General features: G+C 29.8%; 12 protein-coding genes and 1 long non-coding RNA gene across 15 annotated transcripts; 6 read left to right on the forward strand and 7 right to left on the reverse strand.

Moving 5' to 3' along the window:
• Window positions 1–2,864: 2,864 nt before the first annotated feature.
• Window positions 2,865–143,062, reverse strand: LOC132948036 (locomotion-related protein Hikaru genki). The gene is made up of 10 exons (XM_061018295.1): window positions 142,650–143,062; window positions 115,394–115,636; window positions 108,078–108,178; window positions 94,117–94,282; window positions 90,426–90,599; window positions 71,627–71,761; window positions 45,992–46,141; window positions 20,298–20,507; window positions 9,137–9,316; window positions 2,865–6,312 (listed from the first exon to the last, which is right to left on the reverse strand). The coding sequence occupies exons 1-10, from the start codon at window positions 142,750–142,752 to the stop codon at window positions 6,104–6,106; spliced, it is 1,671 nt and encodes a 556-aa protein (XP_060874278.1). The 5' UTR covers window positions 142,753–143,062; the 3' UTR covers window positions 2,865–6,103.
• On the forward strand, window positions 48,357–119,523 carry LOC132948037 (uncharacterized). 2 transcript variants are annotated; one of them, XR_009664990.1, is made up of 7 exons: window positions 48,357–48,415; window positions 48,489–48,597; window positions 50,017–50,163; window positions 52,578–52,705; window positions 53,620–53,742; window positions 89,468–89,638; window positions 118,747–119,523. It is a non-coding gene; the product is annotated as an uncharacterized LOC132948037 (long non-coding RNA). The 2 variants fall into 2 exon arrangements; XR_009664989.1 differs by lacking the exon at window positions 118,747–119,523 and adding an exon at window positions 94,401–94,803.
• Window positions 143,063–148,258: 5,196 nt separating the features above from the next.
• LOC132948903 (serine-rich adhesin for platelets-like) lies at window positions 148,259–157,632 on the reverse strand. The gene is made up of 2 exons (XM_061019590.1): window positions 157,437–157,632; window positions 148,259–156,832 (listed from the first exon to the last, which is right to left on the reverse strand). Exons 1-2 carry the CDS (start codon window positions 157,503–157,505, stop codon window positions 151,388–151,390), a joined length of 5,514 nt encoding a protein of 1,837 aa, XP_060875573.1. The 5' UTR covers window positions 157,506–157,632; the 3' UTR covers window positions 148,259–151,387.
• A 5,065-nt stretch (window positions 157,633–162,697) lies between these two features.
• Window positions 162,698–166,882, reverse strand: LOC132948427 (uncharacterized). The gene has a single exon (XM_061018875.1). It carries the CDS (start codon window positions 166,880–166,882, stop codon window positions 162,698–162,700), a length of 4,185 nt encoding a protein of 1,394 aa, XP_060874858.1.
• Window positions 166,883–166,921: 39 nt separating this feature from the next.
• On the reverse strand, window positions 166,922–167,875 carry LOC132948428 (uncharacterized). Its single transcript, XM_061018876.1, has one exon. The coding sequence runs from the start codon at window positions 167,873–167,875 to the stop codon at window positions 166,922–166,924; it is 954 nt and encodes a 317-aa protein (XP_060874859.1).
• Window positions 167,876–169,687: 1,812 nt separating this feature from the next.
• LOC132948429 (uncharacterized) lies at window positions 169,688–171,820 on the forward strand. Its single transcript, XM_061018877.1, has one exon. The coding sequence runs from the start codon at window positions 169,688–169,690 to the stop codon at window positions 171,818–171,820; it is 2,133 nt and encodes a 710-aa protein (XP_060874860.1).
• Window positions 171,821–171,974: 154 nt separating this feature from the next.
• LOC132948430 (uncharacterized) lies at window positions 171,975–173,704 on the forward strand. The gene is made up of 2 exons (XM_061018878.1): window positions 171,975–173,239; window positions 173,341–173,704. Exons 1-2 carry the CDS (start codon window positions 171,975–171,977, stop codon window positions 173,702–173,704), a joined length of 1,629 nt encoding a protein of 542 aa, XP_060874861.1.
• A 78-nt stretch (window positions 173,705–173,782) lies between these two features.
• On the forward strand, window positions 173,783–174,718 carry LOC132948431 (uncharacterized). Its single transcript, XM_061018879.1, has one exon. The coding sequence runs from the start codon at window positions 173,783–173,785 to the stop codon at window positions 174,716–174,718; it is 936 nt and encodes a 311-aa protein (XP_060874862.1).
• A 3,163-nt stretch (window positions 174,719–177,881) lies between these two features.
• Window positions 177,882–180,798, forward strand: LOC132949274 (uncharacterized). Its single transcript, XM_061020071.1, is given in 2 exon segments — window positions 177,882–179,894; window positions 179,896–180,798. Coding segments are annotated over 2 exon segments (1,503 nt in total). The 5' UTR covers window positions 177,882–178,860; the 3' UTR covers window positions 180,365–180,798.
• An 8,980-nt stretch (window positions 180,799–189,778) lies between these two features.
• Window positions 189,779–192,403, forward strand: LOC132949207 (uncharacterized). Its single transcript, XM_061019971.1, has one exon. The coding sequence runs from the start codon at window positions 189,794–189,796 to the stop codon at window positions 190,457–190,459; it is 666 nt and encodes a 221-aa protein (XP_060875954.1). The 5' UTR covers window positions 189,779–189,793; the 3' UTR covers window positions 190,460–192,403.
• Window positions 192,404–200,289: 7,886 nt separating this feature from the next.
• Window positions 200,290–222,992, reverse strand: LOC132948432 (uncharacterized). The gene is made up of 4 exons (XM_061018880.1): window positions 222,859–222,992; window positions 222,138–222,749; window positions 218,493–220,347; window positions 200,290–213,704 (listed from the first exon to the last, which is right to left on the reverse strand). Exons 1-4 carry the CDS (start codon window positions 222,898–222,900, stop codon window positions 200,290–200,292), a joined length of 15,924 nt encoding a protein of 5,307 aa, XP_060874863.1. The 5' UTR covers window positions 222,901–222,992.
• Window positions 222,993–231,484: 8,492 nt separating this feature from the next.
• Window positions 231,485–236,397, reverse strand: LOC132948499 (uncharacterized). Its single transcript, XM_061018991.1, has 3 exons — window positions 236,240–236,397; window positions 234,166–234,852; window positions 231,485–234,067 (listed from the first exon to the last, which is right to left on the reverse strand). The coding sequence occupies exons 1-3, from the start codon at window positions 236,279–236,281 to the stop codon at window positions 231,740–231,742; spliced, it is 3,057 nt and encodes a 1,018-aa protein (XP_060874974.1). The 5' UTR covers window positions 236,282–236,397; the 3' UTR covers window positions 231,485–231,739.
• A 12,933-nt stretch (window positions 236,398–249,330) lies between these two features.
• LOC132948693 (sulfhydryl oxidase 2-like) lies at window positions 249,331–255,681 on the reverse strand. Of its 2 annotated transcripts, none has more exons than XM_061019298.1 (3): window positions 255,183–255,681; window positions 254,631–254,904; window positions 249,331–251,583 (listed from the first exon to the last, which is right to left on the reverse strand). In XM_061019298.1, the coding sequence occupies exons 2-3, from the start codon at window positions 254,878–254,880 to the stop codon at window positions 250,001–250,003; spliced, it is 1,833 nt and encodes a 610-aa protein (XP_060875281.1). In that variant the 5' UTR covers window positions 254,881–254,904; window positions 255,183–255,681; the 3' UTR covers window positions 249,331–250,000. The 2 variants fall into 2 exon arrangements, with proteins under 2 accessions (XP_060875281.1, XP_060875280.1); XM_061019297.1 differs by having other exon boundaries at window positions 255,052–255,681.
• Window positions 255,682–266,882: the final 11,201 nt, after the last annotated feature.

Below are 266,882 nucleotides of genomic sequence, written 5' to 3' on the forward strand. Positions count from 1 at the left end.
TGATGCTACATTACAATATTGTTATTTGTGCCTTGTATGTTGTCGTAGGTACCTATATTATCTCCTACCCTCGTGGACGTGAAATAATTACCTTCATCGTGTGTGATAACAATATATTTACGGTAAATATTACTCGTATATAGGTAATTAGGTAAGTAAATTTTGTGAACGAGCGTCGTACCTATATACATCTCACGCGTGGACGAAGCAGTAATAATTACCGTCTGTGTCCTACCAATATATTATTGCTAATATTCTTTGGAACGTATATTCTAGAGGCCGTGAGTTAAACTCGCGAGAAAGGAAAACATTATTCCCGACAGAATAATAGTTTTTTGGTGGTGAAAGCGTAAAAATACATTATATTTTTGTAATCAAACCGGCAGAGTGGTGAAACGAAAGCAGCTTCATACAATACACTGTCTCACGTTGCTTTTGTACATGATAAAATGTCGTCGAAATATATATTGTAGTATATTATATTCTTTACTCGGAGTCGTAGTATACTTACTAGTATATATATAATATATTATCCGTGTACGTACATTATTATCATCACATGGGTCTTTGCGTCCAGGTCACGGCAATGATGGTAATGGTATTATTATAGTCGTTGTATATAATAGTGGACATTTAGAAAACAGTCGTATAAAATAATACGTAGGTACCTACAACTGTTGTAGTGGTCTAGGAAAATACGCGTTTATCGCCTAAAAACGCGAACACGGTCCCATGCCGAAGTAACGTATGGCCCCCCCCCCCCTCCCCGCGAATACCACCTGTTCGGCTTCTGGTTGGTTACTGCATCGCCGTCGCCGCGTGCTTATTATGTAATTCGGTTGGCTTTTAAAAGTCAGATTAGGTGCAATCACGTAATGGCATATTGCGTATACGACGGAGGAACAGAAACGATTTCGGTTGACCGTGTTTAAGCTTTTGCTTGTGTGTGTGCGCGTGCGTTTAATGGGCAATTCTTAATGTGGTCGACACCACACGCGACGGATTTCTATCCCCAAAAATATTTATTATTCGTACACCTTACCTGTAGATGGGCCACATATTTATCGACCAATGCCATTCTCTAATAATTTCCATTTAATGGTATGATTTATGGGACGAGTCCGTGTATATTTATATAATATAACAGGGTCGTACTTGGGGGGCCTAGTGCTTTTTACTTAGATATAAGCATTCACGTTCGAAAAAAAAAAATAGGAAAATTTGATTCAAAAATTATTTTTTCATTTATAATGTTACTTTATAGAAAATGTATTAAGGAAGGCATATTTTAGAAATAAAGTAGACATGTACCTACTTACTTGTAATTAGTAAATAACTGTCGTGTTTAAGCATACTATGAAAGTGTTGTGTTTATAAACATTTAACAATATTATTATACATTTACACTTAATTAAATATAACTTATCAAATTGAAATATAAATATATATTTTTTTATGAACATTCTAATTTATATAGCTATAAGTATAAGAGATTGAAAAAAAAACAAATGAAAAAATATCTTACGATTTAATATTATGGTAAGTCGAGCATGAGAAAAACTTTATAATATATATATATATATATTCTTATTTTACTAAATTGACGGACATGTATCTAATATAAGATATGATTTAAAATTTAAATATAAGATGTACAATATTGTACAAGCAATATAATAATTTTACATTATTAGAATATTACATTATAATTTATAATAATGCATATTATACCTAAATACCAAAAACATATCGAATTTTGTCAAGGATTTCAAATTTAACGATCATAATATTATATTATATTATATCAATTAAGTTATTAAAATTAACTATGAATATTGAACTTTAAAATTTCAACAATATAATTTGCTTTGTATAAAAATTAATTCAAAATATTTAAGTAGGTATATCAATAATCAATGTAATTTTGATGCAAATACTACCAGAAATATGATTGATTACAGCATAATGTATCATGCTATATTATACTTTAAACCTACTGAATGCAGGATACTACATTAAATTATGAAAATAGATAGTCATTATTAATTTTTGTTTCTACACATTTCTTTTATTGCCTATAGCCATCAAAAATAATATCATACCTACTAAGGGTTTAGTTAACACGCTTATAATAATAATGTAACTATAATATTATAATAACTATACAATATTATTTTAAAATGCAATTAATTAAAATATAAGATTAAGTAAATCACATACTTTACTCGTACTTTTTTTTATTAATTAACATACAAATTATTTAGTTGTATTGAATTGTGTCTACAATGGATGAAGAAAGTGTATTGTAAATTATAATTAAACAAAGTATAATTCGTGACGAAACTTAAAAACTTAACGCAATGAATGAACAAAATTCTCTGAGAATTCCAAGATACGACGTATTGTAGTCGTTAAAGCATACGATGAACTTAAATTGTTATGAAAACCCATTACGAAGTAAGTGAAAACTATTTTTAATGACCCTAAGTTCAAAATATAAATCCACATGGAATTTTTCATTTATAATATTTCACTTCTGTTAGTTAAATATTAATTAAATTTACCGTAGATCAATAAATCTATCTGACGATATACATACTATATAGTATATAGTATATATATTATAATGTTAAATTTAATATTTATATTATTTATGGAACGTTTAAATGTTTGAAACCGTTATTAATATAGTAAGTTTGAGTATGATATGGATTGTTTTTCAATTTATTCAAGTTGTAATATAAATTATATTTCTATAAGAATAATATTATGAACAATACCATGATAGCTAACAATATATTATGAACAAAAAACAAAAGGAATTGTATACAAATGAGAATAATACAAATAGGTGTAAATATTATTATTATTATTATTTGAAAATGTCAAATAGGTACATACAATATACATTATAAATCAATAATCATAATACATATATTATAATAATATATAATATAATAATATATCTAAAATAGTAAATATTAAATAATATACAAAAATATGGTGGTTATTTATTTTCGCATTGTTATTCACACTGTTTTAGTTAAATTAGTTTTAAATATTTCAAATATACAAAAAGAGTAATTTTATATATAATAGTAGATACCTATTCCATTAACATAAATCTCTATCAAGTCTAAATAGATTAAATACATTTTATTATTTTAATATAAAAACTTTGCGTATTTATACTATTAGTTTTCTCATAATTTCGACAATATTTTAAATGTTGCATTTTACTTGTCATATTCAAGTATATGTAAATACTAAATACTAATGTCATTATACTAAAACCATTGAAATTCTGCAATATGTTCACAATTTTATGCGTGGGTCTGGTAAGTTTGAGAAGCAATGATGTGCTAATTTTTAAGAGTAAAATACTAAATACTTAAAAGTCCCACAGTAAATTGATGTTGAATCTTTATAAAGGTTTGCACGACGGAGCCGCACCTTGAAAGGTTAAAATGACAGTAACCCGTAGTAACAAATTTCAGAAACAGCAAATTCAATTTCCTGGCAATATTTTTCTTTACACCTGCTACTGAACTTGGATTTTAAACATTGATAGGATGCCAAATTTTTGAAATGAAGGAATACAATGTATGAGAAAAAGGCCGTCAGCTATATAATTGGCTTGCTTCCGGATGAAAAATGTTTAATATGGCACTAACACAAAATACGCTAAAGAATGCAGGTTAAAGTGCTGTAAAATAAAGAAATAAGCACGAAAATCTATAAAAATGGAAATATCAAAATTATATTAATATTAAGCATTAAAATTATCAACCATGCATTTTAAAGGACTATCGAAAATCAATTAATTTTAATGGAGGATATAAAAAGATTTATGCGTTTTTATTTATACATGAATAAAATACATGAAATATTTAAAACAGATCAAACAACAACTCAACTTGGACCATGCGTATAGATAATTAATTTAAACATTAAGATTCTATATTATATTTTCAAACACGAAGTGATACAATTATGATATTATTAATAACTATAATTATACAATTATATTATATTATTACAATCAAATATTACATAAAAAAATCATCTTTAATATTATATGATCATAATATGATAATGATATATTCTTCACCATTCATACCATGTATATTGTAGTTTTTTTTTTTTATAATTAAAATCAAATAATATATCTTCATTTTAATTTTTACAATGTACCTACTTAATACCAATTGAACTAATAGGTTTATGGCATTAAACTATTTAAGTATTGATTACATCGTGGTAATAGTAATGTGGTAATAAGCATAAGCTGCCGTAACATGAATTATTTCGCAAGCTATAAAGTCTCTCAAACGAATGGAAATAAAATCGATGATTAAAAATGTTTTTAGTTTATGGTTATTGGAGATGTATAAGTACATTTCTCAACGCGAAAACCATCGCAATGAAAAGCAACATCGACTGGCAGATATTTTTCGTCGAAAAACGGCAAGGGATTTTATCCCGTTTTTCCGAACGAAAGGATAAAAGCGTTTTATATTTTCCATTTTCATTTGACGTCAATTACATAAGTTCAAATACAATATAATAAAAAAAAAGAGGAAAAGAGCAGAAAATAAAGCTAGGCAAAGTAGGTAGTCAGAAAGTACGCACAATCGGAATTATCGCCTTTGGCCGTAAATATATCTATATATAGTTACTCGGGAATCCGGCGCAATTGTCGGGATCAAACATGAGCCACTGCAGTATAGGGGAATCTGACAGATATATTATTATATATATACAACAATATAATAGACCGTTGACATGAGCTTTCCGTGACAACGCACCGTAGAAGTGTCCAATAATATATTTACGCTGTGATTGTAGACGGTTTTGAAATCAATTTATAACAATATTAACGAGTCGACGCACTTGACTTGACAATGGTGCACGTCATGGTATCATTATACTTGCAATGGTTTCAAGTGCATAAAATAATAGTACGTAGACATCGATGTAGGTACCTATGTACAATGCAAAAGGTAGTTGATAACAATGTATTATAAGCTATAATCATAATTAATGTATACCTAATGGTTAATAGACAAGTTGACGGGTGGATTGGTGTGGGTGACGGTATTATAATGAGGCGTCTACATAATTGTTTTGGTCGTAGAAGATTGAACTAGGGTAGTCGTATGTTGAGTATGACGTCACGTGGTTACGTCGCGATTGACGGTAAAATAACTATATACCAATATTGTTAGTAGGCACGTATACATAGCACATATAATTGTTATATTTTGCATAATCGGCGGCGGACTGCAGAAGTAGGATGAGTTAACAATAACGTGATCAGATACCAACGTGAGGTGCAAATAGAGTTTAAAATTTGGAGGAGGGGGTTTGAGATGAGATCAAATCGATATGATGATATTGTACAAGTAACAAAGACCTAAAATAAATTTTAACCGCTCCGCTTTGACCGCAATATCACTATACTTTTAAGTGGCATACTTTTTGACAAAAAATTAAATAATACTTTTTTTATATTTACGACGACGACTAAAATGTAACAAAATAATGTGACCGATTTGTTTAGACACGTATCGCGTACACATAATGATCCATAAATGTATATCGTCAGCTAATGACGTATGACATGAATAATCAAGATGCTGACCACCGGTGTCTATAATATATGTCGTGGTAAACGTAATATTTCGATGCAGGTAGCCAATACTCACCGAATAAATATATGATATTAAAAAAAATACTATGTAAACACATAATTATATAATTACATTTCTTATACCTATATGACGTATCACTCCGTAATATTCGTATTTCTCTCTAATACATTCTCGAGGGGGGGGGGGGCATTAAAATTGAGCCGCACTCATGTTCCCCCACCCGTTTGCGCCTACGCCTATATGAGAATACAATTTATCATATTAAAATTACAACTGTGACGGGTACGTACAAATATTGTTATATTAGACGCATGTTACACGACATTATGACTATAAATAATATTATAAAACATCCGTCGGTGGCGGTCGTGGAAGAGCGCACTGTCCGCGAAACCGCGAAGTGTTCGTCCACCCGGACCCGACGTCTCGATCGGATCTCCGTCATCCGATCACACGTTTGTGTACCGTATGCATTCGGGCAGCGTGTGCGACCACGTGCCGTCGCCGAGGCATACAGGTGGGCTGGCCTCCAGTGGCAGTGGCAGAACGTACCCTGCCAGGCATGTGATCTTCAACTTGTCGCCCGGCACGTACCAGAACTTCAGCGGTATGATACGTCCGTTGGGCGGCTCGCCCGGGTATTCGCATCTGGCTTTGCCTGCAATATTGTCAATATTCAAAACACGCGAGCGCACGAAATTCGTTTTGTTACGATCAACGGCGCGCCTCAAGATATTATTATATATTATAATATTATTTTTTTCATTTATTGCGGATCGTTATTACGGGGCACAACAATTTTTAAATTGTACTATGGGCAGCCGGATTGTCTTAGAAAAGTAGATACCTACCTACTATGCACTATACCTGGGTCCCGGTTTGGTTTTGGTAACATACTATAGTTGCGGATCACGATATTGCCATGCTTAAAACATGCATATCACAGATAGTGGCAACTATAATAATATTACAGGTACCTACCAATACGCAAATACGCAACGACAATCGATCAAACTGGTTAATAAATGTATGGTAATATTGTGTAACAATATGGTTCTACGTCATAATAACTATTAAAAACATATTATTAAAGTACAATAAATAATATTGCATAATATTTTTAACTATTTAAATGAGTTATTGAAATTCTATGAAAATAATTACCATTTAAAAATGTACCTGTACAATATTGATTATTTATTACAATAGATCGTGTAACTAGTCATTTTATAATTTTATGAAAAATCATAAAAAAAAACATAAAAAATTCATAATAATAAGGTAAATTAAATAAAGTGAACATTTTCAGTTCGTGACACACGTTAAACTTACCATGAAATAAATGACAATTAATATACAATCACTTAAGATAAAGTTCCATTATTTTATATCTAATCACAACTTTTATAATAGAGGTTCAAGTTTTGAATTAATATTCACGTGAAATATTTTTTCAGTGATAATTTTATCGGGATATTTTGACGTGTCACCTATGTACTAGATTAAAATTTTCCAGGTAAAGAGGAAAAACATTATATGAACTAATATATTATATTTATTATTATATAACATAGATGTGTTTTGTGATTGTCAAAAACTAGTTCAATGTACCATGTTACACCTTATTATTAATAAGAAATATAAATATAAATTATAATAAAATATTCTTAAAATTAATATAGAATGTGTCAGCCTATATTCATCTAATCCCTCCTGCTCATAGTCGTATTTATCGCAAGCAATGTCACAGTAACCAAAACAATGGCAATAGGTAGACTCGAAATCTACTTTATGGCAAGCCGTAAGTGACTCCTCTGTTTTTTTCAAATGAGAATCATTCTTTTTATGGTAAATTATTAAAAGAACATGGCACACACACATATGTAGTCTCCGTCTTAAAACCATACAACAAAGGAAATTTGCATTCAGCAGAATTAATTTTATGTTGTTATAGCTTTAATACGATATTTTAATTTCTGTATTCAAAGCTATAACAATACAAATTTGGTTCGGCTGAATGCAAATTTGCTATGTTGTATCTTTGCAATAGACGGATACAACACATATAGCCATATATAGGTAAGGCATTAACAATGTACAAATGTACAGTAAATAAATGGTTCTCAATTGAAAATAATAATAATTTGTATTGTTACACTAACCTTAAATGGAATTAATAATCTAAGTATTTGCAGAAAATGTATAGTTTTTAAGTACGTATGCTCACAGTTTAGTGAACTTCCCAAAAAATTAGGATTTTAATAAAATATGCATTTTTAGAGAATAAAAAAAGGGAGTGTGATCTAAGGACATGCTTATTGTTCGGTGGACGAACCTGTAACTTATCATATTTCACTTGGAATTAGCAGTATGTATATAAGATATTTATAATTCTATATAGAAATAAATGAGCTATGGTTGTATGCTTTAGTATATGTGCGCAGCAACTAATTTCATTGTATACTTCAATACGGTCTATTACGAAACCCGCATCATTTGAGTACCGATTACATAGGTACTCGAAACGTATCAAAATCTTAACTTGATGTATTATAATTTCTGGTTTATACGTTCATTAAATAATATTATTATTAGGGATGGGCCGATACCACTTTTTACCGATATCTGATATTCCGATATATAACCGATACCCGATAATATATGAAAATATAAAAACAACATAAGCCGATACCACCATAAAACCGATACCATCAATCGATATAATATATTAAAACCGATAGCACAAATATTACCTAGAAAAGTGAAAACATTGATTATTATTTAATAGTTATCACATGTCTGTTGTTTATTTTTCAGTCTTTAATACTTTAATATTAATATTTTATTATTAATATGCTGATCTATAGGTCTTTTTTTTTTGGTATCGGTTGAATTATCTGTTTTTAAAAAAAACTGATACCACACTGATATCGGCTGATATCTAATATCGGTTCTAGTATCGGCCCATCCCTAATTATTATATTGTAAGGTCTGTGCATGTGGTGTGTAGGTAACTATGTAGTTTTACTATTGAAACCTAAATAAATAATTAATCCATGGCTTATAGTAATATTATATAGGTAGCAGCATAACAGCTAAATCACAATTTCACTTATATATAATAGCTATTTTTATTTTTTTTAAATTATATCCTAAAAATAATATTATTATACTATAATAATATTATGTATTGAAAGACGTGGCTCATTTCAAAATAAGTGGTAACTACCTACTTAAAACGGTTTATGCGAATAAACGTTTGTATACAATAATAGGTACCTACAAGTTTTAACCTATCATGGTAAATATTTACACCCTGTCGCATTATTTTTTATGCATGAAATATTATTTCATGTGGTGGAATAAATAGGTATTAAGCAATGGATTTGAACTTCAAAACACGTCACGTATAGATTCTATAGCATTAAATAAAATGTAAACAGTAAACTTTTATCTGAATCTAAAAGCGTATGCATGCTCACAGTATGGCGTGGAGTGTGACCAAGTGCCATTTTCTGTGCACACCATGCTGGGTTTTCCGATAAGCTGATGTTTTTCACCGCAAGAAAACTGTACCACGGAACCGACGACATGACGTCCCGGTGCTGAATCTTCGATCAGGAGACCGTTGAGTGGCACAACCGGGGGTGGACACAGAATTTCTGAAACACAAAACACAATACGCTATTCAACATACTATTATATAATAATATTGTTATGAATAAAGATTTTTTTTTAACGGTTACATTTAAAACTAAACCAACTTGATTTAACATTTTATTATTGCGGTAATGCAATTTCCGTGGATTACCTGATATTATCGCTCGCTATCATGAATCGTAAAAAAAATATGGTTTGACGAATGTAACCATAAGCAATGTCCCGAGGATAATGGATACCTTAAAACGGGTTGCCAGCAGAAACATTGCAGCGGTCGTATTACTGCGTCACCTAATTCGTCGACCGCAGAGTTATATCAGCATCGCGCATCGGTGCCATTCTGCGGCGACGATAGACCAAAATATTATACTGCACCAGACAATGCGTCAAATATCGACCCCGACGATAAAGCAATTTTGGAATGCCTCACTGTTGGATGTTTACACGGAGTACGACGAAATCGATGAAGTGGAACAAGTTGTAGCGGATAATTTGAATTTGACGAATGATTCAATTTTTTTTAATTTAAAAGAAGAGAAAGATGGTCCTTCAATAAGTATCATGGTGTAAATGACGATAACTTAATTTTTCCATTTAAAAATAATCGATTCGTTTTATCAATAAAATTATTTAAATAGTAATATTATGAAAATAAAGTTATTCTACTTTAAAGTCACACATGGTATTTAACTTTTAAGTCATTATAATATTATGTACGATTGTTAATTCAGTGTTAAAAAAATTGTTCTTCTACAGTTCTACACAGTGAAGCACCACAATTGCCTACACATTACGCCGTGTTACAGAATATATTAAATGTTAATAATAAGAGTTGGACATAAAACTGGGTACACAGTAAACCGTCTTATTTACATACCTTCTAAGTATAATAGTGGTATTTTATTTATTGTTGTATAATTTAAGCGAATAATAAATAATAGTTAATTTAATACACAATCAAATTTTTAGTTTCTAGAGAATTATTAATTTCTAAACTACAATTTACAATAAAACAACTATTGGTTTTGTTACGTATTTTACCACGTACTAACTGCGATCCAATTTGGTAGTAATTCTTTCTTACATAAATGGCACCTACCATACATATTACATAAGCTACTTTTTTGTACTGCCTGATATAAAGATTTTTCTTTAAAAAATTGTTTCATGGAACTCTATGAACACTAAATCTACTCTGAACAACAGCTCTATAAAAAATCATCATTGTATAACAATGCAGAAATTCTCTGATAATATTTTAAAGTTTAGTTTGCAAGTTTTTTATTTCGATTATTAATTATTTGGTTTTATTTATATTATGTTTTCTGTCCATGAAAACATATTAAAGTAAAAAATGTTTACTAAATGTTGTACTATAATTCAATTTAATAAGGAAAAATCATCTAAAAAAGAGTAAGTTTTCATTCCACTGTCTTTTCATGATAATATCTGATGCATCAATACATTTTATTATTAACACGTTTGCGGTCACTTCACTTTTTAATATTATTCACGTACCTTCCTTAGAGAATATTATATGGTTTATATTGTTTTATTTTTGATTCCAAAAATTCAAATTAAATAAAACCACTGATAAAATATTTTTTTTATGTATGCTTGTATATAATTGTGTGATTATTGTAGTCATGTTAATAAACAACATTTTTTTTAGTGTTTTAATTGTATTAGCCGTTAAATAATTGACTAACCTTTGAGTGGTTGTGACATAGTGTATTGAAGACAGTTAATGTATTAATATATTATTGATCCTACAACAGTATAAAGAACGAAATACTAATATTTGCATGTATTTTTGAATATATTAAACTAACGGTGAAGACATATGACTGACATTTTATGAGATCTGGAACGTTGTAAATATTTGAAATCCTTGATAATAAAAAAAGAAGAAAATTTCTTTAAATAAAGAAATACATATTCAATTTAATATAACTTTAATCCTCTAGTAAAGAAAAATAATTATTAAATAAAAAAAAAAAATTAATTTTATTTTAAGGATAATTTGAAATATTTATTACTTTGCTATATCTAAAGATTATTCAATAACCCTATATAGTATATATCATTGCGTGATAATGTATTAATAATTTAATATAAGCACGAAACGTTTATATTACTTACCTATAGATAATTGAATCTACATAATTATTAAATTTAGAATATCATTACATTATGTACCTAAATAAAATATCATTAAATTAATGTCAAAATAATCCAATTAACTTTTCCATATATTTACCTAATTTTGTACATTGTTTATATTTTAGTTAATATCGATTACATAAAAAGCTGTTAAATGGTCATTTTTTTTTTTTTTGATATTTATATTACAACAAGAAAAAAGTTGTATCTCATTCAATTATTCCAAATTGATTAATTCGAAATTATATACAAATTTGATTGTTGTCCTAACTTAACAACCACTCGGCACTCTATAATCAGCCATTAATCCAACTTATTCTACTTAATTATGTAGTATTTGGTATAATATATTATACCAATATATTTGCACATTTAAATACTTAGGTGGTGAAAAAATCATTTTTTAATTAATTAAAATTTTAATGCGAATGATACTCAAATATTCTCAATCATTTTAAAACATCGATCATATGATATTTTTAAATACACAAGCCATTATATTATTATCAAATAATATTTTCATTATTTATATTATGAAATAGAATATACGCTATATCAATAAACAATAATTAATAACCAATATTGATTTCCCTATATCATAAACATGATGTGCGTAAGTTATATTAAAAATTAAAAATTTTTTTATACTGATTTTTTATATTCCATATGAATAACACTTTTTTAACAATGAATTAAAATATTCCTATGAACACGCGTGTTATAATATTTTGTTAAGTGACTTATACTTGTATCCAATTTGATGCTTGTTATGTTTTGTTACATGGTGAACCCATCCCATAATTTCATTAACTACAGTTCTGTGTCCACATTACTGGATTGTTTGAAATAAAGTTTATTTAAATAATTAGATTATTATCGTTATATTGTATTTTTTTCAAGTTTTTAATGTTATATGACATTTAATTTAGATAAAAAGGGTTCAAGATTATTGTATTAAAAAGGACTATTATGTTAAGGTTTATTCCGAAGTTTTTAAGTGTAAACAAATTATCAGGTTGTAAATTAACTACGATACATTTGTTTATCTTACTTTTTTACAAAAAAATTAAATATTTTCACAAAAATGGATGCTGATTTATCATAGGCATTATATTTTATACTTAATATTATTTCTGAACTATTTGCTTCCATTTAATTTGATTTTATATAAACAAAATTGATTCTAACTAAGATTTAAAAATATATTATTTATTTAATGAATCTTATGGGAAAAGTGAATGCAATTATTACGAAATATATATAATAATAGTTAATACGGATTCGGTTGAATATAATATATTGTATTACCATATCATGAAACCGCGATGAATCGAAATTCACAGACTACTTTTGGATTTTACATATACATGTGTACTGTATATAGTGTGGTACTAAAATCGAATAAATATGTTTCGTTACGAATTTACGATGTGTATATTTTTGTTGCTCGATTACCTTAATTCGTTTTCGAGATATTTTGGTTTTATGTCACACCCACGACGGTGTTTCTGAAGCACTTACGGATCTTTATGTCTAAAATACGATCGATAAAACCAATTGAATGTGGTGAGCAACGCGGGAATGGCAGCACACCATTAGTGGAATGAGAATAAAATCCTATCCGTTTTGGAACGATATGACAATAATATCCACAGTCAATAGTACCCTCGGGGGATATGCGTTCGGTTCTACTTCCAGCATCTAGCATGTACGTGAGGTTTATTCAGATGAAAGGAATACGGTAATTTGAAAATACGCAAATAATAAAATGTAAATTTTTATAAATAAGAAAAAAATTATACTATTTGAAAATTATTCATATCACATTATACTATATTTGTATAATTAATCCATTGTTGGATAGCTTGATAAATATTTACTTTTGTTCACAAATATTATATTATACGTTTAGGTACAATGTTTATTCTGGGCTTATTATTTGTTATTGTTGTTGTTTTATTTTGATATTACTACAAAATGTATTTATTTATTCAAGAAAAAATAAGTTTATTATTTATTCTATTTATAAAAAATTAGAGGATTACAAGTATGTGGTTACTCAAATACTTTACTTATCTGTATACTATGTATATATTTTATTTTGTCTTTAGTGGATATAACAATATTGATTAAACTTAGTATCAATATGCTGATGTAAACATAATATTTAATATCTATTATTACTAATTTTAAATTGAAAGAGATTCAATTAGGTACTGAGACCGCACGCCTCGCCAATCGGACATACATATACTACTGTTAAATTTGTATAAATAATTTTAAAAAACCTTGTAAATAACTCATGTAAATTATTATTGGAAATAACTGTATTATGTTGGCCACAGTAGTCACCAATATATTTATACAATGAATAAAAAAAAAATGTAATCGGATAAAAATATACACAACAAATTTTATAGAGTATTAATATTAATTGAGAATAATTTAATTTTTTTATTGCGTCGTAAATATTTTTTCATTTAACTGAGATTATATAGTTTATTGTATATAATATGCTGTCGGCAAAACAAATTTAATTAATATATTCACGATATAATTTTTTATATGATTTACTTTACAATATTATGTAATATTTTAAAGCTGTATTTTGAGTTGGTAATATTTTACAACCATTATCTTGTATACCTATTCGATTAATATATTCCTGTTTGTTTTTATATTTACATAGTACATGTTTCTGAATTTCCGAAATAATATAAGAATATAATTTAATACGTTTTAGAATAATATAACAATTATTTTCATAAAATATAAACTTAAAGTGTAAATATGGATCTACTGATGGTGTTTACATAATATTGTAGTTTAATATAAAAAGAATAAAAGAATAAATAAATGTTATGAGAAAACATTGTTTGTTAATTGTTTTAACCGAATATTCATTGTGTTTCGAATTTAAATAGCTTATAAACTATAGGAAATTCGTAATAATTTACTGTAAATGCATAACAATTTACAGATAAATGTAAAATAATGTACAATAATCAATATCGATTATTGTAATTATTTATGATTGATATGACGTAATAGTTGTATATTGTATGAATAAGACATGATTGTGTGTAACATGTACGACGTAATATCGCAGAAATTACTGAATGTAAATGCATGATGCTGTGGTTTTCACGACAAAATAGAGATATTAATTTATTGATCTAAATTTTAACCATACCAGTTTTCAAACTTACTAATATGTTGATAGTTGATAGTGGTGCCATAGGAATTAATGAATAATTGTCTATAGCTTAAATACTTTTTTAATTCCATAACATTGCACATACACTATAGAAACTGTTTATTTATTAAAAAAAATATATATATATATTTCTCGATTTGAAATATTTAACATTTTTGTTTTGTTCTAATACAGTGGTTCCTAACTGGTGGTCTGTGGACTCATTTCAAGTTGTCCGCGAATGAAAAAATTTAAATTTAACATTTGAATTCGTATCACCTTTTCTTATTAAATTAAATGTTTAAATAAATAAGTTTAAATATTTTTCCACAACATAAACTGTATTTCTGATTTTATTTTGTACCTATAAACTATAAAAGAATAAGAAAATAAGAGATATAAAGAGGAGGAGAGGATAGAAATCAGGTCGTGGTCCGTGACGGTGAAAAATTCATAAAAGTGGTCCACGTACGACGGACGACGCTCAGGCTGGTTAGTGGTGGGAATGCGCGAGATCGGACGAGTTTTGGTCGCCGTCGAGGTGCGTTCTCTAGCCGGACAGGGTATAATGTTGAGTTGGGAACCACTGTTCTAATATAATAATATTTAACAGTTTATTATTATAGGAATAAACTGAACCTATTTACGTTTAGATTGTGGGTGAAACAGAGGCTCAATTGGTTTTACGATGAATGTATTTTTTTAATCAAATACATTGATATAAAAATATTTCATACATACCTAGTGTGCTGTTATTATACGAATTTTCAGGGAATTTGAGATATTGAGATAAATAATTGCAAAACTTTGAGTATGGGCCTATTTTTTACCAAAAGTATAAATTAATATATCAATCGAAAACCAACGGCTAACGTGGTGTTATATTTTAATAAAAAGAAACTATATTAATAATTTATTAATAAATTAAATATGCGTATATATATATCTTTTAAACAATTTTATATTATTTTAATTTAAATATAAATACAAATAATGGTAGGTAACAATGATATTTTATAATATTATTTAATACTAATAGGTAATAAGCTTAACTTATTTTACAGAGAAACTAAACTCGTACAGGTATCATATCTCACGACTCACGTGCAACTACACTTTTAAAATTATGTTTAAGTGTCACGCAATTAAGTTTCAGAATTCTTCTCAATATTGTTTTAAACCAAGTGGTAATTTGTTTTAATTTTATGGAAATTGCAATTAACTTTGAATGTATAGTTGACAATAATTATAGTACTCATTTCTAGTAATCATTTTGTTTTGTGTACCTAACATTTCCATCAATAACACCAATAAATAGATTTTATTTGATTCCACGGACTAAATTATATTTCAGTTATATTTTTTTATTTCTAAAAAAGTTATATGAAAAAGAAAAAAGAAAATCTACATAAAAATGTACCTAACAAATAAACTTTCAGACTAACCGTTGTTTGTCACCGATCAGATCGTGTGGTAGTTATAGTCGGATACAGTCAGGATAGAAGGCTTACGAACAGGAGCTTGAACAGGAGCTGGAGAAGCAGCAGAAAGAGCACATTGTGAAGTGTAGCAATTAATTACGCCTGTACTCTGTAGTGTAAACGGAAATTTGAGATTGACGAATTCCATTAATATTTTTGGGGTAGACGACTACGGATGATACAAGGACACACACATTGTGAGATAAAGACAGAGAGCAAGATAGGGAGAGTGACATAGGGAGAAAGATAGGTGGAGAGAGAGAGAGAGATCGAATGAGTACGGTCTGCTGTAGTGTGTCGTGGTGCCGGTGGTGCTACCGTGTGATTTATATTCCGCGTGCCCTTAAAATTTGATTAATGAAATATATTACTCCATCCCTGTTTTGCTCTTGGTCTTATACATCCCTTGCCCACACCACCACTTCCTCCAAACAGACCTCCACCTTGGCTAACTTGATCACTATTCTCGCGTCCCACATATATTTGTACAACAATGGATTTCAGCATGTTGTGGGATTACAATGAGGAAAACGCAGAACCATATGGTGTGTTAAATAGTAAATGCACTTTTGCCGAAGTATCTCATTGCATTTGAGGTTTTCATATTTGTTTGCCTTTCAAACTGAATCTTTTTCCGTTTATACTTTTTTAGTGTTTACTAAATTGGTGAATATAGATTTTTGAAGTCGGTATATTTTTTTAATATACCTACGAACATAGGTACTATGAAATTCTTTATGATTTGGGCATTTCGGATTATTAGACATTAGCAATATGAACACCCTCACGTAGAGCACATTTTGCTGGAAGCCTCGAAGATTATTGACACATAATATATTAAACAAGTAGTTGTAACCAGAATGAATGCATTTTTTAGGGTGGTGGAAGGGGTGTGGTTACTGAAGGATTTGATGAAACTAAATCATTGAAAATAAGAATATTGAATTGTTTATTTATTGGCATGACTTTGATAATTAATGTCTGTAATGTTCTATAGTTGACCGTAATTTAATGCACTTTTACTGGTGAAATGTTCACTTTTTATAATATTAGTTATACCTATTATTATAAGAACTGAAGTCATTGATCACGGAAATGATGATTGAGTTTGTGATGATGAAATGATAGTGTGAATCGGATACATTGTGTAGATGAGATTTTGGTATTATTAACGGGGATATGGTTTTAGGATGTTTATCTCCCATTGTGTACGACGGTTTATCACAAGATAACAGTTATAAACGGGCCGAATATTAGAATATATATACCTCGGCTGTACCTACATCACCGGGTACATAAATTATTATAAGTAAGTTACCAAATTTGAGCTGGTGACGCTAATTTTTCCTGACGAGATGCGTAATATAGCTGGAACTGAATTGATTAATTTGGTTTTTTTGTGAAAGGATATGGACAAAATTAAAGAAAAAAATCGAGAAAAGGAAGAAAATATAACAATAAAGCACAATGTTTCATTGTCAATTGTCACGAGTGAACTGAATTTAGCTTAAAATATTTTTTGTTAGTTGACTACAAAACACTCAAGTAAAAGTATCATTACTTCTATAACTGTAATTATAATACACATCAATCAATATAAGTTTTCAGTTGTATAAAAATGTGTTGGTATCAGTATGAAATAAAAATTAGTAATTACGTAGTTATTGAATTCTACAGTATATATATAAATATATCATTGATTGACAGCCATCCTTCTCTTTAGTTATAAGATTGATGAGATACTTAGGTTTAAAAGCTATGGTGCTTTTTTGACGTGTATTACTTCCAGAAAGTTTGTAGATGGTTACATAGAATAATGAATACGGCGTTTACCTTAACGCTAATGTATTGTGTTTATAATATACAAATTAATATAATTCTCACACCAAAAAACTTGAAACATTCAGTAGAGTATACTATAATTATATGAGCAGAGCCTTGAGAAAACTTAATAAGGAGGTATATAGTATATTAGTTAATTTAATCATATGCAATAACTTAGAAACCAATTCAAAATTGTTGAGCCAAAAATATTAAAAATTATATTTAAGTAAAATTCATAATATTGTTATACAATTAATTATAAATTAAAATATACTTTAATTAGCAGTTCGTTGACAGAAAAACAGGAAAATAAAGTAAAGTAACAACGAGATAGAATCATCAACATATTTTAGCAATTTTTAAACTTATTTTTTAGTATTTTTTTCAAGGTTATTAAAATTACTTAAAAAATTAGCAGAATGTTCCTCTTTTTCGTACCTACTATTTACAGACATTGATTTAAAAAGTAATTTAAAAATTTAAAAAAATTTTGTATTTTAAGAATTTAATTATAAAATGTTGACAAAATTCTTGTAATGTACAAAAATGTGTAAATTATTTTGATGTTATTAAATAATCCAAGTTTTAATTTGTTTAGCTAAGACTATAAAATATAGTATAATGTTCCGTATAAGATTTTATTTCTGGCATTTAAAAAAAATGTAATCGTGTTATTTTTACGAGCGTTCACGACATTTGATTATTATACAAACCGTACAACTAATAGAAAAATAAATATTTTAATATTATACCTACTATGAATAAATTATAGAATATTCTTAGGAATAAATTCTGACACACTTGACTCCACAGACTCCGCAATGACTTATCATTGATTTCAAATTTAACAAATTCAATACAGTGAGTGTTCAATGTTAACTCGAAACCTATATACATCAGAACAACTGCCCTGGTTTTTTTTTTTATATCATTTGGTTGAAACCTAACCATAGTAATTCATTAGTCATTACAATATGTTTTATTGCTAGTTAGCAAACAGATTATCAAATACAACTGTGAAGCTATATTCTAGGATGATCAATATATTATAATGTCAAACGAATATCTGTCACTGCAATTATTGCGATTTACTAAGAATCAAAGCTGAAGTTTTATATTGAAAGAAGATTAGCTAGCACTCGAGGATATTATAATATATTAATCAGGTGGTGAATGTGAATTGATCTTTATGTTATACCTTTGCTCAACATGCAAATGAATCATTAGATTTAAGCCTCGACGCCTCGTGCAGTCACAGTGGTATACAATTTCCAATTAGTTACATTATTTTATTCTAGAACATGTCAAACTCAAACATCATTATAATGATTGATGTTCTCAAAATTTGCGTCAATATTGTGAAAATGGAAATTAGTTTAATCATATTCAGGATCTTACAGTTATAGGTACTGTCGTATATTGCAGACAGTCGTCAAAATAATATTATTTTATATATATGTAATATAGGTGGGAATATTTCAAATTGTAAATTATTGACATAGGTCAGGCCAGTGAAGCAATAATGTGCTGAGGCGACAATAATATTTTCTATATAACACCGCCGTACGCGCAGGCACGGCCCCCCGTTGTCGCTGAGTGATTCGGCGAGGACGTAGCTACGACGTGCGTGTGAAACGCCGATCGTAGTACGGGCTAGGCGATCTGAATTTGCTAAGTGTTTTATTTATGTTTGTTTTAAATACAATAAAAGTGTTTCCGACCTGAAAACCCGAGTTAAACATTATTTTAGTCATTCTTACGTTCTTACCTTTTATAGGAACAGCGCCGGGATATACGTACTATGTGTCAATGAAGTTTTATTAAACTGAATAGTGCCAAGGTATATGTAATCTTTGAGTCATTTCAACTAGATAGGAACGAACTAAGAATTGACAAGCGCCTACCATCGTACCTCAACGAGTTAACAGTGCCATTCTAATTAACTTTAGAGAGTGTCATTAACTAGAGAATACGAGGGTAAGGCGATAGTTGGTTTACCGCGTATTGTCTAATACGGGTGATACCACAGTACCTACCAATATTATTCTGAAGTTATCTAAATTATATTAATAAAAATCTAGTTGTTCTAAGTTCTAAAGGAAACTATAGTACAGGACACACAATACTTAATTATTTTTATTTAATTACCTGTGCCTGAACATATTTTATGTTTCAAAGATAATGTACCTACCAATAATATTTAACAAAGCCGGTCTAGTTAAATAATTTTTTTAAGTAAATTTTCTTTTTTTAACTTGTAAAAATTAAAAGTTAAATAGAAAAAAAAACAATTTAAAGGTTAGAGCAAACAACCATTACCGGTGCACGTAGGTATTCGATGCGACCACGTGGAATCCGCCAAGCACTCAATCGAATTGACACCAGACATTTGAAAGCCCCAAGCACATTTGAATGCTGCTCGTTTGCCGTACGTGTCGTTGTACTCAACCATGATCAACCTGGAATCGTCTACGCTGATTGGCGGACACTTAACCATGATGCAATCTGGTGGCGAATTCGACCAGTCTCCTGTAAATAAATACAATTATTATAATTTATAATATCTTTATCTTTTTTTTATTTTTTTTTTATTTGAGAATATACAATGTATACACAAAGGCATAATAAGAATATGTGCTACAACAATTGAAAAAAAAACACGAATAGGTAGGATGTGGGAAACCATACAGTGAACTTCTTTTTGCTTTTTATAATATCTAGGTATTTAATTAGGTAATTCGTTACACGTTCTTTTTTTCTTTTTTAATTTTTTTATGTTTGATCTGCAGGTTGAAAACCAAAAATTAAATTTAAATGTGCAATATGGGAATATGGGTAGTAAATTTTTTTTCCAGTCTTCAAATGATTTCTGTTTGAACTTAATTTATTTTCAACAAAAAAAAATTCTAGAATTTACGATTGTCAAGGAATATACGTTAATTATTGTTGCTCTATCTCGTTTTATTATTCAGCATCTTTTTTTGTCCCTTTATTTTTTTTACACAGCATTACCAAAAATATATATCCCATCAGATTTTTATGAGCTGTACACGAATTGCAAATAAAAGGGTGATAAATGTACATTTGAATCCGTCCCACGGTTACAGCTGAAGGGGAACTATATGCCGCAAAGGGGCCGCAGGGTAAAAACCACGATTTGATCGACGCGTCTGCAATGCGTTTTATTTTGCCCTGTCAAATTCCAAAGTTTCTACCACCAGCGTGACCCTGCGGGGTTTCTTTTATTCCTCCTTTCATTTCGGGGCAAGATGTTGTGAGTATCCATCGAAGGGGGGGGGGGGGGGTGATAAAGAAGAGAAAACCGATAGACGCGCGCTTTTCAGTGGTAACTGCACTCGATCAATCATTCACACGGCCCCAGCTCCGCGGCATAAACTCCCTGTAAAGTTAAGTGGATTTGTGTTCGGTATGCCTGTATTATACCATTAAGTACCATTCAATCACCGAGCACACGTGTCGATGCTATTATTATTAAACCAAACGTTTACCCGAACACCTCCACCACACGTTATGATGGTCTGCTGTCTATCATGGCCCAGCGGTGTTATTGCCATAAATGGCACCCACTCACTCAGTCATATTTTTAACTTCTCTATCCGTAACTTCCATATTTATCCACGGACACGTTTTTATTATTGTGCAATAATACAATAGTTGCATTGTGAAAAATACTGATACAGCTTTATTAAAACAATTCACCACCTATCTCAACATAATATTATAATATATGTTTTATATTAACAACAAATTATCAGTTTCGTGTTTGTAATACAGTCATAAAAATTCAGTTCATTATATTTCACACTGAGATTTATAACTTGATTCATACTTTAGATTTCCAATTTCCAATTTTGTAATGTATGTTGAAACATTTTAAATTGAATAAAATGATTCTAAAAAAAATGTAAAAAATTATACAATCTATACTTTCAAAGATATTTCAAATTTCTATACAAATATATTAATCTGATATTAATCGAAAAATGACTATATTTAGTTAAACTTATTTAGTTAACATTTTATAATCACTAACATTATATATTATTATGTAAATTTGATAAATAATATATAGATTTAATATTATGTTATTCACACAAATGGAATGTATACTATAATTTAAGTTTTTGAAAAGAAATATATGATGGATAAATAATAAATATGAATAAAGTTTTCATACTTATTTTTAAATTGTAATTTTTTTCAAATAAATTACATATCGTATAGGAATAAATTAACACAAATAATTTCTTTATATTTTAAATTTTGAGTGATGTTATTGGTTTTATAATGATGTAAAAATAGCAGTAAAAATGATTTAATTTTCAAATTTTACGTGGGTTTATTGTGAAGAAATTTGATCGAGTCTTTTTTGAAATTCAATTTTTATACTAAACTTTATTGATTGTATAAATGAGAAACATTCCACTATATCGCTTAAATTGTAATTTTTATTTACAAAGATAATATTTTCAAAATAATTAGACTAATTTTAAATTGTTGATAGAATTTTCGAAAAATTTAGTTTTTTCTAGAAATGCTATTTTATGCTTGGTGGAAAAGCTTGGAAATATAATTCAAAGTTCCTTATACTATAGTAGTTTATACAATTCTTATATTAATTTAATATATCAAATATACAAAGGCAAAGTTTTTTTGTAAGCGTCTAAAGTTCAAAATTTGACTAAATTCGTAGAATCACAAATATTTAAAAATTATTTTGTAAAAAATTACATTTTAAAATTAAATAGGTACCTACGTACACAATTTTCCTAAAAAGGTATTAAAGTGTTCTAAAAATATCGAAAATAGCTTAGTTTTTTACTAACATTTTAATATTTTAATTTTTTACAAAATTCCATATTCAAGCAGGAAATTACAATTTTAGTAATTTTACTGTCCCAAATTTAAAAAAAAAATATTTATCACGGAGACTTTAAACTTTTTGCTATCTTGTATTTTCTATACCTTACATTAAATCATGAAACTTGTTCACACCATTCTACGTGGTACGCCGGTATTTACTTATAAGTTAATAACACCTATAGTATTATAATATGACATAATATTAAAACAGTTGTAAGATAAATGCAATTTTTTTGGGTCAAAAACTAATAATCAATAGTAAAATATAAGTATTACAATACCTATATTATGATAGTATTATATAAATTAAATAAAAAATGTTCTTAGACATTGAGGCTGACAGCATGTCTCAACTCAAAATTGTTTGGCATATAACAGTGGCATACTTGACCTCAACGGTATATGACTATACAACAAATCTACATTACATGTTTTTTTTTAAAAGTTGAGTATATTTTGTATTAAAAATAAAAGTTTTTTAAAATAATATTAATTTGATTGTATGTATATTGTATATATAATAATTGAGAGATAAATAAAAAAATGACCACAATATATAATTATACTAGCTGATCCCGCGCAGTTCGTCGCCCGTTAAATGTACCAAACTCTATATGACTCAAACTTTGTTATTTAATATTCGGTGTATGATGTTCAAAATTTATCTTAACTTTTCTGTTGCCCGGAATAAAAATTCTCATTCGCAGCAGTATATTATCAGGTAGGTTAGGACCCCATGCAGTTTGTACGTAAGTGTATGATTTAACTCTAAAGTATCAAAGTTATACCAACTTTGTCGTTTTTACTTAATTCCACATACGGTGGATTAATATAATCAATTAATACAAAATCCTAACCTAACCTAACCGTACTAAAATCTGATGAATAAAAACAAACCAAAGTTAACCCTTTTTTTAAATTAGCCTATCTTCTTCCCAGAAGTCTAATCTACACACAAACATTCATTTTTTTTCATTCATTCATCAACAAACATGCCCGATTAACTAATAGCAATCAATATATACCTAATACACTATTATTATTTTAATCTGCAACAATAAACTAAATTTTTATTTTATTATTTAGCTTATTTTTTTTCAGGACAGATGGCGCCACAATTGTATTTTTGACATCTAGATTTCATACTTTTCCGGTGGATTTTCCTTAAATTTTTTTTCATAGAAACCTTCTTCGTGATATACTTTTAAGTTTTTTAAAAAAATCAAGAATATCTGATAAGCTGTTCCAGAGTTTACCCTGTACAAAGATTTTCATTTCACATTTACATAATTAAATACATACCTATTATAAAATCATAGAATTTTATTCGAAGTTTATATGGTTTATAATTTATGTAAATATACTCACCTTACATTATTTTTAAAATACTTTCCTTCCGAACAATTAAATTAAATTTAAGTTGGTTTAACAATCTATTGATTTAAAATAATAATCGGTTTTCATAATTCACATATTAAAAATTTGAATAACTAACGAATTCGAGGAATTAATTATAACTCGTCATTTCTGCATGTTAATTTTAAAAGTATCCACATATTTAACATTTTAATATGCGAGAATTTTAATTGATGAGAAAACAATAAAGAGTAAAAGATTATACAACTGTATTCAAGTTTTCAGTTAATTGGTTGATTTCGTAAATTTTACATGTATCTACACTTTATATATTTTGTTAGAAATGTATTTCCATTAAATCCATTTTACATACATAAATTCATGGTTTTTATGATAACGCAATCATATTATTTATATTATTATAGGTACCCTTGTTTAAGAAATGAGAAGTAACTGCCATTAACACTGTTTTATGTAAATTAAAAATTATTCTGCAAAGTTTTAGCATACAAGATAATAATATTATGGTTGGTTAATTTTTTTTGTATTATACAGATAAACTTAATATTATTAATACCAAAATGTAAAACAACACAAATAAAAATAGGTACTATATTTGTTTATATTTTTTCTTATATTATCCTATATATTATTGGAAAAGATTTTTTTCTTAATTAAGAAATATATTAAGTAGGTATATTGGTAGGGGAAGACAGCTCGCAAAGGTGAAGTACCTCCTCGTAGCGCCGTGATAGACCATAAAAAAAGGTAGGTATATAGGTTATATCTTTCCTGTAATAACAATAATACACTTAATTGTTTTCAATTACAATATGATGTTTAATAATTTTAAACAACAACATATTATAATAATATGCAGTATACATTAAGATTCATAAAATGTTCAAGAAAAATAGTGTAGGTTGCAGTTTTAATGTAAATCATCCGTGAAAGTATTGCAAAGGTAATAATTATTGGGAAAGTAAATTTTTTAACATTTCCTAACCAGTCTCATGATACAGTCATATGATAGTATCATTAAATAGTATTTCCTTGTCATATAAAAACAACTGATTCACAAAATCTGTTATGACTTGAGTTTACACTTTACAGCATAAAACAATATTAACACCTGCTTTAAAAGCAAATTCCGTTTAAAAAAAGTTTGTGAGTTGAAATGTTGTATTGTACAGACTTTGGCTTTAATGCTAAATAAAACCCTCGAATTAAAAATACATTGTATTATTATTTAATTAATAATTAATAGTTTTTTTTACAATTCAACGGCAGGTAATTAATTAAATGCATATATTATACATAAATAACTTGAATAATATATTTATTATATGCTGTATAAACGTATAATACTACTTAACAGTTTCTACCAGTTTTATAATAGCTATATAAATGATTTCATGTGTGGTACATTGAAATTTCATAAGCTCGTGAAAGTTTAGTTTAGTTCTTAAACTAATAATCAATGCATGCATTCAAATTTTAGAGACAATAAGTTTGTAGTAACGTTTCTATTATAATAATGAAGTAGGTACCTATTTATATCGTTAATTAATAATCATTCACATTTAGGATTAATTAGGAAATAGTATGGAACTAATATGGAATATTTTCTATTGTTTATAGTTATAAGGTTGTACCTATACAGTTATTATATTATCTAGTTATTGATGATTTTAATTATCATTAAACATCTTAAACACAATATTTATTTTAAATAATACTCCCTTAAATATTATATATTTAGTGGACATTTAGTGTTAAAAAATCATTAAGTTAGTTTTTTTTTAAATTTTGAGTAAACAACTAAACATAAATTTATAAATATCATATTAAACCTAGTATGCATGGTATACATTTGGTTAGGGTTACATAATAAGGACGCCACAAATCCATAATAAATTGTTTGTTTAAAACTATTTCGAGCGGATAAAACCCACCTGGGCTATAATCATTAATCCTAGTTAAAAAACAATAGTTTCATCATTAAAATAAGAAACATTTGTCTATGCAATATCATGTTTTTTTCGATATCACTTGAAAATGTATTATATTATTATTTATTATATTAGCGTAGAAATGCAGTATACTATACATACTACATAGGTATTACCTAAATATACATTCGGTTTAGGAGTTTATGTATTATGGCATGTGTTTTAACCAGGGCTATTGGATTTATTGAGTTTTTACCTACATCAAATAATTTAATTCTGAATTAAAAACAAGTTTGAATCAAATTCATGATACCGCCATTATAAATATGAATTTGTGTTTTACATATTGTAGACATTAGTGTGCAAATAAATGCATACAATTTTTTTTTTTATTACATATTTGGGGAAAAAATTTATGGATTTGACATTTGATGCCTATATTTTATAATAATTTGATATATTATTATTATACATTTTTTTTCTATCTTTTTATGTTTTAGGTACACATAGTAGATAATATTAATTATTATTAATATATAATAACTTTTTGAAAAATATTTTGCGCATATTGTTTGTTGATACGTTTCAAACCATAATCATTATTATGAATCTTATTTAAATTCTTTGTTCTGTGAAATTTTTGCTGAATATTACCCTATTATGCGAATGTTTATTTTTTTTAGTGTATTAAATTGACGCGCCTGGGTATAACATTACTCAAATGAGAAGCCACTGATGCAGATTACTTTTGTGCAGTGTTAATGTACGCACTTATTATAGAATGTATACATATTATATTATTAGCAGCTAAATTAGCTCTATTTAATACCGTAGCGTCTTAACGTATTTTCTGCATGTTCGAATGTAATACTGTTTAATAATATACCATTTCGTCGCCAATGTACTGCAGGTAGTACATTGTAGTAAACTTTATAATCGTACAAGTTCCGTAATTTTCGAGTAAGTTAGATTCAGCCACGTCGAAAATCCATAAAATCGGGTGTATAGTTATTACCGCCGAGACGATGACTTCGTTATATTAGAGGTACACAGCCAACGTGATTTCGGCTAAATGACATACACTTGCTATATTATGTATAATAATAAAATATATTCAAATATAAAATCGCCTATTTATGAGACGAGTCAACCAACGTTTTTGGTCAGCTAACTTTTCGTTAAAAAATCATACCTAGATATTTATTTAAAATGATCCAATTATTCGTATTATTTGTTGTTACAAGGTCACAAGGAACAAGGGTGTTTGTATGTAAAAGGTGTTGAGTTGTGTACTTGTGTTATTATATTGGGTCAGATTTATTAGCAAAAAGTGCAAGTTGCAAACTCAAATATTTAGTTTACAAATAATTTTCATTTTTTTTTCATGAATAAACGATTATATATGGATTTAATTTATCGGTCGTCCGCGGAAGCGTTGTAAATCGAGAGGTAAATAAATGTTGGTTGGTCGGCTCGGGGATAAGTTGTATGGTTAACTGCGTGTCAATGTATAGGTACCACCAATCCTATGCGGTTTTCAGATGACTCGTATATGCCAACCATTATTACACATTTACCGAAGATATATATAATACACTATTCAGTGGCAGATCTGAAACTTGACTATCGGGGGATTATAATTTTCCAATATAGCTGTAACACGGAAGGATCATTAACGACACTTATTTGAACTTGGATTTTTTTTTTTTTATAGTAATATACAATTTTCATTATACTATAAATAATGCTTATTCGACAGTTTTTTATTACTCTGCAGCCACAATAGTATACACATAACTTCAAATATAAATTTAAAAAAAAAAAACAAAAACCCAACTTCAGGGAATGTGGGATTATTCACTTATCCCCCCTCAAATACTTACGACACTAATGTTGTACATAGTAGGTCTATCGTCACACACACACACACACACACACACACACACATGGCCAGAACTAACAAAAACGCGCAAAACACTCAAACGTGTGTGTGTGCACCATACGTGTGCATGTGACACACTACACGAATTCGTCGTAAGGTATGCAAAACACGGAAAACCCATAACGGTGGCTGCGGCCAGGAAAAGGAGCAGCCAGCGGCAGCAGCAGTAGACACTATAGAGCGTTGTGCACGATTTATACATACAAACACGTCGACGTTGCGTATGCAAAAATATGTATACATAATATAATAATGTGCGTGTGTTGGTCGCCTTAATAATAATAATAATAATATTTTATCACGCACCTCCTCGCCCGTATTATTTACATTATTATAAGCAAAATCATTACCATACGAGAATGGTCGGCCGCCGTCGTCGTCGCACGTCGAGCAGCGGAACACTTTGGGTAGGTATAGTCGTCCGGTCCGTGTGGTGCATAATTATGTAATGTGCATGTACGGTATAAGATGCAGTAAGTTATCTACTTGTATTTAACCATCGTATCACGAAAATTATATATGGCATTGCACGGACCAGTGGATTAAGCAAGGATTGGTAAAGTGAAAAGGTTAAATTATATATTTTTATTTCCGTTATTATATATCACTTATAATATAAGTGTATAGTTAGGTGGGTACCATTTTCATGTATACAAATTTAATACAAATTGTGATTCATAATATTATATATTGATATAATATAAATTTAAATATGACAACAGAAAAAAAAGTTAATTAAAATCACTTTAGTTTTACCTTTTACCGATATTCTTGAATCAATCTTCGAGGAAAAATGATACTGAATGACTGAACAATTTAATCCGTGGTAAATATACTTGTTAACTAACATAATCTACCTGAGCCATTGGATCTTTTATTTCTTATAGCACAACAACAAGTTTTTAATATTTATGACTGAAACTGTGGGAAATAAACTGAATACAATAATAAACAAAAAAAGAAAATTTGAATTTAATCAATTTAATTAAATAACTTAGATAGTTTTTTTTTTGCAAAGATTTTAATTTAATATATTTTTAATTGTTATAGGTACTTACATTTTTACTTACTTTTTAATTACAAATTTGTTTCGTATGTAGGTTTAATTTTAAATCAGGTCCCTCAGGTACTCAATACAAATATTCATGATGTGTATAAATCAAACAATTAGTATGCATCCAAAAACTTATTTAATTAATGGGCATTTTATTTAATGTGTATTTAAATATATTTACCAACTCATAGACATACTGTAGCAGTACCTACAAAACATGATGTATTAAATACACGAGCAAAAGGACAAGAAAATTCAAAAAATTTGGAAAAAGAAATATTTATGATGGACATATTATACTCAAGTATAACTAAAATCTCATTGGCTGCAGATACCAATTATTTATTTTTAAAAGCGATGTGTTGATATTTGTAACTCCCTCACAATAATTTCCTAGTGGCCTAGTAAAAATAGCAAACTATGAAGATTTAACAACTACATCATGTAATTTAACAACAACTATTACGATTTACCAAATTTAATAACTAAAAAATGAATGATTAGGATACTTGTTAACAGTGTTCGGATTAGATAAGTACTTTTTTATCTAGATAAAGATAAAGATAAATACTTTTTTATCTAGATAAAAAAAAAGATACAATTATTTTTTAAATGGTTTTAAATTTAGGTATATTTTAGTTGGGCACTAGGAACATAATAATAATAATGATATAAATAAAAATAATTACATTATTAATTATAAACCATAAACTTTGTTTGAGAATCTATATAAATATTTAAAAATGCGTTTGTACAATTTCGCGATTTTTATCAATAAAAAATGTATCTAGATGAATTTATTTAGATTAGTAAAAAAATTATCTAAGATGAACGTTTAGATACCTTGTAACTATTTATCTAGATAAGATAAAAGATGACCAAATAATTATCTAGATATTCATCTAGTTAAATTTATCTAGATAAGTCCGAATACTGCTTGTCAACCAACCTCTCCGCGAGGTCACTTGCCGGGTAACGCTAATACATAGGAGTATAGGACGAAGTTCAAGAATCAACAAAATGTATGCTGTAAATCAATTCATACGTGTCCAAATGAACTCGTGAATCAATTAATACATAAAGTAATTCACCCACAGACAGAAAATATATCTACCTAGCAATTTATATTGGTCAATAAGAGGGTGGGGGGGCTATTTATAGCCCAATAGTCATCCCTGCGTACCTCATTATATAGGTACCTACCTGCATTATACTATATAGCATACATTTACTACAGTATTACAGTACAGACATAGATATAGGCATACAACTATATTATAATATGTGTTATGTGTATATTATTATAGCGCCCGATCACTATCAAAGGCTACCTCACAGATCTAAGAGATTGTCTACACCTACTGCCTACACCTATTCGTAAATAGTCGCTACAGGCATGTTTTCTCCCACAGTACTGTTTTCGTTCTGAAATAACGATATTGGGTAGGGTATAACTCGTGTAAGTATCAGCGCACCGAAGTGTAGCCGTCGTCAATCGCGATTTCTCTACGTAACGGTGGTAAAACGTACATTATTATAGAACGTTCCGTTCGTACGGTTTAAGGCCACATATTCGCGTTAAGGTCTGAGCCAACTGAGAATTTACTATTTAGTTGTACAATACAATGTGACTTTTTTCCCATAACGTTTTCATCCATTATGTCTGAGTAATGGTAGGTAGAAGTAATAGTAGTAACTAGTAATTATTATTTCGAAAGTCACACGTGGCCATATAACGATGGTTTGTACATTTATACTAGGCATATTTAATGATATTTCAATTCAGTCGGTTTCGACATATTTAAATAGTTTTTGCAAAACGTTCATCGGAAAACCACGATAAGTAGACGTGTAATATTCATTATTTAATAACCAAAAATAATATATTTTGGAAAATAACCATTATTCATTTTTAACTGTTTAGGTATGAACACGAACATTTCACCAATATATATAAAAAGGTATATTTTATTTTCATTGTATTATGCAGATGATGACGTAATAATATACGTTCAAAAATAAATACCTCTTTTTGATAATTTTTTTATTTTATGTGCTTTTGAAAAGTTGTGGTTATTTTTTTTTTTTATATCTTGTTTAATTTTTTTTTCTTGAACTTCAGAATTTATTACGATACATTGTATTATCATTTATATGTCATTAAAACTATAAACTTAAAAACGTTTTTTTATACCTATTCATCTAAAATAATTATTCTAACTATGACGAAATTTAACAATAAATTATACATTAGTGAATTCTTACGATAATATAACTTATATAGTTTTGAGGATTAAGACTTGATATTTTAATACAAGTGACTGGTATATTTTTAAAATGTTTCTATTGATTAAACATCATCCTCGAAACATAGAATTATGCGATTTCTGCTTTTCAAGAGTTTCTATTAGAACTAGCAACTTGACACAGGCTTACACCAAGGCATAAGTTCCGATATAATCCTGTTTTATTTTTTAATTTTATATTATTCTGATCAAAAATGTAGAGTCAATTTTTACTTTGAAATACCCCTTTTGAGACAGTAAAAGTACTTCAAAAGCTACTGTCTAGACAGAAATATATATGCTTGGTATTTATCAAAATTGCAATTCCTGAGTTTATTTTAAAGAAACGAAACTTTAGGTTTATCTTATGCAAAGTCTGATCAATTTAAAATAATGTGCTGTTATTATACTCACAATTTGATACTACACAACACACACGTTTAATATTTTAAAAGTTAATTGATTTATAATTATTGCAGAGAATGATTTATAAGTGAAGAAATAATCACAAACCAGATTATTCAGATTGTTGTTATGGCATTCTAATATTATAATTTTGAAATATTTATAATATTTTATATTATATTACTTATATGTTAATACTATACATATTTTGCATTAATCCATGACTTATTTGGTATAATAAAATATGAAGAAGCAATAATAATTACATGGTGATAGTATATCCATAACATAATTACTTTGATCTTCATGTTTACACTGACATCAATGTGACCTAATATTTTGTTAATCCAATAAGAAATTTGAATATATTGACTACACAACTTTTTTACATTTTGTTCATTCCAAGCTAAGTGATTAGTTTATTTTAGTATAATATCTTTAAAATAAAAAAGCTTCAACCACATAATGGATATTGTATACATTTTTTTTTTTTTTATTAAGGATAAAGTTATGTTAATTTATCGTGTCTTTTTAATCTTCGGAAAAAAATCTTTTATGGGGTCTGAGAAGATTTATCTTATATAACACGTATCGTATAGCACACATAGAGGGGAGAAAGAGAAATACAGAAAACTTTAATTGCGAGGGTCGCATAAGAGTTTAATTAAAATTCCACCGAGTACTGTTTGAGATGTACCTACTATTTGCCTTTGGATACGAGCACGCTTTTTTTTCCTTTGTTGATATTATAAAGTTGTTTTTTTTTTGCTATCCAAAAGTAGCAACAAAATTTTATTAAAAAATAAGTCATATTATTGTTTAATAACGAATTTTATGGGCATTGTACGAATAATTAATAAGAAATACTATTATAAGCTGATGCATTTCAAATGAGTGATTAAAATATATAGGTAAATAGCCAAATAGGTTTCACACAAGTATTGTCAGATAAATGCATAGTAAATATTTTTGTTGCACCATCATGGTACCTATTTTAAATGTATTATTTCACATTTTTTATATTTATAAGAGTATACATATACATTGATATAATTGACGTTATAAAATAAAATTGTAAATTTTTTTGAATTCCATTCCCATTCATTAATGTGGATAAACTAACTCATTAAATCATATTTACAATTAGGTATAACAATCGACACTATTTTAACTTTGCTCAGAACAATAATACCTATATGTAATTTAAAGTATTATAAACATAATATTTCTAACTCAGTACTGAAAGTGAAGTAATTATAGATTAATTGTATTCAGTTTATCATGAAAATGATGTATACTCTTACAATTTATAATAATTATTAAAAATAATTAAATGTTCAAATTCTACCACTTCCATATAAAAATGAAGCCCCTATTATGATTTTTTTTCATATGAAATGTAGTTAATTCCTACTGACTAAAATAACAAACAAGAATAATTTATTTCCATTGCCATTAAATACAACAGTTACCAACATATTATTTTGATTTGCCAACCGTTGTTAAAAATATATAAATTTATTATATAGTTCCTCCCAGTTGTGAATTTTCAAAATGTATGTGGCAAATACACAAATATATAGCTTCAGTTTTAAATGTAACCAACCTCAAAAGTTCCCTATCAAATTCACTGATTAACATATAATTGGTATACGTATAGGGATTTATATATTTCACGGACAACATATATTTAATAAATTTAATTAAGTATTTATTTAGATTTAGCCTGTTTTGTAGGATTTGAGTTTTATGGATGGTCAAGTGTATTAATTAATCCTTTCAAATATAATATAATAATATAATATATATTATATCACTATCAAGTGTCTTTCCTGTGAATTACTCAAGTGATCCTAATCAACAAACCCATCCTCGTTTTACCCTTGCAGTTTATTCAAAGTTTTGGTGGGCGTTATCTTGTGTTTGACATGGGACAGAAATACAGAATAATAGTTAACAAGTTTTACTCGACCGTTGTGTTTGTGGCTAAATGTTAATCAGGAGTAGGTATAAAGTACATGATAGGTACATGTCTTATATGTTATTTTTAAGAATTTTACCAGGGATGGTTTTTACATTTAAATTAAATTAATTTTTCACTAAAAGTACTATTTAATATTAATATAACTTATATGCCATTTATTCCAATAAAAGTTTTTCAAACATTAATATAAGCACACAAGTATAGAATTTTTAGTTGGGGGACGGAGTGGCCAAGCGGATTCGATTCAGTTCGGTTCCGATCTCTGTTTGAATTATAGTTTGTATAACTTTGTTGTACTTCTAGTTAATATAATAGGTAACTAAAAAAATTTGAATACGTTCAAATTGTTCAAATCGTTTAATATTCATATGACTAATAAGAATTTCGGTAGAGGAACATGGGCAATGTTGGGACATTGTAATAGATATTTATTTAATGTATAAAATTGATAATATTATTAAATTTGTAGCTTGCTTGGTCGGCTGAGATAGTGTGAACAAAATTTGAAAGGAAAAAATTGATTTTTAAGTGAATTACAGGTCTTCAGACATTAGCGTCCCCACTATAAAAACTGTATTGATTATATATATTTTTAGATTTTTTTGGTTTTTTAGTGAACTATTTATAAGAAACTTTATTTTAAATTATTAACCCTTAGCCATACAAATTTAACATTTTATAAAATTAAACTTCAAATTTTGTCAAAAAATTTATAAAAATGTATAAAAAAAGTCGTTAATATTTTTAAATAGCTATAACAACTACGAAAATAAAATGTTTGTTTAGGTTTTTTTTTACTTATGAAGAACCTTGTTTTTTGCTTTTGACAACCAAGTATCAACTAGATCTAATTTTGAATTTACTACCAGAAACCATCCATAAAATTGAAAATATAATTATTTATACTATTTATACTTATAAAGCTGATGACAGACACAAAAAAACACACATCATTGGAAAATCAATACATTCATCACTCCAAACAGAATCTAAAAACAATATGAATATTGAAGGCACTACAAGACTGACATTGAAATGTAATAAAAATTAAAATTATATTATAACTAGACGGTAGATATGATTGAATCATAATTTTTTTATTACATTACTGTAAATAGTGTAGTATTGTGGTTAAACCATTTTAAAATATTATTTTATCTTTTAAAAGTATTCGGAAAATATCTGTATGATTTTTAATTAAACCTAAGTGAATTTTAATAATTTATTATGGTTTACATTTTTAAACGAAAAGTTTGCACTCACGATTGTACTATAATATGTACATTGTACAGTGTGGAAAACTGAAAACAGTGTACACCGATTGTGAATTAACTAATATGTTTCAAAACAATAATGGTAACTTAATAGTTGTTTACAAGTTTATCACTATAATTTCTAATTACATTCAAAACTTACTAATAACGTCCCTACTGTTCAGAATAAGTATAATAACATATTGTACAATAATTGTACAAGACGTGCGTCTAATTCTACAGATTTGAATGGATAATATATTATAACTTTGGTAGTTTGGTCAAACATTCTGACAATCTTAACGAAACTTGACACTTGGTCACCAAAATTTAAATGTATACAAAAATGAAAAAATAACAATTCTGGTTTATGTGTGTTGATTATTATTTTTTGTATAGGTATAATGGTATACCTATAGTAGAAGAGTATAGAAATATAGTAACTGATAAATTATTGCATATTATTAATACAATACAATTATTATAATAAATTATTTTTCTTATAAATGGGCTGTAAATTACGAGGGTGAAGATGGCTAACCCAACCAAGACTAATTTATTTACAATTGAGAGTTCAGAACTTGCAAATAAATTCCCAGTATGATATAAAAATAATATATTATATTGTAAATATTTTGTTGGTAAATTTTTGATCATTGTTGGAGCACTTTAAATTTAGTTTAATTTTATTTTCATCGGTAGAGCTATTTAACACTGCCACCTTTACTTCAACAGTACAATTATTTGCAAAACATTGTAGAAGGTTTGGAGAGAATCAGAAAACATGAGGAAGCTGCGTGGAATTGGCCCCAAAGGTTAGTTATTTATTTTTTTTTTAGTCTGGGTTATAATATAAATATGTTTATTTCACTTTAAAGTTTATAACTTTTGCATAAAGCGTCTCCTCAGTAATATCAGACTGACAACATAATTTCCAAATAAATTGGTCTTGGGAGGAGAAAATTATAGATTTACAGATGTACAACTTTATGTAGGCACATTTATAGATAAATGCTTTAATAACTTGTACATTTAGAGTCATTCTCATTTTCATTAAACCTATCTATTTTTTTTGCTATCCATTTAATTTTCTAGGTGGGTAGTTTATTCAACAATGTTATGCTACTCAATATAATATATTAAATACTTTTTAACGTGAACTTTAATATGATTAAAATAATAATAATAATTACAATTCATTATTTTGTTTATGTCAATATTTTCTTTTAATTTCTCTAGTAAAAATATCATTAATTTAATGGAAGTAATAATTTAAATAGGTAACACATCATAACGTGTAAAACTGTGTAAGAATAATATTCCAATTACCAGATCTTTAACTTACTATTGTACAAATTAATATTATATTTTACTGTTTCAAAATTAATCTCTATTGACTGATTTATCCATAATATATTTGTGCAGTTTGTATCTAAAAATAAATAGCTTTATGCTTTGGATGTAAATTACTAATTCGTTAATAAAAATTAAAAAGGGGGGAACCGATTAGGTAACCGATCCCCTGTATAATTGGTGTTCATTGTACCTCGTCATAAGGTGCAAGATACTATAATGTATGACGTGTTAAATTTGAATTCAATAAATATATTAGAAAAATATATTTTAACGTATAGAATAGTGATATTAAGCTAAATAAATTTAATTCCAAATATCTTCCATCCTCATAAATCATTGGCACTTTAAATTTATGAATTCAAAAATAGATCAACCAAGTAGTATTTATAATAACTACCTACCTAGAATATTTTGGAGGTTGGAATAGTGTAATGAAACTTCAATGTTGCTCAACTATAAAACAATAACTATTGTTGTTAAACTGCATAGTATATTTTAAAACTCTTGTTCAAAGTAAAAATAATACTAGGTAGTAAAAGGCTTTTATGGGAAGATCTGCCTCGTACATTATTGTGTCAATGGTATTTTCTTTTATGTAGATAATAATAAACGTTTGAATGCATAATTGAACTTATGAATTATTAACAACAAAATATGTTAATATCAATATAAACAATAGTTGATACAAATGGGTTTTATGAACAAAGTTTAAAACATTACAAATTTCAAACGAGTTGTTTAATAGTTATAACTTTATTAGGTATTTAAAGTGAAAATGCGCAGAGACTCCGTAACGTAGTGGAGTGTCACTGGGTTACCCCGCAAAATGTTGGTCTACTAAATGGTTGGTCCGCTCATTAAACTTTAAATAATTATAACCAATTAACTAACCTAACCCATGCTACTTTTTAGGATGACCCTGATCTTGATAGTAGGTACTTACATGCGTTATTAGATTTGTATTTTCAGTTAAAAAAATATTTAAAAATTGGATATAAATCAATAAATTTAGTTTAGGCATTTTCAATAAAACCATTTATAGACAATATTTTTAACTCCAAATAGATTTATTTATTTTATTCATGAAATATGATTTTGATACGAGTATTGAGTATTTATTTAACAAAGCAAAAGGATTTTCTTCAATGATTTATTAAATAATCATCTACTGATGAATAATTTCAATTTATCATATTTCAAATAAAATGTAGATTAAAAACGAAAATTACAAATTCTTGATAAGAATGAATATAAAATTACAAATATCTGTTTCAGCTTATTTATAGTACTATCTAAAAATAATAAGTTTCAAAAGACCATTATAAATGTAGAAAATATATAAGTGGTAAATAATGAAAAAGTTACAATTTTTTAATTGTTAATAAACGAAACTACAAAAAGTTGACTCTTAGCATTATTTAACTATTTTTAATTATTAACTTTTACAAATCATTCAAATACAATAATTTTTAATCCAAAATTTATTTTTAAAAATGTTAAACTTGATTTTTATAAATTAAAATATTGTTATTAATTGTTGTAAAACATTTTAAACCGGATTTAATCATTATTACTTTTAGATTCTGAGCGAAGCGATGAATGTATTGATTCTACAATGATGTGTGTTTTTTTTTTTATTTTTTTATTTTTTAATTTTTTAATTTTTTTTTTTATTTTTGTGTCTGTCATCACCTTTTAGGACAGTAAAAGTGCTTGGATTTTCTTCAATAGTAACTTTTCTGACAGGAAAGTGAATCTAGTTGGTACTTTGGGGGGTCAAAAGTAAAAATTTCCCAGTAGTTTTCACAAGCGACGTGAAAAACAAAAGAAAAATTAAGGAAAAACGGGAATTTTTACGCAAAATGTGTTTTCGAGAAAATCGATTTTGGTTTTTGGTGTAACTCTAAAACAAATGACCGTAAGGACATGAAATTTTGACTGAATGTTTATATTAGCATTTTCTAAACACCATAAAATTTACAAAATATTTTGACTGTTTTTGAGCTGTTTACGGCCATTGTCAGTTTTCAATTTTTTTAGTTTTTTTTTCTATAAATATCAATAAAATTTTATCTGTTGAGTAAAAAAGCTTGAAAATTTAATAGAAGGCTCCTAGGTTATTGTTTCAAAGGCAGATGAAAAAAATTAAAAATCCTTAGTCACAGTTTTTAATTATAAGCATTTAAAGTTCAAATTTTGACAAAATACGGAAAAATCACGAAAATTAGCAAATTATTTTGATGAGAATTCATAAAAATTTTTCTTTTTAAATCTAAGATTTGAAAATGTAATATAAGATTACTCATAAGTTTGTCTACCTTTATCAAAATAAAAATGTCTAGAAGAAACTTAAATTAAATTTTTATGAGCGTCTGAAATTTATATTTTTACAACATTTGATATTTACTCGATTTCTCATGTAACAATTTTCTTATTTTATTGTAATTAAAAAACGAATGACTGTAGATACTTGAAAATTTCACTGAATGTTTATATTAGCATTTTCTATACACCATAAAATGTTGAAAATATTTTGACTCTTTTTGAGCTGTTTACGGACATTGTCAGTTTTCAATTTTTTTAGTTTTTTTTTCTATAAATATCAATAAATTTGCATTTGTTGGGTAAAAAAGCGTGAAAATTTAATATAAGGCTCCTGATATATCGTTCTAATAGCAGTTGAAAAACATTAAAAATACATAGGCACAATTTTTTTTTATAAGCATTTAAAGTTCAAATTTTGACAACATTTATCAAATTTATAATTTATTAATTATTTTGTGGTTAAAAATGTATAAAATGTTTAACTTTTATGGCTAAAGATTGAACATTTAAAACAAGGCTCCGAGTAAATAGGTTATATATAAATTACTTTATTCACAATAATATCATCAAATATACTTGGTAAAATCATAGGCTGACTGACCGTTTTCGCTCAGAATCGTTTTTCTTATACAATGATATTATATCATTGAATTCAAATTTAACACCATCCATTACAGTGACCCACTTGTAACCTACTGTACAGCAGAGCGACATCCACTTATCCACCTTTTTTTAATGTAATTTTAAAATTTTGAAGATTAAAACTTAAGCGGTAGTAGACATCAGCGCCAAAATGAGATAAGGAAAAAAAAAGTCGCTGAAAGCGCTAAAATCCTAGGTATACCTACCCGTGTGACACGATTAATAGATTTATTATTGATAAGTTTTTATAAGATCGAAAAAAATGAACTCATTTATTAAAATTATATTTATTTGTATGTAGGTATATTATAATTTAACAATTTTTTATAAAATCGAAGTTTTAAATAATTATACATGTATAAAATATTAAATTGGGAGTAAATAATATGTAATTTTTGCACCTTTGGCGCTTATTTCATACAGCCAACTTAAAAATGTTAGTGTTTTATATTCATATCGTAAGTCATTAGTTAGACTATTGAACTGAATTCCTTACATTATTTCATATCTACTTATCGATTTTTATATTATTGTAAGAAGAAAAAAGGTTGTAAATTTGAACATGATGTGTTTAATGTTAACCTATGTACAAGTTTTAAACACATTATGTTCAAATTGATAACATTTTTTCCCAATACCATATTAAAAAAATCAATAAGTAGGTAGGAATGTAAATAATTCAATTAAATAGTGAAATTAATTAATTAATTTTGAAAGATTTTCGCATCAAGAATGATATTATCAAGAATCTGGCTTTTCGAGAGAATATTAGGTTTATATATTATGTTGCGTTTACCTATGTCATATCTAATATTATAATATATTAATAATATTATAAGTACCCTCAACATCGGGAATACCTATTATAGTATATAGTAAGTGATTAAAGTATCGTATAAACGTGCGGTACTTTTGTATAAGTGTATAACTCTACTGGGTTTAATATTATTACCTGTATAATGTATTATAATATATAATATATGTATAATATATAATATATGTATTATATTACGTTGTACAGCCGCGGCCATGTCGTCATTATGTAAATCGGCAATAATTCCCTACCAATTAATATCTGACTACGATACAAAAAAACATAAAAAAATGCCACTTTGGTAGACGTCATCCGGCACACCGTTGCGTTGCAATGGGAACTCGGCGATCACAATTCAACTCACAAACGGCTGGTCACAACAAAGTTTGCAAGTTTCAGTTGTATAAATATGTTATTATGTACTCGTATATACAAAGGCAACCACTCCGCCGTTTGGTGTTTAAACGTAACGCGGTGTTCTTCGGTCTGAACCGGCAATCGATTCCGTTTCGAACCAATAAATATTAACGGCTATCTTAAAGCGTTATTATATATACACACCCTAAAGTTAACCTATTTCACCCGGTCCTTTACATATCTCAATACCGCATCAACCCTAGCTGTGTGTTCAAGCCGCAGTTGTATGGCAGCATCAGCAGCAGCCGTTCCGGTTATTCAATCTCGTTTACCCACCCTTGCACCAACATCCCGCCATGATAATATTATAACGGTCGAATTCAATTGTAATAATAATAATAATAGTAATTGTTATTATGCGAACGTCTCGCGTAATTGCGAATGTTATTTATATAGACCCAACCAACAGTGGCGTTTAAATAACACTGTACCCTTGAAATCAACCATTTAAATGTGGTAGATGGTCACCGCCACCGGTAATATTTAACGTATGCGCTTGTGTCTGTGTATGTCAATAAATGTATGTTATAGTAAAATCAATTAAAAAATAAGACTAACGAAAAAATCATTATATAATTGAACTCATTAAATAAATAAGTACTTTAATGATTATTAATTTCAATCAACCCACATAGTTCTAGATAGATATATTATCTACTGAAAAATAGAAAGTTGGTATAGTTACTCCTAAGTTGTCGCTCACTGGCTCGAGTTTCTTTTCTTTCACTAGGAATTTTCCCACTCTTATCTCTAAATATATACACCATTAAAAAGTTTTACCTCAATATTTCTTCGTAAACCACATATTATTGAATAACAAACGACCGTATTATTATTATACTTTTACGGTAGTTTTTATTTGTTTGGCTCGGTTATTACTGATGTCAATTTATTTTAAATGTGTGACATACGTTTTCTTAAAGAATATTAGAATTCGGCTGTGTTGCCTAGTGTACAAAATCAAAGAAACCAACTATAAGAGTTGTACGAGTGGTCACGATTTCGATTAAATCATTTATCAATAGTGAATAAAATATAAAACTAATGTACCTAGGTATAATTTTATTTTCTGAGCTTATTAAAAGTATTTTGTAAATATTAATAATAGATTTAACTAAACAAATGATGCCTACATTTTTTAAAAATCTTTTTGGACTGATGGCTATATCTCATCAATATACCATAATTATAACCTATGTGAATATTTTCAATGTACACGTTGATATCTATGACCGCATTTAATATTCTTGTAATCTTGTATAGGAATTACATACTATTTTATAATGTGTACAAACCGTTCAAGAAATGATTTTATAAATTATTCACCTGAGATACTCATGGAAATGTATGGTATTAAAGTTATTAATTTCACAATTTGCTTGCGGTTTGCCAAAGCAAAAAAAACAAATATATTTACCTGTTTAGTAAATAATCTCAAATATAAAACTTAAAAGTGCATTTCATGTCGAGGTTACCAACTTGATAACGATAACACTGAGATAAAAAAAAATGAAACAAAATAACTTGACATGATAGTTTGAGTGTTAGGTAACAATATAATGTATATTATAATAAAAGTACAAAAACTACGCACAGGTGCTGTAGCTTGAAAAGTAAGCAAAATAATATGTCACAGTCTGACAGTCACATTAATTATACGAACTTAACATGATACAGATAACGGTGGTTCGGTGGTATCACATTAACATTATGTGTGGTTACCATATTACAGATGATGCCGACGATCATAAAATGACATGATAATAATAACAAGTACCTACTGATAATAATGATAATAACAGGTGAACATTTATGATGAAATCCTCGTACATATACATATACATATACAATATTGTAAAAATAAAAGACATATTATTTTGTACTGCAAAAAACCGACACTATAGTCAGGTAGCCAGGTAGGTATCTACAATAATAATCCGAATATATTTTTTATAGGGATCATTTTGAGAAATCTGAGGTTAGGCCCATCACTATTGTTGACAACGAGTGCGGAGCTGTGTTGAAATTAACGAAACACATTTTGCTATCAGAACACGCGACCGATCCACTCAGTGGCAAGTGTTAGCGTGTCACAAATTATTATAACAATTTAATATAATATTATTACGTATTTTACGCGTAGATATATTATCGTAAACGGCAGTCCTGAAGTAAGCGTTGCGCAGCCTGGCCACGTACGTACGTGTGTGTGTGTGTGTGCGTGTATGTGTGTTGTGTGTGTGGGTGTGTGTGCGCGTGTGTGTGCTTGTGTGCCCGCGCGCTTGGAGCGTCGAAACTTATTGTTTCTGAAAGTTTCGAGTGAGCTCACGGCTACCGTTGTGGGCATATTATTATACTCACAGCCCGAGTTCATTTTAAACATTTCCCGACCGATTTCCTAAATAATTAACGAGCCGCGTGAACGAGTAAACGATAAACGGGTGTCGTCTTTGATATGCGCTATTTTTGTTCTGCGACATCAAGACAGTGAGGCAACTTAAGGGAAACTTTTTGAGTATTTTTATTATTATTATTGTTTACGATCATCATCAATGTATACATATTACACGATCTGTCATGATGATACATTGATACGATTCAACGTTATAATTCACGAACGGCACTATATACTGTCCTGTATTGATAAGTTGACTCCATTTCAAAATCTTTACCTCCCAGTCACAAAAAACCTATTCTTTTTTGATACCCCTATGCACCACCAATTATTCTCGTAATAGACCTATGTTGTGCATGGTGATGCGTATACTGCTAATGAGGACCCGTCGTTTTCTTTCTGTTAATATTATGTAAACAATGTCTAGAGCTTATATTTTTCTTGTGTAGGTGTATCCATATTTTGTTCTGTACTTCGGGCTACGGCTAACCGTTTGGTAATAAAATAAAATAAAAATATTTACGTAAAAAATTGTATGTTAAACTTAAAAGCGAGTGCATATAAATTGTTATAAAGGTCAAAAGTGTATTTTTTTTCTACTATCATACCCTTAGAATGACAACAACCAGAGCGAAATAATTGTTTTAATCAAACCATTAATGCTGTGCTATAATACCGAGAAATGGAAGTTTCCACAGCCTATCAGATTCGACGGAATACGTTGTCCAACGTTTCTGTGCAGTAATTGATACTGCATGAAAGATAAAATCTAATTTAATTTGAAACGATTTTTTGTTCTTATTTTTTTTCCAACACTTTTGGACCCACGTTAATCCACGGATGTCCCCTAGTTTAATTACTGACCATTATGCTCGGAAGAAAGGATAGTTTTTTTTACCATAGAGATTCTAGAACTGCTAATCACTTTCAATTAATAATCGTGAAAATACAATTTCACTATAATTTTTAGGGTGTATAATGGTCGTTTAGATATGGTTATTTTATTGTAGTTGGGAAAAAAAATTAAGGAATGTAGGTACTCGTATATCTTGACAGCAACGTAATATAATCTTTGGTATTTTTTTGACGTGTGTAAGCAATAAACCATAAAATGTCAACAAACGATAAAACGTAGCTAAATAAAATTCGTGATATTTATGTTGCTTCAAGTATAATAATATCATCTATATTAAAATTGGAAACCATAATAAATATTTAAATAAACCAAAATTAATACAATTAATAATAACTTATCTAGTTTACTAATAATTCATCTTATACAAATACATATTATTATTTTCATTTTACACCTACCCTAAAATCTGAATGAGGGAATAAGGTTTCGATACCATAGCTAGTGAACTTTCAAAACTTCAGCAACAACAAAACTAATTAATCCAGTAGCAATGTAGCATACTAAGAGTTCACGATACTCAAAGGTTATGAAAGACCCTTTTCATTTTAAGCTATACATATTAAATATATGATATAAGATTATAATAGCCTTAAGGGGATTTGATGCTGAACGTATTTATAAAGAAAACATACCACCCATATTTTATCCATCATAAATTAATACAGATAAAACGAGTTATGTGATAAGACATCTGAAAACATATTTGAGTTTTCCGTGAAGCTTACTTGAGTTTGATAATACGACTTTTACGAATTACGATAAGATCTTCCCCTCTAATTTGATTTTAAAATGTAATAACTGAAGAATCTTCAATAATATTGTTATAATTTGGAATTGAAACAAAAATTAAAAAACTGGGATGATCAATATCAAGTAAACTTCATGAAAAATTAAAATATGTTTTCAGATTTCTTATCACATCATAACTAACTATTTGGTACGCTGGACAAAAATAAGTAAGTACATACTTTTTAGTGGAAATTAATAAGTAAATAATAAATATTAGTCGCCGATCACAGATTAGTGAAATGTGTGTTTGTGCTTTGAACTGCAGGAGCATCCAGGGCCGGCTCAAGCGAAAATAGTGAACTAGGCAAAATCAAATTTTGCCGCCCCTAACAATATAATATTATCAGTATTTTGAAAATGCTGCCCCCCTACTAAAGTACTGCTTAAGTGCCACCCTAAGCATGAGCCTATGTCGCTTACCCCTTGAGCCGGGTCGGGGAGTCACCATATATTTTTACTACAATCACGCACACTCTTATTATACTAATGATAGGTAACTTACTACGCATTTACTGCACTCACATGACACTCTCTTAGAAACTCAAACAATTTAATTTATGTAACTCATTATGTCACTTTTGGTATAAAATCCCTTAAATATTATAGGCATTTAGTGCAATTATATTCTTTAAGACGGCGCTATACCCACTGCCATATCTCAATCTTACAAACGTGTAACATACTAACATCTTCGGTCAGCAGAACCAATTTTGTATTGTGGACACAATCAATTCACTAGAGTAAATTTACCTATAAATAACATGAAATTGGTTCTGCTGAACGAAAATTTGCTACTTTATAGGTACTTTGTAGTTTGTAACACCGATAGGTACAACGCGTGGGTTTGTTTAAAATTAATATTTTAAAATTGATTTAACATTGGCACGTTGTAATGAAGTATTAATAGTATTTTAATTTTACTTATTAAACATATTTGGTACCTTTTTAAACTTGTTATTTTAAGACAAGCATACAATCTGCATAATATTATTTCTATATAAAATTTGATTTTGCCTAGTTCACTATATTTCATAAAATAACACTGGATTTGTACATATAAAATCCATTTAATTTGTTCAATTTAGTGTTTAAATAAACATTTAAATATTATTTTAAATAACTTGTATTATATTTTAACGAGAAAAAGACAATTAGCAACACGATTTACTTCTCAGCTACTAGTAGCAAGATTCTACAGCAGTACCCACTACTCAGTAGTTGGTGTCATAATAATATTGACTTACCTGAAGGAAGACAGGTGATATTTGCTGAACCTTTTAGGAAAAATCCAGGTGGACAGTTGAAGTATGTTGTCTGACCAAGCCTATGCCCACTCGCTCTATAGTTGAGATGAGGATTGAGATCCATGCTGGGCACTGGCTTACAATGAATATCTATTCAAAATAATAATAATAATATATGAGTAAAAAATGTAAATTTAATAACAATGATTTTAATATCATGACTACAAAATGTCAATTTCTGAAATTTTAGTTTTGTTTTTAGAAATATAACAATTATATAGGTACTTTATTCTTCATAATATGTGTAAAAATAATATTGTAAACAATTTTGCCTAATAAGTGATGGGCCATTAGGTATATTTTGATTTGTAAATCAACCTCAAATTAAAAACATACTACTTATAGCTAGTTCATACACTTTTATATTAATATAACTAGGAATAGACAGGTAAATGATTGATACTGATACTAGTTTGGTTCTACAAATAATGTCTTCCATTTTCGGAAACGTAAAGAAATCGATTTTAATTTGTATACGCGGATAATTAATAATACACATAAATTTGTTATGACAAACTTGTACTTATGATATTATAATACTATTGATCCCACATAACACATAATTTATCAATTCATTGTGTATAAAATTTATAACAGTTACCGACAAATAATTACATTTTATTCAATAATCTCCGGTTTCATTAGTTCCTAATGAACTTATAAAACTGAAGAACCAAAAACTGGACCGTTACCGAATAGTTATATTATGCACAATTTTTGTGTACCCAAAAAGAAAACAACGTTATAAGTTATAACATAGTCTGATTGAGAGTTTTTTATGTCATAACAAATAATACTTTGTATTATGAAATAACTTTAAAAAAAAGAAAAGTTCTTCCATAAGCATTATATTCAATTTTAGCTGGAAAAATCAAATTCTTCATTTACATTTAAATATACCTAATTTTACATGTAGTTACTCCTGGTCACTATACTAAATCTATTATTTTTCTATTTTTAATTTTTGTACTTATTTAACTCACTCTTTCTAATTCTATAACTCTTTCATTTCGTACACAATCTATATTTTATATATTCAATCATTTTCCTATTACCTATGTATGATTGCTTATCATTTTATTAGATTAAAGTTTTTGGTTCAAATTAACAGTATTTATTGACAGTAAAACCTGCCATTCTGCTACAGTGAAGTGGGTGACTGTTATGGATAGTGCTACATTTGAATTCAATGATATAATATCATTGTATACGAAAAACGATTCCAAGTTGAGACGATTTAACAGCCTAGGATATTGTATACTATACTTATATTGATATTATTAAATATTATTAATACTGTATAGCCGGTTAAGTTGAGTTATTATTATTTGTTTATTATCATATTTGTATATAATAATACAATTTAGACGTTTCAATTACCCACGAATAATATTTTTAAAATAGGTATATAAATTACAAGTTACAACGAATTATGAACGATATTTCAAAAATTAATTGCCGAAAATCTTAGTTTTTAACTGAAAACGACAGAGAAGTCTGAATTTGGCGGTCAGTCTTATTTTTAAGTTATATTATAGCTAATTGAACTTTTTGGTATTAACATATAATATATCCGGTGTAGTCACTCGCACACTGCGTTTGCTCGAACAATTAAAATCAAAAACATCCCTCGACTTGTTATGTAAATCCACCATGGGTGGGTGTCAGAATTATTTTTGCATCATTAATTTTAAAACATTGATTTACCTAGATTAAAAAAAAAAATTAAGTTGTTATACTTAAGCTCGGTAAACTTTAAGCGTTGTACGGGTGCGTAAAACACCGAAAATCGTGAACTTCGTAAGGCTGTACCATAAATACCAATGGCTTCCCGGTAGTAGAGTTTTGGACAAGTATCTACATAGGTAACTTATAATAATTCATATTGTAAATTAATTAGGTACCAAAAAAATATAACTTCTCAAACACTGTGTCTATTGACACTGCCGGGAGAATGTATTAGAATGTCTATAAACTTACGGACCAGTTTGTATAGTTAAATTTGGCATGCGAACTATAATTGAAATAGAAAACCAGAATAGGTGCATTGCAGATGACAAAGATTTCTGTAAAAGAACATACGATTTATCAATATACCGTATAGGTACTGATAATACTGATAGTACTAGATAATACTATAAAATATAAGTTCTATGGATTTATCATAATAAACAGTATATTTTATAATATCTATGGCAATCGTCAATTGTCGAAATTCCTCGGCGACGGTTAACAATTCTAATAATTTCAGCAAATACTATTGTATTATAAATATAATATATTGTATATTTTGATTTCAGTGAACAAAAAAATAATAAGCCACTAATATAAACGGACAGTTCGTTAAACCGTACATATTATAATGTAAGTTTTAATACAAACTCGCAAATTTCATTATGATCAGGTTATTTTCATAAAGTATTTCGATACTTTCAAGTTTCAGTTCATCGGAGTGAGATGATTAGATGGAGATGGATGAAGATAGCTGTTTCTTCGGCGATGGCGGCACTCTAGCTACGTTTCACCGGAAGAGTAGATGTTTACGAGTAAGTTTGTTTTCATATTATTACCTACTATTTTACATTTACTTTTTAGACTTAAATTAGGCGTAAAATAGCAATTATTCTTGTTTTTTTAAATAATTTTTTCGAAAAATATATGTAACATGTATAGCTCATACAATTATGAATTTATAGTTAATAGAAATGCGGATGTTTATACTTCATAGATATTTTTTTATTGAAATCGTGTAAATAATTTGATTAAACAATCAGGTACCTACTCATCACTAGTATCAATTTTATTATACTACGTGTAAAATCACCAACACAAGGTGCAGACTGAATTTAAAAATTAAAAACATAAAACACTGTTGTAGTAGAAGCAGGAAACTGTAGTTTTTATAATCCATATAATGTAACTATTAAATTGAATCATTGAATTATTATTCAGAGATAACTTTGGGATAAATGCCAAACGTATAAATGTAAATTAAATTAAAAATAATTAAAAAACATTTTGTGAAAGGAACAAGATTACTGCTAATATTTAAGTCTTAATTATTATTAACAAATAAATACGAATAATAGATATTTTAATAGCTTTTCACTATTAACATTCAGTGTAAATATAGTTTCTGATCGACTTACCTATGTGTAATAAAATAATTATTCATATCAAATAATCCTAACAATTTAATGCAAGGATTCTCATAAATTGATCTTACAGCAGCCTTAAAACACCAAAAATACATTTGTACATCATTTACAAAATTTTAGTTCCCTATTATGGTACCAGGTAGGTACTAATACAAACAATAAATTGCTATTCGAAAAAACAATTTCGTATACCTATTATTATTTACTAAATACCTACAACTAAACTAAACTAAAAATAAACATATGATTACATATACTGAGTGCCTATAAAATAATATTATATATGATAATTGAATCTTTATTACAAATACTTATCGTTTACACAGACCACCAAGAAAAAATAATTAAAAATATTAAAAAATACAGAACACATCATTGTAAAATTAATACAGTCATCGATCCGCTCAGAATCTAGAATTATGGACTTGGAGTTTTAGAAATCTAGTTGGTATTATAGTATTTGATGAATTTACTGTACCTCCAAAATCCAGTAATCACATTTTTATATTAATTCATAACATACAATATGCTCTTAAAAAAATATTCTTGTGCTTCTGATATCTATTCACCACCTTAATCAATAATTAAATTGATAAACGAAAATAATAATTTAAATAATACCCATATCATATTATTATAATCAAAATTATAAACTACTTTGGTTTATTGTCATATCAAATTTCAATGAACAAATTGTTCCTTAACACGGAACTCTTTGATACAAAAAGTTGCATTCCGTGGATTCATCATATTGATGTACCTAGTATAATATCTATCATTTATTTATTTATCTATGGCAAATCTCAGAGTCGTCGCAGAAGACACATTCAACTAAAAATTCTAAAATTTCAATAAGCAAAGAAGATATTCCAAGTTCTGTATTCTGGAGCGTTTCCTCATCGGCGTCGCAGTTCACACACGTCACGGATACCGCCGAAAGAGTCGATAATTCAGGTAAGTTTGTTTTTATATTCTTTTGGGGCTTAAATTTACTTTTAAGACTTAAAATAAATATTTAATGTCACGAAAAATGTGTTATCCAAGTGTTGTAGGCGCATATTTTAGTTCCGAACTAGAAATGTATAAAATACGTGAGATATAAACGTCGTCGTCGTTTTTCCAGTCCCTGTTCGTAGAATAATTATAATTAATAGGTGCATACCTTTATAGGGTACTCAATATATATAAATATATATATATGTTTTGGTTTAATTTATAGAAATATATGTTATAACTTATAACTGATAATAGTCATAAGATACAATTTTAATTAATAACTGGTATTTTTTTTTCCAAATACAACGTTATAAGTTATAGGTAGCTATTTATTTAGTGTCACATACTTAACTTCTATTGTTCACCTAATATCTATATTCTATATCATAGGGATTAGGGCCGTATAACCATGCACACATAAAAGTAGTATTCACGGAATGGTCAACTGCCTAACCTGACGTGTGCGCACTTATGAATAACATACCTACTCATATACTCGTATAGGTATATAAATATACCTATATAAATAGTGTAATACTACATACACGAATGTGTTACCTATTATGTCCCTAAAAGTTCAACAGTTATTATTATATTTATTTATTTTTTACATATAGGTAGGTACATTACAAGACTAATTAAAATCACATTTATTTTTATTTTTTCGAACACAATGTTTCAAAAATTATTAATTAATATATAATTTATTGGTATAGTATTCAATTAATTAATGAAATAAAACAAACATACCTACTATAATTATTAGTAATAATAATATATCTATGTATAAATTATTAAAATACAAAACGAACAAACGAAAAACGATTCTGAGCGAAGACATCGTTAACTAATAAATAATATTGAGATTAAAGTAATTTATTTTACTATTAGACATTAGCACCTACAATAGTAGGTTAAAGTCATTTTTGCCCAAATAATAACATTTGAAAGTGTCATCGTGTCTATAAATTATAATAATATACTCTAAAAGTTTCATAAATCCGCGAATACTTACTATTTTTAAATTACAACAAAATAACTAAAATCGTTATTTTTGGTTTTAATATGTAATTTCGCCCAAATTTTAACTTATAATATCTGTAAAAAGTAACTGTGTTTATAATAGATTATTTAGATTTTTCGGTTACAATATGAACCAGGGGTGGACTGGGCCGGTGGGATACTGGGAACTTACCCGGTGGGCCGCTACTCAAAAATGATTTGTTATTACTATATTATATTTATAATTATTATTAATATAGAAGATCGGTATAAATCGGTAGAAAATCGGTATAAATATTTTTTATTTTCATACCATGACGCGTGTGTGAAAAATTGTTTATATTAAGTGTTTAAGATGTTAGATTTCGGTTCGGCTGATTGTGCACCTCTCTCACTCTTCAGCATCAATGCATCAGAAATTATTATTTATAATTAGGCCACGGATTTAAATATAAACTGCATTTTCTGAATTTTCTAAACATTGCTTTCCAAGCAAAGAATTCGTTTCATATATTATCAACGAATTGAAAAAATTAAATAAGAACATTTATATGGGTTGAAGTCAATATTATAAAAACTTATTAAAAAAAAATTAAATACAATCAAATAAAGGTAATTTTTTTAAATTATATTTCTATTTTTTTACGTACCCATTATGCTCGATACTATAACTTCGGTCTTCAGTTATACAAAACAACACTTGCCAATATGGAATTACTGTCGAAGTTTTTATTTTAAAATATTAAATAGCATCTGATTGACTGATGTGCTATAATGAAACTCAAAATATAACGAATACACTACCTATACACCTATCTAAATTATATTTTATATTCGTTTAAATTGGACTTTTAATTTTTCTGGACATTTTATTAAGCTACGAATTTATTTAGTTATTTTGTTATTTAGGTAATACATATTAATTAATAGGTATTTCTTAATTTTTTTTTATTATTTTATTCGAAACATTATTTTTAAATATTGGGATCAATAAAACTATTTTTATTCAATTACTATTTTATATCAATTAGAATTTGTTAATAAACCAAGTAATAAATGAATGGTTACCCAGTAAAAAAAACCGTTATCTATATTATAAATTTGAATTCAATTTACCGCATTTGCGTCTAGTAGAAACAAATAAATGTTTTTTTGAAGATAATGTAAAAATATCCATCATCCATCGGTTAGGACCATATATATATTTTCTATGATTAGGACGGTGAGGTTATAATTATAAATAATCTATGGCAAATGACAATCGTCTGAGACGAACAGCGATTCCAATACGTACTCACATATTTCGTTCCATTCTGGTTATTAAACTAGGTGCCTATTTTTATAAATGTCATTAATCTCAATACTTCCAGACTGAACTTTTGGATCGGAGATATGAAGACGCGCGCTGCATTTTCCTTGGCGGAGATGCACAGCTCTGACACTAGACAATATTATACACTCGAAGGGAACGCGTTTCGCCGGAAGAATAAATAATTACGTAAGTCTTGTCCTTCTATTCTGTTGAGGCGGTAGACCTAATGTAAATATTTATTGTCAGACAAACTTATATAACCGCTAGACGTAGAGTAATTTTTAATCCAGTTTATATACGTGTGCAAAAATTATGAAAAATACCTTAAATTATAATACTTTGCCTACAACTGTTAATTTATTGTTATAGTAGAATAATTTTTAAAATTTGAAATCAATGATTAGGCAATACTTTTATGAGTAGGAAGGTAGGTTTTTATACCTACCTAATAAAATAAGAAAATACATAATGATTAATGTTATTTAATATGATTTGTAAGTACATAGCAGATCATACCTAGAGAACACCTCAAACGTACGTTTTTTTTTTTGGGGGGGGGGGGGGGTTACGGGATATACCTAAGGGAAATTTTCTTCAAATTTTCACATTTTACTATTTGATATTGTGATATTATTTGTGCCTAGGTTAAGTTTCTGTTTTAGAATCGATCGATAGGTTATTGTTATTGTTTATGTATAAGTTTGTTTTTATATTATTTTGGTCTTACATTTACTTTTTAGACTTGAATTAAATATTTATTTTCACGGAAAATCTGTTAACTAAGTAACGTAGAAGCATATACGTTTACTACTGCCTACCAAAGGCGTAATGTATAATAATAATAAATTATACGCCAGTCCGAACAATCCAAACGCTGTCTTACTCGTAGTCGATAACTGACTTGTGAATAAATGTAATTTTTGTTAGGTATAAAAATAAAACTAATAAATCCTTAAATACAATATTTAAAAATACAAACTTTGTGTAATAAAAATTAATATTAGGTATTTATTGGTAGGTTTATATAATATCTGTAGACTGTAACTAGGTCATTAGAATATTGTAGAACATTTTACTGCATAAGATGCGTGTTATTTCAGAAATGGTATTCGTCAGTGAACATTTTCAAACTGGGAATAATATATCATAAGCAGATTGAAATGTGTGAACGTTTCAGTGTTTCGAAGACTAAGTTTCGTAGCAGATTTCGATTCCGTCACGGGGTATGTATTTTCTTATTTCTCAGTAGGTTTTTTTTTATTATAGTTAATTGATCAGGGGATGCATTGCCCGAAAATTTTCAATATTTGTATTGTAACTATACTGGTATAACACTATTCGGGCTATCAATAAAGTCGTGTTCAAAATTAGAAAATTGGTGAGGTATGATATTTTTTTAAGTAATTCTTTCGAGTAGGGAATTCGCTCAATGATATTTAAATATTTTCACTGATAATCAAGTACGATGACTTGTAGGTAACTAGAGACTGAGTGAATAGGAATTAGGAAGTGTGTGATATGGTGAAAATAAGGAAATGGGTCAACAGGATTTCAGAATGTTTGGTGTATGAAAGGGAAAGATGAAAAAGAAATGTAAGGTTAGGGTAGGTAAGTGGAGTGAGAGTAGCAGATATGAGAATAAGAAGTAAGGTGTTAAGGTACAAAAGAGGATAGAATAAGAAATTAATTAATTAAGGGTAGTGTAGGGTAGCGTACATATTGTAGTGAAAACAAGAGAGAATAGGTTTAGGTGGTTCGGTCACTGTATGATAAGAGATAGTGAGAGTGGCTATAGAAGTTAATTTAGGGGAGAAATGATGGACGAGAAGACTGAAGAAGAGATGGATAGACCGAATACCGATCATATGGAGGTGTGGAATGAGAGTGGCTGAACCTGTATATAGCTGTGACAGACGGGGGAAGAAAAAGTGTAAAGGTAGAATAGTTATGTTAACAATGCCGAATACGTAGGAAAAGATCTTGAATTGCAAAGACTCTATTGACTCTTTGGCTTCAACTAACCATAGGTTTACCTAACTAACCTTCTTATGACTCATTAGGACACTTTGAATAAAAAGATCCTGAGTTGCAGGTTGCCGAACTTAAGTGTTTGATTATCAAGTTGATCCTTTGATTGTTGACACCATGGATAGTCCACGCCTATGTTAAATACATTTCAGGCCGCGTTTCCGGAGGGGAAGGCAATTGAGGCTCCTTTATATTGATAGTCGATACTAGATATAGGTATACTTTATTTGGCCTCAATTGTTCCCCTCGAAGACCGCTGATAAGACCATTATGTCCTATCCATATCTTTATTATCTATGATGGAGCCATACCCAGCTCACTCGTGTAAACTTGTTGCCGGTTGGGATGTCAGCGCACTATTTGTTTTCCATCTTTGACCCACGCGTAGCATACCAAATGTACGATTAAGAAAACACTAAAATGATTGGGTCAGAGAGAGAAATAAATGGTGCGCTAAAAATCTGACATCCTCTTAGTGTTATCAAGTTGAAGAAGCAGTTGATTGTTGACAATTTGACATTTAACATTAACTGCGGTAGGTATTATGATTGGAAGTAAAAGTAATTAGCAGGGCTGTGAATTTAATGCAAAGAAAAAGTGTTAAATAATTGCCTGCATGTATGCACTAAAAACAGACAAATATATGCACTGAAATATTCAAAAGTATGCACTTAAAATTCAAAAAAATACTGAATGAAAACGTTTTTATTAACATTTTTTTAAATTAATAAATTATAATTCAAATTGGTTTACAAAAAAAATTCTTTATTTACACACTTGGTAGATAGGTATGTAGGTAGGTAACGGATGAATCGAAAATATAAAAACATTTTAAGAAAATAATCATAAATACGAAGAAATCATGAAAAGATGCAATTATATTAACTTACCCAAAAAAAACGCATATTGGTAACGGTGTTGTAATAATAGGGATCTCCCAAAAAAAATACGTACTAATAGTTCAAACAAATCATAAAGGCCAACAGTAATAAATATTAATTTATGAAAAAGTATATTAAAAAGCATTATTATTATAAATGAAACAAAACTATGAACTATGGACCGTGACATAATATAGGTATTTCTATATTTTTAGCTCCATAATTTCTGTTAAAATATTAGGAAAATGTATTAAGTACCGTAAAAGTGCTAAATTTGAGCTATTACTTAAAATATTATATTCATAACAAATTATAATAGAAGGTTAGGTACTGTTATTCCACATACTTATTATAGTTTAATTTAACTACAACATTCTAGTAGAGTCTGATAAAATTTGGTTCCACGACTTTGATCATACAAACTTTAAATACTAAACTATGGGTCTGAAATTTAGTTTATATAGATCTAAATAATCCAAAACATATATTGCTTCAAAATATAAAAATAAAGTGTCTTGTATTGTAGTAGGTAGGTAACTTTCAAAAAAAAAACTAAAAAAAATCATACTTGAAATCTATGTATAATATACGTATATTGTAATAAATGTTCAAATGTTTACTATAGTACATTATAAAAAATTAACTTAAGTTCAATATAACACATTATAACAGGTGTTCAAATAAACATTTCATACCAAAAATGTTGTTAATTCACACAGTCTCTCTTCAATTTTACATTTTTCTCCAAATCATCTACAAAATGTAAATGTTTAGTAAATTGGAAGACTTGATTAAGTATTTAATCATTTATCTAAAAGAGATGTGCCGGGTCGCCACATTACTATATCGAGGGGCTGTTTGCGCCGATCCGATCCTACGAAGATGGCGGTTGTCGGCAACGACTCGCGATTGTGCTGGGGAAAGGAGCGGGAAGGGTTACCCAAAAAATATATAATTGCAAATAATAAATGCCTGTATGTAATTTGCGGTGCGCGGGACAGCAAAAAATTAACAATATAATATTATATTAAGACAATCAGCGGTAATAGTACCGAAACAAAAGGGCGCCCCAAAAAATAACATAATAATACAATTAAGTGTGACAATACAAAATATATGTTGGACCTGGTCCGCTGTCGTTGGCGATGGCCGGTGTGTTCCTAAACGCCTACGGCGGCACGGCAAACAGCGATACACACTGGTTGGCGGCGGCACGGCAATGGTCAATGGTACAACAAACGGCAAATTCGGCGACAGCCACACCACGAGGTTATTGGCGTCACGCAACCGTTAGCCGCGGCACACAATCGGCGGCACGGCTGGTCAGCGGCGGCACGCGGTGGCCAGCGATAAAGAACAAAACGGTGTTCGGCCGGGCCGACAAAAATACGACAACGCATTGTCCGCACACAGTACACGGTTACTGCCGGTACCAAGCACGCGGCGGCGGCGGCGGACGCAACTATGCGTCGGGCTCGACCGCTGGACAGAGACAAAAAGAAACATGGCTGGCGGCACAGCCTACGGCGGCGAACGGCCGGCGCTGGACGGCCGAGGAGGGGGTAAGCCACCTCGTGAGCTTCGGCATCCGAAGCGCAGCTTTGAGGGCGTATGCCGAAACTATGGTTGCGCGAAAACGCGTCCGTGTTTGAACATACTCCACCCGTGAGGCTCAGCCTCACATGCAGTGACGTAGAACCGGACGCACGACGTAGCAGGGGATGAAGGTCCGAAGTAGACGGATGTATGAAATCGATATCTGGTCACATATGTGCTTTACCTGTGGTGTACATTATTTTTTTTAACGATAGAAAACAAAATATTCGAAAAAATCAATACGTAATGGTACGAATAATGATTGATGAGTGATGACCAAATAGTAATACATAATATAAATCAGTGTAAGAACACATGTTAACAATAAACACATGTGAAACATGATAATACAAAGCAGCAATGCTGCAGGTTGCTAATCAGTATATATACGCCAAAATTTTAACACCTAATAATAATACATGAACAAGTGCATAGCAATACACTAATAGATTATAATTGAAAAAACAAACCAATGAACATAATATGGTTCATGTAATAAATAATTGTATGAATACAAAACAAATACATAGTAATAACTAATAATACCAGGTACAGAACAATAATACAAAAAAATTATAAAATTATATAGTGAGGGCTCCCCCGGTCCCAACAACCAGCGAGTCGTGATGTATACAAAGTTTAAAAACGTGCAACACGCCAAAATAATTAACAGGTGGGTTGGGTCTATGAGCTAGATGCGTCGTTTTAGGGAGCACACTGCTTACATGTAACACAAAAGGACGCAACAACATTTATCAATTTAAGTTATTGGTGGGTGATAAAGCCACCGTGGACATAATTATGCCACTCATTTCTTTCCGGTGGACAATTATTTGCCGCACTGCATACCTTGGTATCGGGCCTATCCCGGGTCCCGCAGACGTGGAACGAATCGAAGAACTAACATACAATGAGGCGGGACACAACAACCATTGCAATTGACGACCAAGGTGCCGTGAGACACACGAGACCGACGCTACGTACAATCGGTTTTTAACAAGGTGCAGATATAAATCCTGCGACTAAAAGCATATTTTTTGATTGATTTGTGAGGGCCAATTACCCAAAACACGATCATTTTCACGCTTATCCACGGGTGTAATGACGACGGCGACCGCGCGTATCGAAGACGGCGGCGCACAGGTACATAATATACCACATCGGCGGGCACGCAAAACGATGACGGTTCTTATTTCGCAAAAACATTGATAATAACATCAATAACAGAGACAAAAAGAAACACGGCTGGCGGCACAGCCTACGGCGGCGAACGGCCGGGCGCTGGACGGCCGAGGAGGGGGTAAGCCACCTCGTGAGCTTCGGCATCCGAAGCGCAGCTTTGAGGGCGTATGCCGAAACTACAGTTGCGCGAATACGCGTCCGTGTTTGAACAGGGGCCATGGTACAAGTGCTGTCCATAAATATCATAACATTATATTATATTAGAAATACAAACTTAATATTTCACTAACAGTAAATATTATAAAAAAATATTACGAAATGTACTATACTCATATTATATTATGATTGTATTAGTTACAAACTCTTGAATTAAGAGTTATGTTTGAAGATTTAATTAATTTCCTAAAAGGAAATGCCTCAGGATTGCCTCAGTAGGTTGAGGGACCGTTGTTAAGGTGCCGTCCACCAATAAAGTACCGGGAAAAAAACGATTAATTCAAATATAGATGGTACTTATATCATATACTTTTATCAAAGTATGATTGTGTTAGTCTCAGTCTTGTGTAAATGTTATTGTCTTATGTTTTCCCAATCTAATTATACAAAATACTGAAAATTAATGAAACCACAAATATTAGTACAATAGAGAGACTGTGCATTGATTTACAAATTTGTCTTAAATTTACTTTTTGCATAGAGAATATGAAGGTGGGCTTGGCTCTTAATATCAGAGTATGGGGGACAGGTCTGGGATTTCATATTATGAATTGAAATATTTGTGGACACTGGACGACCAAAAGGACCATCCTCCATAGCATGTTTCAATAAATCCAAAATAAAATGAATTGAATACGTTATAAAGTTGCTCCCATGCTCTACATTATCCTGGTATTTTTTAAAAAACATGAAGCTAAAAAAAATCATTAAAAATGTTGTCTTAAAAAAAACCTTTCATGTGCATGCGTTGTCTCCAAGTGTGTGTTGTGATAGGATAGATGCTGATAAATCATTAATAGAGATTCGTTGATCGCTTTTATGTGCTTCAAATTGTTTACACGAGTGAGCTGGGTATGGTATGGATAATAAAGATATAACATAATGTGTAGGACATAAGTCTTATTAGCGGTCTGATCTTCGAGGGGAACAATTGAGGCCAAATCGAGTATCGAATATCAATATAAAGGAGCCTCAATTGCCGTCCCCTCCAAGAAGTCGGCCTGAAATGTATTTAAAATAAGCGTGGACTATCCATATCTTTATAATCTATATGGGCTTCATCCATAGCATGGATTAAGGTGTCAACAATCAAAGGATCAACTTGATAACCAAACACTTAAGTTCGGCAACCTGCAACTCAGGATCTTTTTATTCAAAGTGTCCTAATGAGTCATAAGAAGGCTAGTTTGGTAAACCTAAGGTTAGTTGAAGCTATGGTGCGATGATAGACGACTACAATCACTGGTCGTGAGTTTTGCGATGATCTTTTCCTACTAACTATAATGGTATTCGATATTGTAAACATAACAATGAAAGAAAATATTTAAATATTATTAATTTGGTTATGTTAGGTTAGGTTAGGATAGGACAGTAAATTAGACGTTAACTAATTATCATAGTTTTTAACACGGTATTAAAGACTGTCAGCTAGAGTTGTACCAGTATAGTTATTAAAAACTTAAATACAGCCAACATTAAATAATGATTTTTTTAACACAACAAATTATAAAAGTGTTTTAAAATATAACAAAATATAATTTTATTAGGATTTTATAAGATTTTCAATACTTATGAGCTTTTGTAAATAGAAAATGTATAAAATCAATAGTTTTAATTTAATATATAGTTTTGTGTTTTAATATCCTACTGTCAAAGAATTCTCAGGGTTTTCTTTCCACATTTTTTTACATTGTACTAAATCTGTGGACCCAGCCAAATACAATATTATTTTAAATTTAACATTATTTTATGTCCTTCATAAATAACAATCACATAGTAGAGTCCGTACAGGACCTTTTTCTCATTTAATTTCTTTGCATCCTTTATAAATTACAATTATTTTTATACATTTTCTTATACATATATTACAGTGATACACCCCTGATCATTATAATTGTTCGTATTATTATAATGTAAACAATACCTAGTTTTTGGATTGTAGTTAACATGTATTGCTGTATTTAGCTTCCATCGTATTTTTTTGGTTAGTGTTATTCCACCCATGTTTCTCAAACAAATTTTTTTATCGATTCATTGAACTCTAGTAGATTTTTTTGTATAAATATTATGTTGATATTTTTGTATAGATATTTTAAACACTGACAAGCCAGTGCCATTTAAATTTTTTTTTGCCTTCTAAAATGCATTTGCCTGCTGGAAACCACATCTTCTTTTCAATTTTTTTTTATGAATTTATCTTTAGGTAATGAAATTGTATACATTTTTTAAACATTGCCAACCTGGTGCTCTATGAAAAATCCTTCTTTAATGAACTAAATATTTTGAATAGTTTTTTCTGTTAGAAAAAAGATAAGATACTGGACATTTTAGTTTGAAGTTTTTAATTTCAATTTTTTTTAGTTTTCTAAAATTCTTTTGCCTGCGGGCGCCAACACCCTCCTTCAATTTTTTTTTTTGTTATGTGACTAGTTGAATTTTTTGTATAGACTTTGTAATGTGTATTCCTACAATAATATTTTTTTTTGTTTTCTAAAATGCATTTGCCTGCGGGCGCCAACACCTCCCTTCAAATTTTTTGACAAAACTCTTTGTCATCACCCTCTTTAACAATTTTATTATGTAACTCTAGTTGAATTTTTTGTATTAACTTTTTGAACATTGATAACCTGGTGCACTTTGATAATCCATCATTAATGAACTAAATATTTTGAATAGTTTTTTTCTGTTTAAGATTCTGGACATTTTAGTTTGAAGTTTTTAATTTAAATTTTTTTTTGTTTTCTAAAATGCTTTTGCCCGCGGGCGCCAACACCCTCCTTCAATTTTTTTTTTAGTTATGTGACTAGTTGAATTTTTTGTTTAGACTTTTTAATGTGTATTCCTACAATATATTTTTTTTTAAATTTTTTTTTTGTTTTCTGAAATGCATTTGCCTGCGGGCGCCAACACCCTCTTTCAATTTTTTTTTTAGTTATGTGACTAGTTGAATTTTTTGTATAGACTTTGTAATTGTATTGCTACAATAATATTTTTTTTAAATTGTTTTTTTGTTTTCTAAATTGCATTTTCCTGCGGGCGCCAACACCCTCTTTCAATTTTTTTTTTTTGTTATGTAACTCTAGTTGAATTTTTTGTATATACTTTTTGAACATTGAAAATCTGGTGCACTTTGAATAATCCATCATTAATGAACTAAATATTTTTAACAGTTTTTTTCTGTTTAAGATTCTGGACACTTTAGTTTGAAGTTTTTAATTTAAATTTTTTTTTGTTTTCTAAAATGCTTTTGCCCGCGGGTGCCAACACCCTCCTTCAATTTTTTTTTTAGTTATGTTACTAGTTGAATTTTTTGTATGGACTTTGTAATGTGTATTCCTACAATAATATTTTTTTTTGTTTTCTAAAATGCATTTGCCTGCGGGCGCCAACACCTCCCTTCAAATTTTTTTTTAGTTATGTTACTAGTTGAATTTTTTGTATAGACTTTCTAATTGTATTCCTACAATAATATTTTTTTAAAATTGTTTTTTTGTTTTCTAAAATGCATTTTTCTGCGGGCGCCAACACCCTCTTTCAATTTTTTTTTTTTGTTATGTAACTCTAGTTGAATTTTTTGTATATACTTTTTGAACATTGAAAATCTGGTGCACTTTGAATAATCCATCATTAATGAACTAAATAATTTAATAGTTTTTTTCTGTTTAAGATTCTGGACATTTTAGTTTGAAGTTTTTAATTAAAATTTTTTTTTGTTTTCTAAAATGCTTTTGCCCGCGGGCGCCAACACTCTCCTTCAATTTTTTTTTTAGTTATGTGACTAGTTGAATTTTTTGTATAGACTTTTTAATGTGTATTCCTACAATATTTTTTTTTTTAAATTTTTTTTTTGTTTTCTGAAATGCATTTGCCTGCGGGCGCCAACACCCTCTTTCAATTTTTTTTTTTTGTTATGTAACTCTAGTTGAATTTTTCGTATATACTTTTTGAACATTGAAAATCTGGTGCACTTTGAATAATCCATCATTAATGAACTAAATATTTTTAATAGTTTTTTTCTGTTTAAGATTCTGGACATTTTAGTTTGAAGTTTTTAATTTAAATTTTTTTTTGTTTTCTAAAATGCTTTTGCCCGCGGGTGCCAACACCCTCCTTCAATTTTTTTTTTAGTTATGTTACTAGTTGAATTTTTTGTATAGACTTTGTAATTGTATTCCTACAATAATATTTTTTTTAAATTGTTTTTTTGTTTTCTAAAATGCATTTGCCTGCGGGCGCCAACACCCTCTTTCAATTTTTTTTTTTTGTTATGTAACTCTAGTTGAATTTTTTGTATATACTTTTTGAACATTGAAAATCTGGTGCACTTTGAATAATCCATCATTAATGAACTAAATATTTTTAATAGTTTTTTTCTGTTTAAGATTCTGGACATTTTAGTTTGAAGTTTTTAATTTAAATTTTTTTTTGTTTTCTAAAATGCTTTTGCCAGCGGGTGCCAACACTCTCCTTCAATTTTTTTTTTAGTTATGTGACTAGTTGAATTTTTTGTATAGACTTTTTAATGTGTATTCCTACAATATTTTTTTTTTTAAATTTTTTTTTTGTTTTCTGAAATGCATTTGCCTGCGGGCGCCAACACCCTCTTTCAATTTTTTTTTTTTGTTATGTAACTCTAGTTGAATTTTTTGTATATACTTTTTGAACATTGAAAATCTGGTGCACTTTGAATAATCCATCATTAATGAACTAAATATTTTTAATAGTTTTTTTCTGTTTAAGATTCTGGACATTTTAGTTTGAAGTTTTTAATTAAAATTTTTTTTTGTTTTCTAAAATGCTTTTGCCCGCGGGCGCCAACACTCTCCTTCAATTTTTTTTTTAGTTATGTGACTAGTTGAATTTTTTGTATAGACTTTTTAATGTGTATTCCTACAATATTTTTTTTTTTTAATTTTTTTTTTGTTTTCTGAAATGCATTTGCCTGCGGGCGCCAACACCCTCTTTCAATTTTTTTTTTTTGTTATGTAACTCTAGTTGAATTTTTTGTATATACTTTTTGAACATTGAAAATCTGGTGCACTTTGAATAATCCATCATTAATGAACTAAATATTTTTAATAGTTTTTTTCTGTTTAAGATTCTGGACATTTTAGTTTGAAGTTTTTAATTTAAATTTTTTTTTGTTTTCTAAAATGCTTTTGCCCGCGGGTGCCAACACCCTCCTTCAATTTTTTTTTTAGTTATGTTACTAGTTGAATTTTTTGTATAGACTTTGTAATTGTATTCCTACAATAATATTTTTTTTAAATTGTTTTTTTGTTTTCTAAAATGCATTTGCCTGCGGGCGGCAACACCCTCTTTCAATTTTTTTTTTTTGTTATGTAACTCTAGTTGAATTTTTTGTATAGACTGTAATTTGTATTCCTACAAAAATATTTTTTTTTTTTTTTTGTTTTTTTAAACGCATTTGCCTGAGGGCGCCAACACCTCCCTTCAAATTTTTTTTTTTAATTATGTGACTAGTTGAATATTTTGTATTGACTTTTTAATGTGTATTCCTACAATATTAATTTTGTTTTAATTTTTTTTTGTTTTCTAAAATGCTTTTGCCCGCGGGTGCCAACACCCTCCTTCAATTTTTTTTTTTTGTTATGTGACTAGTTGAATTTTTTGTATAGACTGTAATGTGTATTCCTACAAAAATTTTTTTTTTTTTTTTTTTTCTTAAATGCATTTGCCTGAGGGCGCCAACACCTCCCTTCAAATTTTTTTTATGATTTTACCTCTAGCTGAATTTTTCAAACATTGATAACCTGGTGCCATACGAATAATCCTTCTTTAAGGAACTAAATATTTTGAATAGTTTTTTCTGTTTGAGATTCTGGACATTTTAGTTTGAAGTTTGTAATGTGTATTCACACAATATAATTAATTTAAAATTTTTTTTTGAATTATGTTTAAAGACTTATTTTTAATTATAAGAAACCTTAACACCGAATTATTAAATTCATCCGGCTTCCATCACTATACTGTCAATAAATTTTGTTGACCCAACCACAGGAGCACACACCCAAACAATTGAACTCCTTTGGGGATCGGCAAAGTGGCGAAACAAAAACCATAGGGGAACAGCTCGCCATCATCTAGATTCATACCTGACTGAATTTGTTTGGCGACAAAACCTTGTTAACGATCCACCGTTTAATATGATTTTAATGGATATTTAAACCTGCTTTCCTCCTCAAAAAAATTTTTAACTACATTTTTTATTTATTTTTTATATTATATTATTACAATTTTTTCTATACACATTTTTATGCCATTTTATCGTGTTTCAAAATAGATTTATATTATTATTCAGAATAGATTTAACCTATATATTTTATATATTTTTATTGCGGTAGTCGAAATAACACGGTTGATCATATAATAGGTAGTCTTGGAAATATTTTGGTAGTCGAGATAACACGGTTGTGAACCTAAAGTAGTCGAGATACCACGGTAGTACCCAATTTTTATACATTTTGAAGTTTATAATAGTACTGTTTAGTTTTACTGCAGTATTGGCAGTTGCAACTTACAGTGAATAAACTTGTGTTTTTTTAAAGTTAAAACGTAAACATTTAAAATATATGGTATGGATGAAAATGAAACAAAATGTGCGTGTGGTAAAATTAAGGCATCAATGAACTTATGGAATTGGAACAAGCATTTAAAGGCTTGTAAATTGAATAACATTAAAAATGGTGCAGGACGAACGCAAGATATAAAATCACAGTAAGTACTTATAAGTTCTATTAACAAAATATTACGTTGTTTTTACTTTTTACCCAAAATAGTGCTAAAGTATTACAATTAATTTCAAAATTTACAGAAATATTATGATACCTAATTTAAAGGGATTTTTTAAATATATAAGTAACTTAATGTCTTCATGACTTATCAGTTCATCACTATTTAGGTAGATGGTTTAATATTTTTGGTCAAAATCGTAGTTTAATAAAATTTGTAAAAACATAATAATATTGCATATTTTTTAAATAATTATAATATGAGTCTACATATTTTATAGATTTTTATTGCTCATAAGTCCAGGAACTACTTATCAGTTAAACCTAGGGCTGGGATTTGTATGTAAATACATATTTTTACTAAAACATGATAAATTATTTATTGCAAATGATAGATTCGTTTCACATGTTTTGCAATAAAAAAGATAAAAAATAAATATTTTATTTTATATAATTTTACATATTTTTTCATAATTTGTAAAATGTCTGCTTTAATTTTACATATTTCGTACATTTTGACAATTTTGGTGGTTTAGTAGTAGTAGTACTGTAGTAGTATTGATTAGAAATTAAAAACAATGAATTGTATTATTCAAAAATGATTTAGAATTGTATTTTAATTTAACACGTTAACATATTTTTAAATTTTTCTTATTACATATTTTTTATTTTATACTACAGATTTTGGCCATTTTAATTACATATAAATGTACTTAATTTTGGTTTTTTATTACATATAAATCCTAGCACTAGTTATAACTTATGTGTCTAAAATACAAAATACCTAACTTTTGTTCATATTATGCAAAATGCATTAAATTGAATTTGCTCCCGTCTCTGTTTTCTTTTAAATATATTACCTACCTATTTTAACTTTTATACAATAAGATATTGAATCATAAAAATATAATTATGTATCAACAATAAAATTATTAGGTATTTACTTTTATTTTAAAAGAATTCCAATTATTTCAATAAAAAAATATTCAAATTTAGTAAGTTGGAGCCGGTTAACTTTTTTTCTCATGAGGATCATGGTTCATGGTTATATTAATAATGTATCCACATTAATTAATTTTATTATATTCACTCAATTTTCACAATTGACTTTAAACCGTTAAAATAAGTAAGAAATAAGAAATTATCTTGAAATTTTCAATAACTACAGGTTAGTGCATACAAAGTACAAACTGGTATCACATGAATTTTTTTTAAAATTAATATCATTAAATTAAATTTTTAGTTTAGATTATTGTTGAAAATATTACATTTAATACTTAACATTTAGATTATAATGTATTAATATATAATATTTTCTAAATGTAATGCATATATTGATATGTAATATAAGTACAATTATTAATTGGTTCAGGGGTGATACAGGGTTATATAATATTTACTGTGTATACCAATTAAATACCTATAACTGACATAGGTAACTTATCCACTAAAAAACTATGAATTCACCTTTTGGAGAGCAGTGAAAATTTTTTTAGGGTGGTTGGTGTAAAAATATTAAATGTGAATCAAGAAAAAAAAAGTTCAAGCCGCCACTGCTGCTACTGATAACAATCTATACATTTGTATAATAATAGATACCGATATTTAACCAAACGTATTATTTTAGTTCACATTTTAAACAGTATTAGTTTTATAGTGAGTTCATACTTGTGTAAGACACAACATAACACGATGGCTTAACAATAGTTTATTATAGATCAGTGATAACCCATTTATAATAGCCCATGGATTACCTGTCATTAGCACATACTATTAATCCAACAACAAAACTTAAAATATATTATGTGTGTTTATGTAGGTACCCATACTATTTTAATGTATGATATTAATTAGTCATGTGGTACACAAATATAGATATAAATTTTAATTTTAATTTGTTGTAGTGATAATATTAATGAAATGTATGAATTTCCATAATAATGAAATTATATTATTATATTTTTCGATTTTCCATTGAGTAGTTAATAGGAGTTAATATAACAATTTCGGTATCGTTTCGAGTCATAGAACAAAAATCGTTTTATCAATACGAAGTTTGTATATAATTAATTATGCCATACACAATTGTATTAGTCTATTATTAAATGTAGCTTTTTAGTCTCACGTCAAATGTTTTTGATGAGACGATTTCAAAAATATCCATTTTGGCATTGCTAAGTAAAACTCAATACCTTGAGTAGGTTATTAAAGTATGACAAACACAAAACAAATCCAAAAGTTATTACTTCTTGGTTGTACAATTATCTTAGAATCATTTTACAACTTCAAATAAAAATATATACTGATGCACCATAATTGACACAGTTATAGTATTATTTAAGAAACCGCAGTAAGTTCAAACTTACTCCAGAAATTAGCATATCCTCAGTAGAATACTTGGACATCTACGAACCAGTAAAATTAACGAACAAGAATAAATTAAATATACATCATATATAGTGCTTGAAATTAAGAAATGGAGTAAGGGGCGGGTCCCATTTCTTTTTAAAAATATTTATACACACCTCGTCTAAATATTATATCCTAATCAATAAGCCATTTAAATATCGAAGTATACGTATTTTTTGTACTTTTGCATCTATAGGTACCTTTTATTTTTTCCCAATTTATGCACTGCTTAACCATAAACAAGTCAACAACTCGCTTTTCCGGAACTTCAAAATCTTTTATCGGAAAATTAAACTACTCATAATATTCAAAATTAATTAAATTCAACCCAAAAGGATAAAGAATTAATGTCAGTACCATCGCATGTAGATATAAATATAACTGGTTATTACATGGTTGTTCTTGTGACTGAACAATCCTTTACCCAATCACATTTACCACCCATCAACCAAAAATCGATGATTGCTTAGCAAATCTGGGTATTAATATTATATTCCATTCACCAAAAAACTCAAAAGTCAAAATGGCTAAAAAAAAAGTATTGATATATGTGTCTAAATATAAATTCCTCAATATTTCCAAAATACGATACAAATCAAAATAGCAAGGGCGAGAATTGGACATTAACCACATTAACCCTTTCGTTCTTAATCAAAAAATATCCTCCACCCAAATCCAATAAATGTCAAGTTGACCTAACAACTCAACAAATAATTTAAGTTGCCCGGTATAACAAAATATATGTATTAACCTGTCGATACCGAAATATATATAAAAACTCTCAACGCGCGACAATTTATGAACTCTCCAACTAAAATAAACATTATAAATACATTATAATGAGCTTATATGTTGAAATACAATAATAATAATATTAACAATAAAAAATACGTGAGACAATAATTGGTGAATAATAATGTTCACTACAGACTGAAACCATATTTATATACTAGACATGTCATGGACACTATTTATGAATTTGCCATGCAGAAGACATACATTTTATAAATAATTATAGGAAATAAAAGAGAATATCGGTTCAATATAAACTATAAACATTGATAAATTATATTGCTGTGGAGTTAATCAAATAAAGAAATAAATTAACTTATTTACCTAGAACAAATTAAAAATTAAATAGAAAAGAGAAAGACTACCTATCAACCATCTAATAAATTAAGATAAATCAAAATTATTACACAATTTTGATTTAAGCCACGAGCGCATCGGACCACAGAAGGAACGGAACAGTAATAAATTGCCTCAGAATAGGCCAATGAATTTCACATATATCACTTAGGTAATGAATAAAGAAGAACAAAATGTGTGTTCAATTAGTGTTCCAGAGACGAGTATATTATGTTCACAGAATGCAGAGCTACTCAAGATATGCAAGGCAAAACTAAATAATCTACAGTACCTCCACGATTCATTAGGGCTTGTCGAAGACGTCATTATCTTAGTCTCAATAAAAATAATAATAATAATAATAATAATAATAACAATAATCATATTTTTTTGTTCTTATATTCATAAATAAAATTAACTTAGCTTATAAATTATTTAATTACATTATTCTTACTATGATTGCGTCTGAGCCCTTAGGTAAAATTACTTTTTGCCTTGTCATTAATTACTTGGAGTAAAGATTTAAATATTTTACCTACTATTTAGATAAAATTAATTTACTACCTTAATTCGTTTAATAAAATGCAGGTAGGTACGTCTTTTATTATTTAAATAATGTGCATGAAACATAAAAACAAATAAAACAATGTTGATTTCTGATTTTATTTCAATGTCAAAAATGTATTTTTAAATCATAACAATATTAATGTAACTAAGGTAACTTGTGTATAATTTTCTAATTTTGGTTTTATTATGATGTTCACTAACGCTTAACACAATCACCTTTTAAGGAAGTTATTTTTAATATCACCATTATTATAATATTAATTAAATTAACAAAGATCTTTTACATGTTATAATATTGATAGTTAATAATTAATCGTAATTTTTATTATTATTATTATTAATAATATAAAAGAAAAAAATATTTTAAAATACGGAAACCAAAATATTGTTTTTAAAATATTTTGGGTTAAAACTTTAATGTAAATTTGATATTTTTCATTTGGAGCCTCTTAAATTATTATTCATGTCTCGTTTACGGTATATCCCTATATAGGCTGTACAATTCATTTATCACTTACTTGTAATCCCGTGAGTATGTTAAGTACAAACCGTCCACGCGTTTTATATTTTGATCTTATAAAGCAAGATAAGTTTATTTTATAAAGACCAGTGAGGTTTATAAATTATAACAAAAGTTTAAACTTATAACGTAGGTAATAGTTTTATTTCAAAACTTTTTTATGCAATTACTTAATATTCTAAATCAAACATTTAAAATGTTACGTATTACGTTATTTAGTATAAAATATAGTGTCGACAATTTAATATATTTAATTTATTCGTTTATGGTTTAATCACTGTCAAAGTATGCTTATTGTAAATACATTGTATACATTGTGTATTTTAAATAAAAAAAATAAAACATCAGTTTAGTTCAAAAGGTCTAGTTATAGGTACCTCAAATGATCGGTTTAGTTTATTATAATAATTTTTTTTTTTTTACTGAACTTAAGCCCGGCGACTAAGGCCATTAGCTGTTGTAGGGGTTATGTACTGTGGTAGGGGTAAGGTTGGAACGGTAGGTTGTTTTTTTTTACGATTATTTTTACGGTTGTTACGGTAGGTAGCAAACACGTGTACGTATGGCAAGGTTTTTAACTACTATGAACCCGGGTGGTCACCCATCCGGGAGCTAGTATTTCGCGACTGATAGCAGCCAACGCGCCACGCCAAGCCACTATAATAATTAACTACAGTAGTAGTTAACTAATAACTTTCAGTAAGTATAATGTGTCGTTATATACCCTGATACCTTATAATGCTGATTAATAAAATAACAAGAACTTCAATCAGTAGACATTGAAATTTAGTCAATTGTATACATTTATCAATAAATATTAATATTCTATATAATATTATGCTGTTATAGAAATTATTCAACACTCTTTAATTTTGTAGGCTAATAAATATTTTACTGTAATGATTATGCACGTTATATTATAATATTAATCTTGAAAGAAAAGTAAAAAAATATTCAAGTTTTGAAGACCTATTATATTAAAACCTTAATATATTCAGAACTTAGTACATGTAATATTTTGAATTGGTTATTATCTAATCAATCCAGCTTAATTATTTCTAGTTTAAATTTTATTTTTTATTTTTCATTGAATTTAAGCCTGGCAACTATGGCCGTTAGCTGTTTTTTTGTTTTTATAGAATGGGGGGAGGTGGGCGGTTGGATCGGTTGGTTGAAACACGTTTTTAGGTTTGGCAGAATTTCAAGTTGGGTACTTGTAGGTTTTGCTATGCCAAGGTGGGGAATGGTGGCATCTCTCTCCGGACACCGTGACTTGTCCGAAGAAAAATGCCGCCCGTGGCCGGGTTCGAACCGGCGTCGGTGTACGTCGCAACCAACGCCTTAGTCCACTCGGCCACTCCGTGCCCCTAATAATTTGTCTTGGACATTTATTTAACATTGTATTATATTATTTAGTTTTTTTTTTGTTTATTAAACTTATGCATACTACACTTATTTGAAATATAATGGCTATTTCGTTCTAACTTATTGTATATGTGTAATTGTATAATTTTGAATTATCTTGAACACAATATTTTTCAATATTATAATATTATTTTATCTTTAGATATCTTTGACAATAATTTAATGGTCCCTCCACTAGCGTAGGCTGTCTATGCCTTTGGAAGTGATCCAACTAAAATTAAAATGTATATAACATTCCTTAGTTCGTATTTTTATTTTTTTGAAAAAAAAGTATTTTTATTGAAGCAATAGTTTTTAAAAACTATTTGATTAATTTAAAAATAGTTATTTTAGTGCCTCAATTCCTCAAAAAAAGTACAAAATAATTCTTCTGTCATTACGGTGTATTGATATCAAAGCTTACCTGAAACTTGGAGTGTTATAGTATTGTTAATGCCACGTGAAGTAGTGCAAGTGAAAGAGCCTGTATCAAATTGTTTTACATAGTAAATAGACAATCGATACTTCCAGTTGCGTTCGTCGTTTCCTATCGCCCATCCTGAAAAAAACATCATTAAAATAATTATCATCGTGTTATTGTTATTAAAAAATGTTTTATTATTCTCCAAATCGTAATCATCTTTGCGATTTCAAAGAGTCACAGACGGAAAGCAAAAAAAAATAAACAGAACACAGTTCGTTGAGCACTGAACATCTAACGAACTAGAAGTAATATTGGACACCGGGCGAGAGAGAGGGAAAAAAATGTGTGTCGTCATAAAAATATGTGAGTACACGAAAAAATATGCACCAGTTAGGCTGGGATTGTTTTAGATTTTAATTCCGCATAAATACAAGTTATCCGTAGGTCGTAAAGCCCGTATAAAAATTCGGCGATACGTGAAATGTGTTTTAAACGCTAAAAAAGTCGGCGGAAATCAATACTACGCAAATTATTCATACTCGTTGGAAATCACGCTAAACAATTGGTTTTACAGACAGTGAAAGAATTCCGTTTAAAAAAAAAAACTAATCAACTTCCGTCTAATCGAATAAAGATCGATATAAGGTACTCGTTTGTGTCGTATATATTCTTCACGGTAATTGAATGGTTTGCTCGTAAAAAAAGTTTGTTTTCAATGTCCGTTAAAAACCTAAAAACTGTAATAGAACAAAGTCGAACAAATAATTGCACAAATGGAATTAAGTTTAAATTGGGTAATTTATAGTGACTAGGGGTCTTAAATCGTTTTACGTTTTAAACATTTGTGTTTAGATTTTACTCAATACTAACATAATATCCTATGATCTTATTAGGAAATAAGAAATCCTTCGAGAAAACTAAAAAGCTATTGCATCACGAATGTACTATTTGTTATTTCCTATAGTCGATCCCAAACGAGCATTCAGAATTGTACTTTAGGTTGGACATTAATTGATCCCAAACTTATTTTTGACACATTCAATACTTTTTAAGTATAATATTTTACAAACACTGTTTTCTACCAGAACACTTAATTGAGTTTTCAATGCACGTTATATATTAAGGTTAAATTGTTAATTTTTTAGTAGGTTTACCTATTATAATATATACGTATAGCTCATTTCGAAATAAGAAAACTTGCAATAAAATAATAAATGGAGTTATACAGCGTTCGTAATGTTAACAATCGTAATAATGAATATACTTTTAATTAACTATGATAAAAAGCAGTTTGTCTTTTCCAGAAAAATGCATTTGATTTTCATACTTTGTTGATTAAATGAAATTAGTTTGTTTGGTATTTGAGTTTTTGGTATGATCTTTTATTTCAGATGTTGTGCCTATGTAATTTATTCTGTTTTTTTAATTAATTATTTTGTTTTTTATTTCAATATATTTATGAATGAATAAAATATAATATATTTTTGACTTAGTTCATTATACTGATAAAATAATATTTCATGAATTGAATTAATCGTGTTTAAGATATTATATTATTGTGTTATTAAATTAATCTTATTATTATGGACAAAAATATAATTGTTAAAATAATGAATTGTACTAAAGCAGTATTACAGCTAAATATTTTAATTTCTAGAGATTAATTTTGTTGGTTCCAGGAACACAAATGATTGAATGGGGTTGAAATATTGGAAATTATTGAGGACAAGGGTAAATACTACTGCGAGTTTTGAATTGAATATATTTTTATTTATATTTGTACACATTTTCATTCATTTATCGTTTTCATTTTATTGATTATTTACAGCGAGTTATTGAACGATAATTTTATCCTTTATTTTTAAAACAAATATTATCTCAAATTAAGTGAAAACTAAAAAAGTTATGACCGAAATATTAATACTACCTACATTAGTTGCAACTGGCAATAATATTGTGGGATCTTACTTCTTACACATGCCATATACCTTACATTATAATGTGAATAGTTTGGATAACATTATGATAATTAACTATTTATTTAACATTTTAACTCGCGTGAGCATCAGAATTCAGAATATATACGTTATAGTTACCAGTGATAATATTGTGATTCATTGATGTGTATATAATATTATTTATTTATTCACCGGATTTATTAGAACTATGCTATCTAATTTAACATTACAATATACAATATATGTACAATATAAATACAACTAATATAGATATTATTCAGTTATACTAAACTTATAATTTTAATTAATAATATTAATTATTGTGTAAATAATAATACATTGGTTACCACCAAAATTGTATGTTTAATAAATTTAAATTTAACTTTATATTCTAGAATTATACAATTACACGATACAATTATTATTTTATGTACCTATAACGATAGTCAAATTGAATAATATATTAAAGATATTTATGAAACTGTAAAATCATTAAAATAATTGTTGTAATCGATAAAACTCTTTCTGCATACATAGCTAAAAATAATTAAATTTTTAAGTAGGTATAAAAAATAATAATGTATAAATTAATTATCTGTAAAAACTAAAAGCTATGCTAATCATATATAAATATTAAAATATCAGATGACCACTATAAAATAACTGTTTTCAATTAATAAAATACCGGTAAGTATGTAATTTTTAGCACAACTGTTATTTAAACAGATAGATTACAAAAAATATAAGTCTTTCACATTTTAACATTTTGATCTAGTTTCCACATTATGCATTTAATCTGCGTATTCGTAATGTAACTATTACATCATATACATTGGTCGTCTATCATGTATAGAAACACAGTGGACAAATGAACGTTTATATCATATGTGTTGACATAGCTATACTTGTATGTAATATTTGTCACCATTAAATACTGTGTTTGTAAATCAACATCAGTCACCTACCAAACAGTTCTATATATATTATTATATTATTATGAGAACACATTTACACGTGCGAAGGGTTGATACTTGATACAGTTGCAATTACAATACCCTTTTGAATGACGTCAAAAACCAATATCAGTGACAAAATTACGTGAAACCTTAATATTATGCGATAACTGTAATAAATAATAATTGTATTGCTTGTCAAGAAAATTTGTCAGTTTATACTTTATATTCTAAATAACGTTTTTAAATTATATTTTCACCAATCAATCTGATAAAATCAAAATTATAAATCATACATTAAAAAAATATTGAGATCAGAAGTCATCAGGAATGTTTTGAAAAGATAATTAAAGTATAATGATGATTGTCAATTTTAATAAAAGATAGGTGCTCAACATAAATGACTAACTTAATTTTCATTGTTAAAAATAAATAAACAAAAAAAATGTAATCAATTTGTCTAGGTATCAATGAACAGTATATTCCATTACTTTGGTTTAAATGTACCTATAAAAATGTTGGGATTATAATTTCGATAAAATCCATTAGTCCATAATAAGTGCCGAGAGTATATTAGCGCTTGCGTAAAAAGACAAAAGAGAATTAATAAATTGTTTAAAAAATATATTTATTATATAATATGAGTATGTGACCACACGCCATAATGAAATGTTTGCATTGGACACTTATTGTATATTATATGCAAGAATATACATATTGTTATTGCAATGTGGATGTTTAATAGTTTGAATAAACGGCCTTGTCCACCTAATAATTTTCATTAATCCCTTGTCCGTCAACATGGCCCAATGCAAACATTTCGACCTCCACGGTGGCGGTGCAGTGGTTGTTTTCCCAGAGCTTGATGCGAAGGGTCGTAAAATTTGGCTGACAGAAGACAGCGGTGAACGGTGGGTGGGGGAGTTGGGAGCCCGTTGGGAGGTTGTTGGGATTCAGTGTGGGCAGCGGACGAATACACTGTCCATTGAAATAATGACCGAAACGCAATAAAAAATAAATGCACGCATAAATAAAACAGTAATAACCTATACACGTCATATTTAAATCATATACAGGGTGATTCACCAAACATGTTCACTCCCCTCCTATTCCTTAATCGCGTATATCATTATGCGTACCTATATATAATATTGTATAAGCATATTATATATATATATTATATAGGTATTTAAAGGTCATACCTTCAAAAACTCACATATTTTGTGTAAATATGCAGTTAAGTAGTGTCCTGTTGCGAAAAAAAACTATTTTTACGGTAAACGTTTAGCGCAGATAATTATTTAAAAATGTATTGATATAATATTTAAGTTTAAATTGAAACGAGTATTTTCTGAGTAATTTTTTTATGGACTTGGGACATAATAGTCAATAATACGATAATAGTATAATTATACTATTATAGACATGGATATGAGAGGAGGGGTATTGATTTTACATAAAGTATATAATATATTTAATATTTAGTCTAGTAACTATATTCATTAAACATTGTTAATTTTTAAAAATATCATAAAACGCTTATTCAATAATTGATATTGTACACAAGACTAATTTTAAAATCACTATAAACCTACTGGGATGTTCCTTCATGGTATAACAAGTCTAAGTACCTATTTACATATTTATTCGAAAATATGGTATTGTATGCCCGCTTGGAAAAAATGCAAAAATCGGAATTCAAACTTAATACCCACAATATTATATAATTATCATGTGACCGATGACCATGCTTGGTGAATCACTCTGTATGTAATATATACGTAGGTACCTATAGATAATATATATTTATTTACTGACGCCGCAGCATATTTTATAAACATGGACGGCCATAATATCTGGTGTTGGCCGGCAGAGCGGGCGCTCGGACATTAATAAAATATTAACCACGTTCGTCACGTCTATTCGGATTGAAATATATTCGAGATTAATGTGCGTCCGCGTGTCAGTGTTAGGTATGTGCGCGTATAATAAATACGTGTAAGTGTATATTGTACACGAGCTGTAACTGCAGCCACATCACCACCGCCGGCACCGCGTAAATCCATAATAATATAATATAATATAACGTGATACGAAAGGGTATTTATTATATTATACGCCCGCAAAGGTTGCGGGGAACGGTTCTTCCTCTGCCACCGGCCTCGGCGTGCCACTGCGGCGAGTGCCGACAATGCGTGGTTGTATTATGCAATAAAGGTTTCGACTTTCAAAAATGCCAGTTATTCCCGGAGATAAACGGTCGCGTCAACCCTCCCCCCCCCCCCCCCCCCAAGCGCCGGCCGCTTTCGTATTATCGCGTGCATTATAATATTATTTCGAAACTTCGCAGAGTGCCGACCTATAATAGCGCCGATGCGCCGATACCGGACAATAATGCGCTGTCGAGTCGTGTCCGCGCGGTTGTATTCGCACCTGTTTATAGAAAAGAATAGGTGAGATGCGTATGTTTTAATCAACCCTCTTGGGCAGGTAGGTACTTTATACAATCGCGCTTTTAGTGTATCCCTCGTAATTATCTATGTATAATATAATAATATTACTTAGATGGATAGTTAATTTATAATTTAATATAATACATTATTATTTATATGAAACGAATCAACAACGGGTAAATAGGAATAAAACGTTATAAAGCTATTATATTGTCACCGCAGCATAATATAGAATAGGAGTTTTTTTTTCTTAAAGTTTTAATTTATCGATAAACCCAAATAAGTATCTAGACAATCCAAATATTATAGTATAAGACAGTAGTATACGTATTAGGTAATATACTAATGTATTATTATGATTAACATTGAATTAAGACCAAGAAAACAATAATTTTATTAAAAAATTGCTTTATTCATTGAGTAAATTCAGTAAGAAAATTAGTAAAATATAAAACAAACACGATTCAATGATGAATCAAGAACCATACATTATAATATTATTATCATAAAATAATAATAATATATTTTGTTTTTCGAAAACCCAAGTTATAATATTATGCTGAAGTTTCTCCGTTGGGATGTTCTTCAATCTGTGAATCGTATACTTACTTTTTCTCTCTAGGCATCATATTCAAATATTATTGAGTTATTTTCATTTATTTTAACAGATAGTAAAATGTGCAATAAAACATATTTAGGGGGACGAGGTGGCTGAGCGGTCTAACGCGACGTATTCGGCACAGCCGGTCTGAGTTCGATCCTCGACCACCGGGCGGCATTTTTCTCCGTGCAAGTCACGGTGTCCGGAGAACAAGAGCCGCCATCCCCCCCCCCCCCCCACCCGGGGCATGGCAGAAACCTACGGGTGCCCCATTAGAAATTCTGCCAAAACACAACACACACGTGTACCAACCTACCCAATTTAAAAACCTACAGTGCCCTCCCCCACACCCAATGACCAATGTTGCCGCGGGTTACCCAATAAAAAAAAAAAAAACATATTTAAAATTAAATAAATAAAGTAAGATATGATAGAATTAATCAAAAATTGAAAGGTACAATAAATTACATACATTTAATATATTTTGTTTGGTTTAGGTAAAGATCATATCGACAATATTTATAACTCAAGGTTAGATTTCGGTGATCTTATTTTTTTACCAGAAGGGATTGTCAGTATAAATAATTTTAATATAATTGACAGCTACTGAACAGACAAGCATTGCATTAATCATATTTTAAGTCATTATATTATACTTGTTAAATTTGAAAAACTGAAGTATGATTTGGTGTGTTTTAACATTTTTTTTATCTGAATCATTATTTTAGGTTACGGTCACTGATCAGTAGTTTGTGAAATGGTTTAATCACTAAATAATTCACAGTGAATTTGATGAAGCTTAGTCAATTAATTATGAGTTGACGAGAATATTTTTGCTTGAAATCATTAAATTACCATAAACAAACAAATATGAATAATTAATCATATCATAATTTTATCAAGCTTGCGTTTTTTTATTGAAAACCTATCCTTTTCCTGTAATTTTAATTGATTTGAAGTAAAATAATAACTAGGAGTGATAATATAAAAACATTATATAGGTCATGAATTGGTCAAATTACGTTTTTATAGAACCAGGGTCTCTAATTTTCTATAAAGTATTACAACAATTAACAATCAATGCAGTGAACATGATATAATTGACAATTAAAAATTTAAATAATATATGAACAGATTAAGAATACGATTCATCATCAGACATAGACTAGAATAAATGTTTAATACAATTTTAATTGAATTTTTAATGTCACTGTTTCATTTATTATTGTTTTCAATGTAATTGTGTAAGTGTTTTATATGTACATGTTGAACAAAATGTAACACATTTTTAAAGTGTGAGTCCAGACCTTTTAGTAAAATAAATTTAGTTTTCGTTCCTTTTGTAATCATTATTTTACGTAGAAATAATATACATTTTCTGCTTCGCACCTGTTCATGACCCGCTTTAACAAAATGGGATTTAAAGTTATAGCCTTGTATAAAACATAATAACTTGCAGACCATACGTGCATCTGGGGCTACAGTGCTATACTCCCCCTCCACCCCGTATTTTCTTGTTTTGCCTAACGACAAGTCCATACTATTTTTCATATGGCCACATGACCCTGGTAACTGGTAAGCCCTCTGCTAAAGCCACATGTAATATTTCGGTTTTTTGTTGATATATTTCCTTGTTATTATTTTCTTGAATATTACGAGCCTCTGGGGAGAAAAATACGGAAGAAACGTAAGTATGGCAAAAATAATTTATTTATGAAGTGAGATACGATTAATTATTATGTAAGCTATATATTTTTTTTCTACGGTAAATGATAATTATAACAACGATCATTAATATAAAATAATAATAAAAAGAAAATAACACTTTTTTAGGCTTATTTATATACTTCTTACTTTACAAAGTATTGTATTAAGATACTTTGACTTGCTAATACTTGTGTCTTGTAGTCCAGGCTCCTGGTTACATAGGTACATCAAGCGACAGACATAAATTTAACATATTACTATTTGAATCATAATGGATAAGATATTATAAGTCTAGTTTACACATGTATTATTCAGCCTTCTGCTGAAATGCAAAACTTTTATCACATTATTAAAGTAAATAATTAAAATGTATATTTTATTAAATTGAATTGCCTATTATTAAATTATAAGCTAGGAGGATTTTCCAACTGATCTCTCTGATAGCCAACCCCCTAGAGCGTTTTCTCCAAAACACTAATTTATAAAATATTTACTAAACATTTCAATATCTCAATACTTATTACCTACTCGGACTGTATTTTTTAATTTATTAGTTTCCAAATAAATTATAGTCAATAAAATAAAACGTAGGTATAATACTTGCTGTAATATACTGTATTAAGCGATAAACTGCAGTTTAAGTTGTTAGCATATAAAAGAAACCGTTTTCTTTTGTTTGAGAAATAAAAGTTTTAACAACGAATACTTAGATAAATCTAAGATTATACCAGACTAATAATAGGTAGGTACATGTATTAATTATCTTCTACTTGGTGTGTTGAGCAAATTAGTATTGATATGTCTGAATCAGGTTTTTAATTCATCTTTTTTATAACTTATCTATAAATAAATTAGGTACCAAATACAGTGAAGTATATAAATAAATAACTAACCTAATAAATCTAGTTGAAATTATCCTTTTTGTAAATAGTAATACATAGGCATAATACGTCTATATGCATGTTCATTGGGCCCATTATCTTCTTGAATAGTAAACGAAAATAAAAAATAAAAATATTCAGAGTCATCCAAATTGATATGATATGGATTTTATGTGTTGAAATCAAATTAATAATAAGTATGAACAACGTTATAGTATTTAGTATTTACATTTTGTTTAAACTTAATAAAATATATATAAAAATGCGCTTAATTAAAATGTTAGTAAAATAAAAATCTCACTAGAAATTCCGAGAATACTATAAATTTATACAAGTACGTCGCACAAGATATTATATGAAAACAGCTGACGGTGTACACTTTACACGTAAGATGGAAGTCGTTAGGTACAGGCATCAGATTATAGGAGAGAATAAAAGAATAATAAAAAAAAATTAAAGTACCCAGTATTACTCTCTAACCAACCATAGTCACTGCATCAGGAACACACTAAGGTTTTTTTTTTTAAATGGCGACTTGAATCTTGAAAGCAGAGCTTTATAGAAAGGCCCCATTTCATAATAATGGATATGGTTTTAAGACAATTTGCGTGATTTTTAATAAATTCACGTATACATATTTCATTGTTTCGAGATATTTTTAATGGACAATTTGAGATCTTTAGAGTTGTTCTTCTTAGCCAGAATTCAAATGAAATATTAAAATATTTACAAACAGTGTGACAGAAAGCAGTGGTGTTTGATGTTTAAATTGTTTATCCAATCCACTACAGTGCGTTATACAACTTTAATATTATGTCTCATCGTTTGTATATTTTATTCAATTATTAAATAACTTTTTGACTTTGGCTGCTTAGCGTTTATATGAAAAATAAGTCGGATAATATTACTAAACTGTACCGTTAATATATTCTATATATTGTATTAAAATAATTACAAAAGAAAAAATAAGTAAAAATGATTTAAAAAAAAGTTGTAGTTGCTTAAATCGCATACCCACTCTTTTGAGTATATACTTACCTACTTTCATTATGTAGTGCATTCAGTGAGATTTCTGTATAGTAAAATACAGTTTCTGCGCTTTATTGAAAAATAATCATATTACAATGCCAGCAACATTTTAAATCCTTTTGGCCATTATTAGTTTGCAACTTGAAAATTGATATACAATAGTATGAATATATTGATAATTAATTTAAAAATATAATAATCACATTCAACAAAGAACCTTAGATCATATACTATGGACGGAGGAGCCACAGCGTATTAAATAAATACAAAAAAACGTTGCCGATATAGCGACGAGTTACTGAATTAGGTGGTCGATATGTGCTTGCGCAACGCGACTTCTTGCATATTTATCCACAGATACCTATTGTACCTATGGATAATTATGCGAGGAGTTGTATTGTGCTTGCGCATATAAGCACATTGATCACCTAATTCGGTGACTCGTCGCTATATCGGCAATAAAATCATACGCTGTAGCTCCAGCCATAGTATATGATCTAAGCAAAGAACAGACTAAACTATTTATCAAGGCATTAACATATAGATTATAATAATATGTACCCACACCATTCCATTGAAGAAGCATGACGTATAGAGCAATGAGCAACCCTATAATACTATGTATTTTTTTAAATATTAACATATTTTGAATGATTACGTTATGCATTGTTAGTTGGGGCATTTTTGATTCAATATATTATTAAATTGCGTTTAGCAAAGTATCCAAAGTAATATTTAATATTATAAATATTAATTTTTTATTTAATCCTTTAGCTTCAGTTACAGAGTTTATTAGCATTGCAATTACAATTTTAATTAAAATAATATTATTTTTTCTTATGCTTATTTTCCTGTACCTATATATATTATGCAGCTAGTCAAGTATATAGTGTATTGTTGAATTGTTCTCTCCTCTTTGTTCCTCATTTTACCGACACTTGATTATTATGTGTGGTTTTCGTTTGCTGTGTTCAGCATGTTAAATTTGAAGAAGGTTCTTTTTTGGACATCAAGTAGCCATGTGTTATTTTAGTATGACCATTTTCAATCTATTTATTACAGCTTCATATTTTATGTTGTTATAAATCGATAATTTACCGGTAAATAACCTAATTCTATGAATATTGCTTAGTCGTTAGTCTTGTTTTTTCAACAATATGGCCGCTTCTAGAAGGCACGTATTATTTATACAGCGTTTGTTTGCTTGTTTATTTTTTCTATATATGTTTTTAGGGTTTCTTTTGAAGCCACGTCTGATTCTTTTCATTACCTTGTATGCCTTATTATGTAGCCAATAATCTGTGAAACAGATTTTTTTTATTCAATAAATTTATTAAACTATTTTATTTTTCTTATGAAAACGTCTCCAAGCTTGTAATATTTTTTGAATTTTTAGACTGAATATGCTGAACAAATCATTGAGGATTGAACAAAAATTGGTTTTTTACATTTGAAATAAATTATAGATATGTAGAACTGGGCGATGGCTTTTATACGGAGAGATTATCACATTTTCACATTTTTTTTTTTAAAATTAACGTCGTATTTTTTGAGGTTATCACTTTGTTGACTTTTCCATCGGATTTAGATGCGTAATGTAGATTTCAGTATAGTTAATATATTTGTATTTACTTTTTGTAAATAATATATGTATAAGTTTCTTAATGAGTATGATTTTTTTTTAAAGAACTTACATCAGTGTTTATATCGACGACCTAGTCCCACACGCAAGTTTTGTATTTATTTTAATTTATAATATGTTACTCAAGTTAAGTTTATAATTGTTTATTATTTGTTTTATATATTATTTTGATACATTTCTGGGCTGAAAGTGTGTGATGTATGATAGAATTATGTTCATTTTCCATATGTGTAGGGAAGGTTCACCAGACATTGTGTATATATTTTCAACATTCAAGTGGAATTAGGTTAGAAAACATCAATTGAACTATATAAGTTTCTGTTGTGCATCAGATCTAAAAATTTTAATGAGGATGTCTGTGCTGATGAAGTAGTACAGATGAAATCTAATTATGTCAGAATTATTTTAGATTCTGAGCGAAGTGATGAGTGTATTGATTTCGTAATAATGCGTGTGTTTTTTTGTCTGTCGTTACCTTTTGGGGCATTAAAAATGATTCAATTTTCAACTTTAGGGATGGTTTTTAGAAATAGAAAATTGAATCTAGTTGGTACTTTTGGGGAGTCAAAAGTACTTTTCAATATAACAGGAAAAAACAAAAATGGTAATTTTTACGCAAAAGTATAGGTACAACAAAATTGACTGTTTTATTTATTGGTGTAACTAATATCATAAAATATACTTAGTAATATACACTGACAGACCGTCTACGATCAGAACTGTTTTTCGTATGCAATGATTTATCATTGAATTCAAATTTATCACATCAATTACAGTGACTTACTCAATAACGAGGTTCACTCAACACTTATTCAATGGTAGAGTAGTTTATCCTACTTTCCCCAATTTTTTTTTTTAATTTTTCAATCGTAATATGCTACTGCTACAATATTTAAAACCTACCAATTAAAGTAGTATTGTGACAAACCAATTATTTTTAATACCTACTATTAATAATATAATCATAACTGAGAGTGGGACTATCTAATTATTGTCTAATATTAATATCCCCAAATCTAAGTCAAACGTATTGATTTGCCTATAGAAAGATATTACCACACCTTTAGCATAGAGAAAACCTATATGGTGCCACTAAATACCATGTAACAGGGTAACCGAACTAGGTGAGAATAAGCATACTTCCGTTTAACAGCGCCCCGCAAAGAAAAATAAATTAATCAATTTTATCAAGAAACGAGATGTATGAAATAGCACATCGTTTTCACTTATAAAGTAAATTTAAGTAATTTTAAGTTCATTTTGACAGTCTTAAATTAAATTGTACAAATTAAATATAATATACACAATTATTTTATTCAATATTTATTAATGTTATTTCGAATGTAACGTTTGCTAATACTATCCAAATTTGATATGAAACACTGTTACGTTTTATAGTAAAAATGTAATTTAATGTCAAAATCAAAATATAATAACAACTTAGTAACTTACTATTTCGAATCTATTCTATTAGAGTAACGGTTTGATTGAATAACTATTTGTAAGTTGATGAAACTATTTATTATTAAATAACAACATTTAGTACTTATGATTAAAATTACTGGAATAATATTATGATGATTAGTGAATATAACCGTTGCATATTATTATATAAAATTATATTTTATTAAACAAGATTAACATCGATGAAATCATCGTGATATTTAATGTGTAAGATTCACGTAGAATCAGTGAATCATTGACTAACCATCAAATTGATCGTGAAGACAGCTGTCGTGAGGTGACTAATGATTTAGGATAGTGAACGACTGTGGCTGACTAACGTGTAAGTACAGAAGTTTAGAAGCGAATGAAATGAAAAATGTTTGCCTTTAGTTTAAGCTATCCCAGTTTTCTAGTAAATCATCTAGCCTTATCCAAAAACATTTCGGTAATTTTTTTCTGTCGTTTTCACACTTACTCGTATAAAATATATTTATTTATTTTCTCATTATTCCGTTCTGCAAATACCTTGTTTCATACATATCTAAAGTATAAAATATAACGCATCACTATAATATTCTTGAACCGTGTTTTATATTATAATCTCGATATAAACAAATTTTGAGTATAATTGTAACAAATGTATGGAAGTATCAAATTTGTGGGGTGACGATGACGTGATGTAGTGGTTCCGAAAATAATACAATTATAATTTCAGGATATACGCGCTATACGCATGTATAAACGAAATGCCCCACTTTTATTTGGCTTATGAAATTTATTGTTTAGGAAAATGAAAAATGGGAGGATCAATTAATGGCACTTATTGTTTTTGTGTACAAATTGATATTACATCGTAATATTGATATTAATATTGTATTAATAAATTTAATAAAATAAATAATTTTCAAATGGCTGAAAAATAGGAAGATTGGAAAAAATATTATATAATTCAAATATAAAACTATATGTTATGTACTTACAATGATATAAAAATATTATAACTTAAAGTCTATCATATATATGACCATATTATACTATGGTTTATAGTGATTTATAATGATTTGAACAATTGGATAAGTACAATTAATATAAAATTATAACGATAGCTTTTTTACTCAATATTATCACGTGCAACGCACATTAATTCATTATTACTATAATTAAATAATAATTCATTCCATCATATTTGGTAGATATGTATATGTATATTTTGTTAATATAGGTACTGGTAATATTAAAGCATTTTATCATTATACCTACGAAATATTTTATTTATTTAATTTAAACAAAATTAATGAAACATGACATATAATATGCAACAAATAACTGAAATATAATGTACAACAATCAGTTTTAATATATTAAAACAAAATATCACTTGCATATTAGTTCCTATTTTAAAATTGATATAATATCAGTATTGATCAATATAAAAATAAATTGCATGTTAATAATTTATGTTTTAAATGGACATTAAAATCGTTTTAAATAACGTTTAATGTGAAAAGTTGTTTAAAAAATATAATATTGTTCCACAATATAATACAAATGTTAAATTATTAAGTTAGCGACGTAAAATATAGACTTAATAGTATTTTTAATAATGCAAGAATTCTCTAGAAAGGATATTGATTCCTCAATAACCAACCATTCGTAAAACGTAATATTATATACTTATATCAAACACCCGTCTGTGCATTATTGCTTCGATTATTAACAACTTTTTCTTTTGTTTTTTTTCTCTTGTTCGCTGTTTAATACTTTAACACGTACATTATAACGGTCTAACTACGTAGTAACCGTCATCTAGTAAAACGTTGCATTTAATCCCAGGAGAACCGCTCATCATTTTAACTCTCGGTATACCTTTCTCCACTTCAACCATTACACGTATTTTGACCCTGCGTTCATCTAAATCATCTTAAAAAAAAACCAGTGTAATTTATATATTTTAGTACTCTGCCATTATGTTTTGCTTTTGTATTTAGTTAAAAACAAAATTCCTTTATGAATTTTTTATTTTTATCATTTCACTGCAATTAGTTAACAGTGAATTGTTGTCAAATATTTAGAGGGGCTAACCATTTTACCTAAGTCTTATTATTTTTTAATTCTAAATCATGTAACATTTATTAACTAAGTACGCTTACAGGTATTAAAACTAATGTTTTTTAAAAGAAAGAAAGAAATACAGTGTTTTCCTTTTAAATACTTAAATTTTGAAATAATTTCATTAGTTATACCTGGATATGCATATAATAAGTCATAGGTATAGATAAGTATAATATATTTAATTGTAAAATATAAAAATTCCAACATGTTAAAACTAAATAAGTATATTAATTTCAGTTCATTTTATATAATTATTAACTATTTATTTTTGTCTTTGGAAATATTAGTTATTTGGTAAATTATTAAATATTATATCATTTAATTTATGAATAAGTTAAAACTTTTAACTAAATATGTGTAACTATTATTTAAAAATTATCTGGTTAATAATAAATTTTAATTATACAGTTACATTTTACATTAAGTTGAAAATATAAACAAGCGTTGAATATTTTAAGTGATATTACAATTAGAACATATTTTTAATTTGATATCTGATGCATTTTTGTTGCTATTCAAGAATGAATTAAATAATGCGGTGACCTTAATTACAGCCCTCATTGCCGTGATCTACCCGGCATATATTTTGTCCACATCGAAGCTGTTATATATAAATATTCAACGATAATTAATCAAGTTTAACGAGACGACAACTGCGACAATAACAATAAATCAATCTGTACGCCTGATGGAAAGTCTAGTGTTTTATTATATTGTAGAAAAGCGAAAAGCTAAAAATTCACAACATTAAAATATTATATTTAAATAAAAAAAAACCATTTTGTTCTCTATGTACGGTTTGTGGTGAAACCGACCGTAAATGATCGATAGGTATACCGTAAACTACACCGTTCACGTAAAGCCCATAAGTATAATATGCGTACGATTATCTCATTACGATCACATAATGATTCAACCGCACCAGTGTCCGATTCAAACGAATACAATTCAAAGTTTTATATATTTCCCGGACACCCGTTATGTTATTATATTGGCTGTTTGGAGAGCTATTATTACAAACCCTTTCACAACGGCATCCAACACAACCGTATCGTTTTCAAACAGCTCTAAGCCATTCGACACTGCTGGAATGTTGTGCCCTGGGACAGTTTTACGAGTTCCATTTAGTAGTCATCCGATACCCCATACGCACATTATTATATATTTTAGCTATTGTATTGGCGTGTGGATGTAAAAGTTCGGCGGCGCCTCAATGATGCCGTAAATATACAGAGATCCGGAGAATAATAGCCATTCAATTATATAAAAACCATCAACATGAACGCTTCATGTATGTGACGTGTTGATCGTTCTCTATTCTATTCATATAAAAAATTACCGTAAGACACAACTGAATTTAAATCATTCATCTATTACATTTTATTAAATTTAACTCGTGTGCTGCGTCACATTCTGAAATAAATACAATGAATCCAATATACTAATTACAATTTTGCAAAATTTTGCTTTTTTGGTTTGGACAGAAGACAAAAAAATATAATTTGTATTTTGCATTGTATGTTTCGTGTGTGCAAACAGAACAAGTAGTTATTAGTATATTGTTCTACTGTAAGAAATATAAGAAACAAAATAATGCCCGTCCTACAATAAACTATAGTTCTTGAGAAAAAAAAATGTAAATCATTTTATCAACTTTTAAGACGTGACAATATCTATAAAACCAACCTGAATATTAATTTACCTGAATTATACTTGTCACCAAGTTTAAGATTTTATCAAGAATGTTCTTTTTTCAACCAATCATTTGTACAACCATTGGGTCTATTTTCTAGTGTTTCACTAGACATATGTTTTTTTTTATTTATTTTAGGTATGCATTTCAGTAATAAAATATTATACGTTTTCATTTATTTAAATATTTATAATTACCTACATAATGTGTTAAATTTCTAACATAAAATATAACAACTGTATTTTATTTTATTATTTTGTTTTTTCTATTACGTTTTCTTTGTAACCTACCTATGTATTTGATTGTATTGTACTGTATTGTATTGTACATATTATTGAACAATCAAGTTCTATAAATAATATTTACCCTCATAATTATGATAAAAATATTTTGCTACTGGGTAAAATATAAATTAATAAAATACAACTTTGATACCGAATAAATTATTGATACCCATATATTTTCTTGAAATATGTTCCAACGAATAATTATATAATTATAAAATTATAATGTATATGTATTGTTTGAAATACCAAGGACAAAATCGTCAGTAGAGATTATCGTAATCCTGTATTCAGAAACTTTTGAATCCGAAAATCCTTAGCAGGTTTCAGACCCTTATTAATTTTTGACCTTATAAATCTTTTCTACGAGAATTTCGGATGATACAAGATAGTTAAACCCAAAACACACTCGATAGAGCTTCGAAGAGGAGATTAGTGTTGTGGCATCAATTAAGATAGCAGAAAATTAGTCACTCTAATCTCTCAAAAGTCGTTGATCAATTTTCCAAAGCACAAAGCAAATCCCTAGAGCCTAGAATATATTGGTTAAGTATAAAATTGTAATTTTATTTATTTACTATTTAATTGGAAGAGACGTTGACATATTAAAGACAATTTCAATATGTACAGTTTTTAATTAAAAATAATCAATATCTTTAAGAAATTGATTTAATGTTTATAATATTATTGTAATTATTTAATTGTAATTATTTTGGCTGAATAAATAAATAAAAACTGTTTTAATTTGCCGAGCAAAATAAAATTATTTCTCATATTACCTATCAAAATAAATTAGTACATTTTATAAATGCAACTTGTAAATTATATTGGTATAGAAAATTAGAAGTGTCCAGCATCATTATATTAACCTGATGCGGATCTAAATCAAATAAAACGTCATCTGTGTGTTTTTATTATTTATAAGATGTAGGTATCAAAATATCAACGTTGTACATGCAAATTCAATAAGCGAACTGATTTCATATAAGCGCAAACCTAAATATTGATTAGATTTGATAAGAACTATGTAATATCGCATTAAAAGTTTAAGCATAAAATAATAAAATATTAATTTTTTTCAGATGTACTATACATAACAAAAATGACATGTGTCACGTCCGTCCGGTAGTATTATCAGTCTCATCCGTACACGTGAAGAAATTTATTTATGAGAGAGCTTCCGACAACTTTTTTACGTCGACCGTCCATACTTCACTGACTACTGGTCTATTTTCCGACTTTACTGGTTGTAGGTAGGTACTTGTGCATAAATCGGGTGACTTTTCTCTTCTTTTTAATTTAATTAATATTATTACCATTATTGGATTTAATTTGTGCTCGTTTACATAATATAATTAAAAACTATTATTATACGTATAAATGAAATATTGTTAAAAATCAAGTTGTAGGGCTTACAATAATTTTACTCAATGCAAAAAATACATAATAATATTATGCCTATTGAGCAATCCCTCATTCTTGCTGTTGAATTCTTACTTTGTCGCAAAGTAAAATATAACGATTAATAATTATTAATGATTGTGAAACTCTTAATCAACCCATAATGTATAGATATAAATGTTTGATGTTTTAATAATATAAGAACCGTGGCTTATGCAAGATGGAATACTAAAAAAGGTACCCATAGTTTTTCAGTTATAAAACATTATATATTGAAATTTCTGCTTTAAATTGTAATAATATTTTTGTTTCATTTTTTAATGACTTGTAAATTATATATTTTAATTTTTTAAAAGTAGTCAATAACGTTATTATATTACAAGTACTTGTGACATTTATAGGAAACATGCTAGGAATTCATTTGCCAGAATTATAGGTATTTGAGTACTTGTGAGTTGAGACAGACTGATTGATAGTAGGTATTTATGATATATTATAAGATTATAGAAATTTATGGGAACTTTTATAATAGTCTAAATTTGTATAATGAATGTACTTCACTGTACATGTTAAAAAAAGTTGAGATTTATTCAAATTCAAAATGTTTTTGACATAGCACGTAATCTATTAAAACCTTACCGGTAAGATAAGTTTCCGCCTCAGATGTCCATGTCCATTCCGGATCGCCATGTCGTCTCAAATAAAGACATTCTAAGTGTAATATTGATCCAGGGAAAACGACTAGTCCACCATTTTGATCTACAGCTGCTGATCCTGATGGAACCCGTACCAAAATTGTCGGAGGCGAGTTTTCTATGTAAACACAAATGAAAACATTATATTATTACCTATTATGACCTATTTTATAATCAATAGTATTAAACACCATTGGTTTCAGATGCTCGAGTATGTTCAGGTCACACATGTAGGTTAAAATGAATCACTTAACTCGAGTACTTAGGGTGTTTCTGACATTTTACGGAAGCGAAAAAAAAGATAACGAAAAATACGTTAAGTATCTGGGGACCGTTGTCAAAACCAGACAAACAAACAACTGGTACTGCTCTAATATTCGATTCCAAATTCTTGTTTATCTTTTAAAATCTATATTCCTCCAAACCAAATAGTTGTATTTGAACGCTGTTATTGAACGAATTATTGCTACAATAATTTATCCACATATTTGAATGATTGGTTGAAGTGGAAAAATAATAGTACCAAGTGGTATAATATTAATGGACAATTAACAATAGATATGTAATTTATATAAATTAATTAAAATTTTTAACTCCGTATTTATGAAAAATAAAACGTTGTCTAAAGTTTAAGATACCTACCTACCTTGTTTGGTTTATTGGAATTTACTCATTTTGGTGATGACCAAAATCATCATTAAACCAAAAAAATAAAATAAAATAAATGTAAAACTGCAGTGTAATTTAATTAATTACATTGATACTTGATAGACTTTTAAAATAAAAATGGACAGGTGGTAAGATGGTATACGACCTTTTCCGTCAATATCCTGTAATTTTTATACCTTTTGGATACACTAATTTATCTGATTGAACGTCGATAAAATTATTTATAATAGTATGACATGTCAACGGTGCTCCCTATCTGCACTCGTTGGCAAGATTTGCAATAAAATTTGTTAATAAACGTAGATTTAATTATTTCCTTAAAATTATAAAATATAACTTTCTCTCTCTCTTTATATAAATATGTAAAAAATTATTATATAGTAAATGCAAATTATATTTAGTTAAATATTTGTTTAATTTGAGAAATCAAATTTGATAATTAAATGAAATAAATTTTTCTGAACATAATATATACCTACGCCAGTTATCGAGCAACTTAAGTCTTAGTAAGCTTACTAGGTATAGGTAGTTTATTTATTATGATTAAAATAATTTGCCTTAAAGATGCCTATAGTTATTATACCTTTTATTATTATTATTTTTTTTTTTTACTATTATATATTAGTAATATAATATTACTATCTGCATGGGTAAAGCTGGTAAAGGTATGTTCTGCTCTCGTTAACATACCTATTGTTTTTTTTTACTTATATATATATTTACATATTATAACAAAAAGTCCTTAAAATTAATAGTTGTACACATAGTTATAATAGGTTATAAACTGTGAAAACAGTCTAACTGTCTAGGGTATCAAAGAAAAATGCGAATACTTATAACACAAAAGAAAACAACTCTTGTTTTCTTTGAATAAAAAAAGACCAGGGATTAGAAAGACTAATTACTACGAATATTATACAGACGAGAGGAATGGGATTTTGAACTGAGGGAATAAAAATATAACATTTATACAAATTAATTTGTTTTATGAAGACATATATATTATGTACTATATTAAAAAATATTTAAAAAAAATAGTCCAAACAAGTAAAAGTACCTAATATACATAAGCTGTAGAGTACTCATTTAGATAATTTACTTGCATAATGAATAATTCAGTACCTAACTCAATTTTTTAAACAATTTATTTATACCATGATCAAATATAATGTCTTGTTCTTGTGTACATTGTACATACAGTTGAAGGATTAAATGTTGTATATTTACTGTTTTTAGATATTTAAAAAAATTACGTTTTTTTTAAAATATATGAAATATAAATAGGTATATGAATTGATATTCAATATAATATTAGTTCTTTACCTTTATTTATTAATTTTAAGTCATAAATGTTTATTTATTATTGCCTATTAATAATTTTAATAAAACGTAATATTATAAATAATCAAACAAGACGATTTGTAAATGTATTCATTATATAACAAACAGTTGTATTATATTGAGAATTTTCGACATATTGCCACTACAAAGATGACTTGTTTCAACGGAAATTTAATTTAATTTCATTGTATTTTGGAATAATGAATAAAAGATAAAAAATACTATTTATTTTAAAACACTTTATACATTTTTGTATTAAAATACTCTTGGAATCATCTTTTCAAATGTAGGTATACAACATTGTTTGAATGTTTTAAATATTAGGTACGTACAAAAACATTGACATTAGTGGCTAACTTGAATCCAATATTAACACCCTTTGGTAATTATAATAATTATTACTAATATATTATTTATTATATAATATAAAACTGTTTTTCTTTAGTGCACAGTGAAATATAGATAACTACAGTTTCAGAGAATTTATAAGAAATCAGAAATGTACACTTTAAATTTGTAAATGCATAGATATAGAACCACAATTGAAAAAAAAATGATGTTATATTCTCTCCAATTTGTTATAAAATATATATTGCTTAAAATATTACGTGCTATATTTAAAATATATTCTTGCATAAAAACCTTAGTTGGGTAGGTACCGAAGCTCTGATTTATAAATTTAATTATTTATGAAATGAAGGAATTTTAAATTTTAATGTAAGCCTGTTGGATTTAATTTAGATGATGAAATTATAAAACATTTTACGTTTTAAAAATGTACTTTAAATGATTAAAATAAAGGGTTAAAAAGGATGACCTCATACGTGATAATTTTACTCACATTTATAAAACACAATGTGTGTTTTAGTTTTAATGCAGCTAGAAAGTTATATTTTAACGTAAAATGATTGATCATTTTAGACGTTACAACTTGTTTTTTTAAAATACAAAATAAAATGTATGAGAGAAAGTATAATTCAACTCCTCCCTAATTTATATCATAATTTATTCACCTAATACATTGTTAGTTATTATCACATAACTGCCAAAATGTTAAATAATTTCCTTTTCATTAAGTGTAATTTTTGCAAATATTTCATGTACAAAAATATATTGTTAAATGTAAATATAATTTCAATAAGTTTTTCATTCATAAATCAGTTGACAAATTAACGTAAATTATAAACGTAAATGTTAATTGACCTGATAGAATTGACCAGTAAGTTACCTACGTTGTATATACTATATAGTATATAGGACAGGTTGTAACATTTAAATTTTAAATTTTAGATAAGCTCCCAAAATTTTGATGCCCTTAATGTTGGATTACACTTTATTAGGAATTAAAAAAAATTATTTAATTTTTATGTTCAACTTTCTAGTATTTAAAATAACTGAAGGTATTTGTATCATAACAACAAGTTACTTGAAGTTTGTTTTTAAATGACAATTGTATCATATATATTATATATATTTGTAAATTGTAGCTTAAAGCAATACAACTAACGATACATTAATAGTATTTAATCAATTAAACTTTATTTAAATTAAAAATAACTTAATTTTAAAATATTTATGAAATAATCTAATAATGGTAACGATACTAGGTGTAAAAAGAACAATACCTGAATAATTAGTGAATAGAGTTGTTGGTTGACACTTCGGTATTGGACTCGACCAAATGCCATTGCTGCAATTTAATACTGGAGGTCCGCTAAGTTTGTATGTGCCAATAGGTTCTTGACACCGCGCTGCTATTGTGCTATTGTGTGGTATTGTCGTATTGAATTCCTAAAAAAAAAAATACAGGGAATATTTGTAAGAAATTTCCATTTTTTTACTACATTATAACAAATTAAGTGTTCTAAACTTGACGATCTAATTTGGACAAAATATTTTATTCTTACAGTTTTAGAGAACAAGGAGATACAAGATACAAGGACCATGTGGTTAAAATAATAAGTTCAGAAATAAATTGCATTTTGTGAGAATAAATCTCATCCTAGTGCAATTATTCGTTTGGGTTTATTTGTTTTTCCAGTATTTTTTACTTAACATAACGAATACACACACATAATATTATATGTACATTGTACGTAAGTATGTGTATATTATATAATAAATATAGACGTACTTTAATCATTCTCTATTTTTATCTTCCTTTATTTTATTTTTTATCGTTATGACGGTTTATGTTCGTCTCGTATTCGTTAGACGAGATATTCTACAAGCGTTTATTGCCAAGCACTAAACTATATGTATATATTTTAGGAAACAGCTATTTGAACGTTTTGGAACAATGTCCCAATCAATTTCCACCATATATCTTCTATACGATCGCAAAAAAAAAAAAACAGCACCTGATCGAGAGTGCCCATTATTTTTAATTTTGATTTTTACGATACAATAATACTATTTATTGGAAATATATAATCTATTATACAAACGCGTACAATGACATTATTTGTGTGCGAAATATAGGATTAAAAAAAATATAATCTCTGTCATATAACTAATAGCAGCTGCCTATATGCCTATATTGGGATTACAATAAATCAAATACGTGATAATTGTACGAGAACAAAAAAAGAGAACAATATTGCATTATGAGTTATCGTTCCTGGAGTAATCGCATTCCCTCATTACGGATTGTATACCTATATATTATACCTTATGTATGTAGCATGAACATATTACGTTAATGTGCGTGGATTTTCATAAAAACACGAAAGCATTACATTTATTGACACGTTGGTGGATTGGTTTACAATGACAATTTTCGATAATATCCACGGATGTTTTGTATTAAAATAAAATAAAACACGTTTAATTGTCCAGCCGATATACCAGTGCAAAAATATGATCCTTCTGTTTCCAATAATAGTTCTATTGAATCAAAATGTTCAGATTCTGATGTCTTCTATAATAATTCTTATTAAATTTAAAATTAATATTTGAACAATAATGAAAAATATAGTTTTGAAAGTAAGCATAATACTTACTGTTGCAAATCAAACTAGTAAGAACATTACTAAACACAGGTAATGTGTCATGTTATTAAAAATTAATGTATTATTTGAAGTAAATACCTAGAGCGTGATAAACGTTATAGCAAATTAAAATTTAAAAATATTAAATTTATTGAAATGAGATAAACAGATGCTTACATATAGGTACAGCACTTTGCAATACCACTTAATAATAATTTCTGTAGTTTATGTAAACAATTCGATGACATTTTCAAACCAATTTACACCATGTAACCAGGTAACCCACAATGGCCAACTGTGTAATACAATTTCTCATAATATTCGAACGAAGAGTTGTGTACCGAACAATAATAGCGAGGGCATTCGAGTCCATTCAAGCAAACCAGCCACTAGTGTATAATAACAAACGGACACTTCGCTACCATACAAATCCCTCTTCCTTCCACCAATGCTGAAGTGATTACGATAATAATCATAATAACTACAATAATAATAATAAATGGGACATCCCACAAACGGACTTTCCCGAAGCCACGGCCGTGGCTGCCTCAGGTTTTGCGTGTGTAAATACACGAATTATTATTATATGTAAATGTGATTTCGAAGCTGTAATTAACAAGTGACTGGAAGGGATTGCCTCGCGTGCCAACGGCCGCTCACCCTCAGACAAGTGTCCTGCACTCAGAATATGAATTGGGTGTGTTTTAACTCGTCAGTCTTCACGCGCCAATGGGTTTTATCAAATTTTCCCTTTTCATTATTTTGACATTTTTGCTCTAAAAAATACGTGATGCAGCGGGCTGGTGAATAAAATATTGAACACTAACTTAATTTAACAAATCATGCGTAACGGTTTTGATGAATAATTTTAAACAAACTTAAAGAAAAAAATTAAAAATTCTTCAAGATTGAAAATCTATCAGATTGTTATTTTTATTAAAATTATTTACCACTTGACCAGTTGAGTATAAAGCTTTATTTTAAAAGTGTGCAAAAAAATATTTGAAGTACAGATGTATAATATACATATTTTACAGTTAGATACATTGGACATTTATCCATTTCATAAGTCTTTTACTTTTTCGACCTTAAAGATAACATAGGTATGCTGTCCTAAGACGATGACTTAATTTTAGAAAATTATACAATTTAATATTAACTTATCATATTAAATAAATAGAGAGTATATTATTTAAAATAATAATTATCATAAATTGAACAATATTAATAGAAACAGTAAACAATTAATTGATTTGATACTTTGATATTATATTTCTAGCTTCAAATATGCATTATATATTTATATAGTATAATACTATAATTTGTGTATAGTATATACATAACCTACGCTTCATATCATATTAATTCTCTATTAATACATATCCAATTTAAATAATATATAAGATTCATAATACAACAAATAAAGCACATAATTGCACATAATTATAATATACTAAATTTCATCACACATAATATAACTAAATGTCATCATTATACAATATACATATTATTATTATACTGAAGCAGCTCAATTAATAAGTGATAAGTTTATTTTCCTGTACAGTAGATTACGACTAGGTCATTGTACTGAATATGTTAAATTTGAATTCAATAATATTATATCATTGTATACGAAAAACGATTCTGAGTGAAGACGGTCTATCTAATGTCTAATACCAGTCTATATTACTAAATATATTTTACGATATTATTGCTACAAAAGTAATTTATTTTTTTAAAAAAAAAAATACAGTAGGTTTAATTGTTGCCAATAACCAACATATTTAATTTAGATTCTATGTATAAAACATAATAATATACTTTAAAAGTGTCAATTACCCACGAATAATATTTTTTAATAACAAAATAACTTTTATTTTTATTCATCGTTAAATTTAATATCTAATTTCGTTCAAATTTTAATACCTATACTTGTAAAAAATATCGTGCCTACGGATCTTTAATATTTTTAAACTGCTATTATAACAACTTATAAGAAACTTTGTATACAATTTTCGAGCTTTTTGGCCCAAAAAAAGTTGTTTATTGACATTTATAAAAATAATATAAAAACCAATTTCAAATTTCAAATGTCTATAAATAACTCAAAAAAGTCAAAATATTTTAATCATTTTATTATTTTCAGAAAATTTCAAATATCTACGGTTATTCATATCTAAGGATAGCTTAGGATAAAAATATGTAATATTAATGTATTGAGGTAGGTATGTGATGTATAAATGAATAGAAAAATATTGTTACTTAGATTTATTGTACTTACCTATATTTATTATTTATGAATAATTATTTTTAGTTTAGTCTGTTTTGAACTCTACTCACCCCTCAGCCATAGAACAGCTTATTAGTGAGTTGGTCTACCTTGTTATATCGCATGCAATTTAAATTGTATCAAACATTTTGTTGTTGGTAAATAAATATTATTATTATTAGTAGGTATTATTTGTTATGAAGTTGCCCAAAAAAAACCAAAATCGATTTTGTCAAAAATACCGGGTTTTGCGTAAAAGTTCCAATCTTTCCTTGATTTTTTTTCCTGGTTATTTTAAAAAGTACTGAGAAGCTAGGACCTAAGGATATTCTATTTTGACCTCTCAAAGTATAAACTATATTCAATTTTGTCTGCTACTTTTTGTGTACACCGACACAATTGAAAGAAAAATCACATCGTTATAAAATTCAATACAATCATCACTCCGCTCAGAATCTTAAATAACGACTAATCTGCTACAGTTGTAAGTAATCATATTATACTCGTATTATACGTTAATATAATATTAACCCATTTTTTGGGTTTTCATATACTATAATATAAAGTATAATATTTGTAAAGGTGCAATGTGTATTATTCTTAATGATTTGAAAAATATTATTACATGAACTCAGATGTCTGCATTGTTGTTAGTAGGTATAGGTACTGAAATAGTTAAATCACACTTTATATGAAAGCCTGACCTATTAGGGGTTGAATTTTTGTAGGTACATAAAATATACCATGATAGAATGGCATGTAGATTGTAGGTACGACTTATTTTAACGGATCTTGTGGTATTCTCATTTTTTTCAAGCAAGGTTAGTATCATCATTATTTCGTATTTTTTTATAAGAAAAAAATAATACATGTAAACATAAAAATATATACCTGTACAAAATATTTTCGAACATACAATATACGAATAATAAATAGACGTCTCGGCTTTTTAAATATTATAATGCATTTTTGTAAACGAGTTTTTTGAGATAAGTTAGAATAACAATATGGTCATCCATATTAATAAAAAAAAACATTCTTAAAAAATTGGTAGGTAATACAATAAAAGTATTTCGTATTTTGTAAGTCATACTTATCTGCTGACTGCAATGACAAATATGTTTCTATATGAACCTATTGTACCTAATGAAAATACTTTAGAATATTAGTAATTTATTTGTTAAATTGTATGTTTAAAAACAGTGAAAAAGCTTAACATTTTCTATAATAAACTGTTTTCATTAAAAAACTAATTTTTTTTTCATTTTGCATACAGTCATTTTGCAATTTTTAAATTAGATACAGATACAGATCCATAATTTATGTTTTGAAAATATCATTATACTTTAATTTTGAGAAAATTAGTTAAATAAAAAAATATTTAGTGCAGATAATAAAAGTATACCACAACAAAACCGAGAAAGGCTGATTGATTTTTTCAGTATTATACATTAAATGTTATTAACTGTATAAATTAAATGAAGATATTTCACACCACAATGTGATATTATTTATTTGTAGATTAATTACAAATATTAGGGTTACCTGTAGGTATATGAAGAGATAAAGTAATAACATGGGAATGTTAAAATTCATTATTTCATTCGTAACCGATAAATTTACGACGAGAGAAAAGAACTAAAACAATCACAACTACACTGAAATTACTTGAAAGTTTCTGGGAAATACATTTTCAATCCTCTACGCCAAAGGCGCCAGAACCTGTACGTAAAAAAAAAACAATCACACTCTGTAAAAAACTCACGATCGCTGCAAAATTTACACGATTCAACCCAATTCAATAGGCACCGTGAAAATAAGAGAAAAAATGCATAATAGAGCACAATCAGACGATATAGAAAATGGATACCTACTCTGTGATGGTATAGTGTGGTAGTGGTATAGTGACATGATTCCATCCGATCTGAATAACTGTAATATGGGTTTTCCGGTAAATTATTAAATACTAGATGGGAATGAAAATTACAAAATATGCTGGATAAAAATCCAGAACATAATCTTACTTTGAGTAGATAATAGTATAGAACAGTTATTATAAGGTTGATTAAAAAAAAAAAAACAATCAACGTAATATTACATTTTGATAATGTCATTGTATTATAGATTCCATTGATTATACGCTACTTCACGATGTTGAAATTAAATGTCAACTTTCAAGATTAACTGATGGTAATATACCTATTGCGGTTTTTCAATTTTGTAGATCACAACAAATTGCTTTATTTAGGTTTACTCGTCATTCAACGAGTTACAGAACATTGTCGTAAGTACTTTAGGTTGACGCGGCACGTTGGCTGCAATCAGTCACAAAACTAACGAGACTGAGAGCAATTAACATCCGCAGCTACTAGTTCCCGGATGGGTGACCACCCGGGTCCATATAGTGGCAAAAACCTTGCCACATATACACGTATTGCTTACCTACCGTTTCAACCCTACCAACCCTACCAACCATAGTCCCAACAATAGCTAATGGCCATAGTTGCTGGGCTCAAGTTCAATAAAAAAAAAAAGCAGGTAAATGGATGTCACTCTACTGCACAGTAGGTTACAAGTGGGTCGCTGTATAATTGATAATGGTATTACATTTAAATTCAATGATATAATATCATTGGATACGAAAAACGATTCTGAGTGGGGACAATTTATCAGTGTGAATATTTTATATTATATTTATATTATTGTTATTACTTCCCAGACAGCAGTTTTTTGTTTAATAATATTATTATAACATTATAATACGAATAATATTAGTATAACGTTATTATAACATTATAATACGAATAATATTAGTATAACGTTATTATAACCCTATTATAATATTATCATTACAAAATGCTAACAGGGTTATTATTAATATGGTAGCCGGTAAGTTGAATTAATATTATAAAACTACATCAAAATAACTAAAATCGTTATTTTTGCTTTTTTGTGAAATTTCGTCCAAATTTGAACATAAAATAACTAAAAAAACTGTGTTCATATATTTTTTAGATTGTTTGGTTATATAGAATAATCTACATACGTCGAACTTTAAATTAAATTTTCAATCCTTAACTATACAATTTGAACATTTTATAAATTTTTAACTATGAAATAATTTTTAAATATTAAATTTTAAATTTAATACATTTTGTCAAAAATTGAACTTTGAAGGCTTAGTCAATAGAATGAAATATCTTCCTTAAAATGAACTTATCTTTTTAATTTCGTTGTTGAAATACCTACAGAAAAATCATAACAATAACAACTATATTATATACCTTATAATAATATGTAAGTATAGTAGTCAAATATCGTACACATACTATATACCCATTTATATAAAAATAAGTATACAAATTGGATGTTAAAAAAAATAACATGACCAAAAATGAATTAATTGATTGTTGTAAAATATTTGAATAAAAAAAATGTTAATCTTCTATGTCAAAGAAGCGCATAATATTTAAACAAAAATAATTATGCATACAAATAATTCAAACAAGAAAATATATATTAAAATAAGAATAAAGGAAATAATTGTTTGAATATTTAAAAATTTAATGAGTGCCGTGTTTTTTTTCTCTGTGAGCAGAATATTATTTAGCATGCAACAACAATGGTGTAATAGTAATAGACAATTAAATAAACATCAAAGGGGAGAAAATTAATATGTATGTAAATATGATCTCAGTTATTATAGTGTATAATATATGTATATAATAGTGTCACCGCGAGTTATATTATAATAAAAATAATAACCTGCGACCACAATTAAATTATAATATTCAAAATTCACTGACGAAAAATGTCAATAAATTTTAAATACGAGTACAATTTGTGTTGAAAACTTATTTTCCAACTATAACTTTACTTCGTTATGTTACTAGTTCGAATATAAAGCATACGTTAGGGATAATACAATAATTATTATACAGTATTTAACAAATCTATTAAATACGTTATACGTAAAGTTATTATCAACAAATTAATGATACAACTAGGTATCACCGTGCTATATCGTAGGTACCAGTCACAGCGTATGGAATTTGTTTTTAACAACGTACTAACTATATATAATAGTATATATTATATAAGTGCCTATTATATCGGTACTTAAAATGATAAGTCAACATCGTTATATTATTTTATACACAAAACATATAGGCTTTATGTGTGAAATAGCTATTTCATACAATTTTAAAACATTGAGTAGATAGGTACCTACCTATAATATATGTCAACATCGCTTAGGGTCATATTATCATTGATATTTATAAATCATAATACATTTAAATTGATCAAATGAAAATGGAAAACTGTAGCATGTTTTAAAAACTATGCTCACTAAAAATATGCTGATTCGTTTATTATCACTGTGGAAAATTATTAAACATACATAAAGAACTCTGCATTTATTAATTTATGTAGAAATTAATCGTTATGTTCATCATATATTGTTATGAACTCATAAAAATGTCTTCAATAACTGTTTGGTGAATTAATTTAATTTTTATTTGAAAGAAAAAATAAATACATGTCAGCTATTTTTATGAATAACATTATTAGTTTTAAATTTAATTTCTATTTTGTTTAACAATAATTTTGCCTTAATAAAATATTATATTAAAGTAATATTGCTCTTTATTTTACAGGAATTCAACATGATAATCATAATTATAACGAAAATTCGAGCTTTTTTTTTTTGTTAACTGTACATCGGTTGATCGATTTACATAGGTTAGGTTATTCTAGTTGTAACTTGTATTCAACTGGATATTACATATAACTTGTAAGATTATGTATAATATACTGTCATACATGTAGGATAGTTAGTCATAATATATTAAAATATATATATACTATTATGTATCAATAATATGATTACATAGCCTACGCGTATTCCACAATCGCATTGCCTGTAAGTAGTAATACAATAGTATACCAATATACCATCCAAAATTGAAATAATTGTATTGTATTTTGAAGTATCGAGAAAATGTAATATTGTATAATGTAAATGTTATTAGTGATTGTAAGACAAGTTATCTTGGCAGAAACTTAACAGTGTTTATAAATATAGAATAGTAAGATGTAATTAATAGTGTTGAGCCCACATGGACACTATTGTCAGCATGATTTATGTTGAACCTTTTATTTAGAAATTGGAACATTTAAAAAAGAGTATTTCTTATAAGGCTTCCATCAATTAATTTCTAAAATATAATTAGTTAAAAATTAAATGTTTTTTTGTTTAGTGGGAATTTTAAATATTAATCAATTCTGTGCAGTGTTGTGCTTAGATGAAAAAAAATTATATAGATATACATAGATAAAATCACTTTAATCTAGACATAGATAAAATTATTTTTGTAAAATTATTAATTAATACATTTTCATTTTTTTTACAATTTTGTTATTTTTATTGTATATTTTTAGCGCATATTAAGCGATAATTTGTGATTTTGTTGGTGTTAGTTAAATAAATTATTAATTCATACATATTTGTTTTTTGCATATTTTGTTGTTTTTATTGCTTATTTAGCGATATTTAAGGTAATATTATAGTGCATATCAATTATGCAATTTTTAGTGCTATAATTTAGATAAATTTAGCTAAATCACTGATTCTGTGACTCAATATAAATTTAATTTAATTTATAAATGAATAAATATTGTATTGAGGACATTTTATGAAATATATAATATATATATATAATATTATAATAGGTACATAATATTATGATGTATATAATAGTTATCTGACGAAATGCTTTCGTTGTTTTATTATCAAACGGTGATAATTTTATTCTACATTTAGATTTTTGATATCTTTAATGAGTGTGCATGTTATCTTGTCACAGAAACCACATTAAATATGAATGTCTGAATAAATTCATGAGTACATTGCTCAAGATCATCAAAAATTAAAACTGGGAAATTAAGCTTTGTAAAAACTAATTTCAAATAATTAGAGTGTAGATAAGTAGTAGTAATCCACATCAGTAGAATTGTGTAGATTTGAGATCGATAATTTATTAAACTAGATTCATACTTTTACAGATAATATTGTGTTCTTAAGTTTCTTGGTTACACATAATTGACTAAATTAAAAACATATTATCCATAACAATTATAATCTAAATTATTTGTTACTATGTATAGAAGTCTAAACTAAATTTCTTACAATTATTTTATATTGGAAAATGTTATATTACAAGGCATATTATGCCGCATGGGCCCTCAATTGTCAAGTCACGTGAAGGATAATATGTAATGTTACGTATTATATAATGTCTAAAACATAGGTAAGATTCGAAGTGCAAAAATTTACGTTTCAACCGAATTTCTTAGAAAAGAGTTAATAACAAAATATGGTTTATAGATGATACCAAAAAAGAAACATTTTACCCAAAAAGCAAAGTTTACAATAAATTACGGTCTATAATATTCTTCTTCTACTACCTATTATAAAAATGCAATTTATACTTTACATTTTCAAACTTTCAATAAGAATCCTTAATAGTTTGTACATTTAATAGAAAAATATAAATCAAATATTTTTGGTGACAAAATAAATAATTTAAAATAAGTGCTTAGGAACGTATGTAGTATTCTGTAATCAATCTGCATAGTAGATATACCAGTGGTATATTTACGAGGGGGACCAAGGAGATCATCCCCCCCCCCCCATAGGCCGTATATAATATGCAAAAGTTTTCGGAGTCCTAACTTAAAGCCTTTAACTTTAAGTAGCCTGGAAAAAATCATACCCCCCCCCCCAAGCAAAAACCTGAATACGCCACTGAGATACACATATTGAAAATATTTAGTAGAGTATTTTTAAATTAGTTTTTTCTTTTAAACGTGTACTATTTAGAAGTTCATTTTCTTTCAACAAACTCAATACAAAACACAAATTCTGAAAACAAATTCAATGGGATAATAAATTATTATTAACTTCTTATTGTTAACCAATAATTGGTAATTGTTGTAACTTACTCTTTCAGAATAATTGCTACAAGCGTATAATTTCAGACATGTTCTTAATTTTAATTTGTCTATTTACATAATTTCCATAGATTTATTTTTGAATATAATTAAGTATGTTTCTCTCAATAATTTATTTTCTGTATATTATTAGAAATTGTGATAAAACTTTCTTATTAAATATTGTCTGATTTAATATAAAATATAAATTATATTGTAAAATTCACAAAACCATAAAATGTTATTATATTACTTAAGTATATAATAATTTTTAATTCTAAAGATTTAAAATTAAAATTATATAAAGTATATTATGATGAATTAAAAACTGTTCAAAAATAAAAAGTATTGATTTCAGTCAGTGGCGTTCTCAGGAATTTTCTATGGCATGGGTTCTGAAAATTTACTAGAATTCAATAGTGCGGGGGGGGGGGGGGCTCTGCCCCCAACAGTCATAATATTTACAAATTTTGTGTTATCATGTATTTTACCATTTTAGTAGTCAGTACCTAGTGAGCTGTATTGGGTATATCATATGAATATCAAAAGTAAAATAATGTAACCAAAAACTAAGCTTTTCAACATTCATACTTTAATAATCATTATAAAACCATAATAATTTACCAAACATTTCAAAACACAATATTTTCAAGTATCAGTCCACGATCTCTATTATAAAAAAAATTTACTTAACGTGGCAATAAAATTAATTAATTTGTAAGTTACTGAATAATATAAGAACTCGTTAATTAACTTAGTTAAAAGTAACTTAACTTTAACTTATTAACTTATTAACCTTGCTTTTTGGACTACAAATAAAATTTTATTGATTTTTATGGAAAAATAAACTAAAAAATTGGAAATTGTCCGTAAACAGCTAAAACAAGTCAAAATATTTTGAAAATTTTATCAAGTATAGCCATATAAGAATTGATAAAATAAACATATGATACATTCTTAATATTTTAGATTCTGAGTGGAACGATGAATATATTGATTTTATAATGATGTGTGTGTGTTTTTTTTTTTCATCTTTTTTTTATTTTTGTGTCTGTGTATACGATAAGTAGTTGAAATAATGATTGGATTTTCAACTTCAGTATCTTATTCGATGGGAAACTGAATATCGTTGGTGCATTTTAAAATTTAAAATTATCAATAGTTTTCAAAAGCGCCGGGAAAAACAACATAAAAATTAAGGAAAAACGGGAATTTTTACGCAAAATCGGTTTTCCACAAAATCGGTTTCGGTTTTTGTTGTAACTCTAAAAAAAATGAACGTATACACATGAAATTTTCACTGGTCATTTATATTAGCATTTTCTATACACGATAAAATTTTCAAAATATTTTGATTAGTTTTGAACTAATTAGGAATATTTTCAGTTTCCAATTGTATTAGTTTTTTTTTCTAAGGATGTCAATAAAACTTTATTTGTTGGGTAAAAAAGTTTGAAAATTTAATACAAGGCTTCTACTATATTGTTACATTGACGTTTAAAAAATATTAAAAATCCTTAGTCACAGTTTTTTTTTTATAAGCATTTAAAGTTCAAAAATTGACAAAATATGGAAAAATCACAAAAATTACCAAATTATTTTGAGTTAAGAATTTATTTTTGTTTTTAAATCTAAGATTTTAAAATGTAATACAAGATTCCTTATAAGATTATCTACCTTTATCAAAAAAAATGTCTTTAAGAAAGTCAAATTAAATATTTAGCGTTTGAAGTTCATATTTTCACAATATTGGATATTCACTCGATTTATCATGTAACGGTTTTGTTATTTTATTGTTATTAAAAAACAAATTGCTGTAGATACATAAAAATTTTACTGAATGTTTATATTTTCATTTGCTATACACCATAAAATTTTAAAAATATTTTGACTTTTTTTGAGCTGCTTATGGACATTGTCAGTTTTCAATTTTTTTTGTTTTTTTCCAATAAATATCAATAAAATTTTATTTGTTGGGTAAAAAAGCGTGAACATTTGTTTAGTTAGTCTGTCTAAACAGCTGTTTAGTTTTTTGGCCACTGCCTCAACCTATTATTTGTATCTTACATTTTATGATTTTATAATTAATATAACCTCTAATAATTATATTTGTCAAATGCTTTATACTTTACTAGCTGATCCCGCTGGCACTTCGTTGCCCGTTAAATGTACCAATTGTATAAGACTCAAACTTTGTTCAATTCGTTATTTAATATTCGGTGTATGGTGTATGGTGTTCACAATTTATCCTAACTTTTCTGTTGCCAGGAATAAAAATTCTGATTCGCAGCAGTATATTATCAGGTAGGCAATCTACCTGCGGCAGATCGTGGACCCCGTACTGTTATTGTACGATTTAACTCTAAAGTATCAAAGTTATACCAAGTTTGTCGTTTTTACTTAATTCCCCCTACCGTGGATTAATAGAATTAATTAATACAAAATCCTAGCCTAACCTAACCGTACTAAAATCCGATGAATCAAAAAAACCAAATTTAACCCTTTTTAAATTAGCCTATCTTCTTCCTAGAGATCTAATCTACACACAAACATTCGTTTATTTATATATATATTGATAAAAAATAATAATACAAATCAACAAACATGCCCGTAGCCAATAGCAAGCAATATACAATACACTATTATTATTTTAATCTGCAACTAAATTTTTTATTATTTAGTTTATTTTTTTCTGGACAGATGGCGCCACTATTGTATTTTTTGACATCCAAATTTCCTATTTTCTGGTGGATTTTCCTAAAATCTAAAATGTATTCATAAAAACCTTGTCCGGACAATTACGAACACAACAAAAAAAAAATCAGCCAAATCGGCCCAGCCGTTCTCGATTTGTAACGTACATTTATCCATTTTTATATATAAATATATATATTATTCGCCATTATAGCATCTTACGTTTCTAAACAATGTCAGCTGTGAATAATACATTACTTCATGACTTATAAATTTCCAAACCCACATAAACCATTTGTACAGTAATATATACCTAATAGCTAACCACGTTTAATGGTCAATAAATTATAATAATAAGCTAATAACGTAATCTAAATCTCACGTTTAGTCAAGTTAGTTGAGAAATTAATTTACTTTAAGAGTTAAGACCAACACTTTTGAACATTTTAAGATCAAATAATTTTAACACATCTCTAGGTAATAAGTATCTAGGTACCTTCCCAAAATAATTATTTCTCTATAAAAACCCTTAGTTACCTACTTGTAATTATAAGGTAGATAGACCATATATTATTTCCTGATATCTGATAAAAACATTTTGTTTACTTTTATTATTATTAGATATAGAAAAAATACTCACTATGATAATCCGATTTTTAAATGATAAAATGAGATTTGGTGGCACTTCTTCCAATGCACATGATTTTAGTATTGGCTGAAATCTGCCATCCCCATTTACTTCTAAAAAATAATAACCATGAATAGATTAAAATAACATGTAATTTTAATGTTTATCTTAATAGGTACATACATAGGTGTACGCTGGGGAAAATTATTTGGGGGGGGGGGGTTAAACTATAAATCTATAAGGTAAAATTACGCTATTGCCCACTCAGTTGTGTATCTGAGGGGCAGTTTCCCTCACCACCTTGCAACTCTCAGATACGCCTATGGGTACCTATATATTACGATAATTTAACTAACTAAAATTTAGTTGTAGTTTCACATAAAAATTGAAAATACTAAACACAATCAGAACACAATTATTATTTTTAAATATGCATGTATCATAATAATTAATAACAATAAATTAACATTGTTTATTGTGTTTGTTAGGTATTCCTTCGTAATTAAATGGGACATCAAGTATTTATTCAATAATTACGTTTCATGTATTTTGTTTTCATTCAAATACTCAATTTAAGTACCTACATAATATGATTTTTATGATCACACATATTAAATTAAGTTTTGTTTAATGAGAAATAAGTACCTATAAAACATGCGTTTCAAAATCATATTAATATTTAAATTACCTATAAGACTATTTTAGATAAACAAAAAAAAAAAAAAAGAGAAAGTAGGTATCTGCTCTGCTGTACAGTAGGAGTCTTGTATAGGTACTTCGTCATTGAGTAGGTCACTGTAATGGATGTCATAAATTTGAATTCAATGATCAATCATTGCATACGGAAAACGATTCTGAGCGGGGACGGTGTATCTATATTCTAATAATATTTTATGACTTCCAAACAAAAACTGTATTATCATAAATTGATATAAAACTAAAAAGAGACAATGTATTAGGTGTTATAACTAATATTTTTTGAAATTGTTTTTATTGTTGTCCATGGAATAAGATGAAAAATTATGCTGCTGAGTTTTCGACCTCGACACTTGTTTCGATGGAAGATAATAATAACAATAATAATAATTATATTAATATTATAATATTAATGTTGTGCGTTAATCGGTGGACGTTTCCCATGATCATTACACTAGGAATCATAGTTGTCGCTACCTTCCATCCCTCACCCTATATCCCACCACCGTGATAATTCGCTTCCTCGGTATAGCATGAAACTGAAGTTGGTTTCAGTGGTTGGAAGATCACTTGGGATTACCAGAGTTTACCGACCGCGACAACGTTTCAGATCACATAGTTCATTGTCCGCAGATAATTGGGATATCTATCTTCAAAGGACAAAGTCACAATTGGCAAACCTAACGATCGACCATTGTCCTGTGCACAAACAGTCACAGAATCAAAGAATTTACTACTTCTTAAAATCCATGATGTCAATCGATTTTAGGGGTTGAATCCTTTTTAAATTAGTAAGTACATTTTCAAACTTGGTACTTATATATATTCGTGATAGAATGTTATAACTGCACTACTAGATATAGTTTATTGTGTGTCGTTACGCATTTAATGTACATTTTAACCAAATATATCCTATACTATACATTGTATAGCATTGATAATATTATTGTTGGGTGTTGAACAATTCAATCATAAAAAAAAAAAAAAAACGTTATGCATAATATAGACCTTAAAATTGTATAGTATAAAAAAATTTTAAAATTATAATATTAACATTTAATAAATAAACAAAATAATTGTTTATTATGTATTAAATCATACATTTTAAAACAAATTAATGATATTTCCATTCACGGCGTTATCATAAAAAAGAACTAATGATAATATATTTTGGATAAATATTAAATAATAATAATTATATTGGCAAAGTGTGTTTGTTATGGACCTTAAGTGTCAATATTCTTCAAGATTGATATGACACTTTTTACTAATGAGTATTATAAAAATATAGAACAATCAATGGAGGTATAAAGATGTATATACGTTTTTGTATAACTATAATATTTTGTAGAGATTTTATGGAGTGGCCGAGTGGACTAAGGCGTCGGCTGCGACGCAGTCGGCCCGAGTTCGATTCCTCGGTCATGGGCGGCATTTTTCTTGGGACAAGTCACGGTGTTCGGAAAACAAGTGTTGCCATCCCCCCACCCGGGCATGGCAGATACCTACGGGTGCCCAATCAAAAATTCTGCCAAACAAAACACACGCGTGTTCCTCCCCCTACCGACTTAATAAACTATAGTAAACTAAAAATAGCTAATGGCCTCAGCTGCCGGGCTCAAGATCAATTAAAAAAAAAAAAATATATATTTTGTAGTATATTATATAATATATATATATATATTTACCGATAGGTAAAACGAAATTATAACAATTTATTTTAGAAAAATATAACATCTCTACAAAAAGCAATATTTTTCATAAATTATTATTAAAATAATTTGCATAATATAATGAATAATGTGGTGTTAAGTTTTTACAAATCAATATTTGTGCCACATAACATCTACACTCTACAGTCCTACCTATATGCTATTAGGTATGTTAAAAATAAAAATATATGTTTTGTTTTGTATTTCGTACATAGATCCAGATATTTAAACTTCAATGTTAAATTATTCATCGTCGCCGTCGATCTACTCAACAAGATACAACTTTTCCTACCGTATAATCTAGTAGATCAGAGGTCACTAACTAATTTCTACAGGGGTCCGTTTTGAAACTTACCAAACTTCCCACGGTCCATAACACGTTTAAATACCCAATGACTTTTTTCATAAATTAACAATTGATAACTAATAAATTGCAATAAAACGTACCTACTTGAAACGAGCGTCTAACGTACCTATCAGTCAACTTCTTTGAATTATTTTTTGCACCTATGGGCATTCAACGTAACGCTCGGTGAAGGAGACACGTATATGATATATATTATATATGCATACCATACTCACAATATCGGATAATATTTTTATTCGTCATTTTATTATAAAAACGTAATGTAAAAACAATATTATATATTTTATCATTATGCGGCCATTAGGGTCCGTAAAAAACGTGCCTGCGGTCCGGATGCGGACCGCGGGCCGCCAGTTGGTGACCCCTGTAGTAGATCATATTTTGTGGATCGTTAATATTTATATATTTAATTAAATTTAATGTTTTCAATATCACCCAATGGCCACTGACGCCATGGGTTTATTTAAATAATAATAAAACATAATATTATATATATTATGTTCAGATAATTATCAACTGGCACATTTTATCTGGTCAAAAATATTTATATCTATATATATTTGATTTGTATTAATGATTTCCTTACCTAATGTTTGATTTGCTTACTTAGTGTTCCTCGAACTGTTATTCAATATAGAAACTCCTTACTGTAAACCATTGAGTAAATAGTAAATATAATTAAGATTTGAGAGTTTTAAATAAAATTGTACCTTTTCAAAATAACCCGAAGCATTACCAGTATAAAAAAAGTTGGAATATAAATGTAATAGGTACGTTTAATTATTATTTACATAATAAAAAACACGTATTTAATATTAAATAAAAATAAAATGAAATAAAAACAAATTAGTTAAACGCAATAATTTACATTCAAACAATAAATAATTTAATATTCTATGATTTAAAAAATCAAAAGCCAGATATCAATGAAACCTTTCTCATAATATTTATTTTTCAAGAACTTACAAGTCAGTGCTTTTAAAAAAAGTATTAATATTTAATAACTAACAAATATTCACAAAATGTATGATTTTTTTTTCTACTTTCATTAATATTATAATTTTAATAAATAATATTTTATTATGCTTGAGAAGAGTTAATTATAAATGTTGCTGAATATTTACTACAGAAAGTTATATCCATATTTACGTCACGTTTGTGCTTTGTACAACGCAGAAATCGACCAAAGTCTTAACTTAAATATTTAAGCCATATACTATATTCTCCAATTTCATAAAAGTAAATACATTTTTAGATTCTGAGTAGAACGATTGTCAGTTTTCAATTTTTTTTAGTTTTTTTTTCTATAAATATCAATAAAATTTTATTTGTTGGGTAAAAAAGCGTGGAAATTTAATATAAGGCTCCATCGTTCTAATAGCAGTTGAAAAATATTAAAAATACATAGGCATAATTTTTTTTTATAAGCATTTAAAGTCAAATGTTGACAAAATTTATCAAATTTATAATTTAATAATTATTTTGTAGTTAAAAATGTATAAAATGTTTTACTTTTATGGCTAAGGATTGAAAATTTAAAATAAGGCTCCTCGTAAATAGGTTATATATAAATTACTTTATTCACAATAATATCATCAAATATACTTGGTAATATCATAGGCTGACTGACCGTTTTCGCTCAGAATCGTTTTTTTTATACAATGATATTATACCATTGAATTCAAATTTAACACCATCCATTACAGTGACCCACTTGTAACCTACTGTACAGCGGAGCGACATCCACTTACCCACATTTTTTTTTTTTTGAGGGTTGAGGCATCGACAACTGAGGTCATTAAGGAACTGTGGGGGAGGGTACTGTAAGTTTTGACACGTGTTTGCTTGTTTTGGCAGAATTTTTAACTAGGCACCCGTAGGTATATCTGTCATGCCCGGGAGGGGGATGGCGGCCTCTCTCTCCGGACACCGTGACTGTCCGAAGAAAAATTCCTAGTTCGAACAGGTGACGGTGCGCGTCGCAACCGACGCCTTAATCCGCTCGGCCACTCCGTCCCAGTATATTAATTCTAAGTAGAGAATTGTGTATTATAGATTTTATCCTGTATCTTCTTCATACTTTAACTTTTTTTATATAATTTATCAGATTTGATTTGTTGTGAGAGTACCACGTAGACACGTATCTACTTACTATTATTTGTTTATAATTATAAGCGAGCAGGTCATGGGCACATACGTTACGTGCACCGACTCGAAGTCATGATATAATTTTGTATAATTTGAGATAAATATTTGTGAATGTCATATTGTGGCATTACATTGTGGTTCTGCATTGTTTACAGCTTGTAACAAGAGCCCTTCCGGTTATGACAATTGAACACACTATATTATCTAGAGAGAAGTAGGGACTAGAGAGACAAGTTGTAGTGCTTTGTGATGCAATATTAACAAACTTTAAGTGTGCCTACGAAGAAACGCAATTAGCCAATATTACACCATTTGTATTATAGACCTTGTGGAGTGTATAATGGATTGTATTTAAGTAGAATATATTGTCATTTAGTGTTATAAGTATTTTTAAAAGTGCGTTTATGTTTCTAAATCACATTTTTATTTCAACTGGGTATCGTATGAAGCATCTTTTTAATTAAAAAGTTATTATTTCAAAAAAAAATAAAAATTATCCAAAATTTATAGCACTTATTAATAAGGTATTAATCTGTTGTGTTTGTGAAATTTTATATCTTCAAAAAAATATCTAAAATCTATTCTCCGATTAAATATTGAATTAGGTATGTAATAAAATACCTATTAAAAAATACCGTATTAATAATTGTTTACATAATTTTATAATTTTGATCACATAGTTAAATAATTATTAGAAACCTTAAGATCAGGAATAATTGTTTTACATTTTCAATCCTAAGCTATAAAAATTAAACATTTTATACATTTTTAACTACAAAAAATTTTGCAGATTTTCGTGATTTTGATAAATTTTAAAAAATTTTAACTTTAAATGTTTTTAAAAAAAATTTGAATTTATATCTTTTATAATTTTGAACTACTATAACTTATGAGTTATAAGGAACCTTATTTTATATTTTCAAGCTTTTTCAAATATTATATAATTTATTTAGCGATTATTATAGAATAAAAAATAAATTGTAAATAAAATAAGTTGGACAACTGGACAAGTGGATACTGAAATACTGTACAGTAGTTGTCGAGTATATGTCATTGTAATGAATGTGTTAGATTTGAATTCAATGATAAATCATTGCATACGAAAAACAGTTCTGAGCGATGATTGTTTATCCTAGCATACATGTATATATAATCAAATTTTAAAATTAAAACCCACTGAAAATCAAATGTCGTAAAAAGTTCAACATCAAACTCTCATAAAATAGTATATTGTGTGGCAAGGGCGGGAAGTGAGCTATTTCAGTCGCGGGTGACGTGTGTGGCAAGAGCCGCAAGTGAGGGCCGCATTTCGCCCAAGACTGAAATTGCCTTCCCGCACAAGCCACACATACTATTTTTTTTTCACGCCTCTGCGTTCATCAATGTATGCAATGTATTTCAGGGATCTATGCAACAACCAGACTAGAACTATGATTTCATATTTCATATTTAAGGCGTGCGTCACGCATGGAAATTATAATAATATGAATATAAGATGTAACCAAAAGTTTATATTTTGTAAGAACCGTGATATAGATTTCAAAATAAATAATAATCTATTGTTATATTAAAATAAAATAAGAATAAAAAAACGTAATTACGGTTCCGTAAGGACCGTGGTATAGATTTCAGTGTCTGGTTGTGCAAGGGGAATACGCGTGATATGCACGCCCAGCAATTTTTTGAATTTCCACTTTACCACCAGGCATTATTAGGGATTCCCACTTTACTGCCCGTTGGACTGAAAAAGGACGCTTTCCAACGCTTCAACCGCTATCAAAAACCAAACTTTCGGTGCAAGCGTGACAAAAAATTAATAATAACTGACCGGTGTTTTTTTTGATAAAGGTGGAAAAACTACTTGAGAATGTTCTATTTAAAATTTCTAATGTTAGCTATAAAACAAACTGAAAAATTATTTGCAAATTTTCGGGATTTGGATGAATTTTGTCAACATTTGGACTTGTAATGCATAAAAAAAATAATCGTGGATAACTTTCTTTAATAATTTTGAATTTCTATTAAAGAAACTTATAAGGACCCTCGCAGTAAATGTTCAAGCTTTTTTACTAGTTGAAAAAGTTTTTATCGACAAAACAAAAAAATCACGATCCAACTGAGTCCTAAAATGTTTATATTGCGAACACATCATACAAAATATGCATACACGAATAAGATCACTACAAGACGTAACAATCGCTTCATTGAGTGTTCAGAAAACGATAAGAATTGTCAAAAGTTTCAGTATACCACCGACCGTATGAGATTGCGGTTGGAAAAGAAGAGGCCGGGGAAGGAATAGTGTATTTCTCCTAATGGATTTTAAAACGAAGACGAACAAAACCATAATAATGCGTACCTATACCTAGGTATATTGTATGTATGTATATTAAATGTATACGAACCTTGGCACAGGGGACCAACCCATTGGCCCGACACACATTTTATCTTGCAGATCCTGGACGGCGCTTCAGCATCTACGGAGTACGAAGACGCCACTGAAGCCGATCCCTTGCCAGAAGGGGACGGCAGGCGTGCTGGGAATTTCACCTCAGACAGTGTTGAAAAGTCCGGTGACATGCCCGACCGTGGAACAACTCTAGTGCCATTCAGCGTCAGGCCGGGTGAAGGACAACCACCTCCGTCAACTAAAACGAAACAAAAAAATTCCAAATTAATGACCAAAATGTTCAAGAGGATTCAGCGCAAGCATTTTCAAAAGCTTAGATAATGGACATTTTATTTTTATTTTCTTAAAAATTAAATTTGAGTAAATCATTTTAAAGTAGGTAGGTATATAGTTTACAAAACATATCAGGTGACCAACATCTTAGATACCTACCATTATTATGAAAGGCTTCGCATTATCCATTTTTAGTTTCATTTTCTTGAATAGTATATGTTTAAGATTAAACCATTACAGTCTTCATAAATAAGACTGCTATAAATAACTTTTAAAAATTGGATATTTCGTAAAAACATATTATGTCAAAACCTAGATGAGATATTTGTAGGGTGGTGATTAGTTCTGTTAACCACACCCATTGTCGCAACCTGAGCTGGTCTCTTAATTGAGACAGAGTATAGTTTGCATGTTAAATCGTTAAATCATTTTTAATTAAAACGATAGTTTTATTTTTACAGTTATTATAAATGTACCTATAAGTATTTCCAATTTAATTTTTAAATAATAAAATATGGTTTTAGGTAACCGTACTTATATACATTGTTAAGCCTTATGCCATTCATGGGGTGATGCCTGATGCCCGAATGTACATGACCTAATATATGATACATTATTCAGTACGATATTTCTAAAAAAAAATGTTTAGTTATTTCTATACTAATAAAATATTTACAAAAATCAAATTTAAGCCATATTAAGAAACTTTATATAATATAAAATTAAAATTTTAAAACTGTCTATATTCCATTGATTATTGTGAGTTATGAATTTTGTTTATGAATGTTTGTTTTATTTTAATATATTAAATAGATAGGTACCCAAGTAAAGTGTATTATTGTGTTAGGTGTGTACTCACTGAATTTACCAATTTAATTACCAATATTAAAGTGATAAAAAACAATTCGGTGTCTTTAGTATATTATTATATAGATATATTAAATAGTTCTATGAAGGGTCCAGTGTATTAAGTGTATTAGTAAGTAGACTAGACATTTATTATTCAATTTCTATATTATATTACATGATATGCGTTAAGGTTAAAACTTTAAAATAAAAACAACATTGTTTTGTTATATTTTCAACCATAATATATTGAATTATAAATAGTTGAAAACTGGAAAGCCTGTAGAATTTTAATTTATTTTATTAACGTATAAGATTTAAGAAGCAATATTAAAATCTGCTAAGTGCGAATTTTTAAGATTTATATTTGTAGTTCCAACAACAAATAATAATGCAAAAAAAGTTAATTATTACATGTGTTAAAATCTCAAAAAGTTATAATCGTATAAGAAAAAAAAAATTAACCATTTAACTGTCAAACAATTATTCATAAAAGTAGTTAATTGTTTAAATAAACATTTTACCTTGAAATGTATAAATTAAAACTTTGTGCGTTTAGACAAGTATTTATAAACGTTGTAAAAATGCAGTGTTAGTATAATACTAACTATCGCTCATAAAAGGTTACGTTTACGTTTCTTGTTGTTTTGTATTAAAATTTAATGCTGTAAGATAGTTAAATGAGAAAAACAGGAAATATGTACTTTACTTAGGAACGTGCGTGTTAAAATGAGACGAATGATCATATTTATCATCAAGACCTGCAACCAATAATGTGCAGTTAAACATAACTGATGAATTAATTACAACAAATAAGAAGTAATAAACTATGACTAGGTACTAGACCTATGAAATAAATTAAAATTAAAACGGTTTTAATATAGTCCATGAGCCAAATAATTGAAAAACTTAAACGCGTGTTCTATACCTACTTTAATTCTTACATTAGTTTTGTTTTTAATTAATTCTATATAAATATTAATTAAAAATATTATTTTAGAACCCAAATATAGCATTAAAGTTCAAAAGAGATCTACATTAAACAAAACTATGAAATATTAAAAATTAGCTTTCATTGAAATGCGTGGCTTTTAAGTTTTAAATTATACATATTTTTATAATATTATAACTAGTGAATTTAATGTAGCTTTTTAAGTTATGTTGTAACACATTCAAACGAAGTTGGAATCAATACATATAGACAAATATATATATAATAATAGGTACCTACATATTATAATAATTAATGATAAATTGTGACTAATATATCATGTTTTTTTACGAGGTAAAATGCTGGTTTTTAAAATACAGGTTTTTAATGATCTTTGGTTGTACTTACGCAGATTAATATTAATTATTTTTTATGAAATTAGTTTTTATTTTTTCATAATTTATTCTACGTAATAAAGAAAATAATAAGTTTAAACATGTGTTAAAATAATGATCATATAGACAGAAAAATATATAATGATAATGTTATAATATTTAATACTTTTAAAGAATCTCTGTACAATATTTGTTTTCTCTCTCAGACCCACGTGCGACATTGATAAAATGCATCTGTGTGAAATCAGTTTTTAATGATTTTTGAGTAATCTTACAGTAAAATTACATATTGCAAAATGTTTATTAAGGTATACATATTTTTAGGATTTGACATATTGGTTTAATATTTTATTATTATTTGAATTTACCTATTTGACTTTAAAAATAAAAATAATTTTATGTAAATTTAAATGAACATTATATTATTAATGAAAAAATATTAAGACAAATATATATGCCATACCCTCAAATATTGTGTTCTTTATAGTTTTTGTAATGAGCGATTTTACTAGATCTTAGATAACTTAAAAACAAAAACAAAAAGCGGGTAGGTAACGCTCTGCTGTTCGTTAGGTATCTAGACTCTATAGATAGTCACTGTAATAGTTCAATGGATGTGTTAAATTTGAATTCAATGATATACAATCATTTATTTTATAATATAAAGTAATTTATTTTACTATTAGGTATTAGTACTATGGTAGGTTAAATTCATTTTTGTCAAAAAAATGTCATTTAGAAATGTCATTAAGTGTATAAACTATAATAATATACCTATACTCTAAAAGTTTTAAATATCCACGAATATATTTTTAAATTACAACAATATAACTAAAAGTCGTTATTCTTGGTTTTATTATGTAATTCCGTCCAAATTTGAACTTAAAATACATTTGGTTACAGAATGAACAATAACGTGAAATAAACTTAAATCGATTAAAAAGAAAATCACTAAATGGTACACTCAGCCCAATGCCTCCAGACGATCCGAAATCATCAATACCAGAACAAGAATCGGCCATACCAATCTCACCCATATTCACATCATAAAACATGAAGAACAACCTCTCTGTAGCCAATGTAACGAACCTCTCTCAATCAAACATGTAGTCTTAGACTGCCCGCTATATGTCAACGAAAGAAACATCCTCAACCAACCATCAACGATGGAGGAAGCTCTAGGAGAACACAACACGCACTTGATCCATACCTTCTTCAAATCCATCGGCATTGACACAAAAATTTAATGTAAAGATAGAACTACACTGCTAAAAATATAATGTAAATATACAATATCACTGTAAAATCCATATATACCACAATTGTAACGTAAAATTAATTTAGAATTTAGTTATTTATTTGTATATTCACTAATTAATGACAATGTAACCACAACCACAGGCTAATGACCTAGCTGTTGAAGCCTTTAATACCAATAAAAAAAAAAAAAAAAATAACGTGAAACCTTGTTTTTAATTCACCATTTCTTAGCTATGAAAATTGAAAACATTATAATTTCTGAATTATTTAGACTAGGTGCTTATCGTGTAAGCAGACCAAAAAAAAAAAAAACACACACACATCAAGTGTAATATCAATACATTCATTGATCCACTCAGAATCTAAAATCATTTGAGTATACAATTTTGATTTCACGTAAAAACGTTTTGTCCCTGTTAAGCGTGGACCTGAGAGATAAAACAAACAGTTCGCTAAAATACTCTTAATTGTACATCAAAACGATTGCATCCATTATTTTTTTTCATGTAAGTCGGTATGTTTTTACCGGTTCCTATATTGATTGATCAGTTTCATACACTATATTCTATCATTGAGTAATAATAAATTATATGCACTAAATAATATTACGTTACCAAAACATTTTCAGATTCACTTGAAAAATATTTTTTTGTCAACTATGTTCATCGAATAATATCAATTTTTATTTGTAGAGTTTTTAACGCCAAAAATACTAAAATAGTATTCATAGTTGTGTACAAGTGCCGAAGTGCGTGCATTGTATTGTCAAAGTAAAAACGTCCTAAAAATAAAAAATAAACTTTTTATATTTTGAATAGACCCGTGTCACGTGCTACAGTAAACATATTGTCAAGGACACTGTGTAATGGATAAATAACAAGTGGTTAAAACTAGACTAGGTACGTCGAACTCGCCGTTCAGGAAAGTCTATAGCGAAAGGTTTGCACATGGTGTATGTCTGATCGTTTAGAATGCTATATAGATTTAAATAAACAATACACATTATATCAACTGACTTCGGTGAAGAGTTGCGAGTTTGTATTCGTTTTTAGTTCGTATACTCGCCTCCCTGCCGGTTAAAATAAACCTATATGCAGTGCCAATTAATGTGTTATTGACTATTGTAGCCGTTATGGGTTTTAGCTTTTTTTAGGTGCATATCTAATAATATGTGCTGAACGTAAAATACATTTAATTCTCACTTATAAATATCACGTTTGAAGTAAGACGTAGCAGATATTCATAGTGGACATTTTTTTGCAAATGTATCTTTGTTTTTCATTCTGCGTGCCGTTTAGGTACAATATATTAGTAACACGCCCGTTAACTAAATGTAAATAATTAGGGATTTTATTTTGGTAAATAAATACAAACAGGCTTAACTAAAAATAAAGGGTTCTAAAAAAAATAAAAATATGTAAGTACACGAAATGTCTCATGAGGATTTACTAATTTTATGAGGTGGTTAATGGAGATTGTATGACTTACATCATTTTAAATTATTATTATTGGACATCCTCCAAATTATACAATTATACTTTGCATCCATGGTAGTCATAATACCAATTTCATAAATTGTGAGTACCTTTTTCATAAAACGGGTTGTTATCATTATCAATTTTACGAAATTGAACAAAATTCTGTCTCCAAATCGTATAGTTGCACAATATAAATTAGTTACCTACTTTATATAAAAAGCAGGACACTTCAAATTCACATTAAGGAGTTAATTTCATCATCTGGAGTTCCTCATGGCGTTACTAAACGGCGCTCAATTTAAAACAACGATACTTTTTCTCCAAAAAAATGTGTATTAGGTACTTACATAAAAATAGATTTTTAATTCTTTCAATAAAGTTTAAGACCTAAAATGATGTCTGAAACTATAATTAGTTTTAGCCGTAAACTAGAGAAAACTAACAAGATATTCAATTAAGATAAATCACGTGTTTGTAAGTACGAAGACAATGGTTTACTAGTATTTTAAAGCAAGGACTAGAACCGTTATGAAAAAAAACCCGGGTTAGGACCGAAACCTTTTGAAAACCTTTGGACCAAAACTCTAAATACTTTTTTCTTAGGAACCAAAACCTATATTTTGAAGTATAGATTTTTTAGTTCCAAAATCAGATAAATAAAAAAATATTTATTTATAATGAAAAGTAGAAATACGTAATAACTAATAATTATCAAATCATAATTCTGTAAAAGTCCATCAATAATTTATAATATTATTAATTTCATAAATTATGTGTCCTATACTTGTCATATCACAAAGTAATATAAATTCCAATTTCCATTTATCGATAATAAGCCCGTACCGGTGGCAATAGGCAACTATTATCGTTTTAACGTCTATGTAGATTGCAGATAGGTACCATGTAATGGCGGTGCCAATAACAGTAAATGTTATAATTTAATGAGATTTTTATTATTATTTCTAGAAATAATAATAATTCGTTCGTAAATTAGTTAGGCTAATATTCTATAGCATTGGAAGTCAATGTTTTAAAGTCAACATTTCCAGAAATGTAACCAATTTTTTTTTTTCAGTACTGTAGTAATAGTGTCGAACGCCTTTTTTTAGGGTTACAATTTATATCATCGCCTACATATTAATATGTAACATTCTATTTGTATGCCTGGAAGACCAGTAATTAGTTCGAACAAATATAGCATTTGAAAAAAAAAATGATTAAAATTGATTTCTCAAGTGTAAGTCACTTAAATATAATTTTTACATACATTATATTAATATATTAATAATTAATAAGTTAAGTTATTATTAATTATGTAAGCATTTTGTATCTCTTTCTTTCATAAAAAAATAATTTACTCATCATAATATTGATCGTCTTACCACTATAATATAGGTACTAAACTTGTATAATATTATGTTTTAAATTATATTTTTCTATTATTTGAAATACTATTTACATACAAATAAAATGAGAATTTTTTTTAATATAATATTAATATTTAGTTTTTGACAGTCATATTATACATTTATACATAATATGCTAGCATTATTTTTTGAATTCTTACAGTGTTTAGAATTTAATAGTACATTGAAACTTCCGTAAACAGTCGCATAAATATAATAGTTTATGTTTTTATAGTTTTAGTGATAGTAATATTATTGATATTTTATATTATCCTAAATTCTGAAAAGTACTTAACAGCAAATAGCTGTCAATTGTCATTAAATGAAAGTTTATAATACAATGCAAATTTTTATACAGTATTTAATTCTTGAAAAATAATTAAATAGCAATCATTTTATAGAAAGGGTTAAAATCGGAATTATCAGAAACCTATATTTTATATTTTTTAAAACCTAAACCGATCAAATCATAAGGTTTCTAATCCCTCTTTAAAAGTAAAATGGCAGACTACAAAGTTTGCATAACTTAGGTTGATTTCAATATTTATTTCCGAACTTGTTTGAATAAATGTAATACCACTTATCTATTTAGTGAAAGATTTTGAAATTTAAATACCTAGTAATTAAGTCACAATAGGTACCAAATAATTGATCTGTTTTGTGGAGTGAAAAAAAACGAAGTTATAATAGTATGATTTAAGAATAGTTTTAAGAAGTTATTATTTAATCAACCATAAGTAGCTACGAGCGTATAATCATTTATGTAGCTAAAATAAATTAAACATAATATTATTATAGTTCATACGTAACGGTAGTCAGTATTTATAAATACCGGTAATGGTAATCGGTTCTTAACCGGTTAAAACATATTACGTTATTATAACGTTTTATGTTACCCGAAAAATTGTCACGGTAACCGGTAACCGATAAACGGGAGTACAAATAGGTTTATGATAACGGTAACCGATTATAGGTTCCCCAAAATTCCGGGAAATTACCGATTTTCGGTAAAAACCGGTAACCGGTTTCAACCCATGTATTATCTAAAGCTTAAATAGTTAAATGTGATAATATAATATTGTGGCTTGTTGTGGCGCAGTCTGTACCTACGCTTAACTGCGGAAATACTCTGAGGGTACATATCGGCCGGTGTTGCTAGCTCCTGGATGGGTGACCACCCCGGGTTTTTAGCTAAAAATCCTTGCCACACATATTTGTATGAAATTCGTGTTTCAACCAATCGTTTCAAACTTTCCTCCCCCCTAAAAACAAAAAAAACAGCTAATGGCCATAGTTTCCGGGTTTAATAAAGCTCAATAAAAAAATATTAATAATATATTATGTATTTTATTTTATTTTATTTGTTATACAAGCTTTTATCAGGGATGTCATATTAAAATCACACCTCCAACAACAGCAACCACGAGACACCACTGGGCATATGAAATATTCCATTAAAATTTGAGTTATGCGAATGTAACAATGGTATAAATATATTTGTGATGTACCTTTTACTAGTAATTTATTAATTTTGTAATAAACAGCTCTTTGTTTCAGAATACATTTTACGTGTTATTATTTATTATTGTTGAATACATTTTTTTATTTTAAAAACATTATCATCCCTTCCTGCTTTAAATAATACAATTACAAATAAACATTTGGTTTTCAAATTGCGTAGGGGCACAGCTTTTTTTATATATTTTTATTTCAGACAATACTTTTCTGTAAATAAATTGTACAAATAACTTGTAGGTATTAACATTTTGTCATTGGATGCGTTTATTTAACCTAAAAGTATGATGTGTAAGTATTTTATCCCCCAAATATTTGTGTTGATATTTTAAAGTTTAAATACTTATATCAAAAAAAATATTTGTTTGATATAAGATATTTATATTAGAAAAGCAAAATGTATATAAAAATGAAATTACAAATCTAAGGTTAATTTCACCTAAACTGTGAGCCTAATTTTTTTTTATGATTCAGACAAGCTATACAAAGACTTGCAATTTAACGTGCCACCCCTCAGAGTATTCATACTGTTCTTATATTTAAATAGTTCGTATTTTTCTCAAAAGTCTCGTATCTTGTTTTCTTATTGCTCGAAAAAATGTTTCCCAAAAGATTTCCGAGATTCACGTTGTTATATAGTCCTCTAACCCGATCCTGTGGATCTAGAATACACTATAATTCTAGATGACACTGTCCGACAACACGCTATCGCTATGAATGAAATTGTGTAGGTATATTCAGCTAGGGCTACTATAGGTTTCGTAACAGATGTAACAATCAGATCTGTAAGCATAAAATGTAAGAGGAAAAGGTTCTCAGTAGGTAGTTCTTCTAGTAAGAAAATGGTGGCTTGCCATCCAATCACTCATCACAGCTTTCTGGAACCAATAAAAATCTTTTTTTCTCGAAAAATTTATTACATTTTTGGAAATATTTTAATTCGTGACAAAAAACATATTACGTAAATTTAAAATAATAAATATTATATAATTACTGTATGTATTTTAGATTCTGAGTGGAGCGATGAATGTATTGATTTTACAATGATGTGTGTATTTTTTTAAACAAATAAAGTTTTATTGACATTCATAGAAAAAAAGACTATTATAATTGGAAACAGAAAATGTTTCTAAACAGTTCAAAACAAATCAAAATATTTTGAACATTTTATCGTGTATAGAAAATGCAAATATAAACGACCAGTGAAAATTTCATGTATAAACATTCATTTGTTTTAGAGTTACACCAAAAACCAAAATCGATTTCGTGGAAAACCAATTTTGCGTAAAAATTCCCGTTTTTCCTTAATTTTTATGTTGTTTTTCCCGGCGCTTTTAAAAACTATTAAGAATTTAAAAATTTTACCTCCCGAATGTACCAACTAGATTCACTTTCCCATCGAACAAGATACTGTTGAAGAAAATCGAAGCAGTTTCACTGCCCAAAACCATGATGAAAAAAAAACACACATCATTGTAAAATCAATACATTCATCGTTCCACTCAGAATCTAAAATATTTTATAGCTCTAATAATATAATATAATACTTTTAATATTTTACTACAATTATAAAAACAAATGAACATGTATAATGTATACAGTTTTCAGTTTCCAGTAAAATGTATAAATATAAATATATCGTTTGAAATAAATCATATTATACTTAACCAGCTACGTCTTATATCGTAATATTATTTTAATACCTCATATATTAGCTAAGCTTGACATATTATAAACTATTATTTACATAGTACTATATTATATTGATACAAATATACAATACTTGCAATTTTTTTAATTAATATATTTTGCACAGCTATAAAATATGTCATTAATCATTAGAGTTTAAAATTTAACTAGAAATAATTGTTTTTAGTGTAGATTGTTATAAATCTGACGACGTTTTGTATGAATTCCGTGGCACGTTCTTTAAATAAAACAAATTAAAATACTAACTCGACCGGTACGCTGATTAATTTTTTTTTCCCAGTGTCGTTCTCCACGACTGTTAAAGGATCAAAATTTGCACAAACATATTTCGTTTTATCTTTAAGCCTCGTTATCTGCACAAAGTTTATCTCCATTTGTGATTTATAACACTGCCACTGTTCGTGGTAGATGGTAACTAATAAATAAACTACAGAGCTCCCCAGTCCTGGTAGTTGTATGTATATATTGTTTAATTAAAAAGTGAAAACTTTAATTAAATCCAACAGGACTGATAACAGTATTTTGTGTTATGGCACCGTTTGGTTGAATGCGCTACTATGGTAATGGTGACTAAAGTAGATTAACGGTAGTTTCTTTGATTTTTGATCTATATCATAAACTCATGATAAGACAGTCAAGAGAGTGTGTCAAAAAATATGTATATTTTTAAATTTAAATGTATTGAATAATGTTGATGAGTTTGATTTTAAATAACTACTGCATAAGATACATTATTAGAGTTTTTTGAAGAAATTAGAAAATTTAAAAGAAATTTGAATGATAGTAATGCAAAATTAAATTTATGTCAGGTTTACATTTTTATTGTATCATTTATACCTACCTACCTTATAACTATTAAATTGGCATTTGGAAATGTGTTGTATGTTATCAAACCTAACATTTGATATTTTAATAATTAATATATTTTCTTTTCGCGTGTTTTGAATATATGTCTTTTTAAATATTGGGTATATTGTATAAAGTTTAAGGTAAATATATTTCCACTCAGAGCTGTTTTTTTAAATTTTTACCATTATTGCATTAAAATTAATAAGAATAGCAAAGAACAAAAGTTTAATGGATAAGTGGTAGTTATGCATCCTGGATTATTCTCAAATAGAAACAAACAGATTATATAAAGTCACAATAATTATTAAGTAATTCAGTAGACAAACAAACAAATCTCGAATAAAACAAAATTAAAACACGTATCCCCAAGTTTTAAAGGTATAAGTACTTACTCACATACAAAATCGTTTACCTATTTACTTCAATAGTGATTTTTAATCGATATCATATGAACTAAAATGCATTTTGTAAACTTGAATATTATTCGTTTACCATTAAAACTTCTAATTTTATAATATGCAATTTACCTCGTGAGTTTTTGATCCTCATTTACAATAACAATTTGTTGTTGAATACGACAATGCGTGTAATTAAAGGCTATTTGCTGTTTTCATTCATTCCCCTCTCCTTTCTGGTCTTTGATCGATTTGTACGTACAACACAAGATGTTTTTTTTTTTTGTATGAGTGTGTATAAAGTTAAAAGCACCGGAACACGAGGGAGGAAGCTATCACTTAAGTATCCTTACTTCTCCAGTTCTCCCCCCATTTCTACAGCTTCTTCTTTCTCCATAAACTTGAAACAACTATAAAATGTTTTTGCATCGTTATCAAATCCTAAATGTAGCCTTTCTACTAAAAATTTTTTTTTGTAGATATTTCAACAACATGAATTAACCTATCTACTTATGTAACAAGAATTTATTCTGCAAGCTTTTTTCTTTAAAAATATTAGGAATTGAAGCAGATAAGAGTACAATAATTCACAGATTTCAAAATAACTATTTATTTTGTAACAAAAAAAGCCTCTATAAGATACGGCTTCAAATAATAAGGGGTAAGTAGTGAAAAATATATTTAATTTTGTCATCAAAATACAATTTATTAATTTCTTATTTATTAAAGAAAAATATTATTTTTCCCTAAAAATGATCTGGATTTGATATAAAATATAGATTTCCCAAGTAATTTTCTTTATCTGATTGTGTGTACCTATAAATACTATTCTCATATTAATTATATTATTCTATAATGTTGATTGTTAAAAAATAAGCAACTCTAAAATTAGAAATTCTAAAAAAATAAATTAAAACCATAGTGACAATCATTTGATTGTTTATGATTTCACGTTGGATTTTAAATTTATTTGACGTAATATGTATTATGATTTATGGATATAGTGATTCATACAATTAATTAATTGTTATTTATTCTTTTAAATGAATATAATATTTTTTTCTTCTTAAAATCGAAATGTTTTATTTTAAATTGCCAACGGCCGTATTCAATAGACATTTTGTGTGCATGAATATCGTGTTATTAAGACATTAAGTAATACATTACCAGACATCTTGTGTACTGTGCAATGTTTTGTTGTGTAACCAAAACAAAACATATTATCCCCTAATTTCAAATATTACTATACCAATTATTATTAACCTGCTTAAAATGTTTATAATAATATAAAATAAGTGTTACTTAATTATGTACTTTGAATCAATGTACGATGAGTAGCCAGTAGATACAAAGTTTTGGTAATGAAATATAATTTATTTTATAAAAACACCACATTATTTAATTAAAAATTTGTATTGAATCATTATTTACTGTGATCTTATCATATACACAATTATACCAGTTTATCACAATTATTATTTATCAAAATATCTTAAAACAATATCTGAGACTTGAAATTGCAATTGAATATTTATATAGTTCCCCTTTACAAACTTTATAAGCTTTATAACTTTGAAAAACATTTTGCAAGTTTGAGAATATTTTTTTTAATTAGAAAAATTCTAAAACTCCCCACAAGTATATCGAACTTAGAGAAATAATAAATCCAATATCCATTTTGATTTTAATACTTAAATTAAAAGGCGTAAAAATAATTGCAGAACAATGCTATAGGTAATTTTTAGATACATTGCTAAGTAATTTTTAATAATTTATAATAAAACCTCTAATTAGTAATTACATTAGCATAGTAATACACATAATATGGGTACATATAATAAGATCATATAATCTTATTGATTTTTGGTCTTATATTACAAGATACACTAAATTAAAATAAATCAATTTTGATTTTTAGATTCCGAGCGGTGCAATAATGAATATATTGATTTTACAATGATGTTTGTTTGTTTGTTTTTTTTCCTTCTGTCATAAACATATGTAATATATAAATAATTGAGGTAAGTAATACACTTTTTACACAAATACAATAGTAATACAGTAGTGGAATAGAAACTAACTTATGTACTAATTAACATTTTATAGTTTTTCTATAATACTTATTAACCCCTCCATGAAAACCATGATTTCCCCGTCTTTTGTTTCTAATTCATTACACATATTAGGGGTGTAGTAAAAATACTCTGATTTTCAACATCAACATATTTTCTGATAGGAAAGTAAAGCTAGTGGGTGGATTCGAGATGTCAGCATTTAAAATTCACAGTAGTTTCCAGAAACGTCGGAAAAAACAAAAAAAAAATTCAGGAAAAATGGGAAATTTTTGAGCAAAATCAACTTTGTTTTTGGTGTGACTATAATACTTTAAATTTTCATTGAATGTTTATTTGACCATTTACCATACATAATACAATTTTGAAAGTATTTAGAATCTATTTGAGCTATTTATAGTCTTTTTGGTTTTTTAAAAAGTTTTTTTTTAATTATTGCCAATAAATAATTTTTCGCTTGATCAAATAACTTGAAAATGTAATACAATATTCCACCTAAGTTGTTAGTTGTGTAATTAAAATAAAAATTGAGTTTAAATGGACAACACATTTTTATGGCTCTCTAAAGTTAAAAATATGACGAGATTTGTCAAAATCCCAAAAATTTAAAGATTATTTTTCAGTATAAATTCATAAAAATTATTATTTTAATACTTGACATTAGAAAATTTAATAGAAGATTCCCCATAAGTTTTCCTTCATTCAAAAAAAAAAGAAAAGTTAATCGGAAAGCCACATTCATGTTTAGCGAGCGTTTGAATTTGAAATTTGTACGATATTGGATGATATTCACATGTTAATTAACAAATTTCCATTAATCGATTTTTTATATTTTGTTGTAATTAAAAATAATTAATAATTGTACTCTTAAAATGTTAACCAAATGTTTAATGTATATTAGAATTTTTTATATTATGTTAACATTTTCAAAAAAATTTGACTCTTTTTAAGCAATTGTCATAGACCATGAGCAATTTTCAAAATTTGTACCTTAATACCACCTATACCTAATACAAACAAATCATTGATTCCTAAAAAAATTTAGTTTTTAAATCTATTTTAATATTTAATTTTTATGCTTAACTATTTACTATTACATTTTTATTTATCGTGCTGAAAATAATATCAAAGCTTTACGTATTATAATATTTCATAAGTCAATGATGGTGGAAGGAATTCGACAGATATTTACTGTTACTTTAGAAAAATAAACTATTTTTGATTTGTATAAAGCACCGATAAGAAGTATTCTTTTAAGAATCTACAATCTGTATGTTACTGACACTCCATTACGTTTGTTTATATCCAGCCGGAGGATATCTATAACTTGGAGGTGTTTTCAACTTCTAAAGATGTAAAAGTGTTTACCGGTCCTTAGGGATATGGCAGTTTATTCTACATGCAGAAGTAAAATAATGTAACATAAGGTAAACACAACAAAAAGCCTTTATACCATTATGGCTTACTATCAGCTACTTTTATTGAAAATAAAAGCACACAACAAAGGCACTATTTAACATTCAAATCTCCAGGTGTAAATTTTAAAAATGTTTATCTATGTTTCGTGTTTTACAGTTTATTATATTGTTCTAAAAAGTTGACAGCAGATGCATAATAATGTAATATATTTTATACTATTTGGTTTGCTTCAATGGCAATTAAGACTTTGGAAATCATACAAAAACAATAGAAGATACCGTTGTAAAATCATTTATTTATATCTAAAAGTATGTTTTTCTTAAAAAAAATAAAACTTACTTTACGTCGGATGGAATGATGATACTACGATATCTTGATTTTTTTGAACACTTATTATACGCAAGAATTACTGTAGCATTTTTCATTCTTCCTTACTTTTTTTTTATGTAAGCCAAAAGTTGCTGATGTTGGGACCGATACATTTTAGTTTTCGTGTAATATTATACAGAGGCTATCTTGAAGTTTGTTATCTTTGGGACCTTTCGACTAGAAGGGAAGTAGTGGGGAAAAGTTAAAAAGTTAATATAACAGATGTTCTTGTTTGAGACCCAAGCACTACGTTATTTATAAAGATGGCAAAATTTTTATATAGAAGATTAATGTTGGTTGAAAAAAATAAAGGGAAACGACCAATATTATGAACCCGAGAATAAGATAAATGTGAGAAAACCGGACACCTGGTAGACGACTCGTTGATATAGCATTGGCCCCGGGTCTTTTACTGTTTTATTCGACTTCCGAAAACCAAACGTGGTTCATTGAAATTTTAACATTAACCCTTCAGAAAAGTTAATATATATGTGTTTTTCTCAATATCCAAGTAGATGATAAATATGGTCGTACTGAATGGAAAATTCTAAGTTATTTGTACTTTTACTGTATATAATATTATAATCTACATGCATTATACTATATAGGCTAGTTTTTAAGTACCTTGATTAAATATATTAAATAAAAAATATATTATTTTATATTATAATATTTTTGTTATACATAATTCTTGTTTATTGATTACATCTGTATGTATGTCAAAAAATTATTAATTTTTACTAGTTTTCAATAGAAATCCTGTACCTAACCGAAATAATTTGTTTTCTATTCAGAAAACATTAATTAACTCAAAACATGTTTATGTAATGTAGTACAATGTAAAGGTATGGGTTTTATCATATTATCGGGGTCAACCAATCAGTGATTCTCTCCTCAGACCGATAGAGAACTGGAAATTCATAAAGATGAGGATTTACCGGGATATTCCTATTCATGTTACATGGTCAGAAATCTGGGCCAGTATCGGTATAATAGTATATATTATATAGTACGTATAGTCATTGTTGAATTGCCGCTGTAATGGATTTCATAGTGCCCCGGGATTTTTATCTACTCGTTTTTCGTTGGTGGGGGAACGATGGAAGGTATAATAATAAAGACCTTATAAAAAAGTTTCCAATAATATTACAGTACATTTTTATGTTACGACGCAGGTACATGGAAAACATTTTTCTCTTCTTCTGTAGTTATTCGTCGATAAGTACAACTATTATTAACAGTTTACCCCCCGAAGGTAATATTTTTATTATTATTATTATTATTATTATTATTATTATTATAGCTACGTGAGTTAGTTTTATTATACAATGTGATCTTAACGAAAGTGAAACAGTACGTTGTACTTGTGACGTACTGAACTTTGAACAAGTAATTGCATAAATAAACAGATTATCCTCATACCTATATATCTACCAAAGAGCATAATATACATTATACATTATTAAATTAATGAATAACCTGTATTTTATTTATACAGCCATAAATCATAATTATTATTACTACAGATCATATGTTGACAAATCCAAAAAAAATATACAAATCAATAAATAAAACAAATAATACATTGATGTAATTATAATTATTTCTTCGTTTACTTACAATATCCTATTGTAAAAAGAAGCTGATTAAGTAAAATTAGTTACCTATAAATATGTTCCATAATAAAGTCTTCAACTTCATAATTTACATACGTGTTCTCTATTTGTATACATGGTCGTTGTTTTTATTTTTTCTTAACTTAAAAATATTTATTATAATAACATATATATTCCTTACTCCTTTTAACTAGGTGAATACTTATAAGTTAAATTACAAATTGACTAAATAGAAGTTAACTTTAAATTACCTACTATAGGTACCTATATATAATATAATATATATAAATATATAAAAGTAACTTAATTCCAATTGACCAAAAACATTAGAAAACTATTTTAAGATTTACTGATGAGCGTAGTACAATAACTGTACTGTTATAGAACCCGAGGTGAAATCCTTAAGAGTACTCTGAAATAAAATATTACATCTTATCGTGTCAATATAATTTAGTTTCATTACGTGCTTCAAATGCCGACTACTGAGGACGACGGATATAATATGTAGGTATAGACGTACTATATAGAGTTTGTGAATTAGTGATATGGCTGCAGTGCAGTATTGGAACATTCTCAACACAATTTTATGTAGCATATTATATATTTCAATTACTGGGTTCGGTAATATTCAATTTTCAACCAGGATGCCAACGATTTATGTGCCTGCGTTTCCATATTCCATTATACTAAATGAACGGGACATTACTCGTTTTACTGGTTGATGGGGGAAAATAATGTGTATAATATATATAATATAGTGAATATAAATAATATATATATATAGTTTATAATATGTGTTGCCATTCAATCATAGTAGTGCAGACAGGGAATGTAAAATGTAATTTGAAACTACATCATTGGTTATATTATATTTATTGAAATATTAAATAAAATACAAATTTAAACATATATTTAACCCATATTTTATGCTTATATAAAATCTTGATACATTTTCGTGCCAACTGGTCATTTATGGTACAACTAAAAAATATGAGCACTATATGTTTGATACAATATTAAATTATATTTATTTACTAAACATCTGAAAATAATTATAAAATATAAGATTTAATATTTTTTATGACTTACCGCTGAATATTTTAACCAAGACTTTAAACAGGTACCTGGTGTTACGACCTGGCTCTAAAGTGTCTTCTTGGCTTGCCTGCCCTTTAAATCATACCAATTTCAAACCACCTTACCACCAATCTACCTGACGAGCTCTTTCAAATGACTATCTTGTAATATATTGTCCAATAAAAAGAGTGGTAGTTATGTGACTATGCTAGGTAGAATTTCGAAGGCCTTATATATTTTTCGCCAATAAACAACCAAAAAAAAAAGAAGTGATTTGCGTAATCTTTTACCTACAAAAATCAAAAATTATTATTTGGAAGTCTGCTTTTTTGGTAACCCTAAAGTCCGTATTTTCTTACAGTACGTGAGACCTGTCTAAACGGTTTTATTACCTAATATATTTAACAATGAGTGGTAAGCTCTAGTTTCTATAGTATATATTATGTTTGATATGTTTTGCAAATTGCCAAATTATTGTTATTTGGTATAATAATCGCTTCTTTTCTCTATTGATTGTTATTTCGTACACTTATTCCGTAACAGCTATAGTATAAAAATTAAACACTACAAAAGTATACGACATAGTACATAATATCAAAAATATTATAACGAAACGTTAGGTTAAACATTGGTTATTTGCGAAAAGTTAAGAATTTATTATTTTCTTTATATTGAGGTTAGAAGAATTATCGGCTCCTTCAATATTCATATACCGTAGGTTTGTAAGGTTTCGGAATATTTTATATTAAATAATGAATATAGAGAATTTGTCAAGAAGAAGAAGGTTAGAAGAGCTTTGCGATGGTAGTTGCGTTCAGTTGTTATGTCTTATGTGCCTAACCAAAGTTAGTTTTTTGTCCAGGGTTTATAATAAATGTTATAACTTATAATATTATTTCTATTTTGAACTACTAGTCAAAGAGATTTAATCATTTAAAGTTTAGACGAGTGAAGTAGTGGACTAACATTTTACGCGGTACCCCTGTGCCACTCCACTCATATAAACTTTAAATAAAATATCTGGATGTAACTAGATAAATACTGTTTGAAATGTTAATAGGTTATTAATTACTCATATAATAATAAAATTGCCAATATAGATATAATATTTACGTTTTGTTTCTACATTTTAACATTATAACACACATACTTTTTTTATTCTACATAGCCCTACAAATTATTTAAAAAACAAGAATATTAACAGTTTGATGAAGTTAGCCAATGAGGATCCGCCATTTCTTCCATAGAATTACGATACTATATTATTATCATTTTATTATGTTTTACTATCTATTACACATGTTTATCTATGTTCCATAATTTCAATTAGTATTACTATTTTGTCCACTCTACACCATAACTGTAACCTGGGCTTACGCCCGTTTATATTTAATAAATAAATAAATAAAAAAAATATAGATTTTTAGTTTATTAATATAAAAACAATAGTCCACTAAGATTTCTTTTAAAATTTGATCATTTATGATTATTTTTTCAAGGTTTTGATTACATTACGCGGCCAATACTAAACAAAAATTATTATTGGTAGGTATACCTATATATAATATGGAAAGTAACATATTTGAGTCAAATGTTTAATATCTAGTATTTACAATGAAAGAAGGCAAATTAAATGTATGGTATTTATATAAGAAATTATTTAAGTAGTTAAATTTTTAAGGTAAAATAATTGAGACATGTACGAGTATAAAAATTAAAAACGCAATAAATGATTTGAAAATGAATACCTATATATTTCATTACATCATTCATCATTTTCAACAAAAAAAAACAATAGTTGCCTAAAAAATTATAAGACATTTTCCTGATTCAGTGTTATTGCAGGTTGATGGTGGCTACAGAGTGAATGAATCACAAAGCGATTTTACGGGGGATTTTGGAAAAAAATGGCATGAAATCATTGTGAATATGACAAACGCTTGTCGTTTAGAATAAATCGTTCAGTAGCGATGAACACACAGAGACGAAGTGTGGTGGCAAGGCGTAAATGTGATGGGGTATGGTGGTGGTGGTGAGGTCGTCGAAAGAGAGAAAATGCAAATTCCATAGTCCTTGCTCAAAACCAACAATGATGAACGATGTAGGAATTAGAGCGGTACATTAAACTCATTTGAATACACGAACGGACCTCAACACGGCCAACCATTTATTATACAAACCATTTTCAGACTATTTTTATATTGCTCAGATATACCGCGTTAAAAAAAAAATGTGTGTAGAAGAGAGAGAAACAGGGAAAATGACGGGGAAAATCCGTTTAAAGGAACATTTTTCAATTTCTTTCCATCCCTTATTACGTCTGTTGACAGTTTATTTACTTTTCTCTTTAACCTAATAGTTTTTTTTATCCAGCTAATATTATTCTCACACATAATGATTAAAGATGTTGTAGACATTTTATGTAACGAGTGTCATCCCATAAATATTACTCTTCATAATTATATAATTGACTGTCTGTCAACAACCAAGATGCAATTATTTAATATTTTTCAGATCAAAACCTCTTTTATAACTCAACAGCATAGATAAGTTTGTTTAGTGATTTTTCATAAGATATACTATGAGGTTATACTGTATTTAATAAATACTTGGGAAAAACGGTTTTCCTGGTACTTGATTTAGGTTACGAATTCCAAATTTCCGGTTACGAATGGTTACTAATCGGTTACTAAAGTATGAAACCAAATTCGAAGAAAATAGTTTAGGTTGTGGTACTAGTGTAATGTACCTATCAATAGTACCTATATAATATAACTTGTCCTATAAACATAGGACAATAGATGTTCATTATTTTAAAATGTAAAGCCCAAGCTATTTGATGATTTATTTCATTTAATTTTCAATAGACATATAGAAAACTTTTATAACTTTCATTTCTAATTAATATAACATTATACGTAACGTTATAATTTATATTACATTACATTTAATTATTAAACTTGAACAATTTTTATTTCAATTTATTTTTACAATACCTCATTTTAATTTGTTATTAGTTTGATGCGCTAACCAAGCTAAAAGAAAAATTTATTGTTAGAAATATTTTTAAATATTAATAAATCGTAGATATACATATTATATTTCATCTTAATCGTTTTAATAATTTTATGTCACAATAAAAACACTTTCATAAATTTAATTATTTAAATATTATAGTTGAAAATAATATAAATTCATCTATCTAAAATAATATTTATCAGTCTCAAATTTGTTTTTAAGATGTAAGAATATGTAAATAGGACAAATAGCTACCTAGTTAGTAACGTCTTGTACCTAATGTTCGACCGGTTTTTAAATTTATATTATTTCAAAAATCATTATTGATGCTTATAGGATATTATAAACTGTCGAATTACCTATGAAGTTTAAAAATATATAGGTATCTATCTAAGTATAAATTGAATATTTTTTAACTGTATAAATATTCGATATTGTGTTTTTAATTGTGTTTGGGTGTTTATAAATAATATGTTGTAACTAATTTGGTAATCATCAATATTAAATTAAATTTAAATTACAGATTTGCCTGTCTTTTAAAAAAAATGTTTAAGACTACTACTTCTTTTTGAAGTTTTCCAAGTACTTACGATTTTTCATACCTGAAAGACTACGCAATCACCAGAATCGGGAAACTTTATGTATACAAAATGTTCTGTACTTATAACAGCTAGATTCATCGAAGCGTAATAAATAACGTATTTCTCCAACTGAAAAGTTTCTTCTTTTTTATTCAACTATATTACAAGGTATAGAATAGTTTTTTTTTCGTGAAAATATTGGTTTACGTGAAGAGTTTTTTTGTTATTAGTAATATTAAAGACTAAGTAAAATACAAAAACTTTAAAATCTGTAGTTTGATAATTTATAAAAAAAACAACTGACAAATTATAATAGTTTAACGTATTTTAAATATTCAAATTAAATCATAAAAATACATTAAATTGCATATTGTTAAATAATAAAAGAACCTCTGTTTCATTTTCGGAGCCTCACTGTGAAACGCATTCTAGCTGAATGCCAAATGTACAAAAAGAAAAAGAAAGAATCGAGTATGCCGTCATAAAATATCAGAATCTCTTAACATTGATCCGTGAAACATCCAGAGCTTTTGATTTTTTTTAAAGAGAAAACATTTTCAGAAAATATAAAGAACTAATTTCAAGATAGTATATGATCTGATGTAAGTATATGGGTAAAGCACTAGCTGTAATAAATGTAAATAATTGTAAACTATAATTTTTGTAAGTACCTATGTAAAAGTTTGATTGTGTAGTCAAATGGCCTTTGACACTGTGAACATTGCTTTAATAAAAAAAAAGCGAGACACTCTTTTATACATTATATTATATTTTCTGAATTATTGTTACTTGTTAGACTATTGTATTATCATTTGAAAAAATGTAAAAAGCATATTAGATTTTTTTTTTTTTGAAGAAGGCACATTTCGCTGAATTATTTTCAAATAAATAAAATTATGCAGGTAATCTAATAAATTCATGAGTGATCCAATTTGTATGTTAAATTAATTTGTTTTAAAGTTTAATAGTTAATGCTACTACAACAATATGTAATATCCAGGTTGAATGGATTTTTATAACAAGATTGAATCATAAATGACTGCAATAAATATTCAGTTCAAGATTCAAAACAAAATATATTTCAAAGTAAATAATTAATATACGTAGGCACAATAATTATCATTAACTAATAATTTCACGTTTCAATTTGACATAAAAAAAATTCTTTTCATTTTTTTAGATAATAATTCAATAATTCAAAATGTACCTAAGTATATTTAATTTTCCATACATCGCATTTGGCTCTTGATTAAAAAAAACCACTACACAACAAAATATATTATAATATCACCATTCAGAAATGTACATAGTTTATCACAATATGAAATATTGTTTAAATTATCTAAATGATAAAATTATATATTTGTGTTTAAATTGTCATTATGTAGGTACCTATACTATACTATTTCAATCAAAATAGTTATAATATAACTATATGGTCTGAATAGAATAAAGAATAAGAAACATAGTTCAGATTTGGCCGTTTCATGAATCTTAATCAAATATTTAATACTTTTAGAACAATCTTGATCTGTAGTATAAAATGTAAATATAAAAACGGGAAAGTTCTTTAAAAAATGCATTTTAGTTGTTTTTATAAGTGGCTGACAATAAACTAATAGTTTTGTTTTGTTCATTTTATACAAACTTTTACCAAACTGTTCCATATTTCCATCTAAATCAATACCTAGCTATTTTGAAGGCTATACAGATCATAATCTTAGAAGACGATTAAAATATATCAGTTTCAGTAACTCTGAAAAACTTAAGCTCCATAAAAGTACCTATAACATAAAGCCAGATCAAACCCAAAGACATCAGGACAGAAAAAAACAATCTAGAGACAAGATTTTAGACAATTCCACTAAACATTTAAAACAAATAACTATAATATAGATACTATAAGTCACTCAGAACTAAAAGTACCTAAATAAAAGAGCAGATGAGCCTTATTTTCTGCAACTAATACTGGACAACCATTGACTGAACAAAAATCTTATATGAAGATGCATGAAACTACACTAATGAAACCATTAAAGCTAAAAAAAAAATATTTCGAATGAAGAAAATAACAAGTTAAATGAGAGTACAAATAGATGGCAAAACTCCAACATAAAACTAAAAGAATAAATTAGGGATGAAATGGTACCTACCTTAACTAAATAAATTACGCTCAGGTCACACCAACATTACACACAGGTTCTTGATGGCTTAGAGGAAGAAGCACCTTAATGTTAATCATTAGAGAGTCACTTAATTTTACTTGCATTTAAGTAAAACATGTTCTTGAAATTTTAAGTAATTTTGGCATCACGTGGCAAAAAATGAATTGTAAATTGTTAGCATAATTATTATAATTGTATTATAAAAGTATGATGCCTCAACCCTATTAAACGATTAAGATAAAACATGTTTCTATTTAAAATGTTTAATGGCACATAGGTAGTGCATAATATATTATTTGAATAATATTAACATAATCTATTGAATGGAAAACAAAAAGTTTTTCTGTAAAATTTTCTAGATAATTAAAACGATGAATAAAATGTTAACTTTTCCTTTTGGTTATAGTTTTTATCTGTATCGTTGTGAAAAAAATCCCTTAAGGTAAATAATTAAATAAATTCCGGTCATATAATTTTCAAGGTTTTATTTATATAAGAAAATTAATAAATAAAAACGATACTTTCGGTTAATATTTCCTTATTGCTTACGTTTCTCTCAAATGCTATGGTAATATTATATAATATCCATGTTATGTAGGTGATAGCTGTTTAACGCGGTAACCGCTGGGATGCTATCGGAAGCTAATAAAGTTTCATTTGCGATAGGTAATTAAATACACGTGGAGAATTATTAGTGGTCAAACACGTACTGTAATAATGTACTAAAACTGTAGTAGTATAATTAAGTTGTGACTGCATTAGTGTGAATCACTACTCACTTGTCACATATAATGTTAATATCAAATAAATATTTTTTGAAATATAGCTAATTTAAATTAGTTGTTTATTCGAATAGTTTATTCTTAATTTGATTACTAATTCAACGCTTTCAGCATTATTTACAAACCATAGGAGGTACATATTATCTCTTGAGTCTTAACTATATTATAAAGTAATTTATAATCATGTGATGTGTGTACCTATTTATGAACAGCGTATTGTGTAATCCATATCTAAATAAATAACTACAATTCAATCTCAATATTCACTAACACTGACCGTATATTTAAATTTTAAAAAATGTCTTACGATAATATAATATAGTTTAATCCTCAACTTAACCATATATAACATAAATACATATTAAAACTTATAATATGTTATAACTATATTATTAAGAAATATTCTTATTCAATTGTATTCATCGAGATATTTATTATGTACCTATCTAACCTATTTATATCTTAATATAATGAACGAACATTAAAAAATTTTTCATAACAAATTTACCATGTTATTTGTTATTATTAAATGGCCTTTTCCTGAGTTTAAATACGAAACTGTATGGAATAAGGTTTACATTTACCGTTCAACAAATAATAGTTGTTATTTCTGATATATTTTTTTTATTAATAACATAATTATTAACTATCTATATTATCTACTCGTTAGCCAGCATACTATTTCTTATGCAATTTCAATACATCAGCGTGTACAGTTGGTATTCCAACAGTCTTATAACAGTCTTATAGGTTTGTTTTCAGTAAACAAAATATTTAATATGCGGGAATACGAGTATTTTGTTGCAATAGCATACTATATCAACTATATACCTATATGAAAATATTTTTGGAAATATTGGGTTAATATTATAGTAAGTTAAAATTTAAATATGGTATTCAATAATAATTGTGTGTACATTGTGCATGAAAATATAATCTAAACGTTTTCAAAGCTGTTTGTCAAGTGTATATTTCTTAAAATATTAAAAACTTTTCAAATATTTTGAAGCTGCTTGTGATGTTTACAAACATTATGCACGTAGACCAATAACTACCTATTTACTTTCAAAAGTCTGAATTTATGGTATACAAAATTAACTAAAAAGAATTTACTTTACTTTAATAATGATATACCTAATATTGTATTTTTAAATAAATACTCTAGCACAAAATATATTATATTTGTTGTTTTTTATTGTATAAAATAAATTCAAGCCGAATAAAAATTAATTTATGTTTGATGCTCATATTAAAGGCTCGTTTAATAATAACAACCAAGTTTTGTAAACTTTTGTCATCCTAATATAACATTTAAAAGTATTACATTTACGATTAAGGGTGTTGCACTGTTGCGTAGTATAATCATGCAAATATTAATACAATTGTCAATTAAACAAAAATCGTACTTTTTAAAATAAAAATCTATAAAAAATATTTAATAATGAAACCTTCAATGGTACCTATGTATGAAAAACTAAAACAATTTGATTTATTATAATGAAATTTCCAACATTAATGTAACTAGTGCTAATTACTGGAAACAAATTATAAGAATTATTTTTTTCTGTTTGACTGTATTATTAAAAATTATTAATATTATTTTGATTAATAATCGATTAAAATAGATGGGTACAATTTAAAATTTAAAAAACAATTTTCAGGATTGGCGTTTTGTTAATTTCATTATAAGTACTTAACCCGTGAACTCAGAGTAAAAAACATTCGTATACGAATTAATAGGTGTACCTACCTATTTAATTTTCTATAACAATACAATATATCTACCTATTAGCCATCTTAAAAATTTTAAACTTATGTAAATAGTACTATGCGTAACTATTTCGGTATAACCCGATCATAAACGAGGTGTCACAAGTCATATAACTATCACTTATAATTACATTATGAAATCGCAATATGTACCTTGAATCAGTAGTGTATACTAGTGCAGTTAAATTTTAATTATTGGGGTGGTGGAAGCAACTAACAGTGGTCATGGTAAAGCGGTAAATGTATGATAGATAAATATTGATGAACAAAAGACGTCTGTTTATATTACCTATATGGCTATATTATCATTGTTATTAATTTATTAGTAAACGACAAAATATTGATTAGTGGCAAGCAGTCGAACGGGATAAGATTTTGACTATGGTTCTAATTCTAATATAGACTTTTTATATACCTACCTTAATATGTTGATGTTATAGATTTTCTTATACTTGAAAGAAATTCTTAAATTAAAAATTTGAAATACTACACTTTCGACGTAAGGTATTTGAATTTAACATTTTACAAATTGTCAATTACAAATAAATTAGTTTGTGAATAGATTATAGAAAACTAGCTTAAAAAAAAAAAAAAACTAGCTTAAAATAATCATTTTTAGGTAGGTAAAATATAATTGTATCCTCATCCCACTTATTATTCCCTATTTCCGCTTATGTGTATCAAGTAAATAACGAGTACCTAGTACTAGAAAAACAAAAACACTGTTAATCATTGCTGTAAAATAATTTGACACGCCACTGCTCTGCATACCTGTCTACACCTATTGAGAAGAAATGTATGTACGTGAAACGTGAATTTTAATTGATATGTAGTAATAACTATGTTTCTAAAAATGTCATAGGATACTTAATTAATTTTAATTTTATATTATAGGTAGGTACTGTATTCGGCAATGTAATAAAGTAATAATAATAAAATAACAAAAATTTTGCGTTTGATATATAATTTTCAAATGTAATATACATTTACTTTGGGTTTATAAATATACCTTCAAGAATCTTCTGATTTCTTGTAATTTGTATGCCTTAATAATATTATGTTTATTAAAGTTATTGTAATCTTTATACCGAGCATCGATGATAAATCGAATGAATATGTTAATAATATGGTTATTACCATATGTTTACTCAAATTAAATCCAATTATATGCATTAAAAATGTTTATATATCAACATATTATATTTGAAATTTTTATAGTTTTGAATTTGAAACTTTTAAAAACTGCAGGTATTTACACTACATGAAAACAATATTATGTTATTAATATGTGATATAGTTCACAAATAGCTTCTCTCGTACGTACCTGTAGGTTTATCTACATGCCCTAGGGCTGACGCCGTCGTGCAAGTCCCGAGTACGACAGTTATGATGGCGGTCACCATCGCGGACTGACGCGCCATGGTCATATGGCCTTGAATCGGGTGTTATGCTATTGGGTTAGACTGAGGGGTAAACAAACGGCCGGAAGACAAGTGTTGACACGCGTGTCACGGCTATGACCGTCGTCGTGTGGCTGACGACTGTCTCCGAAACTGTCGCACTACCACCTGCATGACGACACTGCCGGTGAGCCCGTCAAAGCCCTCGTACGGTACCTACACGTGAATTGACGGTGACGGTGTACCTACGCAGGATTGACGGCGGCGGTATGACGATCGTGTGTCTGGTCGTCTTTCCGGCGGTACGAATCGGCGTACCGGGCATGTGCGGACGGCACCGAAGTCATCGGAGAACTGGCACGTTGATTTCCCGACCGTGGATGGGAAAACGGATTTCCCGGCACGCGCGTGCGCGCACGCATGCATGTCGGCGTGAGTTTCGAGTACGTCCGCACGCTAGCTGCTCCTACCCCGGCTTGCGCACCACCACCCCACAGCCGATCGCCAGAGTCGCCGCTACCACTGATAATAATTTAGTCATGTGATCTGATGAACCGTTATTTCAGAAACTTCGAGCTTCGATTTCACCGTGCTTATTACAGCGACGTGGCATGAACAAATTGCCACGACCGAAGTCGATCGGTGCATCATTGTTATTATTATAGGTACTTCTATAGATAAATGATATTAAAATATAATAAAATTAGATATAATAAATAATAATATATTGTTCCAATAATCTGCAGAGCTTGGCCTGACCTGCCACATTCATACTGAATCTCTTGGTGATCAAATGTGTTTTTATTACTCAATATTTCCCCCGGTAAAAGACATAGGCGCCAAAATGAGATAAGAAAAAAAAAGTTGTATCGTCCTGATGATTATTATCGTCAACACTCTGTAGGGCTGTCCCCATGGGAGGACCATCTTATTTATTATTATGTAATTATATGTATTTTAGTATTTATATTCTCGATTATCCCCCACTAACCCTCTCAATGATACAAGCTGTTATTGAATGACGGTGTGGATATATTGTGATATGTCCGTCAGAATTGCATTGCCAGCCGTAAAGGCGCACTTAACACTATCGTGATTTTTATCTGATAATAATGTAATATTCATAAATTCATAAGAATAAACTTTTATTTAAACTCCTTGTCTATATTACATCAATATGCATTGATAGGTAATTTTCAATCTTTTAAAGATTGAATAACCCACAAACTAAAAGTTCTATTACTTTCTTGATTTTTAATCAAAGTATATAGTAATTGAAATGAAAAATGTCTGAATTTTGAAAACTTCAAGAATTTGTGTTAAATAGGAATATATTAAAAATGTAACTCAGTAATTATGAATAGGTGGGTAATTTAGCTAGCTTTAATATAAAATATTAATGAGAGAGATTTGATTATCACACCCAAGTGGTATAACGGTTTGAATCCATAAAAACGTCGGAGTGAACAGTCCCAAAATTTCTATATTTTTAACTTTTATCCTAAAGTATGATAGCTAGAAAGTTGGTTGATAACTCATTAAAAGGAGATTATCATGTAGATACAAAATGTATAGATAAAAATTTTTTTTTTTTTAATTTTTTAATTTTTTACAGATAAAAAAAAAGAGTTATTTTTCGCTAGATTTTCATTTAGCAAGATAGATTTTGGAAACTGGAGAACGGATTTTGTTGTTTGGGGTCTTGTTGGATTCACATTGGCTTGGAAAATTGCAGTGAAGATTTTCAGAACTTTATCTTCAATCGTTAATTGACTACAAAGCTGTAAAGCTTAAAAACATCAAAAAATGCCCAATAAAATGTGTTTTAATTTTTTCTAAGGTTTCGTAGTGAGTTAAATATTAAAGATAAAGTTCTGAAAATCTTCACTGCACTTCTCCTAACCAATGTGAATCTAACAAGACCCCGAACAACAAAATCTGCTCTCCGGTTTCGGAGATCTATCTCACGAAATGAAAATGAAAATGGTTTTCTGTAGGGCTGTTCACACTGACATTTTCTGGATTCAAATTATTATACCTTTTGGGTGTGATATCAGTTGATAAATTTCTAAAAATTAAAAATCATGAAAGTTTACATGCCGATCCCAGACTAGGCAAGCGTTTTTTTTTTCACAACATCTAAACATATTTTCTTATATGTTATTTTATGTATGTTTTGTGTTTACCTTAAACAATCTATTATCTACCAAAGAGGTTGCAATGACCAGATTCAGAATCGCAAGTCTAATGTCTATATAACATACCTAGTCATACCTATAGGCTATAATCTAATCCTAAGAATTCTTTGAAAATATATGGCTAGTAAAAATATGTTTTATTTCCAATCTAGGTAAAATATATCACATTGTATAGTAATGTCGTATAGGGCTAGGATTTCGATGCACTTTTCATTTTATTCCAAAGGTTGCTGTACGATGCTCGTATGGTCACAAATTCGTAACATGTACTTTTTAAGGAGAAATAGAAAATTTATTTTGCATTTTTTGGCAATTTTTTAATTTAACGTTTTTCTCTTCATTTTTTCAGGGTATTTTAAGGTGTTTAGGGCATTATTGGAGTTTTTGGATCCAAAATTCTAACTTGAAATTGTAATTTAAGATTATACACGCTAACGCTAGTTTTATATAAATTTATATATATATTTTTTTTTAACAAACAATAAAGTAAGTACCTTCTCGTATCTCGTATTGGATAATACAATATTATAAAAACTTAGATAACGAGTTTGCGATTGGCAGCGTGGCAAATTACATTTAGAATCACTATATAATATATTAATCTGTTTAATAATTTGTCAGAGCAATAAAATCGATAGATAATGACATCTGACGATATCGTTCATTACAAGTTTTTTACTTTTTTTTCGTAAGTTGTAACACGCGTGCATCTAGTTTTAATTATTTCATTTAAAATGTCGAAAATAAAATGTTCATCGGCGAGTCAATTGCGTGCGTTTGTACAAGAGTTTGGCCAAGATATTTTTTTTACCGACGGAACGGTGTTATTGTTTAATATATGCAACGTAAAAGTTTCTGCTGAAAAACGGTTTTCTATACAACAACATTTATCAAGAGACAAACATATACTTGGAGTAAAACGGTGTGAATTACAAAAAGAAGTAGAAGAAAAAAACTACACAAAGTTTTATTACAGACACGCCAAACAGGTCATAATATTTTTTAGATTTAACTCGTATATTATTGTCTTGTAATAGTCCATTAAATAAGCTCGAAAATCCTGTTTTGTAAATTTTTGGAAAAATATACAGGTTGGTCTCCTTATTCTGGTATTCATGGTTCGGATAATAATATATAGAGGTGTAAACACTCGCCATCTTGTATCATTATGATAGCGGGGCGAAAACAGTACTCCCCTTGTAACTGCTACGGGGAGCGCTGACTACCCGATGAGGTCTTAACCATACTAAACTTTGTATATCTTAATATCTTATCTTATCTGGCATCAATCGATAGCAATTGAATCATATTATTAAAAAAACAATGTAGGTACCTAAACCTAAGTACCTAACTATGGTACCTAGCGTAATTCATCAGTTGCTAATGGTAATTTAGGTACTGTAATGTGAAATTTATGACATAAAATCAAACATAAAAAAAGTTGTCCCTAGCCAGACCAGATCCAGGGCCGGATCTTAGCTTTTTAACACCCGGGGAAAATTAAAAAAATACGCCCATCTCAGGGAGATTACAAGAATTAGTATTTTTTTTACGAAAAATCAAGCACACTCACACAGTATTGTGAGGACCAACATTTACAAAACCTTTTGCAATATACTGGACCAATAATTTATTTACCACAAATAATTTAAACGATTTTAACTTAAAAATGAAACATTTTAAATTTTAAGCTAATCAAGTAATAGTTTTAGAAGCACTTCTTAATGGTGTATTTAAATCTTAAATATGTGGTCAATATTTCTAAGTTTCAGGTTTAGAATAAATAATATTGATAGTAGAACTATTATGTACTTTTGTACTATCAAGTTTATCAAGAAAATTAACAGTTGTATATTTGTATTTAAAAAGCAAACACAAATAACAAATTATATTACATTTTGTGTTATTTTTTATTTATCTAGTGGTCATGATGATATTTATAAAAAAGTTCAGTTTATAAAAAGGCATTTGTTAAATATAAAGACTTTTATAAACCTATGAACATGTAATTTAATAAATAATCTGAAAACAATTAAATCAGTAGTACCTAAGTAACATTTTATGTGGTACATAATTTTATGCAGTACCTATTTGAAAAAATATATAGTTGTTAATTTAAAATTGCATAACAATGAATTACAATGAATAGTGTAATTTTAAAATAAAGTTTTAAATAACTATCTACATAATATATTATATTCAAGAAAACGATGTCATTTACCATACTTTATTATGTCACTAATCGGAGAGTACATTAATCTATGATGGGCTGAGGCGTGTACACTCCTGCGTACATATTTCATATTTGTCCTTTTTAATTTTTAAATCAATGTTATTAGTTATTAGTGTTATTACTTATCTCGATTAAAAAGAAAATTATTTTATTTGTATACCTACCCAATATTACACATTTCCTGTAAAAATATTATTTTGTACCTAGTTTTGACTTTTGTTTTAAAGTCCATTTTCAATTTTCAAATTGAATAAGTAATAACAATATAAATATATTATAAAATATCCACACTGACAAACCGTCTCTGCTCAGAATCGTTTTTCATATGCAATGATATTATATCATTGAATTTAAAGGTAATACCATTATCAATTAGACAGTGACCCACTTGTAAGTTGTGACCTACTGTATATCAGAACGCCATCTACTTACTCGCTTTTTAGTTAATATTATTTTGATTTATTGTTGCAATACAAATAACATTATTTGTAGTATTATTTATTATTATTTACTATACAAATTAAATTTACAAAATATTTAGATTAATGCATTTTGAGCTATTTATGCCATGCACCTTTTCAGACCGTTCTAAGGTGTATCGATATTGACTTCCATAAAAGTTAATAACAGCTAGTAATTTTAGATGAATTATTATAATATAATAATTACTATCTATATAATAGGTATATATCCAAAAAAATATATTGTATTATTCATACCTATTATGCAATAGGATTTTGAAAAAAATACAGCAGAGCAATTAATGGTATATTTTAGGTAACGTACACACACAAAAATCGGATCCCCACAGGTTAAGGTAGGTATAGCATGCCAAATAAGTTTGTGGTACCAGCAGTAGAACGCCCCGCGGTTGGTGGTCCATTAATAAAGACTATATTAACACCCCTAAATAAAATATAAGTATTAGGTATATTATATTGTATTCTATAAAAGATTCATATTTTGACACAGGCACATATTGTGTAAAACAGTGTGATTATATTAACTATAATACTTGATAATACTTCTAGATAGGTACTTGAAATGGTTATACATAATATAAATTATAATACAACTATATAAAAGTACCTAATGACCACAGTATTATCATTAAAACAACGTGTACCTATTCAAATAATTTAAAAATGAATAATAAAAATAATTATTTTAAACAATTATTTTTAAAATGTAATGGCATTATTGTTAATTGTTTAAAATATGTTTAAACACGGGAATTTAATGTGGGCTTTCCTAACTTGTTATAATATTAATAATAATATAACAAGTTAGGAGGAAAGGCCACCCTGCGTGCTAGATTCCCGGTTTATAAACATATTTAAAGCAATTAACTATAGTTTTACAACAATTTGTTTAACATCAATAAAAATCCATATAGATAGTAAGTGCGCATGTTGTACAATGAATACGCCCGTCGTCCAGTTATACAATAAACAACTTACTATAATTTGGTCATACTTAAGTTGTGGAAATTGTGTGTAACGTTCAGAAATTGAATGTAAATATAATATTATAATTTTTATTATAGAATAAACAATATACTTATTTCATATTTGAGATGATGTTGTTAGTTGTTACTTATTACCAATTAAAACACTTTTAATTTTGAATTTAAACATAATGTATCTCATATTATTGTTTTCGACAAGCTGCAATAGGTAATAAATCAAATCCTATTATACTCTGAAATGTGTACCTATATGTTTTTTATTTTAATTTTCTATTCTTAGATATATGATTTTTTAAATAAATGTAAAATAATGTATATAGGTGAACTTAAGTTATTTATCATAGGTTTTAGGGTCTTAGAGTTTTATATTTTATTATATTACGATAACCTACGTAAGTTACAAAAATAAATTCTTACATTGAAGTTATTTGAACCTGAAACTTTGAAAATTAATTGAAGTGCACCTATGTATTATTTTTAATAACTTTCCCCATAATTCTCTGGGGTAAGACTCTAGGTGCAGGAGTGCAGTACTCGACTTAGTATTTAACTCCAAAAATAGTAGAGCATTAACGTCAAAAAAAGGTACAGGTAATCAACAACAAAGTATTAAAAATTGGACTATTTTTAATTCCAAAATATTGAATTGAACCGAGTTAAAGCTTCATAGCAGCGACAGTAAAAAAAGTAGGTAAAGAGTTTCTGCACAAATGATAACTCGAGCACATAACAGGACAAACGTGAATGGTTCATCAAGTACATATTTTCGATTTTGGTATTTTTTTTTGTAAAATTAATCAGATTTAAAAATAAGAAATCATGTTAAATTATAATATTTTAATTATTAAATTTAAGAATTTTTATAAAATCTTGTTAGTTTGTATGAATAAACATTTTAGGTATTATTTTTATCTATCTATCTATCTATAATCTATATATATATATATAAATGAATGTTTATCTGTCTGTCTGTGTGTGTGTCCTTTATGCATTTCTAAACGGCTGGACCAATGTTGATGATATTTGGTACACCGATAGATAGACCTCTGGGCAGAAGATCGGCTAATTTTAAAAGGATAGTAACAACCCTAGGAGGTGCTCAAACAGGGATTTTGAGATTTCCGATGGACATTTTTGTTTATAAATGGTTTCCATGGGTTTTAAAGCTAATATAAAAATAATTATCGGTTGCCATTGGTTTAAAATGGTTGGTATATTTTAACCATTATATTATAAAACTAGCTGTCCCGCCCGACATTGCCCAGGCCAAAGATTTGTATTTTTAATAAATATATTTGTACAAAATGTATATACCATATTTCTTCTAATTATAATATTAATATAATATGTAACAAATTGCAACAATTTAGATTAACAAAAAAAAATTATTTTTTTGTATGCTAAAAAAAATCATGTATGAGCTACCCTTTACCTATCTACAGCCTATATGAGTTGAAAAATGAAGCTGTATACACCCTCCAATTTTCAAGTAATAATCTATTGAAATAACTTTTATTGAAAACGGTTCAGTCATTTTTTGAGGCTATTAACTTCGGATAAACCATCATCCAATTTCAGTTGTACCTAAAACCCGATTCCAACCGCCAACAAATTTTTAAAACAAATTTAGATTTTATAAATACCTATAGGTACCAGAGTTCACAGATAAATTTGTGTAGCTATGCCAATCGACCAAAGTGAACAATTTATTTGTGGTGGATTGGGTATAGTACTTTGTATAAATATAACGTGGTTAAAACTGCCAGAGATGACTAATGGCAAACATTTAAAATACTAATTTATACTAATTTTTACTAATTATTTCTCCAATAAACAATAGCAACCATTTATAAACAAAAATGTCTACCATAAATCTCAAAATACCTGTTTGAGCACCTCTCCGGGTTGAACCAACTGGGCCTGATTGTGAATCTGAACCATTTAGCGACTCACTCAAAAACACACAAAAAATGTCCTGTGGTTTAGGAGCAGTTCAATGATATACAGACAAACATGTATCTGTATATAATATATAGACATAGATTGTTATTATTTTCGGCCACCCAATTAATTTCATCAAGGAAAATTATTATACATTAATACCTTCCCCGTGACTCGACCGATGTATTAGTGAAAACCGTCTTAAAATAAGTAGTTTTTTTCAAAATATGCTCGAACATACAAAAAAGGGGCAGTGTTTTTCTACTTTGTTATGCGTGTTATATACATATAAACCTTCCTCTTGAATCACTCTATCAATTAAAAAAAAACCGCATAAAAATTCATTGCATATTTTCAAAGATCTAAGCATACGACAGAAAAAGAGACTTTGTTTTAGAATATGTTAAGATAAGATGATAAGAAGATAAAACATATTATTCATATAGAGTTAGTATTTTTAATGGGCAACAAAGTTCACGGGATCAGCTAGTATTTTATAAAAATAATGAACTTAACACTATAACATAATCATATTATTGTGTGATTTACAATTTAAAAATTTTCAATTGGAGTACCTACCTACTATAGCATCTTCTATAGTTTATACCTATATGAAAATGCATGAATATATATTTTTATAACCAAATTAAATAAATATTTATCTATTGTACAACGATTAACATACTTTTAAATCAGTTAAGACACTAAAATTAAATCATTATCATCAAACATTTTTTATTAGTTATTAATAATACCATCTCCGGTGTTTTCAGCAGCAAGTTTTGCCTCATTTGCTTTACTTTCCTAACTTAAATAAAAATGTTAAGCTGTTTCTTCTACATCATCTGCAGCATCACTAAAAGCATTTTCCATGTCGTTTGCAGCATCTTTTGAACCTTGATATGCAGTTTTGGCAGTTTCTTCAACATCATCAGCAGCTTCACCAACAGAATTTTTTACGGCTTTCACAGCATCCTTTGAACCTTGGTATGGAGTTTTGGCTGTTTGTTCAATACCATCTGCAGCTTTACTTGCAGCATTTCCTGCAATATTTCCAACAGCTTTTCCAACAGCTTTCGTAGTGTCATAGGCATCCTTTATATTATCATGTACATTACCTATTGCATCACGAGCAGCTCGTTTAATACCATGTCCAATCGCATGCATACCATCAGAAAACTCACTATCGTTGGGACTGCTATAACTACTACTACCACTATATTTATGACGATTTTTAGTTTTAACAATACCAGAAGGCTTATAGATTCTCCCAATAACCTGTCCACTAACACCATACACATTTTGACCAACGCCTAATTCATTATTTTTACTTAAATCTGTAGTTTGAATAGACTCAAAACGATTATCTACATCATTCATTGGAGAACCATTAGCAATAACTGCAGGAGAACCTTCTACTTGAGTATTAACATTTGAGGTATCAGTTTTACGATACAAGTATCCATTCAATTGAACATTATCAACTATCAAACTATTTGAATCAGCAATTTGTTTATTTAAATCACTACTAGTAGGCAAATTATAATTAGAATTCAATAGCAGTGGTGTTAGGTAGGGTCCTTCAGGACCATCTACAGCAGCATCAGTTCCTGTGTTTGAAGAACTGGTTTCATAAGTACCTAAATTGCTCAAATAAGTTGTAGTATAATCACCATTAAATTGGTTGTATTCTGGTACATTTATTGATTGAATATTATTATAACCATTAAAACCTTGACCACGATACACATTGTTTTCATTTACTTGACCCATGTAATTTGAATCAATGATTTCTAAATCTCTATTGTCGGCATCAACGGAGTCATATACCAAATGATCAGATGTCAAATCTGTATCTATAAAACTGTCAGATGTTTGTGAAATTTGGTTACTTGAAAATGTATCCAAATCACTCATACTTAATTGAATATTTTCAGGACTGGTTTCTTCTATTCCAATTTTAGTTTGATCGTATTCAATGCCATCTATGTTGTTATAGTTATAAAGGTCAGAATTCATAACAGATATTTGAGGACTGATATCAGGATAAATATTGGTGTCAAAAGGCGTAATATCATTTCCCATATATGGATAGCCTCTGTAAGGTGGGGGATTCTGATTTAATCCATACTGCAGTTGACTATTTTCATACCTAGCATTTAAATTAGGTGCATATGGTTCATTGGAAGGTCCTTGCATATTACCATCATCAAACGGAACAATTCCCATGTAACCATCATTATAATTATCATCATTTTGGGTGTCAAAATTGCCATTTAAACTCCGAACAGTTTTCACAGAATTATCCCCATAAAAATAGTTATTATAAATATCCCCATTTTCGTTTAAAAGAGGAATATTAACACCGTCATTTTTTACTTCATCATATTTTCCATTTGGCATAGTAAGTGAATTACTAGGCATGATACCAAACTGATCTGGTGTAGCAGTATTCTGTAAATTGAAAGTTGAGACTGAATTTTGTAATAGTTGATTATTTAAATATTCACTCGTTTCTGGTGGATAATTAAAAATGGTATCTTGGTCTGCTGTATTTTGAATATACCCGTAATAATTTGATGTTTGATAACCATTCATAAAACTGTTATCACTCAACTTGTTTCCATTAGAATCATAATCTTGTACATTCGGCTTGTTCGTTGAATCTCCGTAAGGAGATATCGGATAAGAACTTGACGGAGAACCATTTGAATTGGCAGGCAATTTTGATGTTGGTGGAGTCCCTCCATTAAGATAAGTATTAAGAGCCCTATTTAAATTTCTATTAGTGGAAGTCAGAGTCGCGCTTGATGGAGAACCATTTGAGTCAGGTAATGATGTTGCTGTAGTTGGAATATCTCCATTTACATCAGATATATTTTGGAAATTATATCCGTAATAGCTTGATGATTGATAACTATTCATAATACTAGTATCACTCATCTTGTTTCCATTAGAATCATAATCTTGTCCATTTTGCTTGCCTGTTGAATCTCCGGTCGGAGACTTTGGAGAAGAACTAGACGGAGTACCATTCGAATTAGAGGTTGATGTTGTCGTTGATGTAGTCCCTCCATTTACTTTACTTTTGGGAGCACCATTGCCATAATTTGGACTTGACGTGTGAGGATAGTTAGGAACACCTGTGTTCATATTTATAGGTACTTCTATAGGATATGTCAGAGGCATATCAAGTTCAGAAAGTACAACATTAACTTTCGCTGCATCGTTAGAAACACTTTTTAAATTTCCGTTAGGGTAAGTTGGAGTCGCAATTGATGGAGAACCATTTGCGCCAGGGGATGATGTTGCTGTAGTTGGAATTTCTCCATTTACATCAGCTATATTTTGGAAATTGTATCCGTAATAGCTTGATGATTGATAACTATTCATAATACTAGTATCACTTATCTTGTTTCCATTAGAATCATAATCTTGTCCATTTTGCTTGCCTATTGAATCTCCCGTCGGAGACTTTGGAGAAGAACTAGACGGAGTACCATTCGAATTAGAGGTCGATGTTGTCGTTGATGTAGTTCCTCCATTTACTTTACTTTTGGGAGCACCATTGCCAAAATTTGGACTTGACGTGTGAGGATAGTGAGGAACACCTGTGTTCATATTTATAGGTACTCCTATAGGATATGTCAGAGGCATATCAAGTTCAGAAAGTACAACATTAACTTTCGCTGCATCGTTAGAAACACTTTTTAAATTTCCGTTAGGGTAAGTTGGAGTTGCAATTGATGGAGAACCATTTGCGCCAGGGGATGATGTTGCTGTAGTTGGAATTTCTCCATTTACATCAGCTATATTTTGGAAATTGTATCCGTAATAGCTTGATGATTGATAACTATTCATAATACTAGTATCACTTATCTTGTTTCCATTAGAATCATAATCTTGTCCATTTTGCTTGCCTGTTGAATCTCCGGTCGGAGACTTTGGAGAAGAACTAGACGGAGTACCATTCGAATTAGAGGTCGATGTTGTGGTTGATGAAGTTGCTGCCTTTTGTTTACTATTGAGAGAACTATTTAAAATTCTGTTAGAGGAAGTTGGAGTCACATTTGGTGGAGAACCATTTGAGCCAGGGGATGATGTTGCTGTAGTTGGAATTTCTCCATTTACATCAGCTATATTTTGTATATTGTATCCGTAATAGCTTGATGATTGATAACTATTCATAATACTAGTATCACTTATCTTGTTTCCATTAGAATCATAATCTTGTCCATTTTGCTTGCCTGTTGAATCTCCGGTCGGAGACTTTGGAGAAGAACTAGACGGAGTACCATTCGAATTAGAGGTCGATGTTGTCGTTGATGTAGTTCCTCCATTTACTTTACTTTTGGGAGCACCATTGCCATAATTTGGACTTGACGTGTGAGGATAGTGAGGAACACCTGTGTTCATATTTATAGGTACTCCTATAGGATATGTCAGAGGCATATCAAGTTCGGAAAGTCCAACATTTACTTTCGCTGCATCGTTAGAAACACTTTTTAAATTTCCGTTAGGGAAAGTTGGAGTCGCAATTGATGGAAAACTATTTGCGCCAGGGGATGATGTTGCTGTAGTTGGAATTTCTCCATTTACATCAGCTATATTTTGTATATTGTATCCGTAATAGCTTGATGATTGATAACTATTCATAATACTAGTATCACTTATCATGTTTCCATTAGAATCATAATCTTGTGCAATTTGCTTACCTTTTGAATCTCCGGTCAGCGATTTTGGAGTAGAACTAGACGGAGAACCATTCGAATTGGATGTCGATGTTGTGGTTGATGAAGTCGCTGCCTTTTGTTTACTAGTGGAAGAACTATTTAAATTTCTGTTAGAGGAAGTTGGAGTCACATTTGGTGGAGAACCATTTGAGCCAGGTGATGATGTTACTGAAGTTGGAATTTCTCCATTTTGATCCACTATATTTTGTATATTGTATCCGTAATAGCTTGATGTTTGATAACTATTCATAATACTAGTATCACTCATCTTGTTTCCATTAGAATCATAATCTTGTCCATTTTGCTTGCCTGTTGAATCTCCGGTCGGAGACTTTGGAGAAGAACTAGACGGAGTACCATTCGAATTAGAGGTCGATGTTGTCGTTGATGTAGTCCCTCCATTTACTTTACTTTTGGGAGCACCATTGCCATAATTTGGACTTGACGTGTGAGGATAGTAAGGAATACCTGTATTCATATTTATAGGTACTCCTATAGGATATGTCAGAGGTATATCAAGTTCAGAAAGTACAACATTAACTTTCGCTGCATCGTTAGAAACACTTTTTAAATTTCCGTTAGGGTAAGTTGGAGTTGCAATTGATGGAGAACCATTTGCGCCAGGGGATGATGTTGCTGTAGTTGGAATTTCTCCATTTACATCAGCTATATTTTGGAAATTGTATCCGTAATAGCTTGATGATTGATAACTATTCATAATACTAGTATCACTTATCTTGTTTCCATTAGAATCATAATCTTGTCCATTTTGCTTGCCTGTTGAATCTCCGGTCGGAGACTTTGGAGAAGAACTAGGCGGAGTACCATTCGAATTAGAGGTCGATGTTGTGGTTGATGAAGTTGCTGCCTTTTGTTTACTATTGAGAGAACTATTTAAAATTCTGTTAGAGGAAGTTGGAGTCACATTTGGTGGAGAACCATTTGCGCCAGGTGATGATGTTACTGAAGTTGGAATTTCTCCATTTTGATCAACTATATTTTGTATATTGTATCCGTAATAGCTTGATGATTGATAACTATTCATAATACTATTATCACTTATCTTGTTTCCGTTAGAATCATAAGCTTGTCCATCTTGCTTATCTGTTAAGTCTCCATTTGGGTTAGTTGGATTATCATAATTTGGAAAATCTATTATTCCATTTGGACTCATGAAAGCAGTATCTCCTTCTATTTTTACATCTGTATTTGAGATTTCATGTGTACTCATCTGCGTTCCATAGTCATTTGTAAGTGAGGCTTCGTTATGATTTAACATATTTATTTCTGAAATTACATCCATATTCATTGTAGAATTTAAATCAGAGGAATCTGTAACATTTAGATCATGTTCGTTGCTTGAATGTATTTTTTGTACGAACTCAGTATTTATATTTGTTGTAATGGATTGATCTTGATTATTTTCAGCTGCGGCTGATTGAATAGTTCTTTCATATTTATATTCAGTAACTTGCTCATTTGAAAGAGACAACGATAATTCATTATTATCTATAGTTGATTTTGTATCTGCTTGCTGTAATCAATTTAAAAATTGTGTGTCAGATTATCATTCTATAGAATTATTTTTAAGAATTAAAATTATTTATTTTATTGTTTATAATACCAATTTGTATGTTTTTACTTTATATTGTGCATATTTATGTTCTAGTTATGTTGATAATATTATCATTATTATTAAATTAACTTATAGATCTATTCATATTTTTTTCATAAATATTTTAACTTATAGTTACGGAAATGTGTTTTTTGTTAGGCAGAGAGAGTTTGATTAGGTTGTTAAAAAATAATACAAAAATAATTAATTAATAAATAATTTTTCTAGTTGTGTTTAATTTTTTTTTTTAATGAAATATAATATAATATAATATAATATAATATTAAAAAAAAAATTTAATATGATTTGATAAATTTAATCTTTTAGGTACATTTATTTATATTATATTAGGTATACTACTTTCATTCCATTGAAATCGAACTTAAGTGAATAAATGGATGTATATATTATATTCCATTATCTTATATTTTTTCAATACTTTATTGGAAAACGTTTTAAAGATAATTTAATTAGTTCATACAAATATAATTTACATGTATATAATTGAAGTTAAACAACTTACTACGGCAACGACAAATTCTAGTATACTAACTATAAATGTATATGAGAATAATATCATTCTAAAATACATTACTATTTCACAATACTGCAGTACGATATATTTTGTACATATAAAATGCTTTAGCAACTGATACACACAAATAATTATTCATTTTTTTTTTTTATTTCTATTGTTAATTTTTTTCATTAATTATATAAAGTAAAAAAAAATCAATTTAAATACACAATTGTATATAATGTAATCTCATGAAATTAAACATTTTATATTAATTACCGTATTCTTTGTTTGTTTGAATTAATCGTAATTTACGTCATTAAAACACATGTTCAAATAAATAATATAAAATATATTTCACAAAATTAATAATTACACAGATTTGTTGTATTTCTACCAATTTACCTATATCCATTTTAAATAAACTAAAAAATGATTTAATTTAACACAATAATTAGGTAGGATATATCATTATAATTAACCAATATACCTACCAATTGCCTTATATTTATATTTTTTGAAAATACATAATAATCCTATAACATGTTTTCAACATATGGGACTGAATCTGTTTGATTTTCACTAATAGGTGAAGCAATAAACCCGTACTAATAAAATTTTAATATATAATTCAAACGAATGGACTCTCATTAGGAGGACAACTTATAGTGTGTCAAATTGTATAACTTAAACACATTATAGGACATTTCATTCATTTATATAACTTACAAATATTTTTAATGTATAGCATACATTTTAATATTCGTACTTCACGCTAAAATAAGGGCCAGTAACTCTGTAGAATAATTAATAAATATTTGCTTTGAATGACCATTTTCCTTAAATCCTAATTAACTAAAAATAGGCATTCTATTTTATTAGGTCTTATTTGAAATTATAAAATACAATTATGATTTAAATTACAAATTGTGGTAGATTTAATAGAAGTCAGATAGATTAGTGACATAACATGAAACGTTGAAAATATTATTTTCAAAATAGTAAAATAATGTATGTATTTAATTAATTCATGAAACTACGTATATTGATAAAAATGAAAAACATACACAAATCCTGCTTGTGTGACGATATATTATAATATAATATTTTTCTGAAACTTGGCTAAAACGAGATATATTTATGCATCATATTTAGTTTTAACTTGACTTTGAAAATTATCAAGGTTATTGCAATGACCTCAATATTACAACATAATTACTCAGATTTTTTCCTTGTTCGAGGTTTTTTATATAGTATATTATATTGTATATTATTTTGAATATTGTAATATCATGGATAAAATGTTTTTGATTTTCCTAATATTACGATATTATTTCTAATGATTATTCTATTTCTAAATTTTCACAACAATTTCTAACTATTAATGTCGATATAATTATCCACCACAAGATATGATTTGTCTAGGTATAGTTCGTATGACACAGATTACCACAATAGTACAATATTTATATAACCCTAAGAAATTATTACTGACACAATATAATTAAAGAAAACCTAATAAAATTAACGTTAAAACTACTGACTTTATATTTAACAAAAATAATCTATCAAATATTCGAAATTCTAAAAAACTTAACCCTAAATATTTCTGGAGGTAGGTGTTATGATGAAAAAAAAATATATTTTTATACCAAATTGTATCTAAGTATTTACAAACTCTTACAATCAATTCAGATAAATAATAGGTACTCTTTACATAACTGCACACTAAATATTTCACATAAGACTATTTATAAACTTATTATGACTATTTACAAAAGGCCCAACTTATGTTTATTCGCTAATGCTAACATTCAATAATCAGTAAATTTGAATTTTAAAATATGGTAACAGAGTTATAGGATAGAATAAATCGATATTGCGTAATTCACGTTCCTTTATTTTAAATTTATCAATGCTAATAATTTAGAACTATTCATACAATTATTTATTAATTGATACAAAAAGATTATATCCGATTTTATTCGTTTTATTACTATAACGTGTCTAAATGTATACAATTGAGTAAATTTGTATACAATAGATGTGGTTTTCTGCCGAGTTTAAATTAAGCGAACAAAACGTTGAGATCGATGTTGAATAGATTCAAGATCCCATACTAAATAAAATTGATGTGGTGACCAAAGAAATGAATTACATTTAACTAGTTTATCAGTTTTTACGTGTAAAGCATAAGAAATGTATTGTTTTTGTATTGTTTGTTTATAGAATCTCAATATTTCGAAAATGTTATGGTGAATAAAAATTACTTATAGAAAACAATCAGTGAATATGTCATGTAACTACGGTAATTTTTAATTAAGAACTTCTAAGAGTTACACCAAAAACCAAAATCGATTTTGCGTAAATATTCTCGTTTTTCCTTAATTTTTTTTTCGTTTTTCTGGCTTTTTTGAAAAATTCTGGGAACTTCATCTCCTCAATGCACTAACTAGATTCACTTTCTCATGTTACTGAATAACTTTGCCACACACAACACGAAAACGGTTCTTTTCAGGACCAACAACCAAGATAAAAACAGTTTCGACCAATCACCGGCTGAGATTAGTCAAACGAAGAAAAGACACTTGAAATCATGGCATACGGCAAAAAGGGTGGTATCAATGGATAGGGGAGGAGAAAACCTATCCAGAGATACCACCAAACCCACCAGGGAAAGTAGAGGCGACGCCTAATCGAGAGGGTAAGGGAGTCAGTACAGCCGAAAGGGAAAGAGGGGAAGAACGAGAGGAAGACATAGTCCAACAGGGTCGGGGGTGGCAACTTCGGATAGGGGAGATAAATACCTATCCATAGGCACCACCCACGATCGGATCGGAACAGGAGAAGGGGAGATATCACCGGATATATGAGCACAAACGGATGCCGACCGAACCAACCAAAACAGGTGGTTTACTAGTCGGTACGGTGACGTGATTTTATACCGGTGTCCCGCCACCAATAAATCATCATCATATACAATATTATAATCAGATGCCACATGTGAATGCCACATTCCATCAATCACAGTTCATTCATCAGTTCATTTCCCTCGCCATCATCTTTTCAACAGTCAACAGTTATCCTGTTAAGACGTCATCTGCCAACTACTACTCCGCAGCCAGCGTTCATTGGCAGCTCCTTCATTCAGCCGTTCTCACCACTCTCAACAGGGCAACAGCGCCCACGGTTCACACCACGAACCTACAACCTCGAAACAGCCGTTCTCACTGCTTCAACAGGGCTCCAGCGCCCACGGTTCACACCACGAACCTTCAACTCAAACAGCCGTTTTCACCGCTCTCCAACAGGGCACCAGCGCCCACAAACCAAAACGTTCCAGTTGTCAACAAGTAATTTCAATCAACGTTCAGTTCACATCTTGTCATCAGTGTCCATTCAGTGCAGACGTGATTAACTTTCAACTTTGAATGCGCAACACGCTCAGACACCATTCTTCAATCTATTCCAGACCTACGTAAGTAGAAAACTTTATATATTCCCCCTACTCGACCACGAGGCAAGGCACCTAACCGGTGCCATGGCTGGGTCACGCACCGGTTGCTAGGGTTACCAATCCGCACCTATCGTTGACCATGACTCACCGCGGTGGCGTCGGACGCAACAAACGTAACTCAACACCACCCTATTCCATCGAAAAGAAAGGGCGAACTCAGACCTTCTCACCACCACCATTGCCACCAAACCCACAACTCAAAGACTTATCCTCCACGGGGAAAAAACGCAAGGCAAGCCAATCCAGCTCAGTCTCACCTCCTGAAAATCCAACAGATTCGTTCAACAATTCATGACCATCAATAAAATCAGCTTCCACACTTTTACATTACCTGAAGAACAATCCCTCAAGATTGTTATCAAAGGTGTTCCACTTGACGTTACCAACGAGGAGCTCATGGAAGAACTTCTAGAAGTAGGCTTTAAATCAAACTTTGTCCGTACCTTTGTCAAAAACAATAAAAGACTTCCCATGCACATGGTTTCCCTAAAACGCACAGAAAATGCGAAAGAAATATTCAAAACCACTGAACTTTTCTACGTCAAAGTAAAAATAGAACCATATAAATCAATGTGATCGCGCCGGGAACGATACAATTATAGCTCGTGCGCCCGGTACAGCAATACTTGTACGCAACGTTCACACACCGATCGACTTGTGTTTGTGTGTATATATGTTATAGCGACTCAAAGGAAGTGGACGGGTTCGCCGTGCAAGACCAGAGAGTGCTAGTGTGTGGTGGGTGTGTGAGTGTGTAGATGTGATAGTGTGTAAGCTTATAAAATAATGACAGAAAGGTAACTCTATTTAATAATGGATAACACGGTTGCTGGTAAAAATGGTTGTTGTATTGTACACAAAATAAATAATTATTTGTGGACACAAGGAATATAAAAAAAATCACAGCAACATAAAGGTATAAATATGACTAATAATATTGTGGCCCTTCTGGCCCAACAGGATATAATAATAAATAATAAATAATAAACTCACAATTTGGACGGTGCACGGCTGGCCAGCTGCTACCCTTGCCTGTATAATAGTTTTATAATGGACACACAACAATAATAATATAAATTCACTGGCTATTCAAGCCAGACAATAATTTAAATAGCAATAACTAAGTACAGTTATAATATGATACTGTTTAAAATAACCCGACGATTAGCGTTGCGGTATATGCCAACAAAATAATAAAATATGCAAACGGCTATTAGAGCCGATGCTAACAATATAATATTTGTGGCGATTCGCGCCTATATACACAATGAATTATTACAATAATAATAACAGACACTGACGGCGATTCGCGCCTACAAAAAGTATAATAATATTTGTGGCGATTCGCGCCTATAATACACAATGAATTATTATTTATTACAATAATAATAAAAAGACACTGGCGGCGATTCGCGCCTACAAAGAGTATAATAATATTGTTGGCTATTCGAGCCAAAAATGTATCTAATAAAATGCCGGCGATTAGCGTAATTTCGGCGTTGGCGTAACGGGATAGACTGACGATTCCGGCGGCCGTGTTAAAGCTTCCACACAGCGAGCCGTCGGCGGCTGCATTACATAATTCATTATCTACATTTATCTATTACATAATAATTCACGGACGACACAATTGACATAAAAATAATAAATACAAAACTTGCGGTGTGTGTGTGTGTGTGTGATCGGTCGGTGTGGACGGACTATTACGACGCTACCGCCGGCGCGAACATTCTCCCCCCCGTTGAGAAATCTATTTTTCAACAGCCTCCTCTGCATCGATTGGGAGCTTGCAAAGTTTTGCGACTGGACGGCGCATTGTTTTACCGGAAGAGTTACGTACGGACACAACCCTTACGTTACCGTCACAACCTAGATGTAGTTCTATAACGCGTGCTAAGTGCCACTTAAAGGGCGGTAGGTTGTCTTCTTTGACAATTACTAAATCGTCTATGGCTAGGTTGGAGCTTCCTGATGTCCACTTTCCACGGACCTGTAGTTGGGGTAGGTACTCCATGTGCCATCGCTTCCAGAAAGTTTGAAGAAGATGTTGTACAAATTTCCAACGTCGCATTGCATGTGGTTCTTCGCCATTTAAATCAGGTTCTGGGAACGACGTTACAGGTGCACCGAGTAAGAAGTGCGCTGGGGTAAGTGAGGTGAAGTCGTTAGGATCGCTGCTCATAGGTGTCAATGGTCGGGAATTGAGGCAGGCTTCAATTTGACATAGCAGTGTACTGAGCTCACTTAGAGTTAGCTTTGCCTCTCCAGTAGTCCTAGCCAAGTGGTGTTTAGCGCTCTTAACTGCTGCTTCCCACAGCCCTCCAAAATGAGGGGCTGATGGGGGATTGAAGCGCCAGGTGATCCCTTCATTTGCTAGCTGACTGCCAAGATGTTGAGTATATTTGGTCAACTCCTTGTTCGCTCCAACGAAGTTTGTTCCGTTATCGCTCCACAGTTCTGCGGGTTTGCCTCGTCTAGCAACAAATCGTCTTAAGGCCGCTATAAAAGCCTTGCTCGTTAAGTCCTCGACTGCTTCTATATGAACCGCTCTTGTAGAAAAACACACGAATATTGATACCCACGCCTTTGTTCCTGATCGACCCCTGATTCCGCTTCGGATGATTAACGGTCCTGCAAAATCCACGCCCGTGTACGTGAAGGGACGTGAACATTGTACTCTTTCCTTTGGTAATGGCGCCATTATTGGAATTTGAAAGGTCGGTTTGCTCCGTACACACTTCACGCACCTTCGAACTGTTGAGCGCGCTAATAGTCTACCAGACAGCGGCCAATACCTCTGCCTGATTTCCGCTAATAATAACTGAGGACCACAATGCAATAATTTCATGTGATAATCTAAGAATATCAACTGTGTAATTCTGTGATTGTATGGAAGAATTATTGGTTGTCTTTGGTCTTGTGAAAGATTGGCATTGTCAAGACGACCACCCACTACTATCATGCCATACCTTAGACCGATGTTCAATGACCTTAACTTGCTTCGACCAGGAATGTCCTTATTTTTTGCTAATGCTTCATGCTCCTCCGGAAAGGCCTCCCTTTGAGCATAAGTTATCAGTCTCTGTTCAGCAACCATTAACTCTTTAACTGTCAGATAGCGTACTAGTTGTGGGGTGCGTTTAGTTTTTATGAATTCAATGAACCGCAGAATCCACGCAGTTGCTCGACGTAGGCGTTGCCAGTTTGAGCATGAATCAACAAGTCGCATTGGTAACGGCACTGTTATAAGAACGAAACGTACGGTTTTCTGCTCAGGTAATTCTTCTCCAGTTGGCAGTGATACACGTTCGAATCGCCAACCATTTTGCTCATGAGATAGCCATTTCGGTCCACTCCACCACAACTCGATGCCTTTCAAGTCTTGCGCCTTCACACCCCTCGATAACACATCTGCTGGATTATCATAAGTCCTCACATAGTACCATTGCTCAGTATTGGTAATATCTAAAATCTGTGCAACACGGTTTGACACATAAGTTTTCAAGCGACTAGATTGGCTATTCAACCATCCCAACACTATAGTTGAATCGGTCCACAGGTAAAATTTATGTATGTCAACCTTCCATGACTTGGCTACCTTCATTGCTAACTGAGCCAGTACTAGGGCTCCTCCCAATTCTAATCTAGGGATTGTAGCTCCCTTGAGAGGGGCGACCCGAGTAGATGCGCACAATAATCGTGATTGCCATACTCCGCTTGGCAGTTTACACCGTACATAAATACATGCACCATAGGCATTTTCTGATGCATCACAAAAGCCGTGAAACTCGGTCCTTAATCCTGCACATGCGACTGCCTTTCTTGGAATTTCCAGTGTTTTAAGCGTACTGAGGTCTGACCAGTAATTGTACCATTTTTGTTTTATTTCAACAGACAATGAACTATCCCAATCTGCTTTAACGAGCCATAGTTGCTGCAGAAAAATTTTTCCTTTTACCAACACTGGAGCAAGGAATCCTAGTGGGTCAAATATACTGTTTAGAGCGGACAGGAGACTACGCTTAGTTGCTTCTCTGTTCTTGTCAGAAATCGCTACGTTGAACTGAAAGACGTCTACCACTGGCTTCCAACATAGGCCTAACGATTTAATTACGTCATTTTCACCCAAATCTAACACTAGTAACTCATCATCATTTTTGTTGTCGATATGTTCGAGTACTGACTGCGAGTTTGGACACCATTTTCGTAATGGCATTTTTGCTGAATTCAATATCCTAGTAATATTCCTCTGTAGACGTAAACACTCTTCCTCAGTTTGTGCACCAGACAGGAGGTCATCCATGTAGAAATCTGTTCGTACTGCCTTAGCTGCATTGGGAAACTGACTGTTGAATTCTTCTGATAGGACTGACAGACATTTTGTGGTCATGAATGAAGCAGAAGTTGTACCGTATGCAACTCTTCCCAGTCTATAAGTCCGTAACGCTTCACTAGGGTTTGACCTCCAGACGATACGCTGCAAGTTTCGGTCTTCTTCTGCAACCTCTACCTGTCGAAACATTTTTTCTACGTCCGCAGTGATAACGAACTGATGACTTCTAAACCGACATAAGATCGAAAACAATTCTTCTTGGATACTCGGGCCACACATTAGGACATCGTTTAAAGATAGTCCTGATGAGCTCTTAGCTGATGCGTCGAAAACTACTCGTACCTTTGTAGTTAGACTGGCCGTTTTGACCACTGCGTGGTGTGGTAAGTAAAATTGCCTTGATGTTGGAATTTCGTTTTCAATTACTTCCTCCATGTGACCCATTTCTAAATATTGTGTCATGAATTTTACATACTCGGTACGTAGTTGTTCATCTCGTGATAATCTTCTTTCAACGCTAATGAAGCGTGACATGGCCATAGATATGCTATCGCCTAGTTGGCTAACTTCTGGTTTTACAGGTAGACGGAGCACAAACCGACCATCAGCTCTCCTGGTGGCAGTTTTTTCGAAATGTCGTACCGTTTCCTGTTCTTCTACATGACGCTTATTGGCCTTGGATAACCTACCGAACAATCCTTGATCTGTTTTCATTGTTCGCCATTCGTCTTCTAATGACGCTCCAATACTCACTAAGCAATTAACGTTAAACTCTCCGGTCATAACCCAGCCTAATTTTGTGGATTGTAATGTGAGATTACCAGTTTGAAGCGGAATCCTTTCTGACTCTAACAACTCAAAAAATATTCCTGCACCCATTAACATATCGATGGTACCTGCTTGGTCGAACTGAGGGTCAGCTAACTGTGAGAGTATATTTTTTTTGATTCCCCAGCCGTCTGAGGGTCTTGTACTTGATGATAATGTGTTGACAATTGATGGTAACACGTAACATGATATGTTAGCTTGGAATGGTGATACTCGGGAACAAACCTTGATGTCTACCCTTGTAGTCGATTGTGTTCTGCTTGAACCGATTCCACTCACTGGCAATGCAACCCTTTCTCCTGATAGTTTAAGTACGTTTTGTAACCTTTTAGATATAAAATTCACTTGAGCGCCGCTGTCTAACACGGCACGACATATGAACTGCATTCCATTTGTATTTTTGACGATCACTTGTGCTGTAGCTAAAAATGCATAACGGTTCCCTGATGACCATAAGGTAGCTGATAACGCACCAGTTGCAGATGATTCTCCTTCACTTGTATTGCTAACCTTCTGGTCATCGGATACACTTTTTGAGAAATGTAGTAGAGTATTATGCTTCAACCCACACTCTCCACATGAACCGTTTGACTTGCATGTTTTCGTTGTATGATACGCGGACAAACAATTAAAACATAAATGAGTGTCTCGTATAATATTTAGACGATCATTTATACTCAAGTCCTTAAACTTGTCACACGCATATATCCTATGCAACCCGGTACAGCATGGACATTTTGTGGTCTGACCCCTTCCAGTGACTAAAAATGCCATTTTGGTAGTTTTCTCCGACTTTCTTTGTTTACTAGTTGATTAGTGTTGGCCTGTTGCCATTGGTTGACTATGAGATCGTGACTGTATTTCCGAGTTTGAATTTTCAAATGCAATACATCTTCTGGCTAAAAACCTTTCTATGTCTATGTACTTGGGTAATTGCGAGTCCTCTTGTCGAAGCTGCCACTCATGTGCCGTATTCTTGTCAAGACACCTTAGAATAATGGTAACTAGCCATGCGTCCCACTGCTCTATTGGTTGGCCTAAGGCCTTAAGCGCAGCTACATGACTTCCAATGTGTGAATGTAGTAATTGTAACGCTTCTATGGTAGCGGTATCTACACGAGGTGCATCAAGAAGCGCTCTTATGTGCGTCTGTATCACGAGGCTTCTGTTGTCATATCTCTGCTTCAGCCGTTCGGTAAACACCTCATAATTTCCGTCGACCATCGGGATTGAACTAACGATATCTAAAGCTGGACCACTCAAACAGGATCTTAAATAATATAATTTTTGTACTGACGTAAGCCCTTCATCATTGTGAACCAACGCGCTAAAAACATCATAAAAGGCCTCCCAGTTTTCAATGTCACCGTTAAATGTGGGCAAAGGTATAGGTGCCAATCTAACCCGGTTTGTATTACTTGACGATCCAAACGATGTATTTGGCCCTACCGTACTTGAAGAGCTCCGGGTGTTGATGATTTCTTGCATTTGAGATCTTGTTTCGAAGTAGTTCCTTTCAAATAATGCTCGTTCTTCTTCTTCCTTCTCTGGTTCTTCCGTAATTAACTCAATCTCACATTGAACTGCGTCAATTTTTTTATTTATATTAGGTAATTCTTCTTGACGAAACTCGAGGAGAGAGATTGACTGTTCATTGTGATCAAATTCCTTTACAAAATTACGAAGTCGTGTTAATGAGGCCTTCACCACTCCACGTTTTTTTCTTAATAAGATCATCTGTTTCTCATTATCCTCATCGAGAACCATAATGACAATAATGCGATCTTGATCCGATAAACTTACGAATTTACGACGAATTAATAAGGAACGAATATACAGTAATATATCGCGAATCTCAATTAATTAAGCGAATCAAGATATATGTAACAGTAATTGATAACTCTAAAACGATATTGATTTGCATTAGTAATTCTTTGTGACATTCATATAATAAAACACAAATACTCAGCTTATTTCATTCAAATATTGCTATTCTTGATATAATATAATCGCGTACGAAACGTTATAAATCGGCAATTATAATTATGACATATATAACGACGATAATACTTGTTACGCGTGACTCTTAGATAATATGATAATCACGTCGAGGTCACCAAAATGATCGCGCCGGGAACGATACAATTATAGCTCGTGCGCCCGGTACAGCAATACTTGTACGCAACGTTCACACACCGATCGACTTGTGTTTGTGTGTATATATGTTATAGCGACTCAAAGGAAGTGGACGGGTTCGCCGTGCAAGACCAGAGAGTGCTAGTGTGTGGTGGGTGTGTGAGTGTGTAGATGTGATAGTGTGTAAGCTTATAAAATAATGACAGAAAGGTAACTCTATTTAATAATGGATAACACGGTTGCTGGTAAAAATGGTTGTTGTATTGTACACAAAATAAATAATTATTTGTGGACACAAGGAATATAAAAAAAATCACAGCAACATAAAGGTATAAATATGACTAATAATATTGTGGCCCTTCTGGCCCAACAGGATATAATAATAAATAATAAATAATAAACTCACAATTTGGACGGTGCACGGCTGGCCAGCTGCTACCCTTGCCTGTATAATAGTTTTATAATGGACACACAACAATAATAATATAAATTCACTGGCTATTCAAGCCAGACAATAATTTAAATAGCAATAACTAAGTACAGTTATAATATGATACTGTTTAAAATAACCCGACGATTAGCGTTGCGGTATATGCCAACAAAATAATAAAATATGCAAACGGCTATTAGAGCCGATGCTAACAATATAATATTTGTGGCGATTCGCGCCTATATACACAATGAATTATTACAATAATAATAACAGACACTGACGGCGATTCGCGCCTACAAAAAGTATAATAATATTTGTGGCGATTCGCGCCTATAATACACAATGAATTATTATTTATTACAATAATAATAAAAAGACACTGGCGGCGATTCGCGCCTACAAAGAGTATAATAATATTGTTGGCTATTCGAGCCAAAAATGTATCTAATAAAATGCCGGCGATTAGCGTAATTTCGGCGTTGGCGTAACGGGATAGACTGACGATTCCGGCGGCCGTGTTAAAGCTTCCACACAGCGAGCCGTCGGCGGCTGCATTACATAATTCATTATCTACATTTATCTATTACATAATAATTCACGGACGACACAATTGACATAAAAATAATAAATACAAAACTTGCGGTGTGTGTGTGTGTGTGTGATCGGTCGGTGTGGACGGACTATTACGACGCTACCGCCGGCGCGAACACAATGGGTCCCGCTCAATGTTTTTCATGCCAGAGATTTGGCCATTCATCGCTTCAGTGCGGTCACCCACCAAGATGCGTAAAGTGCGGAGCAAATCATCCAAACAAGGATTGCAAGAAGCCAAAAGAAGATATTCCAACCTGTTGTAACTGCAATGGAAAACACACCGCAAACTATAGGGGCTGCCCATATTACATAGATCTCTGCAAAGACAAAATAGATCACTCCAGAGAGACAAGAAACAAATTTGTACAAAAATCCGTAATGACAACAATTCCAGCACACGCGCAAAGCTTTCCCAGATGTTTTCGGAACTAAATACTCTTCGCGAAAATGTGGGAACCGACATACAACTCATGGAAGCAGCTGTAGCCAACAACACAGCTCCCACAGACGTCACAGACCACACAGGTACGGAGACACTCAGTGCTTCATTTGATAAGTTATATTACGATCTCGCGGCCTTCGCCGAAGTGCATCAGATATCGATATCAAAAACAAATACGCACAATGAATCTAGTATGATAAATAAATCATGCTTCGGGAACATATCGGCATTTCAAATGCCCAAACGAAAGTTTCCAACCTTTTCCGGTGCTATAACGGAGTGGCAAAGTTTCGATGATTTATTCAACTCTATATTATCACATGCTCCTGACTTAACAGACGTTGAACGGTTTGAATACTTGAAAACTGCACTCCAGGGTGAACCATTGTCATTGATCGCTCATCTTTCGTTAACAACCGACAACTATGCAAGTGCGTGGGATATATTACGTGCTAGATATAGTAACAAACGAGACCTCGCTCGTATCCACCTCGACGCGTTATTAACATCGCACCCGGTAAAGATTGACGACGCCACATCAATCAAAACCCTCATTAACGTTATTCTCGAACACACATCAGCACTGAACAACTTAAGTTTTGTTACCCGGCAATGGAGTCCAATCCTGGTATACATTTTTGAAAAACAAATGGATTACGAGTTTCGTTCCCGTTGGGAGTTACACGTCGGAGATACTGTATCACCAACTCTAAACGAATTTATTGACTTTCTCCGAAATCACATCAGGTCAGCTGGAATCCGTGCAGAAAGTAGTTCAACATCAAAAACTAGACACGGAAAACCAGAGACCAAAAAATCAAATACACGTGCCTCTACTACTCCACGAGTCTTTACTACGGTAATAAGTCCTGAACCATGTCCAGTTTGCAAGGAAACACACAAAATCAAACAATGTCCAACATTCATCGCTAAAACGTCTAGTGAACGGTATCAAATGGTAAAAGAACATCGTCTATGTCTTAACTGTTTATTATCGAACCACAGTACAGCGTTTTGCAAATCAAAATTCACCTGCCGTACGTGCGGTCAGAAACATCATTCGATGCTTCATTTCACCAAACCGGCACCGACTAGCACTTCAACCGTAAGTACTCCAGTATCAACAAGTAATCTGGAACCAACGATAACCACGTGCCTAGTATCCCGTCCACAACGTCATTCCGTGCTGTTAGCGACAATGTTACTAAAAGCAAAGGCATCAAATGGATCTTCTCATACTTTGCGCGCACTCGTCGACACCGGGTCAGAAGCCAGTTTTGTCACCGCACGCTGCGCTGACAAATTATCACTCCAACGTCGACGATGTACGTCCCAAGTACGTCCTTTCGCTGGGTCAACGATTAATATTGTTTCCGGAATTGTTACGATCACTCTATCTGCCGTGTCCACAAGTGAACCAACTGTGACCGTCAACACCATGGTCGTTCCGAAAATCGTAGATCAACTTCCACATCTCCGTTTGTCGTCAGACACCTGGCAACACTTAACGGACCTACCCTTAGCTGATCCAACGTACAACACACCTGGTCCAATCGATGTCTTACTCGGTGCAGACATCGTACCATCCATCATGACGGGCCACCGAGTGACCGGTAAAATCACTCAACCCAGTGCGTTTAATACCATATTTGGTTGGATAGTCATGGGACCAGCTGATCAAATACCAGCACCCGCCGTAACGACATTGACTGTTCAATCTAATACTGAGTTGGAATCCGCACTAACCCGCTTTTGGAAACTCGAGGAACCATCACTACCATTGTCAACAATTGATGACAATGACCCAGCAGAACAGATTTTTACGAAGTCCATCACCCGAACTCCATCTGGGCAGTTCTGCATTGGGTTACCATTTAAAACACCTAACCCAATTATTGGTGACTCAAAAAGTCAAGCGCTTCATCGTCTCCGACACCTCGAAGTGAGATTAGCCAGAGACAACAATTTACGAACAAAATACGTCGACTTTATGCAAGACTATTTGGACAGCAATCACATGGAGCTCGTTCCCATTCAGCAACGCTCCACGCCACACCACTATTACATTCCACATCATTGCATACTACGTCCTGATAGTCTACGATAAGCTACGTGTAGTGTTCGACGCATCAGCAAAAAGTTCTGCTGGCATCTCTCTGAATGATTGCTTGCACACAGGTCAAAAACTTCAAGCAGACCTATCTCATATTCTGATGCGATCACGTTTACACAAAATCTTGTTTACTGCAGATATTAAACAAATGTATCGTCAGATCCTCATTAGCGATGCAGACCGAGATTACGTACGCATTTTATGGCGTTTCAATCAAGAAAATAGTATCGAAGAGTATCGTCTGCGTACTGTCACATACGGAACGTCATCGGCTCCATTTCAAGCGATCCGAACATTACAACATCTGGCCACACTTTGCAAACTCACACATCCCATTGCATCACAAGTTATACACTCCGACACCTTTGTCGATGATATTCTTACTGGTGCAGAATCTATACAATCAGCTCTAAACATCCAAGATCAATTAACAAAATTACTCTCAAGTGGTCATTTTATACTCCGAAAATGGGCCAGCAACGCTCCTGAGGTAGTCAATGCTGTTCCAGAAGAAGCACGCTCCACGTTATCTTCAGTTAGCTTTGATGACGAGTCTGAAACAGGACTGAAAGTGCTCGGCTTACATTGGGATCCAAGACATGACCACTTTCGTTACACAATCCGATATTTAGATGTCAAACCTACGAAGCGAAATGTGCTGTCTGAAATAGCACGCATTTTCGATCCACTTGGTCTTTTATCTCCTGTCACATTTCTCACCAAACACTTGATGCAGGTACTGTGGATAGCAGGAATTGGTTGGGATGATGTCATTCCAAGCAATGCTCATAACATATGGCAACAGTATCGAGACCAGTTACCATGCCTCCAAGAACTCCGTATACCCAGACGCATCACGACTGACACCAACGATTCAATTAAACTGCACGCCTTCTCCGACAGTTCGGAAAAAGGGTACGCAGCTGCCATATATCTACGCACAAAATCATCTACCGGTGTCGTATGTCACCTAGTCACAGCAAAATCTAAGGTGGCCCCACTCAAACGCGTCACCATTCCACGCATTGAACTGTGTGGCGCACTACTCGCGGCAAAACTGCTGAAATCCGTTATTGATGTGTTGTCTCCGGTCATTGACATTACATGCACACATGCCTGGACAGACTCAATGACTACATTAGCATGGATAAAGTCATCCCCACACCGTTGGACAACATTTGTCGCCAATCGAGCAGTCAATTACAGGATCTCACAACACCTTCCATATGGAGGTATGTCCCGACTAAGGTTAATCCAGTTGACTGTGCGTCGAGAGGTCTCTTTCCATCTGAACTTCTCAACCATCCACAATGGTAGGGAGGACCTGAGTTCTTATATGATGAACACACCAGCTGGCCCAAAACCCATTCCATACCTGACGAAAACAAAAGCCAACCAGAGTCCCGACTCACGGTCGCATTAACAGCAACAAAGACAGACGACATTTTCGACCGTCTGTTCGACCGGTATTCATCATTAACCAAAATCGTGAGAATAATTGGATACTGTTTTAGATTTAAGCAACCCTATCCAGCAACAACCGCTTTAAACCCTACGGAACAACATAAGGCTCTAGATGCCATCATCAAAGCAGTCCAGTGGTCCGCATTCAACGACGACATACGCCTACTAACAGCAAATAAGCCATGTAGCACTCACCTACGGAGACTCAGCCCATTTCTGGATGCATCTGGTATTCTTCGAGTTGGTGGACGAATTCTACATGCATCAATCCCGTATGAACAAAAACATCCTGCCTTGGTTCCAAAGAGGCATCCATTTACGTCAATACTGATTCACCACTACCACAAGGAAAACTGTCATCCAGGCCCAACCACATTGCAACAACTCATTCAACAACGGTTCTGGATAATCTAAGCACGTCAAGTTATTAGGTCCCATCATCGTTTATGCATTTCATGCTATCGTGTGCGTCCAAAACACATCCAACCGACAATGGGAAACCTCCCAGTTTGTCGTTTACAGCAGATTAAGCCATTACACGCAACTGGAGTAGACTATGCAGGCCCTATACCCTTAAAGGAAAGAAGAACACGAAACGCACAGGTCAGTCATGCTTATATCTGTCTGTTTGTGTGCATGAGTACAAAAGCACTTCATCTCGAAGTCGCGTCCACTTTATCGACCGAAACCTTCCTTATGGCATTCACCCGTTTCGCTGCTCGCCGAGGACCAATCCAGGCCATCTATAGTGATTGTGGTACCAACTTTGTGGGAGCATCTCGACTGTTCAAATCAGTTTCTGAGTACCAAAATGCTATAACCAATCATCTCTCTACACAGCAGATTCAATGGCACTTCAATCCACCATCAGCCCCTCACTTCGGAGGTTTATGGGAAGCAGGTGTCAAGTCCGTAAAACAATTATTGTACCGATCCATAGGTAACCACCGACTGACCAGCGAAGAACTAAGTACCTGTCTAACGCGCATCGAAGCAACTCTAAATTCCAGACCGTTGAGTGCGATGAGCAACGATCCCGCTGATTTCCACGCACTAACGCCAAACCATTTCCTGACCCTCGAACCCAGCACGACTATTCCAGATCCAGATTTGTCAACCCTTCCAATATCTAAGATGCAGCGATGGTGGCTCCTCCGAGATATTCACCAACATTTCTGGAGTAAGTGGAAAAGCGACTTTATCAATACTTTGCAACAACGCGTGAAATGGACAAAGGACAATGGAGCTTTGCGTCAAGATGATCTAGTTCTCATTAAGGAACCAACCAGCTCACTTCAATGGAGACTGGGCCGCATCGTTCAACTTCACCCAGGTAACGACGGAATCAACCGTGTTGCCACCGTCAAAACAACCTCGGGAACTTTCAAACGTCCTGCCATCAAGCTCTGTCCACTTCCACAGAATTAAAGGCGGAAGCCTTTAAGGTGGGCAGTATGTTTCCACGAATATATATATATATATCACTTAAATTATTTTTATCTATATTTTAATTATCATTATCTGTACAACCCAAATATTTATCAACCTCATTAAAATTGTTATTAATTGTCCCTCTTATTTTTGTCCAGCTTTGTACATCGTTCGACCGGTCGCAACGACTGCTTTATCCATCGCCTGGCAGTACGCCGTTGCCACCTCGCGATGAGTATAAAAGGGCAAAGCACAGGTCGAACCGATACCATTTAATGCCTTCTCGGCGCCGGAGCAAGACCTACCCAGGCAGACTTGCACGGCTCGAAAGGCAGTCTCCCTCCCGGACTCAACGTGCGGTATATATCCAATCCATGGTGCAATAGTCAGAGTTATTCCGGCATTGTACCCGATTGATATGTAAAAGACCTCCATAGTACAATAGTCGGAGTAATTCTGGCATTGTATTGTCTTATACCACACGTTCGAGTCCCGTTCGTTACTAGTACTTTCCTATCGTGTTATATATATGCTAGTATGTCAATTTTCCATAATAATTCTTTTCAAACAATAAATAAAAATAATATACTTTTTTTCGATATCAACCGCGTTTTTTAGTTATTTCACACCCAAACCATCGAAACCAATCGTTCTACGAACCCCAGGTGTCATCACCCGGCTTACTACTGTTATTGCAGTGACGATAGATTGGAGGGCGATTTCCTACACCGAAGACCATACGGCGCTCTCTTCTGAATGTTCGGTGACTTACGTATCTATACGGTGCGACACCCGCAGTTCCTGACCGACGAATCACCCCAGATTGGACGCCCGGAGACCAGCGAACGACAGACCACGGAAGCGCAGCCACCGATGACCGAAGCCCCGAGAAAGCGACCGATTGTCTGTCCGGCGTGACACGGGTCATCACCGACCGGCGGAACTCCCCGGCGACCAACTCACCCATCAACCGCTCGGACTAACAGACTCAAGGACTCAATTCTGACGACAGCAGGCCGAACCCCGAGAACGATAATCATACAGACGCTTGACCGGGCGCTGCCGTCATTCAAGATTACCTTTTTTTGCGACCTCACTATACCCACGGCACTTATTCAAGTTGACCGTCCCGGATTCGACTCGCCGCCGGAGTACCGCTTAATTAAGCTTATACCGGAGACGGTCAATCTCTGATACGCATCGTCTATTATGCCCCACAACTTGTAATTAGAGTCCGGCCTCGGCCCAACTACACTTAAGCATCACCGACTGTTCCGGTCCACTTACTTAAGTCTGATCGGAACAACTCGACGCTTTACTTAACTCTATTCATGTAAATATATTAAAGTTAAATAAAAAGACAGGAACGTAATTACCATAAAACACACGTGCGTTCAAATTATTTCACGACACGGGACGTTTTCCTGACGCCCCCTCACCAGAAAAGATACTGAAGTTGAAAATCAAAGCATTATTTCGATTACTTATCGTGTACACAAACCAAAAAAAAACCACATCATTGTAAAATCAATACATTCATCGCTCAGCTAAGTATCTAAAATGGTAGAATGAATCTTATATTCTTATTAAACTCGAATTTTACAGAAAATAAATTTTAAACAGCTATGAAGAAGATAGAAACTGAGGTAGATGCTGTACATTTGGTGTCACTAGAGAGTCACTGTAATGGATGTGTTAAATTTGGATTCAATTATCATTGTATACAAATGACGATTTTGAGTGAAGACGGTCTGTCAGCCTATAATATTACTAAATAAATTGTATAATATTGTTGTGATTTATCTACCTAATTTAATTTACTATTAGGAATTAGTATTACAGTAATAGGATAAATTAATTAATTTTAGCCAAACAAATTATATTTAATTGTTGTTTAATGTGATAGGCAAGTGAATATAAAAAAGTAGGTCATCGCATTTCGGTGGTGGATGTTTGTCCATCGTCCCTTCGGGGCTGGGACAGGATAATGTAATTTTACTGTATTCGATTAGAATGCAATTGTAACGAACCCCCTAATACGCATAATGTATTATTGTGCTCGTTTCGCCTTCGGCCACATTTGGCAACATAAAGATTAGATAAATATCAGCACGTAGAAATTCGGCTAAAATAAATCAAAGTCATATATCCAATTAGAAAGCCTATGGAAATATAACAAGAGGGCAATACGGTCTTTTGCATTTTAATAAGTCTTACAACCTCGCTTTAATCATAAATGTATGAATATAATATTTAGAATTTGCTTACGAACTATACATATATATATATATATATATATAATGCACAGTATCTAAATATTGTCGGATAGCGTATACCATATACGGCAAAACATGATAACGAAATAAAACGGACACGACTCTCCGATTAACCAGGCGTGGGAATGTAAACAGCATCCTGTGAAATCCACGGAGTTATCGATAGACTAGGGGGGAAGTAGAAGAGCAGGAGGCCCTATAAAACCAGACCCGAAACGGCCTGTAGATTAGACGTGTAGCACCATAGTACAGGCGAGCACCTTCACGCACGGCAACATAATAAATTCTCAAATTGTACTTAGAACAATTTTCAATAAAAAAACCTAAATAACTTACATCAGTCTTATTATTCAACTCTACCTGAAGAACTCCTCATCCATCAGTCTTGCTACCTGCAACTTTATGAGCTAGGCAGTTAACTCAACTCCTAGACCATAACACTGGCGCAGTCGAGTACGGAACTTCCAAGGAATTGAGGCGAGTCGAGCAGTCAAAGCAGCAGAAATCAGCGGAGGAAGTGCAGCAGCGACGCAGAGCTCGATTCAAATCAACGACACGGAGGCAACTTTTCAAGTCACAGTCGAGGACCGATCACCCTTGACGACTCCGGGAAGCGACGAACAATTCAAGACAGGCAAGCAGACAAAATAAGGAAAAAATATGAACAGAGCAGTAGGTGCAGGAGTAATGTGAGTTAATAATAATTATAAAAATAATTAGAATTGTAGCTTGGGTACACGTCTCACGTTGGTTTTTTTTAAGAAGCCAGCGGTAAAAATTTTTTAGTTTAGATATTGGTGAAGGTGCGTATAATAAGAAATCTTATTATATATTAAAGGAAAAAAAAAAAAAAATATAAGCTGTTGAAAAAGAAATATATATAATTGTGGTAAAATAGACAGCGGTAGACTGATCTGTGTTGAAATAAATGGTTGAATTAAATAGGAATCAACAAATGAAATAGTAAGGGAATACTATAGTTAATTGAAAAAGTAATAGAGGAAATATAGAATTTGATAGAAAAAAATATTGGGAAAAATATATATATGAATGCACGCGTAGCAATTGAATAAATGATAAAAGTTGATGAATAATTAGAGAAAAAAAAAAAAAAAGGGATTATTGAAATAAAATTTTGAAGTGAATTAATTGATAGTCAATTGTTGAATAAATGAAGATTTTTGAGAAATATAGGTACCTATGGAATAATTAAATGATGTTTTGTGAATAATATAGAAGAATACTGAAGTTGAAATATTGAAATATAAAGAGTATATAAAGAGTTTTTGTTTTTGAAGTATAAAGAAATTTTTTTTGAATAACTGAAATAAAGTTAATTTTGTGTCTAAAAGACAAGTGTATTGAATTGAAGTATTAATGTTGAAAAATTATAGACAAAGAGAATTAGATTGAAAGAAATCAATTGGGAAAAATATTACAAGTGGAAGTAATAGGAAGGCTAGCATAGAATAAGTGTAGTAATAGAATATAATAGTAATATTCGATAGTTAAATTGGTAAAAAAATAATAGAGTAATTAGATTTTAATTGTAAGAATTAATAAGAAATTAGGTAGTGGATATAAAATATTTATTAAATTGGAGTAGCTAACCAATGTTAATGGTATTTTAATATCCAAAGCTTGTTATATATCGTAGGGAGAGCGATAGAAATTACGCAACGACAGAGTTACGTAAAAATACGAGTGTTTTGTGTGTGTGAGTGTGTGTATACACTACACAATACGACGCGGTGTACGTAAATACAAGCGTACGGGTATGAAATATAGAATAAATAATGAGAATAAATGTCGAGTTAAATAAATTAAATATTCTTAAATGATATTAGTGATTATTGAATATATATGAATAAAGAATCAGGAAATTCAGATATTGAGAGTAGTTCTTCGGATGAATCGATAGAACAAGTTAAAAATAAAAAATTAGGAAAAGAAGTAGTAAGGAAAAATAGGATAATAAAAGAGGAATTTTTAATAGACACTACAGAAATAATAGAAGGAATAGACAACGTTACTAGAAAAAATTATTTTAGGACTTTAAGTCAAACAGAAGAGTTAGGTAAAGTACTTACCCCTCAGAAAAGTGTAAAACAAAAATTGTCGGGTAGATCAGGTTCTAGATCTGATCCCGGTGTAAAACACGTTCAATTACAGCAAATAACTAGGAAAAAAGTAGCGAACGTAAAACATAAGATGGATTTAGATAAAGCAGTTTCTATGATTCCGATTTGCACGGGTAAAAAGGACGTAGCAGAATTTATAAATACATGTGAGATAGCACTCAACGATATTGCAGAGATAGATAAACAACTATTGTTAAAAATTATAACTTCTAAGTTAGCGGGAAATGCTTTAGAGGTAACCAAGTATCGTACGTTAGATTCTTGGGAAGCAATAAAATCAATTTTACAAGGGGCATTTGAGCATAAAATTTCGGAAAGGGCTTTATCAATAGGTTTAAATACGGCACGTATGGCAGAAGGTGAGAGTGTAGCGAAATTCGCGAATAGAATCGAAGAATTATATTACAAATTATGTGCAGCTAGTACCGTAGGGTTGAACAAAGCTGAGGAAACTGTAGTGAAAAGCCAAACGAAAAAACAGGCTATGATTATATTTATGACGGGTTTACCAAATCACTTATATATAGTACTGAAAGCAAGAAGTCCTAAGTCTTTAGAGGAGTGTATACAAATGGCTCTTGACGAAGAAATCGAATATAATTCTAGGATGAGTATAGAAAATTTACAGAATAATGCGGAAAGTCAAAGTTTTAGTAAAAACGAAAATCAGGGTGTAAATGGGAATACAAAACAACAGAATAATAATGGTAAAATTAATACATTTTACCGCGGTAATAATGGTCATATGAATCAAAACGGTAGAAATAATAATTTTAATAATCGAAATGGTTATAATGACGGATATAATAAATTCAATAAAAATGTTAATCGCGGAGGATACAGTAATTTTAATAATAATAATCGTAACGGATACAGTAATTTTGATAGTAATAATCGTAACGGATACAGTAATCGTACAGGATACAGTAATTCCAATAATCGCGGCGGATATAGTAACAATTATAGACAAAATTATAACGAAAATAATAATCAGCGAAATAATTTTGGTAATCAGAATAGAAGTAACACTGGATGTTACACGTGTGGGAAAACAAACCATATCGCAAGAGAGTGCTGGCAAACGAACGGTCGACCAGGCGGAAACGACCGAGCAAATACACATAACACCAGTCGTGATAATGGTGCGCGTAATTCTGGAGGTGGTAATAGTAGTAGAAACAATACGGGTGTTCAGAATTTGCATTGTAGTTATTGTAATAAAATAGGACATGAAATTTCGAATTGTTTTACAAAACAGAAAAACGAGAAAAATAATTCAAAAAATTCCAAAGGGCAAGTTCCAGTGGGCGTCAGGCTTGTCCAAGAGATAATGGAATCGCCACAAAACGATGTTTTCACATCACAACTAAATTAATAGAAAATCATATCACTTTAAAATCACCTAGTTTTAATAAAGAACAAATTAAATTATTAGTAGACACGGGGGCTGAATTAAATATCATTAAAATTAATGCACTAAAAGGGGATACAGAAATTAACGAAAAAGACAAGATTTATTTAAAGGGTATTAATGAAAAAATAGTCTCAACAATAGGTAAAGCGAAAATATATTTAATTATAAATAAAAAAGCATTCGAAACAGAATTTTATGTAGTTAACAAAACATTTCCAATAGAAGGTGAAGGAATATTAGGACACAAGTTTTTAATGGATAATCATGCGGTTATAGATATTGCTAACAATACGATAACAATTAATGAAAATAAAGTAGAAAACGAAAATAATGTATGTTTTATTTTAGAACCACGTTCGGAAACAATAGTTGAGATAGATATCACAAATAAGGCAATGAATAGTAAAAATATATTGATTAATAAACAAGAATTGTCACCAGATGTATATTGCGCGAATATTTATAATACGGTTAGAAACGGAAAAATAACGATAAGTGTGTTAAATATATCAGAAGTAACACAAAGTATCAGTGTAGGTCAAGTTCGTAAAATATCATACGAGGATGACATAGTAGCACACATCGATAACGCGGTATATGACAACAAAATTGACATTGACCGCGCGAGCAAAATAAAAACGTTGATTAGGACGGAACATTTGAATATTGACGAACGAAAGTCGATAATAAGAATTTGTGAAAATTACGCAGATATTTTTCATATAGAAGGGGATAATCTTACGTGTACAACGGCGGCAGAGCACGTCATAAAGGTACCTAAGGATTTAAAACCAATTTATAAAAAACCGTACCGTTTACCGTTTTCACAACATGACGAAATAGAACGACAAATAGGTCAAATGATGAAAGACGAAATTATAGAGAGATCAATGAGTCCTTTTAATGCACCTTTAATATTAGTTAAGAAGAAGGAGGATGCCTCGGGAAAACAAAAGTTCAGAATAGTTATAGATTTTAGAGCACTTAATGACGTAACTTTAAATGAATTTCACCCATTACCAAATATTACGGAAATATTAGACCAGTTGGGGCAATGCCAACTGTTTAGTCTATTAGATTTAAAGTCAGGTTATTTTCAAGTCCCATTATCAAAAGATTCGAAGGAGCTTACAGCTTTTTCCACGGGACAAGGTCATTATCAATTTAAACGGTTAGTTATGGGTTTAAGCTCAGCTCCGGCAACATTTCAAAAAATGATGACGAATGTGTTGTCAGGGTTAATAGGAATTAAATGTCTAGTTTATTTGGATGACATAATAGTATATGCGAAAAACTTGCAAGATCATAATGATAAATTAATTAACGTATTTGAACGATTACGTATTCATAATCTAAAAATAGAACCAGATAAATGTAGTTTTTTACAGCGGGAATGTTTATTTCTAGGTCATGTAATTACAGATGAGGGTATAAAACCAGATAAAAAGAAAGTTGAAGCTGTTATGCATTTTCCAGTGCCTAAGAATGTTAAGCAAATAAAAAGTTTTTTAGGTCTTAGTGGATATTATCGTAAATTCATAGAAAATTATAGTGCTATAGCTAATCCGATGGTAAAACTATTGAGGAAAGACGTAAAATTTAATTGGGATGAAGGTTGTCAGAAAGCTTTTGACAAATTAAAAGAAATACTATGTTCGGAACCAATTTTGCAATATCCTGATTTTACAAAACAATTTATACTTACGACAGATGCTAGTGGTAAAGCATTAGGAGCAATTTTATCTCAAGGTACAGTAGGATCAGACTTACCAATAGCTTATAGTTCGAGAACATTAAATAAAGCAGAATGTAATTATTCAGCGACAGAATTGGAATGTTTAGCGATTATATTCGGCGTAAAAACATTCCGACCGTACTTGTATGGTAGAAAATTTACAATACTAACAGACCATAGACCGTTATCTTGGTTATTTAATTTGAAAGATCCGTTATCTAGATTGGCAAGATGGCGTATCGAGCTTGAACAATATAATTATGAAATAATTTATAAAATGGGAAAATTAAACACTAATGTTGATGCATTATCGCGAATGTATAATATTAGCGAAATCAAAGACGAAAGTTATACGAATTTTCTAGAAAAATTAGAAACGACAATAATTAGTAATAAGAATGTTAAGGAAGTACACGGCGAGTTAATAGACTCTCCGTCAGAATATAATATAGTATCGGAAATAGAAAAATATTATAATTTCAGATCAGGTATTAATTATGAATTAAAAACACGATTCGGGCGTGACAAAAAGTTGAAATCTAATAAAGATTTGGGTGACGTAGTAAAATTTAAAAATGGGGATAGATATATAATATTTTTAATAACAAAGACAAAACAGAAACAATTAACGACGTATGAAAACATACACATAGCATTATTGAATCTTAAACATTTTTGTGAAAAACATTCGTTAAATAAATTAGCAATGAATCAATTAGGACGACAAGACGGACTAGATTGGGCTAAAATTAGGTCAATGATAAGATACATTTTTCGTAATACAAATATAGAAATAATAATTTGCACCAAGTTCGAATTCAGTGAGGAAGAAAAATTAATTATTTTTAAACAATTCCACGATTCGAAACTAGGGGGGCATGGTGGCGTTAATAGAACAGTAAAGAAGATAAAAAAACAATTTAACTGGCCAAATTTGAAAAACGAGGTGAAGGGGTATATAAAAAACTGTACAGCTTGTCAAACAAATAAAAACACTAACAAGCATATTCAATATCCAATGGTTATTACCACAACGAGTACAAAACCATTTGAAAAAATATTTTTGGACATTGTAGGACCGTTAATTACAACAGGGTTAGGCAATAATTATATATTGACAATGCAATGTGATTTGACAAAGTTTAGTTTAGGTACACCTTTACAGTGTCATACAGCGAACGTAGTAGCTAAAGCATTTGTGACAAATTTTGTTTGTATACATGGTATTCCAGAAACAGTTTTAACGGACCAAGGTACCGAATTTCTTAGTAAAACCTTTACGGAGGTATGTAGGTTGTTAAAAATTAATAAGATTAAGACTTCAAGTTACCACCCACTTTCTAACGGTGCACTTGAACGTAGTCACAGATCACTAGCAGAGTATTTAAGACACTATGTGAGCAAAAGTTTAAACAATTGGGATGAGTTGCTACCGTACGCAATGTTCGTATATAATTCAACGGAGCATACATCCACGAAATACCAACCGTATGCGTTGTTGTATGGTAGGGAAATTAATATTCCAGTTAGGTTGAAATCAAATCCAGAACCTAGGTATAATTATGACGATTACGTATATGATTTAAAGCAAAAATTACAAGAAGCACATCACATAGCCAGGGAGAGATTAGTTAAAAATAAAGAAAAAAGTAAAAAATATTACGATAAAAAAGTAAAAACGGAAACGTTAGAGATAGGAAATTTAGTACTACTCAAAGATCATACTCAAAGGAATAAGTTAAGTCCATATTGGAAGGGACCATACGAAATCTTGGAAGTATTAGATTCAGAGAACGTAGTTATATCGCGAAATCGAAAAAAAGTAACAATACATAAAAATGACGTAAAAAAGTATTACGAGAGCGATGATAAAAATAACGAACAAAATGATTGAATATACTACGAATAATTAATTATATAATATAATAAATAAATAAATAATAAAATGATAGAAAATAAAAGGATTAAAAAGTATATAGATATAATGTATAAATAATTAAATAATCGAGTAATATAGCAAAATACGGATAATAAAAGTCGACGTGGGATGTGAACGTCGTAGCGTAGTAAAATGATAAATAGTATAAATATATATATATTATAGGTTGTGTTGGTTATGTACCACAATTCAAGGAGTATCAAATAGTTTCAATGACAATATACCAGAGTACGAAGGAATATCAGAAATAAAAATTGATTTTAATAACAGAATCGGAGTTAAGAAAGGAATGGTGGAAGTATCAAATCACCAAAATGATAGGATAGTTGTACCACAATTCCAGAATGTAGGATGTAATATAGAATCATTACAGTATATATGTAATACACCATATCAAGAAGCTGACAATGTTGGTTATAAGGGAGAATATACGTATCTTTTGGAGAAATCATGTACCATACATGTGAAAACTGGGAATGGCACAGACGAAAAAATTAAAGTAGGAAAAATAGATTACTATATAGTAATAAATCGAAAAATGGAAATAGAGAATGAAGATAATAATAAATCAATAATTAATAATAACAACGAGATAACAACGAAGAGGACTGACCAAACATTAAGAAAAATAGTTACAAGAAACGCGACTATAGATGAAGACAGTCACATCGTTAGTACTACAGAAATGACCGAAAATCACGAAAAAATAACAATGAGCACATCAATGGAAAACATTACGGGGTTAGAGGAAGTTGAAAAAACATATTCAGATAACGTAGCAGATAGTGCTACGCAACCAGTACAAACAAACGAACATTCAAGTTTTGATTTTTATACGACAGAAAGTGAACGGAAGTCGGAAATAAACAAGGAGTCATTAAATTTTAATAAGGAAATCAATAATACGAATAAAAATAATGAAACAATTTCATGTAATCAAGAAAAAAATGAAATAGATTATGTATATATGGTATGTGTGTTATTAGGAATGATAGTAATAATAAAGATGTTAATAATAATGAACATATTGAAATATTATAAATTAGTAAGAAAAGAGAGGTACAGATATTTAGTACAAACATTGACTACTACAGCACGACGCGACGTTCAGAATAGGGAGGAAATAGCTCTCACGAGTCTTTAGAAAGAAAAAGAAAATAATAATAAATAAATAAAAATACGTAATAATATATATAGCAATAACGATTTAATTCTAGTATAGATAAAATAAAAAAAAAACTGTAGAATAGAGTATACAGGGTGATAAAGTTACTATTAGATTAATAATATACTAATAAAGCATGGCGCAGCTAACAATGGAAATAATTAATATAAATTAATAATAAAATAAAAAAAAATACTATTATAGGGTTTTGATCGCAATAACGTTCAATGGACGAGAGGCGGATAGTGAAAATCTAATAGGAAAGGTAATAGAATTAAAATTCAGAGGACAATTGGATTTAATTAATATCACGGGAGAAGTAGATGATGAATTTTATATTCCAAATTTGGACTACGAAAACAATTATGTCGAAACTATTCAGATAAAATGCGAATTATCTGATAATTATGTTAGATTGGATAAGGTGTTGAATGCACCTAGAACATATTATTTACAAAAATTTTGTGCGATTAATTTAATAGGCGGGAAAGATAAGAAATACGAAACAACATATATACACGAAATTAACAAATCAAATGAGGAAGCGAATAAAAAATTAATAGTATCTACAAACGAAACGTTAAAAAAAACAACGACACCAAAAATCGATGTTTATAAAATTTTAAAACAAATGGTTAACGATAGGGGAAATTCAACAACATCAATTGATGAATATTATCGAAAAAATTTTTTCAGAAATGTGTACACTAAAATGATGAAGGGACACAAACAAAATGTAACAGTAATCGGGAAAGTCGAAAATAAAATAGAATCTAGTACAGTAATCAATATTATTAAAACAGAACAGGGAAAAAGAAATGAAATAAATTATACAATGATAATAATAATAACGATAATTTTGATTATAACAATAACATTAATGACAGTAGGATATAAATATATAAATAAAAATAATTATATATTAACAGAACGCCAAATAAATGATAACACGAATATAGAAACAACAGAGTTTTGAAAATAAAATAACGTATAATTAAATGGAAGTAGTTAAGTTAATTAATAAGAATAGTTAATGAAATTAAATAAGATATCAATAGTTACGGAATATGAAATTAATAAAATTAATAAAATTATAGGAACGAACAAATACGAACAATACTAACAAATGACACAGACGGAACAATACAAGGCATAGTACTAAGTGGTAGGGAATGGTCAGAACCGGTGTACGAACTAGCGTTAGTTGAACGAGCGGGGGGTCGATTGTTGGTGGTGGTATTGAAAAAAGAAGGACAATACATAAAAGAGAGAGAGTTGTTTAGATATATGGGGGTAGAACCGTTCATCTACAGGGAACGACATTCATTCGATGCTTTGATAAATGGACAGTACGGTAGACTGGATGGTCTCGAGATTACAAACCAAAGGCAGTCGAAAATGGCGAATTTTTGTAGATGGGTAATAGGACAGTTCTGCATACCAAACAACCAGTTTGTCTCGGATTTGCCTTTCCAATACCACCGGGCGATAGATCGACCGCTGCGGGTTCAAAGTGACGCTAAACCGGTGGGCGTGGCCACTATAATATTCCAACAACTAGTACCACCAATCATAACAAGAGAAGAGACAGACGATCAATTAAGGATGTTAATAAACCTAGCACAACGAGTTCAAGATGAATTTTACGAGAATAATGAAAACATAGATTTAGAATTATGGGAAGGGTGTCAGACAGCTGCAGAATTAGAATTAGAAAGTAGACGAAATGTTTATGTAAATAGTAATATGTCAGAATTAGATAGTTTTACGGATAGTGATGGATAAATTGAGACATTTAAAAAAAAAAAAAAAAAAAATATATTAATTAAGGTTTTAATAAAAAATTAAGAAAAAAAATGTATGATTATAAATGACAATAAAAAAAAAAAAAAAAGAGTAAAAGGTGTGTTGTAATTATATGTAGGAATGATATTTATTGTGAATTGACAGCGAGAGACCGGTGGGTGTTGCAACGATATTCTACGAGAACGAGCAACCTCCGGATCTAACAGGGAGCGAGTCAATAGAACAACTAGTAATTTTCAAACGTATGGCAAGTACGGCACTTAATTGCTTCAATGAGAAAAAAGAAAGGTCGTACACATGGCCAAATGGAGGTAAATGGATGAAATTCTTTATGCAATGTGACAGCAGAATATCATATTTGGAGAAACCAGAGCCAAGAGGGGAAGACATGGGATTTATATGTTAAAGGGCAAATTTACATAAGTTAGAAACTAATGTGTATTATGTAATTTTAGGTTTATTTTAATAACAATGAGTCAAGGACAGCTTCCGTATACAGTGGACGAATTTAGAAATCAAACAATGATGTATTACGAGAACTATGGGATGGTGCGTTTAACAGGTGCTACATGGCAATTAATCACTTATTTGCCATTACAAAATTACGATAGTAGGCACGATAAACTGTACGCAGAAATAAATATAATGTCTAATATTTGTAAGGCTAATATGTCGGCATACGAAATATGCTCAAGACTTGATAATATTTTTAAGATTATGTTCCAAGAAATTTCGGTCCAACGGGAAAAAATGTACGAATCAATAGGTAGGTATACAGAACATGTAGGAGAAACAACCACGAATATAAATAGGAAAAGACGGGGGTTGATTAATTTCGTAGGGTCAGCAATGAAAACATTATTCGGAGTATGCGATGATGATTGTGCAAGGGAGTCAATAGAGGAAATAAATAAAATAGAAAAAACTAACGAACGTATGTTACATGTACTTAAAGATCAGACCACGGTAGTTAAGTCCGCAGTGAAAGGTATAAGTTCAACGTCAGGGGAAATGAATAAATTATATGAGGAATTGGTAGATAAACAGGGAACTCTTTCGACAAAAATCGGAGAACTAGTGAATAAAACAAATACACTTGAAACGTTAGTTTTGTCTAATAGAATACACAGTATATTCACAGCATTAATTGCGCAATATTCGTATGAGACAACAACGATAAATTCGGTAATTTCAGCAGCAAGGACGGGAGTATTGCATCCTAGCTTAATGACACCACGCGAGTTAGCAAATCATTTAACGCAAATTAAATTAAAATTACCAATTAATTTGAATTTACCTATGGGCACTAACCCAAACGAAATATACGAATTGAGTAAAATCACTAAAATGGCAGTATTCTATAGTGAGAATCAAATAGTTTTTGTAATTAAAATACCACTGGTAACGGAGTTAGAACTAACATTATATAGAATATTACCAATACCACAACCTGTAAAAACAATGATAAACGGAGTATTGGATAAAAATCATAGTATTATTCTTAAACCAGAATTCCAATATGTAGGAATTACGAAAAATCGTGAACAATATACAACTTTCACTGAAACACAACTATTGCATTGCACTGAGACAGAAATTTTTACGATATGTCCGGAGTTTTCACCTGTTGTTCATTCAAATATTAGAAACCCATGCGAAATATCATTATTTAAAAACCCAGATATATTACCAGAAACATGTGAAACAGGAGTATTAATTTTGACGAAAGATATTTTTTATAAGTTGAGGTACGCAAATACGTGGATATACACGAGTAGAGGCGAAACATTGACTATTGCATGTCAAGGGAATACGGAACCGTATATACAAAAGATAAAAAATCAAGGGTTGATTACCCTAACGACAGATTGTAGGGCATACGGAAACAATATAATTTTGAATCCAACGCAGTATATAAAATCTAAATATTATGTAAATTTTATTCCACAAATAGGATCAGGAAATTTAGTATTCACGATTCCTAATAAAATAAAAAATATAAACCTACCTAGATTAGTAATTAGGGAAGATAATCACAAATTAGAACAGATTCACGAAATGGCACATTCGCTTGACGAGGTACAAAACATGATAGATAGTGAAATAGAAAAACAATCGGGACAGGACGTAATAAACGATAGACGCAACTATTTGTTGTATGTAACCATAGGATTATTAGTATTTTCATTAATGTTAATATTTGTAATATATATAACATATAAATGTAAACTAACGTCGTTAAGACAACCACGGTATGAAATGGTACGAATGGGAAAAAGTAAGTCCTATGCGGAAACCGCAAGTAATACAGCTAAAGGTGTTATTCAAGTAGAACAAGAACAAAGCAAAGGAAAAAGCGTATTACCGCAAATAAAATAAAAATATAATTAATACATAATAAAATATTATAATATGTAAGTTTAAATATTAATATAATATAAATTAATTAATAATCGATAATACTAGAATCATTATAAGGATAAGTATATATATAAAAAAAAAAAAAAATATATAAATAAATAAATGTTAAAATATAATATAGATATTGAAATTTAATAATAAATTTTGAAATAGAAGGGAAGTCAAATTCGTCATCATGGATTTTGAGTTCACCATGATGAATAGAACGAGTATAGTGGTAATATCCGGAGCCATTTCGAACAGCCTGAACAAGTGCAAAGTTCGAAAGCTAGAAGGGAGACCGCTACTTTTGCCACTTCATGAACGAGTAAGAGAAATGAAAGTTCATGAATTACTGTTGGCCAAAAAGGAGATCAAGCGGATTCTAAAATGTAAACAGGTACTACAGGAGGCATGTTTAACGCAACTTGAGAAAAGTGTGAATTCTAGTCTGAATAATTTAAAACCAGATTACATTGAAAGGTATATTTCGAATGGAGATAAGTTAAACGTAATAGTAGTGTGGAATGGGCATTCTGATAGAAACATTTTACAAAGGATGGGTATAGATAAATATGAAATTTTGAATATAACCTGTTATGATGAACACCTTACAAAAGAATTTACAGTTAAATTAGAGAAGCTAAGAACAAAAGAAATTATATTTAGATATGAAATAGGTTCATTTGAAAAAAATGGTAGAATGTTAAATTTGGAGGAAACTCACAGTATAATGTGTTCGAAAAAACATAGAATGACTTACGCTCACGACCCGAAAATGGACGTGAGGTTCACAAAATGTATATTCAATATGGTTTTGAGGAAACAAGGATACACAAATTTGATAAAATATTTTAATTAATGAAATAATTGGAAATTAAAAGTTTTAAATATTTTTTTTTTGTAAAATGGTCAATCTCACAAAATAGTAGAATTAGATTAATGAAAAAAAAAAAATATTATATATAACAATATGAGGGTAATTTTGTAATAAGTATGTTATAGTAATTTAAATTATTTTAATTACAGAGGAAGAAATAGGAATTGAAATTAGGTGGGGGAATGACATTATGACGGTGGATCAATAGAATTTAAATTATGATCGGTGGAATAATGTCATGTCCCATGTAAAAAAAAAATCTACAAAATAGAAAATAGAAATCGATTCGGATAAAATTCGGATTGGAATGTAATACTGTGCCAAGTAATTTAATAGAAAAAATAAGATTTGATTAGTGGTACAATATTATATTCCGTGCGAGATAAAATCTTCAGAAAAAATATAGGCATTTGATCAATTGGTGATACATTTAATAGTTGTGAATATAATGGAACTTTGAATGGATCATACAATCGATCAAATGGATTTAACAAATCTCAATAAGATAAGGAAAGAATAAATAAAGATAAAATCATTTTAATGCTGGTCTACACCACAAACACAACTTTGATTAAATAGTATGTTTGAGTGATAGATCCGCAGTAAATAAGATAAATACAAACGATATTGTAGAAAGTGAAAAAAAAAAAAAAAAAAAAAAATTAATTAAATTAACAATCTAATATTAGATATAAAGAATTTTGAAATATTTAAATGGAAGGTATATATATACAATGGAAAAAAAAAAATTAGATATATACGCATAAGAAATAGAAAATATGGGGGAAATAAAGGTAAAATATAGAACTAAGGTAAAAAGAAAAAGGATATATATATGATATTAAATTTATTAACTAATATTGTTAACACGGTGTTGGAAATGAAATACATAAGAAAGTATATATATATTATATAAACAAAAAGAAAATATTGTAATAACTTTAAGCATTGATATCATAAAAACTAACACTAAAATAAGTGAAATTGTGAAAAAAAGAAAAAAAAAAAAAAAAAAAAAAAAACTATATGTTATTATTATAAACTAACATAGATAATAATTAATGATATATTGTAATACTAATTGTAATCTAACAAGAATTAACAAATGATAAATGAATTGTTTAATTGTACTTAATGTTGAAAATCAATGTAACAAAAATATATTGTGGATTGTACGTATATTTTTGAAAACAATAAGAGAATATTTCGAAATAATGTAACCAAAATATGTAATTGTAAAATGATAATTATTGTAAACATGATTGTAATTGTAACAAATAACTTATGAATGTAAAATTGTAAATTAGGGAAGGTGCTTGTACTGAAATTTAGAAATAAGCCACATTTTAATGTTAGAACAGTAAAATATGACTTTAAGAGGGGAGGTGTAACGAACCCCCTAATACGCATAATGTATTATTGTGCTCGTTTCGCCTTCGGCCACATTTGGCAACATAAAGATTAGATAAATATCAGCACGTAGAAATTCGGCTAAAATAAATCAAAGTCATATATCCAATTAGAAAGCCTATGGAAATATAACAAGAGGGCAATACGGTCTTTTGCATTTTAATAAGTCTTACAACCTCGCTTTAATCATAAATGTATGAATATAATATTTAGAATTTGCTTACGAACTATACATATATATATATATATATATATAATGCACAGTATCTAAATATTGTCGGATAGCGTATACCATATACGGCAAAACATGATAACGAAATAAAACGGACACGACTCTCCGATTAACCAGGCGTGGGAATGTAAACAGCATCCTGTGAAATCCACGGAGTTATCGATAGACTAGGGGGGAAGTAGAAGAGCAGGAGGCCCTATAAAACCAGACCCGAAACGGCCTGTAGATTAGACGTGTAGCACCATAGTACAGGCGAGCACCTTCACGCACGGCAACATAATAAATTCTCAAATTGTACTTAGAACAATTTTCAATAAAAAAACCTAAATAACTTACATCAGTCTTATTATTCAACTCTACCTGAAGAACTCCTCATCCATCAGTCTTGCTACCTGCAACTTTATGAGCTAGGCAGTTAACTCAACTCCTAGACCATAACACAATGATTGCATTCGATAAAAAACGATTCTGAGCAGACGAGGGAATCTTTTTTATTTAATTGTATTCGTTTCTATGGTCTATGGTGATAAACAAAGCGTTTTAAGAACAGCTTAAGAACGATTTATATAATTATAATTTATAATTAGGAAATATCATAAAAATGAAAAAAAAATATAAAATAAAAAAAAAAGCTCATAAGTCGCTCAAATGTTTTAAAAACTTTACCATGTCTAGGTAAGGCTTATATAAGTAAGCAACCCAAATTTCAAGTTTTTACGAATGTTTTTAACCGAATTACAACAAAAAAAAACTCCCAAAGCAATTCAACCACCCTGGTAGGCAATCCGACTACGTAGGATCGCGGACAAAGGACAACTCTTTCACCAATCACCTTGGTAAGCAATTTTCAATAATTTGATTTAATGCAAGCTTGTACTTGAACTGCCCAAAAAACCAATGGCAACCGATAATAAATAAACACAAATAATTTCTACTGTTGACTGTAACCAATGGGAACTATTAATAAATAAAAATAAAATGTCTAATATAACATCATTGTCCCTGGTTAAAATGCGAATTTTGGCAAATCCTTTCTTATTGCACGATAAAAATATGAGAAGAACCTCTATTCCAAATTTCAATTTCGTACGTTGCGTAGTTATTGAGTTCCAGCGATCAGTGACTAAGTGGTTTATATAATTATATGATTGATTTTATATGTATAGATTATATTCATAGACAATATATCTATACATATAAAATCAAAATACCACTTAGTCACTGATCGCTGTAACACAATAACTATATTGAAAATTAAGTACAATTATAATATTTGTATTAACTTTTATATTTTAGATTCTGAGCGGAGCGATGAATGTATTGATTTTACAATAATGTGTGTTTTTTTTTAAATTTTTTTTATAGATTTGATAAGCCAGATTTATTCAAAAATGTATTCAAAATAATTTATTAGTGAAAGGCCCATCAGCCATAGGCTCATCATCATAGGCGCAAATAGTGGGGGGAGGGGATAGTGGGGGGAGGGGCTTTAGGGGCTAAGCCGTCCAAACATTTCCTACGTTTTGTTTATGCAATATTATCAAAGTAAGGCTTTATCCCTCCCAAATCCCAAACGTTATTTGCACCTATGCTTGTTATATTATGTTTAAAATGTATACGAGACTAAATTCCTTTCAAAATTAAAATCCTAAGACCACCTATGTTGTTATACATAGTATATTATTATATATTAAACAATAAACATAATATATCTGTTAATCAACTTCAATTGTTCTCAGAGGCTAGCTGTATAAAATTAGACTTAAAGATAAGTAACATCAGTGGCGGCTCGTGGGTGCCGGTGGTTGGGTGTGACTTTAAATATAATAGCGGTAGCCATAGGTACCTATAACAAATTATTTAAATATACGAAAATATACATCTTACCATGACAAAATATATGTATTTTGTCATACATCTTACTATTCTTACTTTTTATAATATAGTCGCAGGTCGCAGTAGAAAATGGCAATTAAAATAATTATAATAGCGATTAGCGACCGACAACGCTGTTAATTTTAAAAATTAAGTACCCAATATAGTAATATATAAATATTTTACTGTATGGACGACGCTGCTGGTCGTCTAAACCCGTATATAACATCGCAACAACAATAAACGTATCCGCTTGCACACGATTGCGGGCATCGCTTATAAGTTATTATATACGAATTCTGAATATTGCTTGTACGACGCTGCCGGTCGTCCGCAGTATCTGAGAGAAATAACCAATTCGCACACGACAATTAATGTAATAGACAAATGTAAAATAGGTAAACAGTAACTAGTAGGTAATTTATGACTAGTTTACTATTTAAAAATTTACAATATGTTTTAAAAATGTAAAATTAAGAATATTATACAATTAATTTTCTTCATTTAATTAATTTTAGTAGGGGGTGCGATCGTCCCATCGTCCAAACCACGAGCCGCCACTGAGTAACATGCCAATTACAATTTTAGCTGTATATCGTTCACCTCAAACTAATATAAACATTTTCTTATATGAACTATCTACCATAATGACTTCAGGTCCTATATAAAAAAAATTGTATATGGATTGGAGGTATAAACATTGACGTCCAAACCACGAGCCGCCACTGAGTAACATGCCAATTACAATTTTAGCTATATATCGTTCACCTCAAACTAATATAAACATTTTCTTATATGAACTATCTACCATAATGACTTCAGGTCCTATATAAAAAAAATTGTATATGGATTGGAGGTATAAACATTGACGTATTAAGGTCCCCATACACTGCAGCGGTGGCGGTTGGTGGTGGTGGTAGCGGTTACTGCAAAATGAGTCCGGACACAATAATTTGGGGGCACCGCCAAGACAAAAGAATATTACCGCCACCGCTGCAGTGTGTAGCGTCCTTTAGAAAAAAATACTTCTCTCATTACTGATAACTATTTAAATATACTATAGTCAAACGGATTTTCTTCTCAAATATGTATGCATACTAGAGTGGGTTATGACACTAGTTCTTGTATTGACCATAAATTGGTAGAAATATTAATCTCATTTCTGCAGTAATTAAGACTAGTATAACAGATCATTATACAATTATAGGTAGTTTAATAAACTCACAAACAAATAACAAACACATAGATGATTATTTAAATTTAATATCATATATCGATTACAATAAGGCAGTTAGGTTATTATCCTGTATTCAATGGACTGGATTATTCGAAACCAATAATACTAATACGGCAATAAATATTTTTAATAATAATATATTAGACACAATTAATAACTGTGTTGTATCAAAGTCCCAATCAAGTAAGATTAATCGTAAGATAAAACCCTGGATTACCAATGGACTTGTGACATCAATAAAAATAGAGATAAGCTCAATATGAAAATTAAAAATGATACTTCGAATCATAAATTGATAAACTATTACAAAGGTTATAGAAATAAATTAACAATACTCATTTGGAAGGCTTAAGAACAATATTATATCAATAAAATAGAAATATGTAAAGGTAATGGAAGGGAAATCTGGAAAGTTATTAATAAACTATCGGGGAGAAAAATTAAATCTACCGGGCTACCAATCAATGAAATATTAATGGACATATATTCGACATCCACACCTAAAGACTACTTAAACATAATAATTCATACTTCGCTACAACCGGAAATAGACTAGTCGATAACAATTTTCCTAATAGTACAAATAATATACAATCTAATTTCGGAACAAATACTAATAATAAATCAAGCATTAACTCCAACTTCGAGTTAAAAACGATAGGCAGTTACGAAGTAAAATATAAATTAAATAATCTGAATAACAACTCGGCACCTGGAGTTGATGGTTATACAGCACTATTTTTTAAACTAATAGGAGACAATGTGATATTACCTATTGTACACATAATTAACTGTAGTATAACAAATGTTAATGTGCCCGATGAACTTTAGGTAGTTAGAATCGTACTGATTCATAAAAAAGAAGATAAAACTGATTTCACTTATTATAGACCAATCTCAATAGAAAAAATTTTAGCTAAAATCCTTGAAAAAATAATTAACTATTAGAATATTTGGAGAGAGATAAAATAATATTTACTGGAGAATACGGGTTTAGAAAAAATTTAGGAACAGAAGATGCTTTAACCGACATTAATAACTATTTACATAAAAAAGGGATACTAAAAAAAAAATTTTAATTTCATTCTTCTACTTGGAAAAGCATTTGATTAAATCAGTAGACAATTATTACTAAACAAGCTAAAAGAATTAGGCTTTGATGACAATGCATTAGAGTATCTGATTAACTCTAATCTGAGTAACAGACAACAACTAACCACTATCGGACAGTAATCATGTTATGTTAAACATTATGGAGTCACTCAAGGTACATCATTAAGCCCTATATTGTTTTTAATATATATTAACTCTATACCTGCATCTTTATTAAAATGTAAATTATTCATGTTCGCCGATGACATAGCACTAGTTAATTTCGAAGATAATTAGGAAAAATTGAAACATACTGTCGAAATCGATTTACGGCATATTTATGACTGGATGGAAAATAATATGTTATCACATAACATAAACAAATCGGTTTGCATGCCAATAGTTACTATACGTTCACAGCTACCTGTTGGATATAAATGTATAATACGTAAATGTGGAACTGGTATGACAAATTGAAGTTGCAAACCAATTAACATGGTATTACCATTCAAATATTTAGGAGTGACATTGGATTTTAACCTAAAATGGTCAGAACACATACATAATATCGAAAATAAAATGAGGAGCTTAACTGTATTATTTTACAAAATTCGATTCCTTGATAAATCAAATATAAGACAAATTTACATGGCACTGTGTCGTTTCTACTATACGGCATAACATGTTGGGAGGCACCAACATAACTGATATCAATACATTGCAAACTACATAAAAAATTATTGTAAAAGTAGCATACTCCCTACCATTAAAATACCCATCAGAGGAATTATTCAACCATACTAATATATTATCTGTTTATAAACTATACATTAGGCAAATTATAGTTAAATCCATACAGAACCATACACTCAATGCCACAGAAAAAATAGACAGAAGAACAGGAAAATACATTAAACCGTCATATACTCTATTAACTAGTTCTAGAAATTCTCCTAATTACATGGGGAAAACTATTTTCAACAATTTAAATAACGAAGTAAAGAGTCTAATAAAAAGTTTATGTGAAAGTCAATCTAATAATACCAATGATATAATTAATATAAAGAATAAAAATCAAATAAAAAAGGCAATAAAGAAAATAGTTAGTGATCTTGATGATAATGTGTGTATCAATAAAATCATAAAAGTCAATATGTCTAAACATAATATGGTAGGTATAATATGTTAATATGTACCTAAAATATGTAAATTTTTGTTTCTAAAGTTTTTTTTTATCATGTTATGTTTATTTAATTTTATCGTATTTTTATTTGTATTAGTATTTTACTTTAAAGTTTAAACGAATTGTAATATAGTTTAACTCAGTGTACCAGATACGAGCTTATAGCTCAGTTGGTATTCGTATCAGCTATTATTAATTTATTTTATTGTAATTATTTAATTGTAATTGTTTTGGCTGAATAAATAAATAAATAAATATGGTTAAGTGTCGTAGTAAATATTAGAACTCATATTCTATTTCTTGTCGAGTCCGGTCTTATAAAATGCCAATAATAATAGTGCTGATTTAATATATTTATATATAAATCTCTATATATATAAATGGATCCCTGTATTAACGCGTGAACGGCTGAACCAATTTCACTAATTCTTTTTTTGTTGAGTTCATAATTATCAGGAGAAGGTTCTTATGGAAAACAATTTTAGGAAAAACCACTCGGAAAGTAGAAAATTAGGATGTCAAAAAATACAATAGTGGCGCCATCTGTCCAGAAAAAATAAACTAAATAATAAAAAAATTAGTTGCAGATTAAAATAATAATAGTGTATATAATAGTAACTTATATAGTTATATATATATTTTAACCTTGTTTTGAACTTTTAGTTTTAAGTATAAATATTTAAAATTATAAACATTTTTAAATACAAAATAATTTGATAATGTTAGCAATTATGATGGATTTTGTCAAAATTTGAATTTCAAATGCTTAAAAAAACGCTTGCCTAGTCTAGGATCGGCATGTAAACTTTCATGATTTTTAATTTTTAGAAATGTATTTACTGATATCACACCCAAAAGGTATAACAATTTCAATCCAGAAAATGTCGATGTGAACAACCCCACAAAAAATCATTTTTATTTTCATTTAGTGAGATAGATCTCCAAAACTGGATAGTTTTTTTGGGTCTTGTTAGATTCACATTGGTCAGGAGAAGTGCAGTGAAGATTTCCAGAACATTATCTTTAATAGTTATTCACTGCAGAACATTAAAAAATTTTATCTATACATTTTGTATCTACTTGATATTCCCCTTTTAATGAGTTATCAACCAACTTTCTAACTATCATATTTTAGGAGAAAAGTTAAAAAATAGAAATTTTATATAATGTCCTTATGTCCATTACTTTTGAAATTCTAATATGAAATGACTTATGGCCTATGGGTAAATTTTCAAGTTTTTTGATTCGGCAAAAAAAATTATTTAACGACAATAATTGAAAAAAAAATTAAAAAGGAGGTTTTAGTGTAAGTTGTAATTTATCATTTTTGTTCATTGTTTTAACTGATGACTGAAATTTGATGGCCTGCCAATAATTTCTAGATTCCTAATGAGGATTTTTTCAAAAATATTAATTTGGACGACTATATATATATATATATATATATATATATATTATATTATGGACTATCTACTTAAAACTTAAAACTTCTGTTCAAATTGCACATTTTCTTGATTTCTAGGTTAGGTTAGGTTAAGTTAGGCTAGGTACAATAAGTTCAAATAATGGATATATTTCACAATAATACAATATTAGCATGCCTACCTTTATTGATTTATTTTTCTTAATTAATAATGGTATCAGCCGGTAGGGCAGTATACTTTGAAATGTTGAACTTTTTCGGTATCCTTTTTTGATAATAATATTAATAATTAAAATAAAAATAAACAGGTAATATTAACTTACAATATAATAATAAAAATATTTAATTATATTAATAAAATTATACAATTATACAATAATACTATAAATGTATTTATAAATAAAAATGACTATAATAGAATAAAAGAAAATAGAACCACGTGGTTCATTATAATTAAAATAAAATACATTAAATATGTATGAATAAAAAACAAAACCACATACTTATACAAATATAAACATAAAATTCAAAGAATAAAAACAAACTGCTAAACCAGAAACAATAATAAACTTCAAACGAATATAATTAAAATTCAATGTGAAAATATCAGTATAGTACTTAAAACAGTGTAAAAAAAAGTATGTCATATTATAATATGACAGTACAAAACACCAAATAATAAAAAATTTATAACAATTCATAAAAAATAAATATAAACTAAAAAACATTAAAATTGAAAATATATTGAAAAGAAAACAGAAAAAGAAAAAAGAAAAAATATATAAAAAAATATATATTATTAATTAAAAAATAAAAACGAACAAAAGGGATAAAAAAATTTGAAAAATAAAAAAACATTTTATTAAATCATCAAAATACCATATCACGTAAAAACATAATACGTGCTGAAATTCTCAGTTATAACCGCAAAACATCAATAATGTCGAAGTTAAATAGATTCTAATCACCAAATATAAAATTCAAACAATCATAATAAATTTAAATAAAAATACAAATACAAATAAAAAAATATATGGTGAAAAGAATTATGGGTCAAAAAAGAATCAATATTCGCAATAATAAAATTAAAAAAATATATAAATAAAATATAAGTAATATGATGTAAAACATGAAAATGTACCACAGCAAAAATTCAAATTAAATGACTAAGATAATTAATATCCAAACAACAAATATAAAAAAAAAAAACAAATGAAAAACAGAACTAATTATAAAATAATATCACTATCAGAGTAAGCAATTGAACCGACAGCAATCAAAAGCTAGAAATTATGTCATAAATTATGAAAAAGCACCAGTGCATATAAGAACTGACATTCATTTTAATCATAAAAAATACTCAATTGTTATTGTCCGCAATGTAAAAATCAGTTTGAAGATCTGTTGATGTGCTTTCATCAGAAGTACCAGTTGTTTTTGATTTAATGTCTATTCCGCCGAAGACTGTTTTATCTACATCCAACTTGTTTCCAGAGACCATGTTCGGAGTGTCAAAGGAATCGGCGTCTTGATCAGTAGATACAGTAGTCGACTGTATTGATTTAGTTGAAATACCGCTTAACGTTTTATCTGTTTGGGCATCTGGGAAAATGCTAACGTCTAAATAGTCTATTGGTGTTTTTGAATTGTCCATTCCGTTTGTTACAGTTTTGCTGCTATCAACATTTGTTTCAGATAATATGTCAGGAATATGATTATCATCGGAACTGTGATCCATTGATATTTTTGTTGACGTTGATTTATAAGTACTGCTTTGTACAGTGTTTTCAGTTTGAAGATCTGTTGATGTGCTTTCATCAGAAGTACCAGTTGTTTTTGATTTAATGTCTATTCCGCCGAAGACTGTTTTATCTACATCCAACTTGTTTCCAGAGACCATGTTCGGAGTGTCAAAGGAATCGGCGTCTTGATCAGTAGATACAGTAGTCGACTGTATTGATTTAGTTGAAATACCGCTTAACGTTTTATCTGTTTGGGCATCTGGGAAAATGCTAACGTCTAAATAGTCTATTGGTGTTTTTGAATTGTCCATTCCGTTTGTTACAGTTTTGCTGCTATCAACATTTGTTTCAGATAATATGTCAGGAATATGATTATCATCGGAACTGTGATCCATTGATATTTTTGTTGACGTTGATTTATAAGTACTGCTTTGTACAGTGTTTTCAGTTTGAAGATCTGTTGATGTGCTTTCATCAGAAGTACCAGTTGTTTTTGATTTAATGTCTATTCCGCCGAAGACTGTTTTATCTACATCCAACTTGTTTCCAGAGACCATGTTCGGAGTGTCAAAGGAATCGGCGTCTTGATCAGTAGATACAGTAGTCGACTGTATTGATTTAGTTGAAATACCGCTTAAAGTTTTATCTGTTTGGGCATCTGGGAAAATGCTAACGTCTAAATAGTCTATTAATTTTTTTGAATTGTCCATTCCGTTTGTTACAGTTTTGCTGCTATCAACATTTGTTTCAGATAATATGTCAGGAATATGATTATCATCGGAACTGTGATCCATTGATATTTTTGTTGACGTTGATTTATAAGTACTGCTTTGTACAGTGTTTTCGGTTTGAAGATCTGTTGATGTGCTTTCATCAGAAGTACCAGTTGTTTTTGATTTAATGTCTATTCCGCCGAAGACTGTTTTATCTATATCCAACTTGTTTCCAGAGACCATGTTCGGAGTGTCAAAGGAATCGGCGTCTTGATCAGTAGATACAGTAGTCGACTGTATTGATTTAGTTGAAATACCGCTTAACGTTTTATCTGTTTGGGCATCTGGGAAAATGCTAACGTCTAAATAGTCTATTGGTGTTTTTGAATTGTCCATTCCGTTTGTTACAGTTTTGCTGCTATCAACATTTGTTTCAGATAATATGTCAGGAATATGATTATCATCGGAACTGTGATCCATTGATATTTTTGTTGACGTTGATTTATAAGTACTGCTTTGTACAGTGTTTTCAGTTTGAAGATCTGTTGATGTGCTTTCATCAGAAGTACCAGTTGTTTTTGATTTAATGTCTATTCCGCCGAAGACTGTTTTATCTACATCCAACTTGTTTCCAGAGACCATGTTCGGAGTGTCAAAGGAATCGGCGTCTTGATCAGTAGATACAGTAGTCGACTGTATTGATTTAGTTGAAATACCGCTTAAAGTTTTATCTGTTTGGGCATCTGGGAAAATACTAACGTCTAAATAGTCTATTGGTGTTTTTGAATTGTCCATTCCGTTTGTTACAGTTTTGCTGCTATCAACATTTGTTTCAGATAATATGTCAGGAATATGATTATCATCGGAACTGTGATCCATTGATATTTTTGTTGACGTTGATTTATAAGTACTGCTTTGTACAGTGTTTTCAGTTTGAAGATCTGTTGATGTGCTTTCATCAGAAGTACCAGTTGTTTTTGATTTAATGTCTATTCCGCCGAAGACTGTTTTATCTACATCCAACTTGTTTCCAGAGACCATGTTCGGAGTGTCAAAGGAATCGGCGTCTTGATCAGTAGATACAGTAGTCGACTGTATTGATTTAGTTGAAATACCGCTTAAAGTTTTATCTGTTTGGGCATCTGGGAAAATGCTAACGTCTAAATAGTCTATTGATGTTTTTGAATTGTCCATTCCGTTTGTTACAGTTTTGCTGCTATCAACATTTGTTTCAGATAATATGTCAGGAATATGATTATCATCGGAACTGTGATCCATTGATATTTTTGTTGACGTTGATTTATAAGTACTGCTTTGTACAGTGTTTTCAGTTTGAAGATCTGTTGATGTGCTTTCATCAGAAGTACCAGTTGTTTTTGATTTAATGTCTATTCCGCCGAAGACTGTTTTATCTACATCCAACTTGTTTCCAGAGACCATGTTCGGAGTGTCAAAGGAATCGGCGTCTTGATCAGTAGATACAGTAGTCGACTGTATTGATTTAGTTGAAATACCGCTTAACGTTTTATCTGTTTGGGCATCTGGGAAAATGCTAACGTCTAAATAGTCTATTGATGTTTTTGAATTGTCCATTCCGTTTGTTACAGTTTTGCTGCTATCAACATTTGTTTCAGATAATATGTCAGGAATATGATTATCATCGGAACTGTGATCCATTGATATTTTTGTTGACGTTGATTTATAAGTACTGCTTTGTACAGTGTTTTCAGTTTGAAGATCTGTTGATGTGCTTTCATCAGAAGTACCAGTTGTTTTTGATTTAATGTCTATTCCGCCGAAGACTGTTTTATCTACATCCAACTTGTTTCCAGAGACCATGTTCGGAGTGTCAAAGGAATCGGCGTCTTGATCAGTAGATACAGTAGTCGACTGTATTGATTTAGTTGAAATACCGCTTAACGTTTTATCTGTTTGGGCATCTGGGAAAATGCTAACGTCTAAATAGTCTATTGGTGTTTTTGAATTGTCCATTCCGTTTGTTACAGTTTTGCTGCTATCAACATTTGTTTCAGATAGTATGTCAGGAATATGATTATCATCGGAACTGTGATCCATTAATATTTTTGTTGACCTTGATTTATAAGTACTGCTTTGTACAGTGTTTTCAGTTTGAAGATCTGTTGATGTGCTTTCATCAGAAGTACCAGTTGTTTTTGATTTAATGTCTATTCCGCCGAAGACTGTTTTATCTACATCCAACTTGTTTCCAGAGACCATGTTCGGAGTGTCAAAGGAATCGGCGTCTTGATCAGTAGATACAGTAGTCGACTGTATTGATTTAGTTGAAATACCGCTTAACGTTTTATCTGTTTGGGCATCTGGGAAAATACTAACGTCTAAATAGTCTATTGGTGTTTTTGAATTGTCCATTCCGTTTGTTACAGTTTTGCTGCTATCAACATTTGTTTCAGATAATATGTCAGGAATATGATTATCATCGGAACTGTGATCCATTGATATTTTTGTTGACGTTGATTTATAAGTACTGCTTTGTACAGTGTTTTCAGTTTGAAGATCTGTTGATGTGCTTTCATCAGAAGTACCAGTTGTTTTTGATTTAATGTCTATTCCGCCGAAGACTGTTTTATCTACATCCAACTTGTTTCCAGAGACCATGTTCGGAGTGTCAAAGGAATCGGCGTCTTGATCAGTAGATACAGTAGTCGACTGTATTGATTTAGTTGAAATACCGCTTAACGTTTTATCTGTTTGGGCATCTGGGAAAATGCTAACGTCTAAATAGTCTATTGATGTTTTTGAATTGTCCATTCCGTTTGTTACAGTTTTGCTGCTATCAACATTTGTTTCAGATAATATGTCAGGAATATGATTATCATCGGAACTGTGATCCATTGATATTTTTGTTGACGTTGATTTATAAGTACTGCTTTGTACAGTGTTTTCGGTTTGGAGATCTGTTGATGTGCTTTCATCAGAAGTACCAGTTGTTTTTGATTTAATGTCTATTCCGCCGAAGACTGTTTTATCTACATCCAACTTGTTTCCAGAGACCATGTTGGGAGTGTCAAAGGAATCGGCGTCTTGATCAGTAGATACAGTAGTCGACTGTATTGATTTAGTTGAAATACCGCTTAACGTTTTATCTGTTTGGGCATCTGGGAAAATGCTAACGTCTAAATAGTCTATTGGTGTTTTTGAATTGTCCATTCCGTTTGTTACAGTTTTGCTGCTATCAACATTTGTTTCAGATAATATGTCAGGAATATGATTATCATCGGAACTGTGATCCATTGATATTTTTGTTGACGTTGATTTATAAGTACTGCTTTGTACAGTGTTTTCAGTTTGAAGATCTGTTGATGTGCTTTCATCAGAAGTACCAGTTGTTTTTGATTTAATGTCTATTCCGCCGAAGACTGTTTTATCTACATCCAACTTGTTTCCAGAGACCATGTTCGGAGTGTCAAAGGAATCGGCGTCTTGATCAGTAGATACAGTAGTCGACTGTATTGATTTAGTTGAAATACCGCTTAACGTTTTATCTGTTTGGGCATCTGGGAAAATGCTAACGTCTAAATAGTCTATTGGTGTTTTTGAATTGTCCATTCCGTTTGTTACAGTTTTGCTGCTATCAACATTTGTTTCAGATAATATGTCAGGAATATGATTATCATCGGAACTGTGATCCATTGATATTTTTGTTGACGTTGATTTATAAGTACTGCTTTGTACAGTGTTTTCAGTTTGAAGATCTGTTGATGTGCTTTCATCAGAAGTACCAGTTGTTTTTGATTTAATGTCTATTCCGCCGAAGACTGTTTTATCTACATCCAACTTGTTTCCAGAGACCATGTTCGGAGTGTCAAAGGAATCGGCGTCTTGATCAGTAGATACAGTAGTCGACTGTATTGATTTAGTTGAAATATTGCTTAAAGTTTTATCTGTTTGGGCATCTGGGAAAATGCTAACGTCTAAATAGTCTATTGATGTTTTTGAATTGTCCATTCCGTTTGTTACAGTTTTGCTGCTATCAACATTTGTTTCAGATAATATGTCAGGAATATGATTATCATCGGAACTGTGATCCATTGATATTTTTGTTGACGTTGATTTATAAGTACTGCTTTGTACAGTGTTTTCGGTTTGGAGATCTGTTGATGTGCTTTCATCAGAAGTACCAGTTGTTTTTGATTTAATGTCTATTCCGCCGAAGACTGTTTTATCTACATCCAACTTGTTTCCAGAGACCATGTTCGGAGTGTCAAAGGAATCGGCGTCTTGATCAGTAGATACAGTAGTCGACTGTATTGATTTAGTTGAAATACCGCTTAAAGTTTTATCTGTTTGGGCATCTGGGAAAATGCTAACGTCTAAATAGTCTATTGGTGTTTTTGAATTGTCCATTCCGTTTGTTACAGTTTTGCTGCTATCAACATTTGTTTCAGATAGTATGTCAGGAATATGATTATCATCGGAACTGTGATCCATTGATATTTTTGTTGACGTTGATTTATAAGTACTGCTTTGTACAGTGTTTTCAGTTTGAAGATCTGTTGATGTGCTTTCATCAGAAGTACCAGTTGTTTTTGATTTAATGTCTATTCCGCCGAAGACTGTTTTATCTACATCCAACTTGTTTCCAGAGACCATGTTCGGAGTGTCAAAGGAATCGGCGTCTTGATCAGTAGATACAGTAGTCGACTGTATTGATTTAGTTGAAATACCGCTTAAAGTTTTATCTGTTTGGGCATCTGGGAAAATGCTAACGTCTAAATAGTCTATTGATGTTTTTGAATTGTCCATTCCGTTTGTTACAGTTTTGCTGCTATCAACATTTGTTTCAGATAATATGTCAGGAATATGATTATCATCGGAACTGTGATCCATTGATATTTTTGTTGACGTTGATTTATAAGTACTGCTTTGTACAGTGTTTTCAGTTTGAAGATCTGTTGATGTGCTTTCATCAGAAGTACCAGTTGTTTTTGATTTAATGTCTATTCCGCCGAAGACTGTTTTATCTACATCCAACTTGTTTCCAGAGACCATGTTCGGAGTGTCAAAGGAATCGGCGTCTTGATCAGTAGATACAGTAGTCGACTGTATTGATTTAGTTGAAATACCGCTTAACGTTTTATCTGTTTGGGCATCTGGGAAAATGCTAACGTCTAAATAGTCTATTGGTGTTTTTGAATTGTCCATTCCGTTTGTTACAGTTTTGCTGCTATCAACATTTGTTTCAGATAATATGTCAGGAATATGATTATCATCGGAACTGTGATCCATTGATATTTTTGTTGACGTTGATTTATAAGTACTGCTTTGTACAGTGTTTTCAGTTTGAAGATCTGTTGATGTGCTTTCATCAGAAGTACCAGTTGTTTTTGATTTAATGTCTATTCCGCCGAAGACTGTTTTATCTACATCCAACTTGTTTCCAGAGACCATGTTCGGAGTGTCAAAGGAATCGGCGTCTTGATCAGTAGATACAGTAGTCGACTGTATTGATTTAGTTGAAATACCGCTTAAAGTTTTATCTGTTTGGGCATCTGGGAAAATGCTAACGTCTAAATAGTCTATTGATGTTTTTGAATTGTCCATTCCGTTTGTTACAGTTTTGCTGCTATCAACATTTGTTTCAGATAATATGTCAGGAATATGATTATCATCGGAACTGTGATCCATTGATATTTTTGTTGACGTTGATTTATAAGTACTGCTTTGTACAGTGTTTTCAGTTTGAAGATCTGTTGATGTGCTTTCATCAGAAGTACCAGTTGTTTTTGATTTAATGTCTATTCCGCCGAAGACTGTTTTATCTACATCCAACTTGTTTCCAGAGACCATGTTCGGAGTGTCAAAGGAATCGGCGTCTTGATCAGTAGATACAGTAGTCGACTGTATTGATTTAGTTGAAATACCGCTTAACGTTTTATCTGTTTGGGCATCTGGGAAAATACTAACGTCTAAATAGTCTATTGGTGTTTTTGAATTGTCCATTCCGTTTGTTACAGTTTTGCTGCTATCAACATTTGTTTCAGATAATATGTCAGGAATATGATTATCATCGGAACTGTGATCCATTGATATTTTTGTTGACGTTGATTTATAAGTACTGCTTTGTACAGTGTTTTCAGTTTGAAGATCTGTTGATGTGCTTTCATCAGAAGTACCAGTTGTTTTTGATTTAATGTCTATTCCGCCGAAGACTGTTTTATCTACATCCAACTTGTTTCCAGAGACCATGTTCGGAGTGTCAAAGGAATCGGCGTCTTGATCAGTAGATACAGTAGTCGACTGTATTGATTTAGTTGAAATACCGCTTAACGTTTTATCTGTATGGGCATCTGGGAAAATGCTAACGTCTAAATAGTCTATTGGTGTTTTTGAATTGTCCATTCCGTTTGTTACAGTTTTGCTGCTATCAACATTTGTTTCAGATAGTATGTCAGGAATATGATTATCATCGGAACTGTGATCCATTGATATTTTTGTTGACGTTGATTTATAAGTACTGCTTTGTACAGTGTTTTCAGTTTGAAGATCTGTTGATGTGCTTTCATCAGAAGTACCAGTTGTTTTTGATTTAATGTCTATTCCGCCGAAGACTGTTTTATCTACATCCAACTTGTTTCCAGAGACCATGTTCGGAGTGTCAAAGGAATCGGCGTCTTGATCAGTAGATACAGTAGTCGACTGTATTGATTTAGTTGAAATACCGCTTAACGTTTTATCTGTTTGGGCATCTGGGAAAATACTAACGTCTAAATAGTCTATTGGTGTTTTTGAATTGTCCATTCCGTTTGTTACAGTTTTGCTGCTATCAACATTTGTTTCAGATAATATGTCAGGAATATGATTATCATCGGAACTGTGATCCATTGATATTTTTGTTGACGTTGATTTATAAGTACTGCTTTGTACAGTGTTTTCAGTTTGAAGATCTGTTGATGTGCTTTCATCAGAAGTACCAGTCGTTTTTGATTTAATGTCTATTCCGCCGAAGACTGTTTTATCTACATCCAACTTGTTTCCAGAGACCATGTTCGGAGTGTCAAAGGAATCGGCGTCTTGATCAGTAGATACAGTAGTCGACTGTATTGATTTAGTTGAAATACCGCTTAACGTTTTATCTGTTTGGGCATCTGGGAAAATGCTAACGTCTAAATAGTCTATTGGTGTTTTTGAATTGTCCATTCCGTTTGTTACAGTTTTGCTGCTATTAACATTTGTTTCAGATAATATGTCAGGAATATGATTATCATCGGAACTGTGATCCATTGATATTTTTGTTGACGTTGATTTATAAGTACTGCTTTGTACAGTGTTTTCAGTTTGAAGATCTGTTGATGTGCTTTCATCAGAAGTACCAGTTGTTTTTGATTTAATGTCTATTCCGCCGAAGACTGTTTTATCTACATCCAACTTGTTTCCAGAGACCATGTTCGGAGTGTCAAAGGAATCGGCGTCTTGATCAGTAGATACAGTAGTCGACTGTATTGATTTAGTTGAAATACCGCTTAAAGTTTTATCTGTTTGGGCCTCTGGGAAAATGCTAACGTCTAAATAGTCTATTGTTGTTTTTGAATTGTCCATTCCGTTTGTTACAGTTTTGCTGCTATCAACATTTGTTTCAGATAGTATGTCAGGAATATGATTATCATCGGAACTGTGATCCATTGATATTTTTGTTGACCTTGATTTATAAGTACTGCTTTGTACAGTGTTTTCAGTTTGAAGATCTGTTGATGTGCTTTCATCAGAAGTACCAGTTGTTTTTGATTTAATGTCTATTCCGCCGAAGACTGTTTTATCTACATCCAACTTGTTTCCAGAGACCATGTTCGGAGTGTCAAAGGAATCGGCGTCTTGATCAGTAGATACAGTAGTCGACTGTATTGATTTAGTTGAAATACCGCTTAACGTTTTATCTGTTTGGGCATCTGGGAAAATGCTAACGTCTAAATAGTCTATTGGTGTTTTTGAATTGTCCATTCCGTTTGTTACAGTTTTGCTGCTATCAACATTTGTTTCAGATAATATGTCAGGAATATGATTATCATCGGAACTGTGATCCATTGATATTTTTGTTGACGTTGATTTATAAGTACTGCTTTGTACAGTGTTTTCGGTTTGGAGATCTGTTGATGTGCTTTCATCAGAAGTACCAGTTGTTTTTGATTTAATGTCTATTCCGCCGAAGACTGTTTTATCTACATCCAACTTGTTTCCAGAGACCATGTTGGGAGTGTCAAAGGAATCGGCGTCTTGATCAGTAGATACAGTAGTCGACTGTATTGATTTAGTTGAAATACCGCTTAACGTTTTATCTGTTTGGGCATCTGGGAAAATGCTAACGTCTAAATAGTCTATTGGTGTTTTTGAATTGTCCATTCCGTTTGTTACAGTTTTGCTGCTATCAACATTTGTTTCAGATAATATGTCAGGAATATGATTATCATCGGAACTGTGATCCATTGATATTTTTGTTGACGTTGATTTATAAGTACTGCTTTGTACAGTGTTTTCAGTTTGAAGATCTGTTGATGTGCTTTCATCAGAAGTACCAGTTGTTTTTGATTTAATGTCTATTCCGCCGAAGACTGTTTTATCTACATCCAACTTGTTTCCAGAGACCATGTTCGGAGTGTCAAAGGAATCGGCGTCTTGATCAGTAGATACAGTAGTCGACTGTATTGATTTAGTTGAAATACCGCTTAACGTTTTATCTGTTTGGGCATCTGGGAAAATGCTAACGTCTAAATAGTCTATTGGTGTTTTTGAATTGTCCATTCCGTTTGTTACAGTTTTGCTGCTATCAACATTTGTTTCAGATAATATGTCAGGAATATGATTATCATCGGAACTGTGATCCATTGATATTTTTGTTGACGTTGATTTATAAGTACTGCTTTGTACAGTGTTTTCAGTTTGAAGATCTGTTGATGTGCTTTCATCAGAAGTACCAGTTGTTTTTGATTTAATGTCTATTCCGCCGAAGACTGTTTTATCTACATCCAACTTGTTTCCAGAGACCATGTTCGGAGTGTCAAAGGAATCGGCGTCTTGATCAGTAGATACAGTAGTCGACTGTATTGATTTAGTTGAAATACCGCTTAACGTTTTATCTGTTTGGGCATCTGGGAAAATGCTAACGTCTAAATAGTCTATTGGTGTTTTTGAATTGTCCATTCCGTTTGTTACAGTTTTGCTGCTATCAACATTTGTTTCAGATAATATGTCAGGAATATGATTATCATCGGAACTGTGATCCATTGATATTTTTGTTGACGTTGATTTATAAGTACTGCTTTGTACAGTGTTTTCAGTTTGAAGATCTGTTGATGTGCTTTCATCAGAAGTACCAGTTGTTTTTGATTTAATGTCTATTCCGCCGAAGACTGTTTTATCTACATCCAACTTGTTTCCAGAGACCATGTTCGGAGTGTCAAAGGAATCGGCGTCTTGATCAGTAGATACAGTAGTCGACTGTATTGATTTAGTTGAAATACCGCTTAACGTTTTATCTGTTTGGGCATCTGGGAAAATGCTAACGTCTAAATAGTCTATTGATGTTTTTGAATTGTCCATTCCGTTTGTTACAGTTTTGCTGCTATCAACATTTGTTTCAGATAATATGTCAGGAATATGATTATCATCGGAACTGTGATCCATTGATATTTTTGTTGACGTTGATTTATAAGTACTGCTTTGTACAGTGTTTTCGGTTTGGAGATCTGTTGATGTGCTTTCATCAGAAGTACCAGTTGTTTTTGATTTAATGTCTATTCCGCCGAAGACTGTTTTATCTACATCCAACTTGTTTCCAGAGACCATGTTGGGAGTGTCAAAGGAATCGGCGTCTTGATCAGTAGATACAGTAGTCGACTGTATTGATTTAGTTGAAATACCGCTTAACGTTTTATCTGTTTGGGCATCTGGGAAAATGCTAACGTCTAAATAGTCTATTGGTGTTTTTGAATTGTCCATTCCGTTTGTTACAGTTTTGCTGCTATCAACATTTGTTTCAGATAATATGTCAGGAATATGATTATCATCGGAACTGTGATCCATTGATATTTTTGTTGACGTTGATTTATAAGTACTGCTTTGTACAGTGTTTTCAGTTTGAAGATCTGTTGATGTGCTTTCATCAGAAGTACCAGTTGTTTTTGATTTAATGTCTATTCCGCCGAAGACTGTTTTATCTACATCCAACTTGTTTCCAGAGACCATGTTCGGAGTGTCAAAGGAATCGGCGTCTTGATCAGTAGATACAGTAGTCGACTGTATTGATTTAGTTGAAATACCGCTTAACGTTTTATCTGTTTGGGCATCTGGGAAAATGCTAACGTCTAAATAGTCTATTGGTGTTTTTGAATTGTCCATTCCGTTTGTTACAGTTTTGCTGCTATCAACATTTGTTTCAGATAATATGTCAGGAATATGATTATCATCGGAACTGTGATCCATTGATATTTTTGTTGACGTTGATTTATAAGTACTGCTTTGTACAGTGTTTTCAGTTTGAAGATCTGTTGATGTGCTTTCATCAGAAGTACCAGTTGTTTTTGATTTAATGTCTATTCCGCCGAAGACTGTTTTATCTACATCCAACTTGTTTCCAGAGACCATGTTCGGAGTGTCAAAGGAATCGGCGTCTTGATCAGTAGATACAGTAGTCGACTGTATTGATTTAGTTGAAATATTGCTTAAAGTTTTATCTGTTTGGGCATCTGGGAAAATGCTAACGTCTAAATAGTCTATTGATGTTTTTGAATTGTCCATTCCGTTTGTTACAGTTTTGCTGCTATCAACATTTGTTTCAGATAATATGTCAGGAATATGATTATCATCGGAACTGTGATCCATTGATATTTTTGTTGACGTTGATTTATAAGTACTGCTTTGTACAGTGTTTTCGGTTTGGAGATCTGTTGATGTGCTTTCATCAGAAGTACCAGTTGTTTTTGATTTAATGTCTATTCCGCCGAAGACTGTTTTATCTACATCCAACTTGTTTCCAGAGACCATGTTCGGAGTGTCAAAGGAATCGGCGTCTTGATCAGTAGATACAGTAGTCGACTGTATTGATTTAGTTGAAATACCGCTTAAAGTTTTATCTGTTTGGGCATCTGGGAAAATGCTAACGTCTAAATAGTCTATTGATGTTTTTGAATTGTCCATTCCGTTTGTTACAGTTTTGCTGCTATCAACATTTGTTTCAGATAATATGTCAGGAATATGATTATCATCGGAACTGTGATCCATTGATATTTTTGTTGACGTTGATTTATAAGTACTGCTTTGTACAGTGTTTTCAGTTTGAAGATCTGTTGATGTGCTTTCATCAGAAGTACCAGTTGTTTTTGATTTAATGTCTATTCCGCCGAAGACTGTTTTATCTACATCTAACTTGTTTCCAGAGACCATGTTCGGAGTGTCAAAGGAATCGGCGTCTTGATCAGTAGATACAGTAGTCGACTGTATTGATTTAGTTGAAATACCGCTTAACGTTTTATCTGTTTGGGCATCTGGGAAAATGCTAACGTCTAAATAGTCTATTGATGTTTTTGAATTGTCCATTCCGTTTGTTACAGTTTTGCTGCTATCAACATTTGTTTCAGATAATATGTCAGGAATATGATTATCATCGGAACTGTGATCCATTGATATTTTTGTTGACGTTGATTTATAAGTACTGCTTTGTACAGTGTTTTCAGTTTGAAGATCTGTTGATGTGCTTTCATCAGAAGTACCAGTTGTTTTTGATTTAATGTCTATTCCGCCGAAGACTGTTTTATCTACATCCAACTTGTTTCCAGAGACCATGTTCGGAGTGTCAAAGGAATCGGCGTCTTGATCAGTAGATACAGTAGTCGACTGTATTGATTTAGTTGAAATACCGCTTAACGTTTTATCTGTTTGGGCATCTGGGAAAATGCTAACGTCTAAATAGTCTATTGGTGTTTTTGAATTGTCCATTCCGTTTGTTACAGTTTTGCTGCTATCAACATTTGTTTCAGATAATATGTCAGGAATATGATTATCATCGGAACTGTGATCCATTGATATTTTTGTTGACGTTGATTTATAAGTACTGCTTTGTACAGTGTTTTCAGTTTGAAGATCTGTTGATGTGCTTTCATCAGAAGTACCAGTTGTTTTTGATTTAATGTCTATTCCGCCGAAGACTGTTTTATCTACATCCAACTTGTTTCCAGAGACCATGTTCGGAGTGTCAAAGGAATCGGCGTCTTGATCAGTAGATACAGTAGTCGACTGTATTGATTTAGTTGAAATATTGCTTAAAGTTTTATCTGTTTGGGCATCTGGGAAAATGCTAACGTCTAAATAGTCTATTGATGTTTTTGAATTGTCCATTCCGTTTGTTACAGTTTTGCTGCTATCAACATTTGTTTCAGATAATATGTCAGGAATATGATTATCATCGGAACTGTGATCCATTGATATTTTTGTTGACGTTGATTTATAAGTACTGCTTTGTACAGTGTTTTCGGTTTGGAGATCTGTTGATGTGCTTTCATCAGAAGTACCAGTTGTTTTTGATTTAATGTCTATTCCGCCGAAGACTGTTTTATCTACATCCAACTTGTTTCCAGAGACCATGTTCGGAGTGTCAAAGGAATCGGCGTCTTGATCAGTAGATACAGTAGTCGACTGTATTGATTTAGTTGAAATACCGCTTAAAGTTTTATCTGTTTGGGCATCTGGGAAAATGCTAACGTCTAAATAGTCTATTGATGTTTTTGAATTGTCCATTCCGTTTGTTACAGTTTTGCTGCTATCAACATTTGTTTCAGATAATATGTCAGGAATATGATTATCATCGGAACTGTGATCCATTGATATTTTTGTTGACGTTGATTTATAAGTACTGCTTTGTACAGTGTTTTCAGTTTGAAGATCTGTTGATGTGCTTTCATCAGAAGTACCAGTTGTTTTTGATTTAATGTCTATTCCGCCGAAGACTGTTTTATCTACATCTAACTTGTTTCCAGAGACCATGTTCGGAGTGTCAAAGGAATCGGCGTCTTGATCAGTAGATACAGTAGTCGACTGTATTGATTTAGTTGAAATACCGCTTAACGTTTTATCTGTTTGGGCATCTAGGAAAATGCTAACGTCTAAATAGTCTATTGATGTTTTTGAATTGTCCATTCCGTTTGTTACAGTTTTGCTGCTATCAACATTTGTTTCAGATAATATGTCAGGAATATGATTATCATCGGAACTGTGATCCATTGATATTTTTGTTGACGTTGATTGATAAGTACTGCTTTGTACAGTGTTTTCAGTTTGAAGATCTGTTGATGTGCTTTCATCAGAAGTACCAGTTGTTTTTGATTTAATGTCTATTCCGCCGAAGACTGTTTTATCTACATCCAACTTGTTTCCAGAGACCATGTTCGGAGTGTCAAAGGAATCGGCGTCTTGATCAGTAGATACAGTAGTCGACTGTATTGATTTAGTTGAAATACCGCTTAACGTTTTATCTGTATGGGCATCTGGGAAAATGCTAACGTCTAAATAGTCTATTGGTGTTTTTGAATTGTCCATTCCGTTTGTTACAGTTTTGCTGCTATCAACATTTGTTTCAGATAGTATGTCAGGAATATGATTATCATCGGAACTGTGATCCATTGATATTTTTGTTGACGTTGATTTATAAGTACTGCTTTGTACACTGTTTTCAGTTTGAAGATCTGTTGATGTGCTTTCATCAGAAGTACCAGTTGTTTTTGATTTAATGTCTATTCCGCCGAAGACTGTTTTATCTACATCCAACTTGTTTCCAGAGACCATGTTCGGAGTGTCAAAGGAATCGGCGTCTTGATCAGTAGATACAGTAGTCGACTGTATTGATTTAGTTGAAATACCGCTTAACGTTTTATCTGTTTGGGCATCTGGGAAAATACTAACGTCTAAATAGTCTATTGGTGTTTTTGAATTGTCCATTCCGTTTGTTACAGTTTTGCTGCTATCAACAATTGTTTCAGATAATATGTCAGGAATATGATTATCATCGGAACTGTGATCCATTGATATTTTTGTTGACGTTGATTTATAAGTACTGCTTTGTACAGTGTTTTCAGTTTGAAGATCTGTTGATGTGCTTTCATCAGAAGTACCAGTTGTTTTTGATTTAATGTCTATTCCGCCGAAGACTGTTTTATCTACATCCAACTTGTTTCCAGAGACCATGTTCGGAGTGTCAAAGGAATCGGCGTCTTGATCAGTAGATACAGTAGTCGACTGTATTGATTTAGTTGAAATACCGCTTAACGTTTTATCTGTTTGGGCATCTGGGAAAATGCTAACGTCTAAATAGTCTATTGGTGTTTTTGAATTGTCCATTCCGTTTGTTACAGTTTTGCTGCTATCAACATTTGTTTCAGATAGTATGTCAGGAATATGATTATCATCGGAACTGTGATCCATTGATATTTTTGTTGACGTTGATTTATAAGTACTGCTTTGTACAGTGTTTTCAGTTTGAAGATCTGTTGATGTGCTTTCATCAGAAGTACCAGTTGTTTTTGATTTAATGTCTATTCCGCCGAAGACTGTTTTATCTACATCCAACTTGTTTCCAGAGACCATGTTCGGAGTGTCAAAGGAATCGGCGTCTTGATCAGTAGATACAGTAGTCGACTGTATTGATTTAGTTGAAATACCGCTTAAAGTTTTATCTGTTTGGGCATCTGGGAAAATGCTAACGTCTAAATAGTCTATTGATGTTTTTGAATTGTCCATTCCGTTTGTTACAGTTTTCCTGCTATCAACATTTGTTTCAGATAATATGTCAGGAATATGATTATCATCGGAACTGTGATCCATTGATATTTTTGTTGACGTTGATTTATAAGTACTGCTTTGTACAGTGTTTTCAGTTTGAAGATCTGTTGATGTGCTTTCATCAGAAGTACCAGTTGTTTTTGATTTAATGTCTATTCCGCCGAAGACTGTTTTATCTACTTCCAACTTGTTTCCAGAGACCATGTTCGGAGTGTCAAAGGAATCGGCGTCTTGATCAGTAGATACAGTAGTCGACTGTATTGATTTAGTTGAAATACCGCTTAACGTTTTATCTGTTTGGGCATCTGGGAAAATGCTAACGTCTAAATAGTCTATTGGTGTTTTTGAATTGTCCATTCCGTTTGTTACAGTTTTGCTGCTATCAACATTTGTTTCAGATAATATGTCAGGAATATGATTATCATCGGAACTGTGATCCATTGATATTTTTGTTGACGTTGATTTATAAGTACTGCTTTGAACAGTGTTTTCAGTTTGAAGATCTGTTGATGTGCTTTCATCAGAAGTACCAGTTGTTTTTGATTTAATGTCTATTCCGCCGAAGACTGTTTTATCTACATCCAACTTGTTTCCAGAGACCATGTTCGGAATGTCAAAGGAATCGGCGTCTTGATCAGTAGATACAGTAGTCGACTGTATTGATTTAGTTGAAATACCGCTTGACGTTTTATCTGTTTGGGCACCTGGGAAAATACTAACGTCTAAATAGTCTATTGGTGTTTTTGAATTGTCCATTCCGTTTGTTACAGTTTTGCTGCTATCAACATTTGTTTCAGATAATATGTCAGGAATATGATTATCATCGGAACTGTGATCCATTGTTATTTTTGTTGACGTTGATTTATAAGTACTGCTTTGTACAGTGTTTTCAGTTTGAAGATCTGTTGATGTGCTTTCATCAGAAGTACCAGTTGTTTTTGATTTAATGTCTATTCCGCCGAAGACTGTTTTATCTACTTCCAACTTGTTTCCAGAGACCATGTTCGGAGTGTCAAAGGAATCGGCGTCTTGATCAGTAGATACAGTAGTCGACTGTATTGATTTAGTTGAAATACCGCTTAACGTTTTATCTGTTTGGGCATCTGGGAAAATGCTAACGTCTAAATAGTCTATTGGTGTTTTTGAATTGTCCATTCCGTTTGTTAAAGTTTTGCTGCTATCTACATTTGTTTCAGATAATATGTCAGGAATATGATTATCATCGGAACTGTGATCCATTGATATTTTTGTTGACGTTGATTTATAAGTACTGCTTTGTACAGTGTTTTCGGTTTGAAGATCTGTTGATGTGCTTTCATCAGAAGTACCAGTTGTTTTTGATTTAATGTCTATTCCGCCGAAGACTGTTTTATCTACATCCAATTTGTTTCCAGAGACCATGTTCGGAGTGTCAAAGGAATCGGCGTCTTGATCAGTAGATACGGTAGTCGACTGTATTGATTTAGTTGAAATACCGCTTGACGTTTTATCTGTTTGGGCATCTGGGAAAATGCTAACGTCTAAATAGTCTATTGGTGTTTTTGAATTGTCCATTCCGTTTGTTACAGTTTTGCTGCTATCAACATTTGTTTCAGATAATATGTCAGGAATATGATTATCATCGGAACTGTGATCCATTGATATTTTTGTTGACGTTGATTTATAAGTACTGCTTTGTACAGTGTTTTCAGTTTGAAGATCTGTCGATGTGCTTTCATCAGAAGTACCAGTTGTTTTTGATTTAATGTCTATTCCGCCGAAGACTGTTTTATCTACATCCAACTTGTTTCCAGAGACCATGTTTGGAGTGTCAAAGGAATCGGCGTCTTGATCAGTAGATACGGTATTCGACTGTATTGATTTAGTTGAAATACCGCTTGACGTTTTATCTGTTTGGGCATCTGGGAAAATACTAACGTCTAAATAGTCTATTGGTGTTTTTGAATTGTCCATTCCGTTTGTTACAGTTTTGCTGCTATCAACATTTGTTTCAGATAATATGTCAGGAATATGATTATCATCGGAACTGTGATCCATTGATATTTTTGTTGACGTTGATTTATAAGTACTGCTTTGTACAGTGTTTTCAGTTTGAAGATCTGTTGATGTGCTTTCATCAGAAGTACCAGTTGTTTTTGATTTAATGTCTATTCCGCCGAAGACTGTTTTATCTACATCCAACTTGTTTCCAGAGACCATGTTCGGAGTGTCAAAGGAATCGGCGTCTTGATCAGTAGATACGGTAGTCGACTGAATTGATTTAGTTGAAACACTGCTTATCATTTTATCCTTCTGATCGTCTGGGTTTTTCGAACTTTTATCTCGTATTTTTTTGTATATGGTCATATAATCAATGTTTTCATTTTGAATCTCAAGATCAATACCTGATATTGTATACCTGTATCTTCCATTATATAATGGTGTTGTCTTATGTTGACAATCAATGTATATATCAAACCTTATGAAATCTTCCATAATAAGTGCCACGGTGATCATAAGTCTCCGTCTTATTTCTTGTTGGTTATTTTTCAAATTTAGGTCATTGTTGACTTTAGTTATTTTTTTTAATTGGTTTATTATCGTACGGTACATTCGTTTGACACTTATCATATTGTATTTTAATACCCTTATGTATCTATGTTTCTTTTTAACTCTTTGGTGTTTATATCTTAGTCTGTTATAGATCGATATTATTTCATGCTCATTTTTTTTTATCAAATTTAGGGCCGTTACATTATTTATTTCTAAGTCTGTTGTCTTTCTAAAATAAGAATAAAATATGGTATTCATGTTTTTAATATGTTCTGAGTAGTCTTGTGTATCTTTGGGTACTACCAGATTATAGTATTCTGTTTGTCTAAAAGCTGGTATTATTAATTCAGTTATCGCGAATATTTTATACTTAATGCATTTCGCTAGCTCTTTTATTGCTTTATACTTTAAATTTATATCAATTAAATTATTTGATTTTATATACATTGTATTGATCTTAATAATATTTTTTATTTGTTGTATAACATTTTTATATGTGTGTTTAGTACGTTCAAGATCTTTTAATATAAACAAAGCGTTTGACTCTTCTACGGGGTTATCAATTTCATTATTTTCTAATGCTCTATGCATACTGGTTAGTGTTACATCATATAACATATCTGAAGATACCGAAGCCAGTTGTAATATATTTTTTATATAAATCTCATTGCACGCCACATCATTTGGCCAATATGGAATGTTTGTTTTAGATATATTTTTGTTTAACCAATCTAAAATGTTAAAAATATTATTATTTTCATTTTCTATATAATTCCATACGTCAGATATGATATTTTCTTTACTCTCTATAATTGAGTATATGCTGTATTTATATATTTCATTTAATTTTTGGTCCATGTCATTTATAATATTTTGAATAAGTTCTTCTATGTCTGTTTCTAAATTTGTCTCTGTATTTGAACACAAAACAACATTTTCTAAATTTTTTAGTATAATCATTGCATAAATTGATGACTCCAATACGTTTATTTTTTGTTCATCAATTGACATTTGTTCTACCCAATACATCAGTTTTGTGTTATGGGTTACATTGGTATCACATAATGAACTATTATATTTATTTATTATGTCCCAAGCAACTATTTGTATACTGTTATCATTCCAACTTAATTTAATATTATTAATTCTTTTCTTATGCAAATCTTCGTTTTTAGAACTTAATAATCCATTTATCATCATTTTATCATAAGATTTAGGACATGATAGTACGTCATTTTTAATTAAATCTTCATCTTTTAGAATTTTTCGTAGAGGTGACTTGATTACTCCAACAATATTATATAAGTTGATAGAAACATACTCTTGGACTTTTGATGTTATCTCTGGTATATTTTTCTTATTAAATTTGTACGCTTCTTCTGTATACTCTCTTAGTTTTATAATGTGTGTTAGAAGTTTTGATGCAGCATAATCAAAAATACTCTTTGATGAATTTAGTTCATACCACATTATGAAATTTAATTTTGAAAAATGCTTGTCAACTGATTTAGAGTTGTAAAATATTGTTAATGCTTCTATGTACAACTCATATACTTTAGCCAACTTCACTCGAGTATATTCACGTGAATTAAGATTATTTTCGATTTTCTTCTCTTGTTTAATATTTGTCTGTATAAATGAAAAAGTGTATGTAATGAATGTTTTTTTCAGACAGTTTTTCTTTATTTTTATTTTTTACGATGATTAGTACCAATTACTACGTTACCTATATTCAGTTTTAAACATAAGTTATTTTCATTATAAATAATATTCTAAATGTAAATTTTGAATCAACAATTGAATTATTCGGTTTAGTTTTTAAAATGTATTTAGTTTATTGTTTATTTTGATTATTAAACCTGTAATTACAGAATTGTATCCAACTCCAAACTATGATTAAGTGTACAAAATATTTTAATGTAATTTAGTATTGGTTTTTTGGGGTTATTGGATTTAATTATTTTTGATTAAGGTGTTAATGTAATTTTTTCCACAAAAATACGCTTTACATGATTAATAATCATTTTCTGTAAAGTTAATCAAATTTTTTAATTTTGTTTTATCTAATAGAGGGTTATATTCTACAGACTGCATTGAACTCAGTTTTTCAATATTTTAATCTCAAACTGTATAACATGTCTTCAAATATAATACAATATTAAGCTTTTATTACAAATTATTATATACTATTATTTGAAAAAAAATAAAAATCAGAATTGAATGTTGCCTGTATATAGTGTTCTTCAGATAAAAAAATAGTTATCAAAGTTTGAAAATTCTACAGGGCCTAAGAATTATTCCTGTGAAATAATTTATTCGCAATATTACACCATATCAACCTAAATACGTTTCGGAGAGAAGTTTAGTGAAAAAGTATTATAACTAATGTGCCAGATAAAATATAAAATGCAATTTTACAATTTAAAATTGGTAGAATGGTGCAAAATTTGAAAAACCGGTACTGGCACTCTTTTTAGGTAGAATATATTTATATAACAAATACTTTAAGGGGCCTCCCGTCGATGGAAAAAATCCAGACAAAACTGGAGGAATTTGGTTTGACAAATTTTTATTTTAAAAACTTATTATGATTTATTAACAAGTTTACTAGGTTTGGCCAAATGCGATTTTTAATATTTCAATTATTGTTAGTGTTATAATGAATAATATAAATACAAAAATATCATATTTTTTTCATCACAGCTTAAAAAATAGATATTAAAAATATCGCCCCTTGTCAAACCTAGTAAACTTGTTAAGGCGCCCGGTGCCCATGCAATTTTGTCCTCAAAAATACTCTCCGCGGGAATAACGATACCGCCTTGTAGAATCAACCAAATTTCATAATTTTTTTTAAATTGCTAGAGGGAAATATTCTACAGCCTGCATCGATCTCTGTTTTTCAATATTGTATTCTCAAAGTTTATAATATGTCTAATAAAATACAAGATAAAAAGCATTTTTTTACAATTTTTTTAATACAATTATTTGAAATAAAATACAAAATCAGAGATCGATGCGGGCTGTACGAAATTTTCGTGATCAAAATCCGACAATGCTATAAAGCTTGAGAGTTATTCCCGTAAAGTCATTTTCTTCGATATAATACCCTATCAACCTCCCATAAATAGGTATCGGGTAGTAGATTAGTGGAAAAGTCTTATAATTGAGGTAGTAACTAAAATATAAAATTTAATTTTCAAATTTTATAGAATTGTGGAAAATTTTAAAAACTGCACCGGGAAATTACCTTCAGTCAATCATAATCTTTTTTAAAAATTAAAACCCATCAAACAAAATTGATCCAGTTTTGTCAGCCTTTTTGGTCTAAAAGTCACTTTTTTGTCATCGACTGGAGTCCACTTAATGTATTTTACATAAATTTACTATACATATAAAAAATATATATTGGTACTTACTTGTTGGTAGGTTTTCGAATTATATTTTTCAAGGAAATTAAATGCATTTTTATATGGCAAGATATTTTCTGATATTACATCAACCATATTATCAAAAATATCCATGTATAAGTACATCATTGCTGATGTATCCACGGTGTTTACGTTTTTTTGAAGAATATTCATTTCATTTATCACTTGGTTTACTTGATTTGATAAAATGGAAATATTGTTCATGAAATCGACCATGTTCTCTTCAATTGACTCCCATATATTTAATCCTGTGATTATATCTTCAGTTCCTGTAACATTTTGAAATTCCTTAATTTCAAAAACAAAACTTTCAATAATTTGTGAAGCTTCCCTCAATTTTAAAAATTTGTATGGTGAGTCTAAAACTGTTTCGTCTGACCACTCATATATATTTTCAGGTAAAAGAAAACGCGCTATATCATCATTAGAATATATTTGTTCTTGTATTGGTACTCCAACGCCAATAAACATATTATACGTCAAATAGTATACATTACAATAGGACACAGTTGTTATCCATAAAAACTCATATGGTGACGGTACACCAAAATTATCGATTTCAAGTATATTATTTGGTAGCATACAATATCGACCAGGAACCTAGAAAAAAACCAATTAATTAAGACTAGGTATTTATCATAATATATTATGTAGGTACATAAATATAATTTCACAATTGAATAAAAACAATTAAATATTAAATACTTACGTTAAGATAAATTAAAACAAATATAATTAATAATCTTTTCATGATAATAAGTAAAATTAAAATAATAGAAAATAACGATTTAACGAATTTGGTTCACTTTAATTACAATACTACTTTTAATGATGATGAAAAATCTAAAAACACTTGATATAACTATCATTTGTGAGTAATAAATTAACAAACAGTTACAGACATCAACCTCGGTAAAAATGTTGTTAACAATCGATAAATTATATACATAGACTGGCATTTTTAAATCATTTTTATATAGGTATATATAATTCTCAGCCATACAAACAAACGTTTAGAGCATCGCTACAAATAACAAACAAACATGTGATTAACGTCATTCGGCTACGCAAATAAAAACCCATACTCTATGAAAATTGCAATTGATCAATCGATTACTAACCATACAGGGTGGAATTTTGAACGTATACAGAATGCAAACGCTTAAAGATCAACGGAATTAAAATAATTTATTTTTCAATTTTTGTTGATGTGTAATTATTTGAGCATTACAATTTGTTTTATATTACGCAAATGTTATATTATTCCAGATATGAATTCTTTGGTTCCAGAGTAAAATAACAGAAGTCATAATAATCAAGTTTTCAGATTAAGCAATTTAAAGTTTATATTCTAACTACCTATTGATTAAAATATATCAACTATAATGTCTAATTATAATATTATACTCTTAATGCATTTCTTCATTAATTAGTTCTTACAATTTTAGATCGTAGGATAATTGCTCATAAGCACTTAGTGTTTGACCTTGGTCGTCATCAAAGTCATATAAATAAAAATTGTTAAGAGTTAAGACATTTTTTTTATTACTGAAGCATTCATCAGTATTTTCACCTAATATATTATTTGAAATTCTGTGAGGAATGATAAATGTATTGAATTTACGATGATGTGTTATTTTTCTGTCTATCATCACATATTTGTGCAATAAAAAATCAAAGTTTTGATTTTAGACTTTTTTTTTATTTATTATTTAAAATACATCTACAATCTATACAGTTATTTGTACAATAATTAGATTTGATAAAGGAAAGAATATAAAATTAACGGCGAATAATAGGATTGGGAAGTTATCCATTGATTTTAGACTTCAACATCTTTTCCGGTACCTAGTAAATTGAATCTAGTTGGTAATTTGGTGGGTCAAAATTAAAAATTACAAGTAGTCAAAAGTGTCAAGTAAAACATAAATAAAATTATTAGACATTTTTTTTATGCATAATAACATTTTCAAAATAGTTTGACTCTTTTTGAGCTTATATAAAATAAATGTATAAACTAACCTTGAAAAAAAGACATTTTAGATTTTAGATTCTGAGCAAAGCGATGATCCGGTCTTCTTCGGTATTTGTGGATTATAATTTGATGTGGTCCAGAAAAATGGTCCAGTCTGCCTTCAAATTTATATTAGGTATATATTGTCCGGTCTATAGTGATCTGCATTTTGAACGTTGATTTAATAATATAATTTATATTAGGTACGTTGAAAAATAAAAATCATTATCATAATACAATAATCGTCCGGACTGGCTTCATTTTTATTTTATCGATCCGGTCCAGTCCTGGTCTCTGTTAAAAATTATCAGTCCGATCCGGTCTATAAGAAAACGGACAGTGCAGAGCTCTACTGTGTACACGATAACTGATAAGTAGGTAGTCAAAATAATGATTGGATTTTCAACTTCAGTATCCTGTTCGATGGGAAAATTAATATCGTTAGTGCATAGGGAGACAAAATTTAAAATTTCCAATAGTTTTCAAAAGCGCCGGGAAAAACAACATAAAAATTAAGGGAAAACGGGAATTTTTACGCAAAATCGGTTTTCCACAAAATCGATTTTGGTTTTTGGTGTAACTCTAAAACAAATGAACGTATAGACATGAATTTTTTACTGGTCATTTATATTAGCATTTTCTATACACGATAAAATTTTCAAAATATTTTGATTTGTTTTGAACTAATTAGGAACATTTTCAGTTTCCAATTTTATTAGTATTTTTTTTCTATGGATGTCAATAGAATTTTATTTGTTGGGTAAAAAAGTTTGAAAATTTAATACAAGGCTCTTACTATATTGTTACAATGATATTTGAAAAATATTAATAATCCTTAGTCACAGTTTTTTTTATAAGCATTTAAAGTTAAAAAATTGACAAAATATGGAAAAATATGGAAAAATCACGAAAATTACAAAATTATTTTGAGTTAAGAATTCATAAAAATTTTTCTTTTTAAATCTAAGATTATCTATCTTTATCAAAAAAAAATGTCTATAAGAAAGTCAAATGAAATTTTTACGAGCGTTTGAAGTTCATATTTTCACAATATTGGATATTCACACGATTTCTCATGTAAGGATTTTGTTATTTTATTGTTATTCAAAAACGAATAACTGTAGATAAATGAAAATTTTACTCAATTTTTATATTTTCATTTGCTATACACCATAAAATTTTAAAAATATTTTGACTTTTTGAGCTGCTTATGGACATTGTCAGTTTTCCATTTTTTTTTTTTTATTTTTTTTCCTATAAATATCAATAACATTTTATTTGTTGGGTAAAAAAGCGTGAAAATTTAATGCCAGGCTCCTGATATATTTTTACAATAGCAGTTGATAATTATTTTGTAGTTAAAAATGTGTAGAATGTAGGATGAAGGATTAAAAATTTAAAACAAGGTTCCACGTAAATAGGTTGTATATAAATTACTTTATTCACAATAATATCATAAAATATACTTAGTTATACCATAGGCTGTATTACCGTCTTCGCTCAGAATCGTTTTTCTTATACAATGATATTATTTCATTGAATTCAAATTTAAAACCATCCATTGCAGTGACCAACTTGCAACTTAATGTACTGCTGATCGACACCCATTTACCCACCTTTTTTTTTCATTTCAATTATTGTCGATCATTTTTTGATCAGTCAAAGAACTTGAAAATGTAATACAAAATTCCTCATAAGTTTTTATATATATAATTAAAAGAAAAGTCAAATCCAAATAAACAATATTTTTTTATTAGTCTGATGTCCGATAAAAATGTTGACAAAATTCATCAAAATCACAAAAGTTTGTAAATTATTTTGAAGTATTATTTTCATATCTTAGATTTAAAATGTAATACGAGATTCCTCACTAGTTTTTCTACCTATAATTTAAAAAAAAAAAATTAACGAAAAGTTATATTAATCTTTTATGAGTGCTAGAAATTCAAATGCTTACTACATTATTATATTATTCACTAGTAAATTGACGATTCTCATCGAATGATTTTCTTATTTTGCAGTAATTCAAAACAATTTGCCGTAGATACTTGAAATTTTCAACAAATGTGTATTTTATCATTTCCTATACATGATTAATATGTTTACTCTTTTTCAGCTATTTATAGACATGTGATTTTTTTTGGTTTTTCGATTTGTTGTAAAAAAAATTTTAAATGAGCTTGAGAATGTAATACCAAATCTCATATGAGATTTTATAGCTGTAAAAAAATATTATAATGCTTAAAAGTTGTAAATGATCAAATTTGTTATTTAAGCAGTGAAATTAATTTATTTCTGTAAAAAAAAAAGTAATTTTTCCAAAAATTTATTTTTGGTTTTTTATAAGGATACACAATTTGCATGCGGTCATGAACGTGTTGACAATAATTTTTATTAAAAACATATGAATTTCAAATTTTGACTGTTTGCGCTGTTACCAATCCTACGATTATTGCGGTTGTCGGCACCGACTCGCAGATTGTGTTAAGAACGGGAGCGGGAGGGGTTACCCAAACGATTAAATGAATTTAAATCTGAATTATAATGTAATTATTGCAGCGTCAAACGCACAATATATATTACAGCTATACAAAATAGTTATGAGATATGTGGACGCCATACGAACATAAAAGATAAATAATATCCAATTAGTATTGAGTATAACAAGCTCAAATACCAATCTAAGTAAAATAATACTAATAAATAACAGTTGAATGCTAATTTCGCAAAACATACTAATACAATTATGAACGGCCACTGAGCACGAGTAGGAATTAAATGTATGACATAACCTGACGACAGTTGGTGGTTGGTGGACGGTGGTCCCTCGCTGGAACGGCGACAGCGGACAGGACGGATCTCTTCGTCGATGCGTAACGAATTTGATGTAAGCAAATCACAGCTACGGAACAGGTACAGAATTACGCCTCGTGATCACACGAGGTATTGGTACGTACGGACAGTGAACGAACAGTAAAGTTACATTCAGCTCAATCGTTAAATACGAACCCCAAATATTAATCTAATATGTATTGTCTGCTTAAGACTGTCGGCTGATCACAGCCACGACAAAAAAACACGAGGTTTGTACGGAACGGTGAACGTACGTTGCGTTCGGTTCGACCGTTTGGAAAAGCCACAAAGTTCAAAAACTGTAGGTCGGCGAGCCTGGCCACCAACCTACGAACTACTGGAAGCTTGCTGGGGACTTCGATATACACCACTTGTAGTGTCCGGTCGTCCGGAGAAAAGCTTATTTGGCGAAACCGTTCCGCGTTTGAACATTGACAAAATAAACCAATATCATTAAGATTTAGCTATGACTTGAAAATTTTAAACAACGTTTCTCATAAGTATAGTTTATATTGTAACCAAAAAATCGAAACAAAATTATAGATACAAGGTTTTTTACAAAGACATTTAAAGTTAAAATGTTGAGTTGATTAGATATTTAAATTAAGAATAACGATATTAGTTATTATATTGCAATTAAAAAACAGTATTCGCGGGGACTTAAAATTTGTACGTATATTATACATTTTCAAATTTTCAAAAAATATGATTAATTTCAAGCAATAACCTAGCTATACCATAACCCTATCTACACTGTTCTACGTACTATGATAAGGAGGTATTGACTCAACAATTAATAACAATAATATAATAATATGATAGTAATAATTAATATAATGAATTCTTGTCTTTGCGGCCGTTTCTGACTTTTGACCCTTATTGGCTAATTCCACCAGGAGATTCCCATCTCTAGTTTCCCTCATTGTAACGTTGGTCCCAATGTCATTAATTGATAGGCCACGAGAATGGATCGAGGTATCTGTGTCTTCAAAAGATCTCCCCTTCACAGGTCTAATTAGGGTGGCAGGGGGTTTCTTTGGCAGAATCTTGATTTGTTGGGTGGTTGTTGTGTTTGCAGCAGTACGTATATCAGATTTGGTCGTGTGGACCTTCCGGGGACGTCCCCTGACTGAATTGCTCCAGGTATCTGCATCAGTCTCCATTGTGGATTCAGCCTCCATGTCGTGAAGAGGAAAGGTAGGCAAAGCGACTGATCTTAATTTAGGTTCTAGAGCCTAGCGTTTCGTAGATGCTCTTGCCTCGATCACTTAGTCACTATCCCATCAGCTGGGGGGTGAGGGTAGTGTCCGTCTCGGCGTCTACCATAACCACCTTTGCCGTAACTGCCATGGCAGTTGCAACAGTTTGAGAGTTTTATACCAGTATACAATAAACATTATTAAAAATTAATAAATTAAAGCTTAGTATTTAAAAATATATTTTTTGTCCAGCTGGTGGTAAAGTGGAAATCCCAAAAAGTGCCGGTTGATAAAATGGAAATCCCTAAAAGTGCTGGATGAATGCACAACCAAACACTGAAATCTATACCACGATCCATACAAAACATAAACTTTTGATTACATCTTATATTATAACCTCCTTGCATGACGCATAAACATTTTTCTTTCATGAAATTGTTTTCGTAGAATAATTTTATTGCTGTATAGTGCTTTACCTTTGCCTTGATTACATTTTTTTATTCTTATTTTATTTTAATATAATTATTATTATCATTTAAACTGAAATCTATACGCTTCGAATAAATAAAACCAAATCGTTTCTTCCATGAAATATTGTTTCGTAGAATAGTCAGGTTGTTGCATAGATCCAATACATTTTCCGTAATCGACGAACGCAGAGGCGTGACAAAAAAATTATATGTGTGGCTCGTGCGGGAAGCTTGCGACCGAAATAGCTCACTTACTGCCCTTGCCACACAATTTACTATTACACGTAGTTTTATAATTACATGCACTTGACGTCAAGATGATGTGCGTTTCTTTTTTATATGTGGTCACAGAAGTTTTTGATTTTCTTCAACAGCATCTTTGTTGGTAGGAATGTGAATCTAGTTAGTACATTAAAGGGTCAAAAGTAAAAAATTCCAATAGTTTTCAAAAGCATCGGGTAAAACAAACAAAAAATTAAGGAAAACCTGAGATTTTACGCAATAACAGTTTTTGAAAAAATTAATTTTGTTTTTTAGTGTTACTCTAAAAAAGCGGGTAAATGGATGTCTCTTTGCTGTACAGTAGGTTATAAGTGGTTCAATATATAATGAATTGTATTAAACTTGAGTTCAATGATATCATATCATTGTATAAGAAAAACGATTCTGAGCGGAGACAGTTTGTCAGTCTGGATATTTTATATTGTTATTATTTATTATAGCCTGTAAGTTGAAATAGTTTTATAATATTATTATTTTTTATTCGTTTCTATAGTGATAAACAAAGCGTTCGAAATTAAAATCCCATTTTTAGCGTTTTTTTCGTAATTTTTCGGTGGTTTTTCCCGTTACTCAATTACTATTGTGAAAATCAAAAAATGACCTCTCTAAAGTACCATCTTTTGCTAAAAGATAAGGTACTATAATATGTTGAAATTAAAGCAGTCCTTCTGGTAGAAATTTTGTATACCGAATAAAAAAAAAAAAAACACCATTGTAAAACCATTACTAGCTTCTTCGCTCTGTTCAGAATCTAAGAAATAACCGTAGAGACATGAAATGTTCACTGAAAGTTTATATTAGCAAGTTCTATGCACCATTTCATTTTTGAAATATTGCAACTCTTTTTGAGCTATTTTTACACATAAGACCATTTCGAGTTTTATTAGTTTTTAAATTCTGAGTGGAGCGAGGAAGCTATAGTGGTTTTACAATGGTGTTAATTTATTTATTTTATCCTGTATACAAAATTTCTTCCCAAAGGAGTGCTTCGATTTCCACATAGTATTATACAATATTATTTTTTATCAAATTGGATCAATATGGTACTTTAGAGAGGTAATTTTTCAATTCTCTCAATAATTACTTAATGCCACGGTAAAAACCACCGACAAATTACGAAAAACCGCATGGGATTTTAATTTCTATAGCACTTTGTGTATCACTATAGAAACAAATGAAAAATAATAATATTATAATATTAATTCAACTTTTACACAATTCTATAGTAAATAATAACAATATAAAATATCCAGACTGACAAACCCTCTCCGCTCAGAATCGTTTTTCTTATACAATGATATCATTGATTTCAAGTTTAATACAATTCATTAGACATTGAACCACTTGTAACCTACTGTACAACAGAGCAACATCCACTTACCCACATTTTTTTAATTACTGTCCATAAAAAATGTTTTGCTTAGTCAAAAAACTTGAAAATATAATAGAACGTTCCACAGTGGTTGTTAATGGAAATTAAAAAAAAAGTTTATCTTTTTATATATAATCTTTGAAAATGTAATATAAGATTCCATTAAGTTTTCTTACATTTAACGTAAAAAACAAAATTTACAGAAAAGTCAAATATTTTTTTTACGAGCGATTGAAGTTAGACATTGGATATTCACCTGTAAATTAACAAATTCTCATACAACGATTTCCTTATTTTGTTTTTATTCAAGAAAACTGCTCGAGTTGGAGCTCTGCATTTGGATGCGCAAGGATTTCGTTCTCTCGTGGCGTGGACCTAATATACGCAGAGCATTACCCACTTTTTTTATCTAAAAAATGATTCAATGTATAATTATTAAACGTGATATTGGTTTTTTTGCTTACTCATATCGTTTGTTTTTTACTGTACAATAAACGCATTTTGGTACCCATTTTGCATTTAGTATAATTAAAAATTGTTCATGTTAGAAAAAACCATATGTTATTTAATTTTAATTAGTAAGTATTTTCAAATCTTTTAAAGTCAAATTTTGAGCATTTTTAAATATAAAACTATTCGCAAATTTTTGTGAATTTAACTAATCTCGATAAAGTAACTCTTCATCAATTGCTTGTAAAAAAAATATATGGCTTTACGCTAATTTTGTTTGTAATTCAAGGAAAACAACTTGTGATGAATTTTGTATTATGTTATCAAATTACATTTCGAAGACAATCATAATAATACTAATAATACAATTATTACCAACATCTACATACAAAATGTTTAAAACTATTTTTCATTACTCATAGAAGGATATAAGTATAGATAGGTTATAGGTATAATAAGAGTATTCTTATCATAAGAAAAATTAATAGTTACAACAGTAATAATTGTATTTATATTCCCCTTTCAATGTTATAATCGGTACCTAGATAACATTATTATTGCTGATAAGGTAACTTTCTTTTTATAATTATTAAAAATTACAAAATTGAAATAGTGGTAATAAAATAGTTTTTTTAAAACAATGACTAATTTGGGCTTACTTTGTACCTATATCTAAATGAATATAATATATAAAATGCATGTTAAATGTTTTTAATTTTTATTGTAATTTTTTTTATGAATAATCCAAACATATATATTCTTAAGTCTACTTAATTGCATGTACAATGTATACAGAGATACATTTATGGTATAATTTAATTAATATTACAAGTTCATACTAGTGGTATAAAAATGTATTTTATGCAAATTGAAAAATGATAATTTATATAACCTAATACTCTCCACTTTAACCTCCTACGTTTTCAAATCTTAGCTACAAGTTCTTATACTCAATTATTTGACACTTCTATTTCAATTTCTACAGTTTTCTCAACGGTGATACTGGTGTAACTACTCACTATTTCCGTTTGAGTAGTGACAATGTCAAATTCAGATTCATATATTGTAACACTGGCAGTATTTTTGGAATATTGATAGGACTTTATAAGAACACTAGAATACATTACATTAATAGAATCTACCCGTTGCATGATTTCTTGATAAAATGCACGTTTGCTGTTATCACCACTTTGACTAATAAACTCTTTTGTTTGAACAATTTGTTCTTTGAAACAGTCGGTGGTTTGTTTATACACATTTATAGTTTTTTCTAAATAGCTTAATAGAAATGTTTTATAGGAATCTTCCGGTGTTTGTTGAACTGCCGTTACAACCGTTTCGTATATTTTATTAAATTGTGTTATACTATTTGTTAGGAATACATCAGCATCGTTTTCTGAGTTATATATTTCATCGCAATTTACTTTAAAATATTGATAAAATTTTTTGACAAATTCAGAGTATTCGATAGTTTGAACCACGTATACGTATTCTTCAGATGTTAATGGATACATATTTGTCCTCTTAAATGGTATATCCATCGACGTAGATAGCATATTTGATTTTTCCTGTGTATCTCTAAATATTACGATTAATGCGTTGAAATATTCTTGAGAACCAGGAGTTGTCACTTCAGATATATATTTTATTGAATCTGAAGCTACGCTATCCAAATAATCTGTATTATATTGAGATATTTGTTGACAAATTTCCAATGATTGTATTACTACTTTCGTGTATTTGGTTTCTTGTGTTTTTTGAACATAAGTTAAACTTGATGTTATTTTGTTTTTAAAAGAATTTTGTAGTAATTGTACAGTTTTTGTTATTTGTGTACCAGATTTTATATACGAATATTCTAAGTCATTACTATTTTTGTTACCTGTATTTGTTGGGCTTCCCGGTTGTGGATAATTACCAGTAGGTGGTGCTCCGCTGGTAGGGGGTGTTACGCTGGTAGGTGGTGCTCCGCTGGTAGGGGGTGTTACGCTGGTAGGTGGTGCTCCGCTGGTAGGGGGTACTACGCTGGAAGGTGGTGTTACGCTGGAAGGTGGTGTTACGCCGGAAGGTGGTGTTACGCTGGAAGGTGGTGTTACGCTGGAAGGTGGTGTTACGCTGGAAGGTGGTGTTACGCTGGTAGGGGGTGTTACGCCGGAAGGTGGTGTTACGCTGGAAGGTGGTGTTACGCTGGTAGGGGGTGTTCCACTGGTAGGTGGTGTTCCGCCGGTAGGGGGTGTTCCGCCGGTAGGGGGTGTTCCGCCGGTAGGGGGTGTTCCGCTGGTAGGTGGCGTTTTCGGTTTTTCAGGTTTGTATACTATTGATTTAGCTTTTGTATTACAATTTGTATCTACAAATACATCAAAAGTATTATACGTCTCAGTTATCTCCAAAGTATTTACACATAGCACTCCAACAACATCACTTGAAATTTGATCCATAATTTGTTGAACTTCATTAGATTGAGTACTTTGGTCTGTGGTCAATAAAACATATGTATAAGTGGCACTATTTACAATAAACATTTTGTTAATAGTCACTGAATATTTGGAAAATATGAATGCATTTTGAAATTCTATCATAGTGATTTTATCATTTATCCAAGAATCCACACTAGTTTTATCATACTGTGTTGTTTTTATTCGTATGTATACATAATTTACTTGACAAATAAATGTTTGAAAAACTAATTTATTTATTACTAATGAGTACATATCCTGTGGTATACACATTTTTGATGATGGATATGAACAGTCTTTTTGCTCAATAAGACGCATATCATATTGAGCAGCATTAGTATTACTCCACATAATATTCTCATTATATTTTTCGATTGTATCCACTTTATATTGATTGAAATCGGTTTTAATCATACTTCTATCAGGATTAAAGTTCAACGCTCGTTGATAATGTACCTCGGTGGATTTAACAACTGTCAAAAGCATTTTATTTACAGAAGTATATAAGGCTATCATAATTTTTTTATATTCTTCAGAATTGGCACCAAAACTAGATTCTGCGTCTGTTTGTGTTGTTTTTATAAACAATACTATGTTATGACTCATGTACTCAAAGTTTGCTCGAACTAGATTCACTTGTTCCCATATTGTAACTCTCATTGCTAAATCACTTTTTGAATGAACCACAGATTTTAAATAAATAGTAGTCAATGAAGCCTTATAAATTGAATACATTTGTGTGACTGTCTGAGATAGAAGTGCCGATGCGTCATTATCAGTTTTTCCAAAGAACTTTGATAAATCGTCAGTTTTGTATATGTCCTGCAAAAAAAGTATACGAGAATTGTAGATACTTATTAAATAATCTAAATTAATAAAGCAAATTAGTTGGAAAGTGAAAAATAATAATATTTACTAACCAGTAGAGATTTATCAGTTTTATCAGCGTTTGCAGATGCATCACACAAATTTATCCCACTACCAAACAAAAACGCTTCTCTAATTGATGCGTACACATTCGTTTTAGTAACGATACTTTCTCTTGCGTCGTAATACTGTTTCACCAGAGTAGCCCATTGATTCGTATCAATAGTACCTGTACTACTAGTCGTTTGACTAGTATACTTTGTTTTTATCGTCGTAACATCATTCATAAAGTTAATGTAAGATGATTCACAGCGTCTTGCTGTTAGAATTGATTGCGCTTGTTGTACTTCTGTTACTTCGCTGAGCTTTGTTTCTGATTTTTCAACAGTTACATCTTTTTTTTGGTAATAATTAACTGTCATTGATACTACAGCTTTAATTTTTTCTTGCGATTCTTTTTCATCATCAGGTTGTTGCAATCCGTTTATCATATTTTCTATATTTCCGAACCCATCTTTAAATGACGTTATTAAATTTGTTAAAAAATCATTTGAAGAGCTGTCAATTTCAGAAAATCCACTTTGTATGTAATGATTTGATGATAGCATACATTCAACCGAAGTTATATATGATGTTTGAACTGATAATGTATAATGTGAAACATATTCCACAGCATTTGGTACTCCCAAATTATCATAACAAGCTGGCGCTACAGTCTTAGTGTCTGATGAATCATCACACTAAAAAATGTTAAATAAACTTATTATGTTACTTAGTTTATTGTCCTTCAATTTCTATATTATTATTATTTTATACAAATTATCAAGTTGTGAATTGTAAATCTTTATATATTGTAGTTACTATAAAATATATATTTTATTACATCATAATAATAGACCGGTATTGTTACCACAGATTTTATAAAAAAAAAAAAGCAAATCCAGACGTTATACCAGGTGTTTAGCAGGAAGTAATAGGTACTTATATACATTTATTAATACATTTGAATACAGTTATAAATTTATTTGAAAAGAAAATAATTATAAGTAGAGCTTTACTGCTTTAGGTACTAGGTATCTACTATATTACTAGATATTTTAATATAATGTACTATAATTTATATTAAACCATATTACCTACTTCTGTGATTATAATAATTGGGTGTCTTTAAAAAAAGAATTAATTCAATACTGTAAATATGTCTAGTATAAAATTACCTAATACAATTAATTATATTTAAACATGAAACAGTGGTAACTAAAAACAAAATTAGAAAACATTAAGAATTCAGTACAGATGTGATTCATATACATGGCTCATTCAAATAGTGTTACCTAAATATTCACTCTTGCAGAAAAATCAAATCACGAGGGGTGTATTAATTATTTTATTTATAGAACAAACTATATTGTATTATGATGAACTTCCCTGATGCATGTCATATGTTTCACAGCACATCATTCAGACAAAGGTTATACACTTATACCTACATATCATCTTTCTTATCTATATAATGTTATATTTTACATTCAAATAACTTACAATGGTCAATGACACATCTTACTGTAATCTTTTTTTTTAGATTACTAGGTACTAACGTGAGTCAATTATAGATATATTAAAAAATATAATATTGAATACCTATCTATAATTTTTATAATTTATGATATTAAAATAATTAACTAATAAATTACTAAGTATTTATTACTGAAGTACCTTCTTAAATATTTTATTTAATGAATACCTAGTTTTGACTTTTGAAAATGCCTTTAGTGAGATAATATAATATTCACGCATACAAAATATTTTGTACCATAAATACTAAATGTAGGTATCTACATTTTACTATAGAGTAGGTATTCCTTAGTCAAACTAAGCTACAAAATAATTCATTAAACTAAAATATGATTTGATTTTATAAGACTCTGTATTATGTAATAATAGATAATAGGTATTATAGATAGGTAGGTACTAAATGATTATAAATTTATAAATTTATAACTATGTTATCTATCGACTATCTTAAGTAAAATGTTCAATCATTTGATTTTAAAGTTAAATGTCACGTACTCAGTAAATCTTAATTAATAATAGTCTAATACACTATAAAATAATGAAATATCTCACTTGAGTAGCTCCTATAAATATCAACAAGCAGAGTAACTGCATTTTGCAGTGTATTTTTTGACTAAAAAACTGGATCAACTGAAGTAAAAAAAATATTTTATTGCATTAAACGTTTATACGATGTATTGGTTCAGTGAACAAACGTAACGCTTAAGTAATCAAAAGTATATATTTCTCACGATTCATTATTATTTTTAACTACCACCTAATTAAACATGATATAAACAAAAATGTAATATGTACAAATTATATTAAGTAAATACAATAAAACTACATTTTCATATTAATTACGTGTTGGTTGACAAATAAAAAATCTAAACCCAATAATATAATTGTAAATAGTATTTATATCAATTTAAAATGTATTCAAATAAAATATTCATGAAATCCAACACACATAAATCATAAATGTTGATACAATTTCAACCAAATTTCCTAATATTGACAAAGATGCAATTTTAATACGATTAAGCATCATATCTAATTTATTGATTAAAGTTCTCAATTTAAACAATCATAATATGTTATTAAATACCTACATAATACAAGGATTATAAAAGAAGTATTGAATATTATATTTCTTAAATTATTGTTTGCAGAGTGACTTTTTACTGGTTAAAATCAAAGCATGCGATAGTTTTCTGGCAAAACATTTACACTACCTACCTTTGTAATGGGCATATAAATTTCGGTTGACTAAAAATGTTCATTTATAAATTAAGAAATAATATTACACCAAAAATTAAATACGGATACCTATATTATGTGTTATTTACGAAATTCAGGATAAAAAAACCGTTTTGTTTCAAATTATTTTGACTCTTTTTGAGCTATTTATGGACATTTGATATTTTCATGAATTTTTTAATATTTGTATTTGCTTTCAGCAATGAAATAAGAAGTGGTGAAATACTCCCATATAGGATAATCCACATAAATACTCGTGACATACTCTACCTGTAACTCTGATTTTATCCCAAAAAAATTTAATTTTTGAGACTCTTCCTGTATGATGTATATACTGTGGAGTACAAATAGAAGTGGACTAATCTAGTAGATATTTGGTTCCATAAAGTGTTTTATATAGTAAAATGGCGATACTTATTACTTCTTAAAATTTCGTAAGACTTAGGTCAAACCTTTCCAAACCAAAAGAAACAAAGTTTATTCAGCAACCAGTTTTACCCAAAGAGTCAAAGCAACTACGCGAATCTTTTAATTTCTCAGAAAATTTAACCTAGCTTAGAAGACCATGATATTATTCCAAGTATTTAGCCTTGTCTATGTTCTATCTTAGTTTTAGATTCTGAGTGGAGCAATACATGTATTTGTTTTACAGTGATCATGTGTGTTTTTTTATTTGTGTCTGTCGTCACCTTTTTGGACAGTAAAAATGATTCAATTTTCTTCAACAGCATCTTTTCTGGTAGGAAAGTGAATCTAGTAGGGGTCGAAAATTTACCAATAGTTTTCAAATGCACCAGGAAAAACAAAAATACTATACCAACTGAAAATGCACCAAAGTACCTAGGCATTAAGCTTGATAGAACATTAACTTTTAAACAACATCTAGAAGGGGTAAAAGACAAGTTAAAAACCTCGAAATAATATGATCAGCAAACTGGCTGGAACAAGCTGGTGATGTAAGGCGAATGTCCTACGAATATCATCCAACGTTGCAGAATACTGCGCCCTAGTATAGGCAAGGAGTGCTCACACTAAAAATGTAGACGCACAACTAAATCGATCAATGAGAATAATATCAGGATGTGTCAATAGTCAACTAAGTTGCAGTGGCTACTATTTCTATCACATATAGCCTCACCAGAAGTACGTAGGCACAGTGCAGCGCTAAAGATGATCGAGAAAATACAAAACTCTCCAAGCCTTCCGATCTATGATGACGTATATAACGCACCAAACAAAATACTGAAATATAGAATCCTATATGGACGTTAAAAAATAGTACAAATACAGAAGTAGACATATGGAATTCGGTTTGGAAGGGTGGAGCAGTTCTGAATAATCACCTCATAAGTGATCCAACCCAATAAGTTGCAGGTTTCGAATACCCCCGTGCAGCATGGACTGCCCTAAACCATGTAAAAACTGGACAGGGAAGGTGCAATTATTTAATGCACAAATGGGGAATGGTGGACTCTCCGCTCTGCAATTGTAGCCAGATCCAAACTATTAGGCACATTGTTGAAGAATGCCCGGAAACAATGTTTAGTGGAGGAACATTAGACTTACACAAAGACGATCAGGAAGCGCTAGATTGACTGCGTAATCTTGCCATACGTTTATAGTATTTTATAACTGTTACATTGTTGCTTGTTTATTTATTTATTCGTCTATTAATTTATTTTATTTCTTTATATTAATCGGTAATTACTTTTATTTTATGTTTATTACGTTATTACTTTTTACTTTTTATTTTGTACACCATTACCATGCCATATGCAAAAAATAAAATTCGACATTGTAAGAAACAAATGTAGTCAGGGACTTAGAACCAAACTTAAGCTCTCTGGGCTACACAACAACCCTATGGATACGGTCATGGTATTAGAGGAAGTCAGGACGAAGATAACGAGACCCTTTCCATGGCCATAATCCAAGTCAGCAAGTAACATCCAAATCTGTCCCGACAGTAAATCTTAGCCAGGGGGTCTAAGCCAAAGATTATTGTAACCAAAAAATCTAAGAAATCTATAAATACAGTTATTTTAAATTAAAATTTGGACGACATTACATATTAAAACTAAGAATAACGATATTAGTTATTTTGTTATAATTTAAAAATATTATTCGTGGGTATATGAAACTTTTAGAGTATTCAGTATATTATAATATTTTATACACACAATCACATTTTCAAATGTAATTTTTTTTGCAAAAATGAATTTAACCTACTGTAGTAGTAATGTTTAATACTAAAATTAATTACTTTAATCACTATAATATCATAAAATATTCCTAATGAGTAATATTATATAGGCTGACAGACCATCTTCGCTTAGAATCGTTTTTCGTATACACTGATTTTATATCATTGAATTCAAATTTAATACCATCCGTTACAGTGACCCACTTGAAACCTACTGTACAACAGACCGATGACCACTTACCCGCTTTTTTTTGAAATATTATTGTCGATAAAAATTTTATCTCCAGGTCAACATACTTGAAATTGTAATACAAGGTTTCTCATAAGTCGTTATTAATGGGTATTTAAAAAAATGTTGAGTATAAATCTACAATAACTTTTTATGAGCGTCTAAAGTTAGAACTTTGACAACATTTGTCAAATCACACAAATTCACAAGTTATTTTTAGTGAAAAATTCATAAAAAAATGTCTATTCAAATCTAAGATTTGAAAATGTAATACAAGATTTCTCGTGAGTTTTCCTAGCTTTAACAAAAATAATTTATCGGAAAATCTATAACTAATTTGTTATAAACGTTTGAAGTTTAAATTTTTTCGACATTGGATTTTCAGCCGTTAATCAAAGAGTTGTCATCAAATGACTTTCTCATTTTGTCGTAATTTAAAAACAAATAACCGTCAATACTTGAAATTTTCTGCAAATGTTACTTTCTCATTTTCTGTATATGTTAAAATGTTCAGACATGTTGTAAGATATGTATTTATTGACATTTTCGATTTTCAATTTTTTTTTAGGTTTTCTATAAATGTCAATAACATGTTATTTGTTGAGTCGAAAAGCTTGAAAATATTTTATAATGTTCTTAATACTTTTTTACATAAATTTGCCCCCTCAAAATTAAGCCCAAGCTAGATCCGCTACTGCAATCGACAATTGCATTTGAGGCGCTAACGTTCCGGTATTTGTGTAGCGGAATGGACCATGGCAGGCCCTGGTTGAAACACTCATAATATCTCGGCGGCCTGGTTCGACCTCTCTTATCCTCGAAACGTGTGTATGACATCACTTTTACACAGAACAATAAACAGAATATTATGTCCACCGATACTTGTACCTGGTACCTAATATACACCTTTTCGGGAATAATGTTTTTTTTTTAAATCATGAGTACTTCGCGTACTTTACAAATTAAAAAATATGCATGAATAATAGTTATTTTATTTATACAGATATATCATAATATTCATATTATAACGTTATAAATACGCATCAGAGGTATTTACTCAACTGAAATGTTAATATTATAGTTGTTTAACATATGTATTGTAGGTACCTATTAACGTATTAAATAACTAATTATCACGTTATTTAATTATTAATTTAATTAACTAAAGACACTCGAACACGCCTGTTCACCGATAAAAATGCTTAAATTCGCAGGTCAACGACATGTGATGGGTGACTACAATACAAATACCGGTTATATTTCCATCTTTAAAATATTTACGTCAATATGTCACCCACATTGACATGATTGGTTAAATACTTAAATAATATCAATATTTAAAACAATTAATTAACTATTAAATTGTATGATAAATGAAGTGTATAATATAGTAGATATATTATTTTTAAAAAAAGAGGGGAAGTAGGTAACCACTCTGCTGAACAGTAAAAGTCAATTGTACATTTGTAAATCGTCATTGTAATTTCTGTACCTAATAAATTTGTTAAATTCGAATACAATGAAAAATCATTGTATGTGATGAAAAACTATTCTAAGCGAAGACGGTCTAACTTTTCGTTAGCCAACGTCACCAACAGGGATGCCCCCCCCCCCCCCAAAGCTGTATATCTTAACAATGTTATACTGTTCAAAACAAAATGACGAAAAAACCATCGAAATTTTCTGAAAATTATGACTTGCTCCCCTCCCTAACCATGTCACTGGATCCGCCCCTGGTCACCAAACGATTATTTTAATAATAATGGGTATTCAAATATTAACAAATATTTGTCATTCCCCCCTGCCACTCCCCGCCAAACTCTCTTACTATCTATGGGAGACCAAGAGCGTTCTACCACCACAAACCCTAGTAAATGGGGGTGAGTGGTTGTGTAGAAAAGTGAGCGTATACTGACACAGTACACACACTTTCCTTTTATATAATATTTATTATTTATAAATAATATTATTATACTTGTAGTAGGTACAAAAAGTCAAAAACTATATTTAACTGTAGGATCAGTATATTTCAACGCAATTGACTTTCCTACCAAATGCTAGTATTCAGTACTTTGTTAATTCTTCACAGGCACACCAATGTTACTTAATACTATAGTTGTTTTGATAATAAGTAAGTAAATGGTTTATGTTGATATTATTTAATTTATATTTTCAATATATGTGTAAGTATATTAATAAATTGTATTACCTATAGGCTATAAACTAATAATATACATTTTAATTTTAAACCGTTTAATCAGCTACATTGTACAATTGAAATAGGTACGTTTTTTAGATAATTTTACTATGAAAATACTATACCTAACAGTTAAACAAGTTACAAGTTACTATAGTGAACGTAATTGATACTAAATTATTTTCACATCTACCAATGTACGGGATGAGATAAATGTAGTTTTAATGTGATCAGAATGATTATTTCAAACGTATAAAATACCAGAATTCGAAATTTGAATTTGATTTTGAAAATAATGCAACACTCGCTCCATACTACACCATGAATAAACTTTATTATTTTCCAATTCAACACATTTTCCCATGTTTCTACTCGCATAATTCGTTATTTGGTTTTGCACAATTATTCCCATTCCATATGATTATGTTTGCAATTACAAGTTGCACAGTCAAACACTAACTATTAGAAACAAAACCATTTCAAACTTCATATTTGGGAGTTTCTTGACCTATGCATATAAAGTTTGGATGGGTGGAGGAGATAATTGAATAGGTAAGTTAATTGTTCATAGTAGGTTACCCATAAAGCATGGCTGGTCGCTGGATATTAACGAGTTAAACAAGTTAAAGTTAAGTTACTTTCAAACTAATAGTCTTATAACGCCTAACGAGTTACTTTTTTTTAGAAGTAAAACTTTTAACTTAATGAGTTAAACATTTTTAAAATCGGGAAGCAATTTGAGTAACCTTTTAAAAAAAATTCACAGGAGGGCCATATGAGAGGTAATTTGTGTGGCCACTTATGGCTACGGGAAACTTTCGTGTAAAGGAAGTCAAATTGCAGTTGATACAAGTTTGAACATTAGGTAAAAACTGCAGTTGGGCGCACTCAAATGTGTGAATGATAATACATGCTTACAACTGTACAATTATTGTACACGCAACTATCGATGTATTAATTAATAATAGTTTAGCTACGCTAAAGGAGGCAATTCGATAAGTCCGTTCGAGTAAAAAAAAGGTCACCCATATTTGGGAGGAAATTTGAGAGTCACCGCTATTATATGACCTCGCGATCTATCCATCATCTTATTATAAACACTTTTTAAACGACTCATCATGTACTAACTGCAGTAAGTAACTGCCAAGATGAAGGTGGAATATTTTCTGCTTTGATTAAGACAAAGGTTCTGATATTTATAACAGGCCTTTTATTTGATTACCATTTTCTGTTAGTTCGGAGCTGGTATAATTCCTGCTTGCTTTGATTCCAAAGAAATTGGAATAAAAGAGATATCCGTTGCCATCGTTTCAAACGAATTCTCCTGTAAAATGGTATTTTAGCTCGGGTAAAGAACAAGTAAGTTAAAAAATTAGACTATCTGCTATAGTACCTGTGAAGTCGTGTTGGATCAACAGGTCAACAGAAGTAATAGTGGTCTCGAATTAAGGACGGTATCTAATCTAATTAATTGCCATCTGAACTTGCTCGAACTTTTGCCAAACATCTTCAAACTTTTATCGGTTATAACAATTCTGTTCTATTTATTTCTATATTTTTATCGATATTTTTGACGTTTAAAAACTATATTAGCTGTTTTTAATTTATTTTAACGGGACCTTAAGCCACTCAACTTAGTAATTTCACTTTTCCAATAGTATCACGATAGTAGGTACTACTAAAATTACCATAATTAATGGTAACCATAATTTCCAATATCATTGCTTGGCAATTGCCAATTGGTGTCCAATATTATTGTAATTTCCCATACCTACATCTTAAGCTTAACTCACATTTCTGAACACGGCGTATATACGGATAGCAGTCGGCTAAACTTACATATTTTATACCTACTCACGTTCTTTTGGTATTAAACACACCATCAACGTTATCTATTAATAATTTGACTTTTTATTTTTTTTTTTTTTTTGAAACATTCTACTTATAACTTATCTATTAAATATTTAAATACACCTTAATAATTGGTTATATTATGCCTGATGGAAAATACATTGCCCTGCAGTGCAATGTGCATATTTGTTTTCTAAACTGTATATTAAAATTAATTTAGGTACCTACTTACAGGCTACATGTTACTTATAATTCACCATTTGTTGAAATCACGATTAGCAGTTGCGAGTTTGTGACTACCTATATATATATAGGCGTCACCGTTTTCGGCCAAAATGTACCCTTCCCTTTTCGGCCAGTGTCACTTTTCGGCCAAAACATACTGTTCCTTTTACAATCATAACAGCTTAACAATTTTTATATTTAATTAAATATGATTGAATCCAAAAATGTGATTTTTTGATAAACAATTGAGTGAAAAAATAATGAAATAAAACAATTGGCAATAAAATGGTTTAACATATTATTAACTTAGTCAAATAAACTAACAATTAATTTTTGTTTAAAAAAGGTTTTTATTACCTTTACTCTTCAATGTAAGTTTAATTTCATTCATAGTTGGTTATATTTTACTATCATAATTATTATTATATACCTATTCTTATTACCTATATGTGTTATATGACTTTATTAATTTTTATTCGATTAATGTAAGTAATAACATTGATTATAAATACTAATATAAATATATAATATAATCAATTGTAATAATAATATTATAAACAACAGTTAATTGCCAATTGTTTTATTTTTATTTTTTTCAGTTTTTTTACAGTTGTAGGTAATAATGTTAAAAAAAATCACTTTTTTGGATACAAATATACAATCGTATTTAATTAAATATAAAAATTGTTAAGTTCAGTTGTTATAATTATAAATTTTAAAGACAATTGTAGATGCTGGCTAAAAAAGGACACTGGCCTAAAAGGGAAAGGTAAGTTTTGGTCGAAAAGGGTACATATTGGCCGAAAAGGGAGCCACCTATATTATTTGAATGACATACGTGAAAGTTGGGGGGCTTTGTTCCCTATACCCACCTTCAAGGTTTCCAACATTTTCTCACTAAATGGTGTACAGTTTACACACCATATATTCTACATTGAATACCAATCAGTCATTATTTTTGGTGAATAACAATAACACTTTGATTAAATATTATTAATTAGATCTAAAATAAATTTCAATATTAACTTACATTCAAAAAATATTCTTTGAGTTTAGACTGCTTAATAATTACCATTCTACTATCACCACCAGAGAACTAGTCGAGTGTTCGAATGAATTATTTTCGAATAAAGAGTGTTCGAACAAATCTGTTCGGATGGACTTATGTTTGAATAGTATTATGTACGAATGTAAGAGTTCAAATTGAGTGTTAGAAACATCAAATTACATCATTTACATCATTCCAATGACTCCGACGATATCGGATAATCGAGATTACATTTTATCCGTATCGGAATATGTGTGCATGGCATAGGCGCAACTAGGGTTAAAATTCTGGGGGGGGGGGGCTAACAAAACTATTTATTTAAAATAACCTATAGGAATTAGGAGGCTTATATATAAATCAATAAGCGATATTTTTTTTTTTGGGGGGGGGCTAAATCTTAGTCAGGGGAAGCTAAGCGTCCCCCTAGTTGCGCCAATGGTGCATTGTACATTGGACCTATGCGGTGCATTTGATACCGACACCAATATTGGCATCCGTTAATCAATGTATCAGTGTTTGTTAGTCGACTGTCGAGATATCTTGTGTTATTAAAGTTATTAAATATAGGAGACAATAAAAAAACCTTACTTTGAACCCGAAAAATTCACGGGAAATAATTCTGAAAACGTCGATTCTTTCTTAAAAAAATATCAAAGAGCTGCACTTCTTAACGAATGGTCGGAATCTGAAAAAAGTGTATATATTCCCGTATTTTTAGAAGGCACTGCTCTCATATTTTATGATAATATTTTGGATACCGTTAAAAACATTAATTGGTCCGATTTAGAAAAAAAATTTAGACTAGAATTTGAACCAATGGCCCAAACTGAAATGCTTCAAATAATGCTTGAAAAACGTAAAAAGAAACCTGATGAACAAAGTGTGTCTTACATTAATGAAGTAGAGTCATTGTGTAGGTGAATTGACAAAGATATGTCACAAGGAGAAATGGTACGAAGTATAATGAAAGGCTTAAAACCCAAAATATTAAGATGTATAGGAATATTAGGAAATAAAACACTTGATGAATTTAAAAAAAACGTTCGCAAATATGAACTTATAGAGTTTATGACAGCAGATAGTGTAGATAAAAACCCATATGAAATTGAAACAGAGATAATCGAAAATAAAATCCAGCAAATAAATACAAACAATAAAATAAAAAACGCCTAACACCAATGTCCAATAATACAATAATACATTAAAATTTTTTCTCTAATAATTGGCAGGTATGTTTGTGATTTGTGAATTTGTGAATACCGATTTTTATGGAAAAGTATATTCTTTACAATTCACCAAGAATTATTTTGATTCGAAATGTTGACGTTTTGTAATGTGTAGATTCTATGGTAAAATTGTTTGCATATTTTTGCATACTTGGGTAAAAGTGACCATCAATTGTATATTTCTATATAATTGCAAACATACCTAATAGTTGCATTTTTTTGTAAAAAGTTGATGAATTGGATTCACAAAATATGTATTAATTTTAGATTCTGAGCAAAGCGATGAATGTATTGATTTTACAATGATGTGTGTTTTTTTTTATTTTTTTATTTTTGTGTCTGTCATCATCTTTTAGGACAGTAAAAGTGCTTGGATTTTCTTCAATAGTAACTTTTCTGATAGGAAGTTTCCCAGTAGTTTTCAAAAGCGACGTGAATAACAAAAGAAAAATTAAGAAAAAACGGGAATTTTTACGCAAAATCGATTTTGGTTTTTGGTGTAACTCTAAAACAAATGACCGTAGGGACATGAAATTTTGACTGAATGTTTATATTAGCATTTCCTATACACCATAAAATTTTGAAAATATTTTGTCTCTTTTTGAGCTGTTTACGGACATTGTCAGTTTTCAATTTTTATTAGTTTTTTTTTCTATAAATATCAATAAAATTTTATCCGTTAAGTAAAAAAGCTTGAAAATTTAATAGAAGGCTCCTAGGTTATTGTTTCAAAGGCAGATGAAAAAAATTAAAAATCCTTAGTCACAGTTTTTATTTATAAGCATTTAAAGTTCAAATTTTGACAAAATACTGAAAAATCACGAAAATTAGCAAATTATTTTGAGTTGAGAATTCATAAAAATTTTTCTTTTTAAATCTAAGATTTGAAAATGTAATATAAGATTACTCATAAGTTTGTCTACCTTTATCAAAAAAATAATATCTAGAAGAAACTTAAATTAAATTTTTATGAGCGTCTGAAATTTATATTTTTACAACATTTGGTATTCACTCGATTTCTCATGTAACAATTTTCTTATTTTTGTAATTAAAAAACGAATGACTGTAGATACTTCAAAATTTCACTGAATGTTTATATTAGCATTTTTATAAACCATAACATTTTGAAAATATTTTGACTCTTTTTGAGCGGTTTACGGACATTGTCAGTTTTCAAATTTTTTAGTTTTTTTTTTTCTATAAATATCAATAAAATTTTATTTGTTGGGTAAAAAAGCGTGAAAATTTAATATAAGGCTCCTGATATATCGTTCTAATAGCAGTTGAAAAATATTAAAAATACATAGGCACAATTTTTTTTTATAAGCATTTAAAGTTCAAATTTTGACAACATTTATCAAATTTATAATTTATTAATTATTTTGTAGTTAAAAATGTATAAAATGTTTAACTTTTATGACTAAGGATTTAAAATTTAAAATAAGGCTCCTCGTAAATAGGTTATATATAAATTACTTTATTCACAATAATATCATCAAATATACTTGGTAATATCATAGGCTGACTGACCGTTTTCGCTCAGAATCGTTTTTTTTATACAATGATATTATATCATTGAATTCAAATTTAACACCATCCATTACAGTGACCCACTTGTAACCTACTGTACAGCAGAGCGACATCCACTTATCCACTTTTTTTTTATTTAATTTCCCGTTCTGATCATTGACAGGCAAGGTGAGTGTGCTTGCCGGTCCTGAAATATAAGTCTATGCTACGTGACAATCGCAGAAATTTCTAATTTGAAAATATAAAATCACATTTTGTAACTTCATATTGGTACTCAATCCAAAATATTAAGTATTACATTTTCCATATTCAATTAATTTTTCATTTATTTATTTAAACAGTCTTTTGTACCTACTAATTTGTAAGCAAAAGTATACTGACAATTTCAATTGTAATTTTTATTAATATACCTAATATATTTTGTAATTGTATTAAGATATTTAGTTTTTTTTGCATATTTTTAAACTTTTGAGTGCATTTTTAACAATAATTTTTGTGTAACAACAAATTGTGATTAATAGTATACTCGTAATCTAAATATTGGCAATATAGAACATTTGGGGGTGTAGGGGGCAGAGCCCCCCACGACTAATTTAGCAATTCATAATATTGTAGCACCCCCAAGATTTGAACTCTAGTTGCGCCACTAAGCAGTAAGCACAGACATGAGGGTTATAAATACCTACCAGGTGAAGAACTTGGCACCACCGTGCGCTGAGATATACAACGTATATAGTTGTAAAGACTAATATAAGAATTATCTAACTGAAGAGAAGCCTATTATTACAGCCTCATTATTCACCTTAAAGATTATAAAAATATAAGATTCCTCATAAGTACCATAATATACTGGAACATATAATAAATTAATAAAAGTTAAGAGTAGGCAAATCTATAATGATTTTTTGAAGAGCGTTTGAAGTTAGAATTTTAACGAAATTTGCAAATTATTTTGTAATTTTACACTGATAAGTGATAACATTTTTAATTTTTATAGCTAGGTATAATAACTAATGCTTGGACACTATATTCGATTCCTCATAAATAACAGTTCTTACTGAAACCCACAAAGCTTAAATATATTATGTTATAACGATTTTTTTTGTTAAATCATTTTAATTTTACATTTGTACGAAATTGGTTGTTTAAACATCAAATTGATCAAATGTAATTTACGCCCTTTTTCCTTTCCACCATCCAAATTTTAGTTATTTTGTTGTAATTCAAAAATATTTGTAGGGACATCAAAGTTGAAATGTTTACGTACCTACCAATATTATATTTATGACATTTTCAAAATATTTGGATTCATTTTGAGTTTTGCCTATTTATGAAGTATACCGTAAACAAAAATAGTAAAAACGAAAATTTGTACCTACACTAACCCAATTTTCTTGTTTAATTGCAGTGCCGCAACAATAGGGGACGCAAGGTACGCATTCCATTCTTTGTCCAGGTTTTATGTTTAAATGAGAGGCCCATCGTCGAAAGGAAAAATTAAATAAGTCGCTATTCGAAAAAAAATGGAAAATGTACATTCTATAAATAGATTGATGATATTATTTTGATATTATTTAAAAAACAATTCAAGAATTGACATTTTTTGTTATTGAAAATAATCTTTCATCCCTTTATAGTGAAATTCTTACTGTTTGTATTATACATTTAAGTCTTCCAGTTACTGTCACTATACCCAAAATGCCATTTTACAAATTAAAACTGTTTAAATACTATCTTCGGAATTCAATTTCACAAAAGAGATTAACTGCATAAGTATACTTAATATTGAAAAATCTAGGACAAATGTATTTGACCTGGAAAAATGTATAAATTACTTCAAATATGAAGACTAGAAAGAAATATTTATATTAACATAAATAAAAAAGACAAGGAAAAAATGCAATTAATTTTTTTCTATAATATCTCTCTAAAATCTGAACAATACTTAAAAAATAGTTTTTTGTAAATTTATTCAAATTATTATAAAAAATAAAAATTTTTAGCATAGTGATCTTAGCAGTTCCTATACACTGTAGTGGACATTTTTAACTTTTTTTGTTTACAAACAAACATTTATCATTGTATCGTTGTACCATTCTTTGATTTTATAAAAATTTATAGTTGCATGTTATAAAATCATAACACACTATATACAATATGTGTTTACTTGTTATTTAAAAGTTAAAATAAAACATTTATAAAACTAAATTATATACCGTTTAATGAACAGTAAATGTTTGCAATAAAATTGTCTAAAACAATAAACAGTTTTAACATTTGCAAATTGTATGCCTAGTAACTATTGAATTAATGAATTACTCATAATATTAAAATTTATAATATGTAATTAACATTATAGTATAATATTCAAAATGTGATAAAATAAATATACATTCTTATTGAACATATTAAAATCTATATGAATTTATTAAATAACACAGTCTTATAGTTAAATTATTTTTAAATTTGTAAATGAGTAATATAAAATATATAATATCTTAGTCAAAAAATTAAAATTTAATTTAATAAAAAACAAAACACATTTAAGTTATAATAACAATCAAGCTATTTACCCAGTATAAAATAAATATATTTATTTTTTTTACACCGTTTCTTCACCAACAGTAAATAAAATAATATCATTAGCACACTACATGACAAAATATATGATATCATACAAGTGCTAACATCAATCTTCCATTCTTCTTCATCAAACACATTATTATTATAATTACTATTATCATCAATGGACCGTTTACCTGTGATTATCAAATTATCATGTTGAGAATGAATATTATCATATGATGTCTTTTGAAGACTAATAGCTGAATATATATTTTTCAAATATTTTAGCACTTCAGTTTTATTCCACTCATCAGTACCATTTTGGTGACATGTTTCACAATATACTTTTGATGGAAATAATATTTTTGGATGCATTGGATCTTCAGTAACATCACCCTTAAGTCTTTGGTTCACTTGATTATGGGCTGACCAAAGCCACAGCACTGCATCATCTAATGATGAAACATTAGTTTGAATTGTGGTAGCCATATTCATGAAATGCTCAGAACAGTCTGTACATCCAAAAAAATGTTTAACATAACCAGCAATAGTTTCCAAAACTTGTTTTCCATTAAATGTTATCAAGTTCTTTATAGATGCTTGTACTGAGAGTGTGTGAAACATAGTCCATAAGCCACATGGATATTTCCTATACATTGGTTGGCTACCTTCACATCCGATCCAACTATGTTTAGTAACATAAGGTTTTAACAAAAATTCATAGTTATTAATAAGATTTCCAAGCTTCTCTCCTGACACTGTTTTATTGAGATGTGTATTTTCCCATATTAACTTAATGAATTTTTTGCCTCTAATACTAGAAGGGAAACATTCAATAAGAAGTTCTAAATAACTATTTAATGCATTTAATGACTCGCCAGAAATAACACTTCGTGATAGAATCTCATGTTCCAGAGAATACCTCAACGTAGCTTCTAAATCTGACAAATAAACTGTGTTGTCATTATGCATCGAACCTTTGTCTTTATGGAATAATAAATTATAGAGTGTAGTAGTAATATCAAATATACTGAATGGAGTCATGTGCACTGTTTCCAAATATGTATTAATGGTATTGGTAAAATTTGTTTTGTTATTTCCACTTGCTAAACGTGTGAATTGGTTATTGTCTTCAACAAGATAGAGACTTGGATATGTTTCTGTTTTTAATAATTCGGCCAATCCTGTGTTAGAATTTAGTACGCTTATTATTTTAACTTTTTTTACAGGACAGAAATCGATAATAAGTTCTTGAGCAATCTTATCATTTGGTGTACTAATTATAATAAATGTTAAAATATTATTTGAATCAATTTCTACATTGACATTTTCAAAGGGTTGTATATCACACAAAGTTGATACATTTGTGCTACTTTGAGTTTCTTGAAGCATTTTAATAAGAAAATCCTTCATAACTTGTATATTAAAAGATCTAATAAAATCTTTTCCAATATTACTTGATGCTGGCCGAGGAGGAAAGTAGCGTACAGTAGGATAGGCCATGACTTCATAATCTCGGCATGTTTGACTGTTTATTTCGTTTGAACAGTCAATTACACCAACTTTCACATAATTTCTCCACCCTATAAATCATAAAACCTGATTAAAAAAATATGGAATTCATAAAAATAACAACGCATAGTTGTAAATAATTATTTATAAGTATATGCAAATGTGTTATGAAACAAAAATCTCAGTTAAATTAGATTACAGTCAATCATTATTGGAAGAATCATTAGTGGATAATTGTCAACTAGTCATACAAATTAGAAAATTTACAAATTCTTGTATAAAATCTATTTTCATACTTATTAATAAAACTTTTAAATAAAATATGTTTTAAATCATTAATATTAACAAAAATATAAATATATTCAATATATTACATTATTTATCTATATAATATAATTTATAATAGGTATAATATGGCAGGTCAAAATATATCCTTAGTACCTATATATTATAATAGAAAGTAGGTATATAAAATATCAATAGGTAACAAACCGTAACTAACCATCTACTCTTAAATAGTTTTAATTAGGCTAATCTTTTTTTTTTTGTTAAGAAAATATACATTTGTGTAATTCTGTACTCGAGCTCCAAAAGGTAGACATATAATGTATAAATTATAAATGAAATAAAAATGGGCACATTTACATTTTTAAGGATAAAAACTACCTTTAAAGTGATCTATTCTATTCCATATTGTAAACCATCCAAATAATATTTGATCATGAGTTATAAAATACAATAGTTTGTCTAACCATGTTATCTATATAATTGGTACCTAATTAATAAAAAGGAATGGAATTACCGGGAGAAATACTTAATAATTCTATGTGAAAATGAAAATAAACTGATAAAATATTAACACTGATGAGTCTTGAACAAAAATAAATTATCATGAATATTTTGTAATATGGTAAAAAAAAATAGTAAAACCATTATAAATTAAAAAGAAATTTGCATAATACCTTATATCAAAAAAGTTAATTGTAAATGTTAATTTATAGTGTTACAAAAAATCAGGGACAAATTAATTCCTTGCACTATAAGATAGAAGGGGATTCAAATACATTTTATCCAAAACTGAGTTATGACTTGCTTGAGTACTCAAGTGTAAGCTTGGGTAAGAATAATACTACAACTCTAATTACTATAGTATTTTTTTTTATTTTTAGATTCTGAGCGAAGCGATGAATGTATTGATTTTACAATGATGTATGTTTTTTTTTTATTTTTTTTTTTTTTTTTTTCTTATTTTTGTGTCTGTCATCACCTTTTAGGACAGTAAAAGTGCTTGGATTTTCTTGAACAGTTACTTTTCTGATAGGAAAATGGCCTATGTAAAATACCCAATGGCCTATGTTGTCAGTTTTCAATTTTTTTCTATAAATATCGATAAAATTGTATTTGTTTGGTAAAAAAGCGTGAAAATTTAATATAAGGCTCCTGATATATCGTTCTAATAGCAGTTGAAAAATATTAAAAATACATAGGCACAATTTTTTTTTTATAAGCATTTAAAGTTCAAATTTTGACAACATTTATCAAATTTATAATTTATTAATTATTTTGTGGTTAAAAATTTATAAATTGTTAACTTTTATGGCTAAGGATTGAAAATTTAAAACAAGGCTCCACGTAAATAGGTTATATATAAATTACTTTATTCCCAATAATATCATCAAATATACTTGGTAAAATCATAGGCTGACTGACCGTTTTCGCTCAGAATCGTTTTTCTTATACAATGATATTATATCATTGAATTCAAATTTAACACCATCCATTACAGTGACCCACTTGTAACCTACTGTACAGCAGAGCGACATCCACTTATCCACCTTTTTTTTATTGATCCTTAAGCCCGGCATCTATGGCCATTAGCTGTTAGTAGGGTTGTATTGTGGTGGTGGTAAGGTTTTGAAGTGGCGGGTTTTTACACGTGAGTGTTTGTGTTTGGCAGAATTTTTGATTGGGCACCCGTAGGTATCTGCCATGCCTGGGTGGGGGGTGGCGGCACTTGTTCTCCGGACACCGTGACTTGCCCGAAGAAAAATGCCGCCCGTGACCAAGGAATCGAACCAGCGCCGGCTGTATCGCAACTGACGCCTTAGACCGCTCGTCCACTCCGTTCCCCAATATAGTATTTTTATAATTTAATTTATTTAACTTAAATATAGGTACCTAAGACTTAATAACTATTCAATGTTAACAACTGATTTGAAATAATTTAATAACTGTATGTATATAATAAATTAAGTAAATAATAATTATATAATTTTAAGTACAAAAATTAATAGTACCTAGGTACTCAGGCATAATCTATATTCTATATAGATAAATTTTTGATTTTAAATGTCAGTAACTAAAAATGTATGGTTGAAGAAATAGTATGAGTTAAAAAGTGTAGGAACAATACAGTTTAACTTTTCTAGACCTATGAACCACCAATTATAATAATAGGTATGTAATAGTAAGTGGCTAATAGTTACTACTTATAACACAATAAGTTTGTAGCACATATTTTTAGCTATTATATTTTAATGTTATCTGACATTATTATTATTTTAATAAAAGTTTAATAATACTATAACTAAACACATAACATTTAAACATTAAAATATAATTAAAAAGATTCTTTAATAAGTCAACAAAATGTTATAATATTTACAACTCATGGTTGTTAATTATTTTATAAAGGTTTTAATCGATGATAAATATGAGTAATAAGAATTAAATGATTGCAGGCCAGAAATAGTATGAATTGTATAAAACATAATTACAGTGTTTTGCAATGTCCTATAGTAAATTAGTATACCATACAATAAATATTTATACAATGTAAATCTAAATTTCTATGGTAGAATTCTTAATTTAAACCCAAGAATGATATGAATATTTAATTAAATTAGTGCCAATTTATATTATTGTAAGAAATGGTATTATTTAAGAATGTAAGAATTAGTTTAAATATAAGAGAAATAAAAAAACAAAATATCTAGAAGGTTTCTACTTATTATAGGAATAATTATTTAAATAATATAACAGTAAATGTTTCCAAGTACTTATTAAAGCTGGTATTCATAAAACCTATGCTAATATTTTTAAATGAACAGTTTGTTACCGTAGACTTGAATTCCAAATCCTTTCCAAGGGGTTGAGAACCGTATACAATGTCCACAAAAGGCATTGTAAAACTCAATCACGTATGATGTATTTCCTTGCAATACTTTGTCATTAAAATTGGTACTGTCCAATATTTCCAACAGATCTGAGTCTTCGTACAGGCCAATAAGTTCTGTGCATGCCGGCGCAGTACTGAGTGCTGCTACGAGCAAGACGACCACGACATGGCCGCTACACCATATCAACATTTTGTCCCGATGAATCAGATGGAACTAGATGGGAAAAAAAAAGATCCAAAAAATACAGTGAATGTAGGTAAGGTGTGTATCAGCTGCATTCCCCTAAAACCACTAAGGACATGCAGTTTTTGGTGGAAGAGACAAAAAATTTCATGAGAAGGATGTCCAAAACTGACTTACGTTGTGTGCAACTGAGGGACAATTGTTGAACGCAGAGGGAATTATGAGGGGAAAATAAACCCGAAAATGAATATTAATATTAATATTATTAGGTGTACTATTTCGACGCCGTCAGTATTGCCATAATTTACCAATTTTTCGTTTAAGTAAATCACGTATTATATAACTATAATAGTAATTATAATATTAAATATTATCGCTTTCTGATGACGTCGCTGTCGGTGATTTATCGGCAACACAAATAATGAGCAAACAATGAAACAACCGTTGAACATATATCACCGGGTGCGAACATAAACGAGACGCCGTGACGGACTGCTGTTAACGTCGTAAACGTCCCGGGCGGTGGTAGTGGACACGTCTGGAGTGGCGGACGCGTACAAAATGCGGCAGGACTGTCCGCTGTCCAGGTTAGGCTAGGTTAGTGTCGACCGCTGTTCGTAGTCGTGATTGTCTACCGATATTCGATAGAGCAAAGGCCTCACCGCCAGAGACCAACCGAAACGCGCAAGCAACACAGCTAAACTGAACGACGGCCGACGGACTGGACTGGCAGTCGCCTTGCCGAGCAGCGTAACGACGTCAATCGCAATCCGCAATCGCTTTCGTCTCTTCTTCCACCGCCCACAACTCCACAGGCTTCTTATTATAACGATCGACTGCAGTCACTGTAGAATGTAATAAGTAATAACATTTAACTATTATTAATTATTGTAATTTTTTATGTTTTGTACTTCATAGAGTTCGTTGGATGTTAAAGCTATCCGAATTACATTAACGGAATGATTATTATTATTTATTATTACCTACGACTTACGTACGATAAATAAATAAACCTACGACTATCATACATTCATACAATAACATTATTTTAGCGCCACTTTCCCACAAGTCACTACCACTACCAAAAAATCTTATAATCGTCGTTATAACTGCAGCAGCTGCTGTATCACGCACCCTATAAGGTATATTAACCCACATAAACAGACACCGCTGTAAGTTGTAATTGTTGTACATTGTACAGTTCACATTTTCACTAACTACTAATGTAGTATGTACCTATAATAGACGTCTATCACAGATGCGTAGCCGGGGTTAAGGATTTTGCAGGAAACTAAACTTTGTGAACGTATTACGTAACCATGTACCTATTAAAATTATAATTTGTATGAAAATTGCTGCAATCGCAGAACAATGCACTATGCAGGCATGTCACTGATAACAGGCGATCACAGATATAAAATAATATATATTTTATATCAGATTCTGTGCACGCGATCTTAACAATCACAGAAATGATTATGTTTTGCTTCCATGATAACACAATTAATAAGAAACACTTGGTTTATATGGTCGAAGGTTGTATAATATAATATATACAACAACATTTTGATTTATATTTATTTTACATTTATTCATATTCAAATATACTGTGATAATATTATTTGGAAGCATTGCCTGCTTTGTAAATGGCGGCCGACTTCGATGATAAGAAGGAGCGGCTATCTAGTTGTTGTATATATCTATGGTTGTATATCTACAATCGTGGTAAAAAGCACGGAACACGGACGAATATAAATAAATATTCAATCATAGACCACATTACCACAAACTAAGATATAATGGACTGTAAACGAGCAGCTCGTTAATGGCCAGTGGCCATGAATGTATGTATAAGATGTATAGTACAGGGGTTATGCAGGGGTCGCAATGGGCCATGGGGACCCAGAGTTTACAACGTTAATTTGAACACGGACCACGGACTTAGGATTCAAAATGTAAAGCCAAATAAAACCACTGGTAGCGCTGAAAACATTAGGTACCCTGTAACCTTATCTATGGTGGAACCTTTTTGTGGCCGGCCCCGGTCGACCATGTCGTTTCCAGTCCATTATCTTCTATACCGTGTATCATAATTTAAACAAATAGTAGTTTTACAATCTAAGATAAGGTCTATGTGGTCAATACTTAAATGGACCTAATATCAGTGGCCTCGAAAGTATGTACAAGAGACAAATGCTGGGGTCTCAATAATTATCGAGAGTTTACAACGCCATCTATATTATAAAACACAGACTAACATACAAAATGTGACGCCAAACAAAACCACCGCAAATACTATATACGACAATCACTGAACTAAATACATGTGTATACATATGTATTCAATTCAGTGACGACAATACGGGACAGCTACGGTCAAAATTGGCGTCCAGTTCTTATCAGTTGCCCCCGAGATTGTATTTGCGGTTGCCGTAATTAACCCCTTAAAAATAAATACGTTTATACCTATATATTATACCATATTTTAGGCAATTTAATAGCCATCTCGGGGGGGAATTGATAAGACCGGTCGCCAGGTTTTACAGTAGTAAGTGTCCCGTATTGTCGTATATATAAATGAAAACATTTCTGAACAGTGTTGATGATAACACAAGAACCTTTTGCGGGCCATCCCCCGTAACCGGCCTACCAAGTCGTTTATAGTCCATTATATCTTAGTCCGTGGTAAAAATAATTTTTTTCTGAGACATCGATGTTTTATGTTTATATATTATAACTTATAAGACCCATCCTATGGGTAGACCTATAATACAGTATACGCATAGGTGTTTGATATTATTACTTAAGGTAGGTTACCTATACATTATATAAAATACAAATTGCCACTAATAATAATATGATTTGTGTACTACTGGTCATCGTCGATACGGATTAAAATGTTTTATCTACCTATACCATTCTAACTTTAAAAAAAAGTAGGTACTTACTGTATGTCTGTATAGTATAAAATATAATACTCCGCGCTACGAGAGAAGGAACCCGTTTCGCGCATGCAGACTGTAGGCATTCCCCCACTTTCTGCCATTTAGTCTATGTCAAATACGTGACGATGCGCGGAATCGAACGTGTTTCGGTCGGCCTCGACACACGGGTTCCTTCTCTCGTGGCGCGGATTAAGAGATCTTATAATTAATAAATAATAATATACCTATAAACGTGCATTTATATTATATATATACACTTTCCAACGCTTCATCTGCTAACATAATTTATTTTACCGTAATTATTGTTAGAAATCTGTTTTCAGTGTTAAACAAATGCAATTACACAATTAATACCTACAGTAGTAGGTATCGTATAATAATTATTCTTGAAAGTATTAGGTATATAAGTATATTGTAATATACTAGTTGTCCCTGCGTTGCCTATTGTATGAATTATAATAGTAATATAATAATATATGTAACCTGCATTAGAAACTAGGTATTTAAATAAATAAAACTTTCTTGAGCTGCAAAAAATGCATGTGTAAGCTACCCTTTAGTTCCCTATAGGGATTGAACACGTCATAAGCTATAAACACCCTTCAAGTCCCAGGGAATATATTATATCGATACATACATTTTATTGAAAACGTTTCAGTATCTAGTTATTGAGTCTACATTTACTTCAGATCAACTAACATACATATTTAGCTTTATAACCTAATTTGACCCATGAAAAAATGAAAAAATATAAACTATAAACGTTACATAGGCGTATATTCGTTTTAGTATCCCTCAGTTCAAGTGTAAATCGTCGTCGGTGTATACCTGCTCTTTGAACTAATCCGACCAAAATGGACAATTCGCTTGTGGTGGATTGGATATAGCCATTTGGTATACATATTAAATCAAATGTGCGATTCAAACCATTCTTTTAACTTTCCTAATTTTTTAAAAACAATTTTAAATGTTCATAATATCGGTCAAAACGTTTATAGTTTTTGGATATGTAAGCTACAAACATACATCCAACTCTCATATTTATTTTAAGACAGTTTATTTATTCGAGGCCATAAACGCGACGATTTGATGCATGCGCTTTTACCTCATCTACCCGAGTAATCAATGGCAACCATGTATGCACAAAAAACACAAATTTTTACTACATACTATAATAATAATCTGTAATCTGCAACGACAACCATTAATAAACTAAAAAAAATCGATTTCCATCATAAATCTAAAAATCCTTGTGTGAGACTGTGAGCCCCTCTTTAAGATACGTATTTTGGAAAATCATTTCTTAGTGCACCACTACATAATGATACAAAATAACATGCAAATTTCAGTTCATATCATAGTTAAGCTAAGTTCTACAACCAACGTTGACCTGCAGTCAGTCAAATAAAACCTTTCAGCTTTTTCCGAATTTTCCAATTTTTTGGGCTATTTTTTCGATTTCTTTTTTTGCAAAAACATTATTTGGACTATTAAAAATATTTAACAAAAATAATGAGACAAATCAGCCCAACTGACCTCAATTTATGGGAATATCAACAAAAAACATTTAATTTTTACATATTTTGTACTATTTTCGTCAGTCCAATTGTTTTTCTTCTAAGACGTAGGTAATATGTATCATTGTATCATAATATATTAAAACCTTCCGCAACACTCAGCCGACCCATTAATGAAAACTGTACTAAAATCCGTAAGTACTTATCGAGTTAAGGGGGCAAAAAAGGGGGTTCTAGTGGTTCTACGATATAGCTTCTTCTCATATATAGCTGTCCGGGCTGTTTAGTTTTTTGGCCACTGCCTCAACCTATTATTTGTATCTTACATTTTATGATTTTATAATTAATATAACCTCTAATAATTATATTTGTCAAATGCTTTATACTTTACTAGCTGATCCCGCTGGCACTTCGTTGCCCGTTAAATGTACCAATTGTATAAGACTCAAACTTTGTTCAATTCGTTATTTAATATTCGGTGCATGGTGTATGGAGTTCACAATTTATCCTAACTTTTCTGTTGCCAGGAATAAAAATTCTGATTCGCAGCAGTATTTTATCAGGTAGGCAATCTACCTGCGGTAGATCGCGGACCCCGTGCTGTTTGTACGTAAGTGTAAGATTTAACTCTAAAGTATAAAAATTGTACCAAGTTTGTCATTTTTACTTAATTCCACCCACGGAGGATTACTATAATCAATTAATACAAAAGCCTAACGCAACTGTATTAAAATCCGATAATTAAAAAAAAAACAAATTTAACACTTTTTAATTTAGCATATCTACTTCCCAGAGGTCTAATCTACCAGACTACACACAACCATTCATTTTTATCTATACTAACAACTCTCAGCATGCCTACCCCCACTACTACTCCTGTTGGAAAAGCCTGTGTGCTTCGCGCGTCGTCGATTATGGCAAGCGTTATAATAGAATCATAAACGGCACATGCCACCGTATTATTTTAAAATCGAAATTAATAATATAATGTGTTATGGATAAAGTGTTGAGTATCCGAGACATATCTATATATCTGCTCGTCGTTCGGTTTATTTTCGGTTCGGTATTAAGCCGGTCGGTGTCGGTGGCGGTGACACGGAAGGGGAAATTTGGGCGGCCACGTCTAGCCACCGCGCGTCGACGGCTGCCGTACCGCGAACCTCACTCACCATTAATTAAAAATTAACTATTTTATGCTCTTTTTACTCTTTAAAATGCGAATTTCGAAAAATCCTTTCTTAGTGCGCCTATACACAGTAATAAGTACATTTACTGAAAATTTCATATCCATAGCTTCAGCAGTTCCGGCTAGGCGATTATGAATCACCCAGGACAAGTCTTTTTACATATACCTACCGATAGCGTGAAAATAAAATAAATCCAACCGTATAATGTAACTATCGGCGGAACTTATAATTATAACATAAATTCTTTTCGAAAGTTAATTGGAAGATTTAGTAAAACATACAATGATTCGACTGGTTTTTAAAAACTAGGCAAAATCGATTGTCACATTTTTTTTATAGTTGGTAGACCGCGAACAAAAAAGAATGTTTAGGTAGGTGGAAAAAAATGTTGATTTTGAAACACATTGAGATATAATAATACCTTAATGTGAAATCGTGTAATTGTTAGTTATTACGAATTACGATATTATATATTTATATAATTATTTACTAATATTTGACATTTCTATATTATATTTAATCCACGAGTCGTAAAAGTGCAGGCAAATAGGCAATCTAAGTGCATAACGGTTAATTATAATACCTAATTATGTACAATGTTATTTTATTATAGTATACGTATATAATAATATATTATTATGTGTTATGTTTTGTTACAGGCTTATATATTATAAATTCAATAGAAAAAGCTCACCCCAAAAAAAAACTACAGCAGTACAGAGAATACAACAAAATCCTGATGAACCAGTCACTCGAGGTGTTTCTTTTACAGCATAGATGGTTAGTGCTTCGAATGAAAATCAAAAGGGTCCACTGACTCAAACCCATATAAAAAAAAAAAGTACCATCGCTATCTGACATGATGATAGCATTAACAAAATTAAATGAGAGATTGGACAGGCTTGAAAATAACGGAAAACCAAAGCACAAAAAAAAGAAATTAGTAGAACACTTCGTATCGTAACATGGAACGTTAGCGGGCTTGTACAACGAAAACAACGCCCTTCGGACAATCACTGCAGCCTACCGGTTCGAAAGAAACAACGCAATTAACCATGATATGATGCTGCCTACAATAGCAGACGAAATCCAAAGGTTTGCTCGCAAACCCGAGACGCGGCTTGGTCACCGTGTCAATCCATTGGCCATCCAATTATTAGACAACTCCAAGGACATTAGACGTCTGAACTCTGAAGCGTCTGAAACCATATGATTTAGTTTAAGACTTTAGATTAAGGTAGAAGCCACTTCATTGGAAGTGACTCCATCAACGTGTAAAGTATATATAATTTATATCTATTAAGTATGTACCTAATATATATAATATATAACTGTTAAACATATTTAAAAACTTTGAGTCGTTTAAATAATAAAACCCCAAGGAATTTAAAAAAAAAAATAAAAAAAATATGGTTATGAAAAAAATCGTGTATATTATGTATTTTTAATACTTTTCAAATGCTATCATAAAAATTTATGAGGAATATTGTCCCTATTACGTTTTAAAATCTTAGATATAAGACTTATTTTATAAGTCAACAAATAGCTAGTAGCTCAAAACGACTCAAAACGTTTTTAAAATGTTATTAGTTATTACTTATCAAATACAAACATTTGGTAAATAATAATTCAAGTATCTACAGTCATTCGTTTTTTAATTACAACAAAATAAGAAATCCGTTCTATGAGAATTCGTTAATTTACAGGTGAATATACAATATGTTGAGAAAATGTGAACTTTAATCGCACATAAAAATTAATTTTAAATTTCCGGAAAGTAAAATTAATTATTCATTTTGTATTGAATTTTCAAATCTTAGATATAAATATAAACATTTTTATGAATGTCTAACTCAAAAAATTATGCAAATTTTCGTGATTTTTACGAGTTCTGTAAAAATAGGTTCTTTAGACACTCATAAATAAACTGTGGATTTACACACAACTTTTTTTATAACATCCAGGAACAAAAACTTATGAAGAACCTTGTTTTAAATATACAAATGTTTAACCAAACGAACATTTTTTTATCGACTATACTTTTCTTATATCTATAAATAGCTCAAAAATAGTCAAAATATTTTTAAAATTGTATGATGTATAAAAATGATAATATAAACATTCAATGAAAATGTCACTTATTTTTATTTTTTACATTGTTATTTTTTTTAAAGTTTTAATTAATATTAAATCGAATTTCTAAAAATCTAGTTTTGCGTAAAAATCTGTTTTTCATTAGTTTTTTTTTGTTTTTCCCGACGCTTTTGAAAACTATTGGGAATTTTTTACTCCCCCCCCTCTAAATTAGGAACCTAGAAAATTTAAGTTTAATTTATTGACAAAATGAAATTCTACCTACGTAGGTAATTATATTTTTTTTTTTAATCTCAGTTTTACTATACAAATATGTAGGTATTAAAGTTACAGCACATATGTAGATATTAAACAATAAATATCAACGTTTTGAACTATAATTTACTGTAGTTTGTTTTCCTATTATTATTGTTGTCACCTAAATAATAAATGCGTGAGTATACACCTGTTAAAATATTAACCTAATAGACAATAATTATTAACCAAGGAAAAAGAACACATTTAAAATAAAATGACTATGAAATAAAGACAAATTAGCTTATTATGTTATATAATTTATGTATAATAACTAAATAATTATTAAAATATGGATTAATTACACTTGTTTACAATTTTTATTAGAAAAATCATGTGTTTAAATAATCATCGATCACGAGTTAGATTGTATTTTACATGAATTTATAGTTATTTCATTTGGGTAACTCACTATAATTCAATTAATATATTATATAATTTTAAATACGCAGAATGTTCTTATTTTCTAAACTTCAACGTTTAGAATTTATGTTTTTTGTATTTCAAAGACTCACTAAATTACATATAAATAATCTTAAACTACACTATGTTTACAATACCTTATATTTCTATCAATAAAGTTAGAGAACAAATCTAGTTTATTGTTTATATTTAAATTGCATTGACTTTGAAACCAAGTTTCCCGGTCGTCAATTTTGCTTGCATTACCTATCATTCTCAGTATAAAAATTACATTATTTTAGTGAAAACAAATTGTAAAAACTGCTTGGTTGTTAAACTAGATGTAATACTATACCAAAATGTTCTAAATACACACCTATTGAATATTGTTTCCTAATAAATAAATAAATGTTGACAACTACTTCAAATATATTTTCTATCTTGCGTTATTATGGTTATTATATTAGAATACATTTTAATCTCCACTTTTATAAAAAAGTAGTAGCCATTTTCCAGTACCTAGGTAAATACTTAGTACTTACATAAATAAATTATGTATATTGTACATATTTAATATTATATTTTTTAGATTTTTCACATAAATTTATGTTATTATTATACATATTAATATGTTTTTGGACTGGATACATGATAAAATGTTTCTGGTTGATTTTTTGTTAGGTTTTTGTTGTTATGGTTACTTATTAACAAAAAAATATTTATAGTTCACATTCCTTATTGAAGAAGAAAAATATTTAGTAGCGTGCTATGATTTTTTGGTTACAGCATAAAATATTTATGAGAATCCTGATTTTAACTTTTCAATTCTTAGCTATAACAATTAAACATTTTATAAATTTTCAACTACAAAATAAATTTGTAAATTTTCAAGATTTTGATGAATTTTGTCAAAATTTGAACTTTAAATACTAATAAAAAAATTGTGCATAATATGGATCTTTAATATTAATCAAATGTTATTATAGCTACTTATGAAGAACCTTGTATTCAACTTTCAAGCATTTCAACCCAACGAAAATGTTATTGACATTTATAGAAGAAAAATAAACAAAATAAAATTGGATATTTCAAACGTCTATAAATAGCTCATGCCCCCCCTCCAAGTACCAACTAGATTCACTATCCTACCAGAAAACAGCATCTTTAAGTAGAAAATCTATCTATTTTTACTGACCCAAAAAGTGATGACAAACTCAAAAAAATCCACATCATTGTAAAATTAATACATTTAACGCCCCTCTCAGAATCTAAAACAAGTTTTAAGCTACAAATTGACCAAAATAATGTTCATAATCCATAGTGGATTTTGACTAATTGAGTTTATTGGCAACAATTTATTAGAGTCTCAAAATTATAATACCTATACAGTAGTCACTCGATAATTCGAACCTCGATAATTCGAAAAACTTCATAAATCGAACTAAACGCTAAGTCCCCTGAGAAAACCTCTATAATTAGAAAAAAAATACATGTATTCCGGTCCCCTCGATAATTCGAAATGTCTGTCGGTGAGACACACTCTACAATTCGAATTTTTTTTTCACGAATCTCTATAATTCGAATTTCTTTAAACACGATTATATGTACGTTCATATCTCATATGTACATATAAGGATTATGATAGTTAAATATTATCGTAGTTTAATGTTATCGTATCTTACCTACCTAATCTATACCAAAATAAACCTCTGCTATGGGTAAACCGTTATTGAAATTGAACAAACGAAATCAGTCGTAGCTAACGTAATCAGTCGCAATATGGGTCCCGTAAAAGTGTACAAGTGTTTGTCGATAGCCGACAAATAAAAAGTGATCGCAGCAGTTGAAGCAGGTGAAAAAAAAAAGATGTTGCTCTACGTTTTGGTATACCAGCTTCTACGCTTTCAACAATACTAAAACAAAAGGACCATCTTACAACATTAACACCTTATTCATCACGGATCAGACAGAAAAAATGTGAGTACCCCGATCTGGAAGAATGTCTTATGGCTTGGTTTACTCAAAGTAGGCAAAATAATATTCCAATATCAGGACCTATTTTAAAAGAAAAATCTAAGTTGTTTGCTACCAACTTAGGTATCACAAATTTTCAAGCTAGTGAGGGTTGGTTAGAAAAATTTAAAAAATAAATGTAAAATATAATAATATGTATGTATAATAAATAAATATCTATTAATAGTTTTAAAATATACATTGTAATAATATTTATAGTAAGTAAATGTAAAAATAAACGTAATACATACATACATTATGTACAATTTTCTACCTCTCTTTAACTCGAATTAATTTTTTTTCCCTCGATAATTCGAACACTCGGTAAATCGAAAACCTCTATAAATCAAATTTTTAACTCGGTCCCCTGAATTTCGAATTATCGAGTGACTACTGTAATACTATTAAGTATACTACGTATAATGTATAAATATGTACGTAGTATATATGATTATAAATTATTTAAATTAATTATATAAAATATACTACTAAGGATAGTTGAACGCTAATTTAAACTTTTAAAGTGTAATATAGGTACTTAAGATAACAAATTCCGTGAATACTTATGAATATAAATTTATTTTATTTTATATACCTGATATTTGTATCTAATTTTTATGTAGGTACTTTGCATATTCTCTACTTGGATATAAAATTGAATATTAATGTGTTTCAATTTCTTATACTCATAATAATGTGAAAGATGACTTCATTACTATATATTACTAATTTAACATTCAGCTAATTTGTTTATTTAAATTGTCACGTAGAATAAAATAAATAGGTACACTCACAATTCAGATAATAGGTATGTATTCAGTTAAAATTACTTTCAATAATAAATTAACATAACAATATATTTATTAATAAAATAAATTATTTCATACTGGTATAACAACAATTTGTATAATATATAAACAAAACCGATACCATTAATATTATTTTATTAAGTAGATATTTAAAACAATCGTCCTTTATTTAATTAAACAAAATGTCTATTAACTATCATTATAATTTATAAGTACGTACACTGTTGTCTGTTTGGTGTTATTATGTTACAAATACATAACAATAGAAAATAAATAATTTAAATTATGTGGTAACATATTTTTAAAGTAATAAACTAATAACAAAAAATTTTTTTTTACAAGGTATTTAATATACTTTAAGGTAGGAGCAAACTCATCCATCAAGGAAATTATAAACTTAATGTTTCATAAGCTTTGATTTTGTTTCAATTAAAACTGAAAAAATAAATAATTTACCTCAATTTATCTCAATTATTGAGAATTCTTATAAGTATAACACGGTTACACAGATAAGTTACAGTGGTAGGTACCTAGATTAAGTATAAATATATTTTATTTAGAGATTATAGATTTATAGACTATATTAATGTTCTTCAAACAGCTGAATTATGATTTTATATTATATGATTCTAGTTTGTTATTTTCTAAGGAGTATTGTATATGCAAATCTTCATGCTCTTGCAATAAGACTCTGTATTGTGTGCAAAATAAATTATACACATACACTATTGCTCACACACACATGGA

The sequence above is a fragment of the Metopolophium dirhodum genome, chromosome 7 (genome assembly GCF_019925205.1).
Source record: "Metopolophium dirhodum isolate CAU chromosome 7, ASM1992520v1, whole genome shotgun sequence".
Lineage (NCBI taxonomy): Eukaryota > Metazoa > Arthropoda > Insecta > Hemiptera > Aphididae > Metopolophium > Metopolophium dirhodum.

Bases quoted from the DNA above. Each gene is read 5' to 3' on its own strand.
- LOC132948428 (XM_061018876.1), bottom strand. From the start codon at position 167,875: ATGGTTCTCGATGAGGATAATGAGAAACAGATGATCTTATTAAGAAAA.
- LOC132948429 (XM_061018877.1), top strand. From the start codon at position 169,688: ATGTTTTCGGAACTAAATACTCTTCGCGAAAATGTGGGAACCGACATA.
- LOC132948499 (XM_061018991.1), bottom strand. From the start codon at position 236,281: ATGCAGTTACTCTGCTTGTTGATATTTATAGGAGCTACTCAA. The intron at 234,853-236,239 runs GTGAGATATTTC...AACATTTTTTAG, and splicing joins TATTTATAGGAGCTACTCAA to TGTGATGATTCATCAGACAC. The intron at 234,068-234,165 runs GTTAGTAAATAT...CTTTTTTTGCAG, and splicing joins AAACTGATAAATCTCTACTG to GACATATACAAAACTGACGA.
- LOC132948903 (XM_061019590.1), bottom strand. From the start codon at position 157,505: ATGTATTTTAGAATGATATTATTCTCATATACATTTATAGTTAGTATA. The intron at 156,833-157,436 runs GTAAGTTGTTTA...AATTGATTACAG, and splicing joins TAGAATTTGTCGTTGCCGTA to CAAGCAGATACAAAATCAAC.
- LOC132949207 (XM_061019971.1), top strand. From the start codon at position 189,794: ATGGATTTTGAGTTCACCATGATGAATAGAACGAGTATAGTGGTAATA.
- LOC132948036 (XM_061018295.1), bottom strand. From the start codon at position 142,752: ATGACCATGGCGCGTCAGTCCGCGATGGTGACCGCCATCATAACTGTC. The intron at 20,508-45,991 runs GTAAGTCAATAT...ATTTATTTACAG, and splicing joins TATCACCTGTCTTCCTTCAG to GAGACTGGTCGAATTCGCCA. The intron at 6,313-9,136 runs GTGAGCATGCAT...ACAATATTGCAG, and splicing joins GTCACACTCCACGCCATACT to GCAAAGCCAGATGCGAATAC.
- LOC132948431 (XM_061018879.1), top strand. From the start codon at position 173,783: ATGGGAAACCTCCCAGTTTGTCGTTTACAGCAGATTAAGCCATTACAC.
- LOC132948430 (XM_061018878.1), top strand. From the start codon at position 171,975: ATGTATCGTCAGATCCTCATTAGCGATGCAGACCGAGATTACGTACGC. The intron at 173,240-173,340 runs GTCGCATTAACA...ATACTGTTTTAG, and splicing joins AACCAGAGTCCCGACTCACG to ATTTAAGCAACCCTATCCAG.
- LOC132948432 (XM_061018880.1), bottom strand. From the start codon at position 222,900: ATGAAAAGATTATTAATTATATTTGTTTTAATTTATCTTAAC. The intron at 222,750-222,858 runs GTAAGTATTTAA...GTTTTTTTCTAG, and splicing joins TTGTTTTAATTTATCTTAAC to GTTCCTGGTCGATATTGTAT. The intron at 213,705-218,492 runs ACCCAGACGATC...ACGTTAGCATTT, and splicing joins ACGAGATAAAAGTTCGAAAA to TCCCAGATGCCCAAACAGAT.
- LOC132948427 (XM_061018875.1), bottom strand. From the start codon at position 166,882: ATGGCATTTTTAGTCACTGGAAGGGGTCAGACCACAAAATGTCCATGC.
- LOC132948693 (XM_061019298.1), bottom strand. From the start codon at position 254,880: ATGTTGATATGGTGTAGCGGCCATGTCGTGGTCGTCTTGCTCGTAGCA. The intron at 251,584-254,630 runs GTAACAAACTGT...TATGATTTATAG, and splicing joins ATTTGGAATTCAAGTCTACG to GGTGGAGAAATTATGTGAAA.